This window comes from Scardinius erythrophthalmus (genome assembly GCF_964197995.2).
Source record: "Scardinius erythrophthalmus genome assembly, chromosome: 6".
Taxonomy (NCBI): Eukaryota; Metazoa; Chordata; class Actinopteri; order Cypriniformes; family Leuciscidae; genus Scardinius; species Scardinius erythrophthalmus.
Genome location: NC_138226.1, coordinates 18,086,500 through 18,374,857, shown reverse-complemented (window position 1 = coordinate 18,374,857; position 288,358 = coordinate 18,086,500). Strand labels below are relative to the sequence as shown.

At 37.7% G+C, this 288,358-nt stretch overlaps 6 protein-coding genes across 6 annotated transcripts; 3 read left to right on the top strand and 3 right to left on the bottom strand.

Annotated features, from left to right (window-relative positions):
* The first annotated feature begins 75,373 nt into the window (after positions 1–75,373).
* gtpbp8 (GTP binding protein 8) lies at positions 75,374–83,664 on the top strand. The gene is made up of 6 exons (XM_081367846.1): positions 75,374–76,329; positions 76,883–76,981; positions 77,067–77,197; positions 77,748–77,847; positions 78,493–78,611; positions 81,966–83,664. Exons 1-6 carry the CDS (start codon positions 76,006–76,008, stop codon positions 82,051–82,053), a joined length of 861 nt encoding a protein of 286 aa, XP_081223972.1. The 5' UTR covers positions 75,374–76,005; the 3' UTR covers positions 82,054–83,664.
* Positions 83,665–84,438: 774 nt separating this feature from the next.
* slc10a2 (solute carrier family 10 member 2) lies at positions 84,439–86,531 on the top strand (the record flags this gene model as incomplete). Its single annotated transcript, XM_081367540.1, has 6 exons — positions 84,439–84,818; positions 85,360–85,478; positions 85,564–85,652; positions 85,737–85,912; positions 86,073–86,230; positions 86,359–86,531. 6 exons carry the CDS (start codon positions 84,439–84,441, stop codon positions 86,529–86,531), a joined length of 1,095 nt encoding a protein of 364 aa, XP_081223666.1.
* A 1,618-nt stretch (positions 86,532–88,149) lies between these two features.
* Positions 88,150–91,164, top strand: LOC308692266 (uncharacterized protein). The gene has a single exon (XM_081368107.1). The coding sequence runs from the start codon at positions 88,358–88,360 to the stop codon at positions 90,968–90,970; it is 2,613 nt and encodes an 870-aa protein (XP_081224233.1). The 5' UTR covers positions 88,150–88,357; the 3' UTR covers positions 90,971–91,164.
* A 1,355-nt stretch (positions 91,165–92,519) lies between these two features.
* Positions 92,520–100,762, bottom strand: rmp64 (ribonuclease MRP subunit p64). Its single transcript, XM_081367354.1, has 14 exons — positions 100,555–100,762; positions 100,141–100,377; positions 99,945–99,996; positions 99,500–99,708; positions 98,891–99,048; positions 96,989–97,122; positions 96,299–96,453; positions 96,105–96,193; positions 95,611–95,739; positions 95,430–95,507; positions 94,259–94,626; positions 94,087–94,151; positions 93,176–93,408; positions 92,520–93,071 (listed from the first exon to the last, which is right to left on the bottom strand). The coding sequence occupies exons 1-14, from the start codon at positions 100,567–100,569 to the stop codon at positions 92,687–92,689; spliced, it is 2,307 nt and encodes a 768-aa protein (XP_081223480.1). The 5' UTR covers positions 100,570–100,762; the 3' UTR covers positions 92,520–92,686.
* A 706-nt stretch (positions 100,763–101,468) lies between these two features.
* On the bottom strand, positions 101,469–113,353 carry poglut2 (protein O-glucosyltransferase 2). Its single transcript, XM_081368081.1, has 10 exons — positions 112,940–113,353; positions 109,694–109,899; positions 109,419–109,624; positions 109,204–109,281; positions 108,627–108,799; positions 107,996–108,233; positions 107,683–107,892; positions 105,523–105,612; positions 103,257–103,361; positions 101,469–101,642 (listed from the first exon to the last, which is right to left on the bottom strand). The coding sequence occupies exons 1-10, from the start codon at positions 113,122–113,124 to the stop codon at positions 101,625–101,627; spliced, it is 1,509 nt and encodes a 502-aa protein (XP_081224207.1). The 5' UTR covers positions 113,125–113,353; the 3' UTR covers positions 101,469–101,624.
* A 6,660-nt stretch (positions 113,354–120,013) lies between these two features.
* On the bottom strand, positions 120,014–264,996 carry stxbp5l (syntaxin binding protein 5L; the record flags this gene model as incomplete). The annotated part of the gene is made up of 27 exons (XM_081369643.1): positions 120,014–120,151; positions 120,253–120,473; positions 122,821–122,932; positions 124,087–124,252; positions 125,730–126,093; positions 126,962–127,201; positions 135,640–135,822; positions 149,996–150,061; positions 151,154–151,222; positions 153,909–154,060; positions 162,200–162,325; positions 162,500–162,666; positions 162,981–163,198; positions 164,368–164,408; positions 166,425–166,492; positions 166,599–166,746; positions 168,213–168,285; positions 170,859–171,013; positions 172,865–172,940; positions 174,281–174,404; positions 176,862–176,945; positions 178,337–178,400; positions 197,566–197,700; positions 204,711–204,811; positions 208,693–208,774; positions 243,897–243,994; positions 264,829–264,996. The coding sequence occupies 27 exons, from the start codon at positions 264,994–264,996 to the stop codon at positions 120,110–120,112; spliced, it is 3,543 nt and encodes a 1,180-aa protein (XP_081225769.1). The 3' UTR covers positions 120,014–120,109.
* Between the last annotated feature and the right edge of the window lie 23,362 nt (positions 264,997–288,358).

Genomic DNA, 288,358 nt, shown 5'->3' with positions numbered 1-288,358 from the left:
TTGTGTCCGAGTAAGAAAACAATTAATGTGATTGGAAAGAAGTCGTCATTGAATGCATTTTGCACCAAAGCCATGATAAATGATCCACAGTTTATTCCACATAGACTGCTGTTGTGATCACTGTGTGAAGAGTTGTGGAGTATTGAGAAATGTGTCCTAGTGATTTGTTTAAAAAAAAAAAAATTTTTTTAAATCAATATCTGAAAAGTGTTTCCTGCTCTGATATGGATAGTAAATGCAACACTCAAATGGAAAGAGAGCTGAACCAAACTCTACCACACATACACAGATGATGATATTTGAATTGGATATCAGTTATGTTGTTCTAGGGTTCTGACTGAAACCCTCCTCTATTATTCAGATGCATTCTGCATTCAATTTTCCGCTTGATAAAATCAACCACAGTGATGCTAAATACATTTATTTCTTTTACACTTCCCTCTTCTTCTGTAGTTCAAATGCAACCAATGAATATGGGTCCTCATACCTGGCTCTCTTAAAGGAGATGAAAAATTCAGTTAAAGGATAAATTTGAGCTTTTCCTTTTAAAATCTGCCTTTGGAAATGTGTTTCAGAAAGTGTGTTTGTGACCAGAAAAAGTGTCTGTGACCAGTATACCAACAGATGCTTGAAGGGAAACTCTGCATTTTGGCTTAATAAAGGTGGAAAAGGGAAAGAGAGGCTGGGAGAGTAAGTGTGAGAAAGAGAGAAAAAAAGTGAGAGAGAAATTATGACATCTTCAGACCTAATGCACAAGATACAAAAGGTACATCTCCTAAAAAAAAACATAACGTAGAGATACAATAAATAATAATTCATTACAAAGATATTATATATTATATTTGTCACACTCTAAATTCTGATGGATAGCTGAAGCTGTAAAATAATACACACGTGTAACTATGTATAATTTGAATTATATAGTATGATGCTTATGTTGTTTGGTAATTGCAAACAGCCTGCAGATTTGTTTCAAATTATTATTATTTTGAAAAACATTTAGGGCTTGGCAATCCATTACATGTTGTGCCAAAGTTCCCATTGGTAAAATAGCTCTACTGCACAGACTTCCTGGCTTATAGCTTAAACCCCTTTGTTTAAGGGGTTTAAGCTATAAGGGGCTTAAAGTGTCACCGGCCCACCGGTGGGCCCACAGCCATTACATATTTAAAACAGTAATATTCCATACTAAACCTAAACTAATCTTGACAAACTATATATCATTTGAAAGCAATCTCTAGTTTTCATATTGAAAGAGGAGCCGTAATTTATCAATTTGCAACAAGAATATTTTCATACTCCTAAGGCGTGTTCAGACCTTTATTTTGAAATCATAAAAGAATGGTAGAAACCCCAGTTTGTTTTCATGCCAAGAGTTCAAAAGATAGCATCCATTCAATTTTTTTTAGAAAGAAAGGTCTGAAAATGTTTTAAATATAAAGAAAAAACTTTGATTGCTTGTTCATTGTCTATAATTTAATTTAGATCACCCAAGTTATGACTGGAATGTTCTGAATGATAACTAAATATAACCTCATTTTATTTTTTTGCAGGCATGTGTAACTGAATTCTACAGAAGGCCACAAATAGAAAGCCAAAGCTTTGAATGTGTAATGTAATATTTGTCAGAGTCAGTAAATGCATGAACTTGGAGCATGCACGGACACATGTGATATGTATGTTGGCATATAGCCATTGACCTTTGACCTTTGTCTTATGGTCCCCTATAAAATAAGTGCCACTGTACCATGTGTCTTGGATATTTCCATCGTCAGTGATAGCGGCTGTCACCACTTAACAACTTCCCCCTCTTCTCTCTCTCACACACTCACACCTTTCTATCCTTCACATGTCAACACTGTGACACAGGATCCTAGAAGTAGTGTGGCCATTTGTGCTTACAGTGACACCAGATCACAGAGGCTAAACCGACAGCGGCACTAAAAAGTATTTGTAAAAGTATTAAACACACACTTAAGCCTTACTTTAAAATGCCATTGCATTAAAAGAAAATGTCAAATCAAGCCCTGTTTATTCAAGTACATTTACTAATACATTATTAAAATCAAAAGTTGCTTATGTTATTATTGTTATTTGGACCTGATCTGACATGAACTAACAATTTTTAGTCATATTTTTAATAACTAATGTAACGAAGATTAACAAATGTATTGTTCGTTGTTGGTTTATGCTAGTGAATGCAATGTTTTACAAATGGGACCTTATTGTATCATGTTCAGATCAAATTCAGGAACTGAATGGGAATTTAAAAAGACATTCTCAATTAAAATCTGAATAGTGCATAACATCGACTTACACTGTTTAAAATGAAGATAATAAGTATTAGGTGTGCATATACTTTTTGAGCCACTGTTCTTCAGAATTTAAGTATATCCTCTATTAATCAACTCAGTTCAACCAGAAGGTCAGTGTGTCAGGCGTACCAGCCCCTGCACAAATAACCTCTCGTATCTCAGTGTCACCTTCAGAGTGCTCATGTCCATATGGACCTGTGAGAGGAAACTCCATCACAGCACTTCAAAGAAGGAGATGCTCGGCTCTTCAGAGGGAAACCTCCATTTTGTTTGCATCAAAAGATGAGAGTACATTTGGACTCATCAAACGACAATACTGGGTCCTATCTCACACACATACTCTCTTGCACTTTCTGTAAATTCCTCTTATCAGTTGCTCGGCCCATCAAAGTGAGTGGACTCTTATGAGTGGACTTTGTGTTGACAGTTCTTATTAGTTGGGCAGCAAATGCAGGGCTGACAAATGTTTTTGCGCTTCTCTGTTATCGCTCTCCGGACAGCTGCCGGGGACGAGTGAATGCTGGAAAAGAGAGAATCTGTATGATCGCTCCATTTTCAGTGCACTTGGCATTCCAGAGTTTTGACTGACTGTTGGTTTTGACTGGCTGCTGGTTTTGCACCACTTACTATTCATTCATTCTGTTTTCATCTGATTAGCCGCTTTATAACAGGCTGGCAAGTTTCCCACTATTGTCTCTTATCAGAACTGAATACTTACTGAATAGTTTTTATGTGTGTATGAGACTTGTAATACAGCAGACACAATGTATGCTTGAATGCCCAGCTGTTAGACATTAATCTTCTGTGTGATGTGCAGGTTATTGTGGTCCCTTTCTTCTAATGAGCATGTGATTGTGTACAAAAACCTGGTAAAAATAACCTGTATGGGCGAACAATGTTCATTAAGGGCTTAAATAATGGGCTTCTTGTATTCAAGTCGAAATTTGTATTTATACAAAATATGTATTGTATTTATTTATCAAGGGGGCCCACAGCAACAACCTGCACCGGGGCTCCGGATACCCCAGCTGTGGCCATAATGCCTATTGGTGTTAGGCTTGCAGTGGATCTCATGCTGGTGGTCCATGAAAAGATTGATTCACCCCTGTAAAACACATTGGAGAAAAATACTATAAAATAAATTAAACACGTGACAGGACAGCACTGTTACAGGATGTAGTGATTTTTAACATAAAAGGGTTAGTGGGCAGTAATATTTTTTTAAAGGAATTAATATTCAGCAAGAATGCTGTAAATGTAGCAAAAGTGACAGTAACAACATTTATAATGTTACAAACGTTTTCTATGTAAATGCTGTTTACATAAGCAGCACAACTGTTTTCAACATTGATAATAATAAGGTATGTTTCTTGAGCACCAAATCCGCATTTTAGAATGATTTCTGATGGATCATGTGACACTGAAAACTGGAGTAATGATGCTGAAAATCCAGCTTTACCACCACAGGAATAAATAAAATAGAAAACTGTTATTTGAAGAAGCAATAATATTTAACAATCTTACTGTCTAATGTATTTTTCATTAAGTAAATTTAGCCTTGGTGAGCAGCATAAGAGGCTTGTTACAAAAACTTTTTACAAATATTACTAACTCTTCCTAACTGAATGGTAAAGTATATGGCCCTGTCCCAATTGGCACACTTCATGAGGACTTTCGGTCTCGTGGACTTAAAGCGGGGTTCAGTAACTTCGGGATTTCTTCGCTGTATTCTCGCTTTTTGCTCGCAGGTTTCTCTCTAGAGCTCCCCCCACAGCTTCGGAATAGATATTTGACAACACTGTTGTAAAAACTTGTAGGCGATTCTCGGACACCAGAGGCTAGTAGATCAACGACATCAAAGCAGATGGGACATTCTTTAAAACGTCTTCTTCATTCGGGTTCAAACAGCGTGAGGGAGCGCAATATATTGACAGCATTTTAGCAGATTTCTTTTGGCCGTAAAGCAATTGTTTACATCGCGAGACCTGATCTCACGCGAGACTTCCTGACGCGGCGGCCGGCGGCCCGCCGGCTCAAAGTTGCAAGTGCGTATTTTCCGCTCACGGGCACCAGGGGGGTGCGAAACGACCACCATTCAACCCGAAATAAGTAATGTAACCATTCCAATGACTCAGAAGCTGTTCAGTTAAAGTAAAAAAGTTACTTAGTTCACCTTTAAATTGCGCGTGCTCACTGAGTCTACGAGTCCGTAGGCCGTCCCATTCAGCATTTTAACGCTCTGAAGTGTGCTCAGCAGCACCCCCTTTGTTACCTTGAAGCGGTCTTCCGCGAAGCCCGCATAGATACAGGCTCCACACACTTTAACTACCCAGGAATCCTTGCGAAAGGCCAATCAGACAACAGATGGGAGGAGATTTCGCTCACGGACAATTATTAACATGGCTGAGAAGAAAATATTACGTTTTTTATGACCTAGATGTACATTTTACCAGTTGTTACCTACAGTTTATACAAACATTATGGTCATCGACCAGTGGTTGATGTCTCAAACATAATAATAGCGCGTTGAATAATACGATCACATTATGATTCATTAAATAAATAGAACAGAATGTCAGGGCTTTACTGAGTCATATGTAAACATAGCATGAATATTGAAACCTGTAAATTCATCTGAAACTCATGCACATTTTCATTATGTGTTAAAATTGTAATCTTTGTTCAAATGGAACATTATGTATTATTATGTACAACTGTATACATCATTTAAATAAGCATGATATATCTATTGTCTAATGCCCATCTAGGTGGCATGCATAATATCAAAATATAGAACTGTAAAATTAGGCTGTGTAGTTGACATGGAGATAAGACGTCGGAGCGCAAAAATGTGATTTCTCCTGTCTAACAACAACCAGACTGTTATTTCCGGCGTGACGATAGAGTCCGTTCCAAAAATACCTCTCAATGCACCCTCGTGGACTTGAGCCAAGGGCCCTATAGGTCTGCATTACATGACGTCACCAAAGTGTAGACTCTGAGGAAGTCCACAAGTCCGTGTGTGCCATTTGGGACAGGGCCTATGAAACTGAAGTAATGTGCACATTTTCAAGGAGGACATTTGAAGCATATTAACATGTTTATAATTAATTTTCATATGATTATGAAAAGTCACATATGAACTTGATACTTAGAGCTATTAAAATGGTATTGTGGTCATCTCAAACAGACTATGAAGAACGAGATGAAGAACGGGTGAAGAACAAGATATACAAGGTCATGTGTGTGTAAGGGAGAGAGAAAATCTCAGTCTGAGCGAGAGAAAACACTGACCTTGTGATGTGGTGGTAATAAATTACAGGTATCCACTCTTTAATTTTCCATTCACACAAAACTGTTGTGCACAGAAAACAAAACAGCAGGGTCAGGTGCATTCAAGAGCCCATCAGAGCTCATTTAGCCAATGAGAGGTGGATAAAGACAGCATGACAGGCAGCAAAGATGAGATAAACAGATAAGGACAAAAACAACACTTCCTGTCAGTATGTCTTTTTATTCGGGGCTTGTGCAGTTATTTTCAGATACGTCAGTTATTGCAGCTTTTTCTAAAATGACATGTTTCCTGGGTTTCTCTTCTTGCGTCTCTCCGTCTCTGTCTATCTGTCCATTAAGCTGTTCATTACAGCATGTCCCTCTACCTCTCCAACTCCCTGTCCATCACTCATTCCGATTCAGAGTGACACAGACGGATTAAGAATGTGAGCTAATGGAAAGAGTGCAGCGAACATACGCTCTGCTGGGAAGAGAAGGAAATTAAAGTGAGCCTGAATTGAGATTACTCGACTCCAAGACTCTTAAAGGGGCACAATGGCATACCACAGCCATACTTACAGTAGTCAGGGTAGACATCGTATTTAATCTTGACACAAATTAATGAGGCTTTGAAGGATAGAAGTGCATTGAGCTCAATTGGATGTACTGTCTTAAGGTCTAACTTTCACGACACATAATCAAATGACTTGATGAACCACCAAATCAAATTACGACTTGATAAACCACTGAAACGATTTTGGAAACATTATTTTAAGCTAAAAGAAAGTTATTTAGTGTTGCTTTAAAGTATTAATATGTACCGTTAAGGTATATTATGTACCATTTAGGGGTAAATAAGGTACAAAGATGTACCTTTTTGCTTTTGTACCTTAGAGTACTGCCTCATTGACAGCTTTGTACCTGAGAGTGTAGGTACTAATTGAGCTATAGTTTATTTAGTTGTCTATAAACAGTGTATATACAAAAGTGTAAGTAAAGTAACTTTTTTATAGTTGCAAAAACAAATCTATTTTAAATAAATACTGTTCTTTTGAACTTTTAATTCGTTAAAGAATTCTGAAATGATTGTATGATGGTTTCCACAAAAATATTAAGCAGCACAACTGTTTTCAATATTGATAATCAGAAGAAATGTTTCTTGAGCACTAAATCAGCATATTAGAATGATTTCTGAAGGATCATGTGACACTTAAGACTAATTTACATTTTAACATAAAAAACAACAACATCTATTTCAAATTGTCATAATATTTCACAATCTTACTGTTTTACTGTATTTTTATTAAATTAATGCAGCCTTGGTGAGCATAAGAAAAATCTTACAGACCATTCAAAATCTTACAAAACATCTTAAAAAAAATAGAATCTAATTTCACACAATTAAATCACATGTTTGCATAATTAGACAAAATTACAACTTAAAGGGTTAGTTCACCCAAAAATGAAAATTCTGTCAGTAATTACTCACCCTCATGATGTTCCAACCCCGTAAGACTTTCGTTCATCTTCAGAACACAAATTAAGATATTTTTGATTAAATCTGAGAGCTGGATCACTCCTCCATAGGCTTCTAAGACATTATAACTTGCTGGCCCAGAAAATGTATTAAAGACATCGTTAATATAGTCCAAGTGACTCCAGTGGCTCAATCTTAAGTTTATAAAGCGACGAGAATACTTTTTGTGCGGAAAATAAATAAAAAAAATAACAACTTTATTCCACTTTTCATTTCCTTCTCTCTGGGCCTCGAGTTATTTCACGTAGTGTTTTAGCGCAGCGCGTCTGTGTTGTACGTCACACGCATCACACACATGACCAGCGTCGGCCAATAGTGAGCCTACGTGTAACGTATAACACAGACGCGCTGCGCTAAAACACTACGTGAAAAAACTCGAGGCCCAGAGAGAAGGAAATGAAAAGTGGAATAAAGTCATTATTTTTTTATTTTTGCGCACAAAAAGTATTCTCGTCGCTTTATAAACTTAAGATTGAGCCACTGTAGTCACTTGGACTATATTAATGATGTCTTTAATAACTTTTCTGGGCCAGCAAGTTATAATGTCTTAGAAGCCTATGGAGAAGTGATCCAGCTCTCAGATTTAATCAAAAATATCTTAATTTGTGTTCTGAAGATGAACGAATGTCTTACGGGGTTGGAACAACATGAGGGTGAGTAATTACTGACAGAATTTTCATTTTTGGGTGAACTAACCCTTTAACTGGAAACTACACTCCATACAAATATTCTGCTCATTTCTTTGTTCATTCTATTATTGGATAACAACAGACAAACAACAGACTGAAAACATCCCAGCAGGAGTTTTTTTACTCTGTTTAGATTTCTTTGATTGAACCGGAACGTTTGATTGAAGCTAGGATTTCAGATGTTTAATTAACAAAACTCACTGAATGAAAACTGCAGTGATGTCCAATGGCTTTTAAAGTCTAGCTTTTAGCTCACTTAGATCTAGACTCATGTCAGTACATAACATGATTACAGAGTTTAGCAAGTAATTGTTTTTGTTGGATACCTCAAGTACAATGTTACCTCAGAGATGCATATTTCAGAGAGGTCATGAGTTTTCATTGGAAGGACTCCAATGCAAAACATATAATTACTTCATTGAAGCGTGTTTTTTTGGGAAGAACTCAGGGACATTTTGTTTGTAGAGGATGAATTCATCCACATTTTGTTCAACTGCTTATTGATTTCTTGTTTCACAAAAAAAAATTCATTTTGAGTTTGAAACCTATTTAAGTAATAGCATTTTTATGCAACTGAAATCATTTAAATTCTAGGGTTTAAAAGAAGCCCATAAAACAAGATTACATTTGAACACCAAAATATCAAGTTTAACAGTTTTACAGTCTCCAGTGTGCATGAAAGGGATGGGAGATTTCTCTCTTTCTCTTTGTGAAAGTCTGCTCTGTGGCATGATCTTCTGATCTCACTGAAACACTGTTTTGTTCATAACATACTAAAAGTGAGCAGAAAAATAATGAAATAAAACAAAAGTAACAAAATTAAATAAGATAAGAATATAGGAAAGAAAAAAATACAAATAAGATATCCCCAGTAAGACACCAATGAGATTAAAAAGAGAGCAAATTGAGAGCTATAGTGGTGGAAGTGGATAGTTCACCCAAAAATTCTGTCATAATTTACTTACCTTCACGTCTGACTTTCTTTCTTCTGTGGAACACAAAAGAAGATATTTTGAAGAACAACTCCAACTCTCATTGTATTGACAAAAAAACATTTTTGAGATCTCAGAATATCTTCTTTTGTGTTCTACAGAAGAAAGGTTCATATTGGTTTGGAACGACATGAGGGTAAGTAAATGATGACAGAATATTCATATTTTGGGTGAACTAACCCTTTAAGTTTCCAGCTCCTCAGATGTTTCTTGTTAGAAGAACAAGTTTCTAATATGTTTCTTGTTTATTGTTAGAAATTATTCTAACAATAAATGATCTAGGATATTTAAAAGAAAAGCACCATCCTTCAAATGAGACGTTAAACCGAGGTCCTGACTCTTTGTGGTCATTAAAAATCCCAGGATGTCCTTCGAAAAAGAGTAGGGGTGTAACCCCGGCATCCTGGCCAAATTTGCCCCTTGGCCTCTGTCCATCATGGCCTCCTAATCATCCATATTCATCCAGAATTCATCCAGAATTTTTGTGTGAACTATCCATATCTATCATCACTGTCTCCTCTCCGCCAGTAAGCTGGTGTGTGGTGGGCGTTCTGGTGCAATATGGCTGCTGTTGCATCATCCAGATGGATGCTGCACATTGGTAGTGGTTGAGGAGATTCCCCCTTCCATGTAAAGCACTTTGAGTACCCAGAAAAGCGCTATATAAATGTAACAAATTATTTTTTATTATTATTAGGTTATGCTATCATTTTATCGCTTTGTCAATAATGTTGACATATGCATTTTTATATTATTGTTTAATGGAACATATTTGATACTCAAATAAGACATTACTGAGACTTTGTCTCTTTTTCTATCGTTTGTGGTATCCAATACTAAAAAATCTATAAATCTTAACTTTTCGAATGGCTGCACTTGAAATCTGGAGAGCAGTGCTGTGTTTGTAGACCCAGAGCCACAGCTATGGTGCTTAAAGGCAATTTTCTCGCATTACCACCAACTTCGTGCCAGCTACAGTAAAATACATTGCCTGTTTAATGGCTGTTTTTAATAATATCAGTCTCTATATCAAAGGTTAACAGCTAACAGTGTGACATCTTTTTAAAGCATGAATGCTTCTTTGAAGTCATGGAAGTCACACACAGCCTAATCCTCTTCGCTCTCTAACTCTATATTAGTGTGCGTTTTAAATGAGGGCAAAAGACGTAGAGTTTGCCTGAGTATTTACGCTTTGGAATGAATTCTCAGATATTATTTGCAGTGCTTAAAAGATCGCAGCGCCTTGCAGAACCCCCTCATGTTTCAATTCACAGCTACACATCAGGACGTTGCTCTGAGCTAGGTTGTGATGTTCTAACGGGGGTTTCTATACTTATTCCTGAATTCAATCGCTCGTAAATTATGCAGCATAAGGATGGATAAATTATTAAGTAATGTGTCCTGGTTTGAGGCTTTCAAATCTGGGTTTTTGCCTGGGAAAGGCTTGCAACCTAGAGTTACTTCTTATGTACTGTATGTACATTTGCAGATTCTGCATTCAGGGTGGTTTGGGGCGATTACTTTCCAGGCACGGAGCCAGTGACATTCCCTCAAAGATGTGTTTAGGTCTCTGAGAGTATGTCTTTGTTCAGAGAGTTTGAATGACAGGAGATTGTCTTCACTGAGCTGCTATAGTTCACAGGAGGTCATAATCAGAATTGTATTGGACTTCAGTGTGGTTTTTCGTTCAGTTCTTTGTATTATTTTCTTTTTATTTGATTCATAAGACAGTCTAAAAACATTTCATGGACTATGTGCTTGAGAATAAATGTAGTGCTCTTATTTGTTGTGATATTGACTGCAATCTGCAATTTAATAACATCTTCATAGTGTAGAAAATTACTCTACTTCCTTTAAAGTTGAACAGACTTTTGTGTCTGCTCTGTTGGATTAATGCAGTTGAATATAGTTGAAGAAAAGTTATTTAGCATTTCAGGGGATAGTTCACTAAGCAGGCAAGCTTATGTGATATCGTTTGATATTTTATATTGTTTGGCAACTATATGCAGTACATAGCAGTAAATACAGCCAATTAGTAAAATAAAGTTATATTCTATGTACAAATCAAAAACAGAAACTCGTCATCATGTAAAAAAAAACAAAAAATAATAATAGTTTGAGATGATTTGAGCTATCCTGCTGGAAGTAGCTATCAGAAGATGGGTACACTGTGGTCATAATGGGATGGACATGGTACAAGGACATGAAACAAGGCATTTTTGCCCACAGAACTGCCACTCAGCGGATATTTTCCCATTTTTGGACCATTCTCTGTAAACCCAAGAGATCATTGGGCATGAAAATCCCAGTAGATAAGCAATTTTTGAAATACTCAAACTAGTCCGTCTGCATGGCACCAACAACCCCGCCATGTTCAAAGTCTCCTTTGTTCCCTATTGTGATGCTCAGATTACGTTTGCACGACAATGATGTACTAAAAGCGAAAAGATTGGTAGTACTTTATTTTACAGTCCTGTTCCATATGCACATGCAGTACTATGTACTTATTATACAATAACTGGGTTATTACTTGGTACTAACCCTGAACCTGCCCCTAAACCTAACCTTAACAGATGTAGTTACTTTATATACGTTATATAAAGTGCACGTTTTCAGGCCCCCAAAACGCTGTTGTCGTGTAAATGAACAGCCAAAACACATAAAAAGTTTTCAGTTTTTAGTTAAAAAGGGTGCTGTGTAAACGACCCCTCAGTTAAAACTTCAACAGATTGTGTTGACCATGTCTACATGCCTAATGCATTGAATTGCTGCCATGTGATTGGCTGGTTAAATATCTGTGTTAACAACCCAGGGGTGCATTTCCCAAAAGCATCGTTAGCCAACGATGGTCACAAGTTCCATTAAACGCTATTAGTAACAACAGAACTTGCGATCATAGTTGGCTTTGGGAAACGCACCCCTGACCAAATACAACTTAACAAAAGGAGCACTTGATAATTACAGACAGTTGAGTTGAATTGGAATTCTGGATCTCCAGGAACAGAATTGGGCCCCACTGTTTTAGATCATTAGGATATGAATATATTTTTATATTTAAAAAGATTTATATTTAAAATAAATTCATATTTTACCATATATATACAAATATTTAAGAGCAGTTTCCAGATCGATTTATTTTACCTTCATAGCTTTCTGAAATAAATTAAAAAAATTATATTTAGGGTCATATCTTAAACTTCAGTATCAAATCCAGTTCCATAATAATGTTTTCTGTCACGCCTACACACAGCAAAATGTAAAAACTGAGTTTATAGACATATATTCTGACATCTGGCAGAAAGCAAAGCACACATGTGTTGTGTGGGAGTATTGTAAATTATGACAGAAAAAAGCAAATACTAATACCTAATGCCATATAAAATACAGAATGAATAGTTATATATAATTCTTAATAATTATATATAACTCTTAATTTTTAACAGTTATTCAAAAATAATTAATCACACTCCATTTGGACCGACGGGTAGCTGCCTCATTTTCTTTTTGGTTAGTAGTCGAAATGCAGAGACAGCAATAATCTGTGACATAACTAGAGGATGACAATGTCTTTGGGACTTTTAAAGGTCAGACACCTGGTCTGCTAATTTGGTTAAGTAAAAAAGAGCATGCATAGTTAATTCATTCACGGTGAAGACTAAAATGTCATCTTTTAATATAATTTCATTATTTAATATTATGTATCTGTATTATTATTCTTTATTAGTATTCATAATCAGTTGTATTATCTTATTAAGTTTAAAATGCATGAGTTAGACTATAGATTGCATTTTTCTTGGCAAGATAACTGGTGTCCGGTTCCGTGAATCAAATAATAACGGGGAAAAAGGCTTAATTCCAAGTCTACAACAGACATGAGCATCTCAACAAAACTTTGCAACATACGTGCCTTCCAAATATTTACTGTGGCACACATCATCAAATTCAAGTCCCTAAGTGCTGCCAGAATAATGGACTGATATGACATAGAATGTTTGAAGCAATGCAGCGTGTGAAGGGTGTGGACTCATGTCAACTCAAGGGTGTGCATGAAAAGCCACATGCAGTCTGGGTGTTAACGGATGGACTAAAACACTTTATTTATTGCGATTCCAATGTGCGTCTACCATACAGCCAGGCTCAGCACGCATTGCTGAACTTGCATAGAATTTTTCATCCATTTACTGGTGGAGCAGTGGCCGAGCACATCCATCACACGGTACTGACACGCCACGACAGAGGATTGTGACAGACAACTGATCTACCATTGGCTACTGGGGAATTATTCAATAAAAATATAATATAATTGTGTAAAATACAGCTATAAAAATACACTAATGTTTAGAATATTTTGTATCAAGCAAAGATATCCAACATAATGTATGTATATATATATATATATATATATATATATATATATATATATATATATATATATATATATATATATACAGTGGGGAGAACAAGTATTTGATACAGTGCAGATTTAGCAGGTTTTCCTACTTACAAAGCATGTAGAGGTCTGTAATTTTTTATCATAGGTACACTTCAACTGTGAGAGATGGAATCTAAAACAAAAATCCAGAAAATCACATTGTATGATTTTTAAATAATTAATTAGCATTTTATTGCATGACATAAGTATTTGATCGCCTACCAACCAGTAAGAATTCCGGCTCTCACAGGCCTGTTAGTTTTTCTTTAAGAAGCCCTCCTGTTCTCCACTTATTACCTGTATTAACTGAGCCTGTTTGAACTCGTTACCTGTATAAAAGACACCTGTCCACACACTCAATCAAACAGACTCCAACCTCTCCACAATGGTCAAGACCAGAGAGCTGTGTAAGGACATCAGGGATAAAATTGTAGACCTGCACAAGGCTGGGATGGGCTACAGGACAACAGGCAACCAGCTTGGTGAGAAGGCAACAACTGTTGGCGCAATTATTCGAAAATGGAAGAAGTTCAAGATTGACGGTCAATCTCTCTCGGTCTGGGGCACCATGCAAGATCATGGATTAAAATCCTGCAGCGCACGCAAGGTCCAATAGCAAGACACGCATGTCCAGGCCTGTCTGAAGTTTGCCAATGACCATCTGGATGATCCAGAGGAGGAATGGGAGAAGGTCATGTGGTCTGATGAGACAAAAATAGAGCTTTTTTGTCTAAACTCCACTCGCCGTGTTTGGAGGAAGAAGAAGGATGAGTACAACCCCAAGAACACCATCCCAACCGTGAAGCATGGAGGTGGAAACATCATTCTTTGGGGATGCTTTTCTGCAAAGGGGACAGGACGACTGCACCGTATTGAGGGGAGGATGGATGGGGCCATGTATCGCGAGATCTTGGCCAACAACCTCCTTCCCTCAGTAAGAGCATTGAAGATGGGTCGTGGCTGGGTCTTCCAGCATGACAACGACCCGAAACACACAGCCAGGGCAACTAAGGAGTGGCTCCTTAATAAGCATCTCAAGGTCCTGGAGTGGCCTAGCCAGTCTCCAGACCTGAACCCAATATAAAATCTTTAGGAAGGAGCTGAAAGTCCGTATTGCCCAGCGACAGCCCAGAAACCTGAAGGATCTGGAGAAGGTCTGTATGGAGGAGTGGGCCAAAATCCCTGCTGCAGTGTGTGCAAACCTGGTCAAGAACTACAGGAAATGTATGATCTCTGTAATTGCAAACAAAGGGCTCTGTACCAAATATTAAGTTCTGTTTTTCTGATATCAGATACTTATATCATGCAATAAAATGCAAATTAATTACTTAAAAATCATACAATGTGATTTTTCTGGATTTTTGTTTTAGATTCCGTCACTCACAGTTAAAGAGTACCTATGATAAAAATTACATGACTTCTACATGCTTTGTAAGTGGGAAAACCTGCAAAATCGTGACCTGAACCTGAACCCATTTTTGCAGGCTTTAACAATATCTTCATCTTTAGCCATTATTTAAAACTGTTTTTTTTTTTGTTGTTGTTGTTTTTATCAATCAAGCTCCATGTAAGTCCCTTCTTTATGTAAATGAGCATGCCCTGCCTTCATGTTCAAACATGAATAACCTACATTCACTGTCACATTAAAAGGTTAAAATTCTTCAAGTGGTGTCCCAGTCAAAATGGACTAGTTTCTGTTTTTGCTGTCTATATTTAACACAGGTCACACTGAAAAGGAATTTCCCATGATGCAGTCTGTAGGACATTTCAATAACTACACACCTTGGCAAGAGAATATGTGGACGTGTTTACCTCTCAATCTCTTCACCATAGTTCTGATTCAGCAGGGGAATAATGATTAAAACTGGAACAGTGAATTGGGTCAAGTTTTTCTCTTTAGTCCAACACATCAGTTATTCAGCTGATTCATAAGAGAAACACTCGGTGTGCTTATAGTCTTGTCAAGACTTTCTCTGCAAATCTTGCTTATTACAGTACTTATTTATGATGATACGCTTAATACAAATTGCATAAAAGAGTGACGATAGACAGGCTTTAGATATAACAAAAAGGAAAACATGGCCAGGCCATTCATGTGATTCATTTTGCTGAAAGGGCTTTAAGATGGTTTTCTGGCCATAGCTGGTTTAAGATCTACCAGTCTGACCCATTAACAAATATCCAAATAGTCTTTTAAGACTATAAACCAGCTTTGCTGGCTTAGACCATATTATTTATTTAAAGGGAACCTATTATGCCCCTTTTTACAAGATGTAATATAAGTCCCAGGTGTCCCCAGAATGTGTCTGTGAAGACACTCACATTTTCGAGTGGAAGGAAAAATATGCAGTTTTTATGCATGTATCTTTAAATGCAAATGAGCAGCTGCTCCCCACCCCACTTTCCAGAACAACAAGAAAAGAAATTGTTAGTGTATATTAGATCTATGTATTAAATTGAAAACAACGTAATATACAGTATACTTGTACAGTATTGTACAGTATATAATATACTTACTTGATTGTCGTGGGCGGGGCCTAAGCATTATTGATGTCACAAAAGCTACAATTTGTAAACGGCTTGAGTCTGAGACACTGCTTGTGATTTATGGGGATTAAAATAAAGGAGTGGGTGGAATTTTACCCTTATAGGGTGTACACACACTGCCGACACACATTTATGTTCAAACACCATGTTAAAGTGAATTTTGCATAATATGTCTCCTTTAAATATAAAAATAAAAAAGGCTGCTCTTCAGTAGTTATGTTTCTATCCACATATTTTTATGCAAATTATGGGATATTGCATAAAAAAAAACTTTGGATAGAAATGGCAAGATGTGCATAAATTCTAAAAATGCACATAAAAACGTATGCGCTCATTTGAGGTGGATATTTTTTTATCTGATAAGAAGACATACAGTAAATGAACATATGATGGAAACAAATTTACTGAATAAATCCAATGCGCAAAGAAAACTCATGTGACAACATCTCAAATGTTGGTTTGGTCATTCTGAAATACCTGAGCTAAAGTTCATCATCAAAATGATTGGGTATAATTCCCTCCCAACACTCTCACATGATTGCGTTCCCAAACACTATCTGCACAGAAAATTACATGAAATTGCAGTGTTTATTACTTTTGTCTGTGTATCGTAAGGAGCAACAGGAAGTGACGATTTTTTCTCTTTAACACATGGAATGAAAATGGTGCTTTATTTGCAAATGTTTTATGCAATATTCCAATTTTGCACACGTTAAATTCAAAGCTTTAGATATAAACATAGCTTATTTCTTTTCTATTATTTCTTTTCTAGTGTAAAGATTGTCTTCACTAAATGAGAATGAAAGTTCAAGATTGGAGATACACCCAGAGGCTCATGTTCATCTCCGAGTCACTCCACTGAGATTCTCTCTTTCTCACCTTCTCAGTGTGAGCTCACAAATGCACTGCGTCGCTCTTCGATTACAGGTCTGCTGTCATCTTTCTTGCTGCTGTGTCGGGAATACCATGTATTTAGATGCCACTGTCAAACAAGCATATGCGAAAAAAGCAGCAGTTTAATCTACCCCACAAGTGACTGTCAGCAACATCATTCAAATTTTGTGAAATGTTATGAGATTTGAGGTGGTACAGCGGTTTTGGGAATTGGAAGTGTTGATTGGTGTACTGAAAGGAAACACAGCAATGTGTCTGTTTTCACACCTGAGAGCTTGCGAGGAATAGAAAACAGTTCGAAATTCATCCACTGGTGTGACTTTGTACATTTCTTTGAGTCAGCTGAATTTATTTCTGACAACGTGACCAAAATTACCAACTATAAGTGTAGAGGGAAAAACTAAGAGACAGGAAAGGTTGAAGCAGAGTTTTAAAAGCCCAGAGCAAATATACCTCAAAGGTTACTGAGATTGTGTCAAGTGGGACATTTGACAACACATTTTTCATCAACATCATTTGTTGTTTCTTTGTTGGATCTTTTCAGGTAGCCTACAAACAATATTCCTGTCAAACAAATATAACCCAAACCCCACGGTGCAAATTATTGTGGGGGTTGGGGGTGGGCTGACCTTCGAAATTTGAAACTAATTATAGCATTTCTTTTACATATAATTATATGTACACACATTTTACCAGTGTTTTCAAATTCTAAGAGTCAGAGTGCACTAATAAGAAGTTTGCATTTAAATGCAACAGTAACCATAGTAAAACCAAGTTATAACGTACATTTACACCATGAGTGTAATCCACATAAATTGCCAAACCTAAAGACTTGTTCACACCAACACAAATGTTCTAGCCCTTAATCGCTGTTAAAAAAGGACAACATTTAAGCTGTTTGGGGTCATTTTGACCCCAAACTTTTAAAGAGCTATTGCATAAGGAAATATACATTTTTTATATGGAAAACTATATATCATTTTTTTTATTTACTTCTCAACTATACATTTATGCTGTGTTTTTGTGGAAATTTTGAAGTTTTTTACCTATTTACTGCACAATTACATAACTAGGCCATAAATTGGCTCATGAAAAATGATTTTTTAAAGAAAAAATCACTTAAATGATGATCTTAATTAAATCTAAATAGTTTTTGGACATTGCTCTATGTGTTAGAGATAGAATACTGACATCTGCTAGTTTGTGGAAAAACTTTAGAAATTATAATTAAAGAAAGAAAGTGCAATGACCACATATATCCAATAGAGGGCCATAGAGACTCATTCATTTTCACTTTATTGTTTGTGATGCTTCAACTTCTCCTCACAACTTTGATATATATATTTTGTGAATATTTATTTAAACATTTTGAAATACATAAAAAAATCTGTATTTTTGTCAGAGTTAGAATTTGTTGTTGTTTTCTGATCTATTTTGAATTATCTGCTTTTGCAAATTATTATACATACATTTGCAGAACCATTACAAGTCACCACTATGACATGACTGTGGTGTGTGTGTGTGTGTGTGTGTGTGTGTGTGTGTGTGTGTGTGTGTGTGTGTGTGTGTGTGTGTGTGTGTGTGTGTGTGTGTGTGTGTGTGTGTGTGTGTGTGTGTGTGTGTGTGTGTGTGTGTGTGTGTGTGTGTGTGTGTGTGTGTGTGTGTGTGTGTGTGTGTGTGTGTGTGTGTGTGTGTGTGAACAAGCTTGTTCCATGTTGCATATGTGACATTTTTCAGATTTATGCCAGTTTAGTTGATTTTATTTGCCAATTTCTATAAAAATGCTCTCTGTTGCAGTGACATAGATGTGTGTGTTTGTGTGTGTGTGTGTGTATGAGATAGAAAGTTCGTTCCACTTTGGGTTTATGCTCTAGGACCAGACCTTGATTTAAATGTAATTTTTTTTTAGATTTATGCCAGTTTTGTTTATTTTATTTGCCAATTTCTATAAAAATGCTCTCTGTTGCAGGGACATACACGTGTGTGTGTGTGTGTGTGTGTGTGTGTGTGTGTGTGTGTGTGTGTGTGTGTGTGTGTGTGTGTGTGTGTGTGTGTGTGTGTGTGTGTGTGTGTGTATGAGATGGAAAGTTTGTTCCACTTTGGGTTTATGCTCTAGGACCAGACCTTGATTTAAATGTAATTTTTTTTTTAGATTTATGCCAGTTTTTTTTTTTTTATTTGCCAATTTCTATAAAAATGCTCTCTGTTGCAGTGACATACATGTGTGTTTGTGTGTGTTTGTGTGTGTTTGTGTGTGTGTGTGTATGAGATAGAAAGTTCGTTCCACTTTGGGTTTATGCGCTAGGACCAGACCTTGATTTAAATGTAAATTTTTTTAGATTTATGCCAGTTTTGTTTATTTTATTTACCAATTTCTGTAAAAATGCTCTCTGTTGCAAACACATACATTTGTGTGTTTGTTTATGTGTTTGTGTGTGTCTGTGTGTGTGTGTGTGTGAGATAGAAAGTTCGTTCTACTTTTTATTTATGCTCTAGGACCAGACCTTGGTTTATATGTATAAATTTTCAGATTTATAATGGATTTAATTTTATTTTTTTGACAAACAAAATAAAAAAAAGTCATTTTTTTCATTTTCCCATTCATTTTCAATGTGGGGTCATTTTGACCCCAAACAGCTTAAACGGTAAATTTTTTTTTACACACCTTTAGAACAACCAAATCAAGCCCAGTTTTTTTGTGCATGTTTAGATAGGTTATTTAGGAAAAGTCCCAGAGTTTCATGCCTCTGATATGAAGGTAACATTTTTAAAAAATGAAAGAAAAGTCCAGTGGGGTCATAATGACCCCAAACAGCGATTAAGGGCTAGATGAAAATCTGGTACGATTTTCTCATGCGATTAGTTTGTTTATAGCAATGTGGCTGTCTTAATGAAAATGCAAATTCATTCTCTCACAGTGGGTGGCGCTTATAGAAAAGCAGAAATACCCTGGTAATTCTAGTACATAAAATGTTAGTTACCTAAAACTAAAACCATAAAAAACATTTGCATTACTTAAAATAAACGATAAATGAAAAAAAATATACACTCACCAAAAGGATTATTAGGAACACCTGTTCAATTTCTCATTAATGCAATTATCTAATCATCCAATCACATGGCAGTTGCTTCAATGCATTTGGGGGTGTGGTCCTGGTCAAGACAATCTCCTGAACTCCAAACTGAATGTCAGAATGGGAAAGAAAGGTGATTTAAGCAATTTTGAGCGTGGCATGGTTGTTGGTGCCAGACGGGCCGGTCTGAGTATTTCACAATCTGCTCAGTTACTGGGATTTTCACGCACAACCATTTCTAGGGTTTACAAAGAATGGTGTGAAAAGGGAAAAACATCCAGTATGCGGCAGTTCTGTGGGCGAAAATGCCTTGTTGATGCTAGAGGTCAGAGGAGAATGGGCCGACTGATTCAAGCTGATAGAAGAGCAACTTTGACTGAAATAACCACTCGTTACAACCGAGGTATGCAGCAAAGCATTTGTTAACGTCACAACACACACAACCTTGAGGCGGATGGGCTACAACAGCTGAAGACCCCACCGGGTACCACTCATCTCCACTACAAATAGGAAAAAGAGGCTACAATTTGCACGAGCTCACCAAAATTGGACAGTTGAAGACTGGAAAAATGTTGCCTGGTCTGATGAGTCTCGATTTCTGTTGAGACATTCAGAAGGTAGAGTCAGAATTTGGCGTAAACAGAATGAGAACATGGATCCATCATGCCTTGTTACCATTGTGCAGGCTGGTGGTGGTGGTGTAATGGTGTGGGGGATGTTTTCTTGGCACACTTAGTGCCAATTGGGCATCGTTTAAATGCCACGGCCTACCTGAGCATTGTTTCTGACCATGTCCATCCCTTTATGACCACCATGTACCCATCCTCTGATGGCTACTTCCAGCAGGATAATGCACCATGTCACAAAGCTCGAATCATTTCAAATTGGTTTCTTGAACATGACAATGAGTTCACTGTACTAAAATGGCCCCCACAGTCACCAGATCTCAACCCAATAGAGCATCTTTGTGATGTGGTGGAACGGGAGCTTCGTGCCCTGGATGTGCATCCCACAAATCTCCATCAACGGCAAGATGCTATCCTATCAATATGGGCCAACATTTCTAAAGAATGCTTTCAGCACCTTGTTGAATCAATGCCACATAGAATTAAGGCAGTTCTGAAGGCGAAAGGGGGTCAAACACAGTATTAGTATGGTGTTCCTAATAATCCTTTAGGTGAGTGTATACTGTATATAATTTAAATAAAACTTACATTTATTTAATTACTAATATTATTTCCGCAACATTTCTCATTTATTTAGTTTTACTTGATTTACTAAAAAAAACTAAATCTGAATTAATAAAAGTTAGAATAGCATCTCATTGATTCTAAAATTAAACTACTCTTACACCCCTCTTTTCAATGAGCAGAAATGAAGACAAAACAGCTCTATTTTTAAACAGCTCTTCAGATTTTTGTATTCACTATGGTGTTTATCAGACAACACCAAATACAAGAAGAAAGACAGTATTCTTCTTTTGCTATTCACTGTCATTTAGCTAAATAGTCTGTTCGTGAACATCTCCAAGTTATAGTTTTATGTAACAAAAGCAGCTCTGTGGATGTGACCAAAAGCTTGAATCGTATTGGTTCAGCAGTTTTCTTCATAGTGCGGTGGAAAAGACATTGGATACTGTGAATGTTCTTGTCCGTCTTGGGCAGAGTGTTTACCTCACCAAATTATTGCACTGAACATTCATCTTGATGTGAACAGGCCTTGATAATTACATGGGCCTTGTATTTAAATGCGTTGAGACATTAAAAAATTAAAATAACTGACACAAATTCTGTTGAAAAGTCACCCTGAAAGTCAGCGAATAATTCACACACCTCCCAGTCCTAACCATTAAGTTCCTCTGATAACAGATGCTACATTGATAAGACCTAACCTTGTTGGGTTGATGTTGACCCAGAAGCATGTCCCATGTGACAAATTCATAGTAAGCCTAGAAATACATCCACGGCCAGGTACATATTGAAGAGAAACCCCAACCTTTATTTTGCATTTATCACCTCCACACATCCCTTTCAATGGCATTACACATTAAACCCCAATGGCACACCAAAAAAAATAGCTCTTCAAAGGCTCTGCGCACATCATACTTGATAAATGAATCTATTTTGTCTTAATGGTGAATGGTGCACTAATGTTGGGAGTGCGTTTGGGTTATTACCCACAATTAGGACATAAAGGCATTTGAGCTTAAATGAGGTAGAAACTATTAAAGCAGAGACGACAGAGTGCTGTAGAGGACAAGTGAGCATTTAATGCAATCATGACGGCACAGCCTGTCTGGAACGAAACAGGTTCATAGAACAATGTCTAACCTCTTCATGACACACACACACCTCAAGAGAGGTATAAAAAACTATTACTTATTGCCACTCTTCCTGTGACATGTGGTAAATGTCTTTGCTCTGGCGCTGCATGGATGCCCGTTCAGTTACGCTTACAGTTATTGCTGGAGTCATTAGGCCCGGGGGAAAATAAACTGACTTCAAGCAAAGCACAGAGATAGTATCGCTCACCGATGGAGTTAAGCACTTGAAGGACAAATTGCTGTCTGGGGGCAAATATATTGAGCTGAATTTAAAGGTCCAAGTCGGACAATTTGGCAAATGCTTCCTTAACTGCAGTCCACACTTAGTAGAGACCTGTATTTGATTTCATTTTGTTTAACATCTATCAAACAGAACCTCAAGAACACTCCACATCTACTAAACGCCCTCAAAAACAGTGATTCCCAACCAGCTGTTAATTCATGTAAGGGGGAAGAAATAAAAAAATTGGTAAATATGTACATTTTGCTTGGTTTTTGATCAAAATAATTCAATATGATTAACCTCATATATGTATGTTCTGCATAAATTCTATTTCAAATCAAATCTTTTGAACTTTCTATTCATCAAAGAATCCTGAAAAAAAGTAGTTTCCACAAAAATATTAAGAAGCTCAACTGTTTTCAACATTGATGATAATAAGACATGTTTCTCAAGCACCGAATCAGCATATTGACAATGAAGACTGTGTAATGGCTGCTGAAAATTCAGCTTTGCCATCACAGAAATACATTTTAAATACATTATATGAAATATTTTAAAATAGAAAACTATATTATTATATTATTGTAAAATATTGTTACAATGTAAAACATATATTTTCTATTTACAAAAACAAGCATAGAAACTATAGTTTGGTGTCAGTGAGGGATATTTGAGCACTGGCATGGCTATGGGGATACATAAGACAAAAGAGGTTGGAAAACACTGCCCAAAAAGTTCGCCTGACATCTGACATCTACCTGAATCCTGGACAGTCCATGAAATACAGTCGATGTCTGAGGTAGAACAGGAAGAAGTAAAACATATCGGCCGACTCTTATGTGTGCTTTGACATTCTGTAACCCTGTTTGTACAGGACTAACGACAGCCACGGGAATCGGGGGCCCTGAGATTTAATTGAGTGGGAATGTGTAGAGCGGGAGAAAAGTGGGAACAGAGTAAGAAATAGGAAAGGAAAAGAGAGGAAAAAAAACTGAGAACAAAATTTAAGCAGGAGATGTTCGAGTAGCAGAGGTCTATACAACTAGATAGAGTTAGTGGTATTTATTCAGTGTCTTTTTCTGAAGAGGGATATTATGTTTTATGATAAACTATTATTCCAACCTTTGCTGGGATTAATCATATTTTACAATATTCACCAGTTTATTATTTACACCAGTGATTTCAGGGTTCTGCATGTTTTTTATGACCAACAGTAACACTGGTTTCCCCCTTAGAATTATTACTATAATAAATACTGCAATATGATAATAACTGATGATGTTAAAAAAAAGATTATTCATAACCATTTAAAGGTGCACTCAATAACTCTTTGCCAATGCAGAAACGAGGAAAAGGAAAAGGATGAAAAGTGTCTAAAAACAAGATGTCATGCGATATCAATACAGAGCTTTTATTATCGGCTGGTATGACTCTTGTGTTAGATATAAGTCATGTCTTTATTGTTTAAATTCTTGAAAATTAAGAAAAAAATATTGAATGCACATTTAAAGCTTTCAATACTGCCTCCTATGTTGACTTTGTGTCATATCTGACTGTCCAATCATCCTGTATATATGGTCTGTGTAACATTATGTCTTTCTTTTAGCCCTGCTACATCAGATCAGCTCACGTTGAGCTTAGTCTTTGTCTTTGAACACTCATGACAGTTGACTGTGTATGTACGTAGACAGGTTCAATTTAGACTGTCCCATCCACTTGTTCAGGCCAAGATTCAACCCTCACTTATCCGTGGATGGTGGCAGTCTCTCCCTTACTCCAAACACAGCATCGATTCAATCTCAAAGCATGCAATTAAGGTTACATCGGCGATATGGGCAAAGTGTCAGCCTCAATGAGGCCCAGTGCATGTCAACATGAGGGCCTTTTCAACTACCCTCTAATGTACCTTTCAAAAGAACTGTGAAATATAAAAGAAAGGCTAAGGGAGAAAAGGCAAAGAAAAAGACAGATAAATGAGCTCCTTGAGTGGAGGAGAGAGAAGGAGAGGCCAGTAGGCTGAGAAAAGATGGTGTTGCACATCAATTGAGAGCAAATTGTGCAGAAAGGAGGACAGAAATGCATCAATCTTTTTCCTATAGGCCTCCATGGGAGAGCTTTAGCCGGTTTGGGAAACACTTTCCAAGGTCTTTCTAGCTGATTCCAAGAATCATTATAGAGTTGGACTTAGAGAAGGTGCCTATTTCACACTTGATCTGACATTTCTTGAATGCTTTGTATTCAAGTGTAGATTTGTTTGGTGTGAATCATAATAGTCTGAATGGATTGTACTCTGTTTCTCATTATTTGAGATCATTAATGGGACAATGCAAGAAGTTTTGGCTTTCTCAGGTAGCCTACAAAGTTGGCCCACCACGTTTATAGTTGTTTTACTAAAACATTATTACTGATTTGTATACTAGTTATTGCAGAAGTGTTGTAGTTTAGATGGCCTTTGGCAGTTGGTTTATACACACTATAATATACATGATTTTGCTACATGCATGCACTCCTTTTTAAAATAATAGTTGTAGGTGTTGTCTGGAGGAATCTTCATAATTCAGGCCTATATAGTTTAACTGGCAAGGAAGAAGATGACCAAGAGACTAATCTCTCCAAATGACACAACAATCAAATCCCGACCATACATAGGTTTTTATTATTATTATTTAAATGGTCAGCTAACATAACAAAAACTATATATGTAATTTAAATATGTCAACAGAGGTTAAGAGAAAAAAAGGCTGCCAGTGGGAGAAACGGTAGAATAAAAATATTCTTCATAAATATTACAAGCCGTTCAAGTCAGTACCAGTGCTACAGGGGCCGGTTGCATAAACATAGCCATTATGTTAAGACAGTGTCTTACGTTCTAGTATGACCCGCAGTTAGTCAAGGGACAGTCAGTCTTAGTTTTCAGAATCAAATTAGGCCTATCTACATTTTTATGTAACTGTAAATGTCTTAAAGAACAGTTGTAAAGAAAAAAAATAATAATTATGTCTAACTTGTAAGACTTGTCTTAGCAGTTTATGCAACTGGCTCCAGGTGTTGGAACTCCAGAAGACATGATGGACGGTGATATTACAGACGCTTGTCTGTTTGGAATTAGAACCACCGAATTGAATGAAAAAATGAAAGCTTTGCCATTTTTGCGTGAAATATCCTTTTAATGTTGCAGAAGTAGAGTGTCTGACAAAAAAAGAGTCGGCCTTACAAGTGAACAAAGGATAAAGATGAACAGCAGCTTATTGAACATCCTTGAGTGACTCGTTCTCTTGTAGAATAGAAGGCACAGAGATATGATTTGGACAGCAGAAAAGACATCTCTGTGGATAGCAGTAGTGAAAATATGTCTGCTGTTGGCCATCAGAAATTCCCTGCCACAAAACTAACTCCTTTCCCATTTCATATTTATCCCTCTCTCTTTCTTGCTCTCCCTCTCTCTGTTGGCAGCAGCACTGGCAGGAGTTATTACTGTGAGAAATGATGGGGCGGGTGCTGCCAGACCCTCTTGTTCACTCAGAAGTCGTCTACGATTGCACACAAGCACCTTTTTGTGCCTGAGCACTCTCAAAACCACTCACATTCATGTTCAGCATCACGTGCATACACATACATACCTGCTTAACACACATCTGCCAGGACAGCACACGGCCTCTCGACCTTTCATGGTCTCACTCGATTTCTCTTTCTCTCTCTGGACTGGGGTCTGCTCACCTGCAGGTGTCAGTGTGATTGCCTGCAGAGGGGAGGAAAAGCTTGACCTTTCCACTCCCATTCTTTGTATGTCCCTCCTTGTGCTTTACTCTCTCCATCTCTCGCAGCACAGAGGAGTGTAGAGGGAAACTGCCTGACAAAGGCGGAAAGCATTCAGCACATGTCTCTAAATTATGATAAATTACCCCTCTCTGGCAAGAACACAGGATAAAAGAAAGAAAAAGTAAAAAGCAGCGACTTAAATCGACTCTGACAACTGTCTTTAAATAAAAAAAAAACGTGAAAAAAAGTGTTTTTACAGAGGTGTGCCAGGCCTTTTGGCAAATGACGACCCTTTCTTTCCTCTTCCCTTGTCTCCTTTCCATAAAAGGTTAGAAGAATGCGCAGCCTTTATTTAAAACGATAGTTGGCCATTTTGGCGAACTCATTGCTCTATTCTGAAATGAAGGCTTAGCGCTGACTAATCGACGTAAAGCCCTTCCCTTTTCTCTGGTACTTAACCTGAATCACACGCTTCTTTAGAGCGTTTACTCTGAATGAGCAGAGATAGACAAATACTGCATGTCAGTACAAAGAGTCCTAAGAAAATGTCCTGTTCTTTAGTCCTGACAGGACTCTTGGTGAAAATGATTCAGCCTAATTTGGGGATCATTTTAGCCTAATACAATAATACATTTTCTTTTGAAATGCTGATTACAAAGTCATTTTACTTATATTTTTTTAATGTGCAAGGCAAAAAGTTTGTAAGACATTTCTACTTTATGTTCTGAAGAGTGTAAATATTTTTGACTCTATATGGCACTTTTAGAACAATGCCGTTTGTCAGAGATGTCAAATTTAGTCAATGGTGTGAGTTTGTGGATGGACTTTCTGTTTGTCTATGTGTCATTATTTTGGAAACTTGTTTGGAAACAGCCATTATTTCATCCATTATGTGTGTTCATGCATTTAGATTTTTCTGTTATCGCCTGCGTTTTGATTAAAGACTTTTATCAGCCCTTCCTCGTGTGTAGTGTGACTAGAACACACCAGTGGCCTCATTTATGACCGTTGCGTACGCACAAAGACAGGCCATGAAAGAGGCGTACGCTGCTTCCGACTCATAAGTTGTGATTTTTAAAAACTTGAGAGGAAAATTTGCACACCTGCACACAAACTCTGACCCATGCGTAAGAATGTTTTGGAGACGGAACAGTTTGGCGACACCGATGGTGAGCTGGAGTTAAATGTCTTATGGAGCTAAATCAATTAGAAATACTGTTTGGTCAGTGGAAAAGATTGAGAAAAACTTTCTCTGTAATGTATTTTATACTATTTGATTTATTTATTCAAAAACGAGGCGAGGATAGACTACTAAATGATTTTTATCAATGTAATGTGACGGCACATCCATATCTCATGTTTTCCTAATGTCTTGTACCGTTAAACGTGGTATCACATGGATAAGTATATGCAAATGATAGGCAGATGAGGATATGCATAGTAAAACTAGGTGTTGTAATCTCCACATATGGTCATTTGGGGAGGAGACGTGGTGGAGACGCATGCACGCATAATCTTCAGCTGACTGGGATTTATAAAGGAAATTTTGCGCAGGTTCTGGCGTATGCACGGTTTTATAAGTTTGAATATTTTTGGGCGTATACGCCATTTTTGGCTTTCAGGCAGAAGTACACTTTTAGTAAGGATCCTACGCAAAGTTTTTAAATGAGACCCCAGAACCCTGACAGTTACAGCCTTGGTGACAAGCGAGTATTTTTTCTTGTTATAAGTGAACCTCTGAATCATTAATTCAACTGATAAGTTACAAAACACAGGGTTGGCAGAAACATTTGCACGTGTATTTTAATTATATTTGGTCAAAAAATTCAGTTGGTTTACAAAGAGTTTATAAACCGTTTGTTCACGAGTCTTGTTCTGACTCGAACAGCGATTCATTCAAAGAAGGAGCATATTTATTCAGTAGGTCCATCCAATCAAAATGCTCTTTTACAGTCCCCACACAAATGTTATGCATCCGTGATATAGTCGTTCTTCGAAGGCAGTTGCTCACATAAAATATTTGTTTAACTTCAAAATACATGTTTGGGGTTTTTTTATGTAAAGAGAGCATCGTGCCATATTTACTGTATACAGCACATGTGTACTGTATGTGTAGGGGAGGACTCCTGTCAGCTGTGTCAAACTCCACATCTGGGGTCTTTTCGGGTTCATGCAGATGGTGCTTCTCTCTAGGCCACATTGGCCCTAAGGGCCCCTGCCAGAGTACAAGAGCGAAGGGTCGTCATCAAACCTGCTGCATCCTCCTCTGTTCTCTCCACCTCAGACAGATCCAGCTGTGATTAACGGGTAGAGCTCTGTCCCTCATCCATCTTGCTCTCACCTCCTTTCCTTCTGTTTTTATGGCTCTGTGTCTTACCCTATCCTCTCCCTGACACAGGACACTTACTTCTTTCACTCATTCTTCTGTGGCTGAAGAAGGAAAATGTGTGACATAGATCTGTTCCATTTCAGTTTAACAATATCACACAAGGAAGAGTGCTGTTGTTACATATCAGAATGTCTCAGATTTAACTGTAGACCAACTGCATGATTGCAAGTGTGATTTTGCTTTTATAGTTCAAAAAACATGATGTTAACATAAGGTACTTCACAAGGGGTGGATCTGTTATGCTTTGTGGTTGCGTAGCTGCCACTGGCACAGAAAATATTCTGCAGGTAGAGGGAAGAATGTATTCTGCTCAATCCATCCTAGAAGTCTCATAGTAAGTGAAGAAACGAAAACAATAAGGCCGCATTTACATTACATGGTTCAAGTGACCCAATTCCTATTTTTTTCCTTCCATGTGGCACAGATTGGATATGACCAACAAAAGTATATGCAGGAAAAAAAAAACACATCTGATATTCTCAGATCGGTTTCAGGCCTCATTCATATGTGGAAATATGGATATGAATCGGATACATGCATTTGCGTCTGCCATGTAAAGCTAAATGGCACACTTCATATTCACTTTCAGTCTTATGGACTTACAATGGCTGCCGTGTGCGCCTGTCAGCTAAGTCCATGAGACCGTAGGGTGTCCAATTTGTCATTTTAGGTTGCTTGCGAGCGCCCCCTTTGCGGTCGATATGCACCCTTGATGATTGATGAGCTATTACAGCAGTGATCATTGCTACATTTGCCCAGGCTGCAACAAGGGTTCTCCTCTTTATTCTCTGCCTTAAGAGACCAATGTGTTGCTGACCTTTAAAGATGGTGCGGAAAGCAAAAGCTTCTATTATCATTTTGTCTGAGTCTATTACAAATCACACAGTTTTTACTTCCCTTTCAGCCTAATCTTTTCCGGTTCAGTACATCTACCTTGGGTTGTTTCGCCATGTGTATGTAAAATTGGATATACCGTAATTCCTCAAATAAAAACCGGTAGTCAAATAAACGCCGTGCCTCTGATAGTGGCCGGGGGCGTGGTCAACACGGGCAAATAAAGGCCAGTCTTAAATTAAGGCCGGGGAAAAATTGGTGTGGATAATCTCCTAAGTGCCTTTCATATAATGTGCATTCAAGTTCACTGTAATGTACAGGTGCTAATAGATGGCAGTAGCTACACTGAATGTAACATGGGTCTCATTTAGTGCTAGTGACAAACTTTTCAACAACTTTATTGAAAACGAACTCGAGGAGCATGGCACCCAGACGAAAATTTTATTTAAAATTCAAACAAAGAGTTTTAAAGTATGCAGAGGAAAACTCGGGTGAAAAGCTGCGAGACATTTCAACATTGACCCCAGGAGAATCCGATACCGGAAGAAACAGAAGGATGAGCTGACAAGATTAGCCAACAAGAGCAGAGCCCGGCTAGCTGGAGGTGGGAGGAAAAAAGTTAGCCTGGAGCAAGAAACAAAGCTGCCTGACTGGATCTACTCCGTGCGGGACAAACACAACAGAGTTTCAAGAAAAATGGTACAAAATAAAGTGTTGGAGATCTACAGTACAACTCCGTGAGCAATGAAGGAGATTTGTTTGTGGCTAGCAGGGGTTGGCTGCAAAGATTTCAACAGCGCAATGGTTTCTCACTTCCACGTCGCACCACCATGGCCCAGAAAGACCCAGATCTACTAACTGAGAAACTTGTTTTGTACGTTGACTACGTTAGCAAGGCTGTCAATTCTAAAAAGATTTTAGAAAAGGACATCATTGCAATGGACGAGACTGCAGTTTGGTCTGATATGGTGTCTCCCTGTACTGTTGACACACAAGGAGCAAAGAGTGTGGCTCTAAAAACCACAGGACACAAGAAAAGCCTTCTTACCGTTGTCCTTGCTGGCAAGGCCGATGGCACCAAACTGAAGCCTTATATAGTTTTTAAAGGGGCTATTCGTGAAGTGAAGGCGATGCAGCAGCAGATCTCCAGCGCAGTAATCGCCACTTCCGTGAATGGCTGGATGAATGACGCTCTCACGGCTGAATGGCTGAAGTCTGTGGTGGGAAAATTCAACTTCACCCCGCGGCTGCTGGCGTGGGACTCATACCGCTGCCACATCAGTGCCGCCACCAAAGAGGAAGTAAAATGTGGCTACAATATCACAACAGCGGTGATCCCGGGAGTCTGCACTAAATATATCCAAGTCCCCGATGTGATGTGGAACCAACCCTTCAAGGCGAGCCTGCACGATGCCTACGATCAGTGGATGGCAGGGGATGCAGATAAGGAGCACACAGCCGGAGGTAACTTAAAAGCCGATGCCTGCTTTTGGACCGGGTGGTCGCCGCCTGGCACAAACTTGATGTGGATATGATCAAAAAGTCTTTCAAAGTTTGTGGACTGTCTGTGAATACTGACGGGAGCAAAGATTACCTCATCCTCTGCTTCAGGGAGGGACAGCCTTGCGCCGCTGGATGGGAGGCGCTCGATCAGGTCCGACAGCAGGGCCGGGAGAACCGGCACGAAGCACCACAGGAGGAGGAAGATGAAGAGAAGCTGTTTAACAATGAACTTGTAGTTCTTGATGATGGTGAGGCTGGTGATTTTGAGGAGGAGGACTGACCACCAAATATTGTTATGGGTAATTACCCCGTTTCATTTATCAAGGTAAGCTGCGACGATGTTATTTTTAAAGGGGACCTATTATGCCCATTTTCACAAGATGTAAAATAAGTCTCTGATGTCCCCAGAGTGTGTATGTGAAGTTTTAGCTCAAAATACCCAACCGAATTTTATTTACAGCACGTTTAAATCATAATTTTTTGGGTCTGTGAAAAACGCACTGTTTTAGTGCTTCTCCTTTGTGCTGTCAGTACAGAGAACAACGACAAAAAACGGTGTTGCCTACACCGTGTTATCCTCTTTTTAAAATTTGCACCCTGTTGACTTCAATGGGGTAAGTTTTAAACCAGCTTTTAGCATCTTAACATCCTTGATGTGTCATTACAAGTGCACAGCTAATGTGAGTGATTCCTTCAGAGTGACTTCGACCAAAAACAGGATGTAAATACAGGTATGTGCGCTGGCTGAAATAACATCATTTTTATTCATATCTTTCACATCTACTGCAGTCAGATTCACCCGTGTTCACTCTGAAGGAATCACTCACATGGCTGGGCACTTGTAAAGACACATCAAGGATGTTAAGAGGCTAAAAGCAGGTTTAAAACTTGCCCCATTGAAGTCAACAGGGTGCAAATTTTAAAAAGAGGATAACACGGTGTAGGCAACACTGATTTTTGTCGTTGTTCTCTGTATTGACAGCACTCCAAATTTACAAAAAAATGAGCTCAATGTTAAAATTGACCGGAGTTCTCCTTTAATGCTAATGAGCTGCTGGTTCACGGCACAGGGGGCGGAGCCTAAGCAGCCATGATCAGAGCCAGAACAGGGAAGATGATAATAATAAAACAGACAGTCACAGTAATGGTGTTCATTTCGACCATGAAAATGCCTACAGGGTCAGAGAATATATGCTGTATGGAGTTGGAACAGGTATAGTTTAGTTTAATTACGATTATAACCTATTTGGCATTGCTTGTATACACTATTAATGCAAGCCTGCTGTAGGACTCCGTCTGACGATCTGAATTGTCTGAATGATGACACAAAATATACTGATGAGTTTAATAAAGTTTACTGTATGTCACACAAAAGATGAAGCTTCAGTTTTTCTTCAGAAAATCACTGTTAGAGCTGAGTAAACAGTATAAGTGCATAAGTAACTTACATAAATGTCTGTAGAGTTGAGGGAGCATTTTCTTTGAAAACAAAATGAATCCACCTCGTCTTCAGTGGCTGGCAGATTTCAAGAGTAAATAGAGAGAGCTATGTGAATGAATACATCCAGCTACAACACCTTCAACGCTTGGGAGATGCTTCGATGCTTCTCATGAGTGCATTGCTGCAGCAATGGCTGATGTGTACAACTCGCAGTGAACTCGATCAGGGCGGGTCTAAGTTATAATGGTATGTCAGTCAACACTCGTGGGCGGGGCCTGTGGCTTTAGTGATGTCACTAAAGCCACATTCTGAAAACAGGTCATTTGGAGAGACTGCTTATGATTTATGGGGATTAAAAAAAAAGGAGCGAGTGGATTTTTATCACTGTAGGGTGGTTGTGTACACACACTGCCAACACACATTTATGTCCAAACACCATACAAAAGTGAATTTTGCATAATAGGTCCCCTTTAAGCAATTTTGTTCGGATTTTGCTTGCTGCTGAATGTTATCAGCAGTTGACTGTGCTGTCAGGAATGTCTTTTGACTTTAATGTTACGGTATCTGGAGTAGCGTTACTTCAGATTTGTTGTTGTTGTTTTTAGTATATTTTGACACTGGATGCCATGATGTGACATATGCTTACTACACACACGTGTAATTTAGCATACCGGTTTGTGTAGCTCTGAGGAAACATTGATTTTTTTAGCGCAATTTTCCATCGGACAAAATTGCGATTGTTAACTCATGATTTCTGTTCTGTCTGTGCGCACCAATCTTGTACTTCTATCTACTCCTCAACCAGACCACCTAGAGACTTCGGGTTTTCGGCATTATGTTAAGGAAGGTCTAATCTCGGGAACGCAAAAAAAAAAAAAAAAAAATCCAGGAAAAGATTTACTATCTCTTAGTGTTGTGATCCCATGACGTCAGAAAATTGCGCTAAAACACTCACTGAGTTTTTATTACTTGTTTGTTATATTCATGCTGGTTATAGCTACCATCTGTAATGTTAATCAGATATTGGTGTGCTGCAAACCAGCAATGTGTTTTACATAGCTACCGTATGCACTTATTGTAATCTACCAGTAATACCGTAGTACCTGTATTTGAAATATACACCCGGTACATTTACAGGGTTCAAACTGACACAATGGTGGTGTTTGATTACTGTAAGTCTGACCCAAATTGCTTTGTCGCCCTTCTGGCTGTTGTTGTATATGGTGATATTTTTGCAAATGTTTCTTAAAAAATAAATGATCTCTGTCCACTGGAACGCTATCGCTTTTAATTTAAAACGGTTTATTTAAAACAATTATTTATCAAACAGATGAAATTAGAAATAAAGGCCTGCCTCTAACAAAAACTTGCTTCAAATAAAAGCGTTACCTTCTGCAGTTCAGGTAAATAAAGGCCCCGGTTTTTATTTGAGGAATTACGGTAGTCAACAAATCGGAGTTGGGCATCAAGACATGCAGTATAAATGCAGCCTAAGAGACTTAAAAATCAAGCATAAACTACTTCAAGAATTGAATGATTTAGATATTTGAACTATCTTTACAGTGCCCCTGCCCAGGCTATAATTTGAAATATCTCTGATCGCAAACATGCAGTGTATGTGAGACAATCAAATAATATTTTATGAACTATAACACTGTAAAGAAAGATAGCAAAAACAGAAAGCTGACTACAAGAAGCCTTTGGAGACTGAGTTTTGCAAATATTTTCCATTTACTGACTTTTGCACACTATTTATTTATCCATCAATCCATCCAAAATTTTCCTTCTTTAAAATTGACTGCCTGTGTCTTTGACCAGCAGGTTTATTAAGTCACCACTGGACTTTTACGAACTTCAAATGAACTAAATTAAGTTGAGCAGAAAGATATTTCTTATACTTGATTTTCTAATGTACGGTATGTAGGTGGTAGACTCCAGCTACATCAGTGCATGATTCAAGAGGTTTGGAATGAGAAAATGTCTTAACTCTCTATGACTGAGTCAGATTCATTCATGTCCACCTTTAACAGATGCACACACAATCTGTCTCTCCATCCCATAATTCTATCTTTCTCACTGTTTTTATATGATTACATGCAGATATGTTATGTTTTGATTCTATAATTCCATGATCAATCACTGTATAAATAGTGTTTTATCTGGATTTAGTTTTTATGTATATGGGCAGAAATAATGAGGATGCATTATACTGAACGCTGTGCAGTACTTTTCGAAAATGTTAAAATGCGATACTTTGCTGCCACCCATAATGTTTAATTACTGTAGCTTACGAGTCTAGGGTGAGTCTAACATTTATTATCAAAACAGCCAGAAAGAGCTATGGAAAGAAAGAAAATAAATATGCCAGTAAATGTTCATTAAATATGCAACATTTCAAATTTAAATTGCCTGTCATAAAGACTAGACAGGTAAAGAGAGAGAACACTGTAGCATTTCATGCAATTTAAATTAACATTATTTTCTCATTCTCCTTCCATGTGACCTCAATATTATAATAGACATATGAAAACATAAAAGTTCCAGCCCTTTCATTGTCAACTATTTCAACACTATTATCTTCTTAATTTTTTTTTTTTTTTTTTTTTTAAAGCCTGCACTTTTGTGGTTGGCTTTGAAACATTTCCTCAAGCCATTGATGTGTGTCAATTGAATTTCCAGCATGTGTTGTTGGCGATCTGTTTTTGTGTCTATCAGTTCTGTTTTCCTCACAGATCTCTCACACAGGACATGCTCAGCCTTGTCATTCTGTCAATAACAAATCCAACCAGGAGAGTTTCTATGGTAACCGCAGCATGACATGTGCGAGGCGATATAGTCGAGACACTGGATTCTGGAAAGAGTGGCAAAACTTGCCCGCCATCAAAGGTCTGTTCACTCTATTTCTCTCGCTGAGAGCTTTGAGACCAGTTATTACTGACCCAAGACACACACACACACACACACTAACACATCAACTATGTTCTTTGAAAGAGAAAATACAGAAGAATGGACAGAGTTTAACAGAGAGAAAGCAGGAGAGGGAAATGAAAGTTTTCATTAAGAAGGCATCCTTTAATATCCCGGTGCTTTCTTCATAATCCATGCCTTTCATCTGTTGAATGCATTTAAAGAGGGTTTATCTGCTCTTTGCATTAGCAATTAATTAGTAGAGAGGAACATCATACGACACAGAGCGAGAGAGAGCGAAAACCAGCAAAAAAGCTCTGCCGTCCTTTGTTTGCAGCTCAGCTGGGGTAACTCAGAAAGCTCTAAAGAACCTTTCAAATTTCCCTTCTCATCTCCCATACAGAGAGGATGGCATTACCCATCATTCTTAGTCTAGCACAGTCTCAGGGCAAAATATAAACATAAGACAGTTCTATGTTAAAGGAATATTTCATCCAAACATAACATTCTGTACTTCCTGTTATTTGTGAATAAACTAAATGTGTATTTCATTCACGAATGAAATAAACAAATCAGGCATCTTGTTTGTGAAAGAGTATCTGCTGATCAACTGGATGAAAGGGGTTACATTACCATTTAAAGGTTTTGAGACAGTAATCTTATTTCATTTATTTAGTTATTTGTTTGTTTATTTATTGGAAAGAAATGAATACACTGATTTAGCAGGGACGCATTAGCTCGATCAAAAGTGACATTAAAGACATTTATAATGTCAAGCAATATTTCTATTTCAAATAAATGCTGTTCTTTTGAGTTTTCTTTTCATCAAAGGATCATGAAATTAAATCTATTAAGGTTTCCACTAAAATATTAAGCAGCAAAATAGTTTTTATCACTGATAATAAAAATATTTTTTTCTTGAGCAATAAATCAGCATATTAGAAGGATTTCTGAAGGATCATACTGACGTCTGGAATAATGATGCTGAAAATTATTTTAAATTGTAATAATATTTCACAATATTACTTAGTGATATTACTCGTTTTTTTTTACTGTATTTTCAATCAAATAAATGGAGCCTTTGTGAACATTAGAAACTTCTTTCAAAAACCATAAAAATCGTATAGACCCCATAATTTTGATAGTAATGTCGACAGCTCGAATCAGACATTCTCATTCACAACAATGACAGAATGACTAATTAAAATATGGGTTTCACTTTATTTTGATGGTCCCTTTAACACATTCTGTTGACTATAAGTAACATTGCACCTACATGTCTAGGAGTATTAGTAGATTGGTAGGGTTAGAGTTAGGTTTAGATTAAGTTGGCATGTACTTGCAAAGTCAGTAGAATGCCTGTTGGAGGACCAACACAATAAAGACTTAGCAGATATTAAGCAGACAGTCTACTAATACTCTAATGAGAGTTAGTTGACATGTAGTTGCGAAGATACTTACAGTCAACAGAATGTTCAAAAATACCTTTGACTGCACTGATTACAGATGAAAATGTCCACCAAATGTCAAATATATTTTATTTTTCTCATTGGCATACAATTTGAGATTTGAGCACCTCTGACGTTCATCGTGAACAAGCATTGTGGTGTTAGCATAAAAGCAGCATTATACCTTCTCCAACAAAATTGCTAGTTTGAATGCTGTAATCTTGTTTGTCTTTCCTTTCTTTGCAGCAGTTTCTTCTACGGAAGACATTACACTCATCTTGTGCTAATGTATGGCATTAGCAGCATGTTTCTGGTGTGATCTGAGGGTATATGCAGGACGAAATCCTACCTCGCAATCCTACTTGACAGCACCATACATTATAATGTATGTGCATAAAAAGTCCCAATGCTTTAAACAAAGTTAGTGTTGCCCCATTAATGTGTAAATCTTTTTTTTTTTTTTTTTTTTTTTTTTTTTGTTGTTGTTGTATGCAATCATATACTATGGGAGTGGGGCCAACTAAATGCCAACGCTTACATGCAAATGCAAACAGGTAATGTTAAAGGGGTCTGTAGGATTGGCTTTCTTTGTATTATGTGAATTGGGATCCAGCCTCAGACTTTAGTATAGTGAAAGAGAGAGACAAAAAACAGAATGTGTGTTAATGTGCGCAGTCACCTGAGGCCTGACGGAGGACAGGTAATTTCAGGCTAGTGATTACAGCAGCCTGACTCTGATAAAGTGAGTGTTGTTTTACGCCAGCGCTATCACAGGGAGCCGTACCGCTGTCTCAGTCTAACAAAGCGAAGAAATTAGAGCCCCGAATCGGCCCCTACGCAAAATAACAACCACACAACAAGAGACCTGTAGTACAACACTGACCCAGGTTAGAATGTATAGACATGGGAATTGTTAACAGAAAAACAAGACAGCTAGAGACTCAAGCTTTAGAAAAACAATGATGATAAATGCATGCTTGCTACCTCGGGTGGTTTGAGGGGGTTTCAGACTAACAAGTATGCTCCAGGCATCATGGGTATTTAATGTTTCTTACCTTTTTTTAATTACTCCATGTTTTCCCCAATGTTTGGTCTCACTTCCTGATCTGGAAACAGATTTACTTTTGTCACATTCTACTGAGGGAAACTTTCATGGACTGAATTCTTGGATGGGAGTCTATCCAGGGAAATAAACACTCCTTTAATAGCAAAAAACCTGTAGCTTACCTCCCGCTGCTGTTTCATTAACTTCAAGGCTTAACTCTAAAAACAATGGTGTGTGTGTGTGTGTGTGTGTGTGTGTGTGTGTGTGTGTGTGTGTGTGTGTGTGTGTGTGTGTGTGTGTGTGTGTGTGTGTGTGTGTGTGTGTGTGTGTGTGTGTGTGTGTGTGTGTGTGTGTGTGTGTGTGTGTGTGTGTGTTTTAAAGATGCTGGGAGAGAAAGAGTGAAACAGGGAAGTTCAATTTGCATCTCTGATAAAAGTAAATAGCCAAGGGCGTCCCTGGTTAGAGATTAAAACATCAAAACTAAACACCATCGCTATCTAACTTCAGCATATTTCTGCTTCAAAACATGAAATGTTTTGCAAAATTTATCCTATCAATTTCTTTATTCTGTAGTGGAAAGACTATGGCCAGCTGTGACTTAAGGAAGTTGTTACAAGGGTTATATACAGTATCAGTAACCATTACGCCTATGGAATGTTCTCATAATAATAGAAATGTGTGTTTGTGTATGTGTGTGTGTGTGTGTGTGTGTGTGTGCGTGCATGCGCGTCTGTGTGGTTTTATGTAAAATTTATGGTTAAATGTGTTAAATGTAAAATGCAGAATGTTTTCTGTTTCTTAGAAAGTAATGTTTGTACAGTACAAAAATCATTATGTCTATGGAGAATCCTCATAAAACACAAAAACTCAATGTTTATGGGTGCTGTGTGTTTGAGAAATGAGGAAAGGGTGAGGGGTGAATATTTGTATATAACAACTATTCAAGTGGGGGTGCTTAAGAAAGGGGTGTTTTGCTGATGGACACGCAGGTGTGCATCCATTCCTATTCATGCCTCCCTATTCAACACATCAGGCGGCCATCATGCTCTGATCGGCCCTCCAGGGGCCGATATATCAGACAAAACACAACATGGCTCTGGAAGAGTTCAGCATTCTAGAAAGTAGTTTAGAGCAAAACGATGCTGTGATCAAAACATTTTATTTTAATGTTACTTATTAATAATCAGCATTCAGGTGGCTTACATATATTTGAGCGGGTTTTGTCATGCACATGGAGCACCGAGACTGAAGTGTTGACAGTGGGTTGTGCATTGTTGACGAAAAGCGTGCAGCGCACCAAATCGCATTTGTAAAACAGGACCTACCACAGTCAAGACCGTAAGCATTTAACCTGTCTCCCGAAGACATTTCTCCTGAAAGCCAACTCAGTTCACACCTGCATCTAATCACATGTGCAAGCACATATGCTCACAATCCCACAGTTCACTGCTGATTGGAGGGTGTGTTGCTGTCAAATTGTACGTCCGTGAAGCTCTCGGCACCTGCTGTGTTTGCCTGGGGTTCACTGGGACAAACTGAGATACAGAGAGCTTACATTAACATAAATAAACATAATGCAAGTACATTTACATTAATTGATCTCTTATGTCTGTGCTTCATTAGCCATCACAGCCATAGTTGTTTAAACTTGGAATTCTGTAAACAAGTTATAGGTTTGTTCTTCAGGATGTCATAATTTATGTCACAGGTATCTAGCACACTATTTAAAAAACTGTACAACATTACAACTGCACAATAATCAGCAATTTTGTTCTCGGGAAGTTTAGAGCTTTAGTATTTACTATAGTATTTACTTTAATTTAGGGTCACAGATTCTTGTGGTTGATTTTAGAGATATTAATTAAAACTAAACATAGTTTTAGTATTTTATTTTCGATATATTTATTTTTATGAAATTTTATTTATTTAAAGTGCCCCATTATTATTCTTTTTTGTTTTTCGAATATTACCTTTTATGCAGTGTGTAATATAGCTGTTTGTGAATGTAAAAGGTCTGCAAAGGTTTAAAGATCTAAGTGCACAACAAAAAAGTTATTGTCTCCTAATCGATTCTAAATTGTTGAAACGAGTCGTCAACAATTCCAGTCTCACTTCCTGTTATACCTATGTAACAATGTAACAAATTTACTTGATGCCAGGTTTTCATTGTCTGCCCGCAAACAATGTCTACTTTGACCCGGCCTCAAACACTGTTGCAGCTGAGGCATGAAAGAGTTTGGTTCGTGCTGTTGACCGCTTTGCATGCTCTTCGAAAGGATGAGGACTCAAATTGATACGTAAAAACCGACGCCATCGCTACTGTTTATATCACTGTGTATCAAGCGCTGAAACACAGCCTTCAGAGCTGAAATTCAGATATTGTAATAGGCATTTCATTTCCAACACACGCTGAAAGCAGTAAACCAATCACAACAGACTGGGCCATCTGACCAAACAGAGCAGTCTCTCGGAAAGGGTTTAGAGAGATTAAATCTTAGAACAAACCATTTTCAGACATTTTAGAGAAATTAGGTGACATACAATGTATATTATTGTACATGTATAAAAATAAAACTTTTACCTTGGATCCATGTAAAGCTATTGTAGGAGACCTCCAAAACAAAATTAGGAACCTTTAAAATAGTATCATAGGGGCAAACAAAATGGAATTTTAATATACACCATTTAACAGTTATCTGCCATAACATAAAAAATACAAATAAAAATTGGCTATCAATACCAGCAGGAATTTAAAAATCAGTGCATCCCTAATTAGAACAAACTGAATTTGGTTCTGAGGGTAAATGTGATATTCAAAATGCATAATCACTAGCACCAGGACAATTAGTAATACTATTTGAAAATTCAGGATCAGATAACACTTTTCCAGGAGTAGGACATCAATCTGTCAAATAAATGTGTTCTTTGTTTCCATTTACAGCAAGTTTGACAGGACTTATCAAAACATTTCCACAATTAGCCCCAATTCTTTTCACAATAGTATAATGGAACAATGGTAAAAAATCTCTCTCTCTCTCTCTCTCTCTCTCTCTCTCTCTCTCTCTCTCTCTCTCTCTCTCTCTCGTACTCCTTATTTTCCTCCGATTGTTTTGATAGTCAGTAAATTAATGGTTTTCTAGGTTGTCAGACTCTTATTAATTATAAACTGTACCATGTGAAAATAAATGATCGTCCAGACTCAGTCGGAAGCCAAACTAACGCGCCAGCCCTCGAGACTAAGGCTCTGCCGATACTCTTTTGACTAATAATTGCTGTTATGGCAGTCTGATTTATTTACTTTCCTGTCAGAGAGTCAAAATGACAAATAAATAATAAACACTGCGAGGAAAGAGACATACAAGCACGGCACAGGATGGTGAGAAGGTCCTAGAAATCCCTCGCGGCTTTGCGTTTGTGTTTTTGGCGGCTTTCAATGTACTGAAAAACCCAAAATGAAAACTGAAAGGGCTTCTTTCTTTCATGAGGAAAAAATAAGGTTAGAAAGGAGGGGGTGGTGGGGTGAAAAAAAAATGTGTTCAACACACAAAACAAGAGTGCATTTAATTTAGCTGTTAATTACTCTAATGGAGTCCTTTTGTTGGCTGCGGTGATGGCAGCATGTGGGGAAGAGAACGAATAGAAGGGAAGCAGAAGTTTCCATTGTGTCCCATGAGCTCCAGGCTTAGAGAAGCAGGGCTGGTAATTAGTTTAGCCCTCTTCGTTTCACTTTGCACCAGGAGAGGGTCTTTAGTCGAGACAAAAAAGCACTGCCTTTACGTAGTTCTCATGCCACTGGTGGGGGGAGGCTGCATTGAGTCCCTGCTGGTAAAAGCCAAGGTAGTAGCTATGGAATCAGTTCCAAAGCCTTTGAGATAGGTTAGGAGGCAAGAACTTACCACCACCCCTCATGACATGAAGGGGTTGATGAAAGAAATGCCTGAATTAGATGCTTAAAGAGGTGATAAAGAGCACTGTTTTATGTGAACAATAGAAAGCCTTTCTAGAAACACTGGATGCAATTTATGTGGTGTGAATCTGGTTATGAGTGCCATCTTAATGCAGAGAGTATACTTGTTACCGACAGAGAAGATATGGCCACAGGGAAAATCAAAAATGAGAACAGAGAGAGAAAGGAATTCCTTTACATTACAGAGAATGGGTGCCTGAGGAAGTTTCTGATACAGTATCTGATCATAGTGGGCAGAATGAGCTGTTAAGGCAAAAGGTCAGTGAGAATGTATTACTTTTGAATGATTCCAGAAGACTTGTAATAACACACTCAAATCATATGGACTACTGTACTTTTATATGCTTAAGTTTACAATGCTCTAATTTTTCTCACAAATGAAAATATCATACAAATTTAAACAAGGGTGTAAATTACAGGGTTTTTATTTTGAGCTAATATTCATATTGCTCCCGCATCAGTATCACTTTTCATTTATTCGTTTATTTTGGGATATTGTAAGAGCATATTTTGTATACACAAATATTTTGTTATATCTTTTTGCAAATTATATAAAAAAAAAAAAAGCTGAACAATGTAGCCCTGCAACGTTCAGGTTAGTTTTACCTATTTTACAGTTTAGTTATTCAAGAATCTGCATTTAAAAAGTTTTCAATAGGAACTTACCTGGTAATATAGGCTCCTTTTGTAACCATACAGTAGTAACCATACTAGAACAGCCGATGATACAGTACTAACATTGATGACGCAATTATTAGGTAGGTAGGGATTTAACACTCAGAAGTCAATGAGCTGTCCCTCAAAATAAGCAGAACACATTCTCACACAGAGACACATTTTATTTGGTGAACTCCTCCTCTGTGTTTCTTCTGAAAAGACCGTCTATCCACTTTGAGCAGCACTAACCATCTTTTTCTTTTCTTGTCTCTTAATCCATGTCAGAGTTCCTCACAGGTTTTCTTCTCAATCACCGCTTGTTCTTTATTGTGGTTCTTGAGAGGTGGTCGTTTACACCTCGCTGAGCAAGCTCAATGCCTTTCGCCCCCATGGCTGCCATTTTGTTCGACCCATAGACCTGTGTGAATGAACTCCCTTCTCCTCTTGCCCTGTGAAAGAGAGCACTAAATCTCTCTCGTCTAATCACGGTGCTGCAGCGCGGATGGATGAAACTGAGGCCGTCCTCGTCTTTGTTTGTGCCCCTGACCATCTTGATACGGCTGGCATTTTCTGGCACCGTTTAAAGCCCAGGGGCTTTTTAATTTGCTCTCTATTGACTCTCGCTTAATTGGGTTTGTTGGCGGCATCCAGGATTCGCTCCTAAGTTCAGAGATGTTAAACCCAAATTGTATTCGCAGACATACACAAAAGTACGTCGCCACCCCAACCAGGCAAAGCCTAAAAGCCCCCTGGGAGAAATGCTAACGGAAAGGAATGGGGAGGAATAGTGATAAAAAGAGATGGCGAAAGGGGGAAATTGAGGAGATGTGGGTCTTTGAGGAATTTAAAGCAATTAACTGACTCGCTCAGAAATTGATTTTATGTGTTGTGTTTTTGTGTGGCTTTTTTCTTGTCCTTGGATGCCTTTTGCTACTTTTGTGGTTTTTGTGCAAATTAGGGCATCACAATTATGACAAAATTGTCAATTAGTATGTGATTTGTTAAAGCAGCACTAGGTAACTTTTCAACCTTCATAATATATTTCCAAGACTCTTGTGATGGTACATCGACTTACAATAGGTTGAATGACATGTCTGCCATAGCCTGACGGGGTCTGTATAGTTTTTAATCGTATTTTTAAACTTCGGGGTTCGGGTAGTAACACCCGCGCACCAAAAGAACAACAAAATTCGACTGCTTTACGGCATAGGCTACCTCACTTCCCCCAACACGTCCTCACATGCTGTTGGACTTGTAAGTATATTGCTATATTGTATATCACTCGGACAAGCTTTCACTCGTTGGTGTGAGCTAAAAAGCACCTGGCGTTCTTGTTGATGGATTAGTAACTTAGACATCTTCGGGGGCTATAGCTCGATGTCCGACGATTTGAAACGTGTTGTGTTTATTCCCCAATCGAACTCGTGTAACTGTCTGTCACACGTTTTACCGTCCACAGCATTACTTGATAGACAAAAATAGGACAAGAATGAGCATCAAACAGAAACAACCCGCTTACGGGGTGTTCGAGGCGCACATACAATACAGACTGTGCGAGTCAGTTAAACAGGGCGCGTGCAGCTCTTAAAGGGGACACACCTTATTTCCACTCGTTACAGCTTCCATCCGACTGAACAGGGACCGGTATACAGGGGGGAGGGGATCAGGCCGTGAGTGAAGAGACTGCTCTGCGTGAGTGGTATTTACGACAGTAACGTTAAATACAAGTAGTCCACAGCGACTCTAGGGGTCGTTGTTTGACCAAAACGGAATTCCTACCTAGTGTGGCTTTAAAGAAACCTTTATTTTTATTATCAATTAAATTTCTTAATTTTTTTGTGCAAACTGTGATATGTTTTTCATGATTCTTGAATGAATTAAATGAAGTTCAAAAGAACACCATTTATTTAAAATAGAAATAATTTGTAACATTATAAATGTCTTTACTGTCACTTTTGATTAATTTAATTCGTCCTTGCTCAATAAAAGTGTTCATTTCATTTTCTTTTTTTATAGACTTTTGAATGGTATAGTGTAAATGCCTCTGATTTGTCATATGCAAAACAGAAAGGTCTGTGATTGTTTATAATGCTCAACTAGTTCAAAAACACATCCACAGAGTTATGCAGTAATCAACACTTAGTTAAAAGCAGCAAAACAAAAATTTAATTAATTGAATAAATAAGTGTAATCTTGATTTCTGATTATTTGTGCAGCTCTAGTGAACATTTGAATATGAAAGTCTGACAAAAATGAACCAAATTATTGGTTGTAGCAGTGTCAAACGAAATACATATTCTCTTCCAATGCAGGAACGCAGATGTGAACGTCCATCTATCTGTGTGAACATGGATGAAAACGAAGCCACTCTACATGAGGACATTTTAAAGTGAAAATCTGAAGAGAAAAAGTCTCAATTCTCAAAATATCTTTCCTGCTATCAACACATTTGATGGAGCCAGTTTTGACATCTACACTAAAAGTGATACATTTATATGCCAAAAGCACCACAAACATCCAAGGTCTAGAAGTGTTTCCTTCATCTCTGCGTATGTGTGAATGAGATGTCCTGCTCTTTATACTGGCCTTAGCGACTGCAATAGCTCCTCCACAGCATCGATTTCTCATACACGCACACACAGCCACACATAGTCCGGATAATTCTGCAAATCCGGCCAATGCAGGCGGTATATTGGGAATCTGATTAAACGGTGCTATGCGCATCAGTGCCGCTGTCTAAGCTACACGTTAAAAGTGCTCACAAAATGTGTGTCTTTCATGCTATGGTGCATCTGCCTGGATAACACTATTGGCTTCACATCAGCACAAGAGCAGGAGGAGAACAGTGGATTAGCTCACAAAGCAAGCCTTTTCTATTACTGTCCTTTTTTCCCCACAATCTATCTCTCTCACCCACCTATTTCATACACCTTTTTCTCTCTACAAAAAGTCACACCTATTTTTCCGCTTGTTGCATTCCTCTTTTTTTATCTAGTTCCCTGTTTCTTTCTCTCTCTGGCCCAGCAATTATGCCCTAAACTCAGCTCACCCAGGCAGTCAGGATGAAATTGATTTGCCATTATGTTCAAGTTTGGGTACCTCTGGCAGTCCTGTTGAGTGTGGCTGTGGTGGTTGAGAGTAGTTAGCGTGAATATGCCCTAGGCTGTTTTCTCAGACTAAGCTAGCACCTTCTCAAATTTGGAAGAGGAAATAACCAACAATACAAAAATAAAATGAAATATTATGTGATGTGAGATTAAAAAGCAGTGTTTCTTTTACCTCCCTTGAGCTCATGTTGACTTCCTCTGAAAAATGGTTTATATATGATATTTTTTCATAATGTTTCAGTTTTGTACCGTCAATTACTTTTCAATCCAGGCTCAGTGGAAAAATGTGCCTATGGTGACATTTCTGCAAAATTATTTTATGTCGTGTCTTGCGATACTTTCAAATTAAAATGTCCAGTGAATGAAGCTAAAAGCATTTTATCTGAAACAGGTTGGTGTATCACAGCAGTTTGGAAATGAAATGTCTGTCACCTTTCCGGTAACAGTTCGTAAAAGAAACATTATTCTTGGAACATTTTAATAATCTAAAAAACCCTTTTTAAGTTATTTTATTTAGGTGGATTAATTTTTTTTTCTTCTTCTTCTTCTTCTTCTTCTTCTTTTTTCAATTAACTCCTTGGAGAAAAACTCTCTTGCAGAGACCATAGAATTTCCTGTGAACCCGCCCACAAGTGATGATGTCATACAGTGCTATGCATAAGTTTAGACACCCATGCTAAAGTTGACTAAAAAGAGGAATAAAAAATCATCTTTTGGAGATTGAACTTAATGCCTTAATTTAAAAAATTAGGAAAAATCCAACCTTTAAGGACACCAATTTTCTTTGTGAATGAAAAATGTATCGTAAATAAATAAATGTTCTTCCTTAAAATACAGGGTGCATAAGTCTGGGCACCCCTATGTTAAATTCCCATAGAGGCAGGCAGATTTTTATTTTTAAAGGCCAGTTACTTCATGGATCCAGGATACTATGCATCCTGATAAAGTTCCCTTGGCCTTTGGAATTAAAATAGCCCCACATCATCACATAGCCTTCACCATACCTAGAGATCGGCATGGTTTTATTTCAGTTAGCCTAATAGCTGGTTTGATTTGCATTGAGAGATGATCTTATGGAAAGTACTCCATGCCAATCTCTAGGTATGGTGAAGACTGTGTGATGATGTGGGGCTATTTTAATTCCAAAGGCCAAGGGAACTTTATCAGGATGCATAGTATCCTGGATCCATGAAGTAACTGGCCTTTGAAAATAAAAATCTGACTGCCTCTATGGGAATTTAACATAGGGGTGTCCAAACTTATGCACCCTGTATTTTAAGGAAGAACATTTATTTATTTACGATACATTATTCATTCACAAAGAAAATTTGTGTCCTTAAAGGTTGGATTTTTCCTAATTTTTTAAATTAAGGCATTAAGTTCAATTTCCAAAAGATGATTTTTTATTCCTCTTTTTAGTTAACTTTAGCATGGGTGTCTAAACTTATGCATAGCACTGTAAGTGAACATTTGTAGTAGGGTGTAATATTATTGCTGATGAAAACAGGCAGTGGTGCCATTTGAGGAATTTTTTCCTATTTGTCATGAATGAATGATCAAATACATTTAAACTTTACCTATCTCAAAAATGTTTATATCATGCCAAACATATTGACGAAAAGCGGCAATCTGCTTATGCATTAAGTATATCTGGTTAGCTGATAGCGTGTTGCTAAATACTCAGTTTGAGTCTAGTATTGTGCTTGAAACCTCCACCATGGACAGCAAGCTAAATCTGTTTAATTTCATTCCACTTAATGATTAACCTGCAAAACAAATATTGGATAAAATAGTAATTTTTAGATTTTTAATTGATAATATTGCTATATAGAATTGAATATATTTAAAAGCAGCATTTATATCTCTACCATATTGGGAGTTTGTTTCAGAAACCATTAGAACGGAGAAATATTATCCAGTAATATACTAGGAACTTCGCTCTTATCCCCAAAAGTTGTCTGTTGGACACTTTTTTTTTTTGCAATTTATTGATTGGCAGACAGTTGTAATTGGTCAAAAGTGAACAGTAAGACAGTACCAGAGGTCAGAGGTCCTATAGCTTGCAGCAGTGACAACACAGACATCTCAGAATGAATGCTGGTCTGATTACAGAAATGAAAAACAAACAGGCTGTGCAAATAGAGAAACTGAGGCACTGACATTTTGCCCTCTCTCACTCTCTCTCTTTCTGCCAGCTACTTTTACACAAACATGTACACTTGTATAACATAAAAACATATCATAAAAACCCCATGTGTGTGTATGATTTTTCCATCATAAAAAAAAAAAAAAAAAAAAAAGAGCAGAATATTTTGTTACTCTGTCCAGATTCTCTGGAGAAAGTTGACTGAATACCTTCAGGCCCAGTCAGAGAATAATCATGATGTTGCACCAGAGGGCACCACAAGTCAAAGGTCAAAATAATGGATATGACCTTCACTAGAAACTTATACAGCCAAAGGCTTCTGCCCACTCAATCTGATGAGTCCTGTAATCTTTATCATTAACCATAGATATGAATATTCAATGTTTATCATAACAAATATATACTGTAAACTAACAGGCTATAGAGAAACATAGAAAGGCAATTCTGCAAGACCCTCTCAAACACACGCATACACACACCTGGTTTCCATCATTGTACCTGTCAGCCTTTTCAAGCCCAGCCTCAGGTCTTAGATAGTGATTTCAGGAACTCATTAACACTCTGGTGTGTTTGTGAACAAGAGTCTCTTTCCAATGTGAGATGTTGCTAGAGGCAAATAAAACAAGGTGAGATACTTAGTTGGAGTCACTGAACACTAAACTATGAGCATGACTGGGAAAATTATACCATGTAGAATTGCTTACTGATGTTTTCCATTTATCTGGAAATGAAGAATTCATTTTCAGACAGAAAATAAACTTATAAAGATGGCAGCTGTGTCAAGCACACATTGATTTAAAGAATACATTGTGGAAATATGTGATTAAACTTTTCTTACATGGAACTGCACTCAAGATAATTCAGCAACACTCAATGTGTGTAGTTGTTACTGGCTTTTTTTTTTTTATTATTATTTTTTTTTATTTAAAAAAATAAATAAAGGTACTTTGAGTGAAATAATCTGCACAAATCTTCCTGACCACAATCATTACTTTATCCCTGTCTGACTGTATAGGGTCTGCAGCTCCAATCGCCCTAGTTTCCTCCACACAGGGTGCCAAGCCGCAATGGTATGAGATATCACCTAGAATACAAGCCTGCCTTTTCAGAGGGCACAAATCAATACACCCACAGTCTGGCCGATGAGAAAAGAAGTGAGAGGAAGGCAGAGGTGGATCGGTAAACCGGTTTTGTGCCTGTATCCGTTTCATTTCATTTGAGATGAGGTGCCAATTTTTCATCGCCCCATTAAATTTCTTCGATTTCCAAATGAGGAAGTCTCAAGATTTTTCCCCCACAGTCCCAAGTGATAACCAATGTAACGTGACGTAGGAAGTCGACACAGCTCAGTTGAGACCACTAATGGGGCTGGTTTGAGTCAAACCACGTTAAGGCCAACAAAAAAAACTCTGTCCCAGAGCGGTTTCGCTTGGCCATTTTGAGTTTGGCGTTGGGCACTGCAGCGTTTACTTGAGTGACCACTTTTTCCAAGAACTCTAGAATGCTAAAAATAGCACAAAGAGCCACTTAAGGTCCAGTCGCAATTTTGGGGTTGCAATTTCATTCTGATGGCAGTGACTTTCTTTTCTTTCAGAGTTACTACTCTTCAGAATCAATCTAATGAATGTTTTGTGTATTGATTGTTTCTGACGATGCGTTAAATGTCAGCCGATGTTTCCTTTGGGATCTGTGTAAAAAAATGATTAAGCACAAACACGCAAGCATATTTTTGGATGTTGTGAGCCAGCGAGGTGTCTCATGCTCACTGGGCCAGTTTTGAAGGACTTGGCTGGATTTCTCCTGGCGCTGTTATCTGTAGCTCTGTCCTTATTCTCCTTCACACAGTCAGAGTATCTAATGAGAGCCAAAACTTGGCCTCAGTCTTGTTTTTAAAGCACAAATATAACCTTATTAGTATTTTGAGGTATGCTGCCGTTGTTTCTCTCTGGAGATGTCTAGACTGTAAGAGCGTGTAATTGTGTGTCTCTCTCCATACCCTGTCTTATCCTGTCACATGCCAACACTCTCTGTATTAATTAGGGTGTATGTTTATGTAGAGTGATCTTGCGATTCGTTTTGACTAATGAGTCACAGATGCGAGCCCATTCAGTGTAGTTGGGTGATATTTGCAATAACAGCATGACCCACTGAAATACATCTTCCCATGAGGGGGGTAACACTTTAGGATCATTTGGCTCTGTGCTTTTGAAATGGCTGGGGTTAAAGCTAGGGTTAAAACTAGTGGTGGGCCGTTATCGGCGTTAACGCGAGACTCTTATCGCGCGATAAAAAAAATATCGCCGTTAATCTATTCTCCAAGTTGGGTTGGGAGCTGGCTCAAGCTACACAAGCTATGATGACGCAATCTACCCGCGGCCGCGAGGTACACCCGGCTGCAACGCATCATATTCGTCGTCATCTTAAGTAAACACGGCTGAAAGTGAAAGCTCGTGTAAAAGATCGGTGCAACATTCATTATTTGGACTTGGTTCGGATTTAAGCCGTCCGACGTAGTTAACACACGACTAATCCGTTCTACCACCTCAAATTCAAAACGAAACATATCACTGAATACTAGCGCGCGCGTATTATTCCCAATATATCTGAGTGGTGTAGAACATAATCTCTGTCTGCGCCCGATTTAAAGAATCGTTGTTGTGTTTCTTTTTAACTGAAAAGACATCAGTTAGAATATTCTAATTTTAAATTTGGGGTTTCATAAGCTCCAAGCCATAATAAACATTAGACCTACTTAAGTCTCTGCAGCTAGTGTACTTAATTTTTTTTTTATCTGCAAAATTATGTTGTATACTTACAGTTTTGCACAATATATGTTCTCAAAACTACATGCACCCTTAAAAAAAAAAAAAAAAAAAAAACTTTAGCAGTTGTTTAGCAGGGTCTGTGTAACTATAATATCGTTATCGCAAGAGGCTGCAATGTATATCACAATATGGATTTTAGGCCATATCGCCCATCCCTAATTGATAGCCTATAGTAGTTGATAATAACATAGGCCTACCTAATGTTGCCTACGGACGGTAACAGTACAGTAGTAACTTTTTACAGTCTATGAGTAGAACAGCTTTCTCAAGCAGTTTGTGATGCATTTTGGAAACAGGAGATGAGCCCCTGGTCTAATGCGCCACCTGGCTTGAGAAACCTGTTCTCAAAGACTTACTTTTATAGTCATTATTTGGGTAGCACACATATTCTGAATGCCTTCGGCTGAATTCAAATGAGCCATTTTAATCTAGATTAATCTAGATTAATTTCAAAATTAATCTAGATTAATCTAGATTAAAAAAATTAATCTATGCCCACCTCTAGTTAAAACACTAATGAAATAAGAAAGACAAATGACCTAAAGCCTCAAAGTTATTTTTGTCTTTTCTTCCTTATTTTGTCTCTTAATTGGACTGTCATGTCATTCCAAACCTGGGGTGCGTTTCCCAAAAGCATCTTTAGCCAACTATGTTCGCAAGTTATCAGCGTAGTTCAACGAGTCAGTGTTTCCCGAAACCATCGTTCTAACGAACATTTGCAAACAGCATCGCAAAGTTGTGTGGTTGGAACGACAGCTCTTGACCTGTGGTTAGAAGCATAGTTTCTAGTTTGCATGACATGTGGACTTAATAAATCCTTATCTTGAGCAAAATAAGCAAGCTGACATTCAGCACAACCTGTGTCTTTTATTTAGAATACATACAAATGTCATTTACGTCTTTTAGTTTGTCAAGAGATTTAAAGCACCATTTTTGAAGAGTGCACATGTGCGAACGTGCTCTACTATGTAAGAACGAGCCTATGACTGAATCTGGAAATAAAGCAAAATAACTGAGAAAAATGAGAAATAGTCCTCAGATGTCATGTCTGTAATTTATAGCAAAACATCTAGCGTTAATTCGATCTCAAACAGATTAATTACGTGCGTGACGTCATTAACCAATGTGGTTGAACGATCACTTTGCGACAATACATGTTTCGGGAAACAGTCATGACTAGCTAGTTGATTTCTTCAACGATGCAACGTACTATGGTAGTTAAGCAGCGAGTTACTTCGTTGTTCGGGAAACCCACCCCGTATGATTTTCTTTCTGTTATTTGTTTGAATACAAAATAAACTATTCTGGAGAACTTTTCAGCTGTTTTTGTACATAAATGAAAGTCAGTGTAGTCCAAAACAACCCCAGTGGACCCCATTGACTTTCGGTGTATGGACTAAATAAAAACACTTGACACCCTTATCATAATATCTTTTTTTGTGTTTCACACAAAATTAAGGTTACCAAAGGTTTTTTTTTTGTTTGTTTTTGTTTTTCAGGGGTGTCCAATCCTGCTCCTGGAGGGCCACTGTCCTTCAAGCTCCAACCCCAATTAAACACACCTTAACCAGCAAATAAAGATCTTACTAGGCATACTATAAACTTCCAGACAGGTGTGTTGAGGCAAGAGATAAACTCTGCAGGACAGTGGCCCTCCAGGACCGAGTTTGGACACCCCTGCATTAGAAGAACCATTTTGGGGTGTAGAGCTCTTAAGAACAGTTCATGCATGAATGTTTCCCCAATCATTATTACATATTTGGGTCTTCAGCGACCCGGATCTATATCTAACACAGATCTCTTCCTGTCGTGATAATATAAATCTCTTCTGAAATTAGAGTAACAATTCCAGAAGAATAAAATAAAGCATATTTTGTTACCTTTTGGAGCTTGGAATGGTTCAGTTTGAGCAGATGTTTTATGCTATCATCACTGTCCTCGTCAGAGCTAATTTCCCAGTACATTAAGCATCTGGCTCATATTCACAATCTCAAACATATTCTCAAAACGATCATTTTCAACATCTTCAAAATCAATACTTTAATCACTGAGAGCTTCTTCACCAGCTCCAACATCAAGTGACAGTAATACTAATTTTTGACTGCGTTCAGTGCTTGCTCTGCAGTAAATCTGCAAAAAAAAATTGCTGATGATACTTTCTATTCATTTGTTTTCTGCCTGTGGTAACAATGAGTGAAGCATCACTTCATCATTTTGTATCAGACATTGTCACCTTGTGGAATAAAGGTGAATTACAATTATTCAGTCATCAAAGATTTAATTATTGTTGTGCGGAAAAAAATATACTTGTATATGTTGTTACACACCTCGCTGCCAGCGACCCTATACAATTTTTACAAAAAATGAATGGGAAACCAGGCATTCTTTTATATATATATTTCTTGTTATATTGATTATGAATTTATTGAGGAATGCTAAGAAGGTTGATGTCTAACTTTAAAAATTTAATGAGGAGGAGGGTAGTGAATGATGTCCCGGGTCACTGATGATCTGAGGTATGCGTTTAAGGGTTAAAATAACTTCTTTTTTTTTCATAGTGTGAAGAGCATTTTATAATCTAAAGAACTTTTCTCCAGTATAAAGAACCTTAATTTGTGCACAGAAATAATAAATTACAGGTACAGGTTTATGCAGGTTTGGAACAACATGAAGATGAGTAAATGATGACACTTTTTGTTTGACATGCTAGGATATTGGTAGGACAATGCTTGAGGTAAATAGCCTCATAGGTGGATGTAAGAGACCAAAATTGTATTGCTCCTGCTTAAGAGATGAAAAGGACGCAAGGGAAATGAGCACTAACCTCCATCAGTTGTCATCTCTGACAAGCAGATTTAAATGAAGGCAATGCCAGAAGGAACCTTTATCCTCTCACTAGTGTTTCCCCTCCTTCATGTGGCCTTAAAGACAGCTGGCCAGGCACGGTCTCACTTCACGAGCGCTGTGGAGATAACTACCTGATGCGTGACGCGGAGAAGTCGGCTACTGACCGTGCGAGACAACCTGCGGCTCGGCTGGTTACCGACTGTCCGCCGGCCGCTCGATGGCCAAAACGGATGGTTTGAGTTCTAGCCAAGCGCACAAGCTGTGAACAGGTCCTGCAGCCTCTTGCATTCAGACAATATTACATTTGTTACATAGCCCTTTTTTCACTCCCCCACCATCTGTTTTCCTAATGGAGCTGTCCAGGGCTTGTCATTCACTCATGACTGAGCTTCCCCTAGAGCAAACCACTCACAACTCCAACCTTGGAGGGAAGGTAAACCTTTAAAGAACTATTTTTTCGTCAACCTCAATTTTGAATTGTGTGTTAACTGATTTTCTCATATGGCTTTCAATAGTGTCACTATATTGTGAAAGTAAACAGAGACAGATCTACAGGGAATGTGGGAAAACGTTTATAGACAAAGAAATATGTAACTCTCAGAAAATGTCATGAATAATATGAACAAAGTAGGGAGTGATGACATGCTCCGCCTTCATTATCATCACAATGACACTGGGTGGATCAAAAGTTCCCAGTTTCCCTGATGATGTCACAGACATCGGTCACATGGCAGAATGGAATGATAATGCAGCTTTTGAACCCTGGCCAGAATGATACTCAAGTAAAAGGAATATTCTGAATAAATGTTCAGATAAAGATGGGTTTAAACACAGTTTCTGGAATTGTCATTTATCAGACCTAATTCTACCTCCATGATTATCATGTATTACTTAAACTATAAGGTTTGAGAATATAGACACACTTAAGGGTGGAGAGCTTGCAATCCCTTCAGCCATGATTATATTTACTATCACCGATTCATTCTTTTCAGTATATATATATATATATATATATATATATATATATATATATATTTTTTTTTTTAAGAAGATATTTTGGGGTTGCACAAAAGTAATACATAATGCGGTTGGCATTGTGAGATTCCTATAATTGTGAATCCATACCTGGAATTTGTTTGCATCTTTCTGCTGCTTCTGCAGATGTAAAATAATTTCAACAGGATCCCTCTCTATTGCTACCGGTATCTGGAAAGTTTACCATTTTAAAAACAAAAACCCCCTTCTCTCTCTCTCTCAAGGAAATCATTTAATTTGAATTCATTCTTGGTATTTTCTTTTCCCAGAGAATAAGCTCCTTTCTCCCAAATAAGATCATTATACTGTTTGGTGGGATGGACAGTGGTAGTATCATATATACACTCACCTAAAGGATTATTAGGAACACCATACTAATACTGTGTTTGACCCCCTTTCGCCTTCAGAACTGCCTTAATTCTACGTGGCATTGATTCAACAAGGTGCTGAAAGTATTCTTTAGAAATGTTGGCCCATATTGATAGGATAGCATCTTGCAGTTGATGGAGATTTGTGGGATGCACATCCAGGGCACGAAGCTCCCGTTCCACCACATCACAAAGATGCTCTATTGGGTTGAGATCTGGTGACTGTGGGGGCCATTTTATTACAGTGAACTCATTGTCATGTTCAAGAAACCAATTTGAAATGATTCGAGCTTTGTGACATGGTGCATTATCCTGCTGGAAGTAGCCATCAGAGGATGGGTACATGGTGGTCATAAAGGGATGGACATGGTCAGAAACAATGCTCAGGTAGGCTGTGGCATTTAAACGATGCCCAATTGGCACTAAGGGGCCTAAAGTGTGCCAAGAAAACATCCCCCACACCATTACACCACCACCACCAGCCTGCACAGTGGTAACTAGGCATGATGGATCCATGTTCTCATTCTGTTAACGCCAAATTCTGACTCTACCATCTGAATGTCTCAACAGAAATCGAGTCTCATCAGACCAGGCAACATTTTTCCAGTCTTCAACTGTCCAATTTTGGTGAGCTCGTGCAAATTGTAGCCTCTTTTTCCTATTTGTAGTGAAGATGAGTGGTACCCGGTGGGGTCTTCTGCTGCTGTAGCCCATCCGCCTCAAGGTTGTGCGTGTTGTGGCTTCACAAATGCTTTGCTGCATACCTCAGTTGTAACGAGTGGTTATTTCAGTCAAAGTTGCTCTTCTATCAGCTTGAATCAGTCGGCCCATTCTCCTCTGACCTCTAGCATCAACAAGCAGTGGTGGACAGTAACAAAGTAAATGTAATTCGTTACTGTACTTAAGTAGCTTTTTTGCGTATCTGTACTTTACTGAAGTATTTCAATTTGGGAAGACTTTTACTTTAACTCCACTACATTTCAAAGTCAAATATCTTACTTTTTACTGGATAAAAACTTAACTTGTCAAACGAACCACCAATCACAGTAGCCTACAACGTGCGCGCTTTGTTTTGAACTTGCCTTGACGCTATCTACTAAGCGCGAACCAGAGCTGTTAAATATGAGAGTTGCGACCATAGACAGTATATAAGAGGTTGCAACACACTAGGCTTGTTCGACTTAAACCGGCGCTGCACAGACCGATCAGTTTATGACATCAAAGTAAAGAGCGAAATCGCGTGAGTGATTGAAAAGCATACAGAGCCATCTACTCTCTAATCCAGTTCAAGTCGAACAAGCCTACTGTGATCTCGCCGCCGCACGGTCACGTGATTCGTGTATAGCTCTCAGTAGTTCCAAACAAATCGCTTTGCCAATGATTTTAAGCGGGGCAGAGCAGAGAGAGCATTGCTTATTACGTTGACACTAAAATTACTTGCATATAGGCCTAATAGCATTTTTTTTTTCTGGGGAGTAGCAGAAACACTGCATTAATACGTTTTGATGTTTAATTTTAATTTTAATTTTATATATATATACATATACATATATACATACATGTGTATGTATGTATGTGTGTGTGTGTGTGTGTGTGTGTGTGTGTGTGTGTGTGTGTGTGTGTGTGTGTGTGTGTGTGTGTGTGTGTGTGTGTGTGTGTGTATTTAATGGCATTGTGCAGGTTTATGTGAATGTATCATAACATTAGGATGTTTATAATTATGACCATAGACGCTAGTGAAAAATACAGTAGGCTATATACAGTAAATACTATATATATATATATATATATATATATATATATACACACTAATTAATGTCATTTTATTAATAGATTGATGTGCCAAGAGTGACATTAGAGTCTTCACGTAGACTGAGTTAAGCAAAAGTCTTGTGACAAAAATTATAATAGGACATTATAGCCATAAAAAAAAAAATCATAGTACTTGGATACTTAAGTACATTTAAAGGCAAATACTTTTGTACTTTTACTCAAGTGAATGTTTAAAGGCAGCACTTCTACTTTTACTCGAGTAATATTTTACCTTGAGTATCTTTACTTTAACTCAAGTACATGGTATGTGTACTTTGTCCACCACTGTCAACAAGGCATTTTCGCCCACAGGGCTGCCGCATACTGGATGTTTTTCCCTTTTCAAATGGTTGTGCGTGAAAATCCCAGTAACTGAGCAGTCAGACCAGCCCGTCTGGCACCAACAACCATGCCACGCTCAAAATTGTTAAATCACCTTTCTTTCCCATTCTGACATTCAGTTTGAAGTTCAGGAGATTGTCTTGACCAGGACCACACCCCTAAATGCATTGAAGCAACTGCCATGTGATTGGTTGATTAGATAACTGCATTAATGAGAAATTGAACAGGTGTTCCTAATAATCCTTTAGGTGAGTGTATATATATATATATATATATTAGGGCTGTCAAAAGATTAATCGCGATTAATCGCATCCAAAATAAAAGTTTGTGTTTACATAATATATGTGTGTGTACAATTATTTTGTATATATAAATACACACACATGCATGTATATATTTAAGAAATATTTGCATACATATACTGTATATATTTATATATAAATTATATTATATATAAATATAAACTTTTTATATATAAATTACAAATTTTTCTTAAATATATACAAGCATGTGTGTGTATTTATATATACAAATTTAATTATACACAGTACACACACATATGTTATTTAATTACAAACTTTTATTTTGGATGCGATTAATCGCGATTAATCTTTTGACAGCCCTAATATATATATATAAAACTTCCACTACAAAGCAGGCTGATGTTTTTTTATTTCATCTTTTAAAATTAGTTTAATAAAAGAAAGAGAACAAATTAAGACATAAGGGATATATCCCTTATGTCTGGGTATATTCTTCATCTCATTAAGAATCTGTTTAAAATTGAACTGCTTCACCATATTTAGGGTACCTCTTGAGATTAGATAGCTTTTGACAAGTATTTTTATAGCCTTATACAATATAGGCTATAGCTCTGAGATTCATAATCTACTGGCTCCAGAAAGTATTTGACCACTTAAGTCAGTTTTATAAATGACATTCAGAAAGTGTCCAGTGTCTTCATTTTAAACAGTATATTTATTGTTTCAAATGAAATCTAGCAAACTTCATTTTGAAATGTTTTTCTGTATTTCTTTAAAATAAATGCCATTAGCAATATTCATTGATGCTTTGTTGAAGTAATGAAATATTGTTTGCATACAACATTGTCTTGTGTTCCATGTCCTGCCCTATCAGTTAATCTAGGGATAGTACTAAAGTTGAAGGCAAAAGACTCAAGCACAATGATGAAAATGTCCAGCCCTGCTTTGATCCATGTGTCAGTGCAATATGGTGATATAAGACCATTGGTTATTACTGCTGCTGTTGGATTAGCATACTTTATAACCTTTATGAAATGGGCCCAAAACCAGATTAAGTCAATAATGCAGCTGAAAAGTCCAACCGATCAAAATCCTTCTCAGCATCAAGGGATATAGCTGTGAACGGAACACCCTCTGTGTGACTGAACCATGTACCCTTTGCAAATCCTGTTTAATCCATATGCGTAATGCTTGAAATAACTTTGCATAAATGTTTTCACGATAAAGTACTATTTTTATTAAGTGCCTTATTGTATTGAGCAAATTCATCAAGTGCCACTAGATAGTCCTTGGCATGTTAACTAAGGTTATTTGGCCTCTATGGGTGCTGTGTTGTGATATTTTAACACAGGTGGTGTTCAGCATCCAGAACCACTGTTTAATACAGTAATATAAAGATATCTGTATAAAACAAATTAGAAAATTGTTGATAAGATGATAGATAAGTATCTGATTATGAAAATGTGTAGTTTGAGAATGAATCTGCGAAAAAGTTTGAAACAAACCTGGAGGGTTAAAATTCAATGAGGAGAAGACTATGGTAATGAGCAAATGAATGAGTCATATAATGGATTTTATTTCATCATTTCAAGTTCTATGGAGTGCTGAGTTTTAACAACACCACCAGCCAGCATTTCTTAGTAAGTCTCTAGTGTTCCTTCCAAATAATCATTTCAGATCGTGGGTCTCTAGTGGCCACAAAACCGCAACTTAATTTCTCGCTTCCAAATTTTACTCTCAGAAGAGAACAAGTCTGTCATGTCATTGTCTTGGCTAGGGACATCTGACCAAAAAAAACCCTACAAATCGAGTTGGCTGTGTTTTCAAAGGATTTGTTTTCCTCTTGAAAGCATAGGAGGCTTGAGAAGGGTTTAGCTCTTTCCACTGGCTTGAATTCTGAAGGCCTGCTTGAGAACTTTGCCAGCCATGTGAGTCAACTCCCCACTGGAGCTGCCAGGGAACCACCTAGCACCCTTGCTTCCAAGTCCTAAAAGCATGGCTTCAAAATCCAGATGTAGTACCGGAGAGTGTTTTATCTGGGCCAGGGTTCAAAGACCACAGCAGCCACACTTGGGAAAACCTGCAATGACGTTTTTGGCAGATTTGCTGCAATATTGCCTCGGTTAATGTTAAATTTTATGACCTGGGTTTTTGGGATGAAGGACAGAGTTCATTTTATGATTTAGCATTCAAAAATGTTAATTTAGCGCTCAAAAGCGATTTGACCACTTACCCGAGGTGTCAGTTTGGAGCTTCCTGCTTCAATCCCACACACAGAACCCTATCTATTCTCTTCCTGTAATTCCCAGTTGGCACGTCTGTTTTGGAAACAAAAGTGTTACTAATCCATTAAATATGTATGTAAAAAATCTTTCTTTCACAGGATACGACTACAACAGTTGGTCAAAATGTTGGAGACTATTATTGTTGTTGTTGGTTTGCACATTTTAGAATAATATTATCAAATTCATCAAAATTAACACAAAGGTAAAAATATTTTACCTGGCTGAGTTACCTGAGAATATGCAGTCTTTACTGAATGTGATCAAATAAAAAGATGTTAAATAATGGCAAGAAATTAGTTTTAATGGTGAGTTGTCACCTCAACTGCACTCATAAACAAACATGTGACTATTGAAGTCCAATTCATCAACAAATTATGAGTCAGTTCTTTTTATTGAATCAACAATATACCGCGCTTCCTTAAGTCACAAACAAATTACTTTTATGATAATCATAAAAATGTATACTAAGCTAACCTTTGCCTACAGTACATTACATCTTTGAACACTCTTGGCTTTCTCTTAACCAACTTCATGAGGAGCCACTTGGGAGGCTTTTCGTCTTGGATGGAGGTTTCATGTCCTCTTGCACTTGTTGGCTGCTTTTCTTTCACTCCCTTGTAAAACTTTTTCATTAAAAATAATAATAACAATGATTCAAATTTTAGCTTGTGTAAAAAAAACTTGCATGCAATGTATTTGTCCACATAAAATAAGTTCAAGCATTTAAGCTCAAGCCTTTAGAAAGATCTTTAAGATCATGAGAAACATACAGTCTAAAATATGTTTAATTTTAAAATGTTGCTAATTTGAGATAGCTCTACTGGATTCATTTAGACAAGATTCATTGATGCAGAGGCACTGTACAAAGTATGTGTGTCTGTGTGTGTGTTCTGGGTGACGCTCTGTAAGATACACTATCCATCAGCCCTGCCTCATGTTCACTGTTCTCACATCAGCTGTGTCTCGCTCATGCCAGACTGATCTGAATTCAGAGCAAAGAACCAACTAATCTACCTCACCCTCTCTAAGTCTCCCGACTCCGTCTCTCTCTCTCTCTCTCTCTCTCTCTCTCTCTCTCTCTCTCTCTCTCTCTCTCTCTCTCTCTCTCTCTCTCTCTCTCTCTCTCTCTCTCTCTCTCTCTCTCTTATAAGAGCCCCACCACCAATCCTCTCTTCTTTCTTCTCTTTCTCTCTCTCACTTCCATTCTTGTTAATCTTCACTCTCTTGTGGCATCTGAAACCTCTAAACTCAAGAGATGGTTGTAGCTACACACAGCCCTTGGATCAGGGCAGATTTACTCCGGTATGGCTGTGCCTCCCATGGGCTGGAATTCTGTTCTCTCACCCCCCACCCCTCCTCAACCCCAAGAGCTAAGGAGGACAAAGTATAGGACAGACCCAGGTAAACCAGGTCTGCCTAGATCTCTAGCACAGGCTATCCCACTTAACATCCACGTCATTTCCCCTGGGACGCAGTGTGGAACTCCCTCACATGCATCTACCCTGACCTGATCTCCTTTCAGAGCCGCTCTGACTCCTCGACTCCAGAGAGGCAGTGTTTAATAGCCCTCTCATCCATTCCCATCAGTATTTCACCGCTCTCGCCACGATCTCATTAATCAAAACGCTGCCTCACATTTTCCATTCTCTTGAGACACTTTCGCAGTGTATAAAGATTCTGCAGCAGCCAGCTGTGAACAGTTTCTGGAATATATCTATATTCATTTTTGATATATCGAACTCAAGCCGCAGTCACACTAAACTTTCCACTCCATTGTCTTCCATTCATAAGCCTGCAAAATGCCGTGTTTGGGAATGATGACCTGCAAATGCACATGACGAGAAGATGTGTGACTTAGATTTGAACGTTAAAATAACTACAAATCCCATGAAGTATTGTGAGTGACATAGAAATCTAAAAGCATTCATTTAAAGATTTCGATTTTATATAGGATGTTGATTATATGTACATACAGCATGTTTTGTTTATTGTAAAATAGGATTATTCATACAAATATGTAAGTATTTGAAAGCTTGAGACTGAATATGCTAAACAATTATGTCAATGTTATGATTGGTATATATATCTTTGAAAGAATCATGGGTAATGTAGTTTTTCCACCACTGTTAAACATGATTATTTACATAATATATATATATATATATATATATATATATATATATATATATATATATATATATATATATATATATATATATATATATATATATATATATATATATATATATAAAAGGTGAAATAATGTGAGCTGATGGCTTCAACAAAAGCATATGCCATGATTAACAACCTCGTAGCTCACAGCAGGTCTGCCTTTACATGTTTATAAAATAGTATTGATTCCTATGGAGAAAATTCGTAGGATTTTTACTTCTGGAACCCGACTATTGCACTCTAAACAGTAGTTAGTGCCAGTCCTCTGATATGATTGGTCGAGCTGCATTTTACAATGTTGCTAGTTCAACAATCCTGGGACGGTGTACTGTTTGTATTGCTCTGCTTTTCTAGGCTTGTGGATTCCCAGACCAGTCATTGTGAGGGTGATTGCCTACATGAAGAGTTTCTGTGGGGTCTTTTTTTTTTGGCAACACTTTAAATTAAGGTTCAATGTGTTAACTTTACTTCTTAAGTAAAATAACTAACAATGAACAAAACAATGATGTTTCTTAACTCAATAAGTGGCACACAAATCAGTGTTTAGAAACTGAATGTTAAAACTGTTTCTCGCCAGCCGCCTTCTGCTCCAGATGTTTGGTGTTCACTCATCCATGACTTTTATACATGACTTTACTGGACCTACACTGCACAAATATCAGATGCTCTTTGAATAACATCAAATTACATTCCCATGTTTCTCTCATCCAGTGCCGCCCACCGTGTCTTTCCTGGAAGACGGCCATTTTGTGAAATCCTTTCCATTCATTGTTTTAGGGAAATATGTTCTGTCTGTCCCCACGTTGGCCCTCTGACATTCAGACAGCGCCCTACTCTACAGTGAAAGGTTAGCTTAGTTCCACTCTCCCACACGTTCGGTGTATGGCATTCTCTCAAATTGGAAAAGCAAGGCCTTGTTCTGGGAGCATGCTGGGGTTAAGGAGGGATACAGAGACATGATTTAAGAGGCGGCTTTAGAGGCTCAAGTCTCCGAGGACCTCATGCAGCGCGGCCAAAACTCAGCTTGGGTGACTGTGGAAACTGTGCATCCCAGGAGATTCGTGGAACTCTACTGCCCCCTGCTGGGAGTGTCCTCATAGACACCTCATAGGTGTGGTGAAGTGAAGTGTTGGCTTGGGAAATGCCTTTGGTAATCTCCTGGGTTGACTTGATTGTGGGGGATGGAGATGTTTGGAGTGCTCATGAAGAGATCTACTGCCTCCTGCTGGATATGAAAATACAAGGTAATGGGAGCAGTCCATTTTTATCTTCATTAGGCTTATACTATATTTATAGCACTGCTGTTTTGCTAATCACATGAATTTGCATAATTGTAAATCACTTACATAAATTATACAACCAATATCTCAGGAGGAAATTAATTTGACTTGCAGTCTGAATTAAAAGAGTAAGTTAGTCAGAAACAAAACTTAATAAACTAAGTTATTTCCTTATAACTTACATTTAAAACATGTCTTAAAAACTTGAAAAATGGATGATCCTGATATTCTTGATGTTCCTTTTTCTCACTAAATAACATCATCATTTTAGTACTATTTTGAATTAGATTTGATGTTTATATTTTCAGTTTAATGTTCTAGTCATTTGGATTTGTTCAATTTGTCATTTATTTATTTACGTACTTATTTACTTACCTTTATTTCAGTTAACAAAACTGTTTTTAATAGTTTTTGTTTTTTGTTAACGATAACCACACAGGTAATTCAATATATATATATATATATATATATATATTATTTTTTTTTTTTTGAAAACCATTTTAAGTCTCTCTCATAAACCCCTAAGCAAATAACTAATTCACACTATTGAGACATAAATACCAAAACTTGCAGATGGAGGGTACACACAAATCATGAGACCTTGACTTGTTGTGCAGGGGGTATTATGAACAAAAAATTAGCCCTATCATAACTCAAGAGATGAATGACCCTCCTACACGCAGAGCAAACAAGAGAAATGGGGTGAGAATAGAAGACGACGGTCGGCAGATGGGTCGGGAAGTGAAAATGTGTGAGGAAAGGTGCTGATGGGGGGACGGCTTGCTCTGCACTGCCAGATCGCCTTAATCAATCAGAGCTCTTAACAAGACAGAGGCCACAGGGAGCATCCCATCATGTCTGGGACAGACGTGGAGACAAGAGGGACAGAATTAACACCCTAGGGTATAGAAATGGCACTATTCATGCACGGCTTTGGATGATTTCTATTGCTAAGTGAGGAATCAGGATCTCAAGGGAAAAGCATTAAGATGAAGGTTTACAAAGACAGAAACAAGTGGTTAAATCAGAGAAGCACATAAACACTGGACATTGTTATTAACAATATAATTTTCTATTAATATTAGCGATGTACCAATATTAAAATTGTGGCCAATAAAGATAAACTGATAGCTATTTTCATGTTATGGCCAATAACCAATAAATTATAGATGTTAAATCCATAATATTTTATTTAAGTTAAAAAAAAAACACTAAAAACAAACAGACAATTTTTTTTTAAATAGCTAGGCCTGTGAATTTAAGCATCACAACATTATAGATATTTTGTTGACATTATTTTGAAATTTGCTTAAAATTACATTTGACAATGTATTTTTAAAAATTTGTTCTCACTTTAAATGAGCATTAGATTATGGCAAAGGTAATCTAAACTTAAAAAATAAATGAATGCACAATTCAGTTTCATTAAAGTATTCTGAATTATTTTATTTTTTTTATCATGGTTCCCACAATTCTTTTTTTTTTTTTTTTACAATGCAAATAATAAGACGTTCTTGAGCGCCAAATCAGCAATGATTTCTGAAGGATAATGTGACACTCAAGACTGGAGTAATGATGCTGAAAATTCAGCTTTGCATCAAAGGAATAAATAACATTTTAAAATAAATAAAAATATTAAAATACAAAACTGTTATGTTAATTTGTAGTACTTCGTAATGTTAATGTTTTAACTGTATTATTGACACAGCTTTGGATCATGAGACTTTTCAAAAAGTTGCCAACCCTAAACTAATATCAGTCCGTAACAGATATAACAGATAATTTTCAATATTCTTTGTCTCATGTCATGTTTTTTTTTTTTTTTTTTTTTTTTAAAGCTGATCTTTTTATTTCTGTGTCGATAGAGGCAACAAATAATTGCAAAAAATAATTTTCCAAGCGTTCCCACCACATTTTCCATCTGCCCTCAGATGGAATTCAATACTGAACAAACAGGTGGTCTTGCTCCAAATTGGACCAAAAGTTGACATGTCGAATCACTAATAAACAGAAACATTTTCAAAAGATTGCCTTAACACACATTTACTTACACTTTTGACTTCGGACTCCATTCTTGCCCTTTACTCTCAGTTCAAGACACACAAAACACTTTTTTTTCTTTTTTTTTTTTGGAGTCCAGATGACTTAGCCCACACACATGCCCTAATACCCCATCCTCCACACAAAAGCCCCACGCTGACACCTGCAGCAGGGGTGAAACACCACATGTTCATGTGTCCATTGAACACATTGTTAGTATTCTGTGTGCTGTCAGGGCCCAGGGCAGCACAGTGGACAGCAGTTTGGGTTCACATCGCCTCATTTATCGTCACCTCCAAAATCTCTGAAAGTAGCCGGGCCCACAGGACTCAAAGTATTAGAAATAGAGATGGGTGTTGATGCGGCAGGGCTTTTGTCCTTCCGGGTGCCCTTGCCGTGTATGTTTGTGCGGGAAAACAAGGTAGGCCTGGCGTAGCTACTCCCTCAAACTCAGGACAAGTCTTGAGACTAAAACAAAGGACACATACACCAACCCCTTTCTGTCTCTCTCAACCTCCATCACTCACCGTGTGTGTGTGTGTGTGTGTGTGTGTGTGTGTGTGTGTGTGTGTGTGTGTGTGTGTGTGTGTGTGTGTGTGTGTGTGTGTAAGCAGGGTGACTTTGGCTTCGGTACAGTCATTTGTGACTGCAGGGTGTTCTCTGACAGTAGTAATTACAGGTTCTCTATCAGACTGAGCTTTGACTTGGGCTCCTTCCAGTCCAGATCCTCTCTCTCTCTCTCTCTCTCTCTCTCTCTCTCTCTCTCTCTCTCTCTCTCTCTCTCTCTCTCTCAGCCTTTCCTTTTCTGTTTATAACAGCATCTCTCATCTCTACATCACGTCCTCTCACAGAATCAACTCCAGAATAGTAATTAACAAATGATTAATCTCTATATTATAATGTTGTGATGCCTTACTTCACATTTAAAAACGACTGACTTTAGTTTTTAGTGTTTGATTTATTTAGACAAATATAAACTGTACATATTTTAATATCGGTCATACATCTGTGATTTATGGGCCAATAATCAGTTATCAGTAATAAATTATATATTAAAATCATAGCCGATACTGATAAGCTGATTTTATATATTCCATCACTACTCCGGAGGTCTGAACTCCAGTTTCTCAGCAAATGTGTGAAGAAATGTGTATGAACCAGAAATCTCCTGCGGTGTCCTTTGGTGCAACTGTATATGACAGAGGCGGTTTATTTGTGATGTTCTTGCACTGGACTTTGTGAGGACTAAAACTCCAGACGAGGATAAACATTCTTTCAAACCCGTCCCTGAGGGATGCACGATATTGTAACTCAGAGGAGGCCAAATCGACCCTGGCCTGGAAATGGATGGAAACTCACACCACAACAATCTGGATTGGCTTGAACTTCATTTCTGGAGCTACTGAAACATTAAGGAGCAATTCATACTTCAGCATGTGGTAGGCTATTTCCATGCAGAAACCATTCACAAACTACCTATACTGTCCAATTTAACCAAGAACTATGTGTGATGATATAGTGCTACATCACGTTTATGCGCAAACATGACTTTTTCAATACAAATGAAAATCATTATATAATACTCCATATTCACAACTGTCAGCATTATATGCCTGATGCAATTAACACTGTGTAATTACCACCGACAGAAAGCTAGGATGTTTGTGCACATTTTCTAGTGATAATGGCAAATGATATAGTGATTATAACCGGGCACACAGTCAAGTGCACTTTCAGCATTTTAAAGAGCCGATTCAGGTGTCTGGATCACAGTGATGCCGTCCAGTCCCAGATCGGTAGTCTGCAGAATTTTCCAAAGGCTACTACAAAGGCTACTAAAATCTGCTAGCAGAAGAATTGCCCTGTTCAAATTGCAATCAGCACTAATTTTGAGGAAACAGATCATTTCATCACAATACCATTACATCATTTATTTTTTAATGCCGTAGATGCAACAAAAAGCTATTGCATGTGTTAAAGGAGAACTCCGGTCAATTTTAACATTGAGCTCATTTTTGTGTAAATTTGGAGTGCTGTCAATACAGAGAACAACGACAAAAATCGGTGTTGCCTACACCATGTTATCCTCTTTTTAAAATTTGCACCCTGTTGACTTCAATGGGGCAAGATTTAAACCTGCTTTTAGCCTCTTAACATCCTTGATGTGTCATTACAAGTGCCCAACCAATGTGAGTGATTCCTTGAACACGGTGAATCTGACTGCAGTAGATGTGAAAGATATTAATAAAAATGATGTTATTTCAGCCAGCGCACATACCTGTATTTACATCCTGTTTTCGGTCGAAGTCCATTGTAATCGATTGTCGAGTTCACACGCATAGGTTTAGTTACCAATGATCATGCGCGTGAACTCGACAATCGATTACTATGGACTTCCACCGAAAACAGGATGTAAATACGGGTATGTGCGCTGGCTGAAATAACATCATTTTTATTAATATCTTTCACATCTACTGCAGTCAGATTCACTCTTGATCACTCTGAAGGAATCACTCACATGGCTGTGCACTTGTAATGACACATCAAGGATGTTAAGAGGCTAAAAGCAGGTTTAAATCTTGCCCCATTGAAGTCAACAGGGTGCAAATTTTAAAAAGAGGATAACACGGTGTAGACAACACCGATTTTTGTCGTTGTTCTCTGTATTGACAGCACTCCAAATTTACAAAAAAAATGAGCTCAATGTTAAAATTGACCGGAGTTCTCCTTTAAGGATTGTTACCGGTACTTTTAATACCTTTAAAAGGTAACACCCTACACTATGAATTTAACCTAAACTATTTACAATCCATTGTTAATTCTTAAGGACTTTACTTCTGCTTCAGTTGTTACTTCCAAAAAATAATGATTTGACACTTGTCCAAATAAATCATGTACATACAAAGGTTAGAATTCTTGTCTAGCTTCTAGTATGTATTAGTGGGACAGGCTTAGTGTTCCTGGGTGCCACCAAATTTGTTTTCTCAAGCATTTCCTTCCTGCAGTTTATTTATCAAGTCACCTTCCTGCTTCAAGGTCATTCTTTCTGTCTCTCTCTGCAGATCCTGGCACACATATCCCAATCGATATCCCAAACACTGAGCTTTAATACCCTCTAAACACCACCTGCCAAAATATTTATGCTACCATGTCTTAAAAAGACAATGAGGGAGAGAGTGATACACCTTCATTTTGTAGCTATTTTGCTGATGTTTTAAATTGTTCTATACTTTCTCTAACCTTTTCATTTCCTTTTTTTTTTCATTTACAGACACAGATCATAGAACAGAGGATATATTCAGTATAGCATTCTAGCATACTGCTCTTACTATTTCTGCAGTATCATATATGTACAGCTTGTGAATTGCCTGTATGCATGGAATACATGTACCAAGATGTGCAGTATGTATACTACAATGCGACATGCTCAACTTTACCTTCCATGTTATCATTAACTAAAAGTACATAAAAAACATTTTTGATAATTGAAATAATAATGAAAATAAAATATTACATATTTACAAAAAAAGTAAAATATTGCCTTGTCAAATAACTTAAATAGGTTTAAGTTGAAGTACATTACCAACTCAAAACTAAAACTGTAAAATAAAACTGAATTAAAACTATTTAGAAATATTTAAATAAAAACTAATAAAAATTACAAGAGCATATTGTAATATACAAGAGCATTACAAAAAAATACGGAAAACATTTTAAATTTACTAAACTAAATGAAAAAAACTACAATATATATATATATACACTCACCTAAAGGATTATTAGGAACACCATACTAATACTGTGTTTGACCCCCTTTCACCTTCAGAACTGCCTTAATTCTACGTGGCATTGATTCAACAAGGTGCTGAAAGCATTCTTTAGAAATGTTGGCCCATATTGATAGGATAGCATCTTGCAGTTGATGGAGATTTGTGGGATGCACATCCAGGGCACGAAGCTCCCGTTCCACCACATCCCAAAGATGCTCTATTGGGTTGAGATCTGGTGACTGTGGGGGCCATTTTAGTACAGTGAACTCATTGTCATGTTCAAGAAACCAATTTGAAATGAATCGAGCTTTGTGACATGGTGCATTATCCTGCTGGAAGTAGCCATCAGAGGATGGGTACATGGTGGTCATAAAGGGATGGACATGGTCAGAAACAATGCTCAGGTAGGCCGTGGGATTTAAACGATGCCCAATTGGCACTAAGGGGCCTAAAGTGTGCCAAGAAAACATCCCCCACACCATTACACCACCACCACCAGCCTGCACAATGGTAACAAGGCATGATGGATCCATGTTCTCATTCTGTTTACGCCAAATTCTGACTCTACCATCTGAATGTCTCAACAGAAATCGAGACTCATCAGACCAGGCAACATTTCTCCAGTCTTCAACTGTCCAATTTTGGTGAGCTCGTGCAAATTGTAGCCTCTTTTTCCTATTTTTAGTGGAGATGAGTGGTACCCGGTGGGGTCTTCTGCTGTTGTAGCCCATCCGCCTCAAGGTTGTGCGTGTTGTGGCTTCAAAAAAAACTTTGCTGCATACCTCAGTTGTAACGAGTGGTTATTTCAGTCAAAGTTGCTCTTCTATCAGCTTGAATCAGTCGGCGCATTCTCCTCTGACCTCTAGCATCAACAAGGCATTTTCGCCCACAGAACTGCCGCATACTGGATGTTTTTCCCTTTTCACACCATTCTTTGTAAACCCTAGAAATGGTTGTGCGTGAAAATCCCAGTAACTGAGCAGATTGTGAAATACTCAGACCGGCCCGTCTGGCACCAACAACCATGCCACACTCAAAATTGCTTAAATCACCTTTCTTTCCCATTCTGACATTCAGTTTGGAGTTCAGGAGATTGTCTTGACCAGGACCACACCCCTAAATGCATTGAAGCAACTGCCTTGTGATTGGTTGACTAGATAATTGCATTAATGAGAAATTGAACAGGTGTTCCTAATAATCCTTTAGGTGAGTGTATATATATATATACAGGTGCTGGTCATATAATTAGAATATCATCAAAAAGTTGATTTATTTCAGTAATTCCATTAAAAAAGTGAAACTTGTATATTATATAGACTCATTACATGCAAAGTGAGATATCTCAAGCCTTTATTTGTTATAATTTTGATGATTATGGCTTACAGCTTGTGAAAACCACAAAATCAAAATCTCAGAAAATTAGAATACATGAAATCACACAGTAATTACACATGTAATCCCATGGTCATTGAACCAGGTTTTGGTTATTTTGGCAGTGTGGGCAGGTGCAAATCCTGCTGGAAAATGAAGGAAGCATGAAGTGCTCTGAAAATGTCCTGGTAGACGGCTGCGTTGACTCTGGATTTAATAAAGCACAGTGGACCAAAGTCCTCTTTTCTGATGAGAGCAAATTTTGCATCTCATTTGGAAACCAAGGTCCCAGAGTCTGGAGGAAGAATGGAGAGGCACACAATCCAAGATGCTTGAAGTCCAGTGTGAAGTTTCCACAGTCTGTGTTGGTTTGGGGAGCCATGTCATCGGCTGGTGTTGGTCCACTGTGCTGTCCACTCAACGCAGCCGTCTACCAGGACAGCACTTCATGCTTCCTTCAGCAGACAAGCTTTATGGAGATGCTGACTTCATTTTCCAGCAGGATTTGCACCGGCCCACACTGCCAAAGTAACCAAAACCTGGTTCAATGACCATGGGATTACTGTGTAATTGCTGTGTGATTTCATGTAATATTCTAATTTTCTGAGATTTTGATTTTGTGGTTTTCACAAGCTGTAAGCTATAATCATCAAAATTATAACAAATAAAGGCTTGAGATATCTCACTTTGCATGTAATGAGTCTATATAATATACAAGTTTCACTTTTTTAATGGAATTACTGAAATAAATAAACTTTTTGATGATATTCTAATTATATGACCAGCACCTGTATATATATATATATATATATATATATATATATATATATATATATATATATATATATATATATATATATATATATATATATATTATATTATATTTAAATAAAAATATATTTCAAAACATTTTACTAAAACTATACTAAAATTATTTACTATAAATGATGCTGTCATTGTCCATTTACTGTGACTAAAAGTCTAGTGTGACTAATGAAACAAAAGTAATCACTGCTGAAAAGCCTAAGCTGGTTTGCTGGTCTTAGTTGGTCTCCCATCCTGGTCAGGCTGATCTATTGGTATTACTGGGCACCTTTCTGCTGGTCAGACTGGGAAACCATCTCAAACCAGTTAAAGCCTTGCTAATAAGCAAGCTAACATTAGCAAACTTCTTTAGGCAGAATTACGCTAGAATAATATATTTTTTATATATAAAACTACATTTTAAAAATAACATTTGTGGTGCCTACTAGGATCATAAATAGACAGAATTTCCTGCATTAAACATACCTAGTGATGTCATGTGACCACATGACATACGGCTGTGTGAAAGTGTGAAATGTTTATAAATACATGTGTGTTGGCACAGTATTCATCCATTATGAGCACTTCCAGATTGTGGTAAAAATCTGAACACCTTGTAATTATATCAGTAAGATGCTTTCCCTCCAATATATTCCTCCATGTTCCCTCCCCTCTTATAAAACGCACAAAGAGGATGCAGACACCGCCCAGGGTGTCCGGCTGGAGCAGAAGTTCTTTTGTGAGGTTGTGTTATAGGTGTGTTCATCGCGTTGACCAAGTCTTTGTCTTGAGTGCCACTGTGTCATTTTTACTGCCTATGGGTGTCTGTGTGTCAGATATAAGTTACATTCCTTCAGTCTATTAAGCTCTTTGAACGATTGACCCTTCTGATTTGTGTGAAGTCATCTGAGATGAACTGCGTATGGATTCATTCTTAAGAGACGGAGCAGAAAAGAGGCGTTAAGGGTGGCAGACGTCCCTTTGTGTGCCGGTCACAATGCTGAAGTGAAAGGAGGCAGGATGCTTAACATGCAAATGAAACGAGAGAGAAGGAGAGGTCAGGGTGGACATCACTCAATGTCACATTAACAAGCGCTCGTCCCATGATGGGGTATTAAACGCTGAGTGTGAGAGTACGGCAGCTGCCTTTCGTTGGCACTTTTCTATTGCATTTAAAAGCAAAAAAAAAAAAAAACAGATCTCTGCCAATCTGGACTGATCCTAAAGAGATTCATTCAGAGAAAAAAGAAGGATGGATGCACCTTATTCTAATGTGTAATGATTATTCTATTTCATACATGACATCTGATCATCCATCAACTGTTTGACCTTGTGCATCTAAATGAACCATAAAGAGAACCAGAACCAGAAATTACTTCACTTCCCTATTTGTAAAATACTCTATCGCACAATGCTGTATTGTTAATTTTACCTGTATTGTCCAGTGTGATGAATGAACTGGAATATAAGCAGCAATTTAAAACATCTCTTTCTTGAATCATTGTCTGAATTGTGAATAGCAGCTGATATTACTTCCAGTACATTTGTCACAATGAAAACGAAAGTTCAAATCATTATGTTAAATAAGCCAGCCTTTATTTATTTAGTATTTTTTTTTCCCCAATATGGTGTTCGGGCACCACTCACTGAATTACCTGTAACAATGAGGTCATGTGACAACATTACAGCTGTTTGAAACATTTATGGTTGCTGACTGCACTATTTCACATAGTATCCTTTTTAAAGCAACAATTTGCAGTATATACTGCACTGTATTCAGTAATCAGTATGATAGTATTACATTTTTTAAAAGTATTGGCTGTTGGAATCTGTTTTTACTTCACTGGATCTCCATCTTAATATTTGCATCCATCTAGTTCTTTCCAGCTTTCCATTTAGTCTCATTATTCATTATTATGCTCAATTCCAAACTCTGACCACTTGTCATTTCTTCTCCTATTAGACTTTCCATCTAAAAATGTTCCCCATCTCTCTCTTCATCACTGTGTGTCTGTCCATTAGGTTTAATGTTAAAGTCAATGAGAGAGGACATTTAGTTTGTGCCTTCATAAGAAATGGCTGAGTTTAGGTCATCATTCTTTCTTCAATAAATAAATAAATACTGATGTAAAGGCCATTACAGCTCACATTCTTACCAAGGTATAAATTCCCAACAGTACCTATTCATTTTCTGGCTGTCATTTTCCGTTTTCTGGGCAGGGTGAGTTCTGGAGAAGTTGATAAATAAATAGACCTATGCTATTTGAAAGTAATCATGGACTGCAGATGTGATATGACTCAATATATTAGCCTATATTATTTAGTTAATTTTATTATTAATATTATATGAATATTATTAAGAAGTATTTGTTTAAGATGTGTAACAAAATGCAAGAAGAAGAACTGAAATTTTAAAAAGTGCTGAGATTATACAGAGGAACTCTGATCCTGTTTTTTATAATTGTTGGACATTACTGCCCCCTAATGGTCGGATGTATGTCACTGCGGGTACTGGTTTGTCAGCTCTAGACAATAAATCAATCTAGAAAGCTTTGGTTGATGAAAGCTTTGGTTTATTTGATCAAATAAACGAATGTTGTTAAAACATTTGATTATCATTGCAGATTTTGGTACTCTAAGAATATGGTCATATAACTATTAATAGGCCTATAACTTTTGAACTAACTTGTTTATCACATTTAATTGAATAGGATACTTTTGTACCATAGAGGTTGATATAAATAGCCTATACAAAGAGATAGAAAATATATTCCATTATTTTTTATCAACAATATGACGTGCATTAGGCATTGTTTCCCAAACGGTGGTTCATGAAAGAAAAGCAAATCTTAAAGGTGTCCTTGATTAAGATTTCACTTTTCTAACTTTAGTTAGTGTGTAATGTTGCTGTTTGAGCATAAACAACATCTGCAAAGTTACAACGCTCAAAGTTCAAAGCAAATGAAGATATTGTTTAAGGACTACAACAAACGAATGGTAGGGTCAGTGGGGTCAAACATTCCTCCCGGGTTAGTGACATCACTAATCCTAAAATTTACATAAACCCTGCCCCTGGGAACACACAGTCCATGTTGAGAAGAGGAAGAGTTGTTGTTGCACATTTGTGAGTCCTGTCAAGCTGTCGCATCCGTCTTTTCACATGCAATACAGTACGCAACACAAATGCAATAGCATGTCACTCTGTAGACATCTTACAACAGTTCCCACACCAGCGATTTTATAGATTATCATGATAGAATATGCTAATTGAAGATAGTTAACTCCACATCAGCAACATAAATTCATCAACTAACCATTCAGAAACGTCACGCTGCATTCTACGTGTTGTCACTTCTTCTGGAGTCTCTCCATCATTATCCGACTAGTTTAAACATAAAAGGCAAAACAGTTTCGAACATTTTAGTGCTTGTCTGCGTAATCGGCGCTGCTAACACTCACACACACACACACACACACACACACACACACACACACACACACACACACACACACACACGCGCGCGCGCACACACACGCACACACGCGCACACACACAGGAGCTCTTAAAGCTGCGCCCTCTGTGCCGGGAGCAGCAGCTCATTACTGACCCTCAAAAAGGGACAAATTTAACATGCTGTAAAAAATTATCCGTGGGATATTTTGAGCTAAAACTTCACATACATTCACATTATACCACCCCTTTAAATAAATCATAAAAAAATCTAATCAATTTTAAAACAATAAAAATATTATATTTGAAATGCAAACTCAGAATATTACACAAACCATTAATTATTTTAAATGACACAAATATACTTTATTTATTTAATCTCTCTTTATTAACCAATGTCTTTGCCTTTGACGATGATCGAATTCAGCCACATGAATAAGCAAAAATGACTTTAGATAAACATTACATTTGTGTTTAATTTTGTTGTTTTTATCGCTGAAGTAAGAGTGTTTAACTTTCTTCTCCTGCATCCTATTCTTCTGCAATCCGGAATATTCTCATTTGTTTGAGCTGCGCCCTCTATTGTACAAGTGTGAATTTGCATTTCCTTCAGCTTGAGGAAATAACTTGACACAATTATAGTTACTTTTTAGGGAGTAACGTAATATTGTAACACATTACTTTTAAAAGTAACTTTCCCCAACAATGGTTCTAGATAGGTAGCCTACATTTCTTTTTTCTTTTTATTTTCATGATGATATCATACAAATACATTTCTAATAACTTATAAATAAAATTCTTACAATATATTTAAGCTGTGTTTTCTCTTTATTTTACTTAATATTTATTTTCTGTAGGGTTTGCAATTTTTACAACACAGTAACACAATTGTTGTCTAAATACATATTTTTTTTCTAGCAATATTAATTAAATAAACATCGAAATTAAATGGGAAAAAATATGCTCAAATTAAGCTGTAGTAGCGGGGGCTAGCTGAGACCAAACGAAGATTTGTTTATTTGTGCCCTGGAGTGATTTAAAAGACAAGGAACAATATATATATATATATATATATATATATATATATATATATATATATATATTTCATGCACGCGTTCACTTTTCACCTATTTACAGTAAATGCTTTTCACCATAGACTGTAAAAAGCTTTTCACAAGCAGTCTTTCTGTACAGGGTGGAACCTTTGTTCATTTGTTTGTTTCTTCCGGATTGGTTCTGATGTAGCACGCGCAAGTACACAAGTACGACACATTTATCATCAATTAATTGTTTTTCACTCTGTACATAGCAGTTGACATAGACATATTCTTGAATTAATATAATAGCATTTCGAAATGTGCTTTTGAATGAGTTTTGGATTAATTTTTTCGGGAAGCAGTGAAAGATTTATTATAAATAGGCTATGTTACAGCCTAATGAATTTAAGAGATGTTATCGGGTTTGCAGTAAGATGTGAGTTTCACTGCTGTGTATAATTAGAAGTTCTTGAAACTTTTCAAAAGGCAGCACGTGCATGGCATATGTCTATTTGTAAAAATGATTTAAATGCGGATAATATTTGTGAATTTGTGAATATCACATATACAGTGAATGACTGTATATGTAAACACGTGGATGGATATGGACCATAATATACAATTTAGTAAATCTTAGTGGAAAGATTTAAACTTCAGAAAACATCAAGCAAGCCTTCTTCAACTCAAAGTACCAATGAATGTATATGACACACATTATAATACATGAAGCAGATGGCAGTGCATCCTAAAACTGACATCATCAAGCAATAATTGTCACACTGAGTGAAGTGATCTAACACAATGCTGAGGATAAAGGCACAGCCTCTACTGCAGACACACAGATCATGTTGGCCTTTAGTCCTTCAGAGAGGTCATCGGCAGGCCTCCATTAAACACGTGTGTCTGCTTTCTGAGAGGAGGCGTCAGGGTCTTCTGTACCCCTTCAGCGGTCTGGTGGAGCACCTGTCCTCACAGGACAATCAGGCAGAATTCAACATCTTCCATCCCAGCTTGGAGGAGCTCCATCAGGCAGAGACACTGTTCACTCCCTCCTCTAAACATGTTATCGACTACTCAACCTCTGCGGTCCGGATGGACCATGTACCTATTCTTAAACAGCCAGAGGTGAGAGAAATGTTTCATTAATTGTCATCACTTGATTAAATGACAAAGTACTTGAATTTAAAAAAAGGGGTTAGTTAAGTGCCAGAAAAAAAGTGATTGTTTGTTTGCAGATGACACTTTTACATAATTACTTTAATTTTAATAATCCAATGCAATGAAATTCAGACCTTTTTTTTTAGAAGTGGCTATATAATATAATATAATAACAGAACTATAATATACTTATTTTATATACAAAACCACAATTTATTTTGTGATTCCAAAAGTTTCAAGAACTCTGTTCTTCAATAAAAACAATAATTATAGAAGGTAAAAAAAAAAAAAATATATATATATATATATATATATATGATTTCTGTTTCATCTGCATTGAATGTTTTTCTTCCATTTTAATTAAGTTAGATTGTTGTAGTATATTAATATTATATTTGTAATAAAAATCGTAATCATTTTAAGTAATCCTGCAGCCCCTTGCAAGTTCAGTACCCTCTGTTTGCACTTGACATTTCAAACTGTGCATCATGTTTGCTCTGTGTGCTTGTGTGTATTACAGGTGTGTTTTATGGGCAGGAGTAATGTGGGGAAGTCATCTCTCATCCGTGCCTTGTTCTCTCTTGCACCAGAGGTAGATGTGCGAGTCTCTAAAACTCCGGTGAGTGTATATGTTATGAATGTTCTCCACCGTTCACTCCTTTGTGCTTCGAAGTTGCTTCTTCTCAATCTTTATTTTGACACAGGGTCACACCAAGAAGCTTAATTTCTTCACTGTGGGAAAGGCGTTTACTCTTGTAGACATGCCTGGGTATGGACACATGGCCCCTCGGGACTTTGTAGAGATGGTTGAACCATACCTTCAAGAGCGTCAAAAGTAGGTTGATGTTGTTTTAAGGATACTCCTTCTTGTGTGCTTGTGTTGAGTTTAAAAAGTAGTAGATGATCAAATTCATGTCAGTTATGACATATATATATATATATATATATATATACATAAATACTGTAGATTTTATTTATCAATTAACTTCTATTAACTAAATCAAATCAATATTTGGTGTGACCACCCTTTGCTTTTAAAACAGCTTTTATCCTAGGTACACCTGCACATAGTTTTTCAGGTAGCTTTTCAGGCAGGTTTCTTCAAGCGTCTTGGAGACGTTACCGCAGTTCTTCTGGATTTAGTCTGTCTCAGTTTTTTTCTGTTTCTTCATGTAATCCCAGACGGACTCGATGATGGTGAGGTCAGATCTCCTTGTGGAGAATACCAGCTGTTGTCAGACTCCTTGTGCATACAAAAATCTCACTGGATTATTACAATTAGTGGCAAAAGGAACACAATACAGCAAAATATATAAATAACTGGCTTAAAACAATATATGGAAGTCTTGGTTATCCTTTATTTTATTTCCTGTGTCTCTATCTAGTCTGGTGAGGACGTTCTTGCTGGTGGATGGAGGTGCAGGTCTGCAGAAGGCAGATTTAGTTGCTGTGGAGATGTGTGAGGAGTTCAATTTGCCTTTTGTGGTGAGTGTTTATCGCTCATGCTTTTACCATGACAGTGCAGCAGGGGTCGTTAGAGTACTATACACTTTTAGCAACATCTCAGCCTAGATCAGTGGTTCTCCTCCACCAGGGCCTCCGCAAACTTCCAAGGGGCCATCAAGATGGTTTAAAATAAACTAAAATGACCACATCTTTTTTTTTTTTTCTTAAAGAACCCAGGTTACCACTGTGTAGAAAACCCTGCATATATGAGGTAGCCTAATTTTTAAAGTGTGATTTCTAGACCTGGAAAAGTCAATTTAATTTGCAATTTAATAAAACTTTATAACTCAATTGGAATTTTTACACATTTTATGACTGAATTTTCTATTATATTCTATTAATGATCTACATTGATCAACTTATCCTAAGGCTTTGTTCAGATGGGCAGCAGAGTTTCCCCTTTTTTTTCGTAGTAAATAACAGCAAAAATGCTTTAAATAATTTTAATACACGAGCTCGATCCAAACAACATAAGTGATTTGATATCCATGCTGAGTGTCAGTCCTTAAGATTGGGTTAAAAATACTGATAAGAATTGATTATAGTGTGAACAAGTACAAAATACTTCTTCAGCTCAAAGGTTTATAAGGTTCTAACCAGTTTTCTCTCTGTGTCATGTTTTAGCTGGTTGTAACAAAAATAGACAGAACTCGACAGGGCGCTTTGTTGGGTCTTCTTCTACAGCTTCGGGACTTTATCAAAAATCAAACCAGCACATGTTTCCCACAACCATTTCTTGTGAGGTGAGATATATAGACACACATCATAATAATGCCAATCATTTTGCATCCAGAATGGTTTACACACATACAGGGTTCAACAATGAGACATTTTTTTGTTTGAATTACATAGATATAATTTAAATCCATAAATTCATAAACACTTGTTGGAAGACTATCACAAGTCAGTTTTGACAAAACATTGTTTATGTTCTCCAGCAAGATAACAATATATATGTCAAATCAGCAGATGTTGCGACAACAATGTAGAAAATATCACAGAAAACCAAACCCTGGACTGAAAGAGAAATTGACTAGACTGAAAGGTCTCATATACTGACCAAAGTCCATCCTTATTGTTGAGCCCTGAAAGAATATATATACAGTGGGCTCCACAAATATTAGCACCTTTTTCATTTTTAATTAAACTCAAATAGTTGAAAAAAATGATTATCATAATTATTTTTCTCCAAAATACAGTATATGTATTCCACAATTATTGGCACCCCTTCATTTAATACTTAATGTAACTTCCTTTTGCCAAAATAACAGCTCTGAGACCATTCCTCCATACAGAACCTCTCCAGATCCTTCAGATTCAGAGGTCCATGCTTGTGGATTCTTCTTCATCGCATGCCAAAGATATATATGAATGTAGGAATTTAGCCTGTGTGTCACTTCATATTTAGAGCCCAGTGAAACAGGATGTCATGAATTATCTCTTAAGTGTTCCTGATAAGTACACTTGCCATGTAAATTGGAATGTACTTTAGTTAGATATTTACTCATTAAAATGAGTAGGGGTGGCAATAATTTTGGCACACATATTTTGGTGAAAAACATATTTCATTTATTACACATTTATATTTTGTATAAATTAAATAAATTCATTTTTGTGAATATTTTGAATAAAAGACTAAGAGAAGAAATGGCAAAAACTAATTTTCACAGTCAGTTTTGCTAATTTTTACCAAGGGTGCCAATATTTGTGGAGCCCACTGTGTGTGTGTGTGTGTGTGTGTGTGTGTGTGTGTGTGTGTGTGTGTGTGTGGTGTGTGTGTGTGTGTGTGTGTGTGTGTGTGTGTGTGTGTGTGTGTGTAAGTACTGTGCAAAAGTCTTAGACACGTTTGTATTTTTGTGAAAATACTAACGTGCCTAAGACTTTTGCACAGTGCTGTCATGTGCGAAAGAAAGTACACCCTCTTTAAATTTTTGGTTTTACGTATCAGGACATAATAAAAAATCATCTGGTCCTTAGCAGGTCTAAAATTTAGGTAAATACAACCTCAGATGAACAACAATACATGACATATTACACTGTGTCATTACTTATTTAACAAAAATAAAGCCAAACTGGAGAAGCCATGTGTGAAAAACTAAGTACACCCCATGATTTAATAGTTTGTAGAACCACCTTTACCAGCAATAACTTATCCGTCTCTCACATCATTGTGGAGGAATTTTTCGCCACTCTTCTTTACAACGTTGCTTCAGTTCATTGAGGTTTGCGGGCATTTGTTTATGCACAGCTTTCTAAATGTTGGGTTGAGATCTGGACTTTGACTCGGCCATTGTAACACCTTGATTGTCGGAAAGATGGCTTCACATTTGACTCTAGAATACTTTGGTATACAGAGGAGTTCATTGTCGACTCAATGACTAGAAGGTCATGTGGCTCAAAACAAGCTCAAATCATCAGCCTTCCACCAGCGTACTTGACAGTTGGGAAGAGGTGTTTGTGCTGATATGCTGTGTTTAGTTTTCGCCAAACATGACACTGTGCATTATGACCAAACATCTCCTCTTTGGTCTCGTCTGACCAAATGACATTGTTCCAGAAGTCTTGAGGTTTGTTCAGATGGAACTTTGCAAACCTAGGCAGTGCTGCCATGTTCTTTTTAGAGAGAAGAGACTTTCTCCTGGCAAGCCTTTCAAACATGCCATACATGCCACCCAGTCTTTTTTCTAATTGTACTGTCATAAACTTTAACATTTAACATGTTAACTGAGGCCTGTAGAGTCTGAGCTGTAGTTCCTGGGTTTTTTGCAGTTTCTATGAGCCTATGGGGTGCGTGAAATTGCCGGGACGTCCACTCTTGGGAAGATTGGCAACCGTCTTGATTGTTTTCCACTTGTGAATAATCTTCCTCACTGTAGAATGATGGAAATGGCATTATAACCCTTCCTAGATTCCATTATAACCAATCCCTTAGATCATTGCTAATGTCTTTCCTCCTTGGCATTGTGTTAAAACACACCTGAATGCTCCAGACCAGCAAACTGTCAAAACTCCTGCTTTTATCTTTATATTCACCCTTGCTGATGATCAGTTAATCAAAGGCCTTTGATTAGCAGTGCTTGACTGCTACTTACCCTCTTAATTCCTATGGAAGCAGTAAGGGTGTCCTTAGCTTTTCACACATAGCTTCTCCATTTTAGCTTCTCCATTTATTTATTTTTTATAAATAAGGACATGCTGTAATATGTAATGTGTTGTTGTTAATCTGGGTTGTATTTACCTAATTTTAAGACCTGCCAAGGACCAGATGATTCTTATTATTTCCTGATATGTAAAACCATAGAATGCAAATAGGGTGCACTTTCTTTTTCACATGACTATGCACACACTACCATCAGTTTGGGGTACTTTTTTTAATTAAAACTTTTATTTAACTGGGACATATTAAATTTGTCAAAAGTGACAGACTTTACAATGCAATTTTTTTTTAAAATATTTTCAACATAAGGAATTTCACTTGAGCACCAAATCAGTAGACTGATTTCTGAAGTATAATATGACACTGAAGACTGTAGTAATGGCTGTTGAGATTTCAACTTTGACAGCAAAGGAATAAATTATATTATAGAAAAAAATTCAAGTGTGATATTTCACTGTATTATTTATACTTCTTTCAAAATCTTTCCAACCTCAAACTTTTGAATGGTAGTATATGTGTGTGAGTGTGCGATAATCTGCATTTATCACCCACGTTAAGGTAATTTCCTAATCTATCAGCAAGAGTCATCTTGCTGATGCTTGTTTGAGCAGTGATGAGTTTATAATGCACACTCATTCTTTTTCTTTTATGTCAGGGTGCATTTGTCAGAGGTTCCCTTGATCGCCAGCAACTAGATAAATCTTGTTATACAAATAAATCAGTGCCTCTGACCTGTAGTTTTATAAGAGCGAGAAATATGTTAATGTGGTCAGATGGTTATCAAACCTGATGATAAGATAAGGCTAGGAGTTCTGGAAACAGTTGCATTGGCTTTGTTGTGTCAATACAGGAAGTCAGTTTTCCACAGATAAGGTGATAAGTAACATACATTATAACATAACATTCATTTCTATCCCCCCCTCCCTCCTATGACCTGCAGTTCAGTCCAGTTCTCTGGGATTTACCTGCTCAGGTGTTTCATAGCCCACGTAACAGGAAATCTACAGCTTCCAACTAAACAGTTGTGATTGTACTGCACTGCCTCACCATGTCACATATCACGGATGAATATGAGGCCTGGCTGCAATGTTATCTGGGATGGTGTGAACTGTGAATAAAACCACTTTGACAGTGATTAATGAAAAATTAAATACTTGCTGAATCTATGTATTATTTTTAAATGCAGAGGCAGAAATCACATTGTTACTGGTTTCAGGATTCATGCAGCTCCTGTATAAACTCACTGAATGATCCAGGAATCTATGGTGTAATTTTACAACATGCATATTTGAGTGGACTCATTCCTGTCTGTTGCTGTATATTCAACTAGAATATGTGTTCTTCCTAATAAAATGACAGTAAATGTTGCATTGAATCTGTTAAACTTTAAATTCTGCTCTTGCTTTCTGAGCTTAAACCAAAACTTATCAACATGATATGATGAAAAGCTCAAGTTTCAGATAAGTTGTTCTTCTAAAACTGTGGGCTTTTTGTAGAATGAATGAATTACTGAACCTAAATCCCAGCAAATGGTTTAAACCCAGTGAATGGATGACAATTGGACTTCTTACTCATGAAATTGATCTTCCAGGTTTATTGTAATCATTATGTGTTTTGGTCCTTGTTGCACACTTTTTGGACATTACTTAGACTACGTCTACATCAATCTGGATTGATTTGAAAACTGAGTTTTCATTTCAAAAAGCTCTCCGTGCACACTAGCGTTTTCAAGTGTTTTCCAAAAGTTTCTCATCCACACTGAAACGTCGGAAAACGCATGCGTAAACCCTCATAAAAGCTCACTGAGATGACAGAACAAGACAAGTTATCACGCATTTCTTCTGGCAGGGTTATTTTATTTCGCTAAATATGTCACCATTCACTGATTAGCACTTGCTGCAGGACAGCAAATACGAGTGAATTTTCTGTCATCTTTGCAGGACTGTGATATGAAGAGTGTGCAATGTAACATATTTTAGCAACTGTGTGATAGTGAATAGCACATAACAGGCACAATACGGCACATGAATATCTATGTGTTCAATATGCGTCACAGGACTTAACTTGCGTCATCGTTTTTAAATACCTCCGTTTTCATAAGCTTTGTTTTTGTTGCTAAATACGCCGTCTCAGTGTGGACGGAAGGCCAAAACGGAGAGAAAAAGATGTGTTTTCAAACAAAAACGTATTATTGTGGACAAGACCTTAATTTTGGTTACTAAGTCAGGTTTTTAGATTTCATCTCAGGGTTAACACTCTTATTTGTATATTACAAAGTTATCGTCTTTGATTGGACAAGTACAGCATTTGACAAGCATACAACTTGTTGTAATTGCATAGACACTTAAATCCATTAAATCTGCCAAATATTCTAAACAATATTCAGGAATTATTTTTTCACACTACTTTTTTTTAACTTGTAGATTTAAAAATGAAAACCCTCATTGTGAAGTAAGTCATGGTGATATCAGTCTCATAGTGTAACGAATGCTTATTGTAAACAAAAGCCATGCTAACCCTGAAACAGGGCTTCATAGCCCAGAGTTAAAAGCTGCACTAAACTTTTTAAAATTATGAGTGGGAAATTATGCTTAACAATAACAATTGAAAGGGACCTTGAACAGAGAATAAAAAGCATTAAACAAGCTAATTTTTTATGTTTTTATTTTTTTACATACCCTGAGAGAACAGTATGCACCAATTCCATCTATGAACTTTGCACTGAAGTGTCCTTAGTTTAAGTGTGTGCCCAAAGGTATATGTGTGCACATTTTGTATTGAAAGGAGAGTGAGTGAGGCACCATACATTTCTTTAGTCATATCTCTAATGGGTCCTTTAAAAAATAATACTACAGGCATTTTTTCATGATCTTTGATGCACGTACACCATTGTTTGAGGTAGGCATTATGTCTTCTCTACAACAGCAGGGGCGGTGATGGTGCAGGGCTGTACCTGGAGAAAAACAATAAAATTTAAGTGCCACAATGTTATAAAATGGCAAGAGGGTGCAATTGCATTTATTGTGCCTAAACTTAACCTTGACAATGATATTATTTTTTTCATCCTCTCTCTTTTTTATGTGTTGGCATTTGGACACTGACCCCATAAAACATTTGCAGTAAGTTAATTATTTTTCAAACATTTTTTCCTCTGATTTTTATATAACCCAGGCATATATTAAAGCTCCAAGGGACAGGTAAAAGTTCACTCTTTGTTACCCGGGATGCAGGAAAGAGGGAACTGAGGCTGAAAAGGTGTTTAAGAAAATGTCTAGAAACACTCTGGAATCTTAGCTCACTTTCTCCAAGAAGCTTCATCCCCGCAACCTCTCCATTGGAATCTATACGCCATTGACCCTATAGGATTCTACTTTTAATTCTTCACCACTTCATTTTAACTAATTTTTGTCAACATGTGCACATCAGAGCCCACATGCCCTGAAAATGCCACCATCTGCTCGGGCACATCCTGCCTGGTGCCACGAGATCCGTTCAATGACATTCTCAATTTGGTGATGAGTACCACGCTTACCGTCATGCTTGCCTTGGTCATGTTTTCAATGGGCTGCACCGTCGAGGCAAGAAAGCTCTGGGTACACATCCGCAGGCCATGGGGCATTTTTATCGGTTTCCTGTGCCAGTTTGGCATCATGCCTTTCACAGCCTTTGTGCTTTCACTGATTTTCAACGTGCTTCCAGTCCAGGCTGTAGTTATCATAGTTATGGGCTGTTGCCCTGGAGGTTCCAGCTCCAATGTTTTCTGCTACTGGCTTGATGGAGACATGGACCTGAGGTGAGACTGTCAATCCGTTGACTTTTTCATTATCATTATTGTTATGTTGCTTGTAACAGTGAAGACATTAGGCCTAGTTCCCAGAAATGAGCTGTGTAAACATAGGCTCTATTTTATTTAATTTTTTGAATGCATCAGTGTCATTTGTAGGTTTGCTCTCAGTGTTCACATAAAATATATATTAGGCTAAACTATATATTTTGACATTTTAACCTTTTACTCAATTATATTTATAGATAAAATTATAGTTTCTAAAATTATTTAGAATTGCAGAATGATAGTATTTTATTCGATTTATTTTATAAACTGTTATTTTACAATAAGGATGATGATATAATAATAAGCATAGTAATAAAAGAATATTATATTATAGAACATGATTAAATATATTGTAGAAAATTCTTATTGTTCTGGATTTCCTTCACATTAGACCTAAAATGTTTAAACTGCATGAGGAACAATATATTCTAAGTTTGTGGACAGAAAGTCATTATTTATAGCACTACTGTATAACAAATACACTGATTTCTCCTGCCTATAGCATCAGCATGACAGCATGTTCTTCAATCCTGGCTCTGGGAATGATGCCTCTTTGTCTGCTCATCTACACCACAATCTGGACTTCAGGCGATGCCATCCAGATCCCTTACGACAGCATCGGTAAAACGGCCTCAAATGACTTAAGATTTTCCATTTTATGTATTTGTTTGATCTCGTATCTTAATTGGACTGATGTTCTTTCCAGGGATCACATTAGTTGCTTTACTTGTGCCTGTCGGTCTTGGGATATACACAAAACATAGATGGCCCAATGCAGCCCGAAAGATCCTCAAGGTGTGTTTTTGTTTCTGCATTTAATGTTGTAAATTCGTATACATGCCATGCTGCTTCACTTGTGTTATGTATTTGTATGTATAGGTGGGATCCGTGGCGGGAATCCTCCTAATCATCATCATTGCAGTCATCGGTGGTGTGCTGTATCAGTCCTCATGGACCATTTCTCCTTCGCTTTGGATAATCGGTACCATTTATCCATTTATCGGCTTTGGGTTGGGCTTTCTCCTGGCACGCTTTGTGGGACAACCTTGGCACAGGTAAAAATCTGGACATTTTGTTTTCCCATAAAGAATTAGCTGGTTTGTTCGGAGCAGTTAGCACACATGTTCTGAGGCATCAATAAAAGTGGCATAATGTCTGACACAAGCACATGCGCTGTTTTCTCTGATGGTTTATTCCTCGTGAACATGATTGCAGGTGCCGCACCATCGCATTGGAAACCGGCATGCAGAACGCCCAGCTGGCAAGTACTATTACCCAGCTGTCCTTCACCCCTGCAGAGCTTGAGGTCATGTTCGCTTTCCCCTTAATCTACAGTATCTTCCAACTGGTTGTGGCTGGGGTTGCAGTGGGAAGTAAGATGAAACTCTTGTTCACTTTGCATTTAAGCATTACCAATATGAGAGGGGACTGTGGGGATAAGCATGTTATGATTTTGAAGAGTTGATAATTCCATATCATAAACCTCTGTATGTATTTTCAGTCCATTACTCAGTGAAGCGCTGTAGGCAGAAGATATCGGCGGACGAGGATGGGGAAGGCACACATAGCACCGTTGAGGATCAGAATAAGCAGAATTACGCCTTGGAGAATGGTGGCTTTCACTGTGATGAGAATGGCAACTCTGAGGATAAGGACAAAGGTACAAAGTTGTGAGCTAAACATCTTTCTGCTAGCCTGACTGGTCAACGCTGATCTTCTGGAGACAAGAACTGTAAACAAGCTATTCAAGCTCAATCAGAGAGTGAAGAGTTGAAGTCGACCCCAGTCAACACAACTGGATGCACTTTCCTACATTATATATATATATATATATATTTGAGCAGACATATATATATTTGGATAGACTCATAATTTGAAGTTTTATATATATATATAAACCTTCAAAGATGTTTTTATAATGAGTCTATCCACAGGTCTGTGTATTTGGGTTTGTCTTTGGTCAGTAACTTTCAGTTAATACATTGTAGAAATTCACTGACTTGTCTCAAATGCCTTAAAAAATGCAAGTAACTCCACCGGTGTAAAAACAAAAAGATAAATGTTTAATAGTTTAAGATAACATACAGTACATATATCCAGTACGTTGAATGTAAGCTAATTTTTTGTAATGTTACTTTGTATACACATAATTGTAATAGATCTTTAAGAAATGGTTTGCTTTTGAGAATATTTATGTATGATACAGACTTTTTACCATGTTCGAGCAATGGGACTTTTCCACTTATATGGTAACCAAAGCAATGGGACTTTTCCTTCTTTTTTTCTTTTTTTTTTAAAAAGCATTTCATTGCTTTAATTGACTTTCAACATTTAAACATTTACTGCTTAACATATATCAAATGTTTTAGATGTTTCGTTTCAAACAATATGTTTTACTTTTTAATATGTTTGTGATATTTATATGCAGAAGAAAACAATAAATTAATATTTAAATGTGTTGTCAGATTTTGATCCTAGCAGACTTCAAGTTTTTATTATTCTGTAAAATTGTACAATTAATTGCACTTAATCATAGCTTGATTATATTGGGTGTGTATTAAACCCCTGCATGAGGGTCTTTGTTGTAAAATAGCCCTTAGTTGTTGTGAATTGCTCTGAAAATATTGCATCTGTCACAATGCACTTTCTCGGAAATAGCAGGAAATTTGATTAAATTAGCTGAATAAAAATCAGTTTAGACTGAAGTCTTTCAGAAATATAAACAAACTTAATGGGATAGTTCACCCAAAATGAAAATTCTGTTATCATTTTCTCCTTCACTTTGTTCCAAACCCGTATGACATTCTGGTCACACTTTATTTCGATGGTCCACTTTAGACATTCTAACTATAAGTAACTTTGCAACTACATGCCAACTAACTCTCATTAGAGTGTTAGGATAGAGTTAGCAGAAAAAATTGACATGGTTGAAAAGTTACAAATAGTCAGTCAGACGAATGTCTGTTGGGACCATCAGCAGATTTTAAGCAGACGGTCTACTATAATGAGAGTTAGTTTATGAGAATAAAAAAGTCCTACAGATTTGGAAGGACATGAGGGTAAGTGATGACTGAATTTTTATTTTTTGGTGAACTGTCCCTTTAAGCCCTCATACAAGTGTTAAAACCACAGAGAAATAAGGCAACTGACTAATTCGGCCACAGAAAAGGGAAGTTGATATCTTGTTCAAATGTTCTGACATGGTTAATTAACTCCAGTGAAAAAGAGAGACAACGCCTAGAAGAGAAGAATCATAAGCTATAAAGATCATTGAGGAATTGAAGATGGAGCTTCTGTTCTCATTTCTAATACTACTTCTGAAGACGCCTTGTGTTTCTTCTTGGCCTGCTGACAAATGTCTATTCTACAGTGATGTGGAAGAGTTTCCTATTGCCACAACCTGTGCTGGGAAAACAAACACAGCCGACTGCCAACGTGTTGCTGACGTTAAAGAAGACCTGCTTGGACTTCCATCAAACTTACGGAACCTATGTGTTCAAATGGATCAAGACTATTACGGTGCCTTGGCTCCAGACTCGTTCGCACGTTTTGTTTCACTGGATTACCTTGAAATTTCTGGATGTTTTTCAGAGATACCTCCGGAAGCCTTTAACGGTTTGACAAATGTAACTTCATTAAGTTTATTAAGTTTAAATCACTTAGAAGGCTGTTGTGAGGTAGCTCTTGATTTCAGTCACCTTCCCTCACTTAACAGTTTGCATCTTTCAAAGTATGCATTATCATTATTGGCACCAAATGTTTTTGAAACAATTCCTCACTTGCAAAAATTATACATATACGAAGTGTGTTTGAAGGGTATATCTGAGGTTCTGTGTCGACTGGCAAATGTAAAATCACTGAAGCTGTTTCATCTAATTCTAAATCAATCATTAAACAGACTTCAGTACCCAAACTGCTCAGTTTTCAACACCTCTGACATATCTACTGTGTTAAATATTGAAGAGGTACGATTGTATCTGGGAACATTAGATTATATAGATGAGAGAGCTTTGGAAGTTTTGGGAAATCTGTTTGAATTTAGCTTCATTGCAAAAGCAGATTTCCTTAGAGATCTTTCTTTAATAGGAGTACATAAAATCAATACTTTGGGTGTCACAGTGGATGTACTTCACTTTGAAGACTTCTGTACAGCAGCAAAGTTATATTCGATTGAGTCTTTACAAATTCATTATGAGAGTATTAACTCGCTACCTCCTACTAATATCACAGATGGCTGTGAAGATGTTAAGAACATTACGATCAGAAATAATCTATTTACTGAGACTGTAAACCACTTAGATGTATATCAGTTCTTTCGGATTTTCAGGAACCTCACTTCTGTTAAAATAATTAAGTTTCTGCTTAAACCAAATGATTTTCATTCTCTTTGTGCTACATTTCCACAGATGGTCAAACAGATTTCCCTTATGTTTCTAATACAAAATAAGATAGATGAGATAGTTTCCAAACAATTTACGTGTTTTTCAGATCTTGGAACTCTAGATTTATCCATGAATAACATTAATTACATAAAAGATTGTGCTTTCATTGGATTGAGCAATTTAAAAGAGCTAAATCTCTCTAGAAACAAGTTGTCTTACATTTATCAACACACATTCAGTGGTTTATATAGACTAATGTTCTTAGATCTCCAAGGAAATTCTATAATTCATATCGAACCTAAATCATTTGGACATCATCTTATTAACCTTTGCACACTTCTGCTGGGAGATCTGAACTTCCCGCCAGGCATCAAGCTGAATTTATCTGATATATTTGGGATAATTCCATATAATTTGAGTAATATTTTAATTAGTTCAGGCCTGAGACCAATGGAACTTGTGATCGGGAGTAATGCTACACTGGATCAGGCCCTAAACTTACACATCAAAGGTCAATATGTGAATGTTGAGGACTGCAGCAGTTTACTCTTGACATCTGTAGTCACACTTCAGATAGATGCAGCATATGTGAGCTGTGGAAATGAATTCATTGGGAAATATGTCCAATCGGTCGTCAGTCTGGAATTTAAATCAACGTTCTCAGACAATATTGGAGATTTGGCTGTAATCAATCAGCTTGTTCATTTAAAAACCTTAAAACTGGAAAACATTGAATTTACTAAGCAGCCAAACGTGGCCGTGATGTTTCACAATCTGACGAAACTCCGGACGCTGATACTGACGAACTGCAGATTCTTCTTTCTGGATGGAAGTCTGACTAAAGATTTAAAGGCACTGACAGGTCTAGTGCTCATTCCAAAAGATAACGTCAATATTCTTCAAAACTTTGTGGAACATCTCACTAGTTTGAAATACCTCTATGTTCTGGGCTTGGGTCTGTACTGCAGTTGTGATAATGCGTGGCTGGTCTCATGGGTGAACAACAGGAAGGTGCAGGTTGCCATGTCCAAACCCACCATGAAAGAGCTGCAGTGTTTGACTGACAATGGAATTGACCAACTCAACTTTATTGGTTATGCTAAGGAGACCTGCTCATTTGAAATTGAATTTATGTTCTTTGCCTCCACCTCTGCCTTTTTGTGTATTTTTATTATTGTGGTACTGTCATATAAGTTTGCAGGCCATTACATTGCGCCTTTCTATCACATTGCCAGTGGATGGTTCCGAGAGGCTTTGCATGTGAATGGTAAACATCAGTACCGCTACGATGTTTTCGTGTCTTACAGTGGTAAGGATGAACACTGGGTCATGGACGAACTTCTTCCGAACTTAGAGCGGCGCGGCCCTCCGTTTTTGCGTCTCTGTCTTCACAGTCGGGACTTTCAGTTGGGAGGAGACATTGTGGAAAACATCACGGACAGCATCTACGCAAGTCGCCAGACTCTTTGTCTCGTCAGTCGCAACTACCTCGGTAGCAACTGGTGTTCTTTGGAGATGCAGCTGGCCACCTGCAGGCTCCAGGTAGAACACAGGGACATTCTGATCCTGGTCTTCCTAGAAATGATTCCGTCTCGCTTGCTATCCTCCCATCACAGATTGGCCCGGCTGGTAAAAACTAGAACCTATCTAGACTGGCCACAGGAACCGGAGATGCATGAGGCATTCTGGGATAGGTTATGGTGTAAACTCAGCTTTAATAAAGCCAACTAAAAAAAAAGGTTGCTAAAAAAGGTTGCAAAGTTATTCCACTGAAACTTCAATCAATAGGATGACTCATGGACAAATTTATCTTTAAGAAAAAAACTTCACATGGCAAGTGGATGAGAATTTTTTTTATTTAAAATACAGTTATATGTAATGTAATTTTGTATTTACTTTTTTATATGCTTAATAAACCTTGTGTAACATCAAACATGATTTCATTTTTTTTAAATAGCACACTTTAAACATACAGTACATAAACTGATGTTTGGAGTAATTACTGAAATATCATTTTCTGATTAAAAACCTCAGACTATTTCTGAATGTGCTGATCAGATGTGTTGCACTTAGGAGATATTTCGAGCCATGCGTTTGTACACATTAGTTTCAGTTCATGTATTACAGTTTTTGATCATCGCTTTGGCTCAATTTTCAAATTAGACTTTTTTTTCTCTCAAAACAATACATTTTCTGAACAATTAGTTTCTTGTTCACATCAGATTTGAATTTCTTATTGATTTAAGCAAATTGCATGCGTTTTGGTACATGTTCAAAAGATCAAGTGCAATTGTCTACAATTTGCACAATAACTAAATGCAGACATTTTATATTCCATAAATATTTATGACATGGAATGTTTGTAATGTTTGCTAAATTGGCAAATGGCCTGCCATTGTAATGAAATACCGGTAGGAATCACAATCTTATCAGTCAACCAACTAAGTTTGGACATTTGGAAAGTTTGAACAGCAGCAGCTACATCAGTGCTGTATAAATACATTCGTATTGTACAGTTCATTTATTTTCAAGAAATGTGTTATACATGTAAACAAAAATTTATTGGCATTGAAAGAGCAATATGAATATAATAATTAAGATGATAGTATGTATTGGGTGTGTTAAGAGAGGTTTGTTAAATTGAACAAGCAACTGAGAATTTTCAGTTTACATGCAACACATTTCTGCAAAAATAAATGTACTGTAGCCTAAATGCAAATGTTCATTTTCTTTTTGTGGTCAACCATGTTTACTTTACCCAGTCAATTTTTACCTACTCTCTGAATCTGTATTTACACAGACAGAACTGACATTTTTACTTTATAGAAAGCAAAGTCAACAAAACTTAGAGGTGCAGAAGGCCACACAGCAACTTTTTGACATTGCACCAAGCAAAAATTAATCTTAATCATAAAAAAAAAGAGTAAAGATCAAGAGCTTAACTAGGTATACGCATGTTCATTCAAATAGCTTTTCCCCCACGCATAAACGGATGTGACATTTTTGTGGGCATCCTCAGCAATGCTGACCAAGTCTATTACCATTTAAATATAGGAAAATTGTATTTAGTAAAAAAAAAAAAAAAAAAAAAATACCGTTCATATGTATTTCCTTAGGAATTTCCTATGGATTAAAGCTCCATGTATCCAATCATTAGATTATAAATAATTGACAAGATCAGATCACAAACTTCCTTGCAGGTTTATTTTCTCACTTTGCTTCTCTGGATTTCCACATTCCATGCAATAGATTCAAAAGGAAAGAACATTTGTCAAACAATCTCTGTAGAAAATTTTTATTGTGCAGAAAAAAATTACAGAAAATCACATACAGTATAGGAAGCAATTTTTTTTCAACCTTTTTTTTTCACAGTGATCAGAGGTTAGTTTTTGTGCCTAGGTTTTAAAAATAAAACCCTTCATGCATTCAACCAACATTATGAACAACTTAAAATCCAAAGAATTCAAAAATATCATCAATATCATTCTTTGGCATATTTGGTTTCCGCAAGACAGTCTGAGAGTCAATTTTGTCTGACTTGGCTCCAGGTGCCATATTGTTTCTTGACACTTCTTTTTTTGAGAATTGTTGTGGTTGGCTGCAGTTCCTCACTTGTTTCAATGACACAGACAAGTTTTGAACTGTTCTAGAGCACATCCTGGTAAATGCAGATCTAGATCTAATAGTTCTGTTGTGTGCCATGAAGGTTCTGAGGTGCCATCGAGTTCTCCAAAGTGCAGTGAAGGAACAGGAACGTTTTGGTGGGAGAGTCTTTGGAAGAATCAGTGCCTTGTGAAATTCTAACTTAAACTTCTTCAAACTCTTCTCCACCCTGAAAAAAACAAAAAAAACAAACAAAAAAAAAAAAAAACGATTAGACACACCAGCTAAGAATGTCTCAGAAATACATATTTCTTTTAAAGTATTTTTATGTACCTGACACCTTCAGATTCCAGACTTTCCATCCTCAGACACTTCAGGTGCAAGAAGGCCAGGTGCTTACGCTCTCGATGAAACTTGCAGCTCCGGCACCAGTGCATCACTTCCTTCAGATGGGCAGCCATGTTTCTGAACGAGGACACCTTCTCCAGTGACTCCAAGAACTTCCCCTTCTGACAGACTGCAATTTGGCTTGAGAAGTCTGATTTGAACAGTGGATCCACAGACATCTTTGGGAATAATGCATCAATATTAAAGGGATGATTCGGAGTAAAATCAACCTAGGTTCCTTTGCACCATGACCTCAAACCAAACACCCCCCAGAAGCCTTTTTTCTCTTGGTTGAACATTTTTAAAGTTAGAGCTTATTTAGAGATATCAGCCGAATGGCTTAGTGCAGGCGCTAACGGATCCAAGGATGTATCTTGTAAATTACCCCACTAATAATCCCCAGAATGGTACCAAACTTCTACAGTAGTACAAACAGGTTCTGTACTCATAAAACGCGGCATTGGAAAGTTTTAAGTAAATCAGGAGTTTATTTAAATAACACTTGCCTGACGGCTCATTCTACTGCTAACCCGGACGTCGACGTCACTTCAGTGGTTTGGGAAAAGCACGTAAAAGTCCTGTCAGAAAGCGATGCATAAGGATGTAGTGTTATGCGAGGCATAACTTTAATAATGTTCAACCAAGGGAAAAAAAGCTTCTGGGGGAGGGGGAGGGGGAGGGGGAGGGGGGGGGTTTGGCTCGAGGTCATGGTGCAAAGGACCCTAGGTTGATTTTACTCCAAACCATCCCTTTAACCTATGACTGCATTTCTATGAATATGTCAGCATATTATTGTTCTCAAAACTATACTTCAGTTTGATCTGTCATATGGAAACATAAAAATCAAGATCAAATACCTGTTTGGTAGTTTTACAAGATTGTGGAAGCACAACCTTCATGTCCAGTCCATAGGGTGAGACATCTGAAGAATTACAACAAGCAAATATGATTACATAGTATATACATATACAGTAACATCAAAGTAGTATAAAATATGCAAAATCATCATTGGTAACAAAACCCAAAAACCTGGCTGTTGTTGTAAAACTGCAGCCCCCAGATCCAGACTAGAACCTTCATCAAGACCAGCAGAAAATATAGGCATCATCTCTCTCTCCTCTTCTCCATTATTCTCTTCTTGCCCTCTGTCCCCAAACAACCTGCAAAGGACTGATAATTTGGACTTTCTTGGCCCTTTTGGGACCTTTAAAAGATCTTTGGTGCCTTCTTCCATCAGTAGACCAGGGTGTGCGAGGCACAGGAACTCTTTCAGGTCCCCAGGCAGAGTGAAGTCGGTCAGGTAGGCCATGGGCTTGGACTGTGACACCTTCTGGAGGAGTTCAGTGGCTCTTTTGTACATGGGGACGAGGGCCCTCAGAATACCTCTGAAGAACACCCTAGAAAAAAAGTGATAAAATAAAAAAATAAAATAAAAAGCATTATACCATTACAGAATTATATTTGTTGGTCATTGTTCAGGAAAGGTTTAAAATATTCAGAACATTTTCTGAAACAATTCTTAACATTTTGGTTTTTCATTTCATGCTAGAAATACATGCTCACAAATACACCCAGTCACACACACACACACACACTATTGTTTTTGTAATACAGTTAGTTATAAAACCTAACCCTACTCACATCATAACCCTAAATGTGTGGTGACTTCAGCAAAATTTCTGCTAAATATATAGGTAAAAAATGTCCATTGTCTATTGTCAATAATGTAGCAATGCAAACATCTTACACAGAAGTCAATTTTAAATACTGAATATGTTATTTAAATGAGAGTATGACAAGCAGTTATGGAGATTTCAGGATTCCCCAATTCAAGGGGATTCAATAGAACAATAGAACTGAAAAAGCTGCCCGGAGGCATTGCAAATATGGCCGCCGAGTGAACAGACTCTCTTTCAAGGGACTTTGATCTATCTCACTTCTGGGTACATACACATTTGTCCATAAAACAAGGTAAAAAAGGTACAAAAAAGTAAAAATACAACATCAAATCAATTTCCTTGATTATGCTGAACACACTAAGGCACAATTATTCCAAATTTCAACAATCAAGTTTGCACAGAATATATGAAATGATGCTCCTTCCATAAAGTTTCCCCAATTTGGCATTTTCATACATCCAATATCATACATATGGGGATCCAACAGAGACATGGTCAATCATAACGGTACATAAACTCACCAGAGACGACTGAGCATGCTGAGCATCACCACATTCAGCACAATGAACTCGCGCAGCTGCAGGTGCTGTCGTGCCAGTCTAACTGGGGTGTGAAGGATCAGTCATTCACAGTTCTTTGATCATACTTTTTATATATTTTCAAAGCAAAGTAAATAGTTGTGAATGTGAACATTTAGGATACATGAAAGCCTGGGTGCACCGCTCCAGCGTTCGGGCTGAAAGACTCGAGGCTCCAAGTAGTTTGAGACAGAGCCACTCCAACATGGGCTGACTGGGAACATCACACTCGCCAACCTCTACTCCAGCATCCCTGCGCAGAAACCAACACGCATTCTCAAAACCATAAACGGACAAAAAGTATTTTCTTTGAAGACAGACTTTGCGATTGTGCCATATATACAAGAGAAACAAACACAAAATAAATGTAGGCCGGGACTTGATCTCATGTGAGTGACAGGTTGTCTCGCCCTTGTGCTGGTAAACACGTCATCAGAGATGTCCTTGCAAGAGGGTGGGGGAGTTATTTTGATAAGATTATGATAGCACATAAAGTTGAAAAAAAAATAATAATGATGTGTGCACTGATAAATCATTTATAATAAACACTGCAATATTCCATACAAAAATAAAAATGGTTCATTCTGATTTCATGGTGCTTTAGCCTACACACCTTACCTCTGAAATTTGTTTGGACACAGTTCCTGCAGATCTTCCACTGCTGCTTGTAACTTCATCTCTTTTAAGCGGTTTACACATTGTTCAACCTGCAGAGGTGCATATTTCATATAAATTAAAAACAGGGATTTTTTTACGGGCCTGGAATAATTATGCAATAACTTATGTAATACATTGAAGCACTGGGTTCCGACCTGTTTTAATGCTCGGAATGGCTTGTGTTGTCTGAAGCCGTTGTTCAAAACGTAAAGTAGTTCGTAGAGCACACGGATTTCTGTCTGCAGAACTTCACTACATAACAGGGTCAACACTGCCTCACAGTCAGCCAGCAGACTGTTAATCAAGATATCTAGACAGAGAAACATCATTTTATATACAATATATATATATATATAGAGAGAGAGAGAGTGGCATATTGCACATTTATTATACACGTTTACTTAAAAAGTTCATAGTTAATAGAGTTGTTATTTGGTGAAACATGTAGTGTCAGTTATATTGAGTACATTCACCAAACAACTTGCACATAATACACAATAAGCACGTGCAATTACTATACAACATGGGAACATTTAACCTATTGTAGTAATAATACAAGAATTACACATTACGCAGAAGACTACGCTAACACTAGTAAACAAGTCTTGTATTGGACAACGCGACCGTCTAATCTAATGAGTTCCAAAGTTACGAGTTAAATGCTTTATCACTGCCGACAAATTATATCACGTCACGGCGCACCGTTTCACATGAATCTAACGGATCCACGTGTTCAGGTCTGTCGCGGGAAAACACACTGTTCGCTTTATATTTCATTACATGCCGTGTATGTACTCTTCATAGTAAAGTGCAGTAAATATATGGGTTAAAATATTATTAGATACCCGTTGAACCAGTAAAAGGGATTCGAATTGAAGAAACAGCACTTGGAAAAAGAATATTAACTTTATTCCAGGGTTCCTGCGCCATCTTTACAGTTGACGGAAATTCGAGAAAGAACCAGCCAATCATAAGATTGCTCGTGCGATTACGTCATAGTTCTTAAAGGTACATACACAGCATTCGTACGCTAGAAAAAGCTGGTTTGTTAAGGGTATGACGAGTTTCTTTTGCACTTTAATTTTCCTGTGACTCACAAGGATTTTTCTCTTGTATGTTCTGCAAATAATTTCCCGTTGTAGAGATGTGTAGTCATCGGTTGACATGCCCATAATTAATCAAACTGATATAGTATGTGGTAAAATTTGTTTTGTACAGTCCAAAAACAATAACAAATCTATTATACCCTGTCGAATCTTTCCTTAGTAAGTTTCAGAAAGACATTTATGCGCAACTATTTTTGCACTTGGAAACAGTATCCCACATTTTCTGGCATCTATGTTTATTTAGGAAAAGTTAGGTCTACTCTTTAATTTTGATTTGCATTTTGAAAATGTAGTCTGTATGATAACAGTGTGAATAAGAAAGCTATTGTAATTAATCTGTTAATTTTATTAGCCAAATTTCACATTCATATGTGTAAGTTTTTTAACAAAAAATAAAAAACCTTTTCTCAGCAGTCCTTAAAGATTTTGAAAATGTGTTTTCTAGTACTATTAAGACTGTTTATCTGTGTACTGTCTTCAAAATCTTTGAATGATACAAAGGTCTAGTATCGTGTGTTTTTTTTTTGTCATGTCATTTTTCTTTTGTGTGTGTGTGTATTGTATTGTTTTGTTGTTTAAAGCATTAATAATAATAATAATAAAAATAATAAAAAGCATTTATATGCGAGACACACAACATAGAATTAGGGAATAATTCATCAATTATAAGAACATACTGTTTTTACAAAAGCTGTAAGAAAAAAAAAGAAAAAAAAAACAACAGACATCATTTTAGATCTTTTTCTACTTTTAATGTAATATTGAAATCAACCAAATTCACCTACCAAATACAACATTTTAAGAAAACAATACTTAAAATAACCTAATTACACTGTGCACACCTCTCAAATAATACCAGTTGGTGGTAATGGGGATTTGGTTGTGTTTCATAGGGGGAAAAACACTGTTAAATAAAAATAGCTGTTATTATTTATAATAAAACTTTACCCAAGCTTTCACTGTAATACTGCAATGTCTTCATATCCTATTATACTTTGAATTATCAAAGCGACATCATCCATTATTAACACATTTACTGTTGCTATTCCAGAATATAGGCCTATAAGTCCTGCATTGATTCAGTCTTCCACATATCACCGAGAGTGATTCGATTCATAAGATTGTGAATCGATTCCATTCTTGATTCAATATCGATTAATTTGACAAAAATTCAGTTAGGGCCTACATGTTTATTTTTCTCAAGGAAACAAACCTCTGCTGTAAACATACAGGGAAACCATTCAGCTGGTATTGTTATTAAAGGTTAACATTACCAACTCATTCATATACAATTAATTAATATAATATGTTTTTTTAATGATATAGGAGTAAAAATATATTAAATTTAATATAGTGCATAATATTTATCAAAACGCTCCTCTCTAGAGTTAATTTGTCTAGCAAAATAACATGCTATGGTCATAGAAAGGCTATGTTTCTGTAACAAACAAACAAAACTATATATATAAAATATTATGATCTTTATTATTCTTATATAAATGATCTGTAATGGAGTTAACATAATGAGGTACAGGGTAACATAATAAGGGTTAGGTTAAGGCTCAGCATCTTTTTTCATCCAACAGTATAATAAGTATATACCGGTAAGTATAATATTTATTTACTTATAAATGCACACTTCATTTGTGTTGTAGTACCCATGCAATAATCTGTGGATTGACTTCCTCCAGTACTGATTCTTGTGTTCTGCCACGTACTTTGAGTCCATGGTTAGCATCCTTGACCCAGTGAACAGCAGAAGGGGTTTTCATAACGTGTCTACTACTTTCTAGAAGTCTCTGAAAAGAGAGCAAAGGATAAGCTTTGTATTTCATTAAAGAAATATAAATACGAAAGAATGTGATAGATTAGGTATAATCAAGGTTAAAAACTTTAACAAGTTAAAGGGCTAGTTTACTCAAAAATAAAAATTCCGTCATTTATTCACCCTCGTATTTCAAACCTGTATGACATTCTTTCTTCCGTGAAACACAAAGATATTTTGAAGAATGCTGAAAACCAAAAGGTATTACTGACCATTGACTTTCATTGTGTGAACAAAAAAAACACATTTCTCAAGCTTTCTTTTGTGCTCTATAGAAAAAGGTCCTACAGGTTTGGAACAAAAGTGAGGGTGAGAAAATTATGAAAGATTTCTTATTTTTAGGTGAACTATTCCTTTTAAAGGTTCAACAGGAAGAACTTTAATTTAAGCCCCAGATCAATGGAAAGCTTCTCATCTGTGTTCACCTTTTCACACATGTTATCTGTAGTGCCGGAAACAAACAGCACAGAAGTTTTCGACAGTGCAAGCAAGCCTCTGCTACGCTCAACATATGTTAGTGGTTTTCCTGGTAGATGCAGTGGGAATGACAAACACAGAACCCCCTGGACTGCAGCCTTCTGTCCCTGCATATGTTCACACACAGCAACAGCTGTACGAGCACCCATAGAGCGCCCTGGAAACAAACAGACAAAGAGAATTTATTAGACATAAGCAAATGTATTTCCGAGAAGTAAAGCCTCTAAAAACCAAAATGGAATCTGCAAATTTTTCAGTTCCTCCTTCACAAATAGAACACTTTTGCTTATTCAAACAAACAAATTAATCTCTCACAGAAAAGCTGCTATACGTTCTCAGGCTTGTCAAAAATACCCTTAGAGAGTGTTTGAGGAAAAAAAGAGTGAGTCCTACCTCCCAAGAAAATTCTGTTTGGTGCAAATCTCTCATGGCTCTTCAAGTAATTCTGGTAGATAGCACAATTGCAAGTATTATTTATGTAATATACATTTGTATCGTTTTGTTTTATTATTAAAAACAACACAGTAATAAAATGCGGTTGCAATATAAACATTTCATGTGCACATAATATTGAAAAATAAGTTCTTACCACAACGGTGAGATAAGCTCTGAATCTGTACGTGAAGTTCACGGCCCTGCAGGTGAACCGCAGGCACAGAACTCCTGAACGCGCGAGAGCGTGCGCGAGGCTCTCCAGCTGTCTAGCGTGCATGTCTCCGCCCGCGCCGTGAGTCAACACCACAGCGGTGCATTCAGCGCTGAGGTCAGCAGGGACCGTGAACGCGCACTCCAGCTCTTTCTGCTCGAACGGGATGCTCACACTCTCCTGTAATATTCCGCGATTAAAATTTCTCAAAAAGTGTCAAAAACGAAGCTCTCATAAATACATTCTTCGTAAAGCTTGGCATTACAAAATGCAACAAAACACTGTGAAGCACTCATTTTCCCATTTGTTTAATGCAAAGTGTTCCTAAGTAGGATGCTTTTTTTATAGAGAAAATACCTCTGAAAACTCCATTTAGGGATTGATGGTTGCGTCAAAGAGTATAGAGGTTCAATGTGAGTTCTTGCGTGGTTGAAGGAACGGGCTCGGGACTCCAAAATCCCCGGGAAAAATGTTCTCGCTCACACGTGGACGGGGCAGACATGCGGATCAAATGAATCACGTTGTTAACAGCGCCACCTAAAGTAAAGGAGCAAGCATTCGCCTCAGGAATTCGGACACCTGGAGCACACTTAAAAAGTATGAATATCATCGTTTTATTATTTTAAGGAAACACTTCACAAACAAATCCTTTCAAAAAAGGAAGTTTGTTTGATTCTTAATGTTAGATAGGAAATTAAGTCCAGGGTGTTTTGTCACATTTTTACTCAAACATTTCTCAAGATAGGTTTTAAGGGTTAGTTCACCCAAAAATGAAAATTATGTCATTAATGACTCAATGGACAGTATGCCGTCCATTGACTTTCAATGGAGGAACAGAAGCTCTCGGACTAAATCTAAAATATCTTAAACTGTGTTCCGAAGATGAACGGAGGTCTTACGGGCTTGGAACGACATGAGGGTGAGTCATTAATGACATAATTTTCATTTTTGGGTGAACTAACCCTTTAAGTCAGTTTCTATATAGGCATACACCTTAGACATAGTCTTGTCTAAAAAAAAAAAAAAAAAAAAAAAAACCTTTCTTATTTATTCTAATTATTCTGTTATAATTAAATTTTCTGAATAAATAACAGGATTGTTCTAGTCCAAACTTGGTGGAACATATATCTCCATTGAGTATTCAGTATTGCATAATTATTTTATATTAAAGTTTACTCTGATTTTAAAGCAATAAGCAAGCCCTTCTATCAAACTTTCTAGACAAAAATGGTCCTAATATATAATTCATATAAACCAGACCAGCAAGAGTGTAGAAATAGAAAGATTTAATACAAAAAGAGAAACATTCAGTTAAGAAATTGCAGTCACAAGACACTTAATGCACCAAATATGTGGCCTTAGAAACATGTTCTGGTGCAAATCCATATACATTTGATGGCTACTGTTACATGATGAAACAGGAGGTCTCACAGCTCATCTCTGACCTACAGTATACAAAAACAAAAACAATTAGACATGTTTGATATGATCCAGGACTAATGCATTGCAGACTTAAAGAATTCATATAAACATTTTATCAGAGTAATTTGCTGATCAGTCCAAGTCATAACAGTGTATTGCCCTCATAAATCCAGTTTGTCTGCTTTATGAAATGACAATAAACCCATCAGATACTTAATTAAAGGGTTAGTTCACCCAAAAATGAAAATTCTGTCAGTTTCATTTTTGGGTGAACTAACCCTTTAACTCTACTGGTACATCATTATACCATTTGGTGGTAAACTGTTCCTACCTTACAACTTTTATAGTCCCTGTTGTTTTTTAACAATAAATATTTTATTTTATAGTGCAGAAAATTCAAAGATTAACAGTATTATGTAACTATATAAATAGTATAAAACAGAATAAACTGAAACTTTGTTAAAAAATGCAAAAGTGCTTAATTTGAATACATTTTACTGCATGTCTTGATGCCCAATTCCGATTTGCTGACTATATCCGATTTTTTTGACGACCACCTTACAACTTTTAAAAGTGACCCATATCCGATATCTGTATTTAAACAACACTTAGTGAAACAACCAAGGTAGACATAAGGGATGTTCATTTCGTTTTTTTTTTCTTTTCTTAAACGGCATCCGTTAACCGATCATTAACCGGTAACTGGCAAGATGTTAAATTAGAATTAAATTAAATTACAATGGATAAGTGTGAATCTGTGATCCATTAAAAATAACAAAATTTGTTGTCCAGGGGTTTAGTTTAACATGCGCAAATAGCAGCATAAACACAAATTCGATTATGTTTTATGTTGATAATGGAATGCGAGTGAAGTACAAAGCCCATCATTTACACAATAAATAATAGTTTAGCATCCAAATACACAGTGAATATGGAAACATTTGGATTTGTGCCGAATGAGGTAGGCTACATCAGCCCAATGCCGGTTTCTGTTTTAGTTTAGCCTTTTAGTTTGTTTTGGCTTGACGTTTATATAGCTAGCCTACATTTATTTTTCATTCTTGTTCTGTTCTGAATATCCGTTGAATTTAAAAGATGTTGTTGTGGAGTGAGGGAAACTAAAATAGTCTAGTGTTTATGATTTCAATTTATTTACCTGTATAGGCTACATTATTTCTGAATGTAATAGCCGAATAAAATGCGACTTGTACGCAACTTGAGTTGACGTCATTCGCCACCGTGGCTTTTTCTATATTATACGACTCACATTGACAGGGGAATATCCGATCTGTCCGCTTACATGGCAGGCGAAAATCCATGTATTTGATTCATATCAGATTTATTTCACCAAATGAATGAGGCCTGAAACCGATCTGAGAATATCGGAATCCATGTGTTTTTTTCCTGCTTACACATTCGACGGTCATATCCGATCTGTGCCACATGAGAGGAAAAAAATCGGAATTGGGTCACTTGAACCATGTAATGTAAATGCGGCCAATGGATTTTATTTTGATGGATACCTAAGAATAGACTATTGTGCAATGATGACTTTAGTATCAATGATGACTTTAGTACACATTTTGGTGATTTCTTTTGTATCTTTGGTGATTTCTTGATTTCTTTAGTGAACAGACCTGTTTTCTTGCGCAGTAACATGGGAAAAGTTCATCCTTTGGCTGCTCCACCAGCTCCATGCCATCTCTAACCTTGGGCTCAGTGACCTGCAGTTCAGCGTACTTCTAAAAACAAAAACACAGAGCTAGATGAGTGCAGAATGTTCATTTGGTGTACACAATTTCAGCAGTAAAAATATATCATTTATTTCTCAATATCCAAGTTTAGCTACACAATTTGTGATTAATCCACCCAGTCACACACCCTTTTTCATTGTCCCGGTGAAGCACTATTATTTTTATTTTTACTTTAAAATTTTAATTAACTGCAACATCATCACACTAAACAAGCATCTTTATCTGCAGTACGAATCACATAAAATTCAAGTAGCCGCTGTGGTCTTGACCTCCAACACTTCCACACCTCAAACGCACACAGGTTTATTGCTGAGAAGTGCTTTGAGGCCAGAACGTGCGTTTAAAGATTAATGTTTGGGCCCATGGTTATGGAAAGCCATAAAGTGCTGAGGTTCATGACCTCAGGGATACTTGTGCTCAATGACTACTGTGAGCACTCAGGAAACTTGGCACCAGCTAAAAATAATTCCTTAAAAAAAAATCTGATGGAAAAAAAAGGAAATTATTATATTTAGTGAGGTGAATGCCTTTATAGATATTTAGCTCTCAGTGTTAAAAAGGTCAAATAATAATACATTTTATTTGTAATGCGACTTTCTCAAAGTGTACATGTCAACATGTACAGAAAAAATAAATCAAACAATACATAATACACATCAAAAATACATATGCATTAAATTAAATATATGCACAACAAAATGACTGTTAAAAATAAATGATTAGATATAAATCATACATATTTAAAAATCTTAATGTCTTAATTATTAAAATATCAATGCTGTTATTATTATCATTATTAATTGTGTCCTTTGTTTTGAGAATGTTGATATACAGAGTAAAGAAACAAAACCACCAATTAGTGATTAATGATTTAAAATAAGACTTTGTTTTAGAATAAATGTTGTTTTTGTGGTTAATTTACTAGATATCAAGTTTCAGAACAATTCACAATTAGGAAATAATGGGGAAAATATATCCAACACTGAATATGTATAAAGTAAATACCCACAGCAGACCTAGAAAGACTGAATCTTACAGAAACACGCTCATGAGTCTTTTATTATATGATAAAGTAAAGTGCTTCTAGTCATATTACCATAGTCTTATCAACACATACAGTAAAATTACCGCTTAATGTGTGTGCCGTGCAGATGGCAAGACGTGCACTATCTGACCTTTGGCTTTCGAGTCCTTGAGAACATAAAACTTGGAAGAAGATTGAAGATCAAGAGAGGATAAGATATACACACTGATAAGTTCATAAAATCTAAATAATGTGAGCAGAAAAAGAGGAGTTAAAAACCAAATTTACAACTTTTCAAGACCTGAAGAAATGAAAATACTGTACGCACATAAAGAACAAACTTACCCATTCTCAAAATACATTGTATTATATGTAATATGTAAACAGAACTCTGGATGGCTGTTTGAAACATTTAAGTAGCCTACTGTTAAGGAACAGAAGTAGTGCAGATACTTTGTTTACGGGGTTAGAGGGTAACAGCTGCATCTCTGCTGTTTCTTAAGCGCCTTCTACTGTCAGAGACTGAATGTACATTTTCATTCAGTGCGTCTCCTTCGCTCGTTCATAATTCTCATCCATGTTGGGCTTGCTTACATCAGAGTGCGGATGCACACGCAATGTTGTAAATTTTAACCAGCTGATGGAAAAGTATTCTTAAAATCTAAATAATAGAAATTCACCTTCATTCCCAAAGTACCTAATTTAAAAGCCTTTCGGCATAAATTGCTTGGCCTCGTTGCTGTCATTAGTTGTTGGCAACCATCTCTGAAACGGGTCATCTTCGAGATATTGAGAGTTAAATTAGCACTTCTGGGAGTTAAATTAGCCCTAATTTTGCTTGAATTTGCCCGCTCTCTTCTCTCAAGCGACTAACCCTCCCTTACTCATCTCTGGTGAAGCGTGCACTGCGATGTACTATGAAAAAAATACACAGTAAAGTTTCTTAAAATTTAATGCCTAGCAGAAAAATACATAATTAAGGCTTTTTGATGCCCCGTGGAAACCCTGCATACAACCATGAATCTGTAGTGTCAGCGAAACAACGACCTTTACGCTCTTGGTGTAGTCATTGCCACAACAGATACACCAGAGCACTGAACTGAAGAAAGAAAAAATATATATTACCTGGAAGAGTTTGAAGTAGTAACAGAATATACTGTCACCCATTAGATGGGTTCGTGCAAACTGCTGACCTGCCAGGGCAATTTTCTTCGCCTATAAGATTAAAACAAAAAACAAAAAAAAGGTTACAGGATTGTTTGTTCAGTTAACAATTGCTTCAATCAAGGGTTGACTCCAAACCCTTTCGCCCGAATCTCACACTACTGAACAGCAACATAACAAGGCTGCATGTAAACCTTCTGCTTTGAAAACAAGAATAACTTCAACATCTGTAATTCAAACAGTTCTGTATGTATGTGTCCATATATAATATATATATGTATGTGTATGTATATATATATATATATATATATATATGTGTGTGTGTGTGTAATATATACTATACTATAAATCTTATTCATCCATTGTATTACATGAACTATATAATGCATATTATTAATTAAACTATTGAAAACTAGTGTCTTATATTCTTCATGCTATTTTTATAAAAGCAATATGTGACTCAAGGCCATGCCTTTTTTACCATGGTCAAGAGGGGTTTAGGTTCTCTGCTGTGTCTCATACCTAAAAACAAGGTAAAATAACTGCAATGCATGACCTTGATTCGAGATTTTTCAACATTTACTTAAAATATTAATAATCCCAATATGGTAATACCAGCTAAAAAAAATTCTGTGCTTCAAAAATGTTTAATTCACATTATTTTGTGTTCAAATGAGGTGTTTGTGTGTGTAGGCCTGTCACGATAACAAATTTTGCTGGACGATAAATTGTCCAAGAAATTATCGCGATAAACGATAATATTGTCGTTCTGAGACCATTTTCATTTAATATAATTATAATGGCATAATAATGCAGGTACACCTTTTCAACGATTTATAAACTTTTATTTCTAAAGAATATTAAACATTGAAAACGGAAAACATTTTAAATATCCAAAAAAATGAACAAAACAACCAAAAACAATGAAAGCAATGGACTCTTAAGCGGGTCGCACACCGGACGCGCAGCTCAGCGCCGCGCCACGTCTAGGACAACTGTCACCTGAAAATCCGATAACATCAGCAATTTTCTGATTTCTGTAAATAAATATAAAACTAAATGTAGCCTATTGCAGCACAGGATTAAGTCCATATATACATTAAGTACGATTTGAGACACATAAATGTAAATTTTATATAAAACTATGTAAATGGCGCTCTGTGGCGCGGCAGGATTTTGAACACGGTCCTGAGCCGTTGTTGGGCGCCGCAGACAGACGCCGAAAGGCGCCGCCGGTGTGTGTACTCTCATAGAGAATAATGTGTTCGAATTTAAAAGACGTGCCGCTGCGCGTCCGGTGTGCGACACGCTTTAGTGTCTGTTAACAAAATAAATGTCTGTTAATAAATAAAATGGATGTAAACAAAATTGCACTTCAAAAAATATTAAACATTAGGCTTTAGACATTAGGCTTAAATAGTGATACATTACATAACAGGCAAAACTGACAGTTAGGACCTTTGTAAACAAATAAAAAAAAGCATCAACAAGCCATATCACACAATTTTGCACTGTTACTCCTGTTACTTTGTCCTCCTGTTACTTTGTCAAGTGATTGTGTACTGTCGGGAAGACGGAGACGCACTTTATTGCGTGTATGCTACGCACTGAAAATACTTGGTTAGGATTAGGGGTGAGGAGTGCGTGCGTATTACACGCCATAAAGAGCGTATCATATGCATGCAAAAACTATTTTTGGCGTATAAATGGCACGAGAAATAACATTCGTGGTATAGATACGCATTTTCATGTGATCGGGCTCGCTGTCGCAACTCACAACTAGCGTCTTCTCTCTCTCCCGGCAGTAGCCGCAAACAGTCCCGCCGGCGCTTTCCCACACAAAGACCATGTGACTGACAAGCGCCGCGGCGCCGCCTCCCCACACAAAGACCATGCAACTGACAACAAAGAGGGTTCACTCCTCCTATACGCTAAAGAACCAAGCGAGAGTGGTCATCCAGTCTCTTTGGTAGAGAGACAGAGAGACGAGGAAAACAAACAAGCATGCAAATGGAATTATCGCAGCCGGAAAAATTATCGAGCTCATTTTTTTTTATCGTGCGATTAATCGAATTATCGACTATCGCGACAGGCCTATGTGTGTGAATGGGGATGATGTACCTCCTCATCGTGGTCTCTAGCCCACTGGATCTTCTCCACTAGGTCACTGAGGTCAGCTTTAAAGGGGATGTAGTGCACCCACGGCTGGAGTTGCTTGTAAAAGTGCTCATAATAGATGGAGTCGTGTTTTAACAACACACTGTCACCTGCAAGCAGATAAGGTAATCTGTATGCTGCGACCGTCCCGTCCACATTTATCTGGTACTTATACTGTTAAGAGAAACATACACGTCACCTCAGTTAAAAAATAACACTATATGAAACATAAAAAAACCTATGCTCTGTGTATTGAAGTTATGTGCAATTCACGCACCTTAAAGAAGTCGAAAAAGGACACATGTTTGACGAGGGGCCCATAAAGGCTCTCATCATGTTTGAAAAAGAAGAAGTTGGTTAAGGCGGCATCGAGGATGGCAGGGTTCGCTCGTGCCAGTTTAACCAGTTCAAGACGCTCTTTCCTGCTGTCTCGCCCTCTCCAGAATGCTTTGCTCATCTTCTTCTCCCACGCTGGACCTGTGTGTCCCTGGACAGACATCATGTCCAGGCTCACTCTGCCACAAAACAAAATGATCAAAGAACAAATATTTTATTTCCTAATGTCATGTAATGATTCAATGATTTTACTATACATAATACTGAACTTTTCTATTATTTTTTCCCCTCATCACATTTTTTGTTGTAAAATTTGTGTAAAGGTTAGAATAAATATTGCATCTTGTTTTCATAAACAGACACAAAATTACTTAACACATCAAATTAATTTACATCTTATAAAATAATTCACTCATTATCCACATCTGAGACCAATAGTGAAAATACTACCTTACTGCATTTTTCTCATTTTTTCTATGTTAAACATTTTCCTAAAAGTCTTTGTACTCCATAAAAAGTTTTATGTCGTTCCATAAAAAGTTAAAAAAGATTTACAATTCAGTTTTCTTTACCTGCCCATAGTCTCCAATACAGACTCGGTGAGGTCATAAGTTGGCATGACGATGTCTTGTGTGTCATTGGAGCCGCACCATGAAAAGATTGGGCTGGGCATCTCAGAGGCCCGTCTCTTTTCCAGGGGCCAGTCCCCCAAATTCACAAAAAACTCAATATCTGGAAGCTTGACCTGGTCACACAAAAAAGCATTAAATTCATGCTTTGGTAACATTATAAATGTCTTTACTGTCACTTTTAATCAGTTGAATGTGTCCATGCTGAATAAAAGTATTAACTTCTTTTTAAAAAAATGTGTATATGTACCCCAAAACCTTTGAATGGTACAGTAGGTAGTGTATGAAAATGTAAGTACTGAATACTACATAAAAGTCTTTTTCTTTGAAAATATGTGCACAAATAAAAAAGAATTGTGCATGCCTCCCACCGCTCTATGTTACAGTGCCATCTAATGGTTCTGAAGGTAAATGACTGAGAACATACTACATGACGTGTTTATAAATAACATTATTATTACTTCACATAATTTATATGCATACATTTTTTTTAGTTGCAGTAAACTGAGCTAATACTCACTTTACGCGTAAAGGACAGAAGGAAGGCATCCATGAAGATCCTGAATCCAACATGTTCTCCATGTGTTTTTATATAAACCTACAGTAAAAAATCATACAAAGGCACATGACATTATGAGACATATTTCAAACTTTGGCGTCTACTTGCTTCTTTATGTAGTTATAGGCTACAGAAAGATTGTAATGAGCACAATGAATGTGTATATGTGTGTGTACCTGGTTGTTTTTGATGGTGTAGTGGCACAGGCTATGTCTCTTCCCGAAGCGCTGAAGGATCTCATGGGCATTTCGATCTGGATCCACACTGGGAAAGATGGATAAATCACTCTCTATCTGAGAGAATGAGGCCGAACAGTGCATGTTCTTCTCCCATAATGCACCACTGGGCTCTGGGCAGTCACATGATTCGTGATACACTGCACCTGGGTAGTGAGAAATAGGTTAGACATGGTTCATCTCTGTATCATGAAAGTAGACTTGGTTCTTCTCACCTCTAAGCACATAAGGTGATTTCCCCACCAGCTTGCCTTTCAACAGAATGTGAATGTGCAGATCTGTGTAACTGGCGTACATGCGGTACCGAACTAAAAAGGATCCGTCGTTCCGGTCTAAAATCTGGATCCAGATTCTGGCATAAGGGTCTGTTGGAGATGTAATTGTCACTTCGAATGTTTTCTCTCCAGGAGAAGTCGTGAAACTAAAGATAAGGACATTCAAAATGTCAAAGACAATATTATTTGAGCCATGATAGAATTAAACTGATGCCTTAAAATTAATTCTTAAACAAAATGCTTTCACCACCCTGGGCGAAAATCAAAGAAAGACCTGTCCTGGGAATTCACCAGGCATTTGCTGTTTCATTTATCACTGAACACAGTCTCTGCTACAATGCAGTCAAGAGACAAACGTACAGTCATAAAAGACTGACTTAGACTAATCAATCACTACTGATTTGTCCTTTAGCGGATTTAGTCAAGCACTTACAACACACAATTGCCCTAGATTAAATAAGGGCTCTACAATGGTTCTTCGTATCACTTTAGGATCAGCAGATAAGCCTATTTTTATGCTATATATATAGTACTTTTTAGTAGATGCTTCATTATAGGTTCTTTAGACCTGTGTATTAGTCTCTGGCTTCTTCAAGTACCAAGATGACAACAGAATAAGATGATCTAGGTGAAACTCTGAAGGTTCTACTTCTGTATGATATAATTTTTGGTTCTAGTTGGAACTGAACATATGTGAGCTTTTTTTTTTAGACTAGTGGATAGAACACATTCAAAAGTGAAGTGTTTATTTTATAACACTTCACGTATTTGTGTCTGTACAGTACACATCTTTAAAGACTGTTTTCTCATGCACTGAGTCAGAAATGGTCACTTCAGTAGCATTTACACTGCTGGTCAGAATTATTTGCCCCCTTGGTAAATATGATCAAAGATGGCTGTAAAAAAATAAATCTGCATTGTTAATCCTTTTGATATTTGATTAAATAAATTAGCAAAAATCTAACCTTTCATTGAAGTAAAAGAATTGAAAGTGGGGGGAAAATCACATTATGAAATAAAAGTTTTTCTCCAAAACACATTAGAAACAATTATTTTTCCCCTTTTATTAAATACTTTTTGCAACCTCCTTTTTCCAAGATGACAGCTCTGTGACAAGACAGTGATCTTCTCTTATAACGCCTGTGAGTTTGGAGAACACCTGACGAGATCAGAGACCATTCCTCCATACAGAATCTCTCCAGATCCTTCAGATTCCCAGATCCATGTTGGCGCTTCTTCTCTTCAGTTCAGCCCACTCATTTTCTGTAGGGTTCAGGTCTGGGGATTGGGATGGCCATTGCAGATGCTTGGTTTTGTGCTCAGTGATCCATTTTTGTTTTGATTTTGATGTTTTTTTTTTGGATTACTGTCCTGTTGGAAGATCCAAACATGGCCCATTATAAGATTTCTAGCACATGCTGTCAGGTTTTGATTTTTTATCTGTTGGTATTTGATCGACTCCATGATGCCATGTATCTGAACGAGATGTCCAGGACCTCTGGCAGAAAATTAGCAGAGTATTCAATTTTACACATGTGATACTTTTTTATCCCTGTGTGCACCAAACCCATCTTAAGTGTTTGCTGCCAAAAAAGCTAATTATTTTGTTTCATCTGACCATAGAACCCGTCCCGTTTGAAGTTCCAGTAGTGTCAGTTACTTTTCAAACTTTCTATGGACAGATGAAAAAAAGGAACTTGGCAGCAAACGCTTAATATGGGTTTGGTTCATACAGGGATAAAAAAGTCCCCCATGTGTAAAATGAACTACTCTTCTGCATCTTTACTGCTGTGGGCCTAATTTTCTGCCAGAGGTCCTGGACATCTCGTTCAGATCATAGACTGTAAAAAAAAAGATGGACGACGCCCCTTCGCTCTCTTCCATTGATGAGAACTGAAGCCGCCAGTGTCCCGATATGGCGCTGACATATTGGAACTTGAGTCTGCGCAGTAGCGATCTCGGGACCAGACCTGCGCAGTAGTGAGCAGGAAGTAAAGCCGCGAAATCAACGCTCCGCCCTCACTCTCGTCGGGAGAGTGCATTCTGCACACTTTTTTGAAAATTGATTTCAGTACGACAAGAGGCTTGTTAAAATAAAGTCCTCCGAAGATCCTGAAAAAAATGTCCGTTGGTGCTTCAGTGACTACTTCGCTCAGAGAACCTGTCAATCACAGCTGTCAATCATGACGTTACACCACCGCATCACGTAACTAACTAAAAACCAACTTATTTTTGAAACGGACACTTGAACTTACATCAGCGTGATAAAAACGACAGCAAATTAAAGAAACCATCTTTGGAAAAAAGATATTTGAAGTGTATTTAATTGTTTAGTTGGTCTCACGTCCCGTTGAATAACACAGGGAGGCGGGGCTTATGACCTATACTAGGACCAGTCAATGTGGGGCGATCCAGAAGTTTTGGCTTCACTTTTCAGGGCTTGTGCGGCACGCTTGGTTCAGATACAGTACAAGGCATCATGGATTCGATCAAATACCAACAGATAAAAAATCAAAACATGACAGCATGTGCTAGAAATCTTATAACGGGCCATGTTTGGATATTCCAACAAGACAATGATCCAAAAACAAACATCAAAATCATAAATGTTGCAAAAAGTATTTAATAAAAGGGGGCAACTAATTGTTCCTAATGTGTTTTGGAGAAAAACATTTATTTCATAATGTGAGTTTCCCCCCACTTTCAATTATTTTACTTCAATAAAAGGTTAGATTTTTGCATTTAAAAAAAAAAAAAAGTTTATATAACATGTTATTTCCTAAAAACAATTATTTACTTAAAATTTATTTTTCTGGCTATCAAAAATCCATTCAGTTAAACTCTTTAGCTCCAATATCAACTAAATGAAATCTTGAACATGGCCTTATCCATGTTCAAATATCTGTTCAGGAAATGCAAAATCCATACATATTTAATTAGACAACCTCCTCTCAATCTCATTTCAGAAAACTTGTAAAACGTCGTAAATGTCCTGTGACCAGCTTGGTAAGTGTGGTGGTGATATTCACATATTCCTTCTATTCACATGTGTCTTTCCTTGCATAAAAATGGACGTGAAGTTAAGTCTCGAAGGGTTTTGAACTTAAAACTTTAATTTTACTGTAGTCAGATATTAAACACTAAGCCATACCGCCCCATTATGGTCTTTCTGCAGGACTTACTCACTTTCGTCCGGTGGTGTCTACTGTCTGTATGAAGAAGAACCGAGCAGGAAGGACAATGTTTGTCTCCAGTCCAGGACCCCAGATCAAAGTTTTGCTCGCGCTGGGCGTCGCTGCTGCCGTTGATCTCCCCGTCATGAAAACGATGCAAGGCATCAAGAGCAGCAAAAGTTTTCTCAACATGTTCATGGAGCGTGAGAGCACTTTCAGTAGTGGATGCTTTGTGGATGTTAATGCATCACCTCATCAGAATGACAACCCTCTTAAGAGCTCATACTAAAACACTGCTTAAAAACACTAATGATACATTTTACCTCATACTCACATTCACCGAAATACCAGCGGTTCGATGTGCATTGTGCAAACTAACCCACAGATAGCCTAGTCGTGAGAAAATCTCTGTAACAGTCAGACCCAATGCGCTCATGTGATTGGTCGTTCGCACCTTGCGTACGCCAATGACGCAACTAACTGGAAGCTGATTGGCTGTGTAATAGGAAGAGGAAAGACGTTTGCGCTATTCATCTTTTGTAGGCTACACAGCGGATCCGTCAATCACAAATTATGATCTTATAACACGTACAAAAATGAACACGGTATTGTTACTACAGCAAACCTGTGGTAAATTAGTATTATCCATCACAGTCATAAAAATTAATTTTATTGAAGAGATTCCATCAACAATGACTTGTCACTCACTGCAATGGTAGATCTACCACCATGGTAAACAGGGCTCGCAAAATTTCAAAATCGCTGGTAGCCCTTCGGGCAGGCACTCTTCAGATTTTGGTAGCCCGAAATGAATTTGACTAGCCCAGATAAAAAGTCAATTTTATTAATCTAGAATATTGGTTAGGAGTCAAAACAATGAATCAAAAACTTTTTCAAAACACAAAATATCAACAAATATGCATCTGGTTCTAACTGAACTGAAAGGTGTGTGGCCAGTATGGAACATGAATCAGTCTGTGTCTGTGGCTCAGCCCCCAATGAGGGTATGATAAAATAAAAAAGTAACACTTTAGTTTAGGGTCTAATGCTCACTATTAAGTTTCATTAACATGCAGATGGCAGGGTTTTATCATCACGGAGGTCCCGAATGTGAGGTAGGCTAGTGAGGGGGGTTAAGGGGCACCCCCGAGAAAATGTTGATTTCTCTGATCTACATATGTGCATTTTAAGATGTTTTGAGGGCCAAAAAAATTGGATAACAATAGCTTTAAATCCATGTAAGAGGGCAGCTGATTATTTTTCTCTCCTCATCAGCATCACACTCCTATTCTCTTTGTTTTTCTCTTGCTCTGTCTCTTCCCCTCCTAAAGCTGAGCTTTGACTGATATAGGTATATATTAGGTATATACTGATATATTTTCATTTTTGTCTGTCAGTGAAGTAAACTTAGGGTCAACTGATAGGTTGATTTATGAATCATTTTCTCAGACGCATTAATTTACTGAAAGCTACTAGGAAAGCTAGGAAGCCTAACTAAGTTTATTAAATTCATTCACAGTATGTACACATTCATTATTGATCTTATTCCTAATAAAGGGCTTTATAATCAAATAGGTCCTACATTTAAGGTTATTAGGGGGTTCAAATTTTTTATTTCTCTGATATGTCCATTTCAAGACGTTTGAAGGCCAAAAAAGGATAAGAAATAGCTTTAAAACAATGTCAGTGGGCAGTAGATTGTCAATACCTGCTCTCACTTCTTATCCATCACTCTTTATTTTTCTCTCAGTCTCCTCATCTTGCCCTGTCTCTTCCCCTCCTAAAGCTGAAGTTTTTTAATTTACTGAAGGCTACAAATTGCATATTAATTCTCAACATGTACACATTCAGTATTAATCTTGTGCCTAACATGAAAACGGATTTGTTAATGCTAATGTCCCCTCACAATGACAGTAAACTAATTATTAGTCACGTTACATAGGCCTATTATTTCAGTTCAAAATGGCGAGATTCGACAAAAGTATATTCATTTGTCTGATTAATTTTGTCATTCGTTTTACATTTATGACCTAAAAAAGCTGTCAAATATGAAATGTTTAGTTTAGCTACTTACATCTTATCTCGCACTTGGCCGTAAACTGAAGCGTCAAGTCGCTCTGCTCAAATTCGCGCTCTGCAGCTTCTTGTGAACATAAAGCCCGCCTACTTTGATTTGATTGGTCATCTCAAATATTCTGACATTGACAGACCAATGAGACTCAAATTAACACACACACACACACACACACACACACACACCCTTTCTGACGTGCGCTCTCTGGCTCTGCTCTGCGCCGCTGCGGATTGAAGATGAAGAACGCGCTGAATCTGATTAAATAACAAAACTGAAGCGAACACTATTTCAGATAGCCCGTCGGGCAGGCTGGTTATGCATTTTGGTAGCCCGACTGGAAAACACAATAGTCCCGGGACGTCGGGCAGGCGATTTTGCGAGCCCTGTAAATATTTAAAGGCATTACAGTTTTTTTTTCAAATTGCTTACACACAATTTCTTAAACTATATGGCTCCCTTTCTTGAAACTACACACAAAACCACAGCGCACACACACAACATGGAAAGCATCAGACATGTGCTGCAAAAGCAAACACTTCATTCAAAACTATTTTTAACTCTTCCAAAAATTGTTTTTGCGTAGTTACTCCACACACAAACATCAAATGATTAGCCACATACACACCAAACTACACACAGATGTGAAAGATGTAAAACACTACTATCTTGTGCCTTTTGCGTGTGCCAGTGTGCGGTGGAGTTACAGCAGTTTGTCACACGTACACGTATGAGCACAAATACACTGTATAAACAGTACTGATGAACTTTACACAGTTATGGAGCTGAACTGAATCAATACTCAACTGACTTGAGCTGAATAATGACACTATTGGCTTGTTAGAACTGTTTTACAGCAGGATTAGAATTTGTTACTATGTGAAGTTGCTGCAAAACATACTGTATCTTGTATGGAGATTTTATATATATATATATATATATATATATATATATATATATATATATATATATATATATATATATATATATATATATATATATATATATATAGTGAAATGTCACCATAGGCTGCCATTCAAATTCAGATTTCTTACTAGTTGAAATTCCAATTTCACATATCAGAAATACAATTCTTACTAGTACATTTTTTATTTTCGATATCAAGAATTCAGTGGTCACTAGTTGAAAGGTCCATTCTTGATATCAACAATTGAATTGCTACTAGTAACAATGTTAATTTTTTATATCAATAATTAGATTTTCATAATTCGAGACTTTGGTGTCCGTGCCGGAGACGGTGGTGTCTTTGCCAGAGACGGTGGTGTCCGTGCCAGAGACGGTGGAGTCCGTTCCAGAGACTTTGGTGTCCGTGCCGGAGACGGTGGTGTCCGTGCCAGAGACTGTGGTGTCCATTCTGGAGACTTTGGTGTCCGTTCCGGACACTTTGGTGTCCGTGCCGGAGACGGTGGTGTCCATGCCAGAGACGGTGGTGTCCGTTCCAGAGACTTTGGTGTCCGTGCCGGAGACGGTGGTGTCCGTGCCAGAGACTGTGGTGTCCATTCTGGAGACTTTGGTGTCCGTTCCGGACACTTTGGTGTCCGTGCCGGAGACGGTGGTGTCCATGCCAGAGACGGTGGTGTCCGTTCCAGAGACTTTGGTGTCCGTGCCGGAGACGGTGGTGTCCGTGCCAGAGACGGTGGTGTCCATTCCAGAGACGTTGGTGTCCGTTCTGGAGACTTTGGTGTCCGTTCCGGAGACTTTGGTGTCCGTGCCGGAGACGTTGGTGTCCGTTTCGGAAACTTTGGTGTCCATGCCGGAGACATTGGTGTCCGTTCCGGAGACATTGGTGTCCGTTCCGGAAACTTTGGTGTCCATGCCGGAGACATTGGTGTCCGTTCCGGAGACTTTAGTGCCTGTGCCGGAGATGGTGGTGTCCTTTCCGGAGACATTGGTGTCCGTGCCAGAGACGGTGGGTGGTGTCCTTGCCGGAGATGTTGGTGTCCGTGCCGGAGACGGTGGTGTCCGTGCCGGAGACGGTGGTGTCCGTGCCGGAGACGGTGGTGTCCGTGCCGGAGACGGTGGTGTCACCAACGTGAGGTGACAGAAGGGGCTACGCGAACAAAATGCTGAGTTTTGCATTCATTTAATTGTACCCCACCTTAAAATAACATTAAAACTGAGCATGTGTTTCTAGCAGGTAAAATGCTGTAAATACATGACATCATGACAATCATTCAATTAATGTGGCATTTAAATGGCAGTGTTTCACAAAAGAGCTGTTAGTTTTGAAAGATGTGTGTAATGTAGAGAACTGTGTTTAGAGTTTTGCAAAAAGTTTGTTTTACAATAGCAGACTGAGTGTAAAGCACGTAATGTGCTTTTAGTTTTGCAGACTAAAAAATGATGTACATGAGTGAATGGTTTCACTGAGTGAGCCTCAAGTTCCACTTTTAGTGTCTAAGAAATTTAAAAAAACTGTAAGATAGATAGACAGACACATTTTTACATGCCTATATTTATCTATTGATATATATATCTCAATATCAATAGTATGTATTTTGCATATTCAAAATATGCAGTCTTCTGTGAGCATAGAATACACATTTAGTTATTTTATGTAGACCCATTCTCGGTACTGTAGGCTTGATCTTAGTTGACAACTTACTAGCCCATAATATAACAGAAACAAACCAGTCTTATGATGTTGTGTACATCAATAAATGTTTATTTCATTTTGATTTGCATCAACATTATTTCCATTTTATTTTCAATAACCTCTATAACACTACTAGAATATCGATAAGAACGAAAGGTGGCATTATCCATTTAAACAAGACCGACGTTGCTGCCTTCTCTGAAGGTATCAGAGGACCAGGTGTTGGGGTGGAGGAAACTACATTTAGACCTACAGAACTTCAGTCAGAATATCAGACACGGTACCATCTTTAAACAGGTACGACATTCACAGAGGAATATCCAAATCACATAATTTAGTTCAATGACCATGTCGCTCTCCTCTAGGTTGAACTGTACATTTTCATATAAAAACTGAGAACATACAAACAAAACACCCTGTCAGTGAGAGTCAGTTTTAACTTATTTCGACACTGAAGAGGAATCATTGGAGAATCAGTTGAAACAAATATAATGGTGAACATGAAATAAAACCAACAGGTTTCTTCAGCAGAGACCATCTTCACATGATTTTGGCATCGTAAGAGTCTTGAGTGTCTTCTTGAGTCCAAATCTCCACACATGCAATGTCTTCCTTCTTTAATTGTGAGCTATTATTTGAACGTAAAAGTAGTATAAAGAAAAAGGTAATATTGCGTAAGAGCCCAAGTTTGTCTAACGGTTGACGATGTGTATTCTCATGAGCCTTGAGTTTGTATTTCAATGCACGACATTTACGTTACTGACTAGCAGCTTGTATATACAAAGCCAAATGGGCAGAGGCATGGACTATGGAAGATATGCTGAGATTGTTACAGTAAAGCACTAGAAGGTCAGAGGTCATCAGAGAACAATCATAGAAACACAACATGAGTCTCAAATACGATTTCTGGAAGATTTTGCTTACATGTAACACTATAATTCACGCGCGAACCGCGGGGCGACTCACTCGGTTTGATCTTTCCAGACACATATTCAAAAAACATAGTAGCGCCCACTGATCAGTCTAAACACCATTTCAACAGTCGAGTGACAACCAGAAGACACAAGCTAACAATCGTCTGACACTACAGTAGTAAGGTAGAAAACATCGTTTTGACGTCATATTGAATGGGGAAAAAAGAAGAAAATGAACAAAAGTTGTCCCTTGTACTGGAATGTGAAGTAAATCTCTCCACGATGCATTCAAACTTTGGCAGAGAAAACAGGTCATTCACTCGTTGTCCTCAGCGAGGTAAAAAACAATGCGCAATCTTTGTTACACGTGCCCCGAGGCAACCAAAAAGACTAGAAACTAAATAACAGGCCAGCTGAAATTGGTCTTTTAAAGTAAAACGAACATCATGACGAATTAGAAAACAAATCAAACCGTATTTATACTTTCACAGACACGCATGAAGAGCCAACCCTTCTGTCTGAGTTTGGCTGGCTTGTCTTATCTACATGTAAGAGCCCAGAATATCAACCACAGACAAATTAATTCATCGCTAGTTTACAGTTAAAGATACTTCACCCATCTAGAATATGGCACGTTAAGTATTACATATGAGAAACACGCTCGAAAAGGACCTCACAGACACACACTCGTCACGTGGCGCCAAATACATTTTACTACTCGCACTTCTAAAACCATGTCACGTCATACGTCTCTAGGAGAAGGGTGAAGTACCTTTTGGAGACGGATTAAAAAGTTGGAAGTGGTGCTTTTTGCGAGCTAGCAGCAAAGAAAACGGAAAAAGTTTGCGTTTGTGACTGAACGTCGTGGTTGTGGCCAACTGAGTCGAGTACGAGCAGTACGAGAGTGGATAAATTGGTGTCGTATATGACAAGACAGTGGTAAATATTCTGAAAATATACATCGCTGAAAGAAACAGTATGGCGTTACCAAAAAAACAAAATATTTTGGCCTCATAGCAATGCAGGTATACATTTCTTGTTTATATATATTTGTTTGCTATTTCAAAAAATATAAATTTTTTTGTCATAGTTTATATTATTGGCTTAGGTTATTAAATAAAAGTTTGTTTATCTTTTATTTCCCTTTTGTTTTTTAAAGTAACATGCTGCTTTTTAATATGGCAGTTTTACGTTTTTATAGGTCATCCATTTTGTTTCATGCACTCTTGTTGATTTCGTAACTTTACGAGTATCTACACGGCGTGAGCCAATTTGCTTCTTGTGAGTGAGGAGACCCCGATCAAGCCCTGTACATAAATTAAGATGACGTCTGATTTACAACACGGGTATGGAACCCCACTTCCTCATAAACGGTAATGGTACAAGTCCATCGTATTGTAATCTGGCCTTCGCCTTTTTAACCAATCAGAGTAAGACAATCCTGTACACAGACAGAAGAGAAGCTGAACAGCCCTTAAGTCTCTCGGTCCATCCGTCTCGCTCGCTCGCTCTCTCTCTTTTAAAGAGTGAAAGTCCAAGTACCAGAGTAGTACACAAGAGTGCGCCCTCCTCGAGGACCCTCTAAAACTGATACCACTTCTTGTCTTTGCATTTCAGCATCATCTGTGGAGGGAAAAAAGGGAAAACAAAGAGTTTGAATAAGCACATGAGGATTTATTTGTACTTATATTTTTGTTTTCTCATTCTCTCGCTCTCCAACATACCTCGTGAGCGTGTTTAGAGAAGGTTTCGGCGCTGGTCATCATCAGAGCCGTCCTCTCCTCCAGCTCCCCCAGCCTCTGTCCTCTCTCGTCCAGGGCGATACGGGCTCGGGCCAGTTCCCCCACCACCCCGCCCGCTGCTGCCTTCATGCCCTCCATTCCACCCTGTCCTGGGATGTGCTGTGCCAGGCTGCGGGACCCCTTACCCGCCGATGCCTCGCCAACTACAGAACAAATGGGACGAAGGGAAAAAATGCAAGGTTGTTATTGTTAACTAAAACTACACTCTTTAAAATAAAGGTTCTTTATTGGCATTGACAGTTCCATGAAGAATTTATAAAATACATGGAACCTTTCCATTACACAAAAGGTTATTTATAGTGAAAAAAGGTTCTTTGGATTATCAAAATGTTCTTCACACCATGAAAAAATCGTGTTCTTTACAGGGGGGGTGAAATGCTATTTCATGCATACTGAGTTTTTTACACTGGTAAAGAGTTGGATTCCCATGCTAAACATGGACAAAGTTTCAAAAACTAAGTTGTACGTTTGAAGGAGTATTTTTGTTCCAAAAATACTCCTTCCGGTTTGTCACAAGTTTCGGAAAGTTTTTTTCGAGTATGGCTCTGTCTTACGTAAGATAGAGCGGAATTTCCTTATATGGGTCCTAAGGGCACTTCTCCGGTAAGATCGCGGGCGCGCGCGCACTCGTAGACCAGAGCAAGAGAGTGAAAGCAGTTCGCCATCAAAGCGCCCTGCCCGGCTTTTGGGAAGTCAATGTCACCAAAGAAGTGTGTTTTTGGTTGCCAGGGCAAGACAACCCTGCACAGATTCCCAAAGAACCCAGCGTTAAGAAACCCGTGGATGGAGTTTGTTTTCCTGAGCATAAACGGAGTTGTGTAAGACTGTTGTTCCCTGCATTTCGACGATGATTGTTTTATAAACAAAGCCCAGATCGACGGATTTGCAGATCGTCTAATGCTTAAGGATCGAGCAGTCACAATGATAAAGGTTCGCGGTCGTGCGTTGGAACCGGACGGTGAGTAAAACTGTTGAACAAATGTCTCTGTGTGTTGTCACTAGCTCGGCGCGTTAGCACAGCTTTAGCTCCGCTCACACGGCCCGCCTCCAGCCACTCGTTTTTTTCCGGAAAGACTCGGTACAGCCTATCTTTCTTTCAAAAATATAATAAAACAAAAGACTTTTTGGATGTGAAGGATGCAATATTAGGTACTCAAGATTAACAGGAGATTGAGTGAAAATGAGCATTTCACCCAATCTCCTGTTAATCTTGAGTACCTATAGAGTAATATTGCATCCTTCATATCTCCAAAAAGTCTTTTGTTTTATTATATTTTTAATTGAAAGATAGGCTGTACCGAGTCTTTCCGGAAAAAAACGAGCGGCTGGGGGTGGGCCGTGTGGGCGAAGCTTAGCTGTGCTTACCCGCCTAGCTAACAACACACAAAGACATTTGTTCAACAGTTTTACTCACCGTTCCAACGCACGGCCGCGAACCTTTATCATTGTGACTGCTCGATCCTTAAGCATTAGACGATCTGCAAATCCGTCGATCTGGGCTTTGTTTATAAAACAATCATCGTCGAAATGCAGGGAACAACAGTCTTACACAACTCTGTTTATGCTCAGGAAAACAAACTCCATCCACGGGTTCCTTAACGCTGGGTTCTTTGGGAATCTGTGCAGGGTTGTCTTGCCCTGGCAACCAAAAACACACTTCTTTGGTGACATTGGCTTCCCAAAAGCCGGGCAGGGCGCTTTGATGGCGAACTACTTTCACTCTCTTGCTCTGGTCTACGAGTGCGCGCGCGCCCGCGATCTTACCGGAGAAGTGCCCTTAGGACCCATATAAGGAAATTCCGCTCTATCTTACGTAAGACAGAGCCATACTCGAAAAAAACTTTCCGAAACTTGTGACAAACCGGAAGGAGTATTTTTGGAACAAAAATACTCCTTCAAACGTACAACTTAGTTTTTGAAACTTTGTCCATGTTTAGCATGGGAATCCAACTCTTTAACAGTGTAAAAAACTCAGTATGCATGAAATAGCATTTCACCCCCCCTTTAAGGAACTGTTCACTGAAAAGTTCTTTGGGGAACTAAACAAATGGTTCTTCTATGGTATTCTTCTATCCTTTTTGAAACCTTTATTTTCAAAAGGGTATAATTTTATATTTTTTTTTAAATGAAGCGATATAGAAATTTATTTTACTTTTTTTAAGCAAAATTACAAAAAAATTAAATAAAACTGAACATATAAAAATAAAAAGCTAATTCAAAATATTAATAAAACTATAATAGTATATAAATAATAGTAAAATAACACTAAAACAAGGGGTAGTGGGAAGAGAGTAACAGAGATGTCTGATTTACAGACTTTTTAGAAGAGTTTTCAGATTAAAACGGTTCACATTGTCAATCTCATGGTCTCAAGTGGGCAGTTCTGAGCTCAAGTGTGAACCAGACTTTGGATCCGTGGGTCTGGATCTGTGAGAATTTGATTGCTCACACACACACACACACACAGAAATGATAAATAACTCCACTTACACAGCTCCTCTCGGTCGAAGGTTTGGGCGTTGCCGCTAAAAAAGCCCTTGAGAAAGCCACGGTTCTGTGCCTCAGGGGTCTCGATGGGTGTAAAGAGCTCCCCTAACATCTCCTGCAATTAATCAAGAATAGTAAATCAAAGTGTTGAATAAAGAAAAATCATATCAAATACAGCAACAAAAGCAATGGCAGCACAGTCAGTTAAAAAACCCACCAGCAGATGTCAGTACAGTTACACATTTCACTATTTAAAATGGAAAGTTTTGACAAGAAAAACCTCTCTCTCTTTCTCTTGTGTGTTTGACATTGACAGTTATAAAGAAACATAGTATGTGAAACATGTTTTATGCAATAATAAACAATTTTAAACAGTAGAATGCACTTTTTTTTAATTTTTAACTAAATTTGGGCTAAATTTGAAATGCAATTCCATTGCATTGTGGGATACATACACTAATGTTCACAAAATTTAGGGTCAGTTCAGTTTATTATTATTATTATTTAAAGAAATAAATAAATGAATATTTATTCAGCAAGGATGCATTTAATTGATCAAAAGTGACCGTAAAAAAACATTTCCGTTACAAAAGATGTATATTTCAAATGAATGCTGTTCTTTTGAACTTTCTATTCATCAATTCTATTCTATTCATCTTTTCTATTCTAATCTAAAATGAACAGTTTTCATCATGAATAGGCCTAATTATAAGAAATGTTTCTTGAGCACCAAATCAGCATATTAGAATGTTTTCTGAAGGATCATGTGACACTGAAAATTGCACCGAAGGAATGCATTACATTTAAAACTAAATATTAAAACAGTAAACCATTATTTTAAATGTGTACAATATTTCACAATATTACAGTTTGTACTTTATGGTGAGCATAAGAGACTTCTTTCAAAAACATACAAATCCTACAGACCCCAAACTTTTTAACAGTAGTGTATATTGCAGTTTCGAACATTCTATGCATACAGAAAATGTGCACATTGTACATACTGCAGAAATAGAAAGAATAGTATGGCATTATGCTATTTCCATCCTAACTAGACAGAGAGGGAACGACAGAGGGAGAGAAAGGACAGAATGACAACCTGTGTGGCAGAAATTACAGCCGAGATGCAGCAGGGCTCAGCTCAGCAGAGCTCAAAGCATCCATGACAAGCATGACATTTCACTTCAATAGCCACCGTCAGTATGCACGCACACACACACACACACACACACACACACACACACACACACACACACAAGGCACAGCCACCTGTAGGTTGTCACACATCTCCTGGCTGTAAGTGATTCTCTGTATCTCTGTGGGGGAGCACAGATACAGCGCCTGCCCTCCGTTGGTGAAGCAGAATGTTCTGGCAATGCGCATGTCCGTTAGCGGCAGGTAGTTGACGTCTAGCAGAGGTCGTAAACTAGGAAGGCTGCAAAACATACACACATATAAGATAACAAACTTGGAAACTGCATTCCAATATCCTTTGTATCGGAAATGACAGTGAAAACTCGAATTTATAGTGAAGAATGAAGAAATTCATGCCTAAAATATCACATTGCACTGAAGGCAGGATTTAATATGAAGCCACCAAAAGCACAACGCAGCTGTTCTGTCTTGAGGTTTGAAGTTTATTGAAGGATTGAGCTGGTTTTCTGTAAACTGGATTAAACTGAAAATCAATACCAAAAGGTTTTGAGCCGGAATGTTGCAGGCTAAATATGAATTAAGCTCTATCGACGGAAACTGTCAAATTCTGTGGATTAACACAGACATTTTTACTCAACCCTCAGTTTGTGAAAAGAAGAAAACGTTCTGTTTGCAATAATGCACTTACAATAGAAAGGCGTTCCGTAGGGTTTAAAAGCTCATATTTCTAGCTAATGCACTTATCTTAATTATTCTGTACAGAAATGAGTGGATGAACAAAAACAGTTTGCATTATCACTGTAATCTCTATGGTTAGATTTTAGATGTAAACTGACCATACAGGATTTACATGGTCATAAAAGGGGTGGAAAAATTGACTATTTTAATTTTAAAATGACCCCTACTGCCCATGCCATGGATACAGTCAATAGAGCTTCCATTCAGTTTTAATAATTATATTAATAGTAATAATAATTATGTCAATTACAATAGGCCTTTACACTTGTCCCTCAGTTTGTAAAAACAATAATACAATAATGGATATAATACAACCAACAATAATAATAATTTATTTTCTATATTTTTAAATTAATTCTATTTTATTTTAATTTCCCCATAAGCAATAGAGGTTAAAGGGTTAGTTCACCCAAAAATGAAAATTCTGTCAGTAATTACTCATGTTGTTCCAACCCCGTAAGACTTTCGTTCATCTTCAGAACACAAATTAAGATATTTTTGATGAAATCTGAGAGCTGGATCACTCCTCCTGCACAAAAAGTATTCTCGTCGCTTTATAAACTTAAGATTGAGCCACTGGAGTCACTTGGACTATATTAACAACGTCTTTAATACATTTTCTGGGCCAGCAAGTTATAGTGTTTATAAGCCTGTGGAGGAGTGATCCAGCTCTCAGATTTCATCAAAAATATCTTAATTTGTGTTCTGAAGATGAACGAAAGTCTTACGGGGTTGGAACATCATGAGGGTGAGTAATTACTGACAGAATTTTCATTTTTGGGTGAACTAACCCTTTAATATCAATTCAATTTGAAAGATTATGTCAATTACCATGGACATACATGTTTAATCATTTCTGTTTTAGTGTCAATATTTGATCACCAATTAAGATATTAGAAATTTAAAATTGTAGCACTTTGCTTGAGGGACTAGATCCAGCAACCTTCTGGTTACCAGCCCTGAGCTCTACCAGCTACACCACAATTTCCAAATTTGAGACAAAAAAAGTGAAAGCAAACCTCAAAGTCATGATGTGTCCGTTGGCACAGAAGCAGGCCAGACAAACGCTGTTACAAGCCGACACCACGTCGGCCCGCAGCACGAAGGATGACTCTGTGATGTTGTGTACATATAAACAGGCCTGGGTGGGCATCAGGAAGACCTTTGCCTGCCTCTCCGAACACACCACGGCTAAGTGACAGTCTCCACTGGCCTCTTGAGAAGACGAGGGCGAGAAGTTGACCAGTTTCCGCTTGCGGGGTCGATCTGGGTCACCTGGGGCTTGTTGGTCCCGCCACACCTCGTAGGGACTGTGGATAAGAGCGCCCCCACAATCAAGGAAACTAAACCGCAGAATGGAGCCTTTCAGCATTAACACTGTGCCTGAGAGGGAAGAGAACAAAAACGTGATAATATAGTGCATTAATGCCCGGCCACTTTTTCACTGGTGTTGGTTCCGAAAATATTTTTTCCATTCATTTTTTCCATAGGGATTTAAAAAGTCGTTGTTCAAGTCATCATGAAATCGAAATTGACCCTATCTACTTTGTAAGCGCACATTACTAGTCTTGTGGTGAAGTTAATAAACAGACAAAATTAGTTTTTAATGGTAATCTTTAATCAAAATCTGTAATCTATGATCTTCCGCTCTAGAATGGTGTTCCTTCTCTAATAATGTTTGATGGCTTGGGTTTCACTTATACTCGCAACAAATAAGTCGGTTGCAACTTCCGGTTCATGGGGACTTTAAATGTTCATGGGGACTTTATGAGGTGAATCACAACATTTAAAATTTTGCATTTATTCAAGGCAAAAAAGTATTTGAAAATTTGTGATATTTAAGTACTTTGAGATCATAAGGAGACCGAATTGAATATGTCATTTGTGGTGCTTCATGGGAGTGGACATTCCCTGCAGAGTTCTTTTGGCACGATTTGCTCACGACAACCCTGTGATTGGTGGAATTTTCTGCACAGCATCAGGCAGTTTTTCACCAGAAATTCGATTAAACACGATTATTTTAAAAACAAGTAATGCAAACAGATGGCTTCAACAAAAACGTACCAGCGAATAACAACCTCGGAGCTAACAACAGGTCATTCTTTAAAGGTTTATAAGTTATCAAAAATCAAATTCCCTAAGGAGAAAATGAATGAAGTCTTTACTTCCGGAACCTGGCTGTTGAAAACTGTTTAGGAATGTTGCATTCAGAGGCATTCAAGAATCAGAGAAGGAAGAAATCAAGAGATACCAGTGGGGGCCACAGTAACGGGGTCTTCCTGACGTTCCTGCTCATCCATAGGGATGGACATTGGGATGATAAGCACCAGGCCCAGACTTGTGCCCACCCACAGGCATGGTGTGGGCAGGGAGTCTGATTTACGCCCGTACGACTCCATAAACTGCAGGGTGGTTACGGCCTCTTTAGTCTCCCTGTCTATGCTGGAAACGCTAGAGCTCCGGGAACGGCTGAACGAGTTTTCTCGACTCTCTGAGAAAGGATGGAGAAGGGGAGAGAGAAAGAGAGGGTAGGAGAGAAGATAAATGTCAGGATAGAAGACAGACAGATGGATGAGTGGAAAATTTATAAAGAATAGTAGAGAGTGAAAAGATAAAAGAAAAAGGGAAAAGATAGGAGAGAATCCTTATGCTGTGAAAGTGGAGTCACTCCACATGTGCGTTCACAATTACATTTAATCCAGATCAACCAAAAATTTAGTTATAAAGTGATACAGATGCACAGTTGCAAACACAACATTTTCTTGTTTTTAAGATTTGTTATTGAAAAAGTAAAACAATAAATAATGTACACACAGGACAGTGTGGCACATACATTATTGAGTGAACACATCTTAAAATTCTCATTTTCACATAATCAGGCACGTCACAGATTTAATTTATATACACAGATAACACAGAACACGCTCACAATTTAAAACCCATTCAACATCTTTACCATCTATTTGACCTTGAATTACTTCCAAGTTCTTATCCACTGTATATTCATATTGCCAGGCCCACACATAAAAGTGTTTCTGCTTGATTTACACTTCACTTAAGTATTTAAACTCATTATCTTAAACTGAAAAATGTCATGGAAAAAACCCAGGCAAAAAAGATTTGTATTGCAATACAATGTATATCAGGGTAATATACGACTGAGTGTTTTAATATCATATATTGTCGTTAATGTCATATCTTATGTGATATTCACTATCTTGACTTGATGTATTATGTCATGCATTGCAATAAAACAGAAAATCTTATATTAGAATTTCTGTGATGTGTGTTAAATTGAGAATCTTGTTTATCCTATGGAAAAAAATGTATTGTGTTTACATAACATAAAAGCAAAACCATAAAATGCTGACAGACATTTGTCAATGTCAGAACATGGGTTTTTGTGTGTAGTGATGGAAGGCTCATTTGTGAACATGTTTGTAAGCTATAACATTTATCGTATATCACAATGGCCTCTAAAACACAATATTACTCCATTTCTAAACTTCTGCTCCAGGGACATTCTTAGGGAATGGTGTTGTTTATTTGCTACATGTGTCCCTGTGACTTACAACTATATGAGTAAATTAACATGGTACTTGAACATGTTATTGAATATTATTTAAAAGATTAATTTCTTGGATGGAAAATAAATAAATGAATAATGTTTACCACTGGACTATAATTTTCTTTATACAGGACATTCCTCTTTGTTATGTTACATATACACTTATATTAGCCTCAACAGTTCAACTCTTGTGATAAGAATAATTTGCTATTTAGATATTTGCTAGTTAAGACCATTATTTAAGATCTTTGCATTTAAACTAACCATATTCAGCATTAAACATTTTGAATGGTTGGCAAAACATGCTTAAGGTTAGTAATAGTAAATGGATTAATAGAATAAGGTTTGAATGAATACATAAATGAACAAACAAACAAACAAACTTGCACTGTTTCTTGAGAATGTCCCTTCTGTGTTATGGGGAAGGTCCACTTTCTCCCTTTTGTCTAACACATGCCAATGAAGCATCATGGTCATGATAGCACACCTTAATATGTTCCGCGTACACTAACTTATCCCTCCCTTTGAATTCTTTCCATCACAGAAAGTAATTTAAGAATGACCTCACAACATTCACCTCTACATTGATGACAACATTAATGATTGATAATACTGACACGTCTGCAGAATCATAAGACCTCCTTAGACATTGACATACAGAAACAGTTTCCCTGAAACAGGTTAAACCTCGCCTTGGACTGAACAGCACGGTTAACTGTTTGTCACACACAGTCCAGGACTAGATTTAATCCGTGTCTTGGAGATGTCACAGTGCGTGGGATGGACAGACAACTTCAAGCTGACAACACAGCAGTGTGAAACACAAAGCAGACATCATTATAATGTTCAGCTGCTAGAAGCTACGGTGCAAATCCAAACCTGAAGATGAAGAACTAGGTGAGCATCATTGAACGTGACGAAAGAGGGGTTCTGACCAAGCGACTATGTGCCACAGGACGGGACGAAGTAAGACAGGACGCTACAGGGTGAGAGGTCCTTGTGACCCTCTTTAAGCCCCTCCTTACCTCTCTCGCTCCAGGAGTAGGCGGTGATGTGATGCTCATCGTGAGAGTACATACTGACTCCGTGTAACTGCTGCAGCATGGCTCGTCGAGACGAATAACCTATCCATCGAACGCACATACGCACAACACCCCAACGGTCACAATCACAAACACGTAAATACAACCATACACGACCACCACATACAAAGTGACATACACACATACATACATATGTCAAGACGTATACCAAAACACAAAGACACGACCAGAACATTACAGCGTACAGAGAGTGACAGAGAAGGAGAGAAAGAGGAAGAGAAAACCGATAAACCAATATGCAAGAAAGAAAGAAAGAAAGAAAGAAAGAAAGAAAGAAAGAAAGAAAGAAAGAAAGAAAGAAAGAAAGAAAGAAAGAAAGAAAGAAAGAAAGAAAGAAAGAAAGAAAGAAAGAAAGAAAGAAAGAAAGAAAGAAAGAAAGAAAGACCTGACAGTTCGATTTTTTTCCCCGAATGCCTGCCCACAACACTTCAATAAAGTAGATTCAATAGAAAACAACCTGAAAAAGCATCAGCAGAATGAAATCCATTGGCCTTTGGCTGTGAGAGTTGTGTCAAGGTTAGGATGCTTATAGCTGTGTGTGTTTGTGATAAATCATAAAAGGGACCGTTCACTCAAAAACGAAAATTCTGTCATTTACTCACCCTCATGTCAATAGAAACCTGTTTAACTAGCTTCACAATACTAATTTAGTGTATTAGTGATAAAGAAGAACAGATAATTTAGCTGACTTGGGACTTCGAATCTTGATGAAACTAATCTTAATCAAAATGAACTAATCTTAACTCTTAAAGCCATTTATTAATTTGAGCAGAGTTATTAAAAATAATCAAAATGTTACATTTACAATAGCCAAAATTTCCCCAACACGTCTACTTAAGAATGATTAATTTACCACTCAACTGTGTCTTCTTGTCTGAAAATGTTACATTTACAATAGCCAAAATTTCCCCAACACGTCTACTTAAGAATGATTAATTTACCACTCAACTGTGTCTTCTTGTCTGAGTCATTCATTCTTTTGTCATGTGGCAGACAAATAGTCTGGAAGCTCTTTTGACTTTAGCTTTTCGTCTTAAAGCAGGACCTAACATATCAGGGTCACAGTTAAATATGATAGTCACGCTTGTGATCCCGTTTCCTGTTCGTAGCCTATGCGTCTGTCATGTGACATAAGAATGAATGACTCAGACCAGAAGACTCAAGAGGCGAACTAATCATTTCTATTTAGTATACAGGAGACAAAGTCATTATTTCACTTCCTAAGTCACAAACGAAAGGATGGTACGTATGCATGGTCACAAAATGGTGATGAATGAATCACTCTCTGAGACAACTTGATACGCCCAAGTCAAATAAAAGAGTCATTAAAAATTGAAAGGACAGTTCATGTTCCGCTTGTTAAATCTGATATGTCACGTGTTACTGTTTTCGGGTCCAAGCGCTCTATCAGATGGTAAAAGCAAACAACGAACAGTGCTAACTCGCGTTGTGCTGTAATGCAACTGAAAAATCATGATCCTATAACCAAAGACTTTAGATATACAAAGACGGTGCACTTGTATTACTATGAATGGAAGAAAGTGGAATAAGTGCCAATCACCAACTGGTAAAGTCATCATGTCACTGAGCTGTCATGATGCTGAGGTCGCTATAGAAACGGTCACATTGGCTGATCTAGCCTGAAAAATGCATTTTTTTATGATTTGAGACAGTTGATTTATGAGGCAGTTGTTATCTGATTTCATTGGTGATTTCAAAAATGAAATTTAATCGTAAGCTTGGTGAACAGCTTTGGAGAATTTGATGTTTCCCCATTCAAAGAGATAGGAGCTGCACTTGCATGACTGAAACAGCTGTGCGAGAGGCGTTTCAAAGGAGGACTAAAATGAGTAAAATGACTTGTCTTAAAGGGATCTCCATCCTGAAATATCTGATAGGCAGACGGTGATTGCTCTTTTATGAATCGCTAAAATATTGGTAACATAATATATATATAATATATAAAATATGTGCCGTGAGCGATGAGTTTTTAAAAGCTTTGTTTAAAAGTGTGATATAAATGGCTGTTGAGATGGTATTCTTATTTGAAATGAGTAGAAAACAGTATTCAGTAAACAGCATTCCTTACAATCATGACTTAAGCGGATAGCAAATAGATTTGTTGACATTTTTGTGGACATTTCTGGTCACTGTACGCTTTTGCAAAAAGCAGCATGAACATTCTTCAGAATATCTTCTTTCATGTTTTATGGTTTGGAATGACATGAGGGTAATTAATGACAGAATTTCCATTTTTGTGTGAACCATCCCCTTAACACAGACCAAGACTGGACATTGATGTCAAACAGCATTCATTTCACAAACAATATATCTGACCGCAAATTGAACACAAAGCCACAAATCCAATCACACACTCTCGCACAGTGCACAATGGTCACAAACGAAATCACATATACGTTTTGTGGGAAGACATGCAAATTGACCTTTTCTACTGACAGCACCTGTATCTGCGGGGACTGTCAATATAATTAGTCGTATCCATCCTGTTAGCCCGTTAGTGTGAATATTTCATGATAGAGACGGGTGAGAAAAGATCTACTCGCTCGTTCTCTCTCTCTGGGACTTTTGCTGAGGTCATTGACTGTCAATCACTGCAGGGGAGCCAAATGACACACCTGTTTTTAGAAACACCAATACTGCCCTCTTTCTGTGGGACAGGCAAACATTTCTGTAGATTTTTTCCCCCCCTGATGGATACCTCTGTGATTGTCTATTCTGTTCCTCTGTGTTTTTGGCTTGTTTATGTATGCATACATTTTGCAATGTCCTATAGTCAGGGTAGCACCATATTTAATTTCTAAAAGGGAATGTGAACAAGGCTGTGAGGGATAGAAGTACAATGTGTTCAATGGATTGTATTGTTGTTTAAAAACATATTGATTTGAGGACCTAGGACCATTATACAGCACATATCCCTCACTCACTTTATCAGTGTTAAATTAAATTTCAATTTAATAAAATTCCAAACCCTGACTAAGTCTTACTATTGTGTTCATGGATGAATAAATGCTTTTAAACAAATATTTTAATTGAACAAATCAGTTAACTCAACATAAAATGATACACATAGTTCCTTATGATGTAACCTGCAGAAAGTGCCCTTAAAAATCAATCAGTGAATTAATCTTTTTGGTAAATGGGATGTGAGTCAAGGTGTCAATGGGATAACTCAAAACTTCCAACCTCTTATTTATTGTGATAAATTTCTGAAACTGTCCTTATTTTCAAACATTTTGCTTACATCAAGAGTGTGTGTCTTTACACCCTTAATGGCTGTTTATATGTGACTACGTATCCCAGATTCCCGCAGCTCTCTCTTCCTGTAGCGTGTCTCATTAGCACCGACCTGGCTCTCTTCGCTACTAATTGACCTTTAATTATCTCAGCGACCCCACTGCGGCACCGCATGCCTGTTACCGTAGCGATAGGGACACACGCCACGAGTTGAGACCAAAGAAGCAGTAGGTAGTCCTCTAACGGACAATAACACTTCTCCAAGTGGGAAAAAAAAAAAAAAAAGAAACGTGTCTATAACTGGACGGATACAGATTTATTTGAATTTCAAGACATTATTCAATTTAAAAAAAAATCTAGCTGAGACAGTGCTGAAGGTTTCAGGGACGAATATTTCACTCGCAACACTTCAGAATGCCTAGGTGGAAATAAAAAAGAGAGGAAAAAAAGGTGATGGGAAGGCGTTTGACTAGCTTGTGAGCAATCACATTATTTTTTTCTCAAAAATGAAATCAAATACAGATTATTAGGTTATAAAGTCAATAAAAGCACACAGCGCGTCTTTCTGGGAAAGATCCAGACACTATGAAAACCTCATGAACCCTGTGACACTATTTGTAGGCTGCAGTTCGACTTGGGCTGGTTGTCCTGGTTGGCGTCCTTCATGTAAACAGGATTATGGACACAGATGAAGGCACAGGAGGAGACGCTGTCTATCACTGTGATTGGATTAGTGAATGACAGGAAGTCGGTGCCCAGTGAGGATATGATCTAAGTGATGCGTTAGTGCTCACGCTAATATGAACAAGACATCTGCTATAGGGACATATATGACTGACAAGGACAAAGAATTGACATGAGATAAAGACACAGAGAAGTCAAGTTTAGCTCTGTGTAAGCCCATGATAACAGTTAAAGGGATGGTCTACCTAAAAATAAAAAAAATGACATTAGGGAGAGTAAATAATGAGTTTTCATTCTTGGGTGAATTATTTCCTGAAAGGGGTCATATCTCGCGCTCTCACACTCTCACACACTCTCACACACACACACACACACACACACACACACACACACACACACACACACACACACACACACACACACACACACACACACACACACACACACACACACACACACACACACACACACACACACACACACACACACACACACACACACACACACACACACACACACACACACACACACACACACACACACACACACACACACACACACACACACACACACACACACACACACACACACACACACACACACACACACACACACACACACACACACACACACACACACACACACACACACACACACACACACACACACACACACACACACACACACACACACACACACACACACACACACACACACACACACACACACACACACACACACACACACACACACACACACACACACACACACACACACTCTTTGTGGGGATATAGAGGCGTAACGATTTCTATAATGTACAAACTGTATTTTCTATCCCCTAAGCCTACCCCTAAACCGACCTACCACAGAAAACTACGCATTTTTACAAAATGTTCAAAAAACATAATTTAGTATGTCTATTAGTTCATTTTCCTCGTGGGGACCACTGGCTGGTCCCCAAAATGTAGGTGATTTCAGGTTTTACTATCCTTGTGGGGACATGTAATATAAACCTCTACTCACACACTCCAACATTTAAACATGGCAGTGATAAGCACAAACATTTAGACTGATTATGTGTTTTGTAGAAATGTGTCGTGAAGCAACATAGTAGTGTTTGTAGAGTTGTTCATGCATTTCATTCTGGTGAAGTCCCCTCTAGTCGCAACATTTCATTTCACGCTAAGAAAGAAAGTCGAAGAAAAAGAAAGCCACAACCATGATCGTTTTGTAAACTCAGACCTAAGCTTGCACAGAGACTGCCTACATTAATTTTTTAAATTCACATCACAACCCACCTGCCAAACGACTGTGTGTAGAGGTAGTAATTAAAAGCATTAAAAACAAAAAGTATAATTAGGCTCACAGCAGTGTCTGCCTCAGCCTCAATGTTTGAAGCACAAATACAGTCTCAAACATAAAAGGGACAGAGGATCCCCAAAGCTTGAAAAGCAGAGTCGTTTCTGTGAGTCACACTTTGAAAGGTTTGTGCTGTTTCTTTTACTTCTTTTTTGTTTTACTTTTAAATTACTTTTGAAAGGCTGATTAATAAAATACTTATTTCATCATTCATCCAATTCATCCTAATATTGACTTTAATCAGGATAAATGGGATTTAAATTTGAAGTTTATAACACAAACCAATTGTGAGATCACAAAAACTTAAATTTCAGCAAAAATGCAGAATGGTAATTGGTGCATAAGATATTCTTTTACCCCTTTTCCACCAACAAGGTCCTGCTTGAGTACAAATAAACTGACATAAATTGTCATTCCAAATATATATGACTTCCTCCTTTCCCTGAAACACAAAAGGAGCCGCATTCACAATTCACTTTCATTGTATTAAACAAAGATGCAATGGAAGTGAATGGTGACTGAATGGACTGCCAGTATCAATGATTCTGCCTAACATCCCCTTTTATGTTCCACAGAAGAAAGAATGGATTGGAAACCACACAAGGGTGAGTAAATTATGCCAGAATTTTTTATTTTTGAAGGTACTATCCTATGTAGGATACTATGCTGAGAGAGGTCTTCAGATCCCACTCGGTGTAAAAGGGGTATGCTTCCTATATGGCATGAAAGGGCTTTAGTAATCACCAATCTCTCCAACAGAGTGAAAAACAAAACAATGAACCCAAAGAAAAGGCAGTGGAATCAGAGCATCAGAAAACACAGCAATAAAATCCCATACCCTCCTCCTTGTATCCCTTGATGAGTGTTAAACATGCAGAAGGGGGACAAGGCAGTGGAGGAATACATGAATAAAGGGTAGATGGATTAAAGGGATAAAGGAGTTGGAGAACAAGCACACACCTTCGGTGAGGGAGGACACAGGCAAAGAGACCTCCATGCATGCGGCAGACTGGGCCTTGCGGAAGGGCGGTCGGCCGGGCCCCCTGCGGGCAAGGCGTGGCCCTTCAGGGCCCCCCGGGACTCTGGCCCTCCCAGATGGACAGGGCTGGGAGGTGGGGCTAGTGCAATGTCCATTCACATGATCTGTAACAACGGGCATAGCATTAGCAAGAAACCCAACTGAGATTAGAGAGAGAAGAGTGTGTGTGAGAGAGAGTGGTGAAGAGGGCAGTGGGATGAAAACAATGCGGCTGCAAAGGAAAGCAGTAAGAGGAAGCGGTCACATAATAGCAGCTTTAAGCAGCCAAAAATCATTTCTATTTGAAAAGGGAAAAATCCAAAGGAAAGAAAGATGGGACAAGGAGAGAGAGGGAAAAGGAAAAGAAGAAAAAGGAAAATGGAAAGGAAAGATAAAAGGAACAGGAAAAGGAAGGGAAAAGTCTAATGGTAAAAGGCAATGGTTGTTGTTTAAAAAGGTAAGCATTCAAAGAGGCTTTCACATCCCTTCTCAGCTCAGACACTTAAAAAAATGAAGGTGGAGGACTTGATTAGACAGAAAAACAGAAGCTTCCATCTGCAGTCTGTTTGTGCAGGAAGTTGAGGGAGGTCTAGCTGAGTGTGCAGGAAGTTGAGGGAGGTCTAGCTGAGTATGCAGAAACAGACCCAGATCCAAACTCCCTGAATCTAAAACACCAGCACCTCCAACACACATGGATCAAAGTCTTACTAGCATCTACCTGTAGCCAGAACCTCGCAGATGGATGTACCACAGTACCTTCTAGATTTTGACAGACTATTTTGACATTCTAGCTGTATATTTTCACTCTCCCTCCCTCTATTTTATAGCTATCAATCAATTTCATGCCAACACAGCCAACCAAATCCAGTCTGTCTGCTGTCATTTCATATCAGTGGGATTTCTACTCAGTCATTTTGATATCGCACAGCAGACTTGGCAACCAAAACTTTGACACTGACTCATGATGAAACAAAGCACTATTAAGAACACCATCTGCAGTAAATTTGTGAACCTTAAAGACTACATTTGTTATTTGTTATTTTCTTTTTCTTTTTTTTATTCCTTTGTTGTAAAACTTACACACTAACGTTCAACATTTTGGGGTCAGAAAGATTTGTAAAAAATAAAAAAATACTTTTATTCAGCAAGGACGCATTCATTTGATAAAAAAAAATGACTGTAAAGTAATTTATAATAGCCGCTTTTTACTTAACCACGCTCTTTACTTAACCGTTCCATTCCGTGCCGGTTTCATTTTCCACTGTGGGGCTGATAACAGCTGCTCTTTGGATTGTAATACAAATGTGTCAGTCATTATCTTGGTAATGCAACGGTTTGCTGATCAGCTACAGAGAAACTGGTAGCTACATGCATTCTACCAGCACGGTTAGCTAACCGTACTGAGAATTCAGGGCCAAGAACGGTTTGTAATCATGCCATGCCATACCAGACTTAAGTGTAAACACAACTGAACCGTTCCTTAACTTTCCTAGAACCGTTCGGCCCGACTTTTTAACACTGTGCAATGCAGTAAATCAGCATATTAGAATGATTTCTGAAGACTGGAGTAATGATGCTAAAAATTCAGTTTTGCCATCAGAGGAATACATTATATTACATAGAAAGCAGTTATTTTAATTGAATTATAATAAGAAAACAAATGCAGCTTTGGTGAGCATAAGAGACCCCAAAGTTATGAACAGTACTTCTATGCTATTTTGTAGCAATATTTGTTACGTCATTAAACTCATGAAACTAACTAAAATCCATTTTGGTGGTAATGGTAATATCTATCAATTCATTTTCCTCCAAGACTGATTTTCTGTTGAAGTTTAGAGAACAAACCATGAGAGAGGCAGGATGAGAAAGCCCAAAACATGGAGACTAGTCCGCAGACGTCTTTACATCTGTTTTCCCTGGCCTGCACTAGGGTCAATGTTTCTAAATGGGCCCATGCCAATGAAAAAATCCAAATCAAGTGTTTAGGACAGTAAAACATATTGAGGAAGCCCCAGTGCATTCAAGGGGAGACAGTTCTACAGCACAAAACTACATAGAGCGAATCCAACCTACACCTCTAGACATCCACACACACTAACTCTCTATCTCAGCCTCACACACATACATTACACTCACACAGCACTTATAAACTGGCTTCTAATAAGCATTGGTTTTTATGTCTTTTTTCTGTTTTTATGACCTAAACCTTCAAGATATTTTCAAATTACAAAATGACCCAAGACTCTACTGTGCTTTCAAAGTTCAACTATTTTTCAAGCACAAATCTAAACCTTCAAGGATTAGAAACAAGTGTAATTATTCATGGCCCAGACGGTCTATTTTCCATTGTAATGCTGCAAAGCTTGACCTGTTGAAGGAACACTTTCATTATTACACATTAGGTCATGTTTGGCACACGAAATTGAAAAAGGAAATTGTTCAGCCCTCAAAAACAAGTGTGTTAGTCACAGCCTAGCATGAAACAAAAAGCCAGACAAAAGGAAAGAAAAGGGAAAAGAGAACAAGGATAGATACTCAGCGAAAGAGACAGAGAGAGACAATTCGAAGTATATCCATAAAAGGCTGAAGAATGATCCAAGTCACGATGACACAAGCTCGCTTGCAGAGAATGAGCTCATTACATTAGTGCATGTCGTTCAGAGGTAGAGGATGGTCCAATCACAAATGAGCAGGCTTTTATAGAGTTAGAGAATGGTCCAATAGAGTTAGAGCATGTTCTGAGGTATAGAATGACCCAATTACAATGGAGCAAGGCCGTTTAGACGTAAATGATGAATCAGTCGCGAAAGAGCGAGATTTCAGAGTGATACTTTTCTCAACTTAAGAATGATTATGTTGAACAAACCACCTTTGTAAACACTTGCAAAATGTACATTGAGAAGCATTTTTTTTAAAAGGCCACACGCAGAAATGTGAGGGAAATTTTGCGCCACTTCATGAATTCAAATGAGAAGAAAGTGAAAGAATAGAAAAAAATGCATTAAAAATGAACTTTAAATGCAAAGACTAGGGTCTTCATCATGTCATTCTCAACAGGATGGAAACAGAGAAAGTTGATGAATCGAAGGCAAGAAGAAAGAAAAAGAACTGCTCGCTTTCGGCCTACCGTACCAAGATCAGTCTTAAGATCTGTGGGTAGACTTAACTTTCTGCCTGGTCCCTTGACTGAAACAAAACAAAATAGGACAGGAAGGAGAAATTAATCCATTTAAGAAACCAAAACAAAAGGCAAAAGATGCAGAGGTCAAGAAAATAATGAGACCAGCTCAAATTAAAATTGAAAAAAGAAAAGAAAAAGAAAATCATTTAGTGTAACACATGCAGGTGTACACACTTCCCAACAAGCAATTTTGCATTTAAAAGACGTCTAATAGACGTCCAAACACAGCCCTGGCATCTAGGCTAAAACAAGACAAAATTGGGGCTTTCAGTAAAAAAAATTAATAGTCGTCTAACCACAGCCCAAAAATAGACGCAAAGGCTATGCATATAACATGTCAAAGAAATGAAAACAAACACCTTTTAATCACTGTTGACTTTGCTAACATGATGGAATACCATACATCTCTCAAGTTATTTTGACAAAAACAACATGTAACAAATTCAAGTTTTTTGTTTAGTTTTTTGTTTGTTTAAGTTTAGAAGTGGGTTGCTCATAGCCAAGCAAGCTATATCGGGTCTATAGTTAACCGAGACTGTGAAATGACGGCTATTGTTTGCTGGGATGTGATGTTTCATTTGACAGTCATGCCCGATTGTATACTGCCACCAGACAAACAGATTCATCTGTACTTGTCTTTACATAAGCAAACGCACTCATGCAGAAAGCATCTAAGCACAAACACCTAAAACAATAAATCATGATCCATTTTTATTTCCATTTCCTCCCATTTTGATAGGAAACCTCATGAATTGATTCAAATAATTACAAAAATGCAACAATACAATGTAGGATCTATTGTACTGTATTGAACAGAAACCACAAACCATGCAGAAACCATTCACATATGTGCATGCACACAATTGGCAAAACATAACACACACAAAGGTTCAAAATAAAGTGTAAAGAGGTAAACAAAAGCAAGGTCAACATTTTGCAAGCATTTTGCACAGCAAAGGTTAGAGTGTACACTGAGCTGAATGTCAAGAATAATATACGTATGGCAAGATTACTGCTGAAATGGGATTTATAAAAAATATAGATTAAAGTACTAATTCAACATCAGTTCCCATTGCTATGCAGCCAAAGAAATTTAATAGCCAGGAATCTTTTTCCAAAGAACGTCTCTCAAATTCTCTTTTTAAATGATGTACTCTGTCCAGAACGCTAAAACACACCGAGCAGAATACTTTCCAATATTACTCTCCTCCTTAGTATCAGTTCAATTAAATGTTTTTAAAGTAGGGTGTGATTTTAGAATGTCATTTTCAGAATGGTGCTAATGCTTTTCCACTTATGGACTCCATGTAATGGTTTGATGAATGCAATTTGCTTTCCTTTTGACCAAGAAGGTCTATAATAATCTGGAGAAAGCCACCCATTAGCACTCCCATTCATCTTGGTTGGAGCAAGGCCCCCGTTTCACATTTTTAAAGGTAGGGTATGCAATTTCGGAGAGGCTAGCAATAGCAAGCTAGCTTTGAAAGCAAAGGATCCCACCCTTCCTTTAGAGTGCTCTCCAAAGCTACGCCTCCTCCAAAACAAATAAATGCACACAGCAGAGTCTTCAAATCGTCATGAGACGAGAGACGGCAAATTTTTTTAATGTAAACAACTTACAAAGCTCTTATTTGTACCACCTGGCTGCTGCAGATTGATTTAGTCGTTCATAGTGACATAGAAACGCAAAAATTCGAGTCTGAGGACGTGAACAGCTCCGGGTACGTCACGGGTTGCCATCTCGTAATTACGGTTATGACATGGTGTGAACCCAGCATAAGTTCATTGTTTTGGTTTAGGAGGTTTTGGTTTACGATTTTCAGAATATCCAGGATATCCTAACCCTAACCAGTATAACTTTATATGATGCTTGCAAACATTTTTACATTTAATTTTGAATATAAGATGATTTTAAACCAGCCAAACCTTGACCCCATGGTGCTGATATTTCCTAGTCAAGAGGGAAGATGAAATGGGTCATATCAAAACACTTTTTTTTTTGGGGGGGGGGGGGACTAAAAGCAACAAAATTGATTTCACTGGTCTTTAAAACACTGGATTAAACCTCAGATATCAGGAACACAAAAATAGTTAAATATAACAAGCTATACTTAAAAATATATAATTTCATAATAAATAGATGGAGCAGAATCATTCTCTCTCTCCCACTCTTATTCAGGGATGTGGAAATGGATGAGATTTGAAAGTCAGACAAAGCAGAAATTGCTCCTGAAAATAGCAGTAATTAAAATTCCAGGATCAATAACCTGTGCCTTAGATGTGGAATCCTTCCCATTACTCTTAACACTGATAAGATCAGTCTGCACACATGTCCAGGTGTGTAAACATGAAAGACAGATCAAGATGAGGTGTGGACTACCTATGTTGATAGAAGTACATTAAATCCATTTTGCAAGCTTAATTATCTGTGTGTGTGTGTGTGTGTGTGTGTGTGTGTGTGTATAAAACCATCTGTCTGAATAAACCCATGTTGGACATCTTTGGTTATTGTTATCCAGCGGCACAGCTAAAATGGCAAACATAACAGCTGGCATCCATTGATTTCAACATCAGGCCTCAAGTGGCCACACTGTTTCATTGTTTTTCTTTCCATGGCACAATTTCAGGAGTCGTTTAGCTGCTCGTTAGAATGTTCAGAACACCATGGCTTCAATCCCGTCAACTCCTCTGTGAGCCTGACTCAAATGAATGGTAATTTGTGACTGTTTTTGGAATGATCACAAAAAATGTCTTCTGCTATCCTCACTGCAATTTGCATGAATTACCGACTCCTTTGGTTTCAGCTCAGGTCATTTTCCACTAATTCATAGAGGCGGATATACGTCAAGAGTAAAGATGCAGACGCTAGAATCTACAATGAATTCATTGGAATTTCATTTCAGAAACATGCAATAGCATTTTTGAGCTCCAACGTTGTTTTTGCTTTTTCCTTTAATCAAAAATATATTCATTTACTTCTGTCTGGCAAAAGAATATGTCACTAATTAGCATCGCCAATTTAGTGACCAGGTAGTTGTTGTTTTAAATATTTAAAAATGAGTCAACACTAAAGGCCATTCACATGCAGCACATTTACAAAAGTGAACAAAAGCATTATTAGCAGATGTAATTTTCATGCTTGTAGCCATTCTCCCTGCCATGCTCTCAAAGCTTTGCAGTCTGGCGCATTTGTGTAGCCTTTGCATCACATAAATCCATTTTACATTAGTTAAGTAACTATTGTTTAGGCAAACAGTCTAGTAGACATATATAACATAAAGCTGCTAATGCTAGTCATTCCAAAATTTCACCTAGGACAACTTTGCATCAAACCAACTAACTATACGTTTAAATTGTAGGTATTTGCTATGCCTTCCATGACTTTTAGAAAACGGATTACAGATTAAACAATTACCAACATGCTGAGTACTAGTCATTAGGATATCAATTAATCAGTGAATGAATTCGATTTCAAGATAACATTCTTAATGTCTACAAACACATTAGCATGTGTGATAGCAAAAAGCTAGCATGTTCTCAATAACACACATGAACAACTGAAGCCTGTTGGGGTCTAAATAAAGCCAATAAAAAAAGATTCATGGTTACTGGACATCAACGATCAACGCTCTGTCCATGCTAGTCACAATATCACCCTTCTCGTAAACACACATAACGCATACTACTTACTACCATGCCCCAATCACACACATGCCTACAATAGCCACACGTGAAGCACACTGACACATACACACATTCACACTCACACACACCTACACCTCAGGAGCACAGAACGTGGCACTACGAGCGTGAGGCTACTTCTACTGCAGCATGCAACCCCCAAACAAACACACCCACACACACGCAGATTCAAACGTTGAAGCACATGAGCCGCGGGCTTGGTGCGTGTGGGTGGTTTTAAGGGTCTGGACACATTCTTACCATTGTCCAACAGGTAAAAAACAGGACTGTAGTGGCAGGACCGGAGGTTGGACACAGGTTCCCCTGTGCCTCGAGGGTCATTATGGAGGGAAGGGGAGTAGGGTGCTGGAAATCAAAGATCACACAGTCATTGTCAAATTCTAGGCTAAATCACATATAGCCAAACAGCTTGTTACTATAGGACATCAGGATTTATAATAGGAGGTTATAGAGGGATGCTAAAACAGGAGAAAATCATACACAAAAATATTTATAAAATCTGCTATTGTCACAACTCAAACACATTATGGATCCTCACCAAGGCCAAATCTGGTCTCAAATTCTTTTTACAAAAAGTTAATGCCAAAAGCAGAAAGTATTTTTCTAATGTCAAACGTTGTATCTAGAGAACTTCACAAACTTCACACACTTTCCAAAAACTAACAGCAACAACAACAAAATTACAGTTCCAAAAGGACCACTATTGTCAAAGATGATTGACAGTTAGCATACATTTTGGACTGTGGTATGGTTCTGTTCTGTGCAAGAACTCCAAGCCCATCCATGCAGCCTAGCATGGGTAAGAGCAGGGAGAGCAATGTGATTTCGAATCTGTTAAGAGACTGATATGATGAAAAAATGAGAGCTTTTTGTTTCTAATTTGAGAAATCGTATGGGCATTCCCTTGGTAGAATTTACTGAGGAGCACCAGATGTGTTTTCATTTGCAGATGTTTCCGCGCACACAAGTGTCTTCATCAGCTGTAGAACGGTGGAGATTCCCTCTGCATTAAACCTCATAACACATGATAAATTCATAAGACCCACTGCAGGTGTCGACCTGACGTCATAAATCATGATTGCTGTGTGAATTGAGACCAAACTGCCTAGGGTAAAGATGAAAAACAGTGTTGTGAGAGTCTGACAAGCGTATCGCAGGCCTCCTGGTTATTCTACTTTTACATTAATGGCCTTCCTCCGTCCTTTCTTGAACCATTTTGCCCTCCCTGTCCGAAAGCTTCACATTGCTCACTTCTGATTCTTGCCTTTTAGAGATCTAAACCTCAGAAGTTTCCACAGTGTTTCACCCATCTGTGCTTTGGCTTCAGCTTGTAAAATTTCTCAAATGTAGGTCAATTATTTTGTAATAGAAACATACTAGCATACTAAAATCTGTCAGCTGTGTGCGAGAATCAACAACCAGTAGACAAAACTAATAACCTGTTACCTCTTTTTGAAACTTAAAAACTATTTGTTTTAAGAAAAAAGAAATACAACTGGTTTTGCAGAGAGGTAAAAAGCTCATTTTAATCAGAGCAGGAGAAGAGATTAACAGACAAATGCAGGGAAATGTAAGGGACAACAAAACTTACTGACTTGTGCTTTCACTTTCAGTGAAAACAGAGAAAAGTAAAATGTGACGACAGCTGAGGAAGAGTATAAAATACTGGTATCTAAAAACAGGGCTATGACAATGTGTGGAGTGACTCTCAAATCATACATTTTTCATGAATGGTTAGCAAATCATAATTTTTTAAGTGTTTTTTCCAGTCTATAAATTGCCACAGGATGCAACATGTCATCACAAATGTAACATTAAAATGTGTGTTATGCAGCACAAACCAAATACTAATTTAGAATTTGACCTTTTTTATCCATCATTCAATAGCATTCAAGTTTTGGAGTCAGTAAGACTGTTTTGGAATAAATTAAAGGTAGGGTAGGCAACTTTAGAGAGGCTAACAATAGCAAGCTATCTTTGAAAACATAAGATCCCACCGTTCCTTCACAGTGCTCTCCAAAGCCACGTCTCCTCCAAAACACATGAACACGCACAGCCAGAGCAGAGTCTGCCAAGCGTCACGAGACGGCTTTAAATTACCACATATCTCAATGCACAATAATAATAAATGTAAATTTATTTTAACTAAAAAATATCTTTGCTGTTCACAGTCGATGGCTGACATTTCGGCTTATTAACCACCTGGCAAATTGCCATAATCAAAAGGCCTCAGCACCCCACCTCAACCCTGCTGACAAAAACAACACCCACACAAACAACAACGACTAGTCGACTAGACAGAGAGATAACATTTATAAGCACTTCAAAATGGAGTGTGGCCAATTACTGGACCTGATGGAGAGCAGGGGAGACTAAAAACAGAGAGATGTGGTTGAGGTCAGAGATGATATGAATAAGTACAAATAAATAAGTGTATTTCTTCATAACACATACAGTATAAATGTGATATGGGTTAATGAAAAATTGAATGATAAAAAAAAAATTCTAAAGATAATATTAGGACATTACCTTTTACGGAAAAAGTAAATATATTAGCAGTTAAAGCAGAGGGTAATTTTATGTCAGCTGAGTTGAAGTTTGCACAGGAAGTGCCAGTAATGGTAAAGGGTTTGTGCCCCTGAGCAAACACAGGAAAAACAGCAGCAGAAACATCTGTGCAATCTAGAGTTCATTCATTATTCATCTCTTCTGGCGTATTGCTACTTACAAAAAAAAGCACACATCTAAAAGCTGAGACAGAAGTAATAACAAATAAAAATGGACAGTGTCATCAAACATTTATTTGACACAGCCAATTCCCATCACCCTAAGGTAAAAAATCTTCCCTGACAATGTAGCACAACAAATAGTTTTGATATGCAAATAACAGCCTTTCGCCTGTAACCTCTAACTAGGCCAGTGTAAGGCACAATGTTAATAGAGGAACTGGATCCCTGAACCCTGCCTGTTTTCCAGACTTTCACTTTCAAATATCAGGCTTATGGACTCATGTTTCTTCAACTATGTTCATTACTTTTTATGCCATTGTATATATATATAAAAAAGTCTACATCTTTAAATGCCTTCATATACAGATTTTGTTGTTTTATCCTTCTTAGAGACTGTGAGACTGTCACGTACTGCTCAAAGACACGAAGTAGGAGATCCAAATGCAGCTTTATTTTGTGGGGCAATCCAGAGGCGTAATCCAACATACAGGCTAGGGTCATACACAGGAAAGCAGTCCAAAACAAAGAAACAAACAAACAAACAAACAAAACAGGCAGGGACCAGAGGCAAGAGAGTAATCCAGGGACCAGAGGCAAGAGAGTAATCCAGGAAACAGGGCAAGATATCCAAAAACAAGAAACAAGACAACCAGGGAAACGCTCAGAATAGCAGTGTAACACTTAACAAGACTTCGCGGTGAGTGAATGAATGAACAAGGTATATATAGACAGACTAACAGGATGAGACAGGTGAATGCAATCAGTGAATGAGGTACAGGTGAATGTGATCAGTGATAAGTGATGATGAGTCTGGGCAGTGAGTTATGGGAAATGTAGTTAGTGAGTGAATATGATAGTCTGATGTGGACTGCCCTCTGGTGGCTCACAAGGGCAGCTCCAGCTGGTGATCGTTACAGAGACTATGACTTGTGAATGTGAAATGTGAAAAAAAACATCATAAAATTTGAATTATTATATTTTAAAAACTATGAACTACACAAAGATAAATACCAATTTATTCAATATTTAGTGTGTGGATTTGTGTAAAATTGTGACTGTTCCTTTGTGGTGTAATTTCCACCACAAAAAATATTTCCCCCCAAATAATTTTATATATTTTTTATATATTTATATAAAATTAGGGTACTTTTTTACTCAAGTGACACAACAGTGTCAATTAAGAGCTTGAGATGAAATATGAGACGTGTAATGTGTGAAGAAAACAGAAAAATCAAGATAAATATATATTTTTTTATATTACATTTACATTATTATTTACATTATAGTGTGTCATTTTTAATCAGCTATAACTGTGTCAGATTATGCAAAAAGTGTAAAAAATAAATGTATTAGGAAACATAAAATTGGCATTTTATTATATATATATATATATATTTTTTTTTTTTTAAATGTATCTAACGTATTTTCCACCACTGAATGTTATTAAACACATTACTGTACATAATTAGAGATGTGGTGGAGAGAAAAAAAAATAAAAAAATAATGCAATTTTACTGTGATGCACAGTATTTTGGACATTGTTATACTAGTGACTAAACTTAAGTGTTTGTTTTCTAAAAGTTCACTATAGTGTTTGTTTTTTTCCATCATATTCTCCCTCATCATCATCATTATTTATACTTTCTCTACTAGTCCTTCGAACACTCTTTTTATGCTTCAATGGCTGATGCCCAGAATCTCAGTCCAATTTTTGGTCAGAATTCCCCAGCCAATCGTAAAAAGCCATTTCTTGACTCCTGTCATAATAGCTGCTTGCACAAAAACACATCTGAATTACTCCGCAGCATGAAGCCAATGCAACAAACCCCACAGAAGAAAACACAACAAGGATACAGTTCTGAAAGCCAGTTCTTTACCACAGAAAATTCTAGAGAAAAATTACACATAGGCCTATATGACTCCTATATATATGCTTCACTACAGACTTGAAATAGTAAAAGGAACAGTTTATACAAACACGGCAATACTGGCATTGTTGTATGAAAATGAGCACAGTGAACAATCCGCAAAATGTCTTCTATTTTGGTTTCACAGAAGAAATAAATTCCTACAGGTTGAGGTTAGATTAAACAGTAACCTAATTTTCTCTTTTAGGTGAACTCCTTTAAATGCTTGATACATAGCCACATTTCAGAAGTAAGTCTCCTCTCGATCTCTAAAATTACTAATGTCAAGCTACAGCCCTCAGCTCGCCTTCCCAAGTGACTCCAATCTTTCAGGCTGCCTGCTGAGCTGAGAACTAGGAAAACGAGCAGAGGCTTCAACTGCACTGAGACATGAGAGTGAACAGAGAGAGAGAAAAAAAACAGCACATTTTCTAACGCAAAAAAATGTGCCTCTGATATTTCAAACAACAGAAAACTTAAAAAAAAAAAAAAAGACAATGCAATATTTCTTCCCCTGAGAAATCAAAGCTTTACTGAAATAATTCTTCTAAATTAAGAGCTCTATTTAGATCCTCAAGGAAAAGGACCATTGTTGTCATCATGGTCAACCCATTGAGACGATGCAAACATTGAGTAAAGCTCTGTAAGCATTATCATATTCTCATAAAAATTCTGCACAGGTTATGACAGCTTTAAAGACGAGAAACAAAGACACTGGAAGTAAGAGAGTGGAGGAAAGAGCCTCCAGGGACTGAAGACCTGTGCTGTGGGGAAACTGAAATAAGGACAGAAGAGGAAAAAAAAGAGGTTTGAAGATTTTTGTGAGCATTATTTTACCGTTTTTGTCAGTAAAGCTGAAATGTGTGATTTTTTTTAATTGGAATTTCAAAAAAGAATGACTATCTTGAAACAGGCTCCTCAAACACTATCTGTCATTGTTTTCAGTGGTGACTATCAGAGATAGACTGATGGTTATGTGTGGTTGTGGTGGCTGGCTATCAGAACTAGCAGTAGGGGGGATAGAGTGTTCGGCTGCGGCTGTATTTTATTGAACATACTGACATACAATACACTATGCACTTATACTGTGCAATATGTACTCTACCATCTAGTGTATGAATTTTATAAGATTATTTGGTTATACAGCATCAGAGTGTGGTAGCCCCTCCCCTTTCGCTACATAAGGAAAGCTGAACCAGTAAAGTGTCCAACATTTATTTGATCATTTGATGTGATGATACCTGCCGCTTTGTACTGGTGCCTGCTGATAGCTGTCTGCTTTAAAACGCTCCTGTGAGTGTTTGTGTAGGCGCCCTGTGAAGAGTTTCTATTTGCAAATTTGCATTTCTGTTGAGCGTGTGAACGCAATGGCCAATCAGATGTTTAAGTTAGTCAGAATCCGCTCAACACCGTTCAAAATGGTGTTTTGACAACTTCCATTATAACCAACAAAGTAAAAACACAATGTTAATAAGTGATTCATTTCACAGTGCAGACAGCTTCATTGATTATAACGAGAGTTTCGCAAGAGTGCAGCTTTGTGTACCTCGCGTTGTAACTGACAGCTTCAGTGATTACAATGGCAGTGATCTTTGCTCGATTTCTATATTTTTCATGCTGCTAACAACACATTGCAAAGCTACTGGATTGGCAACCATATTTAAAGGTTGTATCAGCGATTTCAGGCCCAAAAAAGGCCCAAACATAAATGATCACATTCATCTAATCTTTCCTAACGATCCGCTAGCTGCCCACCCCATAAGCATGCCGTCAAAAAAACGCATCTCTGTAGGCAGCCTAGGCTCTGAAATCTGCACACAAAAACAATTGGTTTCACCAACCACTCAAAACCAAAACAAATAGTGTTCCAACCAATCACCGACAGGGGGCCTCGTGTTCTCTGACTTAGCATGCAGCCGTGCACGAGCGCAAAACCTCACAACACCCTCCCCCTGTCGGTGATTGGTTGGAACACTATTTATTTTGGTTTTGAGTGGTTGGTGAAACCAATTGTTTTTGTGTGCAGATCTCAGAGCCTAGGCTGCCTACAGAGACGCGGTTTTTGATGGCCTGCTTATGGAGCGGGCAGCTAGCGGATCGTTAAGAAAGATGAGATGAATATGATCATTTATGTTTGGGCCTGAAATCGCTGATACAACCTTTAAATCCGCGACTGAATCTAATTGACAGTGATAACCATAGCAAAGGACAGAACAAAATCTGATACTGTATGTCAAATGATCTGGGCATAAAGTCTTGGAGTGTAAATTCAATAAATAGACCAGCCACTTTTTCAATGTGTTACTTTGTGGTTCATTTTATTACTAACTTTTTAAATCAGTCACTGAGTGACTTTTTATAGATAAATGTACAGATTTTTAAATATAGGCTAGTTATATATTTAAAATAAAAATAGTTCTAAGCACTTTATCTTATGATCTATCCTGACTGAGTATTTTGTATGTAATGATTAAATAGGATAAGTTAATATTTCGACTGTTTCTTTGCATTTATTTCAGATTTATTGTCAGAACTGGGCTTGCAGTTCACATGGTTAGGGTAATGTGTACTGTGTGTGTGGATGGCCGTGTTCGACCGCCACCACCAAAGACCATTTTTAATACAGTATATTTGGGGTAGGTGTGGTCATGAGTGGGTGTGGTTATATTAAGCGGGTGTGACCAAACATGGGTGTGCCTATCAAAGGTAGACATATGTGTGATTATTAAAAGTAGTGAGAATATCGGAGGTGGGTGTGGTCATGAGTGGGTGTGGTTACCTGAGGTGGGTGACTTGCTCCTCTCTAGGTCCAAAGACACCTGATTATCAGAAAGCTCCGTAAGGCCTGACATGGAGGAACATGGAAGGCACGGTAAGAGGACGCAGATGATAATACCACTAGTTTCCATTATCACCAAACACATCTGCATGCATCAAACCACCAGGACAAACAATGTGGTCTGAGACACTCATGATCCTGGAGCGATTCAAGGAAGATGTGTATACATCTTCATAACATACAGTTTTTTAACTATTTTAACTAGGTGTGCATACTTTTTTTTAGCCATGACGTGGTTGTTTAACTCTTGTCTGCTGTGAACATGAGCTGTTTAACCACATATATACAGGTATATTAACTCCAGAATCAAATATGTACACCAACACCACCAACAATTCCATGCATGTGTGTGTATGCAGGAGAGAGAAAGAAGAAAAAATTGTATTGATGTTCCTCAAGGCACGATGGTAAATTATAAGGCCTGCACTGCATCAATATCAATCAGTTCATGAGAGTGTGTGCAAACTTAAGTTCTTCTGGAAAGTAGATGCTTAACAGATCTCAATGACTTAAAAGAATGAATAATTAAATATTATGGTCATATAGAGGAATGCAGTGAAAGCCTCATTTTCACAAACGTGATAATTCCATCGGCAGAGTCTGTTTTTTGGGCCATTCTGATCACCAGAAATATGTCAGATTAAAAAAAGATTATACTATATACTTTAAATTCAAAAGTGACTTCCAATTTTAGCAATGTTGACTTAAATTAGAAGAATTAGTTGACTTTAGTATGAGTATGAAATTTGTTTTTAAAAATTGCACGCAAAAAATTTTGATTAGCCTACATGGAAATGGTTAAATGGTTCATTACACAAACCTTTGGCACAAATCAATAAAACACTTAGCAAGGAGACAATCAAAGATGGAAGATTTCAATGTATGCAAATTCAGGATATGTTATGATATTCTGTAACAATTCATTGAATTGTAATAAATAATAATATATTGCACTGAATGTAATGCAGAACAGTAATTCTACCTTTGGTAATCTTCATCAAAACAACACATTTTTGATAAATGACATCCCATTGTCTGTGGTTTGTCTCCTTGCTGTTGTGATGCCCCCGCCAGCGCTTCACTGGAGACGTGACTTACTCTGGTAGGAAGTACGGATCCGTTTCTTTGAATCGGAATAAAAGTTAGACAGGCCGCGCATGCAAAAGTCTGCAACAGCGCCCCCATGCCCCAGCAACCGCCACCCACGAGAGGAGAGATGGAGCAAGGGAGTAAAAGAGGAGGAGAGAAGAACAAAACAGGCTCAGAGTGACAAAACGCGTGTGACCACAATCTGAGCAAGACCCAGTGTATCGAGGGAGAGAATGAAGGCATAAAGCTTGGAAAATTGAGCCTAACCTTTTGTATTTTCGTTCTTCCAAAAAACAACAAAAAATAAGGCAAAAAAAAAAACCCAGCTAAACAGAAGGAAACAGCTTTTTGGGATTAATAGCCACCTCAACTATGGCAATGAAATTGCTCAAACAAACAAACCAATAAAAATAACATAAGTACAAAATATGAACAAATAAAAATGTCTCCTCTCTCAACTGTGGCAATGATATTGCACAAACAAACAAACCAACAAAAATAACATAAGTACAACATATGAACAAATAAAAATGTCTCCACTCATCTGTGTCTATCTAAAAGTGTATGTGTGCAGGTGTGAATTAATTTTGCAAACAGATTCCATCTAAAATGATTGTGAGAATCTGACAGCAGGCGGATCACCTGAGCTACACTGTCTTCACTCCTTCAGAACATTGCATTTGTTGAATAGAAGGTAACCAACCATTTCAATTTTTAGAGAGCCAACTGTGGCATCACTGATAAAGTGGGGTCCAAAAGTCTGAGACCTGACTGAAATTCTGGGATTCAAAATGTATTTTAAACCTGGAGATAAACAGAAAAAATATTTTTTTGTGATAAACCATGAATAAGACTGCACTATTTTCTGTCACTAATCAAATAAGCGTATTTGTGACCATTTCTCAATCGGCCATGATTAATGTATTCACTAGAAACCAAATCAGCATTTTGGAATGATTTCTGAAGGATCATTATGACACTCAAGACTGGAGTAATGGCCTTAAAATTATGTTTGCCATCACAGGAATAAATGACATTTTAAAATATATTAAAATAGAAGTTATTTTAAATTGTAATATTATTTCACAACATTACTCTTTTACTGTAGTTTTGATCAAATAAATTCAGTCTTGGTGAGTATAAGAGACTTTTCAAAAACACCGAAAAACTCTTGAATGGTAGTGTATATAAAAGTACTATTAATACACAAAAGTAATATTAAGTTTTAATGAGAGAAAATTACTGAGCTTCACCCCGGGTTATCGTCGTTCTAAACACCGCTTTTAACCCCAGGTAGAGGAGCGTTTCACACTTTTAATTTAGAAGTGGGGTTAGCACTGCTTTTTACCAGGGCTTATGAAACCCTGGTATGGAGCAGGGTTAGCACTGCTTTTGCGGTGTTAACTCCGCATTGCAGTGACAAACTTGTACAGTGTAAAACGATGCGAAGTTAGAATGTTACAACTAGATGCTAGCAAATCACATGCCTCATATTCACGTGTTTTTGGCAGTCACGGAAACACCACGCAATGTATATAAACATAATTTCTGCGTTTGATAGGATAAAAATGTCAAACGTTGATGGAAAACGTGACAATTGGATTGAAGAAGAGACCATTTAATTCTTACCTTTATAAAAATTCACTCTTGATATTACAGTCAGCAATGTGTAACATGAGGACATGCAATGCTAGAGCCTTTATGTAAACAGGTCACATGCTGAATTTGTCCAGTCAGTGATACTGACACCTTAAATATGCAAATAAGGACTTTAACAGTGTGAAACGTGAATAAAGATAACCCAGGATTCCCTTTACCGGCGGTTTAGAATGACTCATGGTGAACTATTTCAAGTGTGAAAAGCCCTAATGAAAACTGCATTGAAATTTTTAAATTAGAAACATTTTGACTTAGTCTCAGACATTTGGATTCTACCATAAACGAAGGGAAAGACTAAAGAACATAATCAATGTTAGAATGAACACAGAGGGGGACTTCTGGCCCTTCAGATCATCAGATAGGAATACACACTGGCCATAGTGTGTGGGTGAGCGTTAAGACGTTCTCTGTCTTTTTCGAGAGCTTACATAAGGTACAGATCAAAATCATTCTTCGACCGCACCAAACGACCTTTCTGCCCACCTCTGCATCTCCATGTCGGCTCAAAGCCTCTCGGTTTCTAAAGATACGGCTGCCTGAACAAGAGGAGGGAGAGCGACCGCTTTGAAGTGAGGAGCCAGCATGACTGCCTCCCCACAGCTTCCTTTTGATGAAGCTCTATGAAAACAGATCTTCATCTCCAGCTTTCACTTATGACATCTTTCTCTGGATGGGACGTGTGAGTGTAAGTGTGTATGTGCGTGAGCAGTCGAGGTAGGAGGATAGAGGAGGGCAGGTGGAGCGAGATCTGTGCTGGATTAGTAACAGCGAGTCCATATGGCAGGTTACGCTGTGTTCTCTGTTAGGTGTCGTGCTCAGGCAAAGACCAACAGCAACAGAGACACAACAGACGACATGCAGAGAAGGCAACCATGAATGCAGTCTGTCCCATGCAGTTAAAGAGAGGGACTGTGTGTTTGTGTGTGAGAGACTACTTTCAGGCAAGGACAGAAGTTAGATATGCAAAGTTTGTTTTTTGATGGCTGAAATGTTGAGCATGTTTGCAGATGCATGCCAGTGACATGTGTGTTCACAGCTGGTATTACAGAGAAACACAATGTATTTGAACATTTGCGGGCTTCTGAGACACATTGTGCATGTGTACCTGATGTGGACTGCCGGTTTTTGCGAGGAGAGCGTGTTAGTCGCTGGAAAGGGTCTGCGGATCCGTACAGCTCCAGGGTGTTCATACACAGCAGAATGGTTTTCTGCAGGTAGTCCACAACTGCCAAACCATTGCAGTTACCTACAGCCAACCTGTACAAACACACACACTCACTGATCATACACAACTATGTTTCTTAGTAAAAGTGTCAGTTATACAAAAGCCCATTATAAAGTCAAGTTCAGTCATGACTAACAATACTTTTGCTATTGCAGTCATGATTAAATATAATACAGTTACTAAATGTAACATTATGTCCGCTTTAACGCATCTGAGTCGGCCGCGATACTCGCCGTGAAATGGGCTGAGGGCGCAATATGGCTGTGTGCATTGGGTTTATAAAAAGTGCAAAAATTTGGGATTTCGTTAGAGCAGTTCGTTTAATACGAGGCTGAATCCAGCTACTTATTTGTCATTCTATGAAGCGTGAGCCTATGATTCTATTCATACTCTCTCTCTCTCTCTCTCTCTCTCTCTATGTATCTATTATGAATATGGGACTACTATGTACAACAAGCAGAATAATTGGAAAAAAAATGGTATAAAAGGTTAGAAAGTATGATGTTTGCAGTGTCAGTCAAGTCTGAAGCAAGTTGCACCCAAAGTAATGCGTTATGGCAACTACGTCTCAGACAGTCTGGCGACAGATAAAAAATAAACATTAAATAACTTTCAAGTGATTTGTCACGAAAGTGCGCATCAAATATGCTAAACCCAGAAGCTCGAACGTGTGTGACGCACTAGCAAAGATCTCATTGGTTCTCACGTGTCACATGCACATTTGAGCTTCTTTTCCTTTGGGGGTTGGCAAACCCTTTGAAGGTGCATACCGCCACCTACTGCAAGACACCTACGTGACAGCTGACGTAAATAAAGGATCAGGCTTAGGAAAAAAAAAAAGTTACTCGCCCCAATACCGATCCTTGAGATCGGCTCGGGACATCCCTAGAATATACAAAAATTCTGTTCAAAATTATATTATATATCAAAGTTAATTCAGTATAAATTCTGAATATATTAAAATTTTAAATATACTAACTAAAAAGAAAAAAAATATACACAACTGTTAAAAAGTTTGGGGTCAGTACGATTTTTTTTTTTTTTCAAAAGAAATCAAAATTAATCTTTTTTTTTGCAAGAAATAACTAAATTATTATCGGAAGTGACAGTAAAGATATTTATATTGTTATAAATAATTATATTTCAAATAAATGCTGTTGGTTTGAATTTTCTTTTCATCAAAGAATCTTGAAAACATGTAAAATGCTATACTACTTATTTAACCGTTAACATTTATATAGTTATATAAATTTCACAGTGCTTTTTTTTCCATAGATTTTCACTGTATTTCACTTAAATATTAAAACCCTACATTTTTATAAAAAATAAATAAATAAATAAATAAATAAAACTCTTATTTTGTCTAGAATGCTAAACATCAAAAACATGTTCTACAAGGGGTATATGCAACTTTATAAGATCAGCTTCAAGAGACTGATTATAAAATGTTCCATCAATCAAATCTCAAGACACAAAAAAACTTAGTCTGAATGACACTGAGGCCGTGTGTCCACCAAAGCGTTTTTACTCGCGGCTGGCGTGTTTTTTCAATTGTTTTCAATGGGAGCGCCGCGTTTTTAAAACGCCATGAGCGTAACGAGGCGCTGAGCGTCTTTTTCACGCTGAAGCGCTGAGCGTTCGGCGTTTTTTACAGGTCGCCGAGAGTTGAAGAATGTTCAACTTTGGGTAAAACGCTGCGCTCATCACTGTCACTTTTTACCCAACCGTCCAATCACAGTGTAGGACGGGCGGGACTAATACCACACCGACCAACCGCGTCCGCCACATTCTGCTTGTACAACGTACGTCAACAGATGACAACAACAAGCCTAATAACGGAACAAAATCATTTAAAACAAGAGACAGAGAAAATACATTACATTGTATTGACATTTTAATATAGAATCAACACAGAAACAAAGTATTTGTGAAATGAGATACTAGTAACACTTTCGCGGATATTCCGTATCATAACAAGCAAAGTGTCTCAACTGAAAAAAACCGCAACGCTGGCAAAACGCTCTCAAGCGCCCACAGCTAGGCGTTTGCAGCAGAGCGCCTAGCGTTTTCAGCTGGCTAAAAACGCTCTGGTGGACACGCGGCCTAAGTGTGCAGTGACATTAAGGCCGTGTGTCCACCAAAGCGTTTTTTAACGCGGCTGGCGTGTTTTTTCAATTGTTTTCAATGGGAGCGCCGCGTTTTTAAAACGCCATGAGCGTAACGAGGCGCTGAGGGTTTTTTTACGCTGAAGCGCTGAGCGCTCTGTGTTTTTTACAGGTCGCAGAGAGTTGAAGAATGTTCAACTTTGGGTAAAACGCAGCGCTCATCACTGTCACTTTTTACCCAGCCGTCCAATCACAGAGGAGGAAGGGCGGGACAAATACCACACCGACCAACTATCACAACATTCTTTCTGTACAACGACATCAACCAGCAGAGCTAACCGAACAAAATGGATGAAAAATACATTTTTAGTATGAAACAAATTATCTGCGAACTCAGTTACAAGTAAACTGTGCTGCGGATATTCTGTATCATAGCAACGAAGCGTCTCAACTGGAAAAAAAAAAACGCTCTCAAGCGCCCACAGCTAGACGTTTTCAGCAGAGCGTCTAGCGTTTTCAGCTGGCTAAAAACGCTTTGGTGGACACACGGACTTAAGGCACACTGGCGCGAAAAACGCCATGCGTAAAAGCGGCATTTTTTAAAAAACGCCACGGGTTCGTTTTTTTGGTTTGACGCGCCGCGTCAAAAACTATTCGACCAATGAGATTGCCGCTTTTGTTCACGTGTCTGGAGCTTCTGAAGTTACAGTAAAACACAACTTGGGGGCGCTCAAACACAAAACGGTCTTGCCGAGCACACATACGTAGCGGCGAAGAAGATATACACCAAGTAGCGTCTACACTGCCTGGAAGAAATAAGACGAGGAAGATGCAAAGCAAGATGATTGTAGAGCTGCTGGTCTCGTTGGTGTCGGAACATAAAGAACTATATGACAAACGCGACAGCGACTACAAACATCTTGATAAAAGAGAACTGTTATGGAGTGGTTTCTGTTTTACATTAAGCGCCATCTAATGTCAGGGAATGAATTTGCATGTTCACTCGGTTCAAAAAACGCGTTGAAAAACGCTGGCGAATAACGCGCGCTGATATTCGTCCCGGTGTGTAGGGCCCTTTAGGCTATGTTTACACTAGTGCGTTTCCGTTTTAAAACGCACACCTTTTGCTAAGGTTACGCCATGCATCAATACTACTCCAGAGTTTTCAACTCTCGAAAACCGAGACTGTTGGAAACGCTGCAAAGCCCATTTTAGTTTGAGAACTCCAGGGTTGGATTTCGTGTAGACAGACCAAAACCAAGACTTTTGAAAACGAAGGCATGGATGCCCACATTGGGTCTTCTGGATGATTGCATACTTTTCTCTGATTCGTCAAGCCCCTATCATATGACCATTACACTAACGAAAGACAACAATAACATACCGGCCTCAACGACCATGTAAACAATTACATGGAGACGGAACTGCAAGCTTTGCTGACTTTGTTGTCCTTTTTAGCAGCCATTGTGCAGTTAAAGGGACAATAAGTAACTTTTTAGGTATTTTATTATCTAAAATCAATATTTGTATTCATAAATATGTCCTCAATGGTGTACAAATACCTCTGCCAATGATCTGACTTATCCTCGTAAACGAAGAATTTATTATCTTTATATACATAGGACGGGTAAGTCCACGGAGGCTTCCATGTAGTTCCGCCATCTTGAAAAACTATAATAGCAGAGAGGGACAAAAAGTACTAGGCCAACGCGTTTCCACAAGGCGTTTTCGTTCAGAGCCCGCGTCACGTGACTGAAACCAGCAGAAACGGAGCAGAGCAGTGAGAGGCGCTTTTGTCACTGCCCCGGCAAGTTTAAAAGGCTGCACTGCACGGTTAAGTCACAGGATAACGAGTCCTCTTCGTCGAAAAAGTCCACAATAAGACCGTAAAAGGAAACGTGATCGGAGATTACAAAAACAAGGGTTATTATAATGTCGGGATAGATAAAGCTTTCAAAAGAGATGCTGAAGTTGCCTGCTTTCTTCTCGACGGGTAAGTCAATGTCACGGTCTTAATTACAGGCTTTTTATTTTTTTATTAGCCTATATAGACCAGCGTTTCCCAGCGGGGTGACACGGCACCGTGGGGGCTGGGGTGCTTCTGGCGAGAGCAGGGGTGCTGTGTAAAAAAAAACAATTTTTACCATCAATCTCGGATCGTCGGAAGTCTCTAATAACAACAAATAATGCGCACAAATTTATAATAAAAATGCAAATCATAAGTTTTCGGCGTTGAATTGCGGAGGTTGCGCTTGCGTGTGATTTTATTCCCGTGCCTTATTCCCAGTGCGTCCACATAAAGCTGCCTATTTTTCATTGATGCGCTTACAGTCAAATAGGCTACACACGAAAACATTGTCACAACGTCTGTCTTGCCGCGTATTCACATAAACACATCGGTTATGTCCGTGCTTCTGTCAACGCAATGCGTGCGATTAATGTTTTTCAGTTTAACACGTTAAAAATATTTAACGCAATTAAAGCAGCATTTTTTTCTGTCATCCTTTGGCTAGCGTTACATTATATAATCACGTTCTTCTTCATGCAAATGCTTCTAACCATGCAAGCGAGAAAATACAAAAGAGAATGCGCTGTCTGTGATGCTGACACGACGCGCGCCAGACTCGACTTCTCTTTCGCGCTTTTGCTTTGAGTATCCTCATCAGAGCAGTCTTAAATGAGTTAAATAAAGTCTTAAATGAACGTTAAGAGTTGTGAGAAAAATGGGACGCGTGTGACATCAGAATCAAATAACACTTCATTCATAAAAATATGCCATTAAACAATTATTTGAAATATACTGTCTTTATGATGTTTCTATATTAATTTGGAGATTTACTGTGAAATTATTAGGCTACATAAAATATAGTAAAAACAAGCTATCTTGTGCAATTATAACAAAATTATCCCAAAAATTATCACATTATCCCAATTATTATCCCAATAATTATCCCATACATTGAGTGAGCAAACATTTAGGTGAGATTTGCAATGGTAATTGAGCAATGTTTATATATGAATAAAAAGCCTTAATTAAATATGTCATTATGTAAAGTGATCTCTTCAGAAGACAGTAATGATTTCCTAGATTTTAAATGGATGGACAAAAAAAATAATAATAATAGATAAAAATATCTATATGACAGTAGGCCTATAAGTTCTTCCCTGTGGTATTGAAAATTGATACATTTATTTATTTATTTATTTATTTATTTATTTATTTATTGCTCAAGTCATACATAAATGTTTCATTCATTCATTCATTCATTCATTCATTCATTCATGCATTCGTACAGGCATGAAAACAGGTCAGGGGTAAAAAAGGTGAGAAGGCGGCATACCCAGCCCCCCCCCATCCCCCCCCCCCACACACACACACACACATTTTTTTTTTAAATAAATGTAATGAGTGAGTAACGCGTGACAGTTAACACGAACAGATGAAATTAGTACAAATTTCTCATTTATTAATAGAATTGAACTATACTCCACAGTGATGAACACCCCCCCAAAAAACATGTAAGCTGCATTGACATAGTATTAGGCTACCAGTGTTTCTCACTGGATTTTTGGATCACTGTGATGAGTGGACCTCTGCCACTCTAGGGGGGTTCGGGGGTATGCTCCCCCGTAAGAAAATTTTGTGCTTTTTAAATGTTAAATTCATCAATCTGGTGCAAATTAAACAAAGAAAAATTCAAAACTCTTTTAGTTACAGTGTCTGTCTACATTACTACTACAATAATAGTTATAATATTAATCCCATGATAGTAATAGCCATATATTGTAAAACAAATGCACTGAAAAATAAAGGAAACTTTCATAATTAGTTTTGTACTAATTTCTATACTAACTTAATCAAGAAAAGAACCAATGGGCCGCTGATCTACTCATTTCATCGGGTGTCGTGTCAGAGAAAAAAAAACTATTTACTACTACTATTTATCACGCATTAAAAATGCCCCAAACCAGTCGTCTGTATGATAATCTGAAACAAGGACTGTCCTGCTTCACTTCACAGATGCTGAGTGAAAGGAGAATTATAGAATGAAAGGATACTCATTTATATGACACTTTATTCATCACGAGAACAGCTCGTTCAGCTCGTCATACGTCGTCCTTTCAGTTTCGGTTTTCAATCGATCAAGTTTTTTCACGTTCTCTCGATAAACCACCCCTTTCAATCCAATCGAAATTATTTGTAATAGAGCTGACACTTTGAGTTTTTAACGGGTTATGTTAAAGCCCTACTTGTTATTAATGTTTTTATGAAATATCTCTAGTGAATGCATTATCATATCACCGTATTATTTACCGCCATGCGAGCCACAAATTAAAGCTTGGCGAGCCACATGAGGCTCGCGAGCCGCGCAATGAATAACACTGCACTAACTGTTACTTGTTTCCTGCTCGCTCAGCGCTCACGGCGCCCGCGCCCGCTCGCGATATTATCTCGCCCACTTCTATGTCAAAATGTAAAAATAATGACATTGGCAACATCGCTGTCTGTATCTGACAGGACAGTTAACATTGTAAGCTAACTTACCTCAGGCTTGCTTTCCGACGTGCGGTTCTATGTTCGGCAGTGTGTCCAGTTGTCAGACTCGCGGTGTAAGACTTTGAAAACATTTCTGCCCGTTACTCTGACTCGTATTGGCTGTCATGTTTCGGCATTAGGAATGATGATTGTTTTTTAAAGCTGCGAAGTTTATGGTAACTTTATAGGGGATAAATGCTGGCCTCGACCTCGACCCCCCCCCCCCCATAAATATTTTCTCATCGGATCTGCACAAATCACGTAGGTGACCCTTTTAGGTTTTAAAACGGCGAATTTCGCCGAAAAGTGAGGAGTTTTCATGCCTGATTCGTAACATGCATGAACGAAGAAAAAAAAGGAACAGGAAGAAGAAAATCTTATGGTACCTGTCATTTATTTGTGCACATCAAAAATTTAATAAAAAAAACCCCAGCACATTTCAAGGTATAGTATCAAAGTAGTATCTCTACTATTGAGTAAAGTAGAGAAGGCCATATAAACAAGGTTGTAAGTTTTGTTTGTTCAAAACTGTAACATTCGTTTGTTCGCTGTGTCAAGTTGTAGTTTGTTTGAAATAACAAAACAGTTCACCCGAAGGAAAACTCGATGAAGTGCTATTGGAGGACATCCTGTCATAGCTTTTTGGTACATAATGGCTACCGTAGATGCAACACACATTTGAAAATGCGAGGCGCTAGAGAGCACTATTCATTTGATTGCAAAATACAATTTCACCACTAGATGGGAGAAAATCCTACTTACTGTCCCTTTAAACTCTGCATTTTATACTGCAGATGCCTACATGCGCAAGAGGTAATTTCACTTATGTAATTTTCACTCCAAATTTACACTTGTACACGAATGCCCAGTGTGCATGAACGTTCATGTGACATGCGTTTTCGGTCGTGTAGTGTGGACAGAAATCTTTTCTGAAATGCAGCGGAAACACCAGTACGGACGAGGATCATTTAAAGATTGTTAAATGCCGTGTTAAAACGAAAACGCACTAGTGTGGACATAGCTTTAATCTGCTGAATTCAAAGTCTTTCTGTCCATTGTAGCCAAACATCACCATGGAAACCTTTGCTCATAATAAGGTTGCAACTGAATCAAAACAGGATGACAAAAAGTGAAATATTCGAAAGGAGGCCAAATAACAACTGAGAGTTTTCCCACTTTAATCAAAAACATCAAACACCCCATGAGCTGGGATATTAACATCTGGACACATGAGGCTGGAGTGTGCAGTGATGACAAAATCAATTACATTTAACATGGGAGGACTGATATGAGTCAGAGAAGTCTCATATACCACACAATAATGTTTGATTACCATACTCATATACCATGGTACATCAGTCCAAACAGGTAGAAAAAATATCTTGGTATTACCACTGTATATTTGAATGCTAATTCTATGGTATTTATTTGCAAGGAACAGTAAAAGACAGAATATTAAATTAGAGGAAAAAGTGAAGATTCTATTGGCTGAATAAAATGGATAACATAAAAGAGGAGGAGTCACTTACAGTCCATAGGCAGAGTTTAAATCCAGGCTGGTGATTTGTTGTGGCGGCTCGCCATCAATCCATAATAACTGAACCACCAGCTCCGCCTGGTATCCAGGAGGCATTCGGATCATACGATCTTTAACCCTGAGAGGTAAGTATTCCAATTTAGTTTAATGCGGAATCGAATTTTTTTGTTAAATTTTCATTAAACCTTATATGTTCTATATTGTATTGTCTAGTAAGTAAGCTAACAATGTCCCGTCAAGTCCTACATACAGTAGATTAACATAAAACATTGTGATTTTTGTGTAGTCTAACTTGAGGCAAGGGATGCTGTCCCGCGCGCTGTCCGGCGTGTTGCTGCGGGGACTGGGGGGTTGTGGTTGGGGTGAGAGACCGCTGGGGTCTGAATAACATGGAGTGTTCTCTGTGTCCGACGGAGAGATGACGTCCTCCATCTCACACTGCAGCCGCACCTCTAAGGACTTCAGTGGAGTATTCACACACAATATAAAGTTAATCCATAGTATGCATTTAAAAAAGAAGATATTTTGAAGAATATTTTAACTGATTTTGTCCATTCAATAAAAGTCAATTGGGTCCAGAGTTGTTTTGGACCCAATTGGGTTTAATTGTTTGGACAAAATCAGTTGAGATATTCTTTTACATATATTATTCTGTATACAGAAAGACCATATACAGAAAGTTTTGAAACAGCATGAGGGTGAGTAAATGTTGACAGAATACATTTTTTGGGGTGAACTATCCCTTTAAAAGAACAGAAGTTTTCTCAACTCACCGTGATGGTGGTGTTGGCGTCATGTTTGCTGAAGCGGTACAGGATGACGTGGGCACTGATGCCGACTACACAAAAGATACGGCTCTGCGGGCACCAGCTGATCATCTGAACGGCGTAGGGGTCTTCCTCAACAAGCTCGCCGCCGCGTCCCACGTCTCCACTCTTAGGATTCTCAAATACCTTTGATGTCTTGAGCTTATACAACATCTGCAGTGTGACTGACAGAGATGGAGGTTATCACCTCATCACATCGTATTACATAATGAATGTGATGCACAGGGTGTTAAAACGGAAATAATGCCTTAAATGAAAATATTCTGTGTTTAGTCCAAGTTAAGCTTAATCGACAGCACCTAATGGTGGCATGATTACCACAAAGAATAGTGTCTCTACTTTTAGAGAGAAAAAAATAAACAGTTTAAATCAAGACATTTAAGGCACATTCACACCATGGATGATAACTGTAATGATAACTATAATTATAAAGTTTTAATAATTGCTATAATTTTTGGAGAATAGAGAAGTCCACACCACACTTCAACAATAACAACACAGATGAATAATATCTTTGGAATCACATTCAGAATATTTTTTTTTTCAGCTGATGACAGCCAATCAGAGCTTGTACATTTAAAGCAGAAGACGACATATCCGCAGCACGCCTTTATAACAAACAGAATGTTACTGTTCATTGGTGTGAATGCTAATAAAGTTATTTTTATACTTATCTTTATAGTTATCATTCTTGGTGTGAACAGGCCTTAACAAAGGAAGTGAATGGGGTCAATCTGTTAACAATAAAATAGACACATTTTTCAACAGTATAGCCACAAGACGTAAACAGTATCTGTATTAAAGAATTACACATTAAACTTGTCTGTGTAAAATTATATTCAGCTTTGTTGCCTTGCAACAGAAAACCACCCTCTAACCTTAGTTTGATTGTAAAATTATGATTTAAACAGACTAAAGTTAACACAATCATTAATGAAAGTGCTTTTATAAAATTATAAACATATTATTTTTTTATTTATATTATTATCATACAAAATTGTCCTCAATTGTGCGTCACTGTAACCTCAATATATTTTTTTAATAGTAAACAAGGGATGATCAAGGGATGATGTGGTAATCAACATTATGCCAAAAATGCTGTCAAGTGAGCTTAACTTGTATTGAACCCGGAATACTCTTTTAAGAAATGGCCATGGTTGTGAAACCATCACATATAGGTATGGTATTTGGATGTCCATTTTGGTCATATTGGGTTTGAATTGTAAAGAATGAAATGAAAAATGAGGAATCACATGGCAGAGGGAAGAAAGCATGAGATGGAACAGCATGAGGCTGAAGGGGGGGACAAGCTCTTCAAAGCGAAGACACTTACTCGCTGTGGCATCCCAAAACTTTATCGATCCGTCTGCATGTCTGTGGGGGACAGCAAAGAGGAAGGACAAAGAGTGATCGTATGAGCGAATGAGTGTATGTGTTAAACCGCTTAAGAGGAAGCAGGCAATGACAGCTATGGAAACAGGAGGGAAAAAGAGGCAGAGAGAACAACAGACAGGGTCAATAGCACTATTGAATTAAAGCGGAGAAGTGCGATACATTTACCAATGACAGCCAAGCAGGAGGCACATTTAGACATCACTGACTTCAAGTGAAAAAAAACGCAATCAATGCATGCTTCAGAAGTACAAAAACAAAATCAATCCAGAGTTTTCAAGCAAATAAAAATTCTATAAAAGACCTCCATGTGTGGGTGGAAAGTTTCACTTTTTGAGACAGGGGTGTCAAACTATTTTGAAGAGTCTTGTGTGGGCCGATTTGTTCATTTGTTTTACCTGCACAACAAACCTTCTGAAACTACTAAAGATAAAGATTATGCTTTCAAAAAAATTAAAAATTCAGCTGCAAGAAAAGGAAGCACATAGATTTTACTACTTTCATTAAGAAGCCTTTAGATGACATAAACATATGAAATCATAACATCAGTTGACAGTTAACCCTATAGCAGTTAAAAAAAAAAAAAACTGTATGCGTTAAGCGGAAGAACATTGATTTGTGCTCCAGCCCTGCGTGACTCTGCTTTATGAGAAGCAGGATAACCATATGCATCCACATTCACTACTATGCTTAATAGATATAACCAATTTAGATGAAAAGAATCTCAAGCTAACTAGCTGAAGACGTTCCTGTAGCTATACCCATTAATAGACATGACACTACATATGGCAATTTATGTTTTCAATAAAATACCTTAATCACCTGTTGAGTAATAAAAATGCCATCTCCACGTCACTTTTAAAACATTTCAAATTCCTTATAGTCCTCACCATCTTCGAAAAGCCAAGCAAAGCTAATGTTATCCTTGTTTTATTGCGAGCTCTGTCACATTCTCTTTTTGCCAGCAAACTCTCCTCTTTTTTTAAAATGGGTGATTCCCCAGAGGTTTGAGATATAGCATGCCCCATGTCAACCATGGAGAAACTTTCACTATTTACGGATATGACGGGACACGAACAGGTGAGTAACATATGTATTGAATTTTCGATGAAAACCATCCCAGCAGGTCTAAAATCTAAACCTTATAATAGGCTTACCATAGTGAATCAGGGTAAGACAAAACCACGTTTTGGAAGAAGGGCTGATGATGTATTGACTCGTTATTTACATTTTGTTAATTCTGGAAAAAGTTACATAATGTACCTTTAAATGCTACAAATTGCTGTCTATTTTTTTATTCCAATGCCTAAGTTACAAATTTATGTAAAAAAAATTTTTATCAGAAATGATTCTTTGGTAACTGAATGCATAAGACATGTCACATTGTAGATTTTTGCACAGATCGAGATATCAACTTAAAAAAATGTCAAATAAAGACTAAATCATTACGGTTTCCAATAATTTTATGCAACAATATTTCAAAAGCAGCATATAAAGCATACTGCTCAAATACCTTCAGAAAGTTTAGCTGTAATGCTAAAACTGACATGTTTCGTTAAATCAGTTTGCAATATACACTACCATTCAAAAGTTTGTGGTCAATAAGGAGATTTTTTTTAAGAAATAAATTTTTTTCAGCACAAATATATAAAATTGATCAAAAGTGGAAGTAAAGATATTTACATTGTTGTAAAAAAAAAAAAAAAAAAAAATATATATATATATATATATATATATATATATATATATATATATATATTTCAAATTAATGCTAATCCTGAAAAAAATAATAATAATTTGATCAAATAAATGCCACCTAGGTAAGCTAAAGAGACTTCTTTAAAAAATATTCTTATTCTAAGGTGTAAGCATGCAATACCAGAAATAATCAATAAAATAATACTTAATATGATACATGATACTGACATTTAGCCTTGTTTCTGAGCTTTCAGCCACAGATGCATGTTGAAAACATAAACCACTCACAAATTCACTTACCCTGTAACGATAATCTCTGGATACGTCTGCGAACCGACAGTCCATGTGCCACCACTGACCGGCCACTCCTGAACACAAAAACAATAAAAAATTAAAATAAAAAATAGATGGTGTTCCAATGGAAATCGAGAAACTCAAAAAAACATTGTAAATTAGCTTAGAACTTTGACAAACCTTGTGACTATAGCCGGTCTTTTTGTGTTTGGCTCCTATGGAGTAAAGCACGGGTATGATGTCGGGGGGACAGTCGGCAAAGTAAGCAGTGCACGTGACTGGAGACTCATGGACGTCCATGGGGTATGGGTTCTCAAAGATGGGAAAACTAAAGGAGAGAGAGATTTATAAATGAACAACAGGTATTTATTAAACAGAAGATTTCTCTGAAGTCTGATTGGAATATATCACATTCAAAATTTCATTAAATAGCCTATATCCATATACGCATCTGTGCCCGCACATTAACTGACTGACTTCTGTATTAATGTGCATTACGTTGCTACAGGCAAGCATAAAAAGAATACATCAGGGTCTCCAACCTTAAGTGACAGCTACCTGAAGGGGATCAAATGATCTGCAGGGCTACAAATTTGAAATACATAAGAATGAGTGTTATCATGATAAAAGAAACTGAGGCTATTTATAGAAAGTGCCCTGTGGGCGACTCTATGTGGGCTACCAGGTACTGACTCCCACGAGTACTATATTGATGCCACTGAACTACATTTATGCAACTGAACTATATTACTCAAAAAAGACTAAAAATTAAGAATATATTATTATTAATATGACAGGTTGTCCTGCCCTCACGGCAGTAAATATGTCATAAGAGAAGAGATGTCGCTGCAAGAGGGATGGAAAGTTAGTTTTAATAAAGATTACAAACATTTTTTTTTAAATAATGATTTATAATAAATACTGCAAATAAAAAAATATATATATACTGTATGTATATATATATATATATATATATATTAATATATATATATATATATATATATATATATATATATATATGAAGAGTTCAGATGCAAAAACCTCTAAGTGCCATCTGAAATTTTCTTCTAGAATGATCATTTTTTATCAAGCTTGTATATGTAAGTTCAGTAATTTCACTTAAATGACAATTAATAGGTAATTTTCATTGCCATTTAAGTGAAATTACTGAACTTAAATATACGAGCTTGATAAAAATGATCATTCTAAACGAAAATTTCAGATGGCACTTAGAGGTTTTTGCATCTGAACTCTTCATATATATATATACCTTTATTTATGCCTACTTTAATGGAATATATGGATGACTGTCTGATTCTGAGAAGGTTTGAATGCCGCAGTTTGTTTTTGTTCCTGCACTGCGTCTTTGTGAAGAAATGGCCTTAAAGCAGAGAAAACATTTGATGTCAAACTGCCAAAGTCTCTAAAAGAGACAAACGGCCAGTCGGTGTGTGTCTGTGTATGAGTGTCAAGCTGACCTTGGCTCTTGTTCTTAATAATGACTCATTTGATGGATGTTTATGAGTGACAACTCCATGATATTTACCTTTAACAGATAAACACACACCTACACAAACTCAGATTTAAACCCTTTTTCACAAACCATCTTTAAAATAACACACACACACACACACACACAATATTTATTGAGTGTTGTGCGATGTTGCCTCTGGTGGAAATACTAGTGCGAGGTGTTGTTGGAGTACATCACATTGAGTTACATCATTCAGACACACACACATGGCAGGAAGTGTGTGAGTATGATAGTGGAAAGAGAAAGATGAGATTGCTCACTTGCTCTGGGTTAAATCGACCACAACAAAATCTTTCTCCAGCAGAACCACCACCGCATACGGCTCCTGGACCTCTGTCAACACAAACACATCTCAACAAATCACCATCTATGAATTCTAGACAATGACAGCACAAGAATAGATTCAATACTCTAGAATTATGGATATTACTTAATTTATAGGATAAGTAATGTAGTACAAGACTGGACCCCATTGACATTCACTGAATGAAAAAGACAAAAAAAATGATATAAAAATACGTTTTAATTTGTAAATTAATTATATTATAAATATTTATGTTCCACAGAAGTCAGTCATACAGGTTTTCATTATAAATGACAGAATTTTGAATTTTTTGGGTGAAATATCCCTGTAATATGATGATAGAACTTCAAATTTCACTTTAAAATTCATTATTTTTGCAATTGTATTTATTCTGGTGGTGTAGAAATTACACACTTCAGCTTTAATCTTTGTGAGGGAAAACTGGTGACAAGGTGTATTTGTGTGTAACAATTAAGCTCTGGAGACACAGTGGAATCCTAATGATACATGATTCTCATGTTCTCTTTTCTAAAAACTGTAAAGGTCATGAAGATAATATATAATGTACAATGTATAATGTACAATGTGTGTTGGTTAGAGTGAACGAACAAGCAGAGAGTAGCAGGGAGACAAGCAGGGAGAAAGAAAGATAAAAATGGGTAACAACTGAAATCACTTCACATTTGGTGGATGCTTGCTGTTTCTTTTCTGTTGTATTCTGGGTAACAAATTCTGTGCATGTGTGTACATGTACTTGACAGTGCTTTGCCTGCCAAGAGAGAGAGAGAGAGACTGATATAGCGACTCTGTCTTTCCGCTTGACTGAACAGAGCCAAAGATGTCACTCCTCAAACCATTTAGAATCAATTCTTATGTAGCATTTCACCTTACTGATGTCAGATTTGCAAACGAGTCATTCGTTTAAGCTGGTTGTTTCTAAAGATAATATGGAATCGATTTACAATGCATTTACACTACTGTTCAAAAGTGTCTCTTATACTCACCAAGTATGTGAATAAAAAATAAAATAAAAACAGAAATATTATTACAATTTAAATAGCCTGTTGTCTATTTCAATATATTTTTAAATTAATTTTTAAAATGTATTCCTTTAATCACAAAGCTGAAATATCAGCAGTCATTACTCCAGTATTGAGTGTCACATGATCCTTTAAAAATCGTTTAATAAACATTTCTTAATATTTTGGTGAAAACCGTGATACTTTTTTTAGGATTATTTGATGAATATGACATTCAAAAGAAAAGCATTTATTTGATAATTTTATTGATTTATTATAGACATATTTTTATGACATTATAAATGTCTTTACTGTTACTTTTGATCAATTTAATGCATCCTTGCTAAATGAAAGTATTAATTTCTTTAATTTCTTTCAAAAAAAATTCTTACTGACCCCACACTTTTAAATGGTAGAGTATAATGTTATAAAAGCTTTCTATTTCAGATTAATTCTGTTATTTTAAACTTTCTATTCATCAAATAATTCTGAAAATAAATTGTACCCAACTGTTTTCAACATTGATAATAATCATAAATGTTTCTTGAGCAGCAAATCATCATATTAGAATGATTTCTGAGGGATCATGTGACACTGAAGACTGGAGTAATGCTGCTGAAAATTCAGAAAAATATGTAATAATATTTCACAGTTTTACACCTGGCTCGTTTGAAACGTTTGTTTCTAAAGCTGATGCATTTTCTCCTTTAGTTCGGTTCGTTTATGCATATATGAACTTGGCAATCGCGCTCGGATCTGTACCAAAACAATCACTTTGAGATCGCCTGAATGAGGTGATCTCTGTCCGATTGAAAATTAACTCTGAATCCGACCCAACGGACCAATGAACCAAGTGGTCATAATTCATACCGGGGAATGAATTATATAAAAAAGCAGCAGTGTCTGATTCTGTGAGTGAGCGCATTAGTTATCGCAGTTGAATACCAAAAGAGCACCTCTTCATCTTAAAATGTTGAGTAATTGCTCTTCTCCATGCATTGCAAGAATGCTGTCCCGACGAAGCCTTCATTCGCGCTCTAACTGCATTATGAATTTTATATATATATATCTTTATTAGTGTATGAATACACTACCGTTCAAAAGTTTTAGTTTGGTAAAAAATTTTTAATGTTTTAGAAAGAAGTCTCTTCTGCTCACCAAGGCTGCATTAAAGGCTCACAGTAAAAACATAGTTTTCGAAGAAAACGAAAAATAGTTAAGGTTATGACATCAAATTGGAACAAATGCAAAAAAAAATTATGAAATACAACTAAAACTTAATAATAGCTAAAACAGTACAATTAATAGTATTTAAATAAATACATATTTCAAAATAAGAAAGATTTAAAAAGTAGAAGAACAGGAACTCTACTGTGTGTTTGAATTGATTTATTAGAAACGGTCAGAATGAATCAATTGATTCACTTAAATGAATCTCCTCTCCACTCTCTTTTAACAACAATGGATTAGGTCTACAATGAGACGAAGAACAAACTTAAGTTTACTCAATCCAATTAAATGTTGCCCCAAGAACAAGACAACTGATATGGAAGACAGGAGACTGAAGCTCTCAGCATACTCACCGTTGATATAGGGAGTGTCACAGAGCACCATGAAGTCCACTATTGGATAGTCCATCTCTAACACTGTGATGGCTTTGCCATGCATGATGGTTAGGGTGGGTCTCCGTCCTGCCTTATCATACGAAAGCCCTCCGGAAAAGACTACAAAGGCTTCACTACTGGAAGACAGAAAATTTTGAAAAAGTGTAAATGGAAAACCTAATTTTGTCTGTCTGAAATTATTTATTCATCGTGTCAAAACCCATAGCTTCTATCTTATTGGAAGGAGACTTTCATGCCACACAAAACAACCTTGCTTTGACTTCGAAGGTCCTCTCAATACATTGCATTGTTTCAATTTAAAGTCTTATTCACAACCCTGAAATATTCAGTCTCTATGCAAAATAGGAAGAAACAAAAAGGGGAAAACAACAATACAGCCAAACTAATTTAAAATATCATTAAAACTGAGTTGGCCACTTATGACCACTTCTTTGAACAGACGGGGGAAAAAACAAACAATCAAAGATGGAAGTTTCTACAAATTATGTTTTGCATCTCCCGAGGAAAACAGGCTTTATAAAAACAGGCAGTAAACTTGAATTGTTTTGTGACAAGATAAAACAGCAGTAATGGTTCTTGAGTGACACATCTATAGCAAGCAAATAGCAGGATTAAATGAATCCAAAACACTCAAGACTGCACTTCCCATAATTCATTAGCTGTGTTTTGTGTTGCATTCCATTTATCCTCGGAGAAGGGAAATTCCTGGTCCCCAGTAGGAACTTTTAACTGGAACGCCCCCCTCAACCTAGAGTTGAGACTGGGAAACTCTGGGGAACCACAACAGCCCCGAATTCAGAATCCAATATGACTGCTTAGCACAATCAACCATAGTGAAACAGTAGTAACATATTGTTTTCCGACCTGTCTACTGTCATTCCAGGCCCCGACATCCCTCTTTTGAGGTAAATGGAATGAACCATTAATCTCAGAGTGGAACCGTCAGGGCCCAGGCAGTCAGAGAGGGTCTAGACTACTGTAAAAAAAATATACATATATTTACAAACTTTTAAATGATAGTTTAAAAAGTAAAAACTTTTTTAATAAAAAGCCATCCATCCTAATGTTATTTCAGGAATTCATAAATTGACACTAAACATCTAAATCTTTTTGAGGAAATAAACCCTTCAAATCGGCCTATTCAGTTTGTGTTGTGTTGTGTAGACGTCCATTTTCTCCCTATTAGGATTTGTCCACCAAATGCTTTCAGTTCTGTGATTGGTGGTCCAGCTATGAAATTACAGAGGGCCAAGCAATAGCAAATAAATGAGAGACTAACTGACCAATCATAGTCATAGTCCCTCTAAATGGGTGGGGCTTGTTATCACTAACTTTATGACAAGTTCTGCCCGCTGTGGGGAACACAGTTGGGGGAAAAAACACGGATAAAATAGCTAGCGCTATTCGCTATGGAAAACGCAAGTAATGTTAGTGAGTAGGACATCATTGCTAATAAATTTTTCCCCAAATCATACATTTATTACGGTCTGTTCCAAACATTTAATCGGCAAATGAGCCAGTCTAATGATGTTATTTATTATCAACATTGCTTGTTTGTGGTGGTGGATTCCAAAATGCCACAATCGCTGTTCACAGTCTATGACGCAGACGTGTCTGTCACTAATTTGCTTTGGTCTGAGTGCTGTCATGATACGGCTTACATTAAATTTAGTTGGTTTAGTGTCATATGTTTTTCAACCCGACCAGTTGTCACCATATTCCGCTAAACTGCACACACCGATTGTGTGATGATGCAATTATTTGTAATGAGGATTTGCATTTTATTACATAGTTTTATTTTGGTAATAACTCTCAAACTCACTGTGCTGACTGATTGTTGCATTTCTTATCAAAGGTAACTTGTGCAGTACTATAGAAGAGGACACGGTAAGCTAGGGGTGGGGGGGCCAAGGCTCAAGAGTCACAGTTTGCTACTAGTGTGACTTTTTTGTGTGTTCTCTTACCTGTTTCTGGAGGTCTTGTATTCGACCTTGAGAATGGGTTTACATGACTCTTTTCTACCGTCTCTCTGAGTCTTGCCTGAAAAAAAACAACAACAGACAAAATGGTAAGTTTTAAATGCATCACATTTTCACCTAAACCTTTCTTACGTTTATGTCTAGAACTTTCTGATTAATAAAAACTTTTCCCAGAGCGAGTGTGTTCATCTTTATATAACCACTGAGCTCAAGGCCAGGACCCCAAACATAGCAGCAAAGATTGAGAGTGAATCACTTATTTCCTGTCAAATCAAACTTGCACACACAAATACACACTGCAAACCCACACACTGAATCATCCTCCATAATGAACACACCTGGTGAGGGGGTGTGTTTGCTGACTACGTCAGAGTCAGATTTCACTAATAGATGGTGAGTCATGGAAGATGGGTCTTTAACTGTCCCTGTGGGTTTACTTATCTATACTTTGGGATCAAAATGTGGCCCCAGAAGTGAGCCAAGCCTGACAAAACCTAATTTTTGGGGGGGAAATTTGAGGACATCCTTATTTGGGAAAAAAATTTCATAAAACAATTTTTTATTTTTTTTTATCTACTAATTCAAAAAGTCTTGTTTGAATTCTTTCCCCACCATTGATGGAATTTTCCATAATTTATGACACAACGGTTCCCTGTTTTCACTGCTACGCGGCAAGGGGCATTGTAGTCTTTGACAAAAACACGATTTTTGTTTCAAAACAATGCTTTTTTGAATGAAACTTTCCTACATTCAAGTGTTGATAAAAATAATGCATTAAGCTAAGATAAAAGGCAGAGGCTCTGTTCTTTCTTTTAATATATTGCATGTGCATATTCACACTTTGGGTGTGGGTTAAGGTTAGTATGTTAAATGGCTTTATATAAATGCAGTAAAAGTCAAGTCAAGTCACCTTTATTTATATTGCGCTTTATACAATACAGATTGTTTCAGAGAGGCTTCACAGTAATTATATGGTCTATGTAAGTCTATGGTATGTCCTCATTAGGTATATAGTATATAAAGGATGATACACAAGCAACAATTTTTTCTAACTAAAATATCACATATTACATTATAGCAAAAATGCAACTGAAACCGTAATTGTGAATTGTAATAATTTTAAACACCATAAAAATGATCATATGGTAATTGGAGGTCAATGCTTTTTTATTTTTCCAGGCCTATTCATTTCTTTAAAAAATATATAATTTATACAGAGCATGACTGTAATTTTTACGTTTCAGCCTTATTTCAGTAAAAAATCATAGATATGCACCTATCCTTAAATTTAATGAAGCTCATTAAAAGGTTTAGATGTTTAAAATAAACAATAGTGAACCAGCTTTAAATAAGATTATTATTAATATGTGGGAAAAAAACATACTTTATGTGTGTACCCACCATGAGGGAAGGTGACTTGAAAAGGTTTGGCTGTGTTTCTCAGATTCCACATGCTCAGACTGCCGTCCGAATGACTGCACATGAACTGCCGCCCCTCGTGATGCCAGCTTACAGAGTGAATGGCCTGACAGAAAGAATAGAGAAGCGAGCAGGATTGCATTAATAAACATTTAAAAGTATGCCCAGATTATAATACAACTCATTTATTTCATACTGTTTATTTGTGGCCTTTGTGAGAGGACAGGAAATAAGGACGAAAAGAAAAAGAATGTGATCACAAATGATAAAAAAGGAGGTTTAAAAATAAACCTCTAAGAACTGCATAGTATGTGTGTGTGTGTGTGTGTGTGTGTGTGTGTGTGTATATATATATACAGTATTATATATATATATATATATATATATATATATATATATATATATATATACAGTATATATATATATATATATATATATATACAGTGTGTATATATATATATATATATATATATATATATATATATATATATATATATATATATATATATATATATATATATATATATATATAAGTGGAACAAGTTATATAATAATGTGAACAATTCTTTTCGAGCACCAAATGATTAGAATGATTTTTGAAGGATCATGTAGAAGACTGGAGTAATGATTCTGAAAATTCAGCTTTGCGTCACAGGAATAAATTACATTTTAAAACATGTTAGGATAGAAAACAGTTATTTCAAGTTATAATAATGTTTTACAATATTATATTTTTACTGTATTTTTTGATCAGATCAGTGAACATCAGTGAACATAAGAGACTTCTGTCAAAATCAATAAAAAAAAAAATCTTACTGAGGAAAAAAGACGGAGAAGTAACAATAGAAAACAGTCAGAGAAGTGAAAAGAGGGAGAACGAAATGTGTGCATCCTCAATTTGGCTCCATAAATTAGAGAACCGAAGACATGACTAATAGTTCCTGCTTGTGAAAGTCTCTCTCTCTCTCTCTGACCTTCATCCATCTAAGAGTCAATAATCCGATATCAGTAATTACTCCACCATCAAAGCAGCCTGATCTCCACTCATCTACTCGCTAATGTCACACAGTAAATAATAAGTGAAATGATATCGGCGTCAGATTTATTTGATGTGAGTTGGGAGTGTGTATGAAAGGGGTTTAAAGTGTATGAGGGTGATGTTTAGTATAGAGAGGGAAAGAGATTTTTGTACCTTTCCGAATCTAATCCATTTCCTTTCAACATTAACTAACGTGTCCTTTTGTGTCTTTTGTCTCATTCCCAGTAACTCGCTTCTTTCCTCACTCCCTCGTTCAAAATGCTTTCTATTTAAAGTACATTTTTCCACACACGTGTGCATACCAGGCGGGCATCTAAAGCAGCAATTAGCAGACCCCTAGACATTTCCATTTACCCACTCTGACAAACGCTTGCCGAGCGACGGTGCCTGAGACTCCCTCCGCACAGGCAGCGCTGACAGATGATCAGAGGGTGCCGTCACCGAACTGAAACCCGCAGTAAAGGGCTGGAAGGAGAAAAGGGCGAGTTTTTGGAAGGTTTTGTGCGTGCCGCTGTGAGCCAAGGGGCGCTGTGATTGAAACATGTTTTGGAAGGATGAATGCGAGCAGCTGGCTGCAGGAGGCAGTTCCTGTTTCAGAATGAAGATAAAGTTGTGTGCCAAGCAGTGATTATGCTAAACACATCCACATGGCACAAGGCGGGAAATTAAATCAGAAAAGTGACTTGTGCTCAGTGTTGTTGTAAATCAGCAACAATGTGGGGGAAAAAAATGAGCAGATGAGCCAAGTGCTTCGTACCAAAAGTAAATTTACTTGGACAATGGAGAGCGAGAGAGAGACGTTGTTTTTTTGTTCCCTTCTCCAATTTATTTTTGTTTGTCTTGTTTTTGGCTGAGGGCTAGATAATAACAAGATGATAAACCGGAGCTTGTGGGTCACACACACGCACACACACAGAGACTGAGACACAAAAAATAATATGAATGTAAAAATTAAACAGAGTATGTGTGTACATACATAAACACTGTATGTACTGTAAAAACTTTATGAAATTATATAGAAAAACATTATTTATATATGAAGAGTTCAGAGGCAAAAGCCTCTAAGTGCCATCTGAAATTTTCTTCAAGAATGATCATTTTTGTCAAGCTTGTATGTTTATGTTCAGTTATTTCACTTTAATGGCAATGAAAATTACCTAATAATTGTCATGAAAGTGAAATTACTGAACCTAAATATACAAGCTTGATAAAAATGATCATTCTAGAAGAAAATTTCAGATGGCACTTAGAGGCTTTTGCATCTGAACTCTTCATATAGAGTTATTTCTTGTAGAGACCGTGATACATGTTTTTCAGGATTCTTTGATGAATAGAAAGTTATATAAAAAAGCTGAATAATAAATGCCATCACAGGAATAAAATTAGATTTTAAATTGTAATATTATCATTACTTTCATAATCTTTTCTTACCAACCCCAAGCATTTGAACAGTAGTGTACATATTATAATCTATTATTATGGAAGATTTATGCAAAAAAGAAGTGATAAACACTTGACACTCACCTCATCATAGTATATCCTGAAGTCAGCTCTTTTGACCCTCAGGTCCCACATTACTATTGTACCGCTCTCAAAACCTATCAACAACTGAGGGACAGAGAGAGAGAGAGAGAGAGAGAGAGAGAGAGAGATCTATAAATCCCAAATGGATGGCAATAAATAGTGGAAATAGTGTGTTACAAATGTCAAGGAGCTTTTTGGCTGGTTTGATTTCGAACAGAACTGACACACTGGTGATTGGGCATATTTATTATTTAGCTGAACATGAAGGAGCAAGTGCAGATCAAAACAGACCCTTGCTTGATACTGGGAATCCTCTCGCTGTCACAAACATTGGCAGAATGTGTGTTGGACAAAAATACTGATTTTCAGAATTGTCTCCCTCTTAGTTCATGAGTATGAATTTGAATGAAAGGAAAATAAATGATCACATTTTAACAGTTCTTCCTTTAATCCAAATTCAGATTCAACTTCTGCATCCTATCAATCAGACATTTGACTGTCTCCACCTCTAATATTGTCTGTGCTACAGCATATTTTCTGCTTTGTATCCTTTTCCTAAACCTTATCGGTCCCCCAAACTCGTCCGTATCAATTCCCACAATGCATTTGATCTTCTGTGACTACAGCAGCATGTAACCACGGCGATCTTCTCCGATTCTTTTCTTGGAAGATGACCTTGCAGTACCCACTCCAAAATGCCATACCTCCTCTCCTGGAGATGGCAGATCAGGAAATGCTTTAAAGGAATAGTTAACCCAGAAATTAACATTTCATCACTCACCTCTGTCGTTCTATCCCTGTATTATGTTCATCTTGTCTTATGTTCTTCTAGGAAGCACAAGAGATGTGAGGCAGAATGTCCAAGCTGTTCTTTTCCATACCTTGAAAAGTGGACGGTGAATTATACTGTAAAGCACCAAAAGACCTATGGCTTCAGTAGACTTAAAATATATTGTCCTTTGATTTTTGACCCTTTTGGAGCTTGGAAATATAAATCATTATCCATTATCCACTGCTCAGACTTTCTGTCTAACATCTCCTATTTTGTTCCATGGAAGAAAGTAAGTCATTCAGAGTCGAAAAACATGAGGGTGAGTATTTGATGATAAAACTGTCGTTTTTGCATGAACGTTCCTTTAAATGATTGTGAATTTGAGTGCATGTGAGAGATGCTTAGCATGCATCCTCAATACAAGATGTTAACACCAGTAGTTGGGGTGAACATCAGGTCGCATAACAAGTGTATGCGTGCGTGTGTGTGTATCCTGATGAGTGTCAATGAATCAGAACTGTGCCAACGCATGCAAAGTACCTTTTATAAAGAACTCCAGCAGTCATGCTAAATAACACTAATGTATTTTTTTCATAATGGGAAGGCTTTGTGCTCACTAGTTCTTAGTTGTTTCAAAAGTTTTGAGCTCTTGATTCAATAGAAAAATGAGAGAGAGAGGAAAAAAAAGAAATGCATTCCTCACCTTTCCCTCATCTTTTGGACTGTCACTCAGATGAACAACGGGACCTGGATGTGTCTTCGTTGATCTGAGAGGAAGAGAGAAAAAGAAAAACTCCTTCAAAAGCTAACAGGACCATGGAAATGACACCTTCTCTGTGCTTGTGGCTTGTAGATCATGTCTGTTAGCTCTGAGGTCATCTATAGGCTATAGCATAATCATAAAAGTTGAAATGTACTGTACAGTCTTTCTCTTTCCTGTTACAACAGGAAATACATTAAGACACAAACACATTACATCTGTCATATCATTGATGGGGTCTTTTAGGAATAATATTACCAAAGTCAATTAACTAATGACCATATCTCTGGTTTTGCAGTAATCTCTTGCTTTTAGCCAGAGCATAAAATTTGTGGGCAGTGTTTCAAACACTAATTTGAACAGAAATGCATAGAAGAATAAGAATACGAATACGAATATGAATAATAAGGAGAATTCGATTTTTTGTCAAACTACAGAGAACTGGTAAATGCCAGACAGTTCTGAAAGTGTTTTCAGCTAAATTGGACACATCAAGGTCTTCTTTTCAGCAGCATTTCACAGGCTCAGAGCGACAGGTCAGAAAATGTGCTCTGACAGCCTCCAGTGAAATGACTTCCCTGGTATTGTGTGAGGATGTGTCAAGTACAAGAGAAAAATATTAAAGTGACGGTCAGAGTGAGATGGACACAAAGGAGTTTTATACACACAGAGACGTCATGCCCATTCACATCGGTCCCCAAATGCAGAATGCAACTAAAAATTGGCCCTGGTCTTTCTGGCACAGAGCGCCCAACCACACCTGGTCTGCAATACTCCACAGCACAAGTTTTAGCACCACTTACTAGCATAAAAAATATAACAATGCAGAAAATGATTTAACTTAAATAACAGGTCTTTTGGAGCTTATCATTAACATGTTGGCATACTTCTTTGAGCTACAATTTGCCTAATCTTTCCTGGTGTATATGGCACATAAAATTTGAAGATTTTTTACATATTTTAACTGAATTGTAATGCTTCTTTAAAACCTTCTTTCAAGTACATACCCCAAATAAAAATTTTGTTCATGAACCCTAGTGTTTTCTTGTCCAAGTAAGGAGAATTAAAGTTGTAAATAGTTAAAGAATATTTCATTTTATTATTTAAAAATACACGATTACTGCAGAAAAAAAAGTTGCTTTTCTAAGGTGTTCAACTATTTGCACCTTTCGCACAACACTTGCTTTATAGGCATACTGAAAATTCTGTCATCATCACTCTCATGTCACTCCAACACGTCACAGAGTTATTATAAAAATGTCAGAGCTGCTCTTTTTCATGGAACAAAAATATGTGGTGGTCAGTGGTTGTCAAGTTCAAGTTGCAAGTGTGCTTGGATTATTAAAAAAAGTTATATATTAGGTTGGGATTTGAACTTTGGAATGCTAGATGAAAAGTGTACCATGAGACAAACATGTCTCGCATATATACTGAACTTGAGACAAATATATATATATATATATATATATATATACTCTGTGTATATATATGTGTGTGTGTGTGTGTGTGTGTGTGTGTGTGTGTGTGTGTGTGTGTGTGTGTGTGTGTGTGTGTGTGTGTGTGTGTGTGTGTGTGTGTCTTTTCTTGCCTAGGGCACCAAGGCACACACAAGACAATAGATACACATCTCTGTCTGCCTCTGCCTCTGCTGCTGTAAATGTTATTGGACTAGTCATTACAGAGACTTGGCCAACAAAAACCAGAGTATCCCATAATGCTTCCAGCCATAAGTTTGTTGGCATAGCAGCAAAGAAACTCATTTAGTCAACTAATCAATCACTGTGAAAAAAAAGATGAAGAGAATATAAAAACCCTGTGTATTTCTGTACACTCACCAGTCCGTAAATAAATAAGCATCTTTAAACATTTATCTGCTTAAATGTTTTATCTGACTGTGTTAGATTAAACATCAATATTAAGCACATACATGAACAATAAGCTAAAGACCAATACAACTATTTGACCTACTCTTTCTCAGCTTGTAGCACTCTGTCATGTTAGTGGGCTTGCCCATGGAAACATTCATCACGTGTCCCCTGCAGAATGCTGAGGATACTTTTGTCAACTCATCATTCTTGTATTAATGCTGCTAGTCTGTAAGAGTTGCCAAGAGCAAAATAAGGTAACAAGAGGACAAGTGGACAAGCTATTACGTGACCTAAATTTTATGCCCAGTCCACTCTTGCAACATACACTCAGACCAAGATGGTTTATATAACTTTGCTATCGGATAGGATTCCCATTCATCTCAATGGCAGTTCCAAGCTCGTCACTAGAAATTATTCGTAGATGTTACGTCAAAGGCAGGAGACAGAAAAATGTCCAAGTCCAACATAAACCCAGCTTCCAAAAAAAAAATCTCATTTTCAAATCACGGATTTCAAAGGAAAAAGAGGCTTTTTTGCCTCCTTGATGTGGCATTAACTAGCAGGTGCTAAATGGACCATACAGAACGGAGCAATCATACTATAACCCTGTGGCCGATACATCCATAGGTTAAATGCACTAAAAAAACGACCACGCTTGTCAACCTTTTCTTTGAAAAAAATTCAACTGTTTGCGCTCAAAGCAAACCAACGTCTGGCAAGATCTTTTGAAGTGCTACTTTCATGTCGAAAGCAAAAATGCTGCTGTGATTCTTCATTAATTATCTGACTTTTCAGAATAAAGATGAACGAAAATATTGTTTCATTTAAAGCCATGATTCCTAAGATTCCTAAGATTAAGCAGTGAAGAGGAAGCATTCAGAAAATCATTTCATGGTCTTAGTGCAGGTGATTCTGTATACACAGCGCATCTAATCTACAAGGCCGTTTTTCTGTGTCGTTATATCACATCGCACACAGCACAAAAACACATACCTCCTCCAAAACCTCATCCACTCCAGTAGTCCTTTATCTTCAGCCTGCAGTCCCTTTGTCTACTGCATGTTTCTCACAAAGGCTGCTTCGATCCGCACCACTTCTCATAATCGACTGACCTTCAACTCCACCAGACCACAACCTGTCCATCATACTAACTCCATTTCTGCAACAACTCTTTTCTTGACTCTGGGATTAAGCAGTGCTATTATTTATTTTTCTTGTGAAGCCTCCTCTCCTCATTCTTCATTTTATACCAGAAAGGTAAATACCAGTAAGGTAAATACAATAAAGATATATATATATATATAGGCCTATATATATACTGTATATATATTTACGCTAAAAACAATAAAAGCAAAAAGAATATAACAGAGAAAAACAAAAAGCTTTTGTAAATTTAATTTTTTTAATTTTTTGTTATTTATTTAAATTTGTTATTTAAATGTTTGTTAACACAAAATTATGTGCGGAGAATACATACAAATACATAAAATGTCCAAACGAACCAATTCACTTGAGAAGTGAATCTGACTTCGGTGGTGTAGCCATTGCATTTACCAGTAGGGGCTAACTGGGCCAGGCTAACAGGTGAAATCCTATAACCATTAGAAAGTTGTGACCAAATTCAAGTAGTTTTGAGTCAGCCAGTGAGACATCGCCTAGAGAGAGGGGAGGGCGACCTTTGGAGAGTGTTTCGATTGCTTTCAGTGTCAAGAAATGATGAAATAGAGTGATTATATTACAGAAAGACAAAGGTAGAAAGGATAAAGGACAGATATGTCATCCCTAAACGAGTCTCTGTCTTGCTGGACTTCAAATCTAATTTCAGTTTGATGGAATGTCCAGCACAGTCTTGAGTCTCTTTTCAGCTGTATTTACTTTGTCTCTGCTCTTTCCATGATGCCTGTTATTGTGATCTAACACACTGATATTCATCATGAGTATGCCATAATGTACTCCCTTCCTCTGTACATCTCTATCTAAAAGAACACACAGCAGGCCATTTAACATCCCTCTCTAATCGACTATAAGTAACTTTTCAACTACCAACCAGCTACCATTAGCAGACTGTCTGCTTAATGTCTGCTAAAACTTCATTTTGATGGTTCCCAAACAGGCATTTTACTGACTATAATGAACTCAGCAAGTAGGGCACAACCTAATGCGGGGCTAGTTGTAACACATTAATTTTAAATACTTCCACACATGGTAGCATGAAGCAACTTACTGTATTTACTAGTTGCCATATCAACACTACATAGAGAAAACATTGCAGCAAAATTCAGATATCTTTTGGAGATATGACTGAACATTTATTTAACCATAGTAAAAAGTAAATTTATTACTTAAGTTTATTTTTCATCTCTGTTTTTTGAGTTTATGTAAAATTAGACAAATCTGATATTATTTTAATCTCCAATCTGTTACAGTTGAGATAGTTCTTTAATGCTGATCTCACCAGAAATCCCAGCCGCGCAGATTGGGAACGTTGTAACATTGCGTTACAATGTGCCCCTATAAGAGCTGTGCTATTCTATTCTATACTTTAATTAACTGTTACAACGTGACCCACCCATGGGGCATGTTTTCACATTTCACTTCCATTCTTTCGGGGTATATCAAGAAAAAAGTATACACTGTATTAATGAAACAAAACCACAATGTACTAGACGTGTGAAATTAATGTGGGAAAAAAAATGTATACTCTGGGTAGGTTTGCACAAACTGAGAAAGTCAAAAAGCGTTCGGTTGTGCAACTTATGTCAACTTATTCAACCATATATTCTAACAGTCTACTAATACCCTAATGAGAGTTAGTTGAAATGTAGTTGAAAAGTGCTACTGAAATTGTTGTTTAACTAATTTTGGTATGGTTTTAACTTGAAAACTCCTTAACCTAATTCATATTCATAAGCTTATGTTCATGAGCATTTTTCATTCTCTTACAATCAAGCACATCCTCACCTCCGAACCAAGCTTCTCTCTAGGTCTCCAAGCAAGCAGACAGTCGCCATGTAAGACTGTCTGGCTGTGTGTGTGTGTGTGTGTGTGTGTGCGTGCGTGCATGCGTGTGTGTGTGTGTGTGTGTGTGTGTGTGTGTAAAGTGGGCCATAGTCTAACAGTAAAAGAGCACAAGATATGTGTGAGTGAGTGTGTGTATGTTTACAAAGGACAGAAGAGTAAATTGAGAACAGGAGGTCCCTGCTTATCAGCTGAAAAACAAGCCTCTTCTCCCTCACCGTTATCTTCCCTCACTATCTGCGTGATCACATAATACGCAGATATGCATATGCAGCGACTCTTGGCGCAGATCAGAATCACGGTCTAGAGCACGACTCTCTTTTGCATCGTATTTGGTCATTGTAAGACTGGAGAAACTGGAAGGACTGGAAGAGAGGGCTACTCAGGGCTGCCAACTCTCACGCATTGAGCGTGAAACTCACGCAATTGACACTTTTCACACGCTCTCATTCCACACATCCATTTTCTCACGCACAGAAAAAATTGTGGAGCAAAGAGGTAACCTACTTTTAATATTAAACTAATTCTCAGCTCTTAGATTTTGTCAATTTTATTACGAAATTCAGACAAAAATACGTTTGGTGCTTGTAAATGTGACGTGACAGATTGCTGAGCGCCTCAGTTCAAGTGCACGTGAACCGATCATCTGTTACTTTTTTTTTTAAAGATGCAGTACAACTTACCGAAAGTATACATAATATCGACCAATTAGTGTTTTTCAACCACGGAAAGAGGTCAATATAACAGCAGGAGAACAATTATGTCACATAACGTTACATTTACCTCAGGAAAGCCATTTAATGACCATAGCATGTTACTGTAACTGAATAGAAAAAATAGCTAGAGAGGAGATTTTGCTGAGCACTATATTACATATTTATTATATTTTTACATATGTCATTAAATAATTGTTATTATAACAAAAACTGCATTATATTTAATTTAATTTGTTATTTTTAACCTTTAATAATACCAGCAGATTGGGCCCTCTATGTTTACAGCATTAGGTGAGATTATTTTTTTAAATAAAATTTAAAATAAACGTGTATCCAAATTAGTCAATATTGAATCAAAATCGGAATCAAATCACAAGAATGGAATTGAAATCTTGAAATTTTTGTCAAGCAATAATAAAAACTGTATCCTACCAGTCATTGTACAATGTAAACATTGTAACATGTTGTCACTAAACTTCATAAAATTCTATTTAGTTACCAAATGTTTTGACAATCACAATTACATACTGTACATCACAATTTACACATCATTCCCTTCACCCATCCCCACCTGAATTCACCTAAAAATCTATATGGTTTAATATGAACAATTACCAAACAGTATTATACATGTTTGGTATCATTTGAAACGTCTCAGTGCTACTGGTACAAAGGTCTCATTCCCACAGAAGTAAACCAAAAAGGTAATAAGGTGTGGAGAGTTTAGAGATATCTTATTAATTGCTGAGGGTATGCCCCCATGTAAATCAACGTACAGTATGTCCCCAGTAAGTCTGGGATGGTGATTAATGCAAATTCCAACTCTGAACTCATGTTTACATTTGAAAAGAGGTTTCTGCCATGGTCTGAGTATTTAGGGAGATGCTGAAGGTGGCTCGTAGCGATTTTTAACTAAAATTTTCCCGTGATGCATACATTATTACAATAGATAGATAGATAGATAGATAGATAGATAGATAGATAGATAGATAGATAGATAGATAGATAGATAGATAGATAGATAGATAGATAGATAGATAGATAGATAGATAGATAGATAGATAGATAGATAGATAGATAGATAGATAGATAGATAGACAATTTATTATAAAAGCATACATCTAGCTTACACATTTACCCAAATTATCATACGCCTGTTTAACCGAAGTTAATTTGGGTGGGTTTCTCCATTTCAGTGTAACTTCTCTCTTTTACGGCCGTGACGAGAGCGTTGCTGTCCTTGGCTGTGAACCGCTCCTGGCAAATCCGCCTGGCAAATCCGCCGTTACAATAGCAATCCGCCATGGAAAAAGCGCGTCTGCTCTTAAAGGGAATGTGAGATGACGCTCTGATTGGTTTATTTCACGTTACACCCAAACCACACCTATGAATAATGAAGCTACTTCAGACCAACCCCTTTTAGATTTGCGCCGGGCTCAAGAGTCATTTATCCCGCCGGGAAAATAGCAACAGCGCCCAAGACCCGCCCACAAAGTTACTTGCGCTTTGCGCTTGACACTTGCGTTTCAGATCGTTAAAATAGGGCCCTCAGTCTTTATTAACCTTTTTCTCACATTTTCTAAATAAAATTAATAAAAGTATAGAATATAATAGCATATTTCTAGGGGCACATTGTAACGCAGTGTTACAACATGCCCCGCCTGCACAACTGGGATTTAAACCCTGCTAGTGTCTTCTGCTAGTTAGCGAAGCATTAAAGAACTATTTAATAACACTCAACTGTTTAATAACATATTGGAGATTAAAATAATATCAGATTTGTCTAATTTTAAATAAACACAAAAAATAGAGATGAAAAATTAACTTAAGTAAGAAATTTACTTTTGCTATGGTTTAATAAATGTCTATGGATATCTTCCAAAAACAAATAAATTTTGGCGCATTTTTTTCTCTATATAGTGTTGATATGGCAACTAGTAAATGCACCAAGTTTCGTCATGCTAGCATGTGTGGAAGTATTTAAAACAATTGTGTTACAACTAGCCCCGCGTTAGGTTGTGCCCCGCGCTCCCCTATGCAATCACGGGGGCTATACCAAAGTATCTTTGATTGTGTAAGCGTGAATGCGACCGATATCAGGTATATAGCAATAACCTCTGTTTGGTGACCCAAGCTGGCGAGCTTGTGATCGTGAGACCTGCGTTAAACAAGGCGTGAGGACCTCTGAGCGACATAGCTTCCTAATATGAATGGGTAAAGAGTTAAATAGAACAATCAAATGTATTGCTAAACTATTATATAATTGACCAATAACCAATTGGCAATCTAACCTAAATTCGAGGTCATGATAAAATGGAGTCAGATAAAAGCTTAAATGGAATTAAATTACTTTGTCACGCGGAAAGACAGTAACACGCAGAGACCTTCACCCGTTCTATCAGATGCCCTCTTTGGACCGATATAGACGGGCTTACATCAAATCCAAAAGCTCTCATTTATTGTTAACTCATCATTTGAAAGCAAACGTGAGGAGCATGCTAACGTTAGCTCACTAGCTGTGAGCGCGTTCGCTCTGTTTGAGTCCAACTTCAAAGGCTATGATAAGAGTCACTGAAGTGCTTTCAGTGCTTGCAATGGTTGCCGTGGCAATGGTGGCAGCAATCTCATTCAGGATAATAGCTTTGAATATTATGGTGAAGATCCGGAAATTGGTTGGTTGCAATTTGGTGATTTGAAAAGCTTGAGGGTACTGAAGGGTATTTTCTGCTGGATAGATATGTTGTACAGCTTCTTTATACAAACAAGATTTTTGCTCTTGCACATCTGATTTTTATAGCTGTCTGTCTGTCTGTCTGTCTATCTATCTATCCATCTATCTATCTATCTGTCTATCATCGATCTATCTAACTATCTGTCTGTCTATCTATTTGTAGGAAGATTAAATACATTAGTTAAATCATACTTCAAGAATCAAAATTCTTCTGTTATTATAGCTTCATGAGGGTTGACAAACTTAGTTAGCATCAAAATGCAGGGAAATTCTGGGAAATTAAAACCATTAAAAGCTTTAATAGGCTTGAGAGGCACTGACGCATGTCTGAAATATCCTGAGAACCATTAGAAACGAAGTTATGTAAAAACCTCAGTCTTGTATAAAAAGATTTGAATATCATGACAGACAATCCACATTTTAGAACGTGCAGCATGACCTAGAACATGAAATTCTTCCATGGCATTTCCAAAGATGTTGAAAGTCTCAAACAGATTACTTGGAAATGTAGGCGTGACGTTAGCTTACTGCTGCGAGGCAGATCCGTGGAGTACTGATTATGTTTAGGATCAGGGTTCCCAGCATGCTCAGCAAGTCCTTCAGATATCTTCAGAACAGACACAGAGGTTTAAGATAAACTGTTCAGAATCGAGACAAGCGCACACCACATGCAGCAATGTTCTTTATGGTTTGAGGAGCTGCACATTTGAAGGGTGTCACACAAAAAAACAGATGAAAAACAGATCTGATGGAGCGAGCACTGCAGGCTGAAGGCAACTGATTTCAGTGTAGCATAGCGTGGAATTGTTGGAGGTTGTGAGGTTACAGGATCTAAGTTAATCTCTCACACCCTGTTGAATCCCTCTCCAGTTTTCATCTCTCTCACTTATTCATGTTTCAGACAAGAGGAAGAAAAACAAATCTCGTGCTTCTCTTCCATCCTTGTACTTGATTTCCTTCAGAGGATGCTTGCTGTCGGCGCACAGGGGCCGTGTATATATTTATTCATATTTATTTATTGAAATGAGCTGCACTTTGCCTCTTTAAAGGGGAATTCTCTCAATACCAGGAGTGTGTGTATGCATTCATCTTAACCTATTCTCAAACACCCATGGAAAAAAAGGCTGCTTTTTTGTTTAAAAACCGACAAGTTTATAGAACAAGCATACACTCTCATGAAAGCCATGGCAGAGAGCACCGTGTACAAACAGCTGGGCAATCGACATGCATTCCACAAAACAATGATGTGTGTCATTACATGAGAAATACTGTGATTCTTATGTATAGAGATAAAGTAAATTTTAAGTTTTTCACTTAGCAGAGTTAGCCTGGGTTTCCCCATACTGCCTTGCTCGCAGCGCGATTTTATTCACGCTGCTAGGCAGTCTGGACACCATGGACCAAATTTTCCCCTGAAAAAGGGAACCAATCACAGAACGGGGAAGGAGCAGCAAGAAGATGACGACACCGAAGCAGTCTGTTTATATCTATGGATCCAACATGGCATCAGACTCGACGTTATCTTCTACCCTCATGTTTATCTTGCACAAACGGTAATATTCGCTAAACGCCATCATGTACATGTCGAATTTCTGTCACTCTACATACGTCATCTGGTATAATTGAAGTGATTGGCTATGAGCTATGTACAGGCGCATTTGATAGACATTCATGCATTTGATAGACATTCATAGCGCCCAATAAACGGCTCTGGGCATTCGTAAACCACGCCTCAAATACGAGAAAATGAACACGTGGTTCCCAGACCAAGTCTCAAATGAGACTTGGTCTGACGTTAGCCAGGCTATAGCAGAGTACCAAAATGTACCATAGTAATACCATGTTTTTTGGTCATGTACCATGGTAACATCACAGTATTCATTGAAGGGTGCAGAAGAGCGGCATCAATTTCCCAGCTCAAAAGTATTCTGCAATCAGTCCAATTCAACTCAGATCTGTATAACTTCAACTCAACTCTGTATTTTCAATTTTCTACTCCTCAAGGTTGCAGTGTATTAGTGTAATGTTAATATTTCGTAAGTAGTTTGCAATTCTACATAGACTACACATGAGAGGAGAGGGAAATGTTAATAGAATTATATCAACATTGATTTACAAGGTCAAGTTGATTTACAAGGGTCATGACATGGTTTTTGTTTTTGTTTTATTATGTTCCCTTAGGTGCAATTATAGTATTACTATAGTTTTTTTGGACAAAAAACTTTTACATTTGAGTGATTTATGACCTTTTCCCAACCTGTTTCTCATCCTCTGATTCAAACTGTTTTGGGGGTGTTTTCCCTTTAAGAGTTCAGTGTTAACGCCCACTGTTATTATTGGCTAAAGTCACTGGCTAGTTTTAAGATGAAATACATTACTTACAGTTTTCAGCGACGTTGTTGGGCCCAGAATAGTCGGCACGGCCTGATCTTTAAGCAAAAGTTTTCTGGCAAAGCCAGCATCATACTGTGATTTGTTCTCAAAACAGTCATCCTTGAAATGTAGCGAACACACGCTTAAATTAACACTGCCGTGACTGGGACTTCCCCAAAAAATAAACTGCATCCATTTTTCCCTGACGTCTGAATCGTTTGGCAGCGTATTCAAACATTTTGTTTGTCCACAGCCAGGACCAGCACATCTGCGTGGCACTGCAATCTTGTAAACAGACCCACTCGCTGCATGTCGACTGAACACCTGTGGGGTGACAACGATGCGATGATGCGAAATGAGGTGTAGTTGTGCTGGAGGCGGTCATATGCAAACGACTGGTACGTCACTTTGTAACGTGACGTCACTTCTTACCATGGATCCCCAACGAGCTGTAATCAGAGCTTGATTAAATAAATGCTTCATTTATAATGGGGAGGACGTCTTAAGCTATGAAACTTGCAGGAAGTTTTAATGGTACAAAGACCTCTTATATACCAAAAGATCAAAGTAAATTTGGTTTCTCATGTCATGACCCCTTTAAGGAAAAAGAAAAAAGAAAGAAAAAAAATTAACATTTTACTAATTTCACCATTCTCTTCCTCTGACTGCTGGTAGTAAGAAAATAAACAATAAATAAATACTATTTTGGTTGTCTTTCATATATTTCACAAATTTCATGAATCATTTTGACTGCTAATAGTCTATTACAACTGTGTCTAACACATGCATTCTGGGATGATGATGACATGTTATGTTTGCGATGGAGCAGTGATCTTGGAGTGAGAGAAAACACCAACGCTTTAAAAAAAACACTCCTTGCTCCAGGCAAAAACATGCAACACTGCTCCCCACACCCCTTTCACTCTGCACTCCTCACATACTCTGCACTGGAGAATCAATTACAGTAAAAAACATATGAATATAGTATGTTGTTTTATAATAATTCTACCACAGTAACAAAGCCCTTTAATCATATGCACTATATTTACAATACCTCATTGCTGAAAAAAAACCCCAGAATACTAGTTCTCTTACGAGAGGTTCTCTCGTATTGCGTAAGCTTGCTTACGCTGCGGGAAAGTCTTCTTTTCTCGAGATACTGAAGCCAAAAATTATCCTTAATTTCATTTTTTGTCAACGCAGTGCAGCTGCGGGCAGCTGAGCTAGAGCGGCATACTGCGCGCTCATTGGCTGCCGCGCGGCAACTGCTTAAGCCTACCAGTGAGCCTGGCGTGACGTCACGCCCAATGAGGGCGCGCGCGCCCTAGCGCGTCACAGCCCGCCAGAATGGGCGGCGTCAGAGCATATATAAGGAAGGCTCGTAGGCTATATTCTCTGATTTCTGTCTTTTCAGCGAAGCACTCGCATCGCTGATCTCGGAGAGGAAGCCGTCGCCGTTGTCCTTCAAGGCCCAGCTAACGAGCCAGCTTAGGTCAGCCTGAGGAAGCCGGACGATCTTCGCCGCCTTCAGCCTGCCGTGCCAGCTCAGCTATCCGGCGAATATCCTTTGCAAGCTCTTTTGTGTGTGTTCTTGCTTCCGCAGCACTTTCTAAAAGAGCAGAGGCGTTGTTTCAAATGCCTCGCACCACGTGCGGCTCATGCCGCTCCGCGCTCAGCGACGGAGACCGCCATCTTCTCTGCGCTCTCTGCCTGGGCCAGGACCACGCAGCCGTCGCGCTTTCCACGGGCGGCTGCGCTTTCTGTGAAGAGCTGCCGATGTCGACCCTGCGGGCTCGACTCGCCCTCTTCGCGGAATCTGCTCCAACTGTCCTCGGGCCGCGTAAGAAGAAACGCCGCTCGCAGCGACCACCGGAGCCCGAGACTCGAGCCAAGGCCTCGCCGGAGCCTCTCCCGCGAGCCTCGCTCTCTCCTTCTCCGCCCCCGCTTCCCGACGCGCAGCCGACGGCTCACGCCCTCGATGCCGTCGCCTCAGGGGATGAAGCGGATGATGACGCGCTACTGGACACGTGCTCACTAATGGCGTCGGACAGCGAGGAATGGTCCGGTTCTGTCCGCTCCGCCTCCTCCACCAGAGCGTCCAGCAGGACTCACGCCAGTGTGGACGCCGAGCTTCTCCGCCTCCTCACGGCAGCAGTCGAACACCTGGGCCTCGAATGGTCCCCGCCAGCGGTGACTCCGCCCAACAGACTCGACGGGTGCTTTCTGCCCGCCAGTCGACGAGCTCCAGTGTCCAGGCCAGCGCCTTTTCTGCCGGAGCTTCACGAGGAGCTTACCAAATCCTGGGACGCTCCAGTTTCGGCCAGACTCCGTTCTCCGGCCTCATCTACTCTCTCTCGCGTAGACGGAGCCAAGGAGAAAGGGTATGACCGGATCCCACCGGTCGAACCAGCGGTTGCAGCGCATCTTTGCCCCCCATCCGCGAGATGGCGCTCAAAGACTGCCCTCCCGTCCAAGGCCTGCAGGACTACTTCGGCGTTTGCCAGCCGCGCTTTCTCCGCTGCTGGGCAAGCCGCCTCAGCCCTGCACACAATGGCGGTTTTACAAGTTTTTCAAGCCGACCTCCTCAGCCAGCTCGACGAGGGAAAACTTGATAAATCTGCTTTGACCGACCTGCGCAGTGCGACGGATCTCTCTCTTCGCACGACGAAAACAGCAGCCCAAGCGATCGGACGATCTATGGCTGCGCTGACTGTCATTGAGCGCCACCTCTGGCTAACGCTAGCCGACATGGGAGAGCAAGAGCGGTCCGTTTTTCTCAACGCCCCGCTCTCACCCGCCGGCCTCTTCGGCCCCGCGGTAAGTGGCCTCGTGGACAGCTTCTCGGAAGTTCAGAAGGCGTCACAGGCCATGAACCTCTTCCTGCCCCGCCGCTCGAGCTCCGCTGCAGGCCGCTCTAAAACTCAGCCTCCTGCACGTAGTCCCACGCGGCGCCCCTCCCGACCTCCAGCATCGCAGCAGCGTCAGCGCGGCCGACCCAGGTCCCGCTCCACCAGCCAACACAGGCCGCCACCCCCGCGGGGTCCCCGGCCTAGAGTTTCGCTGAAAACCGAGCCTGCGAAATCCTCCTAGCACTCGCAAGGAGGAAAAGACGGTTGAGTCCCGCCGCGGCCGGACCGCCGTCGAAGCTAACCTGTATCCCTCTGCCAGTCCCCTTGATAAAGGCTACTGCAGTAGTGTCCACCGCAGCCAACGAGCCAGTTTCTCAACTCTCTCGCCTGCACACAAACGCCGTTTTTACGGCGACCCAGATAAATCGAATAAAGAGTGTAAAATCTGGTCATCCGGCTCACGCCGTCAGTGCTATGAGTGTAGTAAACATGCCCACACCCCAGTGCTCATCACTACACACAAGCACAATCCCCCCTGTGTACCCCACAGAGTGCACTCACATAAAGCGCGCTACGGCCGCTCGAGTGTTAGCTGTAGGTCACGTGCCCACAACCCAGTGCTCACACCTACACAGTGCCCGCTCTGCCTCACACATTCGGGGACGAAAGCACTCCACCGCCGGCTGTGCGTTAATAAAGAGTCCTGTGCCCGCTATACAGCACGCACGCTCTCATGTACACACTCACGAGCCCGCCCCGCTTCCGCGCCGCGAGCCGTTGCTCAAAACGCTCTCTCACAGCGTCATTCAGCCGGCTGCCGCTATCAGCGAGCCCCCGTCTCCCCTCACTGTCACTGCGCGACTCGCGCACATACCGCCACAGGCTCCCCGTCCCGCGCTGTGCGGCGGGCGGGACCCGGAGGCTATCCGACCCCTAGCTATGAGTGCGAATGCATGGAAAGCTATTCCGGGAATGTCGGAATGGGTATTAAACACAGTGATAAAGGGCTATTCGCTTCAATTCGCTCGCCGCCCCCCGCGTTTTCGCGCCCGGGTCGAGACACAAGTGAAAGCAGATGCAGCCCATCTGCTTCACACAGAGATAGCGAATTTACTGCACAAAGGTGCCATAGAACGGGTTCACCCTCTGGCTGCCGAGGCAGGCTTATACAGCCGCTATTTCCTCGTACCCAAGAAGGGCGGAGCGCTCAGACCTATACTAGATCTGAGATATTTGAACAAAGCGCTCGTGAAACGACCGTTCAAAATGCTCACGACCGGTCAAATCCTCGCGCAGATTCGCCCGGGGGACTGGTTCATCTCTCTCGATCTGAAAGACGCGTATTTTCAGATTCAGATTATTCCCCGTCACAGGCCATTCTTGAGATTCGCCTTCGACGGTCAGGCATATCAGTACACCGTCCTGCCGTTCGGCTTGTCCCTGGCACCCCGTACTTTTACGAAGTGCATGGACGCGGCCCTCGCACCCCTGAGATCGAAAGGGATGCGAATTCTGAACTATCTGGACGATTGGCTCATTATAGCGCAGTCAACAGAGGAACTAGTTTCTCACAAGAAAGCGCTTCTCGGTCATTTGGAAAGCCTGGGTCTTTCCGTGAACTGGGACAAGAGCTCTCTAACCCCCAGCCAGTCTATCACTTTCCTGGGTATAGATCTGGATTCGGCGGCGATGACGGCCAGACTGTCAACACAGCGCGCGCGCCGTGTTCGACACCTCGCCGCTTCCGTTCAGGTGGGAAAAGTTTTTCCCCTAAAAACCTTTCAGAGGCTTTTGGGCCATATGGCGTCAGCCGCAGCGGTCCTGCAGCTGGGTTTACTTCGAATGCGCCCGCTTCAGTGCTGGCTAAAGTCGGAAGTGTCCCGCAAAGCATGGATTTCGGGCCGTGCACCAGTCAGAGTGACTCAGCGCTGCGTCTCAGCCCTGCAGCCCTGGCTGGCGGCCGAATGGTTTCAGCGGGGAGTGTCGATGGGGGTCATCGCACACCGCAAAGTGGTCTCGACAGATGCGTCCAACATGGGTTGGGGAGCGACTCACGAGGGCAGTCCGATTTGCGGCCGGTGGTCGAATACGGAGAAAAGCCTTCACATAAACTGTCTAGAGATGCTGGCGGTCGAGAAAGCGCTGAAGCACTTTCTACCACTCCTACGGGGACACCATGTGCTAGTCCGCTCGGACAACATGTCAGTAGTGTCTTACGTGAACCGCCAGGGCGGAATCAGATCCAGAGCCCTGCGCGCTCTCACAGAGCGCCTCCTATCCTGGGCTCAGGGCCCGCTGCGCTCCCTAAGGGCAGCTCATGTACCCGGTCGCTTCAACGACGGCCCGGACAGACTGTCCAGGGACAACGTTCCCCCAGGGGAATGGTCTCTACACCGCCAGACGGTCCAAGCGCTTTGGCATCGTTTTGGCAAAGCGGAGATCGACCTCTTCGCCGCGAGCGAGAACGCTCAGTGCCAGAGGTTTTTCTCGAAACACGAGGACGCGCTGGCCCAGACATGGCCCAGCGTTCCGCTGTATGCGTTCCCCCCGATCTCGATGCTGCCTCAAGTGCTAGCGAGGATCAGGGAGACGAACTGCGCAGCGCTCCTCATAGCCCCGCGCTGGGAAAACCAACCATGGTTTTCCGAGCTGATGAGGCTGACAGACACAGCCCCATGGCCGATCCCGGTGAGGAGAGATCTTCTCTCTCAAGCTCGAGGATCGATTCTGCATCCCCATCCAGAGCACTGGTCTCTGCATGCGTGGGAAATCAACGGATATTCGTTGATCTGCCAGAAGGGGTAATTAACACGATCACGCAGTCCAGAGCCCCCTCGACGAGGCGGCTCTATGCGTCTAAATGGTCAGTGTTTAACAAATGGTGTGTGGAAATGGGTTCTAATGCTCAGTCCTGTGGAGTCCCACAGGTATTGAACTTTCTCCAAGAGATGTTGGACGCGGGCAGGTCCCCCTCCACGCTCAAGGTTTACGTCGCGGCCATAGCAGCGTTCGCCGATTCGGCGCGCGGCCGCTCACTGGGCAGGGATGAACTCATCACCCGTTTCCTGCGAGGGGCCAGGAGGATGAACCCTCCCCGGCCCCCGTCAGTCCCTATTTGGGACCTGTCCCTGGTCCTAGAGTCCCTGAAAGTGCATCCGTTCGAGCCTTTGGACTCTGTGGAGTTGAAATACTTGACGCTTAAAACCGTTTTTCTGCTAGCTCTGGCTTCAGTCAAACGAGTGGGCGATTTGCATGCGCTGTCTGTCAGCGCGTCGTGCCTCGAGTTTGGACCTAACGACTCGCTAGCCATTCTCAAACCGAAGCACGGCTATGTCCCCAAAGTGTTAGGTACTCCCTTTAGGGCTCAAGTCATTACCCTATCGGCCCTGCCGTCATCCGGCAGTGAGGAGGGTGTCAACCGCCTTTGCCCGGTCAGGGCGTTAAGGTGTTATGTCACGCGCTCTGCAGCCTTCAGGCTCTCAGAGCAGCTTTTCGTTTCGTTTGGAGGGCGCGCTAAGGGTCGCGCCGCCTCGAAACAGACGCTATCCAGATGGATAGTGGACGCTATTGCGGCAGCATATGCGTCAAAAGACCTGCAATGTCCGTTGGGCATACGGGCTCATTCCACCAGAGGCATGGCCTCATCGTGGGCATGGTCCAGCGGGATTTCCATTCATGACATTTGTATGGCGGCGGGCTGGGCGTCCCCCTCCACTTTTGTTAGGTTTTATAACCTGGAAGTTCCCGCTCTGCAGGCGAAACTTCTGTCAGTCTAGTCGTGTTCATGTCCTGCCCATATGCGCAGGTTGTACTATTGACTAGCTTGTCTGTTGAGCTGCACGCTCAGGGTCAGTATACATAGACCGGCCTTGCCGTTCTTGCGTTCCCTAGATGTGCTTATGAACATGTGTTGGCCCGCACCGCTGGCCACCTGTTTTTCACCTCTATGCTCTTCATAGAGTCATATGTGATTGTTAGGTTCGCACGGCGTGGACAAGGGGTTCCCGCAGCGTAAGCAAGCTTACGCAATACGAGAGAACCTCTCGTAAGAGAACGATACTCGGTTACTCACGTAACCTCGGTTCTCTCTAGAGAGGGAACGAGTATTGCGTTCCCTGCCGTGCTTGAAGCCTGTAGCTCGTGTCGCTTCATTCGACAGAAAACAGAGAATATAGCCTACGAGCCTTCCTTATATATGCTCTGACGCCGCCCATTCTGGCGGGCTGTGACGCGCTAGGGCGCGCGCGCCCTCATTGGGCGTGACGTCACGCCAGGCTCACTGGTAGGCTTAAGCAGTTGCCGCGCGGCAGCCAATGAGCGCGCAGTATGCCGCTCTAGCTCAGCTGCCCGCAGCTGCACTGCGTTGACAAAAAATGAAATTAAGGATAATTTTTGGCTTCAGTATCTCGAGAAAAGAAGACTTTCCCGCAGCGTAAGCAAGCTTACGCAATACTCGTTCCCTCTCTAGAGAGAACCGAGGTTACGTGAGTAACCGAGTATCGTTTTTTTAACCACCGTTGCAGCGTATACCAATTAATATGATTAAACCATTTCTGTACAAAAAAATTCAATAAAAGAAAATTATGCATTTACCATCGAGCACCTTTAAATAGCCCTTCAGCATAATCAAACACAAGGATCAAGTTGAAAGTCTCAGTTGAAAAATACAGATGTACTAGTGCACACTCGATGTGCCACTGAGCTACTTGAGGAGGTAAGGGGATTGTGGGTAAAGTATTTGTAGTGGGTCGCAAGTAGGCAATAGGAGATCTGCATGTCCTTCAGAAATGCATCCACGGTTACTACTAATGTTAATGTCTGTCAGCAGGGATGCTGCCAAGAGCCTCTTGTGTAGGAGGAGACTTGATTGACACTCACAAGCTATTTTCTTGTCAGATTATCACTCATGGCAGTGAGGTGTTGCTGTTGACTTACACATTTATTCATGAAAAGAGCCGTAAATGTGTGCAAACCAACCGTTGTTTGTGTGTTTCAGTGTTAAGACAGACAGATAAAACGGATCCTCTGGGGTTTAAAATGTTTAAACGTGAATACTTATTTATTCTTCAGCAGGGATGTGGTTTACATTTGTTGTCTATGTGGATTTTGTGACAGATCTGTTTAGGCTATACCCATCTTTGGATCTATGAAGAATGGAAATGATTTTGGTCCTCATTTCATTGTGATACTTATAAACAATAAATGTGAGGAAAAAAAAAATGTGTCACTTTAGTTGAGGCACTTCTATGGTTCCTTGGAAAAGAGCACTAAATAAATCCTGCATTATATCTTCTTTGGTGCTCCACAGGTTTGGAACGACATGAGGGTTGTTAGTGATGACAGAATTCTTATTTTGGGATGAATTATTCCTTTAGGAATATAGTTGTGCCAACCCTCTAATATTCATCCATGAAATTGCAGACATTACATTTATAATTGCATTTATAATTGTTTCATATTCCAGATGACTTATCACATCATCATCTTTAAAGGATACATGTATTATTTGATAGCGTGGGCGCTCTGGCATTCTATTGATTACCTCTTTATTAGTCATGTTAGCTGCATTGACTTTTTATATTCAAATAAAATTACTTTTATATGTACTTATACTCACAGTTCTATGGCCTTGTTCCACATGATGACATATCCAGACAAAATGAAGGATTCGATGTTCACTATGTGTGTATTTCCACGCTCTGTCCCCACATAAAGCCATTTACTTTGAAACGGAAGATGACAAAACGTGATCCTAAAGGAGAGATGGAAAAAGGAGGAATCATATTTGTGCAAGAGAGATCACACAGGCTATGTCAGCATCATGTTAAAGTATGTTATTTATATCTCACTATGAAGAACCAGCAAGCCAATAATTACCATTCTAACTAATATTTATCACTGTTTTTATTCATGTGCACAACAATCACATTTTAGCCAGTTACATTGCAGTCACAATTTTCTTCAGAAAACTGCAGATGTAAATACAAAACCCCATGAGAGTGTAATGTGCATTATTGTACGTATTCATTTCCAGAATGTGGTTAGACAGTGAACCGTGCAAAAACTAAACAAGCCAAATTATATGTGCAAATTTAAAGTTCTGCTCAATCTCAAACATATTTCAACATGTCCTTGCTCATCTTTTGAGCCAAGGCTGAACTGTCAATTAAAATATGAAGCACAAAATTACCGTGTGTGATTATTAAACTGGAAAAAGGCTTGTAAAATAAATATGATAATTTAATTATGTAATGAATTTGATTAATTTCTTTTTTTTTAACAGAGCCCAAATCTTGCAGCCCTATTCTGAGTCGTTCATGTTCAGAGGCAGTGATTCATAGCTCTCTGTGGCTCTGTTTCTTTAGCAGTTGGAAGTAACACTTGTCACACTTGTTCATAGTGTTGCCTGGTTTGGATCTGCTCTAAGGCTCATGCCAGTCAAACGTCAGCCCCTCTTGGGTACACTTGTGTGTATTTTGGGATGCAGCAATTAATTGGAACGCGATTACCTCAAGACAAACTGGCGCTAATGAGACATGAATGAGATGAGAGGAGACACTGACTCTTAGACTGACTCTGTTTTCTCAATTCAGGCACACAGCATATATGACATAAAATGATTCCCCCGTGCTGGTGTGTTGTTTGTTTCCATAGTGTTCCACAGTCTCCAGTGTCATTAAAGGTTAAAAGAATAGAGTAAGATATTTGGATGATGCTCACTACGTTAATTGCGAAATAATTACAAAATTAGGCAGCCTGTTAGAACTCTGATTTATCTCTGCTACTGTCACAACAGAAACTCTCCAGGGAATGCGTCTAATAACACGTCACATATTTATACACATGTAAACAGGGTTTAGCATTAAAACTGAGGTGTGCACTTATTATTAATGCTAAACATGACATTTTATGATTCAGCAGCTTATATGTGACTGTTCATATATTATAAATATTATTCGTGGTGAACTGTGGCTCTCTAAGACTACGTCTAAATTAATCCAGATACATTTGAAAACGGTGTTTTCGTTTCAAAATGCTCTCCGTCCACACTAGAGTTTTGCAAAAGTTTCCCACCAATCACACTGATACATCGGAAAACATTCAATTCACCTTAATGCGCATGCGTAAAACCTCATAAAAGCTCACTGATATGATCCAGATGGAACAGACATAATAAAGTTCTCATGCTATTCTTCTGGCATCATCTTTTTATTTAGCAAAATATTTCACCATTCACTGATGTGTCCAGGTTGCACTCAGTCTCCACTATAGGCTATGTTTGTTCTAAATTCTAAAATGCAACGTTCTGCCCCAGGACAGCAATTGCGAGTAAACTTTCTGTCATCTTTGCAGGACTGCGATATGAACAGTGTGAAAGTGTGTAGCACATAACTCAATAGCATTACAAACATAGATATATATCGGTTCAATATGCATCACATGACTAAACATGCGTCATCGTTTTGAAATACCTCCGTTTTCACAGTCCACACTACAAAGCGAAAACGCTGCTTTCAAATGTATCCACTCTCCATAAATTTGGACCAAAACAGAGAGAAAAAGATGCATTTGAAAACGCATTAGTGTGGACAAGGCCTAACAACATGTCATATTCTGGCTCAACCATTGTTGTGAGTTTGGGACGAGACTGCCAGCTTGTCCAAATAAAATGGAAGACGGGGACAAGACTTCAGGTTTGCAAACATCATTACTTAAATGCAAATAAATGTGAATGGGAACTGTTGCAAGCCGAATTTAAATGTGTATCATCCACTTTTAGCGCCACAGTTGATCGTGACGCATGTGGCATCAAACTTCTTGATAATATGAAACGTCTGGTGAGTAATTATGAAAATGATCAATAAAACTATCACATATCCAAGGGTCTGTTTGAGACTTCACGCTGAAATCTATCCAGTGGCATCATCCATCATCCTTATAAGCAGGTTAACTAGAAAATAAAGACCAGCACACGATAATTCACTGCTGTCCACACTCATTACATCCCTCTCTGTTTTCCTCGCCTCACGGCCCTGGGGTCCTCAGACAGTCGGGATGATTGGAAATGAAGGTTGTGAGATGCTGGACAGACAGTTAAACTTGTCAGGGTTAGCACCTGGCCATGCTAATGTGCGGCTACCCGTTTCTGATTGCAACGCATTGAAAGCCCAGATGAGAAAATTACTGTCATGGTGTTCAGGGCATTTAGTGAGCAACTGTTCCAAAATGCTCTTTTGCTGGTTCTGTGGGTAAGATGAACACATCTAATTGGACAAAATTAGAGTCATTCATATTTTTGTTCCGTTTCCTAGAAAAAGTGTACATTTTAAATGTGTAAACTGTTGTTCAAATGTTTGGGGTCAGTATGAAATTAAGACTTTTATAAGCAAGGATGCATTAAATTATTAATGTTATAAAGATTTCTATTTCAAATAAATACCCTTCTTTCGAACTTCCTAAAAACAAAGAATCCGGATGAAAATGTATTCTATAAAAATATTAAGCAGCACAATGGTTTTCAACATTGATAATGATAATAAATGTTTCTTGAGCACCAAATCAGCATATTAGAATGATTTGGCGACGCTAACGACTGGAGTAATGATGCTGAAATGCAGCGATTAGACAACAACTAAAAAGACCCCCAAATATGTGAATGGTAGTGTACATCTGCATGAAACTAAGCTAAGCTAACTATGTTTTGGGCCAAACATGCCTCAAATGAATTGACCAGCTAAAACAGAATATCGTAGGACTACAAATGTATATGTACTGTGATGAAAGTGCCTTGTTTTTTTGTAACAGACAAGCATGCTGGGTGTCTTGAATCAGTCTTATAGCCCCCCTGAGTCTGTCTCCTGACCCTGCTGAGCTGAAAATCTCTGTCATCTGACACAGCCGTGCACGAAAGTATGCACCCAACCGTGCAAGCACACACACTCAGACAGGCACCTGCTGATCTGAGAAAACATTTCTCATTACATGTGAATTTGCATAATTTTAATAAAGCCAAATATAAAACACTTCAGGGTCAAAGCACATACATAAGAGAGAAAAAATCCTTGTCAATGTGTGTGAAACTGTCATGGAGGGAGAAACCATGACTTTATTTGTTTGTTCCAGACGGTCTGATGGGGTGATGAACACAATCATCAGTTATTACGGAGGGGAACAAAGCTCATTAGCCATACCCAGAGAAAACAGCACGTAAAAAAAAAACCTGTATCACGTACCACCTCATACCGCTATTCCTAAGCTTTCATGTTTTAGATGAGTATGAAACCCAAATCTTTGACAATAATTGTAATGCAGTATTTCAGCTCTGTTGCACAATATGCTCTATGACACTCCTTAATCAGGCTTCTCAGTTTGATGCTGATCTAATGATTTTATCCCATGTGGCTGATGTGGTTTCTGAGTACTATAATCGATCATTAAAACTCCACATGGTAAAAGATCAATGTCAAAGACGACAATAGTCAATTGTACACTATCATTAAAATGTTGGGGTCAGTAAGATCTTTTAATGGTTTTGAAAGTAGTTTCTTATGTTCCCCAAGGCTTTATTTATTTGATTCAAAATACAGTCAAAACAGGTATATTGTGAAATATTATTACAATGTAAAATAACTGCTTTCTATGTAATAAAATAACTGTTCTCTTGTTCTGATTTCTGTGGTGGCAAAGCTGAGTTTTCAGCTTCAGTGTTACATGATCTTATAGAAATCATTTTAATATGTTGATTTGGTGCTGAGGAACATTTCTTATTTTTATGAATGTTGAAAAATTGTGCTGCTTAATATTTTTGTGGAAAACGTGATACATTTATTTTCAGGATTCTTTGATGAATAAAAAGTTCACAAGCAAACCAATTATTTGAAACAGTAATCTTTTGAAACATTAAAGGGTTAGTTCACCCAAAAATGAAAATTCTGTCAGTAATTACTCACCCTCAAGTTGTTCCAACCCCGTAAGACTTTCGTTCATCTTCAGAACACAAATTAAGATATTTTTGATGAAATCTGAGAGCTGGATCAGTCCTCCTGCAGGTTATGGACACTATAACTTGCTGGTCCAGAAAATGTATTAAAGACATTGTTAATATAGTCAAAGTGACTCCAGTGGCTCAATCTTAAGTTTATAAAGCGACTAGAATACTGTATGTGCGCAAAAACAAACAAAAATAACGACTTTATTCCACTTTTCATTTCCTTCTCTCTGGACCTCGAGTCTTTTTACGTAGTGTTTAAGCGTAGCGCGTCTGTGTTGCACGTCACCACGTAGGCTCACTATTGCGCGACTCTGGTCATGTGTGATACGTGGTGACGTGCAACACAGAAGCGCTACGCTATTACACTACGTAAAAAGACTCGAGGTCCAGAGAGAAGGAAATGAAAAGTGGAATAAAGTCGTTATTTTTGTTTGTTTTTGCGCACAAAAAGTATTCTCGTCGCTTTATAAACTTAAGATTGAGCCACTGGAGTCACTTGGACTATATTACAATGTCTTTAATACATTTTCTGGGCCAGCAAGTTATAGTGTCCATAACCTGCCGGAGGAGTGAGCCAGCTCTCTGATTTCATCAAAAATATCTTAATTTGTGTTCCGAAGATGAACGAAAGTCTTACGGGTTTGGTAACAACATGAGGGTGAGTAATTACTGACAGATTTGTCATTTTTGGGTGAACTAACCCTTTAAAGTCTTTACTGTCACCATCTATTTAATACATACTTGCGGACTAAAAATAGCAACATCTTTAAAGAAAAAAAACCTTATTGACAGCTAATTTTTGCCATCAATTCCATTCAAAACAGCTCAAATAACCCGTCAGACCACTCATGCATGTAAACCACGCATAAAATGTCCCTTCTACTTACCAGATATCACCAAAATAAGAGTCCTGAGAAATCACCATCCCGTGTGACTGACCAGATTATTTCAGGTCTACATCACCCCTTCCAATCCGATGGAAATTTCATTTGGATCAAACTCAGATTGACTGAGGTGTTGACATGAAGGTTTTCAGTCCAATTGAGTCATCAATTTGATTACTAACACATTATTTGGTTGCATGTAAACGTAGACACTGTCTTTCATCCCTCTCTTGTGATCCACTAAATAACCAAATGCCTTCAAATGTAAACATTTCATTTTTTCATGAGGATAACTCAATATTCAATAAGCCAAAGGAAAAAACAAAACAAAATATAATAAATAATAAAATGTAATAAATATTTCCTTCTCTCACACATACACACACATACAGCAATATACAGTAGTCTGAAAAAAATCATCACTCACTGGATGTTATGAAGACGCTAATGCATATGTGAATTCAGAACTTAACAGAAATATGGACAGACAACACATTGAATTTTTTGTTTGGCATTGTCTGGACTTACAGTATGTGAGCTACAAAATGTCACAGAGCATTTTGTCATTTAGCTGTTTTGCCTCAAGGATACTTTTTCTTTTCTCATGACCGTTTTCCACCTTCTCTCTGACCCTGACAATTAAACTGACCTTTTTTTACAGCTGTGTCTTTGTGATTTTAATATAAACACCCTATTTGTATGTGAAATTCTACCAGCTCTATCCCGCACTCTCATACAAGCTGCAAGTTTACTGTCAGATCAAATAAAGCATCATTACATTGTGACATGTTCACAAAACAAGTGCTAAAACGTGACACACAATCTGTTAAAATCTGACTGAAATGATCATGCTGCTATAATGCTAAATCATTATATGAGTATTCATCGATCATCGTCTGCTATCAAATGCAGGGAAAATCAGTTATCTTTCTCTCTGGTTCAAATATTACAAAAAATATTTCTTCTTTTATGCTCTCTTTCCTCTTCCACAGCAATAAGCCACATTTGGACAAGGTCCTCTCACGTCAAGTGATTAGGTGGGAAGGGAACAAATATAAAAAATAAAGAAAAGCTGTTGATGACTTTCTCTTCAATTCACTCAAGGTCTTTCTGTTTGTACAGAATACGTCAGTATTTCTCTCATAACTTCCGGAAAGGTTATGAAAAAACCTTAACATTTCATACCTTTGAATGAGAGTGACATTTATTAGAGCTCACCCTGACTCATTCAACAGGAAAATAGAGTAACAAAAGCCATATTAGTCATACCTAGTGGGTCAGTCTCCATTGCATGAATAGTGCACAGTTTGATATATATATATATATACTGTATAAAATGAGTTATAAAATATAAAATTATAAGAGACATTAATTTTTTTTAAATAAAAACCTATTTCAATATATTTCATTTTAAAATGATATGTTATGTATAATTATATATAAAGAATATAAATATTATACATAAAGGAAAAAAAACAACTTTTGAACTCACAGTATAAGGTTAATTCTACATTTTATGATGGATGTGATATTTTTATTTAATAAATACTGTACTGTGTCCATTGCATTTTTAGAGAGGAAAATCCGCCCTATACGCTCAAAAAACAGCCTTGAAGAGAGAAGACATGAGTTAGAACAGTTTAAAATATTGAGGCATGGCTTTACACTGCAGCCTTGAGCTATCTCGGTTTACTCCATCACATGGCCTTGGGAAGTCAGCAACTTCTCCTCAAGTTGAAATATTCAGATGGATTCTCACTTTCGATGTAAAATATAAGATCTTTGGGAAGTTCATTTTTGACTTGAAATATTATGTGTGCTCGGTTAATAGGCCTGTTAATTCTTGAAAATATATAAAAACTTAGTTATATTAGTAGCAATACTCACCGTTCTCTGTTGAATTTGAGAGAGTGTAGGATAGCCGGACGTCGCTGTCGTAAGTTCCAGAGATGCAGCGTGTCGTCCGCACAGGCTGTGACCAGCGCCCCCTATGGATACATAAGTGTAACAACAACACTCATTCCCTGCAATGAGGTGGCAAATTTACACCACTAAGAATATTCTCTCACAAAGGCAGTTAAATTCCTTCTTTGTAAGTTATAATCCATTGTATAATTTTGTGACTGGTGTTTTATTTCAGCTGATGATATCAACCATTTTGCTTCTTCATGTGCCAGAAAACACCCTTGGAGATCATTCAAATTCAGTTAAATAAAGTCAGTTTTCTATTTCTGACCTAAAAATCATGCATTGTATATACTATGTACCTGAATTGCTTTTATTCACTTTCTATGATGTAGAAAATGATGTGGCATATGATGCTTCTTCCAAGTCACAAATGAAATAGGAATTTACTCATATAGTTGCAGGGAAATGATAAACCTTCATTTATTTTGTCACATTGATGTGTTTCAGCCTGTACAACTCTGCTGTTTTCCCATGCATTTCATGCATATTTCATGATATTAAAGTCCTCCTTGGATAGAGACCGCAATAGTCTGAAAAGCCATGCTCTATGTATTACAGAGCTCAGGATGGTGTTCATGGTTAATGGAGGACAGAACCAGGAGAGAGAGCAAAAAGTGATGAAAGTGTCTAAAAGTGTGAGTGTGAAAGTCAGAATGACAAAAGTCTTTCTGACCCGGTTTATCTGGAAGGCCTATATAATTTTGAAGTCTGTATCGAATTTTCTATTCAAAGCCACACACAATGTTCAGGAAGCAAATAATTCAGATGGTAACCTGGAACAATGAGTGACATTTCAGGTTCTGGATGAGAACATGGCAGTATTAATCAGAACATGTTTTATCAAATCACTGCCTAATCTGAGGGTGATCATATGCCAATAGCAAGTATATAAGTCTATACGTTTATGTTCCTCATGACTGTGTAGTTTTGGTTCCATCTTAATTCTAATGTCTGCTTCTCTCAGTGCACTGAATCCTAGTTTAGTTCAGATGACTGACAACTGTGTTTCCATGGAGATGGTGTTTAGGTAAACACAGACTGCACCAGTGCACCAAAGGACAAAGGCAGAGAAAAACAGACATCAAGAGGAAACTTTAGTTGTGCTGTTTTGAAGTCAGTGTGAATTCCCATTTTACTTCCATTATGTGAAGATTTCCAAGTATTCAACAAGAAAACAAAGTAGGTTGTGAATTGAATTCTTCGGGATTTGATTAGAGTCAGTGTTACCAAAAATGAGTGTTTGCATCATAGATATATACGTAGATGCCACGTTCCACGCTGTTAGCGTGTCGTCACTCACAGTAAGAATCAATGAGGCCACAACATTGTGCAGCTTCTCTTTGTGAAACCCCTGAGATTTAAATTCCTGAAGAAATGGGATAACCTTTCACAGGTGAGTGTTGGTCTGTGTTTTTACATGTATTAACTCATGTTTTAACTAGTTTTAATGTTTTTACTTTTACTATGGTAACTTTTTAATGTCGTGTTAGCTGAAACCCCCCATCTTGTTGTATTGTGAAAGTTTAGCAAATTCATCTGCTGAAGTCTATTTCATATATAAATATTCATACAGTACTTAACTACGGTTGCATACGGTCAGTCAACTTGCTCTTGAATGTTCACAGACCGGCTTTGACTGTTCCAACATGGCGGACGGCTTACGTATAGAGACCCACAGAAACAACCACTAATGAGGCATCTGTGTTTTCCATATCAATGAAGCCAGAACAAATGAGGGCCAGGGCTGTTATTGTTAACTGAAACTAAAATTATTACTATTGGTTTTCGCTGATTGAAATAAAATAAAATAAAATATAAATATTAGATAAAAACCTTTACTTAAAAAAACTGAAAATTAGAGATTGTTGAAGTACTAAATGATTCAATTAAAGTTAAATATGATTTTTTAAACTAATAAAACGTCAAAAGCACTTAACAAAAGGGCTCAAAATTAAACTAAAATTAAAATGAAACCTTAAGATATTAAAATAATTTAGGAATAGTAATAAAGAAATAAATACTATAATAGTATATATATAACACTGATGAGAGTTTGTTAAAACAAAACATAAACAGCTATTTTGGCAGTTGGTTAATATTATGCAATATCCTGAATTGCCTGAGAGATGTCAGCTGGAAAGGAAAGATGTTGTAAGACAAACCATTTTTCTTTGAATTAACATGCAATGATGGATCATATTCACAATAAGATCTGGAACATACATTAAAAGTTAATAGGGTTATTTTGATTGCGTGTTAACTATAAGAAAATTTAATTAGAGAGAGAAATGCGCTGCAATCTATTGAAAGTGAGAAGACGTGGGATTTATTGTATGAATGCAACCATCTAGTTAGTGAGGTACCATCCCTTGTAATGAATGTTATTTACATTGATAACTCAGTGTTGTTAATGAAATCAATATGAATGAAAGCTGAATCTCTAAAGTGTAATATCTGAGTAATGCACCTCAGGATAAAATGTCAAGAGTGTGCGTGCACAATATTTGTCCAATCAATTCCTACAGTCTCATGTCTCACTAAATGAGATGACTTTAAGTGCATTATAATGTCTGTGTCTTATTGTGATCAATTCATCAGAGCATGTCATTCCAAAGAAAATGTTTTTAGCAAAATGCACTTATGTTCTCTTAATCTGAAGCAACATTCCTTTTTAGCTGACATCACCAAGGCAAAGTAATGTTAACCAATAGCAAAATCTCTATTTAGGTATCATTTCAGAGTCATATTACTGCTTTAGGTAAAGTAATACAGCTTTTATGAAATCTTGCCACTAGTTAATATCACACAATAATTTAATGTCGATTAACATTCATTTAATAAATAATCAGCAAGTATAAAAATGGTCACCATAATTTTGCCATGTAAGACAGGTTCCTGAATCAGACTGAGACACTGCACTGACTTTGTTCAATTTACACAATGAATATTTGAATTTTGAACTCTCAAATTGCACAAGATGTATGAATTTAGCTTCAAAATGTAAAAAAAAATTCTTCTGGGGGCATGCACCCGGACCCCCTAGAGGGACGAGAACCACCAACCACAATTTCACAAAAATCTTGTGGGAAACACTGAACAAAGATGTTGATCCAGTAACATGTTGCACTTGGTGAAATCACGTTCACCGTCCTCAGTACCATCTCAGTTCTCATCTGAGGTCATCTCAGCAGGTAAGAAGCTAAAATATAAATGGTCTGATTCCTGGAGCAAAGATTTCATCATCTCCACAACTGACTGCCATCTCACATTCCGGTCAGGCTCCACTTTTCACCGACCAATGAATTCCCGACGGCTCAAATCAAGCCCTAAATGTTTTTTTTCTGTTGAATGTTCTTCTTCACTCTGAAAAACGTCTCATTACAAAAGTAAAATAGCTTGTGAATGCCACTTTCTACTGACTTCAGAGATGTTTATATGGGCTGATAGGAAATTGAAAGAAGACAATAATAGGTAGAGATGAAAAAGTGGAGAGCGTTCCTAAATGGTTGTAGTCCAAAATGGCCCCCGTGACAACTCTCGCACTTTTCTTCAGTTAACGCTCTTGTTATTCATGAGTTGATGTGGAGCGTGTGCGTAAGAGCGAGACAGAGAGGCTGAGAAACGTTCAGCACTTGACACGTCTGAAGGGAAATAATGACTGACTGCATTAACACCACAGGGCAGAGAGGAAGAGAAGCTCTTGACCTAAACGTATTCCTCTGCATAGCTGAGCATGTATTTACACATGCGGTATTCACATACACACGCTGTATATCCTAAAATACAAATTAAAACACACATATGCACACTCTGCCCTCCTACGTGCTTTCTGCATATGCTGCGCACATGAAAATGGGCTGTAATATATGTGTGCCTGCATGTGTGTGTGGGTGTTCGGTACCTCATTGATGAGAAACTGCAGTTGGAGAACTGCCGCCCCACTCTCATGCTGACAATGACAGTCCACTCCCGGCCGTCCCAGACTGATGACATCACAGAGTTAAGGAAAAAAGGACAGTCATTTACAATTAAATTCTGATATTTGAACGTTCAAAAATCTTCGAAATTTGAAGGTTGTAAATGGTCATATGCACTTTCAACACTTTCCATACAGCAAGCTGGATTAGACAGATAGACAGCATAAAGTGTACAATATGCGGCTCAAGTATAAACTGTCTAAAGGTCTGCGCCAATATTTTTACCTACTTTTGTGTGTGTGTTACTGAAAGAAAGAAAAAGAGAGAGACGGTAAATCTGTGGCACGAGTAAATGGACTCATAAAGTGACATTAACAGATTAGACTCTAAAAGCAGCTCCTCACCCAGTTTTAAACAGATCTTCCTCTAGGAATGAGCTTAATGACTTATCTCAGCAGTCCACACACACACACACACACCAAATGAACAAGACGGTGGGAACAGAAAGTGTATGATTCCATTTGTCTCTTCTCTTATCTATAAATGTGTATGCACACAGCTGTGTCCGATCACTTCAAAAGACAGTAAAATACAGATAATAACAAAGGAGGGAAATGCTTTCAAGACAGAAACAAGGTCAAACTCATTCAGTATAGTTCAGACCACACACAGAAGAGGTTTGTATGGCAAGAATGCATTAAGCTGATGAAAAGTGTGAGAAAAGACACCCATACACAAGTTACAAAAGTTTTTACTATAAGATTTCAAATAAAACTATTTATATTTTAAAATAAAGTCTGATCTTTTGAACTTTCTATTCATTAAAGAATCTTGAAAAAAAGATCCCAGTTTCCAAATTTATAATAATAAGCACCAATTCAGCATATTAGAATGATTCTGAAGGACACTGAATACTGGAGTAATGACAGCTAAAAATTCAGCTTTGCCATCACAGGAATAAATTGCTTTTTTAAATATATTAAAATAGTACATTTTAAACTGTAATCAAATTTCACAGTATTCCTGTTTTTACTGTAGTTTAATTAATGCAGCATTGGTGAGCATGACAGAATTCAAAACAAAAAACAAAAAAAACATTTAAAATTAAAATTGTATTAAAACTGTAGTGTATATATTCCACATGTCTTATTACAGGCCTACACCTTAAGCACGAATATAAATGCACAGCTGTAGTTTAGGTGACAACAAACAAGCTTGCGGTCTCGTATCCAGCCTTTACATTAAATTACATCCATAAAAATAAATACCAGCCAAATGCATAAATGTGAACGCGTTGTGATCTTTGTTTTCAATGCAAATGCTTCCAGGCTCAAAACCCAGCAGATTATACAAATTCCACAATAATAACTTCCTTTCAACCATACAGTCTCTCTCTGAAACACCACTGTCCAGAGACACGTCAATATTCCCAAACATACAAAATGACTGACAGGCAGAGAGGTGCCTCCAGGGTTTTTTGGGTAACATGCGTGGGCCATGCTCAGATTTTTTTAGAGCTGTCACAGAGAAAGGTGTGATTTCTCAGGACATCTAATCTATTTCTGTGATATCTGCCAGGCAGCAGAGACATTTTATGCATGCTATGCAGAAGCTTTAAACAACAGGAACTCAACAGAGCAATCAAACGGTCATAGACATAGACTTCCTATTGGCCTATATGATCACCCTCAGTTCAAAGGAAGGAAAAAGACAGAACGTTGTAGAATAAACCCCTACAACCACTAATAAAACATCTAGGGATTTTACACAGACAGTGGTTAATGATGATGGACACTCAAGAAAGGACCGTTACAACAAGTGTGTGAGTGTATGTTTAAAGTCCAACTGAAATCAAAATTGACCCTATTTACTTTGTTAGCGCATATTACTAGTCTTGTGGTGAACAATCAATCCGTGCAAGTTAAAACACAGAAAAAAATTGTTTGCCGTCGTAATCTTTAATCAAAGTCTGAAAAGTTACTTCCGGTCTGGAATGGCGTTCCTTCTCTGATGACGTAGGTTTGAGGACTTGGTTTGGGAAACGCTTAACCACTCCCCTCAAACCGTTAGCTTGTAATGAGCGAGAGATGGAGAGGAGGAGCGCTAGAGTAAAACCCTGCCCTCTGTTCAATATTCCGTTTCACTGGGAAATACGTCACAACACTGGAGAAAAGTCGTTTGCAACTTCCGGTTCACGCGGACTTTAAGGGGGATTGGTCATGGGTGTAATTGTTCTGCATGCTTGATTGACTCTTAACTGCGCTTAGTTAAATTGTGTTTACAAACATGGGCGTTCAACCCACATGTACAGGAATTAATATGTTCAATAGTGCCTGGGATGGACACAGAGAGCACACACAAGAGACCAATGCACAAACTTCTCCAGATTAAACCACATGCTATATATATCGACTGCACTTAGGCTTGCTAATAAGATGAACATCAACTAGCAGATAAACCACAGGCTCAATATAGCAACAGGGCCTCTGTAAAACGTTACTTTAGCAATTTTTTCCTGTGCACCAAAAAGTGTTTCTTAGCCTTATTTCTGAAGCCTTGGTTCAGATATCCAGTGTCACAATCTAACAGTAATCAAATAAAGAAATAAACTCGTATAGTGCTGTCATTAATCCATATTGACCATATTGATAATCAAGCTACTTCTGCATTTCGACTTAAAGGGACAGTTCACCCAAGAAAAAAAAAAGAAAAAAATAATTTTGTCATCATTCCAAATTTGTATGATTTTCATTATTTCGGATATACAGTAAAAAAAATAAAAAATAAATGTTATATTCCCCATTTCCTAAAGTCATGGAATAGCTTTGTCCCCCAACACCCCCCCCCCCCCCCCCCCAACGACATGAGGGTAAGTAAATGATGACAGAACTTTCTCTTTTGATTAACTACATTTATAGCTACATCCAAGGCTTTACAAGGTTCAAAATGACCTTGAAGAGGGCGCTAAATTGATGTCTCCATTGTGAAATAAGGCTAAACTAAATGGAGGAAGAAGAAAAGGATGGAGAGAGTTAAGATATGTTGAATATAAAGACTGGTGACTCAGAACCTGAAAAGATGGGATGGAGGAGCAGAGGTAAAACCCAGAGTATCACTGAGTCGGGAGGTGAAAGAGAGAGCGATGAGTCAGAAAAAGACAGAGAGAGACTTCAACAGGTTTGACGTGGTGACTCAGATTGAGTAGGAGAGAGAGATTGAACGGAAGAGTTGAAATCTAATGGTGTCCGTGTCATAAAAGCCACAAACACGCACACAGGTAAGGTGATGTTTCATGACTCATTCGGGTGTATTTGGCTTTGTGCTATTTATGCACTCTCAAAACTATGGATTTCCTCTTAATTTGTCAACATTAATTTCTCCTTTTTATTTTCCTGAAATACATTTCAGTGTAAAATCAACAACATCTCTGCTTCATTAAAAATCCCATGAAATAAACAAGTTTTGTGGCTTTTACTCCATGTCTGTTTACATTGTGGTTAACTATATGTTACATAGAATATAAAAAATGTCATATATATATATATATATATATATATATATATATATATATATATATATATATATATATATATATATATAGGGTTTTCGGGTCATAAGGCTGGAGCGTATCCCAGTTTCTATATATTAAAATATCTTACCGACCCCAAACTTTGACAGAGCGGTTGAAGTTTTGAAGCGGTTATTTTTTAGTTTTCTTATGGTTATTTTTTATACAATTATATTTTCCTTTATATAAAATGTCTTTTTTTTTTACACAATTACTGTTATACTCTCTCTCCAATGCACATACTGTCTATAGACTCACAAAGAAGATTTTCATTATAATTATCACACAACTGTGCTAAGGACCCTTTCACAGTCATAAAAATGAGTTGTTGGATTCCCTACAGAGCTAAAGACTCCCTCCATTGATATAAAGAGAAAATGATGTTGATGAACAACATGACAATTTACCGAGCGTTCACAGCAAGAGAAATGAGTCAGTCAAAAGGGGTAGAATTATTGACAGAATAATTGCGTGCAAGATGGTTTTGCAGAGAGGGAGAGAATCTGTCTAAACTATTCTCTCATGAAACCTTATGAAACTAAACAAAAAAATGTATTGCTAGAGAGAAGCAAAGCACATTTCATTTGGTTTCTTTCTCTCTTGCAAACAACTCTTTCCAATGCTGCTAATTAAAAAAACACTGGCATTAATGTAGCCATGCTAAATTACAGACCAAGCTGTTTTTAGTGGGTCTCCCCCAGTCAAATGTGTGAATATCTGTGAGTGTGTGTGAGACTGAGAGAGATGACAGTCACTGTGAGCCTGATTGCATCTGGTAATATTTCACTGGCGTTTGTGTGAAGGATGCTGTCAGTCACTGCTCAAACAATCAATCAAAACACAAACAAAAACACTGCTAAATCTGAGAATTCATAATCATGTTCCTCACTTCATCGCTTTAGGAAATATGAAACATACCATGCACCACCTATAAAAAAGAAAACAATACAGTGAGCAAACTGAAAAGCATCCAGCTTTATTTCTACTGAGAAAAGGGCTCCAGTATATAATCTCTCATGTGTCTCCTAAAGTGTTTCAGAAGAGATTTCAAAAATATCTCAAGCCGTGTTCAGATGTTCAGTCTGCAATCAAAGGTCAGATATCTCAACATGAACTCAAACATTTCTTTATTAAAATGAAAAATATCCAAGACTAAATCATCTGAGCAATGCTATTCACTTTTATTTTATATCCCAAAACTCTCTATTCTTTCATGTCAACAATTGTCTCATTTATGTCTATTTTGTATCACTTCTAATGAATTTTAGCAGAAATATCGGAGACAAATGTGATTTGAGACCTCAATTAAGTCTCCTGAACAACGCGCGTGTGTGTGTGTGTGTGTGTGTGTGTGTGTGTGTGTGTGTGTGTGTGTGTGTGTGTGTGTGTGTGTGTGTGTGTGTGTTATATCTCAGCTCAGCACTAATATAGTCAACATGGGGGAAATGATTATTGTAAATTAACACACCATGATTGGGATATGCAAATTTTACTTCATTGACTTTTCACATACGGCTGTGTATGCATATACACCTGCACATCACGTCTTGTGTCTTTAATTAAAACTAACAAATCAATCACCATGTTTTTTTTGTGTGTTACCATGGCAATACCGTAGTATTCTTTATAAGGGCCTGAGTCTATCATGTAAATACCATGGTACATGAATATGGTATTCACTTACATTTACATTTATGCGTTTATGCTTTTAACACTTATCTAAAGCGACTTATATCGCATTCACATTTGATCAGTTCATGCTTTCTTTGGGAACAGAACCCATGGCTTTGGCATTGTTAGGGACATTCTCTTCTGTTTGAACTGCAGGTGTGTTTGTGTTACCATATGTGCCTGTATTTGAATGCACAAGTGCATCACAATTAGTAACCTTAGTAATCGGAATCTGGCATACATCATTTCCCAATTTCCTTAATTTCTTGTCTCACTGTTCCTATCTATAAAAAAAAAAAAAAAAAATGGAAAAAAAAAAAAGTATTTTCTTCAGGTGATCTAGATAAAAAATAACTCTTATAGTACATCATACAAATAAAACTATCCCACTGGAATATAGCTCACTCAACAGTGTTTGCTTGTCCAGTCTGACAACAGCACTCAAAGATAAGTCAATTCAAATAACATACTGCAGTGTTTATGTTTTGTATTGATTATTGGTGGTAGGAAATAAAAAAAATAAATAAAATAAATCAGGAGTGGCCCTGTATCTCAATGTGCAAACCTCCCCGCTATCATACACAATATATCCATGACACAGTAGCCAAACATACAGCATTTGCTGAGATTCTGAAATGTGCAAGACATGGAAACTTTTGTCCCATAAGGCCACAGGTGCTGAGGAGTTATCAAATTCAAAATGAAAGCAGAAAAGGGGAAACAGAACTGTGAGCAAGGCATTTCTTTTCAAGTTTAAGGCCTGTTTCACACTCGATGCGTAAGTAGCGCTTATTTTTTCAGCACCCATTTGAACAGATTAGAGCATTCACACTACAAGGCGTGACGGTGCGGCAGTGCGTAGCAGGAGCGGAGCAGAAGTGGCAGTGACGTGATCGTTTTGCCGCTGAGTCTATTTTTCCTGCCCTGCTCACACTGAATTAAAGCCACAGTGCAAGAGTTTTTGGTCAAAATACACCCGAGTTAACACGAAAAATAACAAATTTCACCATAACATCATATGAGTGAGGTGTTACGTGTTTCACAGTTACCATATGACATTCAGAACAGTCAAAATATAAATATAATACATGAAAACACACCATTGCCAGGAGTTTTTGCCCAAACTTCAAAGGAAGTTGTAGAAATGATTAAAAGTAGAGGTATATCTTAACTTTAAGATTACTTTTATAATGTAAAATACATATAAACAGTCACGCTGCTTACACGTCTAGTGTGAAACAGGCATAAGTGTTGTAAGTTCAGAGAAAGTTGTTCCTCATCGTTATATTAAACTTAACACTTTAAAGGTCAATGCCAAGTAGTACACTGACATTTGAAAGTTTGGGGTCAGAAATATATAGGAATATATATATATATATATATATTTTTTTTTTTTTTTATGCCGTTCTTTCAAACTTTCTATTCTTCCAAGAATCCTTAAAAATGTATCACTGTTTCTATATAAAATATGAAGCAGCACAACTGCAGTCTGTTTTCAACATTGATAATAATGAAACTTTCTTGAGCACCAAGTCAGCATATTGGAATGATTTCTGAAGGATCATGTGACACTGAAATACATTTTAAATACATTAAAATAGAAAATAGTTCAATTAAATTGTAATAAATTATATATCACAATATTACTGTTTTTACTGTACTTCTATTCAAATAAATGCAGCCTTGGTACTTCTTTCAAAAACAATAAAAAATATCTATTTTGAAAAGTATTCTTCTAAACCAACAAAAAGTATTTAATCAACAGAAGAATTAATCATATTCAGTACATACTATGAAAATTATAAGTCAGAGACAGTGGAAAACTCAAAACAGGTTACTGCAGCAGTAAGTATTTAAAAAGAGCAACAGCCATAAATATTCAAGATTTGTACATGTGCGAAACCCTCTAACATCAGCACATCAGAGTCTACTGACCTTGTATGTAAAACATTAATACTTATACGGATGTGGCCAGCCGACTTCCAGTAAATCCACTCTGATTAATTGATTGTGAATAAGCAATCTTTCTCATATCTCTATATCTCCCCACTATACTGTGAATTATTCAGCGAGGGGTGATGTTTTTAACTCAAGGACATTCGGTTTGGCATCCAGACTCACAGGCTCAAGGACAGGGTGAAAATGAGGGTGTGTGGGAAGCTGTCAGCCTGATTCTTTGAATGTTTTTCTCTTTAAATGTGAGCCTTTCATTGTGATTTTCCGGGTGAGAATAATTGTGCAGATGAGGATGTTGGCACCCTGGGCATGTTCCTCATGCCAGATCCCAAGCTAAAGCTCTTTTAAAAGAACTTTCAGTGAAAGGGGCAAGAGCGGTTATGATGTTCTCAGCTGAGGCATTCGGCTTACGAAATGTCAGCAGGTAACATGATTTTTCTGGACTGTGTCGTTTACTGCGCATTTCTGCCGATTCGAGTTGGCAGCGTCGAGCCGGGGCTGGCGGCATCCTGGCTATCGCTTTTAATTATGATCCCTCATTAAGCTGCGCACATTCTACCGAGCCAGAGGATCCAGGTGTTAATGCCCGCACCCAAACCTGCTCTGACTAATGACCTCATCCACCGCTGAAACCCCTCTGGCTGCGCCGCACACATCTGCCAGACGGTGCGCATGAGAATGCGAGGACGCTGTAAAGAGAGTGCGAATTAGACACGTGACCCTGACGGAGCACAGCTTATGTAGGTCTTCAATAATATAGACAATAGGAGGACACAGGTGTGCGTTACAGAACAGAGGGAGCTGGCAGCCGGTTATTGATAGAAGATCCTCCAGCTGTTCCAGTGGGAAAAAAGCTCTGTCTCACCCAGATAGGACTGCTGACCCAGGGCGACACATTCGATTGGTCTGCTATTGCATTTTTGCAGGGTGACATTTTATGGTTCCTTTCACACCGAATGTCTGACAATTAGAATAAAGGGCGAGAGGCAATTTGCATACTGCGGCCCATGATGACTGCCAGTTATCAGAGATAGGCATGCTCTTCTCTATTGTTCAGATTTTTTTAGCCTTCTCTAATGCACATGACTGACAGACATAACAGGTCTATGGTGATTATGCATTACGTTTTCGGCCTGTTCTATTATTTTGTGGATATTAATTTGAACTGTTACTAGTGGTGCCTGCAAGTCTCACTGTTATTGTGTGTATACTTTTAACATGCTTAATGTAACTCATCCTGTGCTACAGATAATGAATAATACCTCAAAACAAGCAGTTTGTTCAGAAGAGGTGTACTAGAACTTTTTGCCTGCAAAATGGGCGAAAAAAGTCCCACGGAGTTACATTGAAGGAGGGACCCAAGCCATAAAGGGACAAGAATGTAATTATGTTTCCATCCAAATTATTATTACACCACCATTCAAAAGTTTGCGGTTAGTAATATCATTATTTTTTAAAGAAATGAATAGTCTAATTTAGCAAGGACGCATTAAATTGGTCAAAAGTGACAAATACCTTTATATAAAAAGGTATGACAATTTACAGAAAAATATTAATATTATTACTGTTTTAACTGGAGCTTTGTTGGGGGAAAGATACTTCTTTTTTACAACCTTTGTGTGGTAGTGTACTATACAGTATATACAATATTATTATATTTTATGCAAAAATTGGAATATTGTGAAAACAATTTACAAATAAAGCAATGAACAAACAAAATCTTCATTTTTGGGGAAACAAAGATATAAGTTGAAGACATTGGGAATTGCAACATTTTAATAAATGAAATAATTTACTGGCTATTCAGAATGCACAGATAAATATCTGGCAAATCTTGTACTTGACTCTTTCTTCTGTGAAATACAAAAGACGATATGTTGTTACCCCAGTGTTATTTTGTACCCCTTGACATTCATTGTTTGGACAACATTGTTTGTTTTGTCCAGAAAATGTTTTATGTTCCACAGAAGAGAGAAAGTCATGTCAGTTTGGAATGAGAGAGATATTAAATGATGACAGAATTTTTATTTTTGGGTGAGCTATCCCTGTCAAAAAACACCTGTCGAACACCCTAGAACACCATAACAAGCACATTCTGTAGCAACACCTTAGAAATCACCCAGAACATCCTAACAAGCACATAGCAACACCTTAGAAAACACCTAGAACATCCTAGCTTTATCCAGAACCCGAGTTCGCCAAATACAAAATGTTCCTGGATCAACATCTTTGTTGATCCTGGAATAACATTCCATTCAACCAATCAGATTTGAGGGTTTTGAAGTTTACAGTTTATATCAAGTCTAGGCTACAATCAGGGTTAAGTACTCATTACCTCATTAAGTGCTCATTAAGTTATCGGTATGGTTAGGTTTAGGGGTAGAGTTAGGGTAAGGACTCAATTTTCAGACAGGAATGTTGTTCCAGGATCACAAAAATAGTTGACCCAGGAATGCGTCCAACTTGGCAAAATCAGGACATGTTAGCATATTTCACTTTTTGCACCGATAAGCATTATTCATTCATTCATTCATTCATTCATTCATTTGTATCTTGTACATCAGTTCTGTGCTCTAGCTCATCTTGTTGTATTTTTCCATATTACATCTCTTGTTTTGACCATCTTTTGTTTTCCAGCATGTTTCGTCCTGTACTGTCTTAATTACCCTCAGGGGCAGAATGGCTTGTTCCCGTGACAACGGACAGTACGGCAGCTGCATTGGGGTGACAAATTAAAGACCAAATCGATCACCATAATAACAGTAGAGATATAAAACCCTCTCTGTCTCTCAATCCTTCCCTTCTACTTCCCACTTCTACTTCCTTGCATTGTATCTGTCTCTTGTCTGCCCCAGGCCGCATGTTTTAGGGAACCAGTGCTTGACAGGGCAGTAAATAGCAGTGTTTGTTCACCACGCTCAATTTAATGAGGACGACATTAAATGAAGGCAGGATGATTGCGCTTAAGGGGACGAGCCAATGAAAGTCAAGCGATGAAGAGAGAAGGAGGAAATGGGGGGAGGGGTCAGGGGGGGTCCAAGAGTGATCAATAACCCTTGAGCAAACTATTATTGGCTTGTCAGCCTCAATACACTAGAGCACGTAAAAATAAAATAAAATAAAAAAATTATGTTGCCCACTTTCCAAACATGTCCAAAAGTCAATGAAAACATCTACACTGGAGAATAACTGTCATTTGCAGTGATCTGTCACGTAATTTTTCTGTGTATTTTTTCTTGTGGCACAATGTGACATCCAATAGTTTCTGATTGACTGCAATTTATGTTTAATAGACTACAGTGACCTCTTTCACTTTTCCCCCTATTCATTTTCTCCAATAAAACTATAAAACTATTGTTAATAAGGATGAGTAGAACACATTTGAATGAATATAATAATAATAATAATGTTTATTCAAATAGATTTAGACATATTCAAACAAAGTTGTTTGAGAGTTTAGGAAGAGTTTATGGGATTGGGATGTCACTGTTGAGCTCTTTGGCCGTGATTCCGGTTTCTATGGTAAAAGCATTTGACAGCATTGACAACATGATTGATAACACCTTGCTTCAAGGATATTGGAAATCTATTTTTTAAATACAATAGTGTCATTAATCTGATCAGTTTAGTTCAAGTTTTGTGCATCCGATTTGTCAGTGCAATAAATATTGACAACATTTCTGAATACGAGTATGACTATTACTTCAATATAATATTACTAAATAAATCTGATAACCTTAATTACAAACGCCAAGCATGTAGCAACACCCTAGAACACTTTAGCTCAATTGACTGATAAGAATCACCGAAGTATATTTCTCTGCATTCTTATTTGAATTAACTGCAATCATATAAATAATGTACATTTTAATAATGTCATTTATTCAAATATATGCATACATATTGAACTTGTTTGAGAGTTTAGAAATATACACTGTGTTCTATATTATTATGCAAGTGACAGTAGGATTTCACATTTCAGTACAATAAATGTTCAGATTTTTGTTTTTCATAGATAGTGTTTGTTTTATTTCTCATATCTTTTTAGACAACTGGCATCAATCTCAGACAGGTTTGTTAAATAGTTTACCAGGTCTACTTAGGTAAATGCAAACCTTACTTAAAGAGGTTCTTCCACATTATTAAGCAAGTCACAGTTCTCATGCAATATGGGGAGTAAGAAAGATCTTTCTGAAGATGAAAAGCATGAAATGGTGCAATGTCTTGCAAAAGCCATGAAAACAATTAATATTTTCTGAAAACTGAATAGAGATTAACAAACTGTCAAAAGATTTGTGAGTGATTTAAAGCACAGAAGAACCTGGTTAGATAAAGGGCCCTATCTTAAACCCGGCGCAATGCAAGTGTTTTTTGCTAGTTTAAGTCCGACGCAGTTATCATTTTCACATCCTGCGCCACGTTGTTTAAATAGCAAATGCATTTGCACCCATTTGTGCGCCCATGGGCGTGCTGGTCTGAAAACGAGATGTGTTCTGGTGCATTGTTGGCACGTTGCTATTTTGAGGCAACAGAAATAGACTGCGCCATTGACCAACTGAAACCTGGTCTAAAATCAATGGCACAATTTTTTTATTTTTTATTTAAAGAGCGCGTTAGTAATGTGCGCCTATAGGCGGGTCCACAACGCGCGTACACTCTGCTTATTACACACACAGGGACGCACAGCAGCACACAAACATGCCAAATATTTTAAATAAAAGGATTACAATGTAAAATATTATTATTGTGTACATAAAGATATGGTGGAATCCGGTTTGTCCCGTAGATGGTCTGCTTGAACACTTTTACCTCGCGCACGAGCAGTTACGTTTGCGCTCTGGAGACAGCTTCGGTCTTTCCACTATAAAATTCTGTCATGTAATCTGCTATTCCGTCTCAAGAACCTCTCCATGCAGGCTGGCAGCTGTGTGTAAAGTCCATGCAGGCTGGCAGCTGTGTGTAAAGTTGTATTTCTGCCACCTCTGCCACCATTTTATTTCTGCCACCAAATAAATTTCTGCCACCAAATACATTTTTAAACAGTTTTATTGCCGTGGTGTTTTTTGCAGCATGGGGTAGTGTGTTGTCCTGCATGAAAATCCTTTTATAACTTTCCTTAAGAAGCATTTACCTGACTGAATTCTTCTGTGCTCTAAATCACTCACAAACCTTTTGATAGACCTTTTGCAAGACATTGCACCAATTCATGCTTTGCATCTTCAGGGAGATCCTTCTTCCTCCTCATATTGCATGAGAACTGTTACTTGTCAAACTATTTAACAAACCTGTCTGAGACTGATACCAGTTATCTAAAAAGATATGAGAAATAAAACAAACACTTTCTTTGAAAAATTTTAATCTGCTGAAATTCTATTGATATTTGATATAAAAAGATGCAAAAGTACCACAGAATGGTCCGATGCTACACATATTGTATATTCCAGGTGTTCTGGGGGTATACGATGGGGTTTGTTTAATAAACAAACCGAAATTGAATGCATTATTTAACGAATATCCTGACCTTGGCCGTTGGCCTGTGCACGGCTACTCGATGTGCGCATTCAAGAGACTTTATTTGCGCCGCAGTTCACACCGACTCACCCTGAAAAAGCACACAAGTTATAATAAATCAAGACTAATTGTTGTGCTCATTTCACAATGGCTGGAGCTACCCAGCAAAACATTTCAGAATTAGAAACATGTCACTTATTGCATCGCTCCAAGTAAGGACATTGTATCATACAGTGGGTGTTAAAAATCAATAAAAATAACAATATTTCCTGTAAGTTCCTTTTCATCTGTCCTTATTTGACTCTATTTTCTTTTCTCCTCTTATTTTAGCACTTATCTTGGCGTGAACACACCTGCGTGTCCCAGACACAGGCCTTCCGGATCACTGTCACTCCATTAGCATATAATGTCTAAACTATTTTCACTATCTCTCTGTCTCAATGTCTCACAGAGCTGATCATCCCCGAAGGTGATGGTTTCAGGGCATGCTTACTGTGTCACTCAGTTTGGGACAGAAAGAAAAAGGCTGCAATTAGCTTAGACTGGGGTGCCATCACTCCACCCTATAAAAAGGACAAAGGAAAACCAGAAAGGATGACAGGACGAGTGGGAGAAACAAAAGGGAAGTTTTGCCAAATTGCAAGCAATCAGATGAGTCCTACAGGGACATGTGTTATTTGATAATGATCCTATTGGCACGACCACAGTGTGGTACGCTGGGCTCATATGATGCGTGTAGATGAGGGTCAGCAGAACAGAGATGAAGCTGTGAACATAATTGAGTTTTTCACACTCCTTCTCAATTCACTCCTTATCTCTCACTGGTTTTCTCTTTGGGGCTAGTGCGAGAATCCTGCTCAAAATTAACAATTTGTTCCATCTGCTCTAAAATCAATTACTTCCCCTGCAAGCCAGCAGAAAATGGTTTGTGGGATATCCAAGAAATGCCTAAAGGAAAGAGAGAAATATGTGTAAAATCTAAAGAGAGAGGGATTTAGAGTTTAGGGAGGGATAAAAAGAAAAAGAAGGGAAAGAGATTAAAAAGCATTTCATTAAGGAAGAGTTCAGCCAAAAATGAAAATCCTTTTTACTCACTCCAAACACATGACTTATTTTAAAGTCATTAACTCCTTGTTCAAAGAGCTGCTGAATAAATACATCATTTACATTATACTACATTGTTTAGTTGCTGCTGTTTTTCAGTGACACGGCGGATCAGAATACTTGCTTTGAAATACGGTTGACTCAACAAATCTCCCACTAATTGGATCAGAATTCACCAGTTCAGTCACTGTTCCTACTATTGTCTATTTGTACGCTAATAAACACACACAAAGGGGTCAGTGCACATCTGGAGATAGAGAGATGTAATGCGAGGAGACAGACAGACATGCCGTAAACTCAGTCACTATGACAAGCCAAAGGACCAAGGAAAGGAAGCATCTAAAGAAAACAGACACGGTAACAAATGTAAAAGAATAATTTATGACTGCCAATAGAACCTTCAATGCAGTTCATCTCATGATTTTGGATGCTGAAATGTAGAAGAATTACAACGACAGCAATAATAATTTAATACAGTATAATTAATAATATTGAAATACAATGGTATTATATTATTCATATATTTAATTATTTTATTTATTAATAATAATATTTCTTACAATAATATTAGACCCTTTTTAAAAATGTTAAAAAAATATGTATAATATGTATCATATATTGTTGCTGCAGCAATCAGAATAAATGGTGAATTTTTTAATGTATGTAATATAAAATAAAACTTGGCAGCTATAATTACAACATGAAAAGGTCTTAAAAAGAGAACAGAATAAGACAAGAATAAGAAAAAAAGACAAATTATGATAAAGAGAAAATTAAATATAAATGAAGAAAGTTCCATAGTTATCAACATCGCAAATCTAATAAAGTTTTTCATATTTTCATTTGCAAAAAAAAATACACATTTATAATGCTATATATATTATTATATTAGCTTGTCAGTAAATTACATTAAAAAAAAATTATGCTGCTGCGAGGGTGTTTCTAATACAACAGCCGAGGGAGTTACAAACGAACAGAATAAGACAAAGAGAAAAGAAAGAGAAAAGATGATGAAGAGAAAATTAAATATAAGAGTGTTCCTACTCTTCTGAAAGTAAAGTGGGCACTTCATTATGTTGTTTTCCAAATCTTGCTGAAAAATATGAATATGCATCTCTCTCTCTCTCTCTCTCTCTCTCTCTCTCTCTCTCTCTCTCTCTCTCTCTCTCTCTCTCTCTCTCTCTCTCTCTCTCTCTCTCTCTCTCTCTCTCTCTCTCTCTCTCTCTCTCTCTCTCTCTCTATCTATCTCTCTCTCTCTCTGATCTGACATTAACCTGAGGTTTCGGTGCATGTGCTGTGCTCAGCTGAGCTGAACATTACGACACTGCAAATATTAATGTGAGGTCTGCTCATATGCATACTAATAACAATGCCAAACAATAAATGAATATTCAACATATAACAACCCTCTTTTCATAAATCACTTCATTTCCTTTGTAATGATGAATGGCATTTGACAACACATAATAACACAACAGAGCATTCATCTGCAAAATGAAAAACTTAATCTCACATGAAATGAGATATTATTGCTTTAACCCCACAGAGGCGATATCGGAACAATCATCTGTGTCACTGCATTGTTTCTGTTATGTTAAATCACTAATGAATTACTTATCCCTGTAAGACCTTTCTCCAGAGACTCCATCTTATTGTCTTTGCTGTTTTGTTAGATGTGTGGGACACGGAATGTGTATTTGTGTTCAACTGCAGACTTTAACAACACTGAATGACAAACACAGGATGAGACACACTGTCACATTTTGACGAATACACAATAATAGTTGTGGGCAAGTCATTCATCATTGTTAAAGGAATGGTTCATAATTGAGAAATGTGTGTTTTGTCATCATTTACATTTACCCTTGTGTCTTTCTAAACTCATACAACAGTCTTTCTTCCATAGTCAGTACGTACTGTTCTAAGCATGGGTACCATGTCAAAATGTACTCAAGTATCAAGGCAAAATTCACTTAAAAAGTTTCTGTATTAATTGCCCTTAAGTATTCCAAGTAAAAGAAAACATTTATCTTTGGAAATGGGATGATGAAATGACGACACCGTAGAAATGTTCTAATTGATATAACGTTAATGCAACTGACTTAATCGGGTTATGCACCACTTCAGGTTGAAATTATCAAAGTTGCAATTATTGAAATGATATCACTGGCAGATGTAATGATATCACTGGCAGAATAATTTGTTATATTGATAACTTGTTAAATAAATAAATGCATAAGTAATATATAATTATGTTAACTTGATAAGTAAATAAATGAAATTAGGCTATTTCAAAATAAATTAATATTATTAATAATAACAAACATTTTTTTATTATTTTCTAATAATTCATTTTAACTTAAATATATAATAATAATAATTGTTATTATTGACACATATTGGGCCCTATCTTGCACCCAGCGCAATTGACTTTGTACACCGACGCATGTATCATTCCTATTTTGAACCCACGCAAAGCACACTTTTCCCTCCACAGAAGCACGTCGGTAAACTAGGGAATGAACTTGCGCTCCCTGGGCGGTTCAGCGCAAAAAAGGAGGCGTGTTCCGGCGCAAACGTTCCTTCATGCTATTTTGCAGGTTTAGAAAACAATTGCGCCACTAACCAGGAAAAAATAGCTTAAAGTCAGTGGCGCGTTGCGCATGTTATTCATATGCTATTTTAAAGGGGTGGTTCGGGATTTTTGACATCGGACCTCAATTTTAAGTCAGCCTGGTTGTTATTCATCAGTGGAGACATTTTTTTAAAAAAATTATCCAGTCGTTATATTTGGATAGTTAGCCGATGCTAGGCTAGCGCGAGTCAAGGGTAGATGTTAGCCAGCCATTAAAAACCGTTTTACCCACTCCACAGTGCACCAAACGCAAATCAATTATAACACTAGAGTCTAGTGTTATAATTGATTTGCGTTTGGTGCACTGTGGAGTGGGTAAAACGGTTTTTAATGGCTGGCTAACATCTACCCTTGACTCGCGCTAGCATAGCATCGGCTAACTATCCAAACATAACGACTGGATAATTTTTTTAAAAAAATGTCTCCACTGATGAATAACAACCAGGCTGACTTAAAATTGAGGTCCGATGTCAAAAATCCCGAACCACCCCTTTAAGGGTGCATGCTTGGCCATAATCAATGTAAGCGTGTGCACAACGCGCATACACTTTGATTCTCTCATCTACACAGAAGCAGCAGTTTTCATTTTTGCAAATCATACATTACGATAGATAGATAGATAGATAGATAGATAGATAGATAGATAGATAGATAGATAGATAGATAGATAGATAGATAGATAGATAGATAGATAGATAGATAGATAGATAGATAGATAGATAGATAGATAGATAGATAGATAGATAGATAGATAGATAGATAGATAGATTCAAATCCGCCGTTATAATAGGAATCCGCTTTAGAAAAAGCGCGTCTGCTCTTAAAGGGAATGTGAGATGACGCTCTGATTGGTTTATTTCACGTTACACCCAAACCACACCTATGAATAATGAAGCTACTTCAGACCAACCCCTTTTAGATTTGCGCCTGGCGCAAGAGTCATTTATCCCGCTGGGAAAATAGCAACAGCGCCAAGACCCGCCCACAAAGTTACTTGCGCTTTGACACTTGCGTTTCAGATCGTTAAAATAGGGCCCATTATGTGATAAATAAATAAATAAATAAATAAATAAATAAAATGTTCAGTTTTGATGATTATGGTGAAATATGTACCTTTTACTTCAGAGCTCTTAAAGAAAATGTAAGGATAATAAAAGGGTGACACTTTAGATTAAGGAACACATATTCAATATTAACTAGTAGCTTATTAGCATGCGTATTACAAGCATATTGGCTATTTATTAGTACATATTGTGCCTTTTTCTGCATGACCATATTGTAGATCCCTTAACCCTACCCCATTACTTACTATCAATAAGCAGTAATTAAGAGTTTATTGGGGGAACTACTAGTTAATAGTAAATATGTGTCCCCTAGTCTAAAGTGTTACCATAAAAAGCTTTTTTTTTTCTTTTAGTACAAATACTCAAGTACTGAAAGTCATATAAGTAGTTTTAACAATTTGTGCACTATTTTGGTTACACCATTGCTTTAAAGTGTGTCCAACAGTGCTAGTTATGTTCCTCTCACATGCCAACAGCAGGAGGTAAAGCAAGACCATTGAACTCAGCTGACAGATACAGTGTCTTCTCACACAGACAGTGAATCAGCATCAGGGTCAGCAGCTCTGTGGCACTACCAGATATGTTAAGGGCCGCAAGACAATCGAATAAATCCAGCCTGAATGCTGCCGCTATGAGCTCAAATGCCAAGTACATTCCAATAGCCTTAAATCCCACACCTAGTTTACTGTACTCATGTAATCTCTCTGGGTCCGTGGATGACCCCACTATATTTCTCTAATACTGGGATTAGTCTAGTACAGCACGCTTCTCAATGAAATGCTTCTGAATATTTCTTGCACAGAGCTGTGCGTAAGGTTATGCAGAGGTCTGCTGTCCTTTTGCTCATAACTGTCCATCATTCGCACACAGTGCTCAAGGTCTTGTGTTTTATGTGGATAATTCCCTGCAGGAGGCAAACAGGCCCCTGCCTACATTTTCTGCTCCGAAGAATAAAGTGCAGCTAATACAGCATCCTACCAATCCTCTCTCTCTATCTCTGATTCTCTCTTTTTCACACATACTCACATTGATGCAGCTAGTTGGCAGGACCCTCCCCATTACCACTTCACTCATGGTACCACATTTCTCTCTCTCTCTCTCTCTCTCTCTCTCTCTCTCTCTCTCTCTCTCTCTCTCTCTCTCTCTCTCTCTCTCTCTCTCTCTCTCTCTCTCTCTCTCTCTCTCTCTCTCTCTCTCTAAGGAGATATTGATTTTGTAGCCCAAAGCCTTTTACAGCATCAGGGGCATAGTAAGAGTTATCTATCTTCAATGCACAAGCAATCACACACCAATGAATGCATTACACAAATCTGCAGTTACACAAGGGTGTGTGTGTGTGTGTGTGGTTGTCCGATATACAGAACCTGTGCTTGTAAAAGCCTGTTAAGCTCTGAAAAAGATATTACAGTATATCCAAAAACTAGTAAGATGCGCTAATATGATATGCTAATGACAAGAAGGCTGTTCCAGGAAGCTCAGTGAAAAAATAATCAGTTGAGAATGAGTTGAGATGAATGTTGAATATAAATAAATTTGTAGTACATTACCAAAAACAGAAAATTCCTTTTACAATTTTTTGAAAGGCTCATGTTTACCAAATCTGCATTTATTTGATAAAAAATACAGAAAAACACTAATATTATGAAATATTATTACAATTTAAACTAACTTTATTTCTATTTGAATATAGATATTTTTGAATCTAATTTATTCCATGTAACTCCAGTCTTCAGTGTTGAAACCACCCTTTCAAGCCGTATCTTAGTAAATATATAGATATAAAGACATATAATGCATATTGTGAAAAGGCTGAAACATTTTGAGATACAAATTTGCCCAGATATATCTGTCAGTCTAAGCAACTGTCCCACTATCAAAAGTCTGTCAAGCAGACAGCAAACAGAGAGGTTGGGCCAACAGCTCTATACGGCTGTTTTCTCTGAACTGCTCTCAGAGGGCACATGCAGTATATCTAAGCTTTTACTCATCTGTGGCCATTTCCCTCTGTTTTCACTTCCACCCATTTACAGGATTGGCAAACACATTTTCATAATTTAGCCAATACATAAACACAAAAAAAATCAGCCCATACAAATGTGTAGTTCTCTGTGGCATGCACGCACACAAACAAACACACACGCCTACACGCCCACACACACAAACACAAATGTGTCCGTAAATGCACGGGTTTTTGACAGCAAAAAGAGAGAGTGCAGCAATCATCATGTTGTTGCCACCGAAAACAACCCCAATTACCATCATCGGTGGTTTTGTCTGCAGCTGACATCACTGCTGGAATGATTTGAATCATAATATATACGTCAACATGTTAAAAGCTGAAGCGTTTTGGGTTCATTAAAGATGCTCTAAGCGATGTTGGGTGACGTCACTTCTTGTTGACATTCGAAGTATTGTCAAACAAAACGGAGGCTAGCTCGACCCTCCCTCCTCCTCATCCTGTCCCCTTCCCCGATGTAAATTCGGAACTTCGCGCGTTCCTTCTCCTTTTCCCTCTTCTTTGCTATTTGTTCATCGGAACGTCGTCTCTTTGGTCGTGTGTTGGCCATATCAAAATTCAAGAGAATATAATTCTAACGTTAGCAGTTGTCGTTGTCTAGGACATCTCTCCTCTAGCTAACTTCCCTCTTCATGCTTCTCTCTCCTCCACTCCCCACACCCCTCTTCATGTGCACGCGCACTAACCCCCCAACCCCCATCCCCAAATCATTCTTGTCGGTTATTGGCTGGAACACTGTTTGTTATGTTTCATGGTCCAGGCTGGGCCAATTTGTTTTTGTTGCCGTTTGTGGAGCCTGGGCTGTCTACAGAGATCGCCAGTGTGTTTTTTTTTACAGTGTGTTCAGGGGACAGGCAGCCAGCAGATAGTGAGGAGATGTTTGCTACAGTATATGTGACAAAAAATGTTTCAGCCTAAAAAACGCATGACATCGCTTAGAGCACCTTTAATGGAAATTGAAAATAATTTAAAGCTAATTCAGTGCTTTTGAACATATCGTACTCGGATGCTTTCATGTACTCAGAATTTTTTCCAAAATGAACATGAGGCATTTCGTTCAAGAAACAAGCCATCTTATCATGAACAAACTAAACAAACAAGACATCTCATTCGTGAACAAACTCAATGGACAAGGTATTTTTGTTTATAAATGAACTGAACGAACAAGGCATCTAGTTCATGAAAAAAGAAATGAAAATTGCATCTAATTTGTAATAGAATTAAAGGAACTGTGGGAACAAGATGTTCATGAACAGTTCATTCAGTTTGTTCGTCACAAATTAAATGAACTTAAGCTAAACTGGGCAGATGGCAAAATTTTGCATGGCATTCCCTTCCTTCATCCTCAAAAACCATAAAAGAAAATGAAAGAAACAACAGACGACATTAAATTAAGGATCACAACTCAACAAAGACAAATATGATGATGTCCAGTGTAAAATCAGGAGCTGGAAGCAAAACTAGTTGAGAACCACTGCAGTAAGCCACAACACACACACACAGATACACACACACAAACACACATACTAAAAGAGGATCTGGGATCTACTCTCTCGCTCTCTCTCTTTGTGGAACATGAGCTGGTCGGATGACAAGTGGTGAGTCACAATGTGGGCTGATGAATAATCTTGATTTAAACACACTCATACACCCACACTCCAACACACACGCATACACACGCTGACCTGTGTTCTAAATGTAAGAGATGTGTCTTATGTAAAGCTATCAGGAGATTGTGAAGCTACAGCTTCAGGAATGTACTTCATTCACTCCGGTTCAAACAGAAAGAGGCGAAACAGTCAATACGGTCAGAAAAACACACCGCAACATTCAAGAATAGTGTTAATACAGAATATGATGATGGTGTGCACTACTGTTACTTACAGGTTAAGTGTGTAATTTTCTCTGACATTCCAATATTTATTTTACCTCAGCAATACAAGAAGAGACAACCAGGTCAACCTATCAAACACCCTATCAAAGTTGACTTCCAAAAGAGTGTAAACACTGTGGCTCTGTGGCATTTCAAAAGAATTTCTTAGATTGTTTGAGAGCTCTGACATGTCAACATCTGGCTTAACTAATAGGGTGAGATTGGATCAAGACCGTCTGTTTTTTTGTAAATAACTGGTAAAACGTTCATTATTTTTTCCAAATGGCATGCATAAATTCTAAGCTGTTTTATAAAAGAAGAAACAACATAAGCTAATTGCAAACAAGTTAAAGGAGAACTCCGGTCAATTTTAACATTGAGCTCATTTTTTTGGAAATTTGGAGTGCTGTCAGTACAGAGAACAAAGACAAAAATCGGTGTTGCCTACACCGTGTTATCTTCTTTTTAAAATTTGCACCCTGTTGACTTCAATGGGGCAAGTTTTAAACCTGCTTTTAGCCTCTTAACATCCTTGATCTGTCATTACAAGTGCCCAGCCAATGTGAGTGATTCCTTCAGAGTGAACACGGTGAATCTGACTTCAGTAGATGTGAAAGATATGAATAAAAATGTAATTAAATTAAAAAGTTCATTCGGCCAGCGCTCACACCTGTATTTACTACATGTTTTCGGTCTAAGTCTACAGTAGTCGATTGTCGAGTTCTCCACTGTTGCTTAGTTACCTATGATCACACGTGTGAACTCGACAATTGACTACTATGAACTTCGACCGAAAACAGGAAATAAATACAGGTATGAGCGCTGGCGATATTTTATTAATATCTTTCACATCTACTGCAGTCAGATTCACCCGTGTTCACTCTGAAGGAATCACTCACATGGCTGTGCACTTGTAATGACACATCAACACTGTAAAAAATTTGGAGTAGGAATTACTTGAAAAAAGCTTGCTAATTTTTTTCACTCAGAAAATGCTAGTAAATTTACAACGTTTGCCAAGTAAAACCTAAACATATTTATCAGTAGCTTTAATTGGAAATCTTTAAGTTAAATTTACTTGGAATATGTAATTAAGTAAACTTTACTTAACCTAGTTAAGTGAAAGTAACAAAGATAATAAGTCATTTAACTTGGCTAGTAAAAGGTCGATTAACATCAATTCAGTTGAAATTTCCTTTGCATTACATTTCACTCAAACAATAATATTGATTTATACCAATCATTTATAGTATGTGCTTTACTTAGATTATCTAAGTAATTTATACTACATCATGTCAGATGTTAAGTCTCATGTAAATGCAAATACAGTACCTCAATACTTGGTAGACAATACACAATGACGGTAACATTTGATGGATCATTTTTGTGTTTGAATGTGTCATTTTGAGCAGAAAATTTACTCGAAATGTCACAAAATGGCAAATTACTAATCCTGAAAACAAAAGCAATGATAAAACAGTGTAAATACAGCTGGAAACCAGTGAAAAATGAACCTCATTAATTATTCAAGGTCCAGTGCATGATGGGAACCCCAGTATCAGAAAAGTTGAGTAATTTTTACTTAATTTTATTGAGTAGATATGTACGCTTTCATTTCTACTCGCTTGAATTAAGTACTGATATGGAATTTACTTAGTTTTTTTAATTATTGCCTGGACTAACTTTTTCATGTAAATTACATTGGTTTTTTTCAGTAGTATTTACTTAACCAAAAAATCATTTTTTACAGTGAAGGATGTTAAGAGGCTAAAAGCAGGTTTAAAACTTGCCCCATTGAAGTCAACAGGGTGCAATTTTTAAAAAGAGGATAACACGGTGTAGGCAACACCGATTTTTATCGTTGTTCTCTGTACTGACAGCACTCCAAATTTGCAAAAAAATGAGCTCAATGTTAAAACTGACCGGAGTTCTCCTTTAATAAAATAAAATAATCTACAAATTTAACAAATGTAACACATTAGAAAAGTATTTTTTATTAACTCAAAATAATGTAACTAAGACTAAATGTGGCAATAATTGTAAACGTTAGTTTCTCTCTCTTTTTCTGTCTGTTTGTTTTCCTCAATCTCGCTCTGTCTGTTGGCTGCTAGTGAAACTTTGTGGAATGAAAGTCATGTCACAATTCCCAACAGAACACATCTATCAATCTTTCACAAGCACTCTTTCCACTCTAATCAGTTCAGGAATCCAAATCTAACATTATCTAAAAGGCCAAGCATATTTAAATGACAGGCATGTCCCTCATTCAAGGGCAATAACTAATTACAATGAGGATGATAATAGAAGAACAGAGAATTGATTGCAAAAAAAAAAAAAAATGGTGAAAAAGGACAATGGATAATAGCCCAGTGCTAGAGGGTTTTTTTTTTTTGTCGCAGCAACCCTCATTTTAGATAAAATAACCACCTGCTGCTCTGCTGCTGTGGGAATGGAAAATGCATATGACAGAAATCAGCATTTTCTTTCAGGTAAAAGCATATGTGTTTGTGTATGCGTGCATTCTGTATGTGCGCTATATGGTTCTCGAATATGATTCAAAGTAATTGTGATAGAACATGACGAATACTAAACCTCTTGTTCCAGATCTGAATGACTTACTTTCTTTCAGGAAACATAAAACTGTTCATTTTCATACAACAAAAGCAGACAGTTACAACGTGATATTATCTCTCAAATATTCCAGTTATCCTTTTTTCTCAAATATTTTTCAAAAGTTTAGTGCTGGAGAACACAAATCATTCTTCATGGTCTTAATAACATTCTGTACACACATATGTCTTCTCTTTCTCTTGCTCTATCTATTCCTGCATTCATCTGGAACACCTGAAAGGCAATCAGGGAGGCCTTGACTTCTGAGGATATCGATTGAACACAGGCCCACGTGTGTCTGTGTGAGATTTGATCTGTGTCCCTGAATCTCATGGGGCCATATTTGTATCTGTGTGGACAGAATGTTTCGCATGTTCACCCTCATTAACCCCCATCATTTACTTTTTCTGACTTGCATCATAAAAGTTTCATAATAAAGGTCATAAGACTCTTACACTATATACAAAGGTACTATTCCAATCACATAGGGTTTTACAGTTTAACCGCACCTTATGAGAACCTTTTGAAGCTTTATTGAGCATTTTATGCTGTAGTTCTTCAGTAAACCATCTATGTGCTGGTGCTTGAAACCAATACATTGGACTTTACACTGGACCATTAAACCAATAATATACATCAAGAAATTTTTAAACTCCAAAGAACCATATAGTCCCCTCAAGAACTAGTGGATGACCAATATGAGTTTTTTTTTTCAATTGCCGATGCCAAAATCTTAAAGAGCAGGGTGGCCAAAAGAGTGGTGCAGGTATGAAATCACTTTGAAGGCCAACCGGCAGTTAGCATCACACTGGTTTCCTCTACAAAAACCCAATAGGATTTCTCCATAGGCTTTTGGATTATCGCTAAAAAACAAGCTCTGTAATTAACAAAAGTATACGATACTTAGACGTTTTGTCCATCAAGATAATTTTCACAGATGAACACAACTTTTCTGAATTTCGCCAGAAGAAAAAAAGGTAGACTATAAACACCACGGTGCCACCACTAAGCTTCCGACAACTCTTTCAGTTTTTATCTAAAAACATTTTCCCAGAAAGTTTGAGTTAGGGAAGTTTATAAGAGCACAACTTTAAGCATAAAGAGGCTGTAAAAGGGGACTGAACTTATCTGTTCAGCGTGATGACGTTTAATGTCTCCGACAGCCTTGTTAGCAACCGCCTTTTTTCAAGACACATAATAGCTTAAAAAAACACTAATGGGGTAATACTGATGTATTTTGTGTTGTAGCATAAACCTTGAAAGTATCTTGAGCTTGTGTCCACCACAGACCTTATGTCACCCATTTAACAAAAACCCCTTTTAAAAAAAAAACATGCTAACTCGCTTCCACGTTTCAGCCTACAAATGTACGTCATACCTGCATCACTCTATGGTTGATATAAATCAATATATTATCACAAATTTTACTTTAAAAACCTGCACTTAAACATTGCTGCAGTATTTACTAAATTAATTTGTAATTGTTATTTAGAAAATTTGTGAAAAATAATAAAGTCAGATTTATTTTTGTGTCAAAATAGCAGTCCAGTTTCCAACACTTATCAGCTGATGCAATAAATAAAAAAAGCCAAATATGCCAGTATATAGGCTACTGGTCGGCCACTATTATAACCCTATACCAGTGGTTCTCAACCTTTTTGACTCAAAGCCCCGAAAACTGTCCAAAACAATATTTGAAGGCCCCTATATAATATTATCATAACTAAAGTACTGTGCAAAAGTCTTAGGCATGTTAATAAGTCTTAGGCATGTCTTCAAGCATCTTGGAGACGTTCCCGCAGTTCTTCTGGATTTAGTCTGTCTCAGTTTTTTCTGTTTCTTCATGTAATCACAGACGGACTTGTTGATGGTGAGATAAGATCATTCTGGCTGTTGTCAGATTCCTTGTGCATACAGAAATCTCACTGGATTATTACAATTAATGCCAAAAAGAATGTTTGGAAATGTAAACTGATATTTCCTACTGACACACTACAGCAAAAGATATAAATAACTGACTTAAAGTCTGCGTGAACCGGAAGTTGCAAACGACTTTTCTCCAGTACTGTGACGTATTTCCCAGTGAAATGGAATATTGAACAGAGGGCAGGGTTTTACTCTAGCGTTCCTCCTCTCCATCTCTGCTCATAGCAGACTAACGGTTTGAGGGGATTGGTTAAGCGTTTCCCAACCCAAGCCGTCAAACCTACATCATCAGAGAAGGAACGCCACTCCAGACCGGAAGTAACTTTTCAGACTTTGATTAAAGATTACGACGGCAAACAATTTATTTCTGTGTATTAACTTGCACGGATTAATTTTTCACCACAAGACTAGTAATAGTGCGCTAACAAAGTAAATAGGGTCAATTTTGATTTCAGTTGGACTTTAAAAGGGGGGGGGGGGGTATTAACATGCCTAAGACTTTTGCACAGTACTGTACAGTACTAAATGTTTTTTAGCAGTTAAATTGAGTTAGATTGTTTTAATGCTAATATTCATTATAAATAACAATATATTAATTGATATATTTTCTTTTCATTTTAAGTTATCTTGAGGCCTCCTCTGAAGTTTTCTGAGGTACCCTGAATGAGAATCAATACAGTATAAAATATTTCTTGATCAGAAGATCTAGAAGTTCTCAGCTGAACCTAAGGTGCTACAATGAACCACTGAAGAAGCTTTTATTATATTTGTAAGAGTGCAGGAATGTTAGCCACAGCGTGAATACACTTGAGAGTTGAGTGTGTGTGCATGTGCTTGTGTGCCAGTTCAGTTTTTTTTCCTCTACTTATTTGATCTGCTCTTCAACCTCTCCACCTGCATACTCATTAAGCCCATAGGCCTTTCTTTCAGTCACTCTAATTGCAATCATTTCTGCACAATGACCGAATAACGCCATTTATCTCTCTTCTCCATCCTTGCTTCGACGCCAGCCCACCCCCGCGCTCCCTCCACCCATCTAATAATCAGCCAATCAACATCTGCCAAAACTTCACCACTCTGTCAAACTGAGACCAGGTCAAGAAGGCAGTTAACATGCATTACATGCACATCAAGAGAAAAAATCAACATAGCACACACATACACACCCAGAAATGAGCATAAACATAAGCACACAACACATAATACACCGAAGCAATTTGTATGCTGGTTAACTGAACCCTGAAAGGACAGAAGCCTCAAGGACACACAAACATAATCTAAATATTATTTTAATTAAGTAAAGAATGAAAGCCCTCAAACACACGTTAATCACACATGATTGACCTTTCTTGTCCGCTGCTTTGAATATCTCTATAACCTTTTCCTATATTCATAACTAGAAGAAAAATGCCCATAACTATATACAAAAAAAAATGTGTGTGGGTCAGGTTACATTGTGGGGCCAAATGTTCCCAGATGGACAGTAAAAACTGAAATAACCTTCACTGTGTGGAAAAGCCAACGGTCCCTTGAGGAAACAACTTAATAAACATACTAAATGATGTTTTAATGCAGAAAGGTTTTTATTAAGGTCAGGGGTAGAAAATAGAGAAAACAACAGAGTCAATGTAAAGTACATATGCCATGTCAAAAAAAAAAATAAAAAAAAATCTGCGTGTACAGTAGGTGTGTGTATGTCTTGCATCTCGTTGAGGCCATAAAATGCTCATTAATTTAATTAGCGACATTCACTATAACTCAGTTTAAATCAAATGTAATTAGGTTATTTGCAAGGGTCCCTCTCTGCAGTCTGAATGTGTGTAATCGTGGGCATATGGCTTGGCAACGTTTTCCACAACACAGAGATTTGCTAACAGGATGAATATTAATGATGTCAGTGACATCATTGTAATATTTGCAAACTAAATTAAGATTGGTGTTCTCTTCCTTGCATCTTTTTAACCACCTATAGACCTTAGTGTGGGTAACATCATGTTTAATGTTTGACAGGAATGAAAACGAAGCTGTGAAGTGTAGAAGTATAATGTCCTCAATAGATTTTTACTGTAGTTTAACAAAGTAATTTTTCAGCTAACAAAACATCTTTAAAAAAAACTTTAACAGACAAAAGCCACTGCAAGACTGCAAATACATATCAAGTGCCCCATTTGAGACAGTGCCATTGTACGTTAGGGTTTCATTCATAATACATAAAGCCTAGTCCACGGATCAGCTTTTTCTGGCCAAGAATCTTTGTGACATTCAGGACCGAAACCAGTTACATACCATTTAAAAGTTTGTGGTTGGTCTCTTATGCTCACCAAGGCGACATTTGTTTAATCAAAATAGTCAAATTGTTACAACGTTTATTTTAATATATTTTAAAATGTAATTTATTCCTGTGACGGCAATTTTCAGCATCGTTACAGAATTCAATCTAATATCCTAATGCTCAAGAAACATTTCTTATTATTATCAATGTTGAAAACAAAACTAAGATACATTTTATTTCAGGAAATTTTTGATGAATCAAAAGTTTAAAAGATCAGCATTTTTGAAATAGAAAGCTTTTGTAATATTAGTAATGGGTTTACAGTCACTTTTGATCAATTTAATGTGTCCTTGCTGAATAAAAGTATTAAAATAATAATAATCTTTAAAATAATTGTAATAATGACCACAAGCTTTGGAACGGTAGTGTCTTACAAGAAGCAGAGTAAATATACAGTAGTCTGTCTTCAGCGATATCTCATTTACTGACTACCAAGAGGTTTTTTTTTTGTTTGTTTGTTTTTTTTTAAAAAAAGGAAAACCTCAGAAAAGCCCATTATAACAGCATGGAAAAATTACAAAAAAATAAATTGATTTAAACCTGTGTACTCTTACTTCCAGAAACCACGTAAAGCTAACCCATCAGATTTGAACTTCTTTTTTTCTTTTTCTTTTTGAGAAAGCTAATTTTGTATACCATTTGCTAGCTTAATAAGGCATTTGATTAATAGGAAACAAAAAAAATCCAATGATAAAATCCAATGTATCAGAGTGTAACTGCAAAAATTGCATGAGAGAACTGGAGCAAAGATGTTATAAACATGAAGAGAGCCTGTAAAAAAGGGTGACATATTGTCAGCAGGAAAGATGGCAGCAGCGTGCTAACTATCAGCATCAGCGCTAAGATCTCAGCATTATTCACTGTCACTATGACCACACGCACAAGGCATCTGTCATTGCCTTGGTGTTTGTGCATGTTTCTGTGACTCTGCGTTAGATGTGTTTGGATGAGCGTGTGAGTACATGTGTGTGTTTCGCCCATCATTCCGACATTAACTGGACAGAGGCTGCGGTGAACTCTAAACGTGCCCTGACTGATAATGAAAACAGTTCTTGCTCTTTCACACCCTCGATCTCCCCTCTCCAATAAAAAAGGAACAGAAAAAGGGGAAAAAAATGATGCAGAAGGTTACATGACTCCACCCGCCTCTGTTTTGCCATCTCACCAAAATTCATCATCACTCCACGACCAATTCCTCTCTCTCTATTTCCACTAGTCTGCTTTGATGAGAATCGATAGCTTATCACAGAGGAGAATCCTATTACCTGTTCACACACATACAATTTTACAAACTCTCAGAGAAATGCACATCGAATTGAATTATTTCGTTTTTGAACATACGTATGTGCACACACACGGGTACAGAATTCTATTACCAGTCTCGTATTGGACAGTAATCCTCTCTTCACTTCCTGCTACGATAAGGACTACATCACACAAAAAACATCTCACAGTGCACCGGTGTCACAGAGCAGATCCTAACAAAAACACAAAAGATGAATGACGCATACATTGTGCGTCAAAGGACGATGTTTGGAAGGAAGCCAACTGTCGCCCCTCAATGCACCTGTCCAATTTTATAACAACTGAAAAGAATTTAGCATGCAATGCCAGTGAATTAGAACTGACCGCTACAGGGTTGCTGTTAGAGAACTCATGAGTCATGCAGATGATGCATGAACTAGAGATGTTAAAGTGCTCCTATTATGCTATTTTAAAGGGGTCCTTTTATACCCTTTTCCGAAGTCTTGATTTTGTTTCAGGCTTGATTGTTAAAAAAAAGCATAATTTGCATTATTACAGCTCCTCTCTCCCCAGTCTGGTTGAACGCGCCGTTTTCGACGAAGCCCCTCCTTCTGAAATATGAAATGTGCTGTGATTGGTTAGCTGGACCAGTGTGCAGCGCTTAGCACGTGTTCGAGAAATGTCACGCCCCTTCATAACCATAAGCTCTACTCAGCATAACCATTTCGAGCCTGATTCAGACCCTGACAATGTTAACGAACAAGAGGATAGTGCTGAACGGATTTCAAGCGGACTTTGCAAGCATGGATTTCACAGGACATTTCAGAGTGGTATGTTGTTGTTTTTTTTCTTCTTATAGATATGATGTTATCCACCATTTAATCAAATTTGTCAGAAAACTATGGTAACACAAACAGTAATCGATCACAAAATCATGAATCATTTTTCTAATGGGCAGAGAACAGCCTTACAAAAGCAAGAGCTTACAAAAGCTAAAGTAAACACTACATCAATACTGTAATGTTAGTTAGCAGGCGAGCGGAGACAAAGCTTTGCCCTTCGTTTACATCTATCATAGCAACTACATAAAGCTTATAATTGGAACTGTTAATAGAAAACCCAACTACAAACAATAATACATATTTAAGACATGTATCCATAAACAACAGATTGTCCTGACAAAATGGGAATGGCTACGTCTTTTAGGAGAAGCTTTTATGCATATAGCCTGCAAAATGTGCAGCGCACAGACAAACGTTGAGGTTATAATGTTCAGGAACAGTGTTAAAAATTTATTTTAACCTCTCTAAGTTTGTTAGCTTTAGGACAAACTTTTTTCCTGGGTGTAAAAAAACAGCGACAACAACTCTTCCTTATCTCTAAAGCAGCCCAACATGGCCTCACCCCCTTTGTTGCGTGTTCCCGGGGTTTATGTAAATTTTAGGGTAAATTTTAGTAAATTTTAATTTTAATTTTTGTGTTGTCACCAACCCGGGAAGAAGCTCATTGTAGTCCCTACCAGCGGTTTGTTGTAGTCCACAGCTACTCTGATATGAACAGAAACGATGGCATTGGTTTTACAGCATCAATTCGAGTCTGAGTCCGATAATGAAACATTAGAAGAAATAGTTGATCAATTTGAACCACCAGCGCAAGCACGACTTGAGCAGGGTGTTTCTAAGTGGTCAACGTTATTTGAGGGCAGCGAATGAAGAGCATAGGCTGGTTATGTGCAAATTTGTTACAAACCTAGATTTCAGCAGGATCAAGACCCGAAATTACTGACAACTCGTTTCAGTCAGTTTAGAAAACAGTCTTTTGGAAGACAATAACTTTATTTTTCATGCACTTTGATCTTTGAAATTTTTCAGACCTTATACATTCACAAACAGCTGTATATTATATCAACTATGTGCTAGCCGGCAAGCTTTTCTGGAGATCTTGGCTCCTTTTCAATACACACAAGTAGTAGTGTGGAATGCAGAAGCGTATGTCATTGTCGCGGTAACAAACAATGATGCTTACCTGTGCTAGCATGTGAAACACCCTGCATCTGAGGTGATTATTATAACTACTGTATTTGGTGTTACATGTAAATTAAAGTTTTTTTATTTTTTATTAGGAAACAGAAAGACTATTTATCGAAACTGAATGACAATGGCATTTATTTCTCTATAAAATGTCTGGATTTGGATTTGAGAAACCAATACAAAAAGAAGCGCAATAGAGCACAGAAAAAGCGAGTATATTTTTATCCATGTCCATTTTTTTTTTTTTTTGAATTTTACACAAATTTAATACATAGAAATAGTATATACCAAATATTAGATTTCAAATAAATGCTGTTTCTCTTTCTATTCATCAAGGAATCCTAAGAAAAAATGATCACGGTTTCCACAACAATAAAGCACAACTGGGGCACGTTCAAGTTCAAAACGGTGCGCAACGTTTTGCTATGGTATGGAAAATAAGCATGGTGCTTCTCCTACTCACAAACTAGTCAGTTCATCTAAAAATTAATATTGTGTACCATTCCATAATTGTGCCGTTATTGAAGAATTTGGATAGAACTTATTGCTGTTTGTCTAAAACAATGTTCAAACAAAACCTACACCACTGCATATACTTACAGACACACACAAGTAGCTAGCATAATCTGTTAAGACTGTTACATCAATGTTATGATTAATTCTGTCAGGATTTCTTACTGTAGTTCAGGGGTCACATTCACTTGCAAAGTAAATTTTTAATGTATTTTGTCAAAACAGAATCTTAATACGGGTTTTTCATCTGTGTTTGGTTCTGTAAAATTGCTTCTTTTCCACAAGTTCAGAATGACTTTACTGGATTGGTATGAGATTGATTATTTGTCTTCATTCATGGGGCTTATGCAGTTAGCTGACTGCAGTAAAGTGAATGCCACACCAACCTCAGCCCTGCATACTGCCATCCTGCCAAGATCTGCATCAAAACACACACAAACACACACATCAATAAAACCTGTCAGTATAATGTGCTCCTTGCTTACATCAGCATGGTGCCTATTTTTATACACAGTACATATGATAGCGTAATGTTTTACACCTGCCACATGTCTTTCTTTCCTAAGCTAAAAAGAGAGGCGCTATTTTAATATGTTTACAAATCTTTCTAAAACGAGCACAAATGCAAACTCATCCATGCACACGTTGAGTATTCCCCTATAAAAATGATTTGCAGACAGTGTATGCAGTGAGTGCACAGAGAGGTTGATAATCAATAGTGCAGTGTGAATGTTTAACTTTGGCTGCTTTCAATCAATACAGAGCTCTGAACAAGAACTAAATATACAGTACCATTCTGCCCAGGAAAAGATAAAGAGAAAAAGTGAGGAATGAGAAAGGAAGATGAACGAAATGCAAACTTAATCGGAAACAAACACAATCAGTAAGCCATAGTACATTATGATGTGTACAGGATGAAAGATTGTTATAGATAGATAGATAGATAGATAGATAGATAGATAGATAGATAGATAGATAGATAGATAGATAGATAGATAGATAGATAGATAGATAGATAGATAGATAGATAGATAGATAGATAGATAGATAGATAGATAGATAGATAGATAGATAGATAGATAGATAGATAGATAGATAGATAGATAGATAGATAGATAGATAGATAGATAGATAGATTACTGACCCCAAACTTCTAAAAAGTAGTATAAGTATATTATATATTATATAGGTATCAAAGGTCATTGCAGTGGAAGTCATGCAACAATGATGATCTAAAATCTGTGCACAGAGTGACTATACACAATAGTCCATGCCAAAACCTTCAGCTGACACAGAAATGGCTCCCAAGAGAGTCAAAGCCCCTTCCTTTCATGTCTCATTAGCATGTGATACATGTGGATGAAAGGGCAGACAGAAAGACACAAACAGTAGAAGAAAAAGTATCAGAAAAAAGTAAGAGACAGATTGAGAGAGAGACAGAGAGAGTCATGCTTTTCACAGTTAAGTAACACAGTCCTATAGTTATCTACGGTAATGACAGGTCCATAATTAGCACAAAGCTAATTCACTATGATGCAAAAATGGCTCACTATCTCTCTTTCCCTCCTTCCTTTCATCTGTCTGCCACATAATTCCTGGACATTTCTTCTCTCTACTTCCTGCTTAGTCTGACTCTCTGCACACAGACTTTGTTTTCTCAATATCGCAAGCAAACCTCTGTGATTAACCAAATAAATAGCATCATCATTAAGGACAAACTAAAACATTTTAAGTTGATTTTTTTTGCAGGCAATGTTTCCAAATCATAAAACACTTCAGACACTTGAGCTGTACAAGTGCTAGGATCGGGTTAAAGGAACGTGATTAATTTATTCATAAATTTCACACACCACAAATCAGATCACATATTTTCACTTCTAAATTGTGAGCTCTTTCTCTTTGGCAAATTTACAATTCATTACTGTATATCTGTATTGAATAATTCCGACATGGAAACTGCAGACTTTGCATTTTCTAAGCTGATTTTAGTTTTTTTTTTAGGAAAATCAGTAGAATTATGTGGAATGGATTTAAATGTGGAAAAATTTAGCAAAACTGAGTCTTAGGGTGTGTAGTTGTAGTTTAGTTCTCTAGGTAAAAATTATACATTTAGTCCTGGTTCCCTAAGCATTCACACTGTAATTGTACTGTGTGACCAAACTGTAAGACCAAACCTAAAGATAAAAAAAAAAAGCATTTATTAATTTATTTTTTATGTTTTTGGTCTGTGCTGCGTTCATATTTCATTCGAACAGCACCAGAGTTTGTATGGAAGCGGACTGAGAGTTTCAGGGTTTGGATAGAAATGTTCACGCTTATTCAAGTGAACCGCACTATAGCACAGCAATCGCATCAGAGTTTGTTTTAACTGAAGCAAACCTACCAAGTGTGAACACGACCTTAAAGTCTTATTAGTTGATTAAAGCATCACCAGATTTGGCACAATATTTAAAGGAACATTGTCTGGGCTCTCAGTCAACATCTGTTTGGAGCAATTTACCTTTTTTTTTTTTATGTGCTTCTGAAAGCGCACTGCTTTTTGCAAAGTAGTTGGCCCTTTTTTATTGTTTACATGACGTAAATGCAAACAATGACCGAAGACGGGAAATTACCCAGCAAATCGAATCAGACATCTCTGAAAATAAAACATTACTGTAGGCTTACTGGTAAGGCAAGAACACTGATTTCACTCAATAATTCATTTTCTGTGGAGTTTTGCAGGCACAGAATCCAAGCAGGCCTGTTCAATAATGCTGCCAAAGAATTATAGAACAAAAATACTAAGCTAATGCAGGTTTCTGTTAGTGGCCAATACTCATGTTTAGCCATTATTTATCCAACTATGTTGGAACTGGGTGTCTCACTCTCTCTGTCTGTCTGTCTCTCTCAATTTTTTCTGTCAGTCATTCTCAGTATTAATGCATTTGTGACATTGTGCAGCGATTCCTCTGGGAGTCACTCAAATGGTCTTACACCCCTCTATGCCATAGGGAGGTATTTAAAGCAAGGAAACATGACAGCATTATACCTTACCTCAGAAAGTAGCTATCCCAAAGCCCAAAAGCCCTCCCAAAGTCTTGAAATTACACTGTGGAGGAAACAGCATTGGATCACTGAGGGGAAAAAAGGATACAGCCGTACTCCTCCGGAACGAGTGCCGATGGCAAGGATCTTCTGCACCGGGTCAAATGCCAGAGCTGTGGGCTGATAGGGAAATCCATGACGCACCGTCTACAGAGAAATGAAAACAAGAGCAAACATGAAAAAAGCGTTTGAAGAAAACATTGTGTGCTGCGTCAAGAACAAAGTACTGTATAGGCAACTTCAGTCATTCATTCCCACACAATAGTGACACAGCCTACGGCCTGACTGAACCCCCTGTGACTCTTCTGAGAACAACTCACACGAGACAATTCTCGCTGCTCAATGTGCAGCCACCCGCTCTTTCCTCTCTCCTTCATAATATCTTCTGCCATATTTTTATTGGTTTGGCAGTACATTATACTGTTCAAAAGTTTGCTAAGATTGTGACATTTTTTAAAAGAAGTCTCTAATGCTCCCCCAGGCTGCATTTATTGTATTAAAAATACAGGGGAAACAGTAATATTGTGAAATAACCGTATTCAATTATAATATATTATAAATGGGTTTTTTTTTCTGTGATGGCAAAGCTGAATTATTTTTTGTGAAATTCATCACTCCTTTAATACAATTGTCTTTATTAATAATAATCAAACTCGATATATATGTCAGTATGATTTTCTGCACTAAACAATGGGATTGTGTCATAAATGTGGGATATTTATGACACAATCCCATTGTTTACTGCAGGAAATCCTATTGGAGACCTGTGGACCACAGGTTTGAACTGAACTGAACTGCTTGCTGACAGTATCGGTGTGGCTCAGTGCTTCTCCTGTTTTCCGCATCAGTGTTTTTGAGAATTTTAGCAATGTTTCATCTGGCTTTAAACTAGTTTAATCGACGCATTTGATTTGTGGTTTGTATCGGAGAACTCTGCACCGAAATGGAACGCTTCTCACCAGATCTCACAGCGATGGGTAGAAGTCGAGTGATGGAGACAGTCAGCAAGTAAATTCATTCACAGATCACGCTGATAAATGCGGTGATGCTCCGTGTGGCACGCGGTTCAAATGAGGAGCTTGTTGAGAGAAATAAAGTGAGGAGGTGTTGTGTGCGCTGTGTAAACAACATGATGGTTATTTTAGTTCAAGACTACATGTGAACATGCATTTACTCATCTCACTTGCACGAAAACATTCAGTATTCCTAAAAATAAATAAAAACAGTAAAATGCAATCTCAGAATTTTACAGAAAACTTTTGTCTTTGCTGCTAACCTTCAATGATCTACTTCAACCATACTAATAAGCAAAAATTACTTTAGATTAGATTTAGAAATAAGAGTGTTGAACTTCCTTCTCCTGTATCCTATCTTTAATCCAGAATGGCAGCACAGCTCAACGGTTTGTTTGAGCGGCGCCCTCTACTGTACAGGCGTAAATATTCATTTTCTTCAGCCTGAGGCTTATTCATTTCACTTTTGGTGTGAAAGGCCCTTAACATTTGCCAAAAATAGAACTTTTTTTGTTGTTATCAAAAAAAACAAAAAAACAGCAAGCCCAGCCCAGGTGAGAAAAAGTAACACAAAAGTAATGTAACGCATTACTTTTCATAAAAAGTAACTGGGTAATGCAATTAATTACTTTTGGGGGGAGTAACGCAAAATTGTAATGCATTACTTTTAAAAGTAACTGTCCCCAACACAAAAGTTGAAAAGTTGGCGATGGAAGAAAACCTTATCGATCCCATTTTACTCTTAAATGTCATTTCTTACCAAATGCAAAATGTTAGGTGGAGGACGTTGTATTGATAGCAACATGAAGTACAGGTCAAATTACTCAAGTCAATAAAATAACAAAACAAATGCAATCAAATATGCCCTGCTACTTAGTTTTCTGAAGAGCAAAATCACTTGGGATTGGAACCCAGGAACCTTTCAACCACGTAATCGTATATCATGAATGATGATGACACCAGATTGATTGAGCCACTGAATCATATGGCATTTCATGCTGCCGTCAGGCTGACAACACTCCACTTTCTATCTCATTTCCTCTTCCATGTCTACAATCTCAGCAAAGATCTCAGCATGCCTTTCTGGCACCTCGCTGACCACTCAAGCTCAACTTGATCAAAACCAATCTCAGTTAACGCTGCCCCACTCAGTCTCTCTTCATCCCATCTGAAGGTCACACAACTGTCAACTCTTGCTGTGCAAAAACGATGGTATCCTTCATGACCAACTATGACATTCAAGGACAAAAATGCAACAACCACCTAAACCAGCCCTCCTACACCACCCAGATGTTTGTTTATGCTCTGTTTATTTAATAGCAAGATTACTCTTTCCTCATTGGCCTTCGTGCCTCTGCTATATAATCCCTTAAACATATTCAAAACATTGCTTCTCGTCTCAGTTTCAACTCAGTTCAATTCTTTCTTTCAAGAAAGAAAGAAAGAAAGAGTAACACTTTACAATAAGGTCTCATTTGTTAACATTAGTTAATGCATTAACTAACATGAAATTACAGAAAAAGCAGTACATTTGTTGCAGTATTTATTAATCTTTGTTAATGTTAGTTAATAAAAATACAGTCAGGTTAGTTGTTACCGTATGTTAACAAATACAACTTTTGATTTGAATAATGTTTTAGTAAATGCTGAAATTAACATTAACATTAATAAATGCTATAGAAGTATTGTTCATTGTCATTATTAGTTCATGTTAACTAGTTAACTAATGTTAACTAATGAAACCTCATTGTAAAGTGTTACCAAAGGAAAGAAATTACATACATACAAAAAGTATTAAATACAAAAAAATGAAACTGAACTAATTTACCAGTAATGCCATAAATTAAAATAATACAATTATTATTATTATTTTAAAATAAAATAAAATAAACATTTAACAAGATAATAAATTAAGTTAAGGTAGGTTTAGTGCCTTACTCCGGGGCCCAATAGTGATGGCTTTCTAAAAGTGGGTCTTGAACCGGCAGCCTTCTGGTTAAGAGCAGAGAGCTTTATTATGTAAGTGTGCATTTAACCTTTAGAACTGCTCACACATTGCATCATTACAAATCAAAAATGAAAGATGCTGTTATCTGCCATTAGCAAACAACTATCTGTAAGGACGGCCCCTTGTGGAGCATCACTGGGTTAAGTGCTTTGCTCAAGGACACAACAGTGACATGGGAACACAGTAGTTCAAGAGTTCACATCATTTAATCTATTTGCTGATACTTCAGTGGTTAATCTCGTCAACAAAATTACTGGCAAAAATGCTTGTTATTACTAAAGAGTTTAGTTAATAAGAAAAAAGACAAAAATGTGCAAAAATATGACAAGAAAAATCACTGAACAACATATTTAAAATGCACTAATAAGGTTTTTAAGAAGAACATTTGTGAAAGAATATGATTGTTTCAAATAATGCATTCAAATACAATAAATGTCAGGGATTGACCTGTTTGAGCTGCATCAGCTAATGCAACACCAGTAAAATGAAGTGCTTTTCAAACATATTACAATGTGCATCTGCAGAAAATGCACAAGTGATTGCACAAATTAACTGTGTAATTCATGTTGTGAATATGTTGTTTCCACAACAATACACTAAAACACAAATGATGAATAATTACATAATTATTATTCACATATAGATTATTAAAATAATAACAATAGTGTACTCGTCTTATTTCAGAAGATCAGGTTTTTAAAACCAGGACATTTTTCACTTTAAAAAAAAAATGTTGATGTTTAAATTTGATTTATTTATGTTTGAATATTTCATATTCAGTTTACAAAATATTTACAGAATATTTAGTTTATATATATATATATATATATATATATATATACACACACACATACACATGTCGGTAACTATGAAACTTTTCCTTATATTAGCTACTTAAGTTTCTGGTTCACACACCTGTCCACTTGTTGCAGCTGGGATCACATCAATCTTTAAATAACCAACAAAAGTGCTTCAAAGTTCCTAAGCTTCTCACTAGCGAATCACTTATGTGCCATTTTACTAAATGAACATTGTTATACTTGCAGCAAACTGCCTGCAATCGCTGTACTCAATTGAGCTGGTTAGGGGCCAACTTCAAATCATGCAGCTCTAGGTGTGTTTTATTTGGTGCACTGAACAGTACAGATTACAGAAGTTGTCCAGAATGTGTGCTCTGAAATGTAAGAGCAGGTGCTGTCCACAGCCATCGGTGCTGGAAGCGTGCAACGAGAGCTATACACAGCCTGCGGGTCTGTGCTAGTGCTCTGGCACTGTCCACCACAGATGGTGCTGAAATCCATCACACATGCGGCTCCAGAGCTGTGACGCAAATTGTGACACTGTCCAAAAAAATAAATTTTTAGAAACAATTCTGCAGATTAGTGCAGAATAGTTCCTGATTGGGAAACGAAGAGAAAGTCCATGAGGTAACTATCTCACTTTTAGCGCACTCTCGCTCACTCACTTCCCCCATTTGTTTGGCTCCCTCATAGAGGTACGTTCATCAATAATTCATCTGCATAGCTCTGGACTGATGCAAGCAAGTACTGGATGAATGAACAAGATGGAGTGATCACAAAGTGAGCGAAATACAGGCAGAGAGAGAGAGAGAGAGAGAGAGAGAGAGAGAGAGAGAGAGAGAGAGAGAGAGAGAGAGAGAGAGAGAGAGAGAGAGAGAGAGAGAGAGAGAGAGAGAGAGAGAGAGACGGGATGAGCGAGTGTGATGTTCCATCCGTGGCTATTAAGCAGTAATAAGGCTGTGATGAAAACCATTGTCATGTCCAAATTCTCTCGACTTGTGACTAAACCTGCAGGTTTATGCAAACATCTGGAATCATTGCTCTGCGTCTGCATGGGCGTGGCTGCATTCGATGTTTCAAAGCGTATGTGCGTGCGAGTGTTGCTTTATCTTCTCTATTAATCAAACGAGTGCTAATGAATGCCTCGCCGTATAGATTTTCATTCAGTGCTCTGCTTTATTGCAGAGTATTTAAGCATCCCCCTCCCATTCCCTTCTTAATTTCTGGGCTTCTGTCCTCTTGCTCTGTCTCTTGCTCTCTCTCATACTGATATTGTGTGTTGTCTCTGCCTTTTAGCTATTCAATTTCTCCACCCTAATTCTACTACTCCATACTGTTCCATCACTCTTAAAATGGGTTTCATTTTAGGGTGAATTGTGACTTTAAGTGTTTGTGTATGGCAAACCCTTTCTCTCTCTCTCTCTCTCTCTCTCTCTCTCTCTCTCTCTCTCTCTCTCTCTCTCTCTCTCTCTCTCTCTCTCTCTCTCTCTCTCTCTCTCTCTCTCTCTCTCTCTCTCTCTCTCTCTCTCTCTCTCTCTCTCTCTCTCTCTCTCTCTCTCTCTCTCTCATACACTACAATTTAAAAGTTGAGGGTCAGTTAGATTTGTAATTCCATTTCTTTTAAAGAAATTAATACTTTCAATCAGCAAGCACGCAAGTGACCGTAAAGATGATGGATATATCCATCAAGGAATCCTGAAAAGAAATGATCACGGTTTCCACAAAAATAATAAGTAGCACAACTTTTTTTAGCATTGATAAGCACCAAATCACCATATTAGAATGATTTCTGAAGGATCATGTGACACTGAAGACTGGAGTAATGATGCTGCAAATTCAGCTTTGCTATCACAGGAATAATGTTTTTTTTTAAAACTGTTATTTTAAATTGTAATAATATTTCACAATATCACTGTTTTTACTGCATTTTTGATCAAATAAATGCAGCCTTTATGAGCAAAATCGTGACTTCTTTTCAAAATCTTGCCAACCCCAAATGGTACGGTATATCTCATTCGCTTCCTTAGTAGCTCTTACCCATAACTCAATTTCCTTCAGCCACAAACATACGAATGATCTTGTTCATTCACACTTGCAGAATCAAAACGTGGTCACACCACACGTCTAGCTGTCACAACCCTGAAAAAAGTTGTGTTAATGCTGAGAATCAGGCCAGGACCGCATATCATGTGTGTTTGAGCGTGCCGTAGCATGCTTTTGTGCCAACCAAGGAGCAAGCCTGAAATGAACCTCCCCACCCCCACTCTCCATTTCTCCAAGTCATTCATACGGGCTATATCAGCTTCTTCAAGCTGTGTGTATCTGCCCCTCTCTTTGTCTTGCAGTTTGCTAGATAATACAAAAATGAATTAAATACTTCCAGTAATGCTGCTGGTATTCTTTCAACCCATACTTCTTTTTGTAAAACTGATGTGAAGCCATGAATAAAATGGAAATATCTACAGCTACATTAATACTGCCCCAATGGTTTTTGAACTATGGCTTTGTGACTTCTTGTTCTGTGAATGTTTTAATAGGAATTACAGTAAGTGACAGATTGTGTTTAGGGGTTTTCTCTATCAGCTCATATTTGTAAAGAAGGGCAGAGTCAGTTCATAAAAACCATAAAATACTGTATCTGTGGCACACTATCAATTACTACACAGAAGAGGCTAATTTAAATTCTGTTCCAAACATAAACAAATGGGAAATGTGTTTATAGTAAGTATACACTTATAATAGAAACACACTGTATCGACCATATAACACATTTAGGGCCAGATCTACTAAACAAGGCAAATAAGCCTAAGAGTGCAATTCTAAAAAAGCGCAGATGGGAGTGGAAAGTTCTGTGCGTGATCTACTGACGACGCGCAAATTAAAGAACACAGATGAAGCCATCAGATCATTTCCATAATGACCAACGCAATCTACTAACATCAGCGCAAATTAGCGTCTGGTTTAAGACATGCTTTTTTTTTTTACGGTAAATAATGGCGCAAATACCAGTAACTTGACTAGCGCAAACCTTTGTAAATCGCGTTGCATGATTCATTTAAATACTCTCCTCCCATAAATTTTATGTCTGAAAGGGAAACTCCTACAACTGCACATGAGATCATTTCAGCCGCAAAAATAGCCCTGTCTACGCCTTTTCAGCGCTATTTTTTCACTGCGTGTCTTTAGTAAATCCTGATGGCAAAAGACGATTTACGCTGGCACAAGCTGTTAGTAAATCTGGCCCTTAAACATTTAAAGGGATAGTTCACCTAAAAATACAAATTCTGTCATTTACTCACCCAAAAATATATATATTTTTCAGTCTTCTCGTTTAAATACAATGACAGCCTATAAAGAACAAGTTCTGTCAAGCTCCAAAATGTACCATAAAGTTTTTAAAAAAGTGCAGATAAAAGCTACAGCACAAATGTATACATATATATACTGTATATATATATATATATATATATATATATATATATATATATATATATATATATATATATATATATATATATATATATATATATATATAGCAGATGTGGTACACAGACATTAGGTTGAAAACAGCTATTCCTTTAATGAGATACACAAACACACAAGCACACATTCACACAAACACACACACATAAACCCGTCTCCCACAGCTGGAGTAGGGGCGGGTGGTCGGGGTTTGGCAGCTCTGCAGCCTTTAATCATGGGTTGGAGAAGAGCTTGACACACAAGGGGGCACTGACCTCCTGTCTGTCCCAGCAGGGCAATGTGACCTGTGACAGGAAGGAGACGAGGAGCCTCCCTGTATCCACGCATAAAGGCGGGGTGTGTGTGTGGCGGGGTATACAGGCCCCATACGAGCTGCAAAGAGAGTCATTTGCCATTAAATATACATAGTACAGAGAGAGGATGAAAAATACATCTACTGGCCCCAATCTTTAAAGCCTCATTCATATTTCATGGCCAGAAGATCTTTTTTTTCTCTTTTTCTCTCTCTTTCTTTCTCATTCTATATCTCTGGCCTTTAATTTTGGCTTTCGGTTTGTAGTCGACAACATGTTTAATTCTACATTGGAAAGGCACAGGAAGGAGGAGAGCAACATGCAGTAAATAGACCTGCGTGGCACTGATGTTACAGAACTCTCCAGAACACTGAGCAAGGGTCTCTCGCTCTTCCTCTAGCTCTATCTATCTCTATCTAATTACATTTTAAACCACTCTTTCTCCATCGTTCCATATAAATATATAAATATTCCAACACATACACACAATGAACTCTCTTTCTCGTTTATTCACTCAGCCTTTTCTTTCAGAGGGGCGGGCGAGTCTAGACCCCAATCTAAAAATAGACCACACATCCAGCGCTCCCATGCTCCGCTCTGTGCCCAAGACTGCAGATCTCACTCTCACACTCGAACTGTGTCTTTCGCAAACACGCACACACACACTGCACGTTATCGTTTTAGCAGAACAACTGGTCTTGTCATATGCTCTCCCAAATATTCTTGGATGGACTGTCGACATCAGTTCCATTCATATAATACCCTCTCCGCACACACACTTATTTATTTATATATACAACACGGCATTGATCTGTTGCTGCAATGCAATATAACACAGTGTAAGCAAAAGATGGTCTATATAAATGTCTGTTGAAATCATTAATGCAGCATGTATTAAAAATGTATTGAGGAAACTATTAATGCTGCCTTTTGTACACACACACTTATATGTCAGAGCACAAACATGAAATATTAAGGAACAAATGAGTCAAAGCTGTGATGTAGTGGTTAGCATACATGTAATATAATATAATATAAATGTGACAAACAGTAAATAGAGTTCTCTCTTGCATCTTAACATGCTTTATTGATCTTAGCATTACATTACTTGATTGAATGATTGGTTGATCATAGGATATGCCTACATGTGGACCGTCCCCAGATAGTGTGATCATATATTGTAACACTAGACAAAGGATGCCAGGGAAAAAACTATGTGTGTTAATTGCAATAAAGAAAATGAATGTGTTAAACAGAAAATATTGAATCGCAGAATTTTTTTTACAGCCCTAATATATACATAGTGTACATTAAAATCACTATGAAATCAAAATAGACAATTTCTCTTTTTTTTCTGAATTTTACAGTATTTATTTTAAATGATTTATCTGTGAATTATTATGTTTTTTTTATTCTTGTGCCCTCATAATATTTCATCAAAATAACGGATAATAGCAAACCACAATGATCCAACAATCCAATCAATTCCCGATAGACAAAATAAAATAATATGTCAAGACATATTTCATTGAATGACATACACAAGACATGACAAGTAGTGGAATATAACAGGACAAAATATATTTTACAATTTAAACACAAATTTGTTGTTATATTAACAATTGTTTTTCCATTCTAAAAATGAACACACAATACGTTCTCAACTGCAGCGTTTTCATTTCCGAAAATCCAATATTTAAAACAAGACAAAATGCCTTTCTGTACAATAAACTTCTGTGGTCATATATAGCAAATCTCTCAGAGCTGCCTGATACATTTGGTGGAGAAACTCTGTTGCTGTTCCCTGATAAGCTCTATGCCTTTAATATCCCACAGATGATCCGTACATGCTTCAGGAAGAGAAGCTTCCAGATTGGCACTTTGTGATGTACAGTATGACTCATACGCATGAAGCTAGAGCTACATCCTCTTAGTCCTTCAGCCAGAAAAGAAACATCTAGACTCTGAACTTTTGAGTAACTTTTGAACCTTTAAAGCCTGAGATATAGGTATGAGATGGTTGTATTCATACTTCAAATCTCAATTTCAAAATTATGTTCACCTACAAACGACTATGGCTGTCAATTCTGTATTTGTTTCCTTAATTCGGTGATGTTCACACACAGTTCAGTTATTTACGGGAGAGACAACCGCATTCTATAACTAAACTCACACCCGTAAATTTTCAGGACTCTCAACCACATTCTTGGAAAACATGTACTGTGTGAACGCAACTGAACTGGACAGCTAGTTGTCTGTCACGTCATATAAGAGAGCCACTCTGCGCTGCACAAACACGTGTCTACCACGTGATGTGGATTTTCACATGTGGTTTCAGAAATTTACTACGGCCGAGATACTCTATAAGCTGTGTTTCATCTGAAGGTTTTAGATCCAGTCACTTTTCTCCACCGGAGCAGTTCCCATTAGTTTTGTGTTCCACGCGCAACTCAAATGATCCGCTCTCCACTCAAATAACAAACGCTGTTGTCAGTTAATGAAGATTTGACGAATGAACTCGTGGATCCATTGGACTCTTGCGGTGTCAAAAGTGATAAGACTTTTCAGTTTTAGGGACATTGCCATCTTTGATATTACTTTGGTCACTGTTGCTATGGTTACTGGTAAGAGAATCCGGGCTTGACTCCCATTGCATTTTCAGACAGTTTTTGAGACACTACGGTAAATTGCTGTGTGAACAGTTCATTTCGAGACTCACACCTTTGAGTAAAAGGGATTGTCAATCCCAGAAAAATTACAGTGTGAACGTAGCCATAAAGTAACACTAAAGTACTGCTGCACTTTGTAAATAATCATTTAGTAGGCACGTTTACTTAAAGCAACTTATTACAGGAAATTGATTCTATACAACTATTCAGGTATATAAAAAGATAAAAAAATGAAGTGTATAAAAATGTATAAATAAATATGGAAAAAATAAAAGTGTACTTACCTTAAATAAAATAATTAAATAAAATGAATAATAATAATAATAATAAAAAATTCTGAGCAACTTTGGTACTTCGCTTTGCAGAACATCTCATTTAAGAGTGAATTGCTTATGTTGCACTCCTCATTTGCAAGTCGCTTTAATTACAAGCATCTGCTAAATGAATAAATGTAAATGTAAATAACTCAAACTAATCTGATTCACTCGCTACTATCTGCCTCAAATAAAATCCTTATCCTTCAAATACTCAGTGACATAACTCCCAAACAGCAAATCCAGCTATTGACAATTTCAGAAAGCTCTTTTTGTGACATAAGCTTGTTCATGAATGTTTCATGGGTAGTCCATCTGAGGCTGAGACTAGGTGTAGGATCCTAGTTTTTCATTCTGGGGTCTAAGGTTCAATCCCTGGGATCCCAGAGGATAGATTTATTGCTCAGAGGTTGCTCTTTCAAAGATGTGTTATTTGGTGACTGGAGAAGTACAGTACTGAGGATTGCTCCCTTCAGCAAATCATTTAACCTCAGATTGCTCAAGCAGGACCATGCCTATAATAAGCCGACTGAAAGTTCCTTTGGTGAAAAAAAAAACAACAACTTCAAAAACTAACAAAAACTCTTTTTTTCTGACTGTAAAAAGCAAGTATGGAAACACACATAAATATGAGGCACACACATACACTAAAAGCTTGTTGTGGTCTCAGCTTAAGGTCTGTCAAGAATAATAACCTTCCAAAGACAAAAATGAACTATAATGCAATCTGACTCATAATACATTATGAGGGGTTAGAGCCTGTGAGAAAATACATCTGAATAAAAGAAAGAAAATAAAGAGACAATGAAAATAAAGAATGAGAAGAGGAAGAAACCCAGACAAACAGCATTCTCATAAGACAAAATCAATTACATATACTGAATATATATATATATATATATATATATATATATATATATATATATATATATATATATATATATATATATATATATATATATATATATAATATATATATATATATGAAATGAGGAAGATAACTACAAATAAGGAAAGAATAAAACAAACAGAGCAGGATTCTAACCATTCTCTATCAGAAATCTGGTTCAATCAGCCTGAAATGGTACTGTATTAAGCCTCAAATCCAACAAAAAACCTTAAAACAATTGAGTGAAGGGGAGGAAGACAGAAAGAAGTGAGTGGTGGGAGGGAGGGAGGGAGATTGATACCAGATAAGAGAAATGAGGCTCTTTTATTGGGTCAATAAGTGTGTCATCGCCCCGGTGAAGCCACATGAGGGCAAACAGCCCACTTTAAAAGCAGCTCTGTCACCAATCAATTACAAACCAGACCATCATCCTGCACTCACATAACAGAATATGACAGAAACAAAACGATCAGTCAAAAACCAGTCCAAAGTACCAAGAGATTGAAAACAAACACGGTACAACCTGAAGGTTAATTGAAAGTACTTGTCCTTTGAATGACAATAGGACTATTAATGCATCCATCTGCCCATCTTGTCTTTGTTAGAGCTGGTGTATGTGCATAATATGTCTCTAAACGTCACTTGAACGGAATGTGTGGGCGCAGCTTGTTTGAACCCTGCTGCTGTTTATGCTGCGGGCTTCAAGCTGCGCTAAGAGCGAGACTTAGAATGCAATTACTGAGCTTACAAGCCATTGTGTACTTGAGCGTGCATGTGCACGTGCCTAACTGGATTTCCGTCTACAGACATATAAGCTATCACTCGCCTATCCAAAGCGGCAGACTGTTAAATGCTGAAGTCATTGGAAAGGGAAGCTATGGAAGGATGCCAATCACAAATGAACGCATCTGTCGGAGGTGATATCATCATGGACTTGAAACAAATATTGATGAATGTTGGCAGTGAGGTCAACATGGAGGTGAGAAAACAACTTCTTAAGTGAGCACTGGACGCCGTTTGAAGCAAAAGCACAATTCTAGCCAGACATTACATTTGTCTCTTTCACTTTCACTGTCAATATACATGTTACGGTTATCAAGCCTGAGGAGAGTGACAAATAAAGCGCACAGTTGTCTATCAGAAGGCTGTTAGAAATCTGTTTACGCCTCTGCATAGCTTTTTATCTCACACTTGCAACATAATTGCAAAATAATTTCTTGCAAACTACAACTTTATATCTCAGAATGTGTCTTTATGGGGCGGTTTCCCAGACAGGGTTTAAATTAAGCCAGGAGTAGGCCTTAATCTCTGTCCAGGAAACTGCCTCTATATCTCGCAATGTGACTTCTTTTTAACTTCCAGTTGTGACTTGTATCACAGCATGACAATTTCTTGTAATTTTGGCTTTATATCTTACAATATGACTTAAAACAAATATTACATCACTTTTAATGTGACTATTAATTTTTTTACTGTGATGTAGCAACAGGCTTCCATAGAAATTCTGACAATTTAACAGCTTTAAGAATTTGAATTAAATACATTATGTAGGCTTATTATTTTATGTAACAGCGACTAGCAGTATTTTTTAAGTCCTTAAAATCGAAAAAGATGCGTACGTGCACAAATACACAGAAACACAAAATCCTCTGAAAAAAATGTGTTCTTCCATTTTCTTCTTTTGTGCGAGTCACTCAAGTACAACAAGAGAAAATGAAGGGGCATCAGAGAAGTGGAGTGGAAAAAGGTTTAGAGGATATAGATTGACTGAATAGGGCTATTCATTTATGGGTGATTACAAGCACAGAGCTGTTTGGAGTATTAACTACCTTAGCCCTGCTCAGTCACTGGAGAGACGACACAGAGTTTAAATGATGGAAAGAAATAACAATAAGGTTCAAACAAATGATACCGTTAGAAATCAATCAAGTTGAGCAGATGTAAAAAATAAAGAGATAAATAGAAAGAAGTAAGGGTGTCAGGCGCTGTGTAGGCTGTAGTAAGTGCACGATCATAAAGAATATCAAAGGAGTCTTTAATAGTAAATTCCACTAGAATCACAGGGAAGAAGCTCACGGAATAACCACGCATAACATAAACAATACCGTACAATAAAATATGGGAGACTGAGGGCTTAAATACAAGGAAGAGTAATCAACTGAACAGAAACAGGTGTGTAGAACTAATTAACAATCAAGGAAACTAACTAGGGAACACAGGCAAACCAGAACAGGGAAAACAGAACCAAAACACAATGGTTGTGTCCAAAATACTCTCTTGAGGTACTTAATCTGAATAAGTAATTACTTCACGACCACTAAAAAAGTTAAGTTCTATATAGTATAAATGTGTGTATGTAATCTGTATGTACTACATTCGATCTACCAGCGTCGGTTACATCGCTTCACTGCCATTCATAAATCCTCTCCCGTGACCTCATGGGATAGTAAAGTGTCCATCATGTACACACTTCAGAATCTCACCAGAAGAAGTAGGTCATTGCCTAGTCTTTTATGAGTATTGTGAATTCAGACATACTTCTTTTGCCACATACTGATTTTCGTCAACTAGGCCTATATAGTAGGAAAGTATGTGATTTCGAATGGAGCCAATAAAACTAAACCAAAACAGAACATACATGTTACAGAGAGAGAGAGAGAGAGAGAGAGAGAGAGAGAGAGAGAGAGAGAGAGAGAGAGAGAGAAAGAGAGAGAAACAGTTCAAACAGCACTGACATAAATCTCTATACACTGTAAGAGTCACTAGCTACACGTCACTTCAACACATATCTTTAGATGTCATTCCTCTCAAAGACAGAGAATGGGTGCCCAGAACCTCTGAATTGAGAAAATATACTGTGAGGATCTTGGAGATACAATGGATGATGATTAAAAATGCATAATACTACTATTCAAAAGTTTGGGGTTGGTACAATTTTTTTTAAATGTTTTTGTAAGTCTCTTATCCTCACCAAGGCTGTATTTATTTGATAAAAAAAAAGAAAAAAACAGTCAAATCTGTAACACTGTGAAATGTAATTACAACTAAAAACTATTTTATATTTTAACATATTTTAAAATGTAATTTATTTCCTGTGATGGCAAAGCTGAATTTTCAACAGCCATTATTCCAGTCTTCAGTGACACATGATCCTTCAGAAATCATTCTAATATGCTGATTTTGGTGCTTAAGAAACATTTCTTATTAGCAATGTTGAAAAAAAGTTGTGCTGCGTAATATTTTTATGGAAACTTATACTTTGCAGGATTCTTTGATTAATCATTCATACAATTAAATGTCTTGCTGAAAAATGTATTAATTTATTTTTAACAGTACTATATTTCAATCACTATATTTTGCTTTTCTAGAATATTTTAATATACATTTATATACAGTACTCTTATATTAAACAAAGAAAAAAATTGTAAATCCAAAAAGTCAATAAAACAAAAACAACAAAACAATCTTCCACTCTACCATTTGTTTGCCATTGGATGGACACAGTAATGTTTTAAAAGAGTTATACCCTCCAAGAAGTTTAGCACATTCCAAGGACAGAAGAATTCACTCTGCTGAATCTATAAACAGTGTTGATATTGAAAAAATCAATCTACAATATAGAGACTGTACAATACAATTGATACTTGTTTCTCTTTGGTCGAGTGAGCACAGCTTTCCTGTTGAGAGATGAGGATACATGCAGACAGAGCGGGCTGCTCTGGAACACAAGCAGCGCTGCCACTGCAGTCTCAGAGCACTGAAGAGGAGGCCAACACTGTTGACAGAGCACTAACAGATTCAGACCACAGTATCTACCTTGTGATTTGTCATTTGCAAGTGCGGAAACTGATTGCTAATTGGCTTAAAAAACAAGTTCCATGCTGTTTTTTGTTTGTTTTTTACCTTCCATTATGATGTTACATACACAATCACATTTTTTTTTTTTATCTCTATGCCTTTGACCCTATTATTACTGTGCGCATGCCAGATCCATCCTGGAGTATACAGAACAGAGAGAGAGAGAGAGAGATCTACATTTTACCACGCATGAAACATGACAGCCCGTGACGGGAGTTGTTGTCAAAGCTCATAATTCAGTTGAGTGATCATAACCAGAAATGGGTGTCACAGTGTGTTCTTGAGCACACGAGAGGGTGTTCGGCAGTCTATTTCAGATCTAAGTCTCCAGAGCACTGTCTCAGTCAACATCCCAAAGAACCCAACCCCTTTGACAGTCCATGAGGCATTATACTTGTCTATAGAATAATAACTCGTACAATTCACCATTGCTTATGTCTGCTTGTATAGGCCTGATTTCATTTTCATTAAAGGGGTACCATGAAAATGTATCATGTAAATTTTAATTTTACTTTTGTTCAATGTGTGTTAACAAAAAAAGAAGAAATTTCAGACGTTCGATTCATAGGACGTGTGTCCACCAAAGCGTTTTTGTCCAGAGGCTAGCGTATTTTTCCAATTGTTTTCAATGGGAGCGCTGCGTTTTTTTACAATGGCAGCAGCGTGACGAGGCGCTGAGAAACTATTTCATGCTGAGTGCTGAGCGCCCGCCGTTTTATCCCCCGCCTAGAGTAGAATGTTCAACTTTGGGTAAAATGCATCACTGTCACTTTTTACACAGCCGTCCAATCACAGTGGAGGAGGGGCGGGACAAATACGACCAACCGCAACATCCTGCTGGGACAACGGCAACAGACGACAAAAACAAATTTGTTTGTTTTATTTATTAATAGAGCACAATTAAAACAATAGAACGTTGAACAATGTGCTGTACAATCATGCATGTAATAAAATTACACAAACAGTAGCAAACAATGCATGCAACCAACATTTTACAAATATAAAAAGACAACAAGAGCCAATTTATTACATCAATCGGTCGAGCCAAATGCTAATGATATTAAGAGTAATTTCAATTTTCTTTTAAAAGAGCCCAACGAAGGTGATAATCTAAGATGTAAGCTATTCCAACACTTAGGAGCCACCTAGCAGTAGCGTTCTGTACTAATTGTAAGCGATTTAAAGGGCACCTATATTATGCAAAATTCACTTTTATATGGTGTTTGAGCATAAGTATGTGTTGGCAGTGTGTGTACACAACCACCCTATAATGATGAAAATCCACCAAGTGCTTTTTTTAAATCCCCATAAATCTAAATAAGCACTGTCTCAATCCGTTTGCAGATTCTGGGCAAAATGACGTCACTTTTCACAGGCTTCTCGCACGACTGTTGACGGACACAGCCGTTTTAGCACAGGCCCACCCTGAATGAGCTGTACATAGCCCGCCATTGTTTCGACACTGGAGCGGCTGTAGCGACAAGAATGTCTTGTAAGCAACTCAGGTATTTTGTTGCTGGATGTAAGAGTGAACATAACAGTACTCCTGACATCAGAGCCACTGAAGACGCAGTGGATTCGTTTTTTTGTTTTGTTTTTTAGGGAATGCGCCCCCACATACCTAAATGCGTTTGTTTGCGTGAATCATTTTACATCAGACTGATTTGTGAATGAGGGTCAATACAAAGGGACAATACAAAACACAGGCTTTGCTAAAAAGTTGTTACTCAAAGATGGATCCTTCCGGAGCAATACTGGTCACAAGTAATGAAAGAGTTGTTTTACAGATTTAAAGTTTACCAGTTTATTAAGCAACCCCCGAAAAGGAATAAAGTCTGTATATATTTGTTTACTGTTAGTTGTAACAAGTGTTTTTGTGTAATTCGCTGTGTATGTTGTATGTACGAGAGAGAGAGAGAGAGAGAGAGAGAGAGAGAGAGAGAGAGAGAGAGAGAGAGAGAGAGAGAGAGAGAGAGAGAGAGAGAGAGAGAGAGTTAATGGATAAGACTTTAATGCGCACTTCTTGTACTGTGTTTTATTCAGCTCAAACAGTGATTTTCTGGAGTGAAAACGGATGCTTCATCTTTTGTGTGATGTACAATAAACTTCATAACACTCATCAATAAAGTTTTTGCCATCATTCAGACGGGGTCCGCTACAACAGGCTTGTAGTGGATAAAAGCAAGGTGACAGCATAAGTTATAACCATAATTAAACTAAACTATACCTTATCTATCTCCATGCAGCATATATTCTCAGGCATTATAGTCCGACTCCGGTTCGAACTGAACACCGCTGACATTTCAGTGCATGAGATTATTCTGTTTGTTTGTTGCATGAGCTCTTGAAGTCCCACCCTCTTCTTGAAAGGGGACTGTGAGCAGCAGCTCATTTGCATTTAAATGGATACACAAAAAATACACGCGTGTTTTTGCTTATCCTCAAAAAGTGGCAATTTTAAGATGCTATAAAAATTATATCTGGGGTATTTTGAGCTAAAACTTCACATACACACTCTGGGGATATCAGAGACTTATTTTACATCTTGTAAAAGGGGGCATAATAGATGCCATTTAACAGTGATTGGCTCATAAGGAATTACAATAGTCCAGATTTACAGAAATAAAAGCATGAATAATCTTCTCCAAGTTACTAGATGACAGAAACGGTTTTACCTTTGCTATTAGATAAAAGAAACAGGATTTAACCACAGAGTTGATCTGTTTATCAAATTTCAGACAGTCATCAAACTGCACTCCAAGATTCCCTATATTAGAAAGATTTTGGGAATCAGAGGTCCAAACCAGATTATTTCAGTTTTGCCTCATTTAAATAAATAAAAATTCCATAATTTAACATCATGCAAAAAGTTTAGTAATGACTCAATTGACCTCCTGTCCTGTTTTCATAGAGGTAGATATATGAGTGTCGTCAGGTAAAATGGGTAAATTATCCATGCCTTTGAAAAATAGAACTTAAATGTAACCTAAAAGTAACCTAAAGTAACCTAAAAGTTACATATAAAGTGAAAACAGAATTAGACCAAGAACAGAACCATGCGGAACACCACAAATCAATGAAGCAGATTTGGAGTAAAGTTGACCAATATTAACCATTCAAGACCCATACCCCGAATACCCACAGTCTTTTCTAGCACAACAGTGGAACAAAATCATTGAAAACAATAGCCAGAGAAAATACTTTGCAAATACTTCTCGACTTTTTTATCTGGAAAAATCAGATACTAGTAACACTTCTGTGGATATTTCTTATATAGCCTAGCACATATAGTGTCTCAACTGAAAAAAGCACTCTCAAGCGCCCACAGCAAAGCATTTTCAGAAGAGTACTGGCATTTTCAGCTGGCTAAAATGCTTTGGTGGACACACGGCCTTATGAAGTGTACTCTAGGATGGTGCAAACTGTTAGACTCAGTATTCTAAAAATCTGACTGACCTCTCAACATTCATACAGCAGCAAAACACTCAACATCAAACTACGTGAACATGTTAACTATTTCTAAAAGACCTACGCAGACACATTCATGTTAGCTAACTCTCAATCCCTCTCTGAGCTATAGCTAACTTTTTTCTTTAACTTTATTTATTTATATCTTTATTTATATCTTGTTAATTTTCTTCCAAATCAATGTATTCATGATAGACCTAGTTTAAGTGCATGTGCTTCACAGGGGCTTGTTTATGAAACTCTTATATACATTTAGCTATTATTATTATTGAAATAGGTAGTCTTAAATTACAACACAGGTATATTAAAAAGTTAGAAGAAAAAAAAAAACGGCAGTGCATATAGTAGTAATGACCCAAGTTCCACCTCTGTGGGGAAATACATCCTGACAATATCTGATTGATTACCTCATTTTATTTAGCTGATTAATTCTAATACATCTAATCTGTTAAGCTTCAATACATTATGTGAATCGGATATAAGCGCCAACTAAAGGGATGAAAACTAAGAATTACTCGGGGACGTTGGATCTGTATAGCCCCGAGTCTCTCACCGTATTCCCCGGGGAGAACATAGCAACACCGCGGTCCCATCGCTATGGTAAAAACAAGGCGTGTGCCCGTCGGCAGTGAATAAATGTGCTGCGGTGGGAATATTTCACAAGCAGCTTTATAAAGTATAATTTCTGCACGTGATACATTCCTGCACTTCCATTCAGACGGTACTACTATCGGTCGTTCATTCTTACCCATTTCCGCTGTCTAATTTGCTATGTTGGAGAACACACGTCCATCCTACATCGCTCTACAAAAGATTATTTACTCCAAATTTCGAGCTCGAACCGAACCGATTCAAGTGGAGGCAGAATCGCTGCAGTCAGTTTCCACCATCCCGACCGGCTGCGTTAGGCCCTTAAAAAATCTAAAAATAGCTTTAGGAAAAACCACAGCCTTACCCCGGGGACTAAGACAGGTTCCTTCACTTTTTATATAAGCGAAGACACCTCGGATGTGTCATTGATTTCCTATCACTTGACTTCTGAACATCTCACTCCTGAGCATAGATAGATAGATAGATAGATAGATAGATAGATAGATAGATAGATAGATAGATAGATAGATAGATAGATAGATAGATAGATAGATAGATAGATAGATAGATAGATAGATAGATAGATAGATAGATAGATAGATAGATAGCGCATGAGGGTGAGTAAATAATTACAGAATTTTCTTTTCTTTTTTTTTTTGCATGAATTCCTCAATACATCAATAGAGTCATGCTGATGTGAAAGGTAATCTCACCACGGCATGTTTGTTTTGAGCTGTTAACTGCTGTTTACAACTGAGACAACTGTTAAAGGGATAGTTCACCCAAAAATGAAAATTCTGTCATCATTTACTCACCCTCAAGTTGTTCCAAACCTGTATGAGTTTATTTCTTCTGTTGAGCACAAAAGAAGATATTTTGAAGAATAGTTGACGGGCCCCATTGACTTCCATAGTATATATATTTTTTCCCTACTATGGAAGTCAATAGCTACCGTCAACTGTTTGATTACCAACATTCTTTAAAATATCTTATTTTGTGCTCAACAGAAGAAAGAAACTCATACAGGTTTGGAACAACTTGAGAGTAAGTAAATGATAAAAGTGCTGGAAACTTAAAGGGGCAGCTTGTCCAAAAATGAAAATTTTGTCATAATTTACCAGCATGTTGTTCCAAGCCTGTATAACTTTATACTCTCCGAGGAACACAAAAGAAGATAAAAGATGATTTGAAGAATGTTGGTAACCAAATCATTTTGGTTACCATTGACATCTATTGTATGAACAAAAACACCGAGGCATTTATCAAAACATCTTCTTTTATGCTCAACTAAAGAAAGTCATACATGGTTGTGAGGTTGAGAAAATGACATCTGAATTTTATTTTTATGGGGTGAACTATCCTTTTAAGGTCCGTGTCATTAGTATACAATCTGTGGTTCACTGTTTGTGCACTATATCTTTGTGTAGCCTATATTGTGCCTGCTGCTGGTGCACTGTAATTTCTATTGTGGCTCTATCAACAACAGTTCTCCCAACATCTGCATTGATTAGTACAGGCCTCTTTGCCAAAACTAGCTTCATGTCTCTACTGCAATGACAGACAAGCCCTTTGCGACAATCTGGAGGGGCACCCACCTTACAGATCTGGAAGTGCTCGGACATCAGCGTTTCCTGGATCTCCAGATCGCGCGGTGTTGGTGCCGCACTGGGGGTCCCAGCCGCACTGCCGCACGCGGGAGATCCGCCTGGATTCACAGGCGAAGAAGTGGTCAACCCGTCCAAAACCTTCCGGAACTTCTTCATCTTTATCCTTGTGTTTACACTTCAACGTTTCTCTTGGAAAATCACAAAACGTGCCGTCGAGACGCTTAAAACGGCATAGGAGATGATGCGGCTTCAGACGAATTCAGACTCCTCGTTTCTTCTTCCTTTCAGGATTTTATGTGCACAAAAAGTCGCAGAAGAACCTCATTTTCCAAAGCAAGGCTGATGATCACAAATAAAGTAGATGAATTGGGGGGAAAGGCGAAGAGAGGTTCAGTGCGCATTAAAGCCTGAACCAGGCTGGAGAACAACCAAGAAACTTCATGGCACTTACGCAGGACGGTACCGCATCCAACTAGCCAACATTCTCAGAAGCCATGCCAGAAACATATCAAAGTACAATCGACTTTGGTGAATTTATTATTATTATTATTTTCAAGACTCAATATCGGTACACACCAAAACTCACGCTGAGCGTTTGTGGTTTGGGATCCCAGGCGCAGGGGAGACACGCTGCAGAGGAGCAGCGTATAGCGACGAGCCAACGTCGAAAATGGGTCACAAACTGCCGGGAAAAGAAAGGAAATTGACGGCCTGACAGCTTTTCTGTGAAATCCCCTTCTCTATTTCTTTCTTCTAAGTTATTTGGAAGGAGAGGAGGCGAGTACCCTCGATCCGAACCCTGAATATCTCCCGCAGTTGAGTGTGCGCTGCTGTCCAAGGTGCTGAATGATCGAACGAAAGAAAGCCACACCCCTCTATGTTCTAATTGGACCATGTGCCACGGCCCTACTGTAATGCCCGCCTTTAAGCAGCAGCGATTGGACCATGTGCTTCAGAAACCACAAACATTAAAATAGTTATTTAATTACTTGCACAATTTTTATTAAACTTTACTCAAACATTATTTCTTTTAATGCTGCAAACTAAACTACAAAAGTTTTGAAATTCAAATGTACCGTCATTTTTCATGCCAATAAAGCACATTAAATTGAATTTTAGAAATTGATGACCACAAATGTCCAAAACATTATATTGGCCTCGAATTTGCCATCGGTATATAACAACGTTCATTAAACATTTTAGAGGTGTAGTCTTTTATTGTTAAATGACTAGTCTGAAAACAACTGAAAAACATTAATATTCGCTAAAAAATACAGTATTGTACAGAAAAATGTAAAATGAAATGTTAGACCAAACTAAGGGAGACACTTCACAAGCGGAGTAGTGGTTGCATTATTGTTCTCTGGTTATGGCCACACACTATCCATCCTGTTCATAATTCCTTTGAGAGGCAGCGGTGGCCTCGAGGGGGCGCTGTGATGTGCATCTCGCAGATGCAGATTACATAAACGCTTACATCATCCCTCCCATCGGCACGGTTTATTCCATTCAGTCTTTTCCCCTGAAATCTGCTCATGTTGGAGATACCAGCTCCAGAGATGTTGATGCTCATGATGCTCCTGTGAATTTTATTCGGAATCTTCTGATTAGATATATATTAGAAAAGAAAAGAACAAATAGAACAAAAGAAGCTATGATAGATCTAAACTTTTTTTTTTCATCTGCTTCATTTGTTGAGTGTGTTATGTAGACATCTGAATAGACTATACATATATTCAATAGAACATGATATACTGAAGATTAAGACAAGAAGTCAACAGCTTTGCATAGACGGCAGGCAATAGTTACACCAAGATGCAAGACAAAATTTAGTTTGTTGTCCTGTTTGGTTAAAAGCATAATATATACTTAATATATACTAATTATTTTTCTTTATTTTATATATATTCTGTTATTTTGGATATTACGTAGTGTTCAAGTGTAGCTAGAAGGAAGCTAGTTACACCAAATATTGATTTATTTAGTGAAAAGAAGTTAATAAATATATATATATATTCTATGTATTAAAAAAAATGCAGCATTTGTTCAAAAGTGCCTTAAAATTCACTGGTTCGTAAACACACACGCACGCGCGCACACACACACACACACATTATATAATCTATTTGTAGGTGCCTTAAATACCATATTGTGTACTAAAGTGATTTCAGTGTATTTCAAGTGACTCAAAACCACTGACAGTCTTTTGAGATCTTTGCAGGACATTTTGTAAGTTCTTCAGTGAACAGGGTGCCAACAGATACAGCTTTGGAATCAGAAACACAGCACACTCTTTCGCTCATCTCACCATAGCTCAACAAGCAACCACAAGACTAGGGGATTTGCAATTATCGTGATTATAGGGTACAAATGTTATGCTTTCTAGCATTTTATCTTGACATTTTCAGTTATCTATTGCTTTGACTGTTTATAGGTTATAAAATTATAGATCGGGCTCAAGCTCCCCCAATTAACAGTCTAGAAGCTCAGTAGGCTGCCACATGTAATTGCTTTTTAAAAACCTCTTCATTAAATATACTTTTCATCATGAATGCCAAGGCCTCTTTATTGGCACATACCCCAGACAAGATTTTCTATGATTGTCTAAAAGGATGGAATCAGAGTCTGAACTTTAATGGTGAGAGAAACAAATAAAACATTTGTAGCCAAAACATTTACGGTCATTCTTCTAAATCTAATAAGGATTAAATCCTTCTGGTTTCTCGTGCTAATGCAGCTTGTCGCTTGACAAACATCCCCACATGGACAGTTTATCTAAGTTATATTATTATGTGGCCTATCGCGACTGAGGCAAGCACGGTAGTGTTGCTAAAAGAACTCAGTAGGGGCCTTCTCCCTCTGCTGCTTGGTGGATGTATTACAGAAGAAATCCATTTGTTGAGAGGATTTGGGAGTGAGAAAAAAGCAAAATAATCCTCTTCATCGCTCCCTCAGGGTAAGCAGCATCCAAGATAACGCAGCTGCCAAGACAACGGCACGGGGTGTGTGCTGCACTATGGGGCCGCTGCGTTAATCTTCCTGCTCGAACCTGCAGACACGGATTAGGGAACATAAACACGTCAGACATCCCATAGTGCAATGCAGCTGGGGAGTTTTGACTTGGCATTACACTGATTCAAATATGATGTGGGAGAACATAAAGGAGAGGTATAATTTATTCACAAATTCAAAAGTGTGTATGAAATAAAACTAAAACAGGGAAGGGTAAAGACTGCAATCTGCTAGAATAAATGTTATAGATTTGATCCCAGGTAGAAGTGACATATGGGATACTGAGATACTTGCCATAGCCGTGCCCTTGAGAAAGGCACGATACACCATGCCTCCAGGGTGGACTGCACATAAAATTGTTGTATTGTAAGCTGTTCTAGATAAAACATTTATGCTAAATTGCAAGCAAGCAAAAACCAGTGTTTAGACTTTACTGAGCACCTAATTCAAAATGCGACAGTCTCTATTATGTGTTTGACAGTCCCATCAGCGCCCATCTTGGCAAAACCCTCTGGCAGATTATTTTCTATGTAGCTACACATACCATTAAAGCTCCTATTTAATTGACTGTGGAAAGACTATCGACTAAAACGTCATTTTGAGCATTACATTTTCTCCTATTCATATTTATACAAATGGCCTGTCTCTTATGTCTCACAATATCTTAAAGAGTTAGACCGAGAAATGAGAATTCTGTCATCATTTACTTCCCCTATTGTCTGTCTTGTATAATTTCGTACACAAATGAAGATTTTTTTATGAAATCTGAGCAATTTCTGTCCCTCCATAGATGCAAGTGACAATTTAACGCTTCAAAAAGTTCACAAAGAGATTGTAAAACTAATCCATGTGATTTGAGCGGTTTAGTCCAGATTTTCTGAAGAGACACGATCAGATGAACAGATTGAATTTAGGCTTTTATTCACATATAAACATTGAATTTACTGTCATAGAATGCCCTGTTTGTTAGTTTGGATGATTCGGTTAAATAATTCCTCCTTAAATCACTTCAATGAACTACCAACCAGCAAACTAGCTACTTTCAAGTTGAGTAGCAGCACACTTGAAAAACTCAAGTACGTTTAATCTGTACTTCATTTTAATTAGTTAAACCCGGACAAAGATCACTGACATACCAGCCCACTGCATGCCATGCTAATACTCATTCATATTCACACTTGCTCAGACTGGGGACAAAACCAGGGGTGCTTTCACACAAAATGATCAGAACTGTCAGCAAGTCTTGTATTAAAACACCCTTAGAGATGTAAAAAGCTTGTCACCCCAGCTTAACAAAGTGTTCTGAATTGTGCATCCCCACTAGGCTTTGAGAGAGAGAAACAAATGGAAAACAGCCAAAGCAAATCTAACACATGGAGCTCAAGTTTATGAGTGTGCGCAATATTGCTTGAGGTAAAGCAGGTGCTTTTCTCTTTCTCCATTCCAACATACTCTAACGTAGATCTTCAAATGAATAATTTAGCATTCACTAACCTGTGTTTCACACAATTAGAAATGCCACACTGTCCTGTCCTCAACAATTAGAATAAATGAGCCCCACAAGCACATCCACATGTGCCTTCCATGGTCATAAATCAACTCATGGCCTACCGTTAGGAAAATGATTATTAAAATATAATTGTCAGGTCGTGGACAGCATGCATTGTGTAACTGTCCTTTACTGCTCGGCACCCGCAATAACCGTCAGCCCTGCCGCTTACGATCAAGACGTTCAAAAAGGCCAGTCACTCAAGATGAAGCCGCAGTTTTTCAATAAGGGCAAAAATGTGACTTGAAAATTTTAATTACTCTCGCACGTTGTTGCTAACGTGAGCACGTACCACGTGACAGACATGGTTTGAATAATTCCCTTGTGAGAATATCCTGAATTGATTTTCATCTGGTCAGTGTATGTAGGACAAAGTGAAGCCATGATGTTCAACACAAACTCTTAGTTTCAAATGCAAATAGAAAGAAGCAAATTAATATTGATCACAAGCGTTAATCAGACATCATGTCTTTGAATATGTACGTCACAATTCAATCATATACAGTAAGTCAATGATGTGATATCACAACGGATTAGTTTGTTTACACACGTATTTGTATCATATTTTGTATTATTTATTTAGTTATTTTTAACTCTAAAATCCTGATCATGATGACAACCTCCCATTAATAAAATGAAGCAGAAGAAACCTTTTAGAAATACTAAAACATTTCTTCCTCATTCTGTGACATTTTAAGGTATATACTATGAAAGTTCATTAGAAGAAACTGAATAATTTAAAGAGTCTACAGTTTTATTCCTCAGAACAGTAATACATTTTTGCTTCAAACCTTTTCATTTACCACCAGTTGACCTCAGATCAGGTCAGCTACTTTTGTTTGTCTGCACTATCGATCTAACCGCCTACATGCCTGCACCATTTTTGGATGAGGATTTTTATTTTTCCTCTGCCTCTGGTAAAAAAGGAGGGAAAAAAGAAAGTGAAAGAACAAAAATCAGAACACACACACACACACACACACACACACACAAAGAAAAGGATCCAACCATTTATTTCGGCCCCTTTCATCAAAAATGAGTGTGAACAGTCAGAGCACTGATGATTGAATTAGCGACAATGGTCGCGGCGAGAGCCTTAGCAAAGGACTTCATTCCAGCCTCACCACCTTCATCTTCACTGAGCCTAATGCACTTCTTCCAACCCACGTCTGTCAAGAGGCCCCACTCCATCCTTTAACATGTGACCATTCACATTTCATGCCATTAGCCTGTTCTTTCCTCTCATTTTCAAGACCCCGGTTAAGTCGTCCTATTTCCATCATATTTTCATTACACGGAGCATATATCAGTGTCCTGACAAGGAATCACTTTTAATGCAACTCCAGACAAGAGCCCAGAATAACTGGGCATGACAATCAATGGAAGGAAAAAAAAAAATCAAACACAAATTTTAAAGTGTGGCTTAAGTGTCCAAATACTTTTTGGACACTACATGCATATGATTATATGTAAATGAAGCCATGAACAGAAAAAATAATAATTCGGTGAATGTGAATATAGACTCAAGAATATGGATCACGTAAATTCTGGTATACTGAGAAATTCAGCATCACCAGTGCTGAGCGAGAGTCTACATACTGCACATGGAAATGAGAGATGGCAGTGTCAGGGCCGCTTGTTTTTGGATGTCACTGTGACAGTCTCATTGGGGTGAAGGGGGTGCATATCCTCTCTTTCTGTCACAACAGAATTTGTGTCACTATCCCACTGTCAACAGGGTGAGTCACCACAGCCTAAGATACTTGTCTGTACACAGAATGTATCAGTGACTCAAAACAGCTGCCTTACCATTTTTTCTACATTCATGTATTTCATTTTGAAAGTTTGGGCAGCACACATTTTAAAAAGTACCAAAAACGTTCCATTTTCATTAACATGGAGTAAAGGTTTTAGATGGTAATGCCAAGATACTTTGATTTATAGCATATTATAGTAATGAAATACTGCCTTATTTTGTATGGTACTCCACAGGCTACCCAACACAAAGTTGGAAAACATATTTACCTACTGCACGTGCAGGTGTCAACCTCAATGAAGGCTTTATATCGCTGGGAAATGATAGGAGGTGTTTGAATGTTTGTTTCAATTGATTGTAGGTAAATATTCATTTAGCGCTCTTTTTGTTCTTTGTTTTCTAAAAGGTTGCGTTACTGTTTTATGGAGTGACAACATCCAAAGATTTAGTAAGTTGCAGAATGAGAAATCGTGAGCTGGTTCAGATCAGCTCTGTTGAACCCATTTGACCAATTCAATAATAAAGTACCGACCCAAAAGAGTGACTTGAATCGGGCATCTCAAATTCTGAGGATGGCAGGAAACAAGGGACAGAAAACATGATTGCTGAAATGTGAGAGAAAAAAGGATTTATCCGTAAATTAATGGGGTTTGTACAGAGAAATTGGCTTATTGGTAGTTCTGAGTATTTGCGATCACATGCGAGTAGCAAGGAGTTGACAGTGAAACTTCATGAATGGTCATGTTTTTTTTTTTTTATTCACTTATGTTTTGCCTAAACTAAGCTAAATGCTTAGTAAATATATCAAAATATATGTTTTTATACGTAGGGTTTTTTTTTTTTTATGTTGATCTGGCATTAAATGCAACAAAGTGACTGAACATCATGGGCGGCATCCGAAATAGCATAGGCTACTTCCCTACTAGTAAGTGAAAAACAGCATGTGAACATTGTGAATGTACTACTCTCAGATTACATTCATACACAAATTATAGAACACGCTTTTTTGTGGTCGCGGAGTAAGTAATTATTTAAAACAAGTAGGCCTACCTACTTAAGAGAGTATGCGGTTTTGGACGCAGCCATTCATTTTCTGTGTGAGCAGGGCATTTCAGCCCACATTGTTTCAGCGTTATTTAGACAGTCAGCATTGTGACTGACATAACCAATAAAAACTTTAGAACTGGCTGTGCCGTGGGGTGGTTTGTCTGTCTTGGTTTTGGTGGGGGGGGGGGGACATTTGGCTACATGAACAGCAACAACCGTTGACAATGCAACAACATTAACCAAATTTGATGAAGGCAATGTCTAAACATTTATTTTGCTAAAATACACGGCTTCGTAGTTAATAGACATGGACTGAAAACAACAAAAGTCCAATTAAGGCTGTAAGACCATTACGAAGTAATGAGTTTGAGGCATTGGAATTTATTCAGAGGTTAGGTGGAAATGACCCAGTCAAAGCAATCCACCCTCTTTCACATTTGAATCACAAACAGCACTGTGAGCCCCAACTATACCTTTTAATAATTAGATCAAACTTTCAGTTGTCCATAGACAACAGCTGATTTAGTAAATCATCCCTCCAACATTTTTGCCCAAAGTTCCATTAACATCAGTGCCCATCACAAGCCTTAATTGTCTTTTACGACAACTGATGAAGTTCCCATTTATCCAGCAAAGAGAAGTCTTCCAGGTCCAACCCATAGACGGGTATAGGGCACTTGTAATCGACTTAGAATTTACATAGGTCACAACAGTAATTGAGTAACAATGGTGCCAGAGACTTTGAGAGAAGGAACAGACTCCTCCCTTGAGGGACTTCTTTGATTTGCATATAAATGGGCGGGTAAACGCATGTCTGCCATTATCAGCCCGCCTGACTGGCTAGAGGAAAGGTTAATGAGTGCCTGCCCCTTTTCGATTAGCATGGCAGCATGTGTTCCATTTCAGTGCAAAAGACAAACGTGACAATAGGTTGAAAAGAAAACATTTCTCTCATTCAGAGGCAATAAATGATAAACAACTCAATAGACAAAGCAGACAAAAATAATAGTAATTGTCTCCAATAAGACCTCGTTAACGTCAAAGTAGGCCTACCTGTGAAGCTGCAGAGCAAACCAAGGCTGCTAATGATGATCAGGATTATGCTTCTTACTGTTTACATTTATGCATTGAACAGAGAGGCTAGGCCCAGCAGAGCAGGCATTTATTTCAGATTAAGCAGCTGTATTCACAGGGAAATCATGTACCGATCTGTAATTCCAAAAGCTAGAAGGCCAAGTGGGAGGAAACGGCTTATTTTAGAGAAGCTATTCCAAGGATGTAGCTCTTTGTGTTACTGTCATTTGGTGCCTATGACTCACAGCTTTATGAAGTCATTACACGGCCCTCAATGTATGAAATGTACTTTTGCTTTATGCAGAACGCATTGGCCACGTGGCAGTTTGTTCGGTCAGTGTATGACTGCATTTATTTATTTAGCTTTCAGTGCTATGACAGCTGGTTTAGCTTAAGTAGCTCATCTGAGTAAAATTAGACTGGCTCCTTAAGTTAACGTCAACTTGGGCTACTGCAACCAAACAGACACTGGCTGCGTCCGAAGACTTAGGCAGCTGACTTGTTGCCTTGCTGTCCTATCAGGCAATGACTTTGCAAGCAGAAAGGTACTTTGCATATGAAGGTACCTCACAAAACTGATTTTGACAGACATCTGAGGCAGCAAAATACAGTGAGATTTGGTGATAACTACGCAAATATTGAATTACTAAAATAGTAATTTCTTGCTTGACATCAAAAGTAATAAACGTTTGTCAAAAACGTACATTTACACACAAACTGACCACCAGCCACAACTTTCAGATGCCATCTTTCTTTTTTACCTACTCTGTCACTGAATGGAAAGCACAGGTTTGTGGAATATCAAAGGCAGCGAAGGATACATCTCTGCTGCCTTCAAAAATCGATCAGATAAAGGTATCTCAGGAGACGGGAAGTGAAGCTAATTTTGGATTGGGACGTGTCTTCCCAGCTAACAGGGAACGTTCTGTTCTAAGTGATCTTATGAATCATTGGCAACTCCTAAATAACTGGTTTGTAAATAATGCTATACTTCATTTAGAAATGATAAATTGATCATTAATAAAGTATAACAATACAAGTATTAAACACATTATAGATATACTTTTAAATCAAGAACAAAGCATTTATAGCTGTATTTATAAACTGCTTATTAATGTCTATTAATGCTTTATAAATTATGAATTAACTGTTTACTAATGCTTAATTAATGATTAATAGTGTGCAGTTATTATAAAGTGTTACCCCAAATTTTTTTAGAACGTCCTTGTGATGTTCTTGACTGATGTTCTCATAATATTGAGTGAAAACATTCTTAGAACAAAGTTTTTAGAACATCCTTGTGATGTTATTTGTATACTTGACTGATGTTCTCATTATGTTGAGTAAAAAACGTTCTTATAACACTGTTCATGGAACGTCCTTGTGATGTTATTTGTACTTGACTGATGTTCTCATAATATTGAGAGAAAACGTTCTTAGAACAACATTCCCAGATAACAAAAATATGTTCTTATAATGTTTTTCTAACATTCCCATTAAGTTATGAAAACGTTATTTCTGAATGTTTTCTGAAACATTTCCAAAATGATAGAATGGAATGTTCCTGTAATGATCACATTAACCAAGAAAAAACATTCTTAATACGTTAAAAAAAAACTGGACTTTTTCAATGTTTAAAAAACATTCAGAAATAATATTTTCCTAACCTGATAGGAATGTTAGCAAAACGTTCTGACAACTTATTTTTGTTAGCTGGATTGATGCCTTCTTGGAATGCATCCTCCGAAGGCTGCATTTTTAAGATTTCGGACGCACCCACTGTGAGCGGGGCTGAGATAATCACAACCAGCTGAGGACAATTAACTGTTTGAAGGTAGTTGTCCCACCAGTACAGATGAGCTACAACTCCCACATGATTTCTCTAGTCTTTCATTGTAGGAAGTGATTAGAGTGGGCTGCCCATATCTCTAGGGTCACATCATTACTTGCATTCATTCATGGGCTGCATCTTGGTTTCATTGACCTTGAGAATCCATAGCATATCCTTACTGTAAATGCACGTCTAGGGTAATTCTTCTTGGCTATTTTGGAATATAATTCTAGTGGCTAAAGTCTACACAGTAGGCTGTATGTTAAAGTTTTATAAAATACCACTGACAAAACACATAATTTGTATCCAATTAAATGTTGCCATATAAACAAGTCAGTTTCTCAATATAAGTCAGTTAGTTAAAAGCTTTATGTGTTCATGTTGACTCATTAGTGAATCAAACTGTTTTTTTTTTTTGGAGTCATTCTAATCAGACTACTGGTCGCTGTCTATTTCATGCTGTAGATTCAGAAGAGGTGTTTTGGCGCTGCTAAGTAGTGCAGAAAACTGCAGAAAAAAGATTATTACTGCACTCTGTGCGCTACGATATAAGAATGTGTGTACGAAACCATCAACCCAACAGCATTCAGGTTAACGGTAGTGCGTTGCTGAATGAATCTGTGTTTTAAATAAATATTTTTTTGAATGATTCATTAAGTCACTCATAAAGATAGTCACTATACTTTGTGTCTGAATACATTTTTGAATGAGTCATTTGAAAGAATGATTAAGTGATTCGCTTCATAAATGAATGAATGAAGGAGGCATTTATATAGCGCTTTCATTATGTACTGTACACCCAAAGCGCTTTACAATCATATCAGGGGATCTCTCCTCAACCACCACCAGTGTGCAGCATCCACTTGGATGATGCGACGGCAGCCACAGTTATAGGTGCACACCAGCTATAGGAGAGGAGAGGGTGATAGAGAAGGGGAATTCAATAGAAGGGGAATTATTAGGAGGCCATGCTTGGCAAGGGCCAATGGATGGAATTTAGCCAGGACACCGGGGTTACACCCCTACTCTTTAAGAGAAGTACCATGGAATGTTTAATGACCACAGAGAGCCAGGACCTCGGTTTAACGTCTTATCCAAATGACGGACAGTCACTTGATACAACCTACAGATGTAACCTGCAAGTAGTATTCTACATTAGTCTGACCTCACAACCTTGTTTAATTCAGTGTGTGGTCAGTCATCATCTCAGAAATAAATATGGCTTGTAATTATCTGAGAGGATTTTAAAAAACGGTTCATGTCTAGTTGAACACTTGAAGTAGGATACAGTATTTCATGCAGTCTGCTCTGGTTGTAAAGCCTACTGCAGATATTGGTATTAGGCCATCTGGGTGTTCTATGGATACATACAATCTGCATAAAGTACAAAAAAATGAATATTATGGTTGTGTGCTTTTCTTACATATTTAGTGTATTTTGTCTATGCCTCATTCTTCCCATCATAAATCAGTATAGGTGATGATTTATCAGCATATGACTGTCTGAACACCTCTGTGAATGCAACAGATTCACAAGCGAAATCTCTTTAGACACACTGAAGGGGATGAAAGAAGACAAGCATGCACAGCTTTTCCATTCAAACACACCGAGAGCACATCATCCCAGTGGCATAGCTTTGCAAGGTGCCATTTTCATTCCAAACTCTGTACCCGCATGATATGAATATGATAGGCAGCGTACAGATCGTAATACTCCTATCATCATACAACACGACGTTATTATCTTTGTCCATGTCATTATTAACATTATCATCATTTACATAATCATGATAATTATAAATGGCTTCTGTCTCAGTGAGGGAGATGTTATGAGAAGATTATAAGAGATGAAGGAAAATGAGGACATCGTTTATTATTATATCCTTTGGTACATTTGATTTCTGAATTGAATTACAGGGAGAGAAATCAACATGACAGTGGAACGGAGCTACACCAGATCCACATGCCCTCCCTCTTTCAATTTTGTTTTTTCTCACTCTTAAGTCTAGAGGGAAGGACTGTGTGTATTACACAGTGTGAATTACGATTACTATTACAGTGCATGTAGTATTGATACACATGCACACAGAAAAACACTCTTTAGGCTTCATCAAACCTGATGCTCTAGATGTAACATCGCCATTGAGCTCATCACTGTTTTCAGTCCTTCATTTAAATGTAGTCTGGATTTTAAATGAAATGTTTTGAGAAATGTATTTTCAATATTTTTATATAAGATTTATTTTATATAATATTTGTTATTAAATAAATAAATATGTATTTTTATATAATAAAAAAATGTTTTTTAAGTTAATATTGTATAAAATCAAATGCGGCCTATCCACCCTGACTAAGGTCTATGTTTCTGTAAATTTTTGTGCATTTTGCATTATTTTAGGGTTGTTTTAAGGTTTGGACCACCAACCGTATATATACGGCACTGTTTTATATAGAAACACATTTTAGTTCTGAATGTGTGTAAAAGCTTCATCTTATTTTACCCCTCCTTCCACATCTTGACTGACTGATTGACAAAGAGAGATGTTGGGAGTGTAGCTCCTCTGTGATTGTGATGCATCTTTATGTTATTAAATTTTGACTTGCTCCTCACACTAAGCTATTCACAAGACTTGGAATGTAGCACACAGGTCATATAGACTTTTTTCTTTTTTGGTCTTTTGCAGCTTGATTGACACCGTTTGCTATCCATTTTTGTTGCATGGAAAAGATGAGCCTTAACATTCTGCAATATGGAAGAAAAAAAAGCATACAGGTTTGGACATGAGGGTGAGTAAATTATGAAGAAATTGTTATTTAAGAATTCATTCCTTGCTCACCATGCCCTTCCTTCTCTTATAGATGTTTGTCCTTTCATGCATCATTATGTTGATATGGGACAGTGTCAAAGGCAAGATTCAAGGGTTGATGTGAGACCAAACAGTCTCATGCCAGAAAGCTGTAATTTCCTGAGAGAGTGATAAAAGACATTTTTAGTATTTTGCATTTTTTTTTTATTCTCCCATATACTAAAATGCCACACAGCAACACTCTGCTTTGTCAGTTTTTATCCCTTTAGGCGTGCGTCTCTGTTGAACGCATTGAAATCCATTACCCATAAGTGACGTTTATCTTTTTCTCCCTCTCTGAGTGGATTGCTTTTACTGGATTTTAGCATATATAAAACATGATAATCTCATTACACTGTCACACATTAAATCAAACCGAAATATTCCCATGCTTCATGTGAAAAGAGAAGCCAAAAGTATATTGCTTAACATCATCTAAAATCTAATCAATCTGATAAATTTCACTTTTAATTGTCCCTTTTTTCCCTAAGAAATGGCACCTGTGATCCAAGTTGGCCCAAATTAAAAATTAAAAAACCCACGTCTCTTTCTCACACATAACTTACAAATAGCTTCAGGAGACTTGAAATATAAATATTTGTAATTATAGTACACAATTTATGTTACTGTTATGTTGGTTTTTGATGTTTTGGAGCCTGACAGGCCCAGACCTCATTCAGTTTCGTTATGTTGAAATTAATTCACAGTTTCTGATCCATGGGAAAAGATGTGAGGTTGAGTAAATGATGATACATTTTTTAAATAAACTGTCCCTTTAAGAATAGTATGATCTGAATTGAGCCAGCAATATATGACTATATGATTCTATTTCTATATTTTATCATTTAAAATACGAACATTTTTGGGATGATCTCATGAGTTATGCAGTGTTGCATTACTCATGGTTTCATCGTAACCCTGGTGCCTGCATCAGGATTTAGCATTTTAGAGGTCATGGGTAAATAGACAATAATCCTGAACAGTCTTTCCGTATGGCTAACCTCTAACAAGAAGAGGTGTGGCTTGAGGAACAAATAAATCACATTAACCACAGCGCCACCTTCAATTGCCCAACCATAAATCAGGGGGGTCACATATGCACATGCCACCAGCTGTGCATGTCTGCATGCATGTGCATGTTTTATATGTGATTTAATGCTGGAGGTTCATAACTGAAATTGCAATACAAGGACATGCGCCTGCTGCAGGTCAACTTCTTTCATTTCATTTATGACGTGGATGCGTAATAAGGTTCCTTATTTAGTGGTCCCCTGCCCTGATGTGTGAAGGTCTGACTAATTATTATATTGATCAGTGGGTGGCACGTTCAATTGCTTGAACAATGAATCGATTGATTGAATAATTGATTCAGAGAGACAAAACCATATAGGTGTTGGATAGACAAGTATAGATTATCTAAACAGCCAGATAAGTTAGATGAACAAGTTTAATTTAGGGATTTAAGATGCTTCAATCAGACTAGAGCTTGTTGAATGCGTTCCTCTGGAACTTAAGACTGTAAGGAGACTGTATGTAATTATTTTTTCAAATGTCTAAATAAATTAAAATAATTACAGTATTCGACATTGAGTATATAGCCTACTGAGGATGAAAGGGTGTAATCAACTAATTACTTTCAAGCATTTCATTTCATTTATTCTCATTATTTTTCCTCTTGCTCCCACTGGTGACCTCAAAGATTTTTAAAAGAATTTACATGAAATGTAAGTAGGCCTATTAGATATTGTAATGGAACCTGCAGCACTCATAAATAAACCCACAATATAGCCAGACATATCACTCAGAACTCACTGTTCTGTACATCCCAAATATCCTTCTCTTTTACTCCTTCTGTCTTTCAGACACAGCAAGTATGAGCTGACAGGAGGTATCAGAATGATTAGTATTGCTCAGCCTCTGGCAGATGCTGCTTTCAGAGAGATTCAGTGGCGAGATCGGCTTTGACATCAAAAGCGTGAGTCTAGCGCTTCCTCTCGACATGAGCACCGTTCCACTGACTCACATAATTGCACACTGACATCAATTAGACCTTAATGAGGGCGCCCAGATTAGATCCAAACAGAGAAAATATGAAATGTGACCTTTCATGGACTGATAACACGTTTGTGTTTTGCTGGAAGAAATAGATTGGACACCAGCCCAATTTGGGTTTTGTGGCAATAATATTTACAGCATAGAAAATTAGAGGCAATGTGGACTCTTTCAGCTAAAACGTCGTCAGCTGCTGTCAGGGTACAACCTTAGTGACAATTATCATAATGCAATGAACTAATATCTTTTTCTTGGCTATTTGATAGGACCACCAAGAGTTTGAATCAGAAAAATATGACAATAACGTAGCACACTTCTATCTGAAATGTTTCTGTATCTTTGTATACCCCATACAATTTGACATGCTATTGTAATATAAACTACTAGAAAGTAAGATACAGTGTATACTGCATAGTATGCTAGTATTCCATTCTGAACATAGCCTTAGTTTTAATTGATCAAACTAAGTAGCCTAATTGATAGACAGCTTCCTGTTCAGAGGGCGTTTTGTTCCCTCATCAGGATCCAATAGCAGGAACTGCATGTTTATGATAGAAACACTTCCCCCAGAGCAGGATACAGCTCCCACGAGGCCACACAATGATGTCACTGCTCAGAGTTATTGTTTCAGAAAACCAGTTTGGAATTAGTTCAGTCAACCCCAGATGGGGTAGTTTATGTGTTTTCATATTGAACACAGAAGCGGGTTGTGTTCATGCCGTAAGTTGCAATGGTTTCTAGCATACTCTTAAAAATTCACTTTTCAAATATAGCTCATGCAAATTTAGGTTTGCAGTTTGCAAATAATTACACTTATCACCTAGCCTGGCAAGCCAGACCTACATCAAGATGTTAGGTCTGGCAACTCACCTAGACACGGCTCAATCCGAGGGGCGGGATAAACGGCTGTCCTTCAAATTCCCTCTGCACGCAATAGGACAGCGCTTCAACGTTAGTTGATAGATTCAACTTTTGAATCTGGCCGGCAAAACTACAAACATATCTTCCTTTTTTGAGAATGACTTAATTCTTTCTTTGCTCTTTTCTCAAAGAAAAACTTAACTCCAAGTCCTCCAGAGTCGCGGCCAAAGCCGATTCGAAAGACTGTTCTCCAGCCGCAGCCGCCATTCTTTGTTTTCAAGTAGCAGGGAACCGTCGCAACCATAGACATAATATACATAGACGCCCTATTGGCTATGGAAGCATATTGGTAGCAATATTCAATTTGAAATGTAATATGCAAAATGACAATGCAATATGTAAAATGGCAATGCATTTCTGTCATTAAATTTTAATTTTCCCATCATTTGTGCAACGTTTGGTGCAAAATGAAAATTCAAATATATATTTACATTTGCCATTTCATACACTAGTTTTAATATGTAAATTGAATACATATTTTAACGCTTTATAAGTTGCAAAATTAAAATGAAAATGTATTACAGAAATGATTAGATATGTTTAACATGTTCAAGCAAAAACTGTAGCAAAATTGTAATTTAAATGTTATTTTTTCTTAATTGCATTTACACTCACAGTTAAGACACTTGCGACTGCATTTCCATTAAGTGTCCCGCAATGAATGTAGCAAAATGCAATGTGCAATTTGAAAATGCATTCTGAGCCGATCACGTGCCCGCCCCGCCCCGCCCTGTCAATCGCTGCGTGAAGTTGGCCCCGCCCCCAACACAAAAGGCTCAATCGTTTTTACTTAGTCTGTGCTGTAATTTTTGTTTGTTTGTGCTGCTTCTGTTTTTTAGATAGTAAAAGAATATTTATAGGTAATTCTGTCACCCAGGCCGCCACATGCTCCAAATAAAATAGATCTTGTTCGGTTTGTGATGCTTCAGTTTTTGAAATATAGACCGAATTATAGACGATGACGTCACCTGCTCAACGTTCACCCAAAATTATCATATGTTTGTGCTAATTTGGGCAGATAAACGTTAATTTTGTGCTGCTTCGGTTTCTTAAATATTAAAATAATATTTATTGTAATAAACCTCATTCTGAGGTCACTCAGCCCCCCTACTGCTCCACATTCACCCAAAATAGTCTCGTTTGTTTGTGCGATCGTTTGCCGGTTAAAGTTTCGTGTGCTGCTTCGTTGTTGAAAATATTAGACACTGAATTATAGGCGATGACGTCACCAGCCCTCGACCTGCTCCACATTCACCCAAAAAAGGCTAGGTCGATGAATTTGACCCGTCAGATTCCGTGACCCTGTGTATTAATACCTTCAATATGCTTTATAAAATAGAAAGGGGATTCGCATGTCTGCCTCATATTTTATGATTATACAGCTGCAAACAAAGATGGTCACACACATCACATTCATCACTTTATTGAACATTACAGTCAGTTATTAAAGAGCGTTCGCGTTTTTCGGTAACTATTAATACAGAATACCAATGGAGCTTTGTCATATTATGTGATCACAGAGTAACAGTTAATAGGCCAATGCATTTGTAAGGAAAAACTAAAGGATCTCCAACATTATTGGGTATTAAAGTTAATAGTAATAAGAATAAAGATAAGCATGTATCAGACAATGATAATATTTTATACAAAACGAAACCATCAACACAGTCCAGCATCAAACAACAGCAGCTCAGCATAATGTTGACGCCTGATAAGGCAGAACATTCTCCCAGACCCAGATGGTCCAACATTGTACTGGTTCTATCACCTGCAGACGCGTAATAATCTTCAGAAACACTACCATTTCTCTGTCCACGCTCCACTTCATCTGCTAGTGAATGTAACACTCGTATCAGATCTGCCGCCGCCGTGTTTCCTTCCAACACCTCAAAATATGCACCATAGCCTATGTTTACCTGTTGCCGAGCAACGCAGTGATTGACAGGGCAGGGCAGGGCAGGGCGGGGCGGGGCGGGCACGTGATCGGCTCAGAATGCATTTTCAAATTGCACATTGAATTTTGCTACATTCATTGCGGGACACTTAATGGAAATGCAATCGCAAGTGTCTTAACTGTGAGTGTAAATGCAATTAAGAAAAAATAACATTTAAATTACAATTTTGCTACAGTTTTTGCTTGAACATGTTAAACATATCTAATAATTTCTGTAATACATTTTAATTTTAATTTTGCAACTTATAAAGCGTTAAAATATGTATTCAATTTGCATATTAAAACTAGTGTATGAAATGGCAAATGTAAATTATATAATTGAATTTTCATTTTCATTTTGCACCAAACGTTGCACAAATGTAATGGAAAATTTTAATTTAAATACAGAAATGCATTGCCATTTTACATATTGCATTGTCATTTTGCATATTACATTTCAAATTGAAATTTGCTACCCATATGCTTCCATAATTGGCCGCTTTGGAACGTTGCTGCGATACGTCAACGCGTCCGCCATTTTGTGGAGGGCAAGACTGCGCTGTAATCAAATGCAAGTAAACTGCTGAGCTGCGGTTTTTCTGTATAAAAACCAAAAAAAATTACATTTATCAACCGATTTCAGTGGTTTGTATGTGGTGTACAAAAAAAGTTCCATCTGTAGTTAGTTAAACTCTCGATAGTTAGACTTATATATTATTATTATTTTTTTTAATAAGGAATGGCCAAAGCTCTGGCTTGTCATGTATTTAGCTTTTCATTCTTGGATAAGAATTGTGAACACCCCCATACTGAGATATAATTTAATTTTCACATTAAATTAAATAAAGTTTTCTTATTGTGGGAAAAGCATATTCTGTCATTGACCCGATTTTAGCAATAACAAAGATAACTGATGGATCCTTTATGGTAATATGATATGGTACAACTACAGTGCAATGCAAATAGTAAATATAAGATAAAGTGAGAGGTAGGCTAATAGTAAATAGTTTAGTCAATAAAATAAACAAACAGTATACAGTAAATAAAATAGTAATGAAAAGTATAATTATATAATATCATAAGTACTAATATAATAATAATAATAATAATAATATATTGATAATAGCATATAGTTTATGTATACTTTAATAATAGCAATATGAAATATCAATTACAGAATATAGACAATAAAAAATAATAGGTTAAATAGTTACTATGAATAGTAAAATAATTTGACAGCATAACTATAATAGATTGATAATTGTAAGTGGTATATTATTATAATAACAATAATAAATAATGTAAATTTATACATTTTAAAATATTATTACATAGGCTATATAAAATAAAAAATGACGCAACCCTGTCTCTTTTTGTTAAATTTCAGTTTTTAAAAGGTATAAGAAGCTATACAAATCAAGAAATAAAGTAAACGATCCAGTCAAACATACAGCAGGCTACACTGTTATAATAGCCTAAATATATTAAGTTATGAAACTTCACTTTGCCCTCAGCCAAAACAATCTGCCAAGGAACAAATTATAGATCAATGAAACCAAAGATCGCCCGTTAGATAAACACAAGACGAATTATTCTCACTAGACTGACAGCGACTAACGTCAGAACTCAGAAGCGGTGTACGACAGGCACTATAGCCGAGGCAAGGCTGTTCTCGGCGGGGTACATGAGCGCTGAGCGCCCGCGGGGATCGCTGGATCTCACAACTCCGAAACCGTCAGATAACATTTTTAAAAAGGCGCTATCTTTATAAATAAACCACAGATTTGAGCTTTAAACAACTATATTGTCGACTGAAAAACTCTTAAAACTACATTTCGTGACACAATAACAGTAGTATTTTTAAATTTCGTGGCCTTTCTCCTCTGAAAATAAAAATAGTAAATGAAATGCAACCAGAAACAAATTTTCAGTTTTGCTTGAGAAAGGTAATTCCCTGAGACCTGTTTTCAATTGTGTGGCGATTTGTAAAGCCCCAAGCAGCACAAGAAATAGGCATTTTTCTCAATTCTCGTTATGAGAGGTATGGGAAAGTTGCCCTCCGCAGTATGGCGGCGCCGTTGACGTACGATCCAGCGGCCAATAGGGCGTCTATGTATATTATGTCTATGGTCGCAACTCTGTCGTCACTACTAGAGACTTTAAGCAACAGCCTCTGGTGGAACGGCAACGGCATTCTGGCGTTGTATTGCGCATGCGCGAATTTAACTGCTACTTTGCGACGTTCAACTGTAACGGTCTACTACGGGAGAACAGCTGATTTGCCGGAGTCGCTACAACGGGAGAGTAAATCTAGTTTTTTAGACTTATTTACATCATACAATAGTAAAAACTCCTCTTCTGACAAGAGATTGTCATTTAATGCCAAAAGCAATCCTTCTCTTCCTTTTTTAAATGACATTTTGTTTGTATCTCAATAAATGAATTAATGCCGCGTTGCCCTGTCCTGTTTACGGTTGCTTAGTGATTTTTACGTTCTACGTTCAGATGAACTAGTCGAACTAACCAGCACTATGAGCACCGTTCTCTCTGGAAAATGGGATATTGTTGCACCTATGAGACTAAAAAAGGTCAGAGAGAAAATTAAAGCACCATGGTACAACAATACTACTCGTGTTCTAAAGAGAGAAACCCGTAATTTAGAGCGTAAATGGAAACAAACTAATTTAGAGGTTTTTAGAATCGCTTGGAAAGACAGTACGTCACGCTATAAAAAGGCCCTAAAAGCGGCCAGGGCTGAGCATCTCCGCAAACTAATAGAAAATAACCAAAACAATCCTAGGTTCTTATTTAACACCGTGGCTAGACTAACAAATAAACAAGCGTCACCTGGACAAAATATTCCGTTACAGTTTAGTAGTAATGATTTCATGAATTTTTTCACTGAGAAAATAGAAAACATCAGATCCACAATTGTAAACGTTCAATCTTCAATCGCGCCTTATAATTCAGCCTCGATTATCACCCCGCAAGAACAATTACAGTGCTTTACAACTATAGAACAAAAAGAGTTAAATAAATTTATCATTTCCTCTAAAACAACAACATGTTTATTAGATCCCATACCAACTAAACTATTGAAAGAAGTGTTACCTATAGTGGAAGAGCCTCTCCTCAATATTATTAACTCGTCTTTATCTTTAGGTCATGTTCCAAGAACATTTAAATTGGCAGTTATAAAACCTCTCATTAAGAAACCACAATTAGACCCAAATAACCTAGCAAATTATAGACCCATTTCAAATCTTCCTTTTATGTCCAAAATATTAGAAAAAGTTGTGTCTGCCCAACTGGGCTCTTTCTTGCAAGAAAATGACACCTATGAAAAGTTTCAGTCTGGGTTCAGGCCGCATCATAGCACTGAAACTGCGCTCGTTAAAATCACAAATGATTTACTCTTAGCTTCTGACCAAGGCTGTATCTCAATACTAGTTTTACTTGATCTTAGTGCTGCGTTCGATACTATAGATCACACAATACTCTTAGATCGGCTACAAAACTATACCGGTGTTCAAGGACAAGCATTAAGCTGGTTCAGATCATACCTATCTGACCGCTACCATTTTGTCTATTTAAACGGAGAAAAATCGATCATAACTCCAGTAAACTATGGAGTGCCGCAAGGATCTGTGTTAGGCCCTCTATTATTCTCAATATATATGCTTCCACTTGGAAATATTATAAGGAAACATGGAATTAGTTTCCATTGTTATGCTGATGACACTCAACTATATATTTCATCACGGCCGGATGAAAACGCTAAATTATCCAAATTGACAGAGTGTGTTAAAGATATAAAAGATTGGATGACGCACAATTTTCTTTTATTAAATCCAGATAAGACAGAGGTAATACTTATCGGTTCAAAAAACCGCCCACAAAACCTCTTACAATACAACTTTAACATAGTAGGGTGTCCTGTTACTTTATCCTCTACAGTAAAAGACCTGGGTGTTATATTAGATTGTAACTTGTCTTTTGAAAATCATATTTCATATGTTACAAAAACAGCATTTTTTCACCTTAGAAATATTGCTAAATTACGTAACATGCCGTTTCTGATGCAGAAAAGCTAGTTCATGCATTCATGACCTCGAGACTAGATTACTGTAATGCTTTATTAGCTGGTTGTCCTGCATCCTCAATAAACAAGCTACAGTTAGTCCAAAATGCCGCCGCTAGAGTTCTTACTAGATCAAGAAAGTTTGACCATATAACACCAATTTTATCATCACTACATTGGTTACCTATAAAGTTCCGTATTAATTACAAGGTATTGCTACTGACTTATAAAGTCCTAAACGGCTTAGCTCCAGTTTATTTAACGGATCTTCTATCGCCCTATAATCCATCGCGCTCTTTAAGATCACTAAATTCGAGGCTTCTGGTCATACCTAGGATATCCAGATCCACCAAAGGAGGGAGAGCATTTTCACATTTAGCACCAAAACTCTGGAATAGCCTTCCTGATACTGTTCGTTGCTCAGATTCGCTCTCCCAGTTTAAAACTAGATTAAAGACGCATCTCTTCAGCCAGGCATTCATATAATATTTTAATCTTACAGTTAAATCCGGTCTCTACTTCATAAACGCCAGAGGAGAACTGGCCCCCGACTGAGCCTGGGTTCTCCCAAGGTTTTTTTTTTCTCCATTAGGTCACCTAATGGAGTTTTTCGGTTCCTTGCCACTGTTGCCTTTGGCTTGCTCAGTTGGGGATGCTTAAATTGATTAATCGATTCACCAGTGCTATTGATCTGCATTACCAAACGTGGATGTTTTACACCAGAAACAAACACTGATGTACTATTTTATTTAATACTGTGAAGCTGCTTTGATACAATCTGTATTGTGAAAAAGCGCTATATAAATAAAGTTGACTTGACTTCTTGGCTACGGCGGTGTGACAGCATACTTCCGGTCGCTGTAGCCGTTCCATTCGCAGCTGTTGCTTAAAGTCCCTATGTTAAGCCCGCCCCGCCTACTCTATACACGACGTGATTGGCCTGACCCAATTTATGTTTTTACAGCTCCGAAAGTCAACGGAGAGTTGCTAGACTACCCTGGCTGCAAAATACTTTTTGCTGCCGCTAGGGTGCGTCTAGATTTCTAGGCTACTTCTCACCCATAACCTCCAGAAAGACTGCAAGCTGCTTTGGATGTTCTTGCCGAATGCCAGAATATCCACAATTCAGTCTGTCCTAAAATTACCTATAACATTAAGTGTACATGCATATTTGAATTATGTAGCCAATTTTGCAATTACTTTTTAGCTACTTAACATGACTTTTAGTGGATGTAAATAAGATCTGTTCAAACTCACACAGGTATATGTCATCACATTAACTATGAAAATGATTCTCTAACATTTCACAATCATAAAATATAACTCTTGAAGTCAACTTTTTATCATTTGAATCCTAGCAAACTTTATTTGATTAAATAATTTTGTAGCTGTTTTGCTTGAAATGTGCATTTGTTTT

What these genes read in the sequence shown, in the direction of transcription:
- poglut2 (XM_081368081.1), bottom strand. Translation starts at nt 113,124, where the DNA reads ATGAACATGTTGAGAAAACTTTTGCTGCTCTTGATGCCTTGCATCGTT. An exon ending in CCTTTTTCGACTTCTTTAAG is followed by an intron (nt 107,893 to 107,995) that starts GTGCGTGAATTG and finishes TTCTCTTAACAG; the next exon opens with TATAAGTACCAGATAAATGT. An exon ending in ACTACTTCAAACTCTTCCAG is followed by an intron (nt 103,362 to 105,522) that starts GTAATATATATT and finishes TTTTGTTTTTAG; the next exon opens with AAGTACGCTGAACTGCAGGT.
- LOC308692266 (XM_081368107.1), top strand. Translation starts at nt 88,358, where the DNA reads ATGGATCAAGACTATTACGGTGCCTTGGCTCCAGACTCGTTCGCACGT.
- rmp64 (XM_081367354.1), bottom strand. An exon ending in CCCTTTTACTGGTTCAACGG is followed by an intron (nt 96,454 to 96,988) that starts GTATCTAATAAT and finishes TTCTCTGTCTAG; the next exon opens with ATATCTTGATTAACAGTCTG. An exon ending in CGGTGCACCCAGGCTTTCAT is followed by an intron (nt 95,508 to 95,610) that starts GTATCCTAAATG and finishes CACCCCAGTTAG; the next exon opens with ACTGGCACGACAGCACCTGC.
- gtpbp8 (XM_081367846.1), top strand. Translation starts at nt 76,006, where the DNA reads ATGCTGAGGATAAAGGCACAGCCTCTACTGCAGACACACAGATCATGT. An exon ending in CTATTCTTAAACAGCCAGAG is followed by an intron (nt 76,330 to 76,882) that starts GTGAGAGAAATG and finishes TGTGTATTACAG; the next exon opens with GTGTGTTTTATGGGCAGGAG. An exon ending in TACCTTCAAGAGCGTCAAAA is followed by an intron (nt 77,198 to 77,747) that starts GTAGGTTGATGT and finishes GTCTCTATCTAG; the next exon opens with TCTGGTGAGGACGTTCTTGC.